Source organism: Argiope bruennichi, chromosome 7 (assembly GCF_947563725.1).
Source record: "Argiope bruennichi chromosome 7, qqArgBrue1.1, whole genome shotgun sequence".
Taxonomy (NCBI): Eukaryota; Metazoa; Arthropoda; class Arachnida; order Araneae; family Araneidae; genus Argiope; species Argiope bruennichi.
In genome coordinates, this window is record NC_079157.1 from 3412492 (window position 1) to 3700849 (window position 288358).

General features: G+C 30.8%; 2 protein-coding genes across 8 annotated transcripts in view; both read left to right on the top strand.

Annotated features, from left to right (window-relative positions):
* The first annotated feature begins 3127 nt into the window (after positions 1-3127).
* Positions 3128-187559, top strand: LOC129976524 (phospholipid-transporting ATPase ABCA1-like). 7 transcript variants are annotated; one of them, XM_056090138.1, is made up of 51 exons: positions 3128-3304; positions 37195-37306; positions 81801-81877; positions 123846-123937; positions 126468-126538; positions 127233-127326; positions 128806-128947; positions 130026-130174; positions 130394-130530; positions 131521-131712; positions 134382-134474; positions 134577-134841; positions 135946-136085; positions 137319-137441; positions 138093-138296; positions 140132-140334; positions 140655-140831; positions 141630-141852; positions 143005-143226; positions 146178-146382; positions 146524-146634; positions 148262-148439; positions 148609-148740; positions 149182-149321; positions 150120-150257; positions 150707-150954; positions 151429-151543; positions 154174-154388; positions 155117-155189; positions 155647-155796; positions 157074-157103; positions 159633-159787; positions 159894-160021; positions 161757-161855; positions 162811-163050; positions 164539-164722; positions 165060-165229; positions 166409-166586; positions 168856-168971; positions 169124-169268; positions 169486-169609; positions 170800-170929; positions 171328-171448; positions 171936-172105; positions 172473-172614; positions 173459-173593; positions 177556-177659; positions 177738-177830; positions 181392-181635; positions 183126-183231; positions 187150-187559. In XM_056090138.1, the coding sequence occupies exons 5-51, from the start codon at positions 126473-126475 to the stop codon at positions 187248-187250; spliced, it is 7050 nt and encodes a 2349-aa protein (XP_055946113.1). In that variant the 5' UTR covers positions 3128-3304; positions 37195-37306; positions 81801-81877; positions 123846-123937; positions 126468-126472; the 3' UTR covers positions 187251-187559. The 7 variants fall into 7 exon arrangements, with proteins under 7 accessions (XP_055946113.1, XP_055946115.1, XP_055946114.1 ...); XM_056090139.1 differs by lacking the exon at positions 3128-3304 and adding an exon at positions 22381-22490; XM_056090140.1 differs by lacking the exon at positions 37195-37306.
* A 12744-nt stretch (positions 187560-200303) lies between these two features.
* Positions 200304-288358, top strand: part of LOC129975685 (Na(+)/H(+) exchange regulatory cofactor NHE-RF1-like) — a 103398-nt gene continuing 15343 nt past the window's right edge. Inside the window, exon 1 of the mRNA XM_056088812.1 lies at positions 200304-200942. Coding sequence (XP_055944787.1) covers positions 200448-200942 — 495 coding nt within the window. The 5' untranslated portion in view covers positions 200304-200447. The remainder of the gene's footprint in view (positions 200943-288358) is intronic.

The window sequence follows — 288358 nt, forward strand, 5'->3', positions numbered from 1 at the left end:
ATGATGAAAGAATTATTAATGTCATCATTAATGACCAAAAAAACGAAAGGACGCAAGGGCTGATAATTGTCAGTCTGTAATGACCTTGCTATGATATAAGCCAGTTAGTGTCAAAAAGGTTTAAGTCCATTGATGTATTCATTAACGACATAATAAGACTTTTAGAATCTTTATTATGTGTGAGATAAAATGCGTTGAAAAGTATATTCCAAAAAATTCAAGGGAGAAGAATTGAAAATTAATTACTACAAATTTAGATAATTGGAACATTTCCCCTAGTTAATAATAGAATTAATAAATTAATAGAAAATCAGGCTTACGTTAATTCAAATTTTTGGTGCAAAGAAGTAATGACTACTGTAACAAATTATTGGCGTGATTGATATATGGAGAGTTGTTTTTAAGATACCCATTTTCTTGGAATGGATCACATTTTTTTTTTCTAAATTGGAAATAAAGTTTTGCGACATGCAATTCGTTGATTTCAAATAATATGCAATATATAAACCAACTTGACTTTTAAAAAAATTAACAAAAATTATTGAATATTACAGTAAAACTGACGATTTTGTCACCCTGGAAAAAATAAATTACGTAAGAAAAACAGAAAATGGGACTCGCTCCATCTAAAAGACAATTCATAACCATTTCGTCGGCAAAATTCAACACTAGTTATTTGTTGAAAAGTACAGAAAAAGAGCATTCCCTTTGAGAATTTATTACAAAACTTACTTGAATTATATGGTCACGCAACGTACATTACGATCTAATTTTACTGCTGTAAATTACATTTATTTAAATTACTTGTATTGCCTTCACGTTTTGAAACATCTTCATAGTGTAGGGCGAACCTGGTCAGTATGAACCGTTGTCAGTTGACAAAGAACGATCTTCCAAACATACAATCTAACTAATGTGTGAATGTTTGACTCGCGTTAGACATAATGCGCCCTATTTCGGTCGCGTGCTAAGAGTGCCTTAATGGAAAGAGATTTCTTGAATGGAACCTTACCCTTCCGTACTAAAGACGGTGAGAGATCTTATCACCAGTTGCCGCAATTCATGTGCATTATAGATTTTTAAACTCAGTCAATGAAAATATCTTTATATGTCACGGATAAAAAAAAAGTGCTATAATGCAGTAAACGCATAAAAAAAAAAAAAAAAAAAAAAGTGAAAGAAGATTTGCAGCGCTAGTTTGAAACATCATATCGTGAGAGTGTTGAGGCTGCGTTTATTTGTTTTCTTTGGTTTGATTGCTTCGGTTGCTGCATTGCGTGTGAAACAATATTACAACGCAGTTGACCGAAAGATGGATTTAAAACATTATCATCCTAAAAAATAGCCAATATTTTGAAATATGTAGAAACAATGGATAGTAATGAAGTGAGAAATTTTAAATTTATTTTTGCAACTTGAGCAAAAGTTACTCAAATATTGATTTTGATTGTTCAAAAATTATTGCTATAAAATTACACTTAAAATTAGTTTTGCAAAAATTATTAAAATTTAAGAAAAAAATGCAAGGTAAAAAATTGCATCATTGAAAGCTGCTTTTTTAAATTGACGAAATAATGTCCTTTTGTGCGATAATGTGTTTCGATATTATTGCAGTTTCTATTAATAATAAATTGATTTAAGTATAATAAAAATTTTGAAAGTCCTTTTCTTTGTGTAGATTTATTACCTAAGAAGTAATTACATATACAAATTTTGATTACTCTAGATCATGTGATCTGCCGTATGCGCATTCTTTGTATCACCTACACAATTACGCATCAAGCAGCTTGCAAACCGTCTGCCAGATAAATGGCAAAGTCAAAACGGTACTTGCATCGAAGAACAAAGAAAACATCTGCCAAAAATATCGTTTTCAAATAATCGAATATTTTATAACACTTCATGCATGTAAACGCTACTTCTAAGTAACCTCGGTCTTGGTTTTTGGGTTGGACTCCTTTGAATCTAAATTTTCCCACTGAATATGTCTGGATCGAACGGCACCCAGTTAATGCGGCAGGGTAACCTGAAAAGGAAGTGTGGACTTAAGTGCAGAAATCGTCAACCGGCGACTTCAAAATTCTGAGTTCCTTCCTAAAATAAGCGCCATTTTACTTCAAAATGGTATGTAAATTTAATTAAACTAAACTAGTTCTTATTCCTATGAATTTGCCATTGTGAAAATTGTGTTTTCATTGATTTACTGTTTCATTTTGTCGTGAATTAGTAACTATTTAAATTCGTCGCCTCTTCTAACGTGAGAGTAGATGCCGCAATAATTTAAAGAAATTCTAAATAAATGCGGTGAGTAAAATTTAATCGAAAGTTTTTTGCACTCGAGGACCCTGAAGATTATTTTTGAAAGAAGGATAATGTACTGAATAATTTTCTTTCCAATTAATATATATATATATATATATATATATATATACAATTTTTTAAAATTAAGTTATTATAAGTTTATTACATTTATTATGAACCTTATAATAATTAAAGGTTCAATATCTGTTCTTTAAAATGCTTTGAACAATATTTATATTACGCATTACTCATTTTATATCACGCATTTTATATTACAGATTAAACAAACAACAGTATATTAAATTAATGGCATATGCTATCTGTGAAAACACGGTTCTTGTTCACTAAGGAATAGACTATTAAGAGAGCCTCAAATTTTTACTGAAACTTTTTTTTTCATGCATCATAGTATTTTTGAACAAAATTTACGGAAAACTTATTCAGCAATTTGGATATCGATAGAGAACAAAATACTTCTTTTTTACTTCACTTTATTTATATTGATTAATAAACGCATGCTTGCTGCATTTTGTTTATTATATAGAGATATCCATACGAGGATTATCATTTAATGAGCCAATAATTCATTGATTCCTCTACATCGTGGCTAGGTAACTAACTCTCTCTATTGCTCACCAAATGGAAATAAATAAACAAAGAATATCAAGGAAGAAGCGAAATAATAACGGCCGTGATCTTTCTCCCATTGTCTGTCTGCCTAGAAATGAGGTGACTGTGCTGATGTCCACTAGATGGCGCTCACTGCCGTTCTCTTTGTCTCCGCAATCCCGAAGCACTTGGTCGTTCAGTGAAAGTAGAGGTCGAGAAGTGAATGCTTTAGTTATTTCTTCTCGTAAAACACTAACAGTTTTTCAGCTCCACCGACACGGACAGCTGTTTTTCCTGCTTGTTTCCTTCTGAATTCGTGAGGATATTTTATTTTGCAAGAGAAATTCGAGGCGGGAAAACCATACAAAAAAAGAAGCAGCTCTATTCTATTTCGGTAAGTACTCACTCACAAAAACAATGATTTTTCTCTGAAAGATTAATTGTTAGGAAAGAAATAATTAGCCGTAATGGTCTACCATTTGGAATAAAAGGCTTTATTGTCAAAATCTGGCAGCAGTGAAGAGTCGTTGCTATGAGAATTCGGCTGTGAGAATCGATAAAATTTCTAACTTTAGAAAGTGAAAATTCTTATATAATAGAATAACAAATAAATAATAATTTTTTCAAATTATTAATAACGCATTTTTAAAATTAGAGTGTGGTGTAGTTTTTTTTTATTTTTAAGATTATTCTTAGAATTTCTAATAAAAGTACTTTTAAATAGTAATATAATAATAATATTTTGTTATAATTTCATCAAATCAGAAATAACACTTTTTTGAGGCAGAATTTGATTCAAAATGTTGTATTGGAAAAACGGTTGCAAGCAAACATGCAAATTATTGTTTCATCATAATAGGGCTCAGCATAACAGTAAATCTGTATCATTATTAATGTTGTCACGTTGTTTTTAATTAAGATCTGATTAGTCTATTTTGAATTTTGCATTAAAAAATTTGTAAGAAAGTATTTAGTGAATGTCTCTTATAAAGATAATAACCCTTTGCGCTGAAACAGTTGCCCTAAAACTCTCTAAGTGCCGCACAAATCAAAAGTAAATGTAATTGATTATTTTTTTCAGTTGCATGAGCTTTTGCAGTTTCTTTTATTATTATTAAATTTTTGAATTTATTATTTTATCAACTTAAACGTTAAAACAAAGGACATAGGAAAAATATTTATCTAGAATATATACGTTTCTATAATCTTCCCAGTTATTATATAAATATATGCTTGATATGAATCTTTCTAATTCCTATTGTGGTAATCAATACTTAAGTATCGATACGAAATTGAAATTTCTGTGTAAAACCGATGAGATAATGTGTTATTTTATCGCTTCATTCATTAATTAAATCTTGTTTGTCCTAAATAATACAACTTTTCTAAAATGTGATAGGATATTTAATGACGAACAAATTTCATAAAAGGTATGCGAAATATAAATTATTTATGTAAAATTATGTAATTTTACAAAGTGCCTGACATTTTTGATATCTCTACTGATTTTTTATTTTATGTGTCTTCTTCTTTTGCCCTGTGTCTTTCTCCTCTTCATCAGCTATATATATATAGATATTTTTTTGTATTACTGTTACCTGAAACGTCTTGTTTTTCATAACATCACTATTAAACTTTTAAAAAATACTTTTTTTTTACGGACCAATATACGAACAATGAAAACAAAACAACTACATTTTTATTCTGAAAGTATAGAGCCTTTAAAAGTGCTTGGATTAAACAGTTCTCTACTTCCAAACCTTGAAGTCACCTGACTGCAATGAATTGCCCTTCATTAAAATCGTGCCATATTAGGATTGACAAAGATTAATTGCGGTACTTACAAGCCATGGAGAATTTCAGAATAAATAGCTGCTTAAGGCCGCTGATCTGCGTGCGGAACGCTGGCGGATCGATTAAAATGAATCGATGATTAGCTTAGCTGCCAAATAAAAGAAATTTGTAGAAAATACAAGTTCTAATATTAGGACGGCGAATTATATTTACATTGAATAATTAAAATCATTTTTATGCAAAGTAAAATGTAATTAACTTTTGTAATATCTTGTAATTACTTTTTGTAATATCTTGGATAATTAATTAATTATATTACATTCCAGTTTGCTAATCTCATTACTTATGTCATGTAAATTTTTGATGTTAAGATAAGAGATAAGGTAACCATAAACTGATAATTATGACTCATTTTTCAACAATACTATTATTTTAGTCATTTTCCTCACGATATGCGTATTAAATAAAACATACATACACACATATATATTCAAATTTGCTAAAACAAAACAAGCAAAAAATTAATCTTCTATAAATCATTTACATGTTGATAGAGTTAAAAATGTTTTGAAATGTGAAACTAAATTGAATATTTATTTTTTAAAAACCTAATAATATGCACTATTTGGAATTTCAAAATTCCTCCATTCATTATAGCTGAGCCAATGATGCCATTGCATCACCTATAATCAAATGTACAACACATCACTTATAATATCGCATTTCATTCAATTCTAAAATTTAGAATTAAAAAATGCCTTATTATTTTTAATTACATACAGCCATTGATAGTTATAAGGTGAAAAACCGTTAAAGATAAGGTGTTAGAAAACAGTCTGTAGAAAAAAAAAGTAGTAAAATGTTTATAAAATTATATTATTTTGAATTTTTTACAAATTTTATGACTTTATTCTTGCACCAAATAATATTATTATTTTTTATTTGATATTTTATAAGTAAGCGAATTGTTAGAATTTGTTTTGTTACTTTTCTGACCTCCATATGATGTAAAATAGTTTTTGATTGCTGTCATTAAATAATTTATTACGAAAATGCATTTTGACGTAAGAAAAGAGAACAATTTGCGTGAAAAAAAGGAGGATGTCGAATGCCGAGTTCAGTTGCGCGCTATTAAGGTCAAATTTTACTATCTTCTTCTCAAAGCCTATAGAACAAAAAAATGAATCGGTCATTTTCTGTAAGGTTTTCATGTCATTTTGTTGGCAAGTCAAGTTCTCACAGGTGATTTTTTTCTTACACAATTTTTCATTTCCTCTTTTAATATGATATTAAATTCTGGATAATGTCTCCTCAGAATATTCTTGCACTTTTTAATACCGCCAGTTTTTAAAATTTTGTGAGCATTAACTCCTTCTCTTTTACAAAGAAAAAATACTGTGATCGTCACGAAGTTTATTATTTAGATTTCGATGAAGTTCCATATTTCCGTCTTAAAAATCATTTTTGCAATTAAATCTGTCGATTGTTTTGTTAACATGGTAACTCAAAAGTGCTAAAAGCACTGTAGATTAAGTTTGACATATTGCTTTAATATTAGTACATTGTAGATATGAAAATTTCAGATTATATTTACTCGTGGATTAACTGTTTGTCGGTCTGTTTATTCATGTGTGTACGAACAGATAATTTAGAAAGCTGTAAGTTAGAAGGTCGAATTTGAGTCCTTGAACTTTACTTCGAAATTTTGGATTTGTATCTAATTTTTCAGAATATCCAAGATGCATATTCGATTTTTTCCCCGAGTATAACATAAAATGTACCATACGAAAAAGTGAGGCAAACGTTCGTTTATTTTCGTATATGATTTTGATTTCCTTTTTGACTATTTTTTATGAATTTATTACATAAGATGTCAAAATCTTTTTTACGCAAAATGTCCCTTGGCAAAGTAAACTTCCAGTTTTTGTGTTTTTTCTTGAAATTATGTTATAGTAGACAAATTTCAATAATTTTTTTGATCAATGGACCAAAAAATGCCCCTTAGAACTAAATGTCCCTTAGAACTTAATCAGCGATCAGTTGTTGTTGTTTCAGGTTGAGCTAGGTATCCATATTTTGTTAGTGTTATGCTGCAGCTCTTATGCCATTAAAAGAAGAAAATGCTCAAAATGCAGACTTTTGCATTCATCTTAAAGTTAATACGAATTTAAAATTTATAATATAAATAATTTCGCACTAATTTCTTATATTAAAGAAAAACTGACGAAGATAAAAGCAGAACCATCAATCCTAATGTATTTTAAAATGGTTCGCAGTTGAATTCGTTCTTTTAAATTTTCATTTTGAACCGAAAGGACCCTTTAATGCTTATATCATTACAATGTAAGACTAAATGAAAATATCTATGTGATGGATGCATTCATTGATAAATCTACTAATAATGAGTTATTCTTTTCTATAATATTAACAAAACAAGCATACTCTTAGCAACTTTATGATATCATTAAATTTATCTGGGTGTACTTATTTTCAGTGTGATGAAAATGTAGCAGATTTTCTGGTTTCATTTTAAACAGCTTATATCTATACAGGTTTTTCTTAAGAGTGCTGAGATTTAACAGATATATCATCCTAAGATCTGTCGGTTTTCTTATTGTCATTTATTATTACCTAATACCTACTTTATCATCTGAAGATCACCTAAGCGTGAATCCATAACAAGGTAATTCTGATAATCTCTTCCGTTACAACACATTTCCTGCAATCTGCAGAAAAGCTGATGTCTGCTGATCAGCAATGTGATACTTTGTTGTTGTTTTTTTGGCGAAAGAGACAGATTTGGCTATGCTGCGCCAAGCAGATGGTAATACTGTGACAATGCAATGTTACGTGAAATTTATGAATATGCAAATTTTGCCTTGACTCTTAAGTTTTATATCAAATAATGGATCATTTTATGAAAACTGCTGCTGAATACCCGCCTGACAAATTCTTAATTTATGTTAAAAAACCGATGTTCTGATTGTTTACGGAAAAAATTTGTTTTCAGAAAGAAACAAGTCCCGCTCCTTTCCTTGGAAAAGAGACAACGCGTTTATCAGACAGTCGCGATGTTCAAATTTTTAAATTTTTCCTCACTCGGCATATTGCATTAAGAATTTCTAAACTGATGTTTGAATTGTACTTAGTTAAGGATAAGGGACATTTTGAAACAATTTTGCACATTTTTTTCAGATTACGTTGGATACCAATCCATTTTATAGTCATCTAATTAATCATTGTTTTAAGTTTTTAAATCATAAATTGAAATCAGTTTATTGTTCAGAGCAGATAATATACTTTAATTAAAAGAAATAGAAGAGATGTGCTGTACTAGAGTTTATTATCAAAACAAGTTTCTGAAAATTTGATTCAAAAGTATTTTGTATTTCCACATAAAAAAAGGTCATCATTTAATCATTTCTACGTTGCTTTTTAAATGGTATATTCATTTGCAGATATATTCGCTTTCATTCGAACGCCATCCATTTCATGATCCATACTTCACTATCTTGAGATGGGCTAAATTGTCAATGAATTTGGTACATTGGAATCACTGGACAATCTTCTCTTGAATTTCGTTGTAAATTTTAGTCTTTACAGTTCTTAATTATTCTTAGTTACATTGTACTAGATTAAGTTTGAATTTCAATAATTTATCAATGAATATTCATTTCGCTCAAGTCCTACCCCAAACACATTTCGCATTTTGAGGCGGTTTTTTGTTTGTAATAATAAATGACGCCGGACAGTCGAGAGCTCGAAAACTGAACATACGCCTTACGCAGACTTTGTTGAACCGAACGATCTGGTGTAAAAGGTTTGAGAAAATATCCTCGCTTGATATATGTTCAAAATGGCAATGTCTTTTCAAAAATAGTCCTCGCTCAGCTACAAAACGTAAATTATTTTCATTGGACAAGGTATGCCTTGGATTCTAAAATTAAGTTCATTCATAAAAAAATTCTATTCTAATTCATATTCTAAAAGTTCATTTCATAAAACAGCAAAAATATAATATAGAAATATGTTATCTTAAAAATTTATATTTTGGATAACAATTCAAAGTTTGCATCGTCCGTCTTTAAAGTTATTTCATGATTCATATTTTGTTTTTGTCATAAGATAATATTACTCATTGTATATGCATTTTTTTTCAGAATGTAAATTAAATTTCTAGAGATTATGTTTCAGATAATGCAAATGGCACATTTTACGCTTTGCACTTACTGCTTCAGTTACCTTGCCTGCTGTTTTCCTCATTGGAAGTTGCGCTTTATCCTACTTCATACTGGCACGCTGAGATGCTTCCTTTTAAATGGAATTTTATCTTTTGTTGCACACAGTCATTGTATCGGCAACTAATAAGATGATTTCTAAACGTAACAATTTTTTTCGTACTTCAAAATATTGACAATCAGAACAAGGTTTCGTTCGGAACTTATTTAGTATCTGAAACGGCATTCGGCGGATGTCTGAAAGAGACGAAAACAGTCGATCGATACCGTCTGCCGAGAACTGTGCGCGTCACAAAAATCAAATGGATGCGATGAAATGAATGCATTCATTGGATACACGTGGCATCTATCGTGCTGACTCATTATTAATTCATTTTAACTCATTTAAATTTAACACGCTAATGAATTGTTAGTGTGCACTGATAGTGGGCTGTTCCCATGACCTTCTCGAACCTGAAATGACTTTCCATCGTACACTCATTTTCATTTTTACTGCCTCGAATACAAAGTATACAGATCATGGAAAGGCTCCCTACTTCTTTAAGCTTGAGACTATAATTATTCTTCACGTTTCAGATCTATTTGAATTTTGAATAACCACTTTTTGTAAGTATATTGGCTTAGCCTTGAGCTAGGAAACTCAAAATTGCAGCTTTTTGGAAGAGTGAGATTTGATTAAAGATTTTTTTATGTAATACAAGCGCAGATTGCTATGGAATTTCGGTCGAATGTCTCTGCGTGCTTATAAAATTTATAAGCCAAAAACACAATCCAGTAAATAAGTCGAATTCGTCGAAAGACTTTATGACCATTATTTCAAGTCTGTGTCACTGTATTCAATATTATAGAGCTAATACATTAATAGGTTGTCCGCTTGTCGATCCAAGTATTTCTGCGCATGCTAATGCTTTATCTTTAAAATGTATCTAATTGCAAATTTTACGTTTAAATGGTATATGATCCTTTAAACGTATATTATGAGTACGTTGAAAAGCTGATCTTTTTCAAAAATATCAAATATTTTTTCATTCAATAATCTTAATTTCTGATATATGAATAGTCATCTTTATAAAACGTTTGAATTTTGTTTCTAAGCTTATTCTTTGGGAAGTTACATTGATTTTTATATTTCCGTAATGCATGTTTTAATGTTATTTTACATGTTTTAAATGTCATTTTCTAAAATTCTTTAGCTTTTTACTTTTTTTAGCCATCCCCCCATCTAATTTTTTTTTCCAATTAAAATAAACTTTTGATATTTTACTGGTTTATTTTGATTTTATTGATGTTTTCCAATCCTTTTTATGTAAAAATTCAAAAAGGATTACAATTTTACAGCGTATTTTTTAAAATCATCCCGACAGCAGTGACATACCTTAAACCAAAATTGCAGATCAAAGTACAGATTATCCGTTTGTTTTTCTATGTGTGTGGAGGCGACATCTGAGAAGGTCGTTGCGCTCGCTCGTGCACCACAGATTAAAAAAATCTGATGTACGATTCTGACCACCAAAACTTACAAATCTGTATTCAGTTTTGTTCCTGATGGCTTGGGAAAAAGATGACAAAAATGCACTCTCGTTATTCCTCAGTATGCAACAAAAATAAATACAAAACGCTCTGAAAAATGAAAATATATGAGATATTCAAGGCCACTACACCTCCACTAGTTCAGTAATCAATACTTCTCTATACCATTTTATTTCCATTTTTGGCACAGTGTTCTAATTTTCACAACCATTTTTATGTACTATCAATTTCATGCGAGTTTTTTAATTTTTGTGCTTTCTAAAATAATAGGGATTAATTATTTATTACCTGCAAGCAGCAATACGAATATTAGTGAAAAATGTGTCAAAACGTTGTATTCTTGTTTCATGTCTTTATTGTAGCAATCAATTTGTTAATAAAAGTTTTTAATGGCATTTTTCGGATGGGGAAGGTTCAGACACTTTTCTTTTGTTCAATCTTATACAAGCGTGGAGTAAATTTGATTTTTTTGCAGAGTTTTAAAACTCTGCAAATAATTAATTGCAAAATAGACACAACATCTATTGGTATTTGATCATTAGCTAGTCAGTAGGAATGAAATGGAACTTGGATGAGAGTTTTTCTCAATGGAAGTTATGGGTGGTAATGTGGTGCCAGGTACCTCATTTATCGCCGTTGAGCAGCGCTTCTGGCAGAGCCGGCAGTTGACACCAAGACTGAGCGGCGTGAAGACGAATTATTACGACGTGTTGTTTAAAAGATGCACTTTTATAATAACTCTGAACCTGATTATCGTAGTCTCATCCTGTAAATTTGTCATCTTCAATTCGTTCATCATAATTTGTGCATCGTCATTAACGTAACTATATTGCCACTCATTAAATTCTCAAATATCAACTAACTCGAACTTGTTATTGATTGGCCATCACCCCCGCAGTAATATCATAACTTAAAGATTAAATTCCAAAATGAAATGGTGGGTTTCCGCCCTAAGCGGGGTCACAGAAACATTGAGGGAAGCTGCCTCTGCTATCACAGACTTGTTTTCTAGAAAACAATTGAATCCATTTTTCCACACGTGACATACACCATTTGGGCGGAATCATTCGGTGTCAGATGCGCGTCTTGCATAAGCAAAATTTAAGTGACGTCCATTTAGACGAGAGGTAGTTACATTCTCCATGAGCTGTGAAATCACGCCAATTCTGTTTATTTCCTACTTCTAGTAAAATATTCGTATTTCTGGTCTTGTTGCATTTATTTCTTATTCTAGTATAAAAATCGGTACTATTCTTCCTTGAATGTGAATCATCGTATGCAGAGTGCAGATGAATCAACAGATATTATCTCAAGAAGATCCATTGCACTCAAAATTAAGATAAAGGGGTGTTCAAAGTGCAAAAACTCGCCAAATGTTTTTAGATAAGATTTCTTTTCACTAATCCATTACCGACACCCGTTGAAGTTCAAATGAAAGAATGAGTAGATAAAATTATTAATATTAAAAAAACTAAGAGAAAAGATAAATTAAAATCTTTTTTTCTATATCTTCTATATATGGACTTTAATACGGGGAAAAACAGGGTGAGCCCAGTGGTAAAGTGAAATGATTGTGTCAACTTAATGACTCTGTCTGTTCATTTCCCTTATTTAGCTCACTTCAGTCATTTCATTAATGACTTCGTTCCTTCATTCAAGACCGGAGGCGAGCCTCCATAAAGTAGCGCCCGAGGCAATCTCCAAAACAATGAATCCGTTTTTAAAAGGATGAAAATAGTTGCCATTCTTGTCATCTTCCCTTTCAAAAACTGTCCTTCTCATCACTCCATTCTTTCCTCGAAACTTTATGCCAACATATTTTTGATGAGTGGGCGACATAAAGGCAAGTTTAGAATGAATTTCAATTTATTTTTCCTTGGGAAGACATTATTTATACATGGCTATGAGAGTGAAACAAGTCTGTTCACTTTTATCCCCATCTATAAATAATGCCCCATGTATAAATATGCAAGACACAAGAGCGAAGAGTCTGCGAAATTTTTCCCTTAGTGCTTTTACTGATAGATTCTTATAGAGAATTTTGTGACACCTGGAGATTTATTCTGCTGGAGGTGAGCATTATTAGAAACATTACTTGAAAAACACGTTGAATAGGCAAGGTGAACAAAATTGACATCGAATGTGCGAAGTGAAGAAGATAAAACGAGTTTTGCAGCCTTTCAATGGATAGCATTTAAGCGTTGTTCATTAAAAATTGCAAGATAATGAGTTGCGTTTGTTGATTTTTAAAGGTGCACAACGCATCTGAAATAAGGTATCAAAAAAAGTACAGCAAAGTGACTACGAGACAAAATTTAAATCAATCTACAGAACCAAAATGAGGATAAAAAAGATCTAATAGAAATTTTTAGAGAATCCCAAATAAAATGGTCAGCATCATAGAAACGTTTGTGAAACATGACTTTAAAGCTGGTATTTCATGTCACTTGAATGCGCTGTAAAATGTCAGAATTTATCATATTGCCAGAAAAATATACAAAACGGGGAATTCAACACGTATGAAGATATATGTGCTATAAATCTTTTTCTAGAGCAGAACTACTTGAACATTCTGATTCCGTTTATTTTCCCCCCTTATTTCTTTTTTATTTACATATTTATTTGCTGGGGTAGAATATCGTTGCGTGGCTCATGTAGAGGACGCGTTCTTCAGGAAGACTCATTGGTGTATTCTTCGACGCTTGTCTAGAAATGGTCCCTTCGCTTTTTTGAGTTTTTAGTCCCTTTGAATTGCACTTTGACATGGTTAAAACTATATAATAGCAATTTATCGATTTAAATCATTCAGCTGACCATGCAAAACTGGATAATATATTTATTTCCGGATATTACACCGAATTAGAGAAGGGTGGGATGGTAAGATTGTATCTCGGTTTTTCGCATTTAAAGGCAATTAATTGTGAAATTGTAGAACAACACTTTTAAAATAGGGTTTTTTTTCCATCCCGGAATTCAAACGAATAAAAAAAGGACTTACAAGCATCCTTCGAGACAGCTTTATTTTCTTCAACAAAGTTTGCTTTGTTAAAAAAAAAAAGTGCCATTATTGATCTGAAATTTTTATCGGTATTTTCTTTTGCGTATTACATATTTAAATGCAATTAGAAAAAGCTTTGTTCAAAATTAAGAATATTTTTCCAAATTTCCGCCTTTTCTAAATTTGCTCTTGAACTAATCATCTGTCTCAATGTTCGACGGCTCATTGTTTAGGCCTTTTTAATATTGATATCTTTTCTATTTTAACTTTTCATTTTATATTAACAGCCTTCCATTGAAGCACGAAAAACCAATGTTGCAACTTACAATTTTGTACGTGTTGCGTGTCTTAATGAATACCGCAATGTGTTATTTTAAATGTCAAATGTTTAAATCTACTTAGTATTCATTTTAGAAGCTTTACCTTTCCTGTACCTTATGCTATGAACCAACCCTTTCTCTCTGTCTTCCCTAAAGTTTGAGTTTTAATCTGAAACAGAAAATTATTAAACATCAACAGCCCAGTAACTTATTTCTTGAATTGAAATATACTCATAATATATATATATGTATATATATATATATATATATATATATATATATATATATATATATATATATATATATATATATATATATATATATAAGTTCAAAAAACGATAACATAACTCATATATATCTAATTATATTACAGATGAAAGAGTTTTTTTTAGTCTTTATAAATGTATAAAGTATCAAAACTATTTCCCAATTGTTAATATAATATATATATATATATATTTGTTTCCAAATTGTTAATAATTTGTAATAATAAAGGAAATAATTTGTATGTTATTGCTACGTGTAAAAGTATTATTGTAAAATATTTTTAAAAATTAATTAAAGAAGGAGGGAAACTGTATACTAGCTATAATGATATCATTGAAATAAATTTTGTACTGCAATATTTTTTTTAGATATTATAACGGAAAAATTTCAACATTTTGATTCATTTTTTATTAATTAAAATTTCAGTAAAATGATTCTGGAATGCACATTACCAGAAAAAACTCAATGCACGTTTATGCCAGATTTTGTAGCCAAATTTTGTCCATCGGTCTGACCTGAAGAGCGCCAAATATATCCACGGACAGACGTTATTTCTGATTATTAGTAGAAATCACAAAGTCCTTCCTTGATGACAAACATTGTAAAAAAACTATTATAATCTGACGTATATGACTGTTTCGATGCATTTTAAATACGTTATAAAGTTGTTAATATAACCACTTACGTCTGAGTGAAGGGAACCACTGAATTTTCTTTTCGATAGCTCCATTTTGATAACAATTGAATATAATGTAAATAGAACTATTTTTGAATTCATTGCGCTGTCTATTGGTCTAAAAAACAAACAACAAATGAGCGCGACTATTTTATGCGAAAAATTTTAAAGTATTATATTCAATGATACTTTCATAATATTTTTTTTAATTTAGACTTAAAAAAAAAAAAGGAAAAGCCTTAATGACCACGTTTTATGAAATCCAACCATTTTTTAAAACTTCTGATAAATATTTTTATAAAAATGACTAAGAGCTTTCCTTATAAAGTGGAAACAATTTTAGCAGAAGTGAACGTTATCCCATGGCTTACAGATCCTGTGATCATTGATGTCACTCCATCTGAGATCCACACATTTTGTGTCGGGCAAAGGGCTCGACCACAGAGGAAAGAAATTTCAGCTGCAAAAACAATCTGCACGCTTCAGTGCGAGATTCTTAAAAGCGCAAGACCCGTTACATAAGACTAGGAAAACTGATTACTATCGTATTACTTGAACAGAATTTCCGCTTTGTTTCCTCACTGCTTGCCTTCAAGCAGCATTGTTCGCTCATCGGGCAGAGCAGGCAGTTGGACTGCGCTTGCGATTGGGATGTGGATGCAGGCACGTTGATAAAATAATATTACTTCTCTATTTACGATATAAATAAATTTATAAAAAATGCTTTTTTTATAAATAATAAAATATTTGAGTAATACTAATATTAGATGAAGTTTTTGTTTAGTTATATTAACTTACCGTTTTAAAGCAACATTAGGACTATTTGGGGGCGAACCTCGTCATTTTGAACCGCAATCAAATGACTAGGACGACGCTTGAGCTGGCACCTCCCTCTCCAAGCTTCCGCACCACACCAACATAAGGATGTTTGGCTCCGACGGATTTAACGTGGGCCAGACCCACTCATACGATGGTACTTCAGTGGAATCGGGTCTCGAACTTGAAACTCTCCGGTTCCGAAGCCGAGAACTTACGACCAGGCCACCGCGGCCCGCGTTTAGTGAAGTACAATGGATCGAGTTATATCTGTTTCATTTCATTCAGTGATTTATTGTTGTATTATAAAGTCAAACCCATATTTGAAAAATATATATATTCAAATATGGACGTAGAGCAGTTAAATAAAACATGAGCATTAAAACCAAGTTATTCAAATAAAAAAAATTAGTTTAAAGATTAATAAACTAATGTTAAGTAAAAAATATGTAGAAATATGAAAATAAATTGAACAGCCGGTTCAAAGCTGGACAAGCAGGAGTACTGCTTAAGACCGCGGAATGCCAGAATCTGTCGCTTTTTTTAAAAATAGATGGTGTAAACTTCCAACGTTTTGCTTCTAATATATGGAGGACCAAAAAGATGGATTACGCCAATGTTCCATATCTTTGATTTATTTAAGTTGAAAATAAATCATTGCATCTATTTTTTATATGTTTAGGGAATAAATTATGCTTTGAGATTTCGTTTAGACCCATTTTAAACTAACATGGTTATTTTTGAAACAAACTTCATCACACTGGACTAAAATTGTTTAACCTATTTCGCCATTGTTTCTAAATGGTTTACACATTCATAAAATATTAAAATAATGCTACATGTGAGATATTTCCTTTAAATTTGGAGCAGAATTTTTTGAATGAACCCTTTGCACTCAGAAAAAGTCATTGAATGCAAAATTATTTACCTAATACAAGGACTTGTTTATTTTTCCGAAAAATAAATATATATAATTATTTCAAGTTAAATTTCTTCGAAAAGTTATTTGCATCTTTTTACCATTCTGTAGGTATTTTTAACATTCAAAATTGAAAAATAAATGAATAAAACGTCAAAATGATGCACCGTCTTGAATGGTGACCACGAGTCACCTGTGCAAGGAGTTAAAAGGGATATTATGAATAAATATCGTGGAAGTAAGCAGACTACTGACCGTATCAAAAGTGAATTATATAAATAAAATTTTAGAAATGTTGCACAGAAATAAAATTGGTTTCACAGTGAAACTAATCTTTAAAATTTTTAAAACTAGTTTATAAACTCCTGAAAAATGTGAAGACCCTTTATTATAAATATCTATTATTCAAGATGTAATTTGCAAAGAATGAATTAAATTCAAAATGTGAGATATTAGTTCATTGCAGATCCGACTTTTAGATAGTTTTTCATATCTTTTGCATCATGTCTCGCATAGTTTGCAGTAAGTATGCCAACCTGAAAGCATTGTCAAGAATGAATAAGTGTCCTATAGCGCCTATTTCGTGACAGATTTTACTTGATAAGCATTAATAAAACGTATTCAGAGTATAAAAATTCATTGAGCGAAAGCCATGAGAAATAAAATCATCGCCAATCGCTCTCACCTGCCACCTCCGCCAATGGGAAAAAATTCGCCAGCCGCCAGAAGTAGGTTAACACTCTGGAAATAACTCTCCATTGCATCACTCCAGCTCGAGTGCGGAAGGAAAACGCTTCCTTATTAACCCATATTTATGCGGCGATTACTCGTTTCATTTCGTTCTCGCCGTGAAGGTTGATTGGATGTGTCCATCTGGACGTTTTCAGTCCGTTAATTGGTTTCCCTTTTGGTTGATTGAAAAAAAAAAGAAAAAGAGTAGTTCGAGAAATAACTGGTTCAAACTTCTAAAACAGGAAAACATGCATTAAAACTATGAAATCTTATCTACAAGTAGTACAGAGTCTTGATTTTATTGTTTAAGTGATCAGACATCCCTGACTGGCTGAGATTATCCTGATTTTTGACTCATTGTCTTGGATGTAAATGAAATGTCCTCTTGTTTATTATACTGTCAACTGTTCTTATTGAAAAGCGATGATCTAGATTTCATTATAAAATGTAACTTTCCAAAGAGTGTTTGTTGTGAGCTAACAGAAAACGGCCGTCTGATGTGAGCAGTTTGGCTGCATCTAACTGAAGGAAATACAATAATAATAACAGAGCATGTATTATCTGTGTGTATGCGAGTTTCATCTCATTCTGATTTGTTGAATATTTTAATAGTGAACTAATTCACTGTTCCTAATATTTATTTAAATCTTATTTTATTTAGTTTTTGAATTTTATGTAATTACCCCCCCCCCTCTCCTTTAGTTCTGAACAGCTTTTGATAAGAGTTGAAATTCGGAGAATCCCTTTACTTTAAATTTAATAAAGAATAAAGCATCGAATGTCTTAAAAAAATTAAATATTGCTCCTTCAACTTTCTCGCACACTCCCTCATTTATAAATTTGCAAAAAACAATTATTCCTCTATGTAATGACGTCCACACAAATCTTTGGTCTAATGATATCCTCACAAAACTTTGGAGCCATCCAAAATTGCTGTTTCCACAAATTGTCTTTTAAAGAAAAGAAAAAAAAAAAAAAAAAAAAAAAAAAAAGAGGCGACAAATAAACTAAAATCTGTTATATTAACGTCCCATTTTAAGGTAACACTGGGGATATTCTGGGACAAACCTCGTCATTTTTAACTGCGATCAGATGACGAGGACGACACCTGAACTGTAACCCCCTCTTCACACTTCCACACCACACCAGCGGGAGGACGTTTGGCCCGAAGAATTTAGCATGCACCAGGTCGCTTACACGGCGGCTCTTCGGTGGAATCGGATCTAGAACCGCGGTCCCATAATTAAAATCCGAGATTCTGTTATATACCTCATTTGAAAAATCGCCACTTCTTTAAGAGTATACACAAACACAAATAATATCCACGCCTTATTTTAAAACAATGCGGGAAATTGCTCATAATTTTGAACTATGGTCGTACGGTAAGGACAGTCCCTACGTCGTTACTTTCCTCTTCAAACTCTCGGACCACGTTGGCTGAAGGAGACTGAACCAAGGCGAATTTATCTTGCACCTGCCTATTTGCATGGTGTTTCTTGAGTGGAATCAAATTCAAATCCGGAAACTTCTAGCCTTGAAACTGTGACCATACCATCAGGATTCCGTTCAGTCATAAAAACTCTGATATTATCAATAATTTTAAAACACTTTTAGGTAACTTCATTTGCATTATGCTTGTAAAATTGTAACTGCTATTTCATTCAGTTTCTGCTTTAGAAATTTTCTTAAGTTTTCGTGATTCATTCTGTAGATTATTTTAATATTCTTTTGATTAGCATTTATTAAAATGTTGATGCCTTTCCTTGGCATAAAGTATTAAGGAATTTTGGAGACAGTAAACCTCAAGATGAAAAGAATTTATATGAATTTTAAAAAAATGCTTGGACTCATAAAAGTCTTTTTTTAAATTTTTTTCATTAAATTTATTATTATTCATTGAAATATGTTATCAACAAAGTATTTGATATTTACTTACTTCATACCTTTCATATCTTAAACGGTTGTTAAGGTATCTGATTAGGTTGTAAAGATGTTTTTTCCAGAAAAATTTGAGTTGTTTTTATGATCTGAAAATAACATCCAAACTTCGCAGATTCTAAAACAAACTTCGCATTTAATAATGTGAGATAGAATTATAGATACAGTAGTTTCAATACTACGCAACAAATGAAAAGGAAATCAGAAACAGTGGTATTTTTAGCAGAAAGTGAATGATTTTAAGACAACTTCATTTAGACCTGTTTTACAAACACTTTAAGTTCAAAGACACATTTTGACAAAAAAAATCATTCATGGCAACTTTAAATGTTCATATAATTTTTATTTTTTAAAATAATTTTTATCTTGTGGTCTGTTACATTTTATGTATATTCAGCTATATGCAGGTGCAATAAATATTTCCATTATTTTTTAACTTACTCTGTTTCTTCTAACATGGAAAACGTTGCTAAACTTTCATTAAATAAGCAGGGTTTTTTTCAAACATTAAAGGCAATGAGTGTATTTTTTTTCTTCTAATAGTGACTTTTCAAGTCTGTTTTAGCTATCTAGTACAGTAACAAAATGTTTATGTATCATTTAAAAAAAAATTCTTCTCCGAATCTGGTCGGATACCTTAAATGTTTGTGGAATCAGTGGAGAAGGACAAAATGATCTGGGTCACTTTTTATTCTTCCTGCAAGCTTTAGCTACAAAACATTGTCTTTGTTGTAGAAAGAAAAGATGCCTTTGTAAGGTCTTTTCCGTTTAATTCACACACCTATACTCTTCCTTCATACTTTAGATTTCTAAGGATTTAGATAAGTTGAATTTCATGGGGAAAATATCCTATATCGTCTTACCACTCTCTAGGTATTTTTAACACTAAATTTTTAAAAAAATGGATGAAACATCAAAATGATGCACCGTCTTGAAGGATGCCTGAGAGGAGTCGTTCGAGTGTAAAGGATTAAAAATGATTAAATTTGCGACAGCTACTTTTTTTATTTTGACTTTTGCTTTCTGGTTTAGGAAGGATTGATAAAGAATAATAATCATTTTAAAAAAGTCGACTTTCATATTGTGATGCAGCTCCTCGTTTCTTGCCTTCCTGATTCCTGAGGAAAGTATGACGTGTCACTGTCCCAAGTTTTGAACCCGATTTGTCAATAGAAAAGAAAGTTCCAAAATCTACGCTGGTTTTCCTTTCATACAAAGATGCAGAGACGCATATATGCAAGAAAGCGAGAGTTTTCATCATCTCATTGCTACTTTCTGAGCCTTTCCGTTTCTTGAAAGACTAGCGGTTTGTTTTAATACCTCATGGCATCGTATTTAACGAAGGTATTGTTTAAACACTTTTGCTGACGTCTCGCCGCCGACCAGAAACCATATTGTGTATATCCTCTTAAATGACGTTTAAACTGGGTGAGTGTGCTGATGGTTTTGTTTTCTTGCCAGTTGTACAAACCACACATACCTTGATCCCGATATTTTTATTTGTTCTTACCAATACAAGCCGCGATCCGAGACGACTCGCCATTTATTTATAAGAGGGGGAAAAGTGCGCGTGGTTCTGTTTTTATGGCAGTAAACTTCGAATCACGTGGAAAAGGCATGCAGTTCTTGGCGTTGCAAACAAGGAACGAAAATCTTGGAAGGAAACCGTCGCCAAAATACTTATCCTTTCAGTCGAATGCTTGCTTTTCACGCAACCACTCTGCCATTTGGCCACGATACAAGGATACCTCATTTAGATGCAAATTTTTTTGCTGCCTAACATGTGTCGACGGCAGATATAGATGATTTAACACGCCATTCTTCTTTTCTCTCTCCTTTTTCGTATACGAAGTATGCGGAAAGAAACCACCCGGAGTGATCAGCTCAACACTTTCTGGCATACGCTCTTTAATACTTTGTAATAAAAGTGCTATCCCAATAGTTCTGAAATACTGAGATTTGGCATGAATTTAGCAATTTTACTGAATCTATCGAGTCATCTTTGGAGAATTTTTTTAGCTATTAATCCCTAGAATGCGATAAAAAGTATGCGCAAATCTAATTCATGTTTTAGACACGTTTTTCACAACAAAAAGATGAAATAGAACTGCAGTTGTGGTCACAAATTCATATAGCAAATTTGATATATTTCGGCCGAATTTTTGATTCATCGCATTTAATGCTTCTGAAAGTACAGACCGACACACGGCTACCCCTTTATTGGATTTGATTCAAAATTTCATAAGTGTCTACACTGTAGATGTTAAATCCATGCACCGAATTTCATCTAACTCTCTCTATTCGCTTTGCAGTTATCATATTAAGTTATAATCGAACAGCTGGACAGACAGACTTCCACTGAAAAGAATTTGCTCAACATTTAAACAAACTTACAAATTTGGTGTAAAGACCGTATATAAAATTTCATCCGCCTAACACATAGTATTTTTGAGTTATTTTTGTTTCAGACTGACAAACATAATGCTAAAAAGTGTTCTATATGTCCGATATTTTAACTGCATTTTAATTCATTTGCTAAAAAAAATTCTGCATTTTACTCTTTCAATGCGGATATGTATTTTGCAAATAAGACCCTTTAACATTTCGTGTGAGTTCACCTCCATCCAATGAAGAAGCCACACGGACAAACTAATACATTCTTCTCAAAATGTTGTGAATTTCTCAAATTGTTTCATGTTTTCATTTAGATTATTTACTCAAAATTCTGATTTGTTGTTTTATTATTTGGAAAACAATATCTTTCGATTGGCTGAAATATTCTTCCTCTGTACTTACATAATCATATTTTGTATGGCTGGTGTGCTTAACAATGGGCGCTTATGTGATTCGCTTATCGTCTGGGGAAAAAGATGGAATATCATGCCTCAAATTTCATTTATTCAGCCTACTGCGGTTTTGGACTGGCATACCAATACAAACAAATGGAAGCGATAATTGGATATTTATGATCGTAAAACCATAGGGAAAAACTTCATCCATCAGTTTTCGATTTATCATGTCCACAAAGAGACATAAATCCAATAACTGTTTTTTCTGACTCGGAAAGTCTAAATCGTGCAAACATCAAAATTTCGAACTGAAGGGGACTCGGTACCCTAAAAATTTCGGAAAATCGACGAATATATCAATTTTTCCCAATATTAAGTGAAAAATGATCCTTGAACTTTTCATTTATTAATCTGAAAACAATTGGACAAGTATTGAATGAAATATTGAATTATTTTGTCTAACTCGATATCAGGTACCATGCACACTTCCAGTGTTTACAGCAAATATGTTTCATCTGCAAGTAGCCAAGCCGCTTCATTTTTTTCCAGGAAATAAAAAGCAGGTCAGTTGTTTGGTATTGTAACGATCTTTGTTTTTTTATAGCTTTACTGCTTTCGCTTTTCTTTTTGATTGAATTTCTCACTAGTTATTATAATCATGTTCAAAATTACTATTTTTATTTGAATTTCAATGAAATGATCTAGAATTTTTGTTGTGTATGAATAGATATGTGATAAGCAGAATGGCTGAGCATTTAGTAAATATTTTGACGAAAAAAAATATTTTGTAAAAGTAAATATTTTGAAAAACAAAGTGAAAATTTTCTAATTTTTTCTACTAATCCTTATATATGATAATGGTCATTGATAAATATGATAATAATATATAATAATAAAATGGATATCTTAAGATTTATAAATAGTACATTATTGCTCTGAGAAAAAAACAGCTTAATATGAGCTGTTTTTATTACAATGTTTTTACTGTTGAAAACTTTAAAGCTGTTTATTTCGGTTTGCTTTTTTTTTTTCAAAATTCCGTTTGCCACAAAATGTTAATAGTCAATCATATTTTATTGCAATTGCATGAAATTCTTTCTGTGCACTCTTAAATGCATGCTTAATAGATAGAATTAGGGATGGATTTGTAAAAATCTTGATTAGAATTTTTTCTGAAAATGTTCAAAGGGGAAAAAAACTCATATTTTCCAAAAAATTTCACAAAATTTTGATCAGTTTTAGTGACTAATATAGATATAAAAAATAAGATTCCTAGTTTTGTATAATACAGTATGAGGCCCCTTTAAAATAATTGGGGAATATAAATTGAAAATTGTACAAAAAGAAGCATTTTTGAAAAAGGTTAATATTTTAAAAAAATTAAAATATTTAAATTCATAACTCTTGAAATGGAAAAAGATTTTAGAAATTTATGTTTCTGCACAGTTTGCATCTATATATCACAAAATTTGAAAATGTTGTTGAAAATGAGTGAAAAAAATCTTTTGGGTACCGAGTTTCCTTACATTTTTTGGCTATTGATTATAATCTCTTTCTTTTTCGTATAGAAGGGTTAGAAAGGAACTAGCAACGAATCCATAATTCCAAAATTCCAACCTTGAAGTTTCATTTAAAGATGGAAAACCGAACTCCTTTAGTTGTTCCCTAACGGTTGTGGTTTAGAGCCCTTCATTTTATTTAAAACTCATCTGGAGTGCTCCATTGTCTCTCAATTCTTTACTCCATCCTGCGAGACTCGAGAGAGACATTCTGCCAGCGAGTCGGGCCGAGTTTTTCTTCCTCTCCTGCCGTTCATTCCTCCGGTGCTCCATCGATTTTCATTGTGCCCTCGTGTCGTTGACAGGGGACGTAGCACGCGACCGAAAAACAAAGCTCTCTTGCTCGCCCTCTTTGCGACGGGTGGACAGAGTGAGGATCTTCAGACGCTACTTTTTGTTTCCACAGTGTGCGTAAGAAGCATTTCTCTTGGTCACGAGACAACTTTTGAAATAATAATAAAAATAAGCAGATTTATGTTTCTTTCATTCCTTTCCTTAATAACTATTAAGAAATTTGTGAAGATTAAATCAGAGTTACACAACTGATTGCAGATTTTGCTACTCGTTTCAGGAATGTGGGATTCGTGACTTGTAATTCTCAAGCTCGGTGCAATGTTGCTGTAATCGAATGGTAACAAAGTAACTAGGGAAGGAGTGATAGTCTATCGGATGGCCTGTTCACTGTATCAAGGTATCTGACTACGTTCGGACACGAATTTTAAGAAAGTGATACATGAAATTATTTTATAGTACCAAATAGCTAAAACAGTCTTGAAAAGTCACTGTTAAAAGAGAAAAAAAAATACACTCATTGCCTTTAATGTTTGAAAGAAACCCTGCTTATTTAATGAAAATTCAGCAAAATTTTCAATGTTAAGAAAAACAGAGTAAGTTAAAAAAAATAATGGGAATATTTAATTTTTATTTCATTTATATATAGTTCAAACTACATAAAATGTAATAGACCGCATGATCAAAATTATTGTAATAAATAAAAATTTTATACACATTTAACGCTGCTGTTAATGACTTTTTTTGTCAAAATGTGTCTATGCTTTGAATTTAAAGTGTCTGTAAAACATTTTTAAATGAAGCTATCTTAAAATTCGCGATCTATCATACTCTCAATGGATTTGGATACATGCATATCAAATTTCATGAAATTTTGTTGAATTGATTTTGAGACATCATGTTTTCCGTGAATCAATCGCAGTGAAATATTCATTCTTAAGAAAACGCGTTTAGATATTGTACTTGTCAATTAATTCATCCAAATGTGATGGAAACGAATGTAGTTTTCACGCTTTTTTAACAGAAATACCAAAAATTAGCAAACTACGGCTGAGTAGGTAGAGATTAAATATAAATATATCAAATATTAGTTTGAGAATTTTAGGGCAAAAATACATAAAATAAATCACTCACTTTCTGTTAAAAATACTATTGTTTCCGATTTCATTTTTATTTGTAGTGCATTGTTTAAACTATTGTGTCTATAGTTCTATCTTATATATATTAAAAATAAGCTCTATTTTAGATTCTGCGAAGTTTGGATTTGGATTTTCAGATCATTAAAAAAAAAAACACGTTTTTCCGGAAAAAACATCTTTACAGCCTAGTCGCATACCTTAATGTTTAGAACGGAAAACCGAAAAATTAAATAATTTAGGGAAATTAATTTTGGAAAACGCCTATGCACGATTTTATTGATGAGATGAAACAAATTTTAGTTTCCGCGTTATTACCCTCGTCATTAAGAGTAAATTTTTAAAATGATATTAAGATAGGCGTATCAAGTTTAAAATATTAATGATTCTATGATGTTTCATATTATTAATTAGAATTTCTTTTAATTTTTTTTTCAATTTAAGAGCAGTTAATTTTTTGTAATTAAATTTTTGCATGTATTGTCTGCATTATCTGCTCCGTTGCCAATGAATCAGAAGGCTGGCCTTAAATTTTGCTCTAACATATATATTTCCTCTTTGAAAAAAGATTGTCTAATTGTTCCAAATAATCAGTTTGCCAAAAAATACAAAATGCAACCATTAAATGATGTGATAATCAAAAGATAATGGTTTCGCATAATAATAAAAATCCAATAAATATAGTACAAGAGTTATTAAAAAAATCAAAATATGTAGATTAGAAAACGTTGAATAAATATCTTCCGATTATCCCCCTGCGTCCTTTTCATGAGCATGCTACTAACCACTAAAGCTCCAATAAGAACATAACAAAAAAATTTGTATTTCAATTCGCAATACTCTCTTGACGATTTTGAGTGCCAAATTTGAGCTGTTTTCAGCTGAAAGAAAGAAAGAACTTCACGTCTAATCCAACTTGAAATTTCTCAGAACAAGCATAGCTTTTTAAAAATCATAACGTCTATTGAATATGAGGGAAGAATGGTTTTGATCTTTAATTCCATAAGATTGCTGAATATTTTATAAGAAAAATTTTGGTACATGCGGGGAAAAAACAATAATTATTTTTCTAAATAATTACAAGGATACACTGTAGCTATGTATTGTAATGGACTGCTACCCATTATTAGCCATTTACGATAAAAATTAAAAATAATCTACAGTTTATTAAATGCAAGGAATAGTTTAAAACAAACACAAACAACCTATTTTTAAAATGAATAAAGATGAGAATAAATAAACGCATGTTTGCAAATTTCCTAGCGATCTATAAATCGATGAATCCTTATAAGTCCTTAGAAACTAACGATAAAGGTTCTCAATGGCGCCCTCGACGTGTGTTAGGCAGTCTTCACATGAGGGCAACTATTGCGCGCAATGGAAGGTCACGCCTACTTCAGGAGCATCAGGCAATGGGACAATGGCAAATAGCGGTCCCGATAAGACAACTATTTGCCATTGTCCCATTAGGGTCACGTGAAGTTCCTTCCATTGCGCACAATAGTTGGCCTCGTGTGAACGCTGCTTCAGTTAGTTTTCAATTCTATTCCTGCATTTGTCACGGTGAGACTAACAAATAGGCAGATTCATTTGTGTTCCTCAGATGCCATTTAATAAGAAGGAAAGGGATGACCAACATTAGGATTGTTTTCAAAGTTTGAAATACATTGTGAAAATTATGCGAGATATTTAGACTTAAGCACAATCCTGAACTTTTTATTCTGTTATATTTCTAACGTAGAAATCTGATGACGGCTATTGTGTACACTTCTCACTTTTGTTGCCACATGAAAAATGCTCAAGGTTTAGTTTAGTTTAGCCATACTAACGTCCCGTTTTTAAAGCAACACTAGAGCTATTTTGGGAAGGACCTCATAATTTTGAACAGAAATCAGATGATGAGGGTGACACCTGAGCTGGCTCTCCCCTCCCCCTCTCCAAACTTCCACAACACACCAACAAAGAAATAGGCTCTCGGAAAGAACTCAAAAGTATCCGTATTGACTCAAGAATATTCGCCGCTGTTATCAATAAATGATTGGGGAGGGGCGTGTTGTTTCTAGTAGATATCTTTAACCCTTTTAATTTCTCATTTTAATTAGCATAATCACTATTGCAGGCGCGTTAACTCAAATATTACACACGTTGCTTCCATAATTAAGTGATTAAATCAATTTAGATATCGAGAAAAAAAATTTCGAACAACTACTCTTTCAAACTTACACTCGCTCCGCAGAATCAAAAAATATTTGTACATTGATTTTTTTTTTCGTAACCCAAATGTTACAAATTTGAAATATTCGATCTTTTTTGTGTCAACTAATTGCTTTATATATGATGATTGGAACTCTTTTTAATAAAAAATAAGAGAAATAAAAATGTCAGTATTGTTTTGAATACGTTGAAGACTTATACAAAGTTTCCGCTCTGATAGCCTTCCAATAGCTAATTTCTTAATTATCAGATATAGCTGCACAGTTTTAATTAGAGAAAGTAATCTAAATGTAGTAATGAATTATATTTCAAGTTATTTAATAAGAGGCTGCTAAAAGAAAATGTGATGTCTAAATTTTTATGTGCAGTTCCCAGGCCTATTAGTCACGTGTAGTGAAATATTCTTGAAGTAGTGACTTTTAAAATAAAGTAATTTCATTTTCTGTAATCAAAATTGACCAGATTATTCAACTGTTCCATAATTTTGTCAGTTTTATCTTCTTATTAGTGAAAAGGAATCTCTCCCAGGGCAGACTTGCGGCCCGTCTGAAAAGTTTTCAGCATGTTTGGAGCCGCACGAGTTTGTTTTCTTCAGTGAGAAGCTGAACTTTTTGGAACTTAAAAGGCAGCAGTCCAAGCTCTGTTTTTGCCATTCGTCGCATTGATCGGTCACTTATTACCATTTCACAAGCGATCTTTCTCAAGGAAACCCTCGGATTTTATTGAACTCGTTTTTTGATGGCCGTACGTTTATTGAAAGTTCACACCTTACGTTTTCGTTCACATCCTGAAAGACAATTATCATTACCAAGCTCTTTGAAATGACAGATTGCATCTGACACCGTTTGACGAGTCAGAGTAAGCAAACGAACGATTTCATATTGTCGTTTTCCTGGCTTAAACAACTCTCAAATAACAAATATTTTACTTGACATGGTAAAAAAGCGAAAAAAAAAAACAATACGTAAATTGAAATATATCTTATAAAATATCTTATAATTGAAATGGTAAACAGAAAGATATGAACTCAATTTAAAAAGAAATTTGTTAACTTCCATTCTGTGATGCAATAACTTTTTTCAAAGTCTTGCATCTAGTACAGGGGTGCGAGATTGCTATTGATCTAGTAAAAATATCTACAGGGTGCGAGATTTTTTGCCGCACCCTGTAATATAAATTCTGTAAGGCCCAATTTACATGCAGGAAACATAAACGAAACATTAACGTAAATCGTAGGGCTGATTCTTAAAAAAATGGACTCGAACTGATTTCATTTTCCACTGATAAATGATTACACAGATATGAAAACGTAACCCTAAGATATGAATTAAAACTTAGTTTTTAGTTTTTGAAAATGTCCTTAATAGATGACTGCTTCTGTATTTCAGTTCGTTTTAATGTCTTGGCAGCGGTGCCAATGCAACGCCTTGTCTTCCTCATTTAATGAGGATAAAAGAAAACTATACCAGATAGTCGTGAATCTGACACTCGGAAATGTACTGTATTTAATTCATTCTTCTTTTATTATGAGTGTATTATTATTGAAAAAATCCAAGAAATATAGGTACACTTCAGGACAAACCTGAAACCTTTTTCAATCAGAGACAACATCCCAAATTCATCGGCGGGTTGTCCCAGCAAATCTTGAATGTCTGCTTGTCTTCATTTTACACTCTTTCACGTGAAAACATTTGTAACCTTGTTTTGGAGATCCATTTTATAAATCCAACAGAACATCCAAAAAGTTGCTTCCGCGATTTGAATTATTATTTATTCTTTAGAGTGCACGTGACAAAGAAATGCTTTTTGCATGAAGATTCGCAATTGCCCATTTCTTTTTTTTTTCTTTTTTTCTTCTACTGTTTTATGTTTCCAAAAGCAAATTTATGTTGAACTTTCATATTTACATCAAAAAGAATCGCCCGCGTGTCGTCACTTCATTGCTGGCGCCCTTCACATTTCGAGGTGCGGGAGGAGGAGCGGGGGGAGGAGGAATCTCCTAAAGAACAGAATTTCCAATTCAGATTGCAGAAACACAATTTCGTCGTTGCCTTCCAATTGTGTTATCTGAATCTCGTGCTCGCCAGTCAGTATTTTTGTTCCTGTCATCTGTATGTGGAGTCTGAGACCGGCTTCGCTTTTAGCGATGGAAAACGCTTACATTTCAGTACATGTTCAAAGCGTGTCTCCATTATTGAACTTTTAAACGAAATAGTAAACTTTTTCATTGGTCACAACTCGCGCAACAAATTTTTATTCTTTTTTATTCATCTATATAAACCTATAAGGGGTTCTTATTCACTGAAAAATGCTTCTCTTTGGACGCATTAAAGCCATTTGTATTCAAATAAATACAGGTTTTTTTGTTTTTTTTTGCGGTGGCGTTTAATTTTTAAAAAAGAATTCATTGTTTAATTTCTCAATATTTAACTGAATCAACTAAAACAACCGCAAACTTTCAAAGATATGCATAAAAAATTCGTACAAATTATAAATTGGTTAGCTTTAGTTATATTAAAGCAACACTTGGGCGGTTTTGGGAGGGACCTCGTCATTTTGAACCACGGTCAGATGACAAAAATACACCTGAGCTGGCATCACCTCTCCAAATTTCCACACCACACCAGCGGGAGAATGTTTGTTCCCGACGAACTTAACGCGCACCTGCTCACACGGCGGTTCTTCGGTGGAATCGGGTCACGAATCTAAAACCCTCCGGTTCGAAAGCCGAAACCTCACTACCATGGCCAATGCCGCCCTATGAATTGGGTGGGAGAGAGGAATTGAGAAAAGAAATCGACTTGTATCTGTATTGTTTAGTTTTTTTAGTAATAAAGACTTAGTAAAAGTAAAAATTTTTTTTGTAAGAAAAATTGTAAATAATATATTTCATTCCATTCCAAATATTTTTGAATGAACATTTGTAATGAATAAAAAAGAAATTATCTAAAATGACAGATACTATTTTTCATTATTTAATTGCTTCAAATACATTTCTCTGATTTTAAAATGTAAAAAGTACAAAATAATTTTTCATGGTTTCTGCTTAATCTGTATTTCAGACACTTTTGTCCGATTTTATAAAACATATTTGTCACGATGAAAATTATTTTTATAACCTTGATAAGCATTAATGTTAGCACATGCAATGTCGGATCATTTTTTTATGAATTTTGAAGATTTCGGAACTATATAGGAAATCATAAGTTTATATATTTGCGGCGAAATTCATTCCTATTATTAATTGAATTGAATTTTCGATAAATATTTTCGGGCTCTTTTATTTATGTGTTTCTATTCTTAAAATTTATTTGAGAGTAATAGTTTAAAATGATCAATTTGAAATTAATCTCATTAGATAAGAATTATTAAAAAAGTACGTAACGCTCTTTTGGGACCTAGCAAACTTATGTTTATCGCTTGATGTTTTTTCATGAGTGCGAATACATTTATTTTGTGAGCTTGCATTTAGAACTCTGAAATTTTCATAAAAATGTCCGAGTTCTGAATGCGTACATGGAAAGCAACAAGTTATTTCATTTCTTCAATTCAGCAATATTCTTTGCATTCTCCCCATTTGTTTCTATCCGCTTTTAATGATTAAGTTTAATTTGAGTGTTCCTAAACATTATGTAGTTGTGAGATCGTAAAATTCGGATTTTATTTCATTTTTAATGCTGGATTGTAGCAAAAGTTCATGAGCTGAGTTCTGAGTTAATTTAATTTTATATTTGGCATTACGTTACCACGGAAACGCAAACCCGAATTTCAACGTTTATAGAATTAATGTTTATCATTTTCAAGATCGGTTTATTTTCTTTTATGTCAGAATTATACAATATTATTAATATCTCAAACACTTTCTGTATACATTTATTCATTTTATACTTCAGTCCATCATATTTATTTTACTCGTCGGTTTTTATGTTTTGCAAAATTCTTATTTTATGAGTTCCGTACTTTTCTTGTATCGAATCTATGCCATGTCTTATTTCTTTTTGATAGTGGATCCTTATTTCTTTTAAACTTATTTTTGATTTGAGAATTCTTGAACGTTATGGATAAATTGTAGAAAATAAACATTGTAGGAAAACAAAATGTTAATGCATTTTATATTTATATTTAAAGTGAACTGCAAATATTTTTTTAAATTTCTCAAGCACTCTGCCAATATGCATAAAACTTTTTGCTACAGCTTTCGTTAGTTCATCTGTGACAGCATAGGATAACAACTCGTCTAAATGGACACAGCTTTTTATTTTAATATAAATAAAAGTCATTGCTGCTATGTATACATATTCTGCATCTCCTCATAAAACGATTGGGCTGATTTCATCAAAATATTGCATACTTATTCTTTATGACAGAAGAAAGAATATTGCAAGTTTCTCAGAATGCAAAAGTCAATTAAATATGTTGCCCCTTTCCGGCAGTCACTTTGGAGTTACCTTACAAGAAATGATTTATTACCAATTTAAAATTCAAAATGTTACATTTTCTGTGATTTCTCATTCCTTTATATGCATTTTTTTTTCTTTAATTCGTTTAAAATAGAATGCAAATGATTTTGAAATATTGTAACATTAAGACTGATTGACTCTATCACAATTTTTTTGAAATTTCTCTTTCATATCATCTGGAAATTTTGATTTAAGAAAAGTACTTAACTGTATTTAAAAACTTGAATCAACTTTAAACGATTGCAAGTAATCAATCGAATCCAAAGGCAGTCCATCGGATGGTGTCATATAATAAAAGGATTTTGTGTATCGTAATAATTTAAATGTTTGAATTATTTTCTGAATATTTTAATTCCTGCAGTTAATTTTATATAAAATGAAAGATATCCATCGCATTATTGGAGTTGTCAAATGAAATGTGCTGAAGTCAAAATGTGATATGATACTTCTGCTATTTGTTTTTAGTCTTATCTGTTTCCTTTATTGAAGCGTAGTTAATGCAAAAAAAAACTATTTTGTAGTTAAATGAAGGTAGGTTTATCTCTCTGTTACTATTTTCATCAAAAATAGAACTTGAATTTTTTTAAATTTATTTATTTATTTATTTTGTCTTGCCGTTTTTGATTATTTAGAAAACAAGTGCAGACAGCTGTTTAAAATCTGTGTGAAAAAAAATCGCTTATTGTTCTTTTTTTTTCTAACTGTCGTTTAGATTTATTTTAATTTTCTACATACACCTGTTATAGCCATTGATATCTATGGATTTATTTATTTATATTTCCGTTTGAGAGAAATGAGATTAAAAATCAGAACAATAACTGTCAATTTATCAGAAATGTACATCCAATCATAACGAAAAAAATGTTAATTTTTGCGAAACGCGTTTTTAGATATCTAGACGCGCTCTAGGAGATATTTTCTTTTTTGTTTTCTTAAATATTAAGTGCGCATAGAGAAAGAGTTGTTATCATAGAAATACGCGGGAACTTTTGACGAATCTTCAGAATATTACATCCCCCAAGCATCATTTTTGCCCAGACTCCAAAACATAACTTTTGGAATTAGAATCCTTGTACCGTATTAAGCACCTCCTACTCAAGAAAAATTATAAGTTATATTTGGTATATCTACGTTCAGCTATCTGCCCTTTTGACCGATTTCTACCATTCGTATTATGCATGTCGCACTTATCCAGCCTGTATCATGTTCATTTAAACGTTTCGTATTAATAACAATAATTAATGCGAAATTAATTTCGTATTAACGCATAATGCTTTAGAGGGGCTTTTTTACGATCATTTCTTGTGCGAGGATCTTCCTTAGCACTACTTTATAATAATCTTGCGATTTCGAAATTGGGAAATAATATACAGGGTGTTCATTATTTATTGTCGGGGTTTCCGTACCTCAAAACTTTCGAATAAAAAATATTACGCAAAAACCGATTACGTATTCGTAAATTACAACTCAAAGAATTTTACGTGGCAACAATGCGATCATAGCTCATTTGCAGTCTGGGTAATTATGACGTCATAAATAAAAAAGGCGACAGTGCAAGAAAATGCAATGTGTGTATTGTGGTTTTTCGAAACTAAATCAGTCATAACTACTCAACGTCGCTTCAGGACCACGTACAAGAAAGATCCTCCTTCTAATAATTCTATCAGACGCTGGTTAACACAATTTCAGGAAACTTGTAGCGTTCTACACCGAAAGGGAGCGAGCGGGAAGACCGAGCACTTCGCAGGAAAATGTTGATGGCATCCAAGAAACGTTTACTCGCAGTCCACGAAAATCAACGAGACAAGCAGCTGTGCAGTTACATATGCCGCATACGACGATATGGAACGTTCTCCATAACCGCCTTCATCTGAATGCCTACAAAGTGCAAATTGTGCAAGCTTTACACCCGGATGATAAACTGCGTCGTTTTGAGTTCGCTGAACAAATTTTGACTCGAATTGAGTATGATGAAAATTACCTTCGGAAATGGTTCTTCAGTGACGAATCCACTTTCCACGTGTCAGGAAAAGTAAATAAACATAACTGTAGAATATGGGCTCGGAGAACCCGCACGATTATCGAGAATTGGAAAGAGATAGCCCAAAGGTGAATGTTTGGTGCGCTTTATCACATACTGAAATTACTGGGCCTTTCTTCTTTGCTGAAACAACAATAAACTCCGTGACATACCTTGACATGCTGGAGATGTATGCGGTTCCTCAGATGCAGCAACATCAGCCAGATGTGATATTTCAACAGGATGGTGCTCCCCCACATTGGGGCGTGATTGTACGTGACTTTTTAGACGAGAACTTTCCCGACAGCTGGTGTGGAAGAGGTGGACCAATCCCATGGCCTCCGAGATCACCAGATATAACACCGCTGGACTTCTTTCTATGGGGATTTGTCAAGAACATTGTGTACAAGACGCCGTGCCCTCCCTTGATGAACTGAAGCGCAGGATTGTTACTGTGATCCAAATTGTTACCCCACAAATGCTGGAGAACACTTAGAGGAAAATCGAATTTCATCTCGATGTGTTACTAGCCACGAATGGCAGCCATGTGCAAATTCATTAATCTTTTTAATATCATTAAAAAAATTCTTTGAGTTGTAATTTACGAATACATAATCTCCTTCAGCTAAATGCCTACAAAGTGCAAATTATGCAAGTTTTACACTTTAATATCATTAATAAAATTCTTTGAGTTGTAATTTACAAATACGTAATCGGTTTTTTCATAATATTTTTTATTCGAAAGTTATGAGGTGCAGAAACCCCGACAATAATTAATGAACACCCTGTAGAATCCCTGCTATTTTTTAAGGAAACAGTCAGCAGTCTCAATATAATATGCATAGCATTTCCATTGGGTGCATATTTTAATAGCTAATTACTGAATGCGATTTCAGCGAAATCTTTGCAGAAAAACTATAAACAAAACGACTTCCAGAAATTCCGAGAAGAAATACTCTCGCTAAATGACGGGAAAGAGGAGATAGCAAATCAATAACAAACTGCATCGTATTCAACCTGTTATTGCATTGTGGCCAATTTCCAGTCGAAGGTTTGATGTTAAATTGCTGCGCCTTCAAATAGCACAACATATTATATGAGATTGTGCATAACATACAATGTAAAGCAACCAAGCAGATAATGTTTTGACAAAGTGCCGATTTGAACTCTTCTCGTTTATCCTTTTTTATTATACCGCCGTTTTAAACCTAATAGGCCTGGTCAGTCAGACCCTTATCCAAATGTGATCTCTTTGCCGCGAAATATTTGTTTATTTAATTTTTTAAATACCGAATATAGACTTTAATTTATGTTTTTATTGATTTTTTGAGATTTGATTGTTTTTCCAGCTATGTTACAATAGTTGTTTTCTTATTAGATTTAAATTATTTAAAGATTACTTCATTTTACCAATTTAAGGTTACCAATCTTATTGAAAGATTTTTCGACTTATCGACGTTGTTATTATGAATTAGAATCATTTTATGCGACTTCCTATTTAAATTTGCATCCTGCAAAGTAAAGGTGATAACACTTTTAGTGCCATAAAGCACCAAATTCCATTCCAGAAATTCAGTCCCTCATCTATTAAATTTGTATGAATAACCTTTTATGTTATTCTTGAAATAGGAATCTGATAATAACTGGGGTCACGTTAAGTTTAATCATATATCCTCTATCAGATTAATACTACAAAATAAAGATTTATCATTTGCAATATTGACAACGCACGCTCTTTGTTCTAAAAAATGACATATTCGAACGCGAAGTACTACTCTTATCACCTATATGAAATACCATTAGTGTGACTGATGATACCAAAAACTACCCGCATTATCTTCTACTATGTTTTTCCATCTATTATTTCCTCAAACATTCACACGTCCTCCGACTCGTCTCCAAATTATTTAGCCTTATGCAACATTTAGCGAACAATAGGAACAAAATGGCAAAAAGTAATTTATTAGTGCGAATACACACACTCAAATATATGTAATGATATCTTTTAGTTTAATTTAAATTCTTATTAATGTTCTAATTTCTATTTTAAATGAGTCCAGGTTAACTTCATCCTAAAATTTTCTCTTCTTTCCTGATCCAATTCCCACCTTTTTATTTAATTATTTCTAACACGGGCTTCACAAAATGGCTGATTCGGTGTTTCCCACGCCGGGAACGGAGGGATAAAAATCCTTAGCACCTGCACATCTTTTGAAAAGATACCTAAGATTCCTTTGCTTAAGTTGATACGTGGCAAATAAATCCCTATCAGAATCTCATAGTAAAATCACTGAAAGGTTAAATTTTTCTCTCTTTTGCTCTTGGGGCGCGATGTAGACTGGCGCATCTCTTATCGCTTTTTGTATGTACATAATATGCATCCCGTGTAAAACAATTTGAGGTTATATGAAATGAATGTTATATATATAATATTTCATTGTACAGAATATTTGTCATCACAATGCATTTGTCTCGAATTTTTTTGTTTGTCATTTTATATAGTTGATTCAAAGATTTTGCTTCAATTAAGCATTGTACAATAGGGGGAAAAGTGCTAGAAAGAGTTTCCCATCCATAAACATTTCTGAAAATGACAACGAAAAATATTTTCATGAAAAACGATACTTTTAGTTATTGATGCTGGTTTTCTGAACACCAGAAATAGACAGCACTGACTGATGCATTCTATTCCCATAGACGAAAACAATGATTTAACAGAAAACACGCGATTGAGTAGTTTTGAGGAAGCATCTCTGAGGATGCCCTTCTCTTATCCTTCAATGCTTTTCCACTAGACTGCCGATTTACCACAATGTCTATGATATTTTAATCCAACTTGAATTTTAAACGCACAATAAAATGATTATACCATTGAAAAAAAATCAGTAAAAAAAAATCCGTTTCCATTGATATTTTATTCATTTCCATTGACTTCGTATTACATCAGAATATTAAGTAGAAGCAGAATAGGAAATAATTTATAGGATTTCAAAATGATTGATCCTATATTCAAACCCTCATTCCATGCATAATGTTTCTGTGAAAATACGCCAATTCATTTTTTTTCAATATACTTTTTATATCCTTAGAGCCATGTAAACGGTATTTTTAATTCTACTTGGAGAAGTAAATGAGTCAATAGTTCGTTGTTGTTCGTAAATGAAGCGATAATTCATACATTTATTCGATACGAGCTGCACTTGAAAATTTAACGTGAGACTCAGAAGTCCAAAGAGCGCATTCCTTTAAGTGAAAAATGCACTAAATAAAAGTGAAGGATTCGTAATTGAATAACACGTTTATCTGTGATAAGCGGTGCAGTTTATCTTTCGTACTTTTCCATAAAAAAACAAATGCTGCACTTGATTTCGTTCAGATTTTGATGATAATCGCTCCCCGATTTCGACGATAACGTTACCTGACTAGGAGATTCATTGCAGTTCGGCGATGAAAGTGTTAGTCAGAATTGCATCTCCTCTGCAATTGCTTGATTGATTTCGATGTGCACTCTATCTCAGTGATAATTGATTAATATTAAAATCGATGTTCAGTGGACGAAAAAAATAAAATCATTTTTTCATCCACAGCTGTTTCCTGCTCTTTCGGATAAATGGCAGGTTTATCGCATTCTCTTCATAAAGACTATTCTGTGGCTGCAGCTTAAAAATTTTGATGAGAAAAAATTAGGGTGTAAAAAAGGTAAGCCTCCACTTGAAATAATTTGTATATATATATAAATAAGTATATGATAAATTGTTTTTCTAAAAGTATTTATATGTTATTTTGTTCAGTATATAATATTCCGATCATTTTTGTTAAAAAAAAACCTGCGCATTTATTTTCCAATTGAATTTCTTGATTCACAAATGAACAAATTGTTATACTTTCTAAATTGCTTGATGGCTCCTCGTAACTGACTTTTTATTTCATAGAGTTCTGACGTGTTCCTGTTAAGTAATTTGTACCTTTGAGATACGCGGAGGACCCGTTACTTGTACGTGAAAATAGTAAGTGGTGATGGCGTAAAACATAAGGAATAACCAGCGGGAGTGGTTCCCGCAAAACTTTCTCGCACATTCCCTAATAAGCTCACTATTTCCCCACTCCCTGCAAAAAATGGTGGTCTTTGGGCAAGGCAGTGAACGGCCTTGCATTGCATTGGCGTACGATAGTCACGAAATATTAACCTTTGGGGTGAATTTAGCATTATTTACTGAATCTATCGACTGATCCTTAGCGAGTGTTTTTGGTGTTTATTCCCCGACATGCAATTAATAATATCTGAGAATCAAATCTGTGTTTTAGACGAATTTTTTACCAATATATTCACACCAACATTTTCCATATAACTATAACTATAATTTGCCATATATCTATAAAACTATCAGAAAATCATATACCAAATTTGACCTATTTAAGTCATTACTTTTTTTGAGTCATAGCTTTTACATGCTTCTGATATTACAGGCAAAAGAAAATAACCTTTTGTCGGATTTGAATTCAAATTTAATAGTTATCTATATTTTGGGTGTTAAATCTGTGTACCGAATTTTATCCATCTAGCTCTCTTCTTTTTGCAGTTATCTTGTTAGCTTATATTCGAACAGCCGAGCATACAGAATTTCTCTGAATGAATATTGCTCAAAATTTGATAGAAAGCTACACATTTCGTGTAAATATCATTTACCACATTTCATCCATCTAGCTCAAAGCTTTTTTTAACTATCTTTGTCACTGACTGGTAGACAGACAACGCTGAAACTGTGTTGTTTGAACTCAGGAAGGTCTGAAACGTGGAGATGCGTCAAAATGTCGAATTCAAATTATTTGACGCTTACAGTACTTTGTGCGTACTAAGTATACAAGAATGTAAAAAGAGGGAAAATGTTGATGTGCGTATCAAGAATAGAATTTAGAATGGATAACTGGCGAACTTATATTGAACAGAAGTTGGCAACATAACATAATTTTAGGCGTACCAGTGTGAGTTGGCTATCCGTATTAATTTTAATGATCTTTAAGCTGGTTGTAAATTTTCCCTATATATGTTGGTGTTAATTTCATAAAAGTTGAACAATAGCGTTTAAACTTTAAATATTTGCAATCATTTTTTGAAATGTTTTATGTTACCAAAGCGAACATTGGATCCATTTTGATGTTACCAAAAATATATTAAAATATAAAATCAAAAGTAAATTCTACAAATTCAAAATTCTGTTGAATTATTAAGAGTCTCTTGACTTTTAAGGTAACTAAAGTAATATGAGGAATGAAAACTTTTTTTCACAGAGAGATTCCTTTTTTTTCGGAATGAAAGAGGATTAATCAAAATTAAAAAGACTAATCAATGGGTTCAAAAAATGATGTATATTTATAGAAAAGAGTTTTTAAGTAATATTTTAGTCATTTGTAGTAAGGGGTAATTTTAATTTTACAGTTATTAGGAAGTTACTTTCTACGAGTATATCGTACGCGTAGAAAGTACTGTGAGTTATTTCCTATTCTGTGAGTTTAGAATACGGCGAGTGTTTTCGTATAATTTTATTGCAATGAAGAACTAGTTGCATCGCTAAATTTATGATTATTATCTTCTGACGTTATTTAACAAACATTCGTGCCTATGATGATTCATTTTTATGCAAAATGCTGTAAGCTGAATTCTTATTTCTGATGCATGTATACAATACTCTGATTGAAGCTGGATCTGTTCTATATTCTAAATTGGGATGAGAGAATCTATCCTTATTTGCGTTCTTCTCATTACGACATGGTGCTTATAATTAAGTTTTATCGCATGCGTCGCAGATTTCTCTCTTTCTCGTTGCCGCTTCCATGGTGTGTAGTATTTGTAAATATATTTTAATATGTATTCTATTTATAACCATGTTCTTCTGTATTTATAAGCATAGAAAAACAATTTTTTTTTATTCATGATGTAAAAACATTGTCAATTTCATATTTTATATAATGAATTTATCTTACGAATTATTTCTTTTTTTGTATGAAATAATTTATTTTTTTATTTCTAATCCGTTCTATTTAAATTCTGTAACTATTGACTTTATGATGGTTTGGAAAATAATTAATACTTTAAGGCAAGGGTGGGTAGACTTTTCCTGGGTACGGGCTACTTCTAATTTTTTAAAATTGTTGCGGTCCACCTAGTGGCGTAGGTTTGGTGAGCTAAGAAAAAGGTCTACAATATTTATTTTAAATTAAATACCACCTACTTAATATCCACCTACTTAAATCACTACAAATATAGTAATAATAATAGCATGATACAAACATAATAATAATAGCCACAAATATAATAATATCAAAAATTTAAAATGTATTAGAAAACAAATCCTTTTCATCTAAAGTGAGTTCTCGTAGTTATAGTTAGTAGAATACTTAGTCTGCATGTCAAACCTGAATGTCTCTGTATATAATTACCAACTGCTAATCTTTCACTGGATTCCAAGGGGTCGTCTATGAGATGGGAGCGATATGTTGTCATAATTATATTCACCGTTGAAAATACAGATTCACACAGGGTGGTAGAGCCAAAGAACGGTGTTAAATGATATGCAATTTTTTTTTAATTAAGGTACTTTACTTTGTCCCTTAGATTCCAAAAGTTATTCTTGAGTGCTGAACTACGTGCTTTTAAAATGATGCCATTTTAAAAGAGAAAATCTTTTTTTTTTCTCTGGAGATGAAGAGAATATATAATTTATATTTTTATTCATTTCTTACACATCAACATTGCTAAATGGGTAACACATGATTGTAACAATTGGTTCTAGTCTAGTAAATTCTTGAAATCGTCCCTCGAATTCAGAGTGAAGTTTTATTATTTGTTCATAATATTTCTCTTTGTTTAATGTACTTCCGTTTCTAAACAAATCGTCAGAAATATTTTTGATATTTTTCATCGGTGTTACATAAATATGTTTTTTTTTAGTATGCGCGTCTTAGATAACATATAGTAATTAGTATAAGTCTTAGGTAAAGGCGGTCACCCCAAAATGTCTTGCGGTCCACCAGTCGATCGCGATCGACTTAATACCCACCCCTGCTTTAAGGCATAACTGGCCGTAAGCAGCAGTATTCAAAAATATCTATGTGCTCTTTGGTAAGGAAATACTCATTGTAGTTGGGATAGTTATGGAAGACTTTTCCTACTTCTGACGCACTAATATGGGCCTTTAAAGTCCTTTAGGAAAATAAAATATCGTCCTTCCTCTCCTTCCAAGTATTGGAGTTAAATCATACATCAATCTGTCTTTCGCTTCGATCAACAGAAGATGCCATACTTCCTCACTACAAGGAGTCCTTGATTCGAGGATTTCGTTGAGCACCCTAAAACGAAAGGTATCAACGCCACTTCTAATATCTAACCAAAAATCCTTTACTAGTTGTCACAAAAATTTATTTTATAAGGTTTCACCTAACTGCGCATTTAACTTCGTGAAACCAACTTCAAAGCACCTTCCGAATCTGAAATGTAGTTGCAGTCATACGAAACCGTCTTCTCGGTCATGTTCAGAGTGTCAACTGCAGGGACCGTCATTGCCGGCCGAGCAAAATGAATGGACGCGCAGCAGTTCGGGTAGATCCATTCATCTTGCAAAAAAATCCCTCGCAAGTAACGGATCGATTTATTTGATTTTCGATAAGAGAGTAGGTTCCATTGCGGAACTGTTTCCATCCCAGGAACTGAGTTCTATTTTCTCGTGGTGGAAGTATATATAAAGAAAGTATTGTTGTTTAAAAATTTTCAATGGTTTTTTTCATGAATATCATCAATTTAGACGTTCTTTATTTCGTAGAGGGGGGGGGGACATTTGAATTTTGTCTTTTCCTCTATGTTTATAAACTTGGCAACTAAAAAAAGGAGTCAACTTAAGAGCAGACATTAATAAATACAACCTTTAAGCAAACTGTAAGAGTTTCTACGAGAATAGTTTAATAGCATTGTGGAATGTCGATTCTGCAAAATTGCTCGACTTCCGATTTTATCCAAGTTCCTCTGTGCCCATGGATCCAGTGCACATTAAATCCGTCAATATCTAACGTATTGCTGCATATTGGGGAGAGAACGAATCCTGTGTCATGTGTCATCGTTTTCTGTCCACCTTTAAAAATGAGGAGGTCCATCCCATAATAACCCCTATTTTACTTCAAAATGAGTCGTTTATCTAATTAAATTATTCAGATGAAAACCAACAAATGTGTCATTTCATTTGTATGCAATAATTTGTAATGGATAATCGAATCTATGCTAACATTATCACTTAAGATAATTTTTGAATACTTTTAGAGGAATTTTATGTAATCATATCGAAATGACTCGGCTACCCAAGTGGCACAGCCTGTTATACAATATTGTGCGATATTATATTATATGATTCAATATTTAGCAATATTATATATGTGTGCTATTTGAGTGCATAACTTATGAGCATAATCAGTATGTCTTGCTGTATGTCTGTATAAACTGGTTTATTTTAGCTAAACCAGCTGTTTTGATGCTACAAGAGAGCAGTTTGGAAACAAATTTCATAGTCAGATATGAGTTGCTGTGTCCCCTCTCAAAATTTCCACGACCTACCGTCCTAAGGATATTCCCTTTATGGAATCAAATGAGAGAGGCAAGCGCTATTCTTTTTCTTGGGGAAGATCCCCCGTCTGTAACATGGGAGTTTTCCATGAGTCCACTTTCCTGGCATTGCTTACGAGGCGATTTCCGTCGATGCTTAGAAAGGCGAAAATCGATCGATTTGCCCGATTGCGAAGAAGGGAGTGCAGGAAAGTGTGTCAGCGGACGCGTTTTTCTGCTTTTTCAGGGGAAATTGAATTCCCCATTTCCGGCACTCTTGCTTTCCGCCTTCAAGGATACCTCCCTCGCTGGCACCGGTTCCCAGCGGCCAATTAACTCGTCTTTGCACTTGTTCGAATGAAGCGGTTCTCATGGCCGAAAACTCGCTTGTCAAAGAAACCGATTTCTTGAACTTTATTTGCGTTGTTTCGCTCGAATCATTTTAGAAAGCAGTTCATTGTTCTTGATCTCCTGACTGAGAAAGAAGCTGGAATGCCGGTCCATTTTCCGATCAAAGCAAACCGTGAAACTTGCCCCGGTTTTCAGACAGGTTTCTTAAACATTTTCTAAAGACCTCAATAGCTCTTTCTTATGAGGTATCAAAGTTACATTTTGCCTGTCGACTTCCGCCATGAGAAATTCTGTTATGCCAAAGCGAAATGTCTTCAACTTTCTCTTCTAGCATTCTCTTCATTTTGGAACGCACATCCGACATTTTGTTGTTACTGGCTTGTTTCCTGCAGTGAAATTTGCATTAATGTGTACATTACCTAAACTGTACTCAAATGCTTCGACTGAACACAATGGCTTCGATACTTCCCTGCGTAGCGATACTTTTGTTCTATGTGTACTGAAAGGGGATCCGGTTCTGCTTCAGTATCATTTCGATCACTGGGGAAATTATTTGCTTGACAGACAAAGCTACGTGGGTGGAGTGGTGGAAAATTGCACTATTCAATTGTTCTCTCTGTATTTCAAACCTTAAATTGCTTGTCAAGAAAAAAAAAAATACTGAACGTGTAATACTAAGTCTTAAGACATCAAAATCTTAATATATATGTAAAGATACTTTAAAACTTAATTTGAATCTTAATTAATTTCCTAGTTTCTATCCTAATTTAACCCATATTGACTTCATTCTAAAATATTCTCTTATTTCCTGATCCAATTCCATCTTTTTTATTAATTAATGCAACAGAAGCTCTGTAAAACTGCTGAAATCGACAAATTCCCACGCTCCGAGTGAAAGAATAAAAAATTGTCGAGCTAAGCGAATTCTTTTAAAATATACCTATAATTCCTTTACATAAATCAACACGTGTAAAGAAATCCCTATGTATGTATGTAAAAGATATATTTTTGAAGCAGAGTCACAAAGTCGTGGTTGAAGAGAGAGAACCACTTTTTTATTTTTAAACTTCGCTTTATTCCATCCCGGAAGGTATAATTTATGTACAAGCAGCGCGGGCGAACCAACGTCCGTTCACAAGCGATACAAAAGCAGAAGAGAGTAAAAGGGCGTACGAAATATTTGTCCCGATGATTATATACCATGAGATTCTGATAGGGATTTCTTTGCACGTGTTGATTTAGGTAAGGGGAACACAGGTATATTTTAAAAGAATTCGCTTATCTCGGCAATTTTTTATCCCTTCATTCGTGGGAACTTGCCGATTTCAGCAGTTTTACAGAGCTTCTATTGCATTAATTAAATAAAAAAAGATGGGATTTTATCAGGAAATAAGAGATTATTTTAGTATGAAGTTAATATGGGCTAAATTAAGATGAAAATTTATAAAATACCAACATGCTTGGCAAAGAAATCACTCTTATTACTTATTATGGAATGGCAACAGATAAATGTGAACAAACAACCGTGCCATTTTCAGATTGCTCCGTTGAACATCTTTACAGCTTCATTGAATTCAACGCTTAGCTTAGAGAGTTAATGGAGGAGTAAAATATTACTAGAAATGTTCCGGTGAATATTCGCCAAAAAGTCTATTCAATCTGAGGAAAGAAGATATAAAGGAAATTAAGAAATAAACTTCAAACAGAAAACTTACTCGAGAGCAAATATTGGCTTAATAGAGTCGACAGATTTTAATCGCTATGACTTAACTATGGAAATGAATGTGCGTATCTTTTAAAATAATTAACTTATAAAAGTGATCTTTGTATTATCTTTAAAAAATTTTCTTTTCAATGGCATCGATTTAATTTTTTCAATTTAAATCAATTTAATTAACAATTTTCCTTTTTAAATTTAATAATATTTTTAAATTCAACTTGATACATTATTTTTAAATGCTATTATGAAATTAAAACTCATCCATCAAAAGATTCAGTGACGTGTTTTTGCCAGTTATTAATTCAGTAGAGAATTTTTATTTTCCGTACAGGACTTCCACTTTGTTTTCATAATACACGCACTGTTTAATTGGCTGGAAGCTGATTCAATTGAATTCGAGTTTTTCAGTCGTATCAAACAACGGTGAATTTTATAAAAATATATACTAACATTCTGTATAAATCATTTAAAAGCCTAAAAAGTGAATAAATAATCTGGACGAACTAGCTGGTTGCTAAAGGCGACTATTTTTTTAAAAAAAATCTAACTCTTTTAAATTTCTTGTTGAGGTAGATATGTTGCATTTGTTTTGGGATTTTGATCATCACTCTGACTCATAAAATGTGATAGTAGCTGGCAATTAGGGATTATAATTAAATTACTATGTACTCTAACTAATTACAGAGATAAAACATGTCTATAAGTATTCATGTATTTGATAACAGGGCTTTAACCTGCCTACTCAGTCATAATATATATATATATATATATATATATATATATATATATATATATATATATATATATATATATATATATATAATATGGCCTTCAACATCTTTTGAACAGAAAGTGGGAGTCAAATATTGATGGAGATAGACAAAATTTTCTTATCGGATGGATGTAAAAATAGAGAAACAACCTAGTGGGCAGACTGGTCATTCGAGACCTAGAAAATTTAAACTCTCCTATAGAATATATTTTTTTGACCTTTAACGTAATTTAAAATGAATAATATTTAATGACATCATTTAAATTTGTAAATATCTTTACTTTCTTAATGGTTTTAGTTACAAATGAGTGCGCAGAAGAGTTAAGTTGATTTTACTTGCTATTAACTTATAAAATGTATATATTGTATGTAATTTTCAAAAAAAAAATTAGACCCAGTAAGGATGTAACAAGGTTCTGAAAATTTTTTATAAAAATTTATTTGCTGCTGATAATTTTGTGAAGAAAGAGTTTTTCTACTATCACATTTAAAGAGTTTTAAAATTGTTACTTCTTAATTAGATTAACGTTTGTTTATAATAACTTTTAAAAGTGTTTTCTCGTCATTGGCTTTAGAAACTGTGCTTTAAAGAAATTACTAAATTTAGTAAAATTAAACGGTTTAATTAAAGGATTAGAATAAAGGATTGACGCTTAGATAATATCTGAATTTACAATTATCTCTTATTTTTATGGAATTTACATGCAAGTATTAGTTTATAATAAGTATATATTAATTGGATTTGCATATAAATATATATTCTCGTTCATTTGAGATTTTGAATCTGTTTATTTGAAATGTATGGGTGTTAAAAAGGTATTAAATGTGTAAAGACAAAACTTTTATTTACATCGTAATGAAATTCATTGTTGCTTTCTTGCAAACTTTCTAACAGCTCTAACAGAACCACGAGAAACTAAATTTCTGAGTGATTAATCTGTTTTATATATATATATATATATATATATATTTGAATGAATTGTAAGTATGGATATTTAAAAAGATATATTTGATTTTCGTCTTTTAGTTTTATAAAATAAAATGTAATTAGATATTGTTATTCATTACGATTAAAATAACATTATCCTATATGTATATTATTACCATTTATTTTACAAGCTGGTTCAAACTTTAAAGAGTACGTCTGACCTTCAGAAATAAGCTATTTTTTTTTTCAGTTGGACTTGAAGTGACAAGCATAAAGAGCGCGTGATACAGAAGCTTCTTGTCTGAGAATGAAGTGAGAGAAAGCGCATAGAATGTGCACCATAGGATTCATGGAATACAAATTCACAATGGCATTATTACTCAGTTTCATAACTAATATGCCATATCGATGTAAAAGAAAGTAGTAAATAATTATATTCAGATGCAAAGTCAAACAAGCACAAAACTATATTTAAAAGATTTATCTTTTGATTTAAATCCTTTGCATGTCTTTTGCATAATCTTGCATTAGTTTTTGGTATTGGGATTCGGGAATCCATTTTTAATATAGACGATAGAACGGCCATTAAAAGGCAACAGAAAAAAATTCGATACCATGTGTCATAATTTAATGAAGTTATTCTCTAAGAAAATAACTGAGAAATAAAATTTGAATGAAATTTTATTGAACTGCAGGTGTTTTTTTTTTGTTGTTGTTTTTGTTCTGTTCATGTTAAACATCCGTTTTTTTTATTTACAAAGCAGGAAAATACCAGATGAAATCACATGAAAAATTATCAAGTGATATTATATAATGTAATTGCGGATAAAGAAAAAAAAATATTTAGTTGCTGTTTACATTTTAAAGATGTTTGTAACAAAATTTCTCGTCATCTTATTTTCCATTTTGTTCTCTTTATTGCGAACTATAAAAAGGCGTTTATTTACAATTGGATTTTTTTTTTTTTGTTATTACTCTGTAAACAAAATATATTTTAAAACAGATATTATTTGCGAGGTTGCCAAAGAGAATTTTCTTCGACCATCATTTCACTTAACGATTGTTTTTATATCTTAATTACTTAGTGGCTATGCTTCATATGATACACTGCAACACTCAGAGCACCACAACATACAATCGCTTTTTAAAAAATGTCATTTTTTCCCCTCATATGCTTGTTATATTTAGACCAGACTAAATATTTTTATGTTTCACAATCGATTTTGCCCAGTTTGGATTCTCCTCTTTGACAGTGCACCATATCTTTACTTTCACATTTACGAAGTATACAGAGACATTACAATCATTGGATAAATGAATTTTGGTGGATTTTCTCCTCCATGAGTTCCAAAAAGAGCGTTTGTGGACTTATTTAATATTTATCTACAAACACGCTTATTCAACATTTATCAACTGTGACTATCATTGTTTTAGTTTGATTCGGCTTCTGCACCCAAACAATAGATTTGCTTGGAATATTTGACGAAATCCATTAAAAATAGAACACGATAAAATAATCATAACATTATCAGTCTCGATTCTTAAAAGTTTCCTCTTTTTTTCTGAAAAAATATGTATATTTTCAACACATTCCACAATAACCATTGAAGGAATGCCCCGTGCATTCCACCCGTGATGGGTAAAATGCGGTGCTATCCACCCGCGTGCATCTCAAAATCACAAGAAACTTCGAAGGATAAATGAGCAACTAGACGTGTAATTAGAAATGTAGCCCTGAGACAAACTTCTGAGAAACCAGAGAATTATCTTTCTATCTGCGTATGTTAAAATGATAGTTATAAAATTTAAATATTTAAATAAATAATATTTGCTATATTATCGCATAACAAGATCTCAATCTTTCGAGAGCAAGAAAAAAAAAACTTGATTTTCCGCTACCAATAATGAATACTTCTAATTGTGTGGTGCAATCATGATCATTATGATTCGTGCAGTGGAAGCAAGAGAACCCATGTTTTTGGGAACATTTCTTTAATGATGACATTTCACACAAAACAAGACATTAACACACGCACAAATCTACAGAACAGCAACTCATCTCATTATTTACAATCGCAATGCACTGTGGGATGCGTACCTAATCAGACATCGCCATCTATCTTTCCGCCATCTTATTTTTTTATCGTATAAATGTTGTTTGTTAAAAAATAATATGTTCTTTCCGTTAAAATCAAAGGTCTAAACTATATCGGTGTAATGAAAGAGTTCCAAATTCCATTCCATTTCGAACTATTCTCTTCGTCATTCTACTAAAGTGAACAAAAAACACTCTATATTATGGAGTACACGAGATATCCATTTCATTTCTTTTTGAGAAATTCCTTAAATTAAATATCACATTTGGAAAAAATGTGATTATCTTGATAGCGCTTGAAACAATGAATGTCGACCTTAACGAGCGTTACTATAACGCATTTAGAAAGTAACTGATTAGTACCATTTTAAAATTTTAATCGAATTCTTCATCCATTGTCGTCAAACGGTCTTCCTTATCTGTCTATTGTTAAAAAGAACTTTGATTCTTTTTTTTTTATAACATACCTCTTTTATGTTTATGTTACATAACGCACGAACTAAAAACAGCGAAGCAGAAAAACAAACAAACAAACAAACAATGGAAAAGAAATGGTAAGTAAAGCTTTTTTGCACCCGCGTCACGTGACGGTCATTGCCAGCATCGGAAGTGGGTCGGTTCGTGTTCAGCGTTCCAAATTTCGAAAAGACTCTTCGCGTTGACGTCAGAGAGTCTCCAGACAGTTTGGGAAGGACCTCGCCCGAGAGTGCCTCGAACTTCTGATGTCTTTTTTTTTTCTTTCGCTTACCCAATGCCTTGTTTACGATTTGGCAAGAAGGATTTTTTTACATCCATATATCTCCTCCGACACTTTTTGTGAAGGCAGCGAGTGCGAAATCATATTCGCCAAAAGGATATTCCTTCCCCTTCTAGATGGTGTTTCTTCCTTGGAAACGGTGCTCATTTTGAAAGCAGGAGGCATGCCGTGAGATGAAGAAATATTTTCAGTCATCTTCTCGTTACTGGACGCACCGCACTCGAACCTTGACATGACGTTTGTTATTCGGTGTGACATCGTTCTTTTATGAAATTCCCTTTCAGTTTGTGATAAGGCTGGAGGACATAATGGCTCTCTTTAAATGAAATAACTGCGCCATCGTATTTCATTTTATTAAAAAACCATACTAAATAAATAATAAGTTATAATAATAAACCCATTATAATAATAAACCCCTCATATAATAGATCTACTTTACAGTATGATAAAAACGATAGCATATTTTTACCTCTTTTGGTTTACCTATTGGGTCCCAAAATGCATCATAATGCTAAAATTTTGGTGCTAAACCGTACACTATATTTCATATGTCTAGCTCGCTTTGTTTTTGAAGCAAATTTTTCACCTATACATTGGCAGATAAACAGATGACCAACCATCTAACATAAATAATCCAAATTTAAGCCCAGATCTACAGAATTAATGAAAAAATCATATACTGAAATTCTCCAATCAGGTTTGTTGCCATTTTGAGTTATTTTTTTTATAGACACTACCAACTCAAGAAGTCGAATAGTTTATGGTTTTGTCCAATCTGTAATAATCATCTATTACTTACGTAATAAAGTAGAGTGTCGAATTTTACTAATCTAATTTGTTGTATTGTTCAATTTTGTACATGAATGGTGAGAGACAAATTTCCACGGAAGAATTTCTGCCAAAATTTAATCATAATCTGCACTTTTGGATGTAAATACCGTGTACCTAATTTTCTTCATTTGCCCTTTTGAATTATTTAGTTCATAGACCAACAGAGGTATGTAAGTTAGAGAATATTTTTTTCCGGATTAAAGGAAATCCAAAAGAGGAGATTCATCAAAATGTTGATGTGTGGTCTTAAGACAATTACAGTGCTTTCTCTTTACATTCTTATTATTTATAAAATGTAAGAAATTTTGAAATTATTATAATTTGTTATTTATAGAATGTGAGAAATTGGTATTTATGTAATGAAAGAAATATATTTATTTATTGCTTTAAAACGCAAATATATAAGCTAAAAAAATTATTATATCCTCGATATCGTCCTTTATAAGGTCCAGTGGTATAACTGTCATGATTACAGGCAGAAGGGCAGAAGGGCATAAGACGCCACTTTATAGGTACATCAACTATATATATATATATATATATATATATATATATATATATATATATATATATATATATATATATATATATATATATATATATATATATATATATTGTATTGAAATCATGAATAACGTAGTTTAATTTTAATAAAGGTCATAAAATAAAATTTTGTATCAATAGAATAGGCGAACCGTCTGGCACTTTATGTTTTGACTCCTGTTTCTCTCAATGAACAATGGTAATCGTTGCTTGAAAACTGTCATATTCATTCAATTACCAGTCTATTCCTTAAGTGCCTTATCTCCGGCACCTTCCAATCCCCCCCCTCCCCTTTCGTAATGAAATGGATCTTCCCATGCTGCGTCTTAGCCTTCGTCTTTCCTTGGAAATCGTCTGGCATAATCATCCTCATTTGCGTTCGTCGTTTTTCAACAGAAAGACAAGGAGATTAAATCCTTTCGAAATCGAAACAGCAAGCAGTGAGCAACTTGAAACCTCGTTACTAAAACCGCTTAAGCTTCTTTCGTAATCTTTTCGAAGGATTAAGCCGTAAATTGGATTAGGCAATGACTGATGGACCCTCGGGGGATGATGGACTTTTCATTCTTTTATTTCTATGGTTTTGCATGTTTGTTCCTTTCTTTTCCTGTTCTTTTCTAGAGTCGAAAGAGGCCACGTGTCACAGGTGGTTGCGTGACGTACCATTCAATGAGCCGATTGTTTTGAGTGGCAGATTACTTGATTAATTCATGAAAAGACAGTTTTCTATGAATGAGTTATTCTACGAAAACAAAGAATATTCGCCCTTTGAAAGGATCAACACATTGTTGTACTTTCTGCTTCATTAATTTCTCAATATTTTTCAAAACTAAAAAAATTTATTTGAAATTCAAATGTGATACGACATGACAAATTTCCGATTTGTAATAAAGAAATATGGATCTTTGTGTAGGAAAGGTTGACAATAATAATATATGGAATAAGTTATTAACATTATGAAGATCAATGCTTTGTAAACATCTGAAATGAGTTCGGAAAACTGCTAAAATTTAGGACCGACTGCATGAATGAAATTTATTACTCACCGGTTTCAGTGCTCTTGAAGTATCAGCTTATTTATTTCTCGCCCTCTACAGCTCGAATGCGTTCCATTGTTGTACGTGTATGTAAGAAAACGTGAAACACATATACTTACGGGGGTGGGTATTAAGTCGATCGCGGAAAGAACCTGTGGGAGACATTTTGAGGTGACCGCCTCTACTAAGAGCTAAGAAGCGCATACTAAATGAAACCAATCGTTACAATCATGTGTTACCCATTTGGCAATATTGATGTGGAAGAAATAAATAAAAATATAAATTATATATTCTCTTTATCTCCAGAGAAAAACGAAGGTTGCTGTTGCGGCGGTCCGGTCCTTCGATTTTATAATCCGTGTCCTGCGTTAAATCCGTGTGCCTTCGTGGCGGGTCGGAGAGTTAGAAGTATGACTTCTCTTTCAAAATGGCATTATTTTAAAAGCACGTAGTTCAGAACCCAAGAATAACTTTTGAAATCAAATGGGTGAAATAAAGTATCTTAATTTTTTTAAAAAAAGCTGCACATCATTTAACATTGCCCTTTGGCTCTACCTACATGTGCGAATCTGCATTTTCAAGCATGAATATAATGAAGACGACATATCGTTCCCGTCTCACAGACGATCACTTGGAATCCAGTGCAAGATTAGGAGTTGGTAATTATATGCCGAGGTATTGGTGGACAGTATATAGCCGAAGTCTTTTAATAACTATAATGACGAGAACTAACTTTAGATGAAAATGATTTGTTTTTGTGTATTTTGAATGTTTGATATTAAAATATATCCTTTAATATAATTGTATTTGTGACTATTATTGTTATGTTTGTATCTTGCTATTATTATTATGTTTGTAGTTATGTAGGTAAGTGCATATTCCGTATTTATTATTAAGTTGTAATAAATATTGTAGATCTTTTTTTAGCTCACCACACCTACGCCGCTGGGTGGAATACAGCATCTTGGGAAAAATGAGAAGTTGCCCGTACCCTAGAAAAGTCTGCCCCCCCCCTGTCCTTAGTGTTGTTATAGTCAACTCATAAGAATTTTTAACCCCAATCCTAATGAATTCCCATTCTGAAAATAGAGGATGAGCTTTGTCATTTATAAGAGTGGCAGATTACTGCCTTTCATTAGATCCTTTGGCATATACATGAGTGGTGTGTGTGTGTGTGTGTGTGTGTGTGTAAAAATTTCTTTGGGCTCTCCCCCTCCGCCCACTCTGGAATCTTGATACGTACAATTGACCATAGAAGTTTCAAAGTTCATAGTGCTTTAAAAGATTAACAATATCTGGAGAAGGCAATTTAAAGTCTTTTTGGCTCAAATACTTAATAGTTTCTTTTTTTGAGAATTTATTGATTGGGATCGTTAGCAGAAAAGGCTGTCTTCTATTCAAAATTAAAAATTCAAATTAATGCTATTCTTCAGAAATATTCAATGATCGATGAAGAATTTGGCACTTATTAAAAATTGTTTTTGGAAAAAATATTTCGACAGGTGATATTGATTTGTTATTAAGATTGCGCTTGTTCAATGTGTGTTTGTTCTATGCGTCAAAGATAATATGGTCACTGTCCTTTGCTTAGTTTCAGGTCAATAAGGTTTGTCATCTAATTCAGATTTATTGGTAGGGCCGGAGTAATACCCATCCAGACAATGACATTTGTTGCTATTCCCTCCCCTTTAAGCCGTAGAATAAGGGAGAAAATGGAAAAAATATCCCCAAGAGTTTCTTGATACATGCTATTTTGATAAGTTTCTGACACATTCTGAAGTATACTTTTCTGATAATATGTGATAACATCTTCAACTGCAACCATTTCAAAGTGCGAGTTCGACTCCATAACTGTTTCTGAGCGTGAATCTGATCTTTCAATCAAAGAGATATTAAATATCCTGGAATTCAAAGCAACACGTTTTGATTTAGTTTTACTCAATTGATATAAATTTTAGCTATGCTACGTAAAACTCCCGGTACGCTTTTTAAAAATTCAGTTACTTTAAAATCCCGTTTCAAAGCAACACTAGGGCAATTTTGGGACGGACTTCGTAACTTTCGACCATAGTAAGATGGAGAGGACGACACCTGAGCTGGCACCCCTTCTCCAAACTTCCACACCACACCACCGGAAAGGCACATTTGGCATCGACTGATTTAATGTGTACTAGGCCCACTTACACGATGGTTCTTTGGTGGAATCAGGATTCGGACTTTGGTTTCTAAGCCGAGATCTTATCACCAGGCCACCGGGGCCTGGTGATTTGAAGAGTAAACTTCTGTCTTTCAAGGCTTGAAAGACAGACAAATTGCTTATCTGCAACAGTCATTTTTCTTTCTTTCTGGAACTGAGAAGAAAGCAATGATTTGAGACTTGGCCGTAAAGATAGAATAAATGAAATGATTTTAGTGAGAGAAGGGTTAATTGTAATAATGAAGAGTTTCATATCAATTGCCACTAAGATAGAATATCCGCGTTCTGATAAATTGTTGTTGTAAATCGTTTCTACCGAGGTACAACGAGAGGTTACGAATGCCTATGCGCATTAAAATAAAAATGTCTTTTTTAAAATATTTTAAATGTATTCAATTTTAATAGAATTTATTCAATAACTGAAGCTAAAAAAATCAATAAAAAAGATATATGATATATTCATTCGAAACATTAAAATTTTAAAATTACTAAAATATGTGATAAAATTGTCAACTTCGCAACAGTTTTAAAATAGTATCAAAAGGTGCTGCGTAACACATTCAACCCAAACTCAATGAAAAAAAACTGCGTACAAAAGCAAAAGTGAAAATGCCCGAAAGAAATAACTTATCTTTAACATTGGCAAAGAATTCGAGTGATGGATGTAATTAAACAGAGTAATAGGCTTAAAATTTCAACAGAGGAAAAAGACATTGTTATAAAATGTCTTTTATATTTTAAAAAGACATTGTTATAAAATATAAGTTACATTCATTTTTTTTTTTTTGATAAACATTACAGAAATAACCGTTGAGAAATAAAATGTGTCCTTAAAACTAACTCACTAATTTCTTAAATTTTAAATTGGAGTAAAAATAGTTTGATTTGTTCAGAAGTTATGGCGTAAAAGCAGAAAATCTGTCATTTCATCCCTTTTAAAGGGCTGTAGGAATTTTTTAATAGCGTAATAAATCTTTTTAGAAGCTGAGGAATTTAACTTTGTCCGAATCCGTCAAGTGTTGTGAAATGGTATCAAGTTCAAACATATGAAATAAACGAATTTTCAATTTTACATATCCAGCTTATTTGACGTTGTGAGAATTCTAATCCAGTAACTTTAGCATTTTTCTTCGAAAACATTTTAAACCAAGATTTTTACACAGAGACATTATTTATGTCATTTCGAACGATATCTCAAGAACATTTTTTTTAGGTAACTCCATTTTTGGAGATTAAGAATATTATATTTTAGAAATCTGGGAATAGATTAGTGAATGGGGTATTTCAAATCGAAAAAAAAATATGGTTAAATTTTATTACGATTATCATTTTAGTAAGGGTACAGCATGACTGCCTGAAGTTTTCGCCTACTAAGAAATGAATTTTAATTTCTAGATGGAAAAAAGTGAATGAAGTGAAATGTAGTTCTTTTTCACTATTTCCTAAATATTCTATTTTGAATATTCTGTTTAATTTTCTGAATTAAAGATTTCAATGTATCTTCAAACAAAAGTGTATGTTTTATTACTTAAATTCGCATGCTTAATCTGATTTTTTTTTATCTGTAGAATTGGCCTTTTTAAAACTGGAAGTAAAAACACATTTATTCAAATTCTTTTCTTGTTAGGAACGCATTTTTCTGGATTCTTGAATTGTATTAAATAAGAAACGAGAATCATCAAACTTAATTGCACGAATGTTCCGAATGAACACAGCGATTTTCCGATTAAGGTTCCTCATTTATTCCGATCCAGTCATTAAAGTAATTTCCTTTAGTCTTGAATATCTGCTCTGCAAATCACCAGACAATATGCTGCTCTGCTCCTCGAGAAGTATGAATTCATTTCTTTCTTTATTTCTTTGGTCCCGCTCAACATTTCTCGTCCCCAGCGGTTTGTCCGGTAGCAACTGCATGCTCACTGAAAGTAATCAATTTTTTAAAACATGCAACCGCAGTATTCAGGCTGCTGGCATCAGGCCAGATGGCAATTTTTAGAAGGCCAAAAAGAAAGGAAGAAACAGCAAAATTCGTTTAATTCTGACGTCACAAAGAATTCTACATTTGTCTGGGAAGGTTATGTAATGTTGCACCTATGCGCGGATGATTCGCCCTGTTCGAAAAACCCGTTTTGATTGCTAAAAACTTCCTTGTAATGCATTGGCAAATGTGGGACGAAAGGGATTTTACATGTAATGCAATATTGTATAGGAAAACATGACCCTAATTTAAGTGAAATTCAAAATGCTATTTTTTAAAATGTATGTTTAATATTTATTTAAGACAAATGTGTATATATGCTTTAAAAAAAGAAATTATAATAGATATGCACCAATTAATAATAGCATACAAAAAAGTATTTTTACTATCCATCCTATCGAACTGCGACTCATGACATATCTTTCAATTATAAACAAGATCTGTTATTTATACAACTTTAGTCTTGAGTGTGTTTATGTACTTCCAGTTTTATTTGCGCAATATTGTTGCCATGAGTAACCTGTGAATAGTTGCAACGGAAAATTTTTTCTTTGATAATAAAAAGTGTCTTACGTTACTTATAATAAATAGTTAATTGCTGTAGATTCGGATATCCCTGTATATTATTATTTTAATGCTCGAAATAATATTTTTTCGGTTGTTAATTTCATTTAAATTACTTAATCGTTTTTTTAATTACGGTAGGAAACATTGGCACTGGCATTCAAACGAATAGCTAAGTCAAGCAGGTAAAGATATTTAACATTTTCTTAATAAAATGTAACATTATTAGTTAATTATATATTTGTCTTTGATTAAAATACCTTATGTTCATATACTTCCAAAAATAAAAATAGTGTAAAAACTTTTTTTGGAATGAATGAACCGTCCTCAAAGACAAGTTCAGGAGAATCTTTCTTATCGTTTGTGAAGAAAGGATGCTCTGAGTTGAAAGTTCGGACTCCTTCAGCAATAACGAATAATTATTGAATGACTCGTAAAATAAATATCTCTAGTGTGACCTTCTCTTTGTTGTATGTTTCTTTACATGAGCTATCTTGCAGCTGTAATGTGCTAATAATCTCATTTATTATCAAGTTGCTAAATGGCATTCGGCAATACGAATGCTTGTAACAGGTGCCTGAGGTCGGCCGTTATATATTACCCATCTGGCCTTCCTTTAAAAGACCTTACCCGCGTTGCATAGGTGGCCTTTGGATTGTTCCTCTTATATCACCATTGTGACCTTTTATCATGATTGAAAATGTTTTTAGCAACCGCGCTCTCCAGAAGAGGACACGGGAACGTGCGTGATGTAGCAGAACTGCAGTCGTTTGCCAACGCAAAAGGTTATATTTTAGTGAACTTTAATGCCTTGTGAATTTTAGTGCCTTGTGGATAAAATAGAGATGAAATATAGTATTTAATAAGTTTATGATGTCTCTAAAAAATTATTTATTCTCTCTTTTTTATCTTTACTGAATTAAAATTTATTTTAATGTCTCTACTTCTATTTGAAGAATTTTCCGATTTCCTGAAGCGCAGCCTGCGGCGTTAAAGATAGTACACTGGGAATGGGAGAATAAATCCATCGAGAGTGTTTTCCCTTGGACTCTTTCGTACACTTTCCCCATATGACACCATTTAAGAGTCTACACCCTCGGGACGTCTCATATTATCAAAGTTTGACAAAGATCTACGATTCCGAAGATCAAGAAATATTCTAAAATCTGCCCATTTTATTCTTTTTTTTTTCAATTGTGTTATTAGTTTTTCGTTGTTTTGAGTTATATGTTCGCATGAATACGGATGGACAGTTAGACAGATTTCGGTTCATATTTGATTGGAATCTAAATATTACGTGTACAAATCTCGTACCAAATTTCATTTGTATAGATAAAAGCTTATAATATAAATTGTGACCTACAAGCATTGGGAATCTCTCGACATTTTTTAAATCAGAACTGACGCCGAAATCGAATTCCTGACAAATGAGGGATTGAGATATTTATTCGATATTTCGTTGATATATGCAAATATCTCTATAGTGCTAAATAACTATTCAAGACAGTCAGTTAAAAATTAAACAACGATTGCTATTTTAAGACAAACCTCGTCATTTTTAAATCCAGTCAGATAATGACGAGGTCACCTGATCCGACAACCACCTCCAAATTTGCTCACCACCAACGGAAGGACAGTTGGCCCAGATTTAATGTGCATCGGGCCTGGATACATGACGGGTCGTTAATGGAATCGGTTTCGGAGCTGCCTGGTTCCGAAGTCGAGACCTTACAGCAAGGTCAGTGTGAATCCTCAGCAACGACCCATCTCGGACGTATAAACGGAATTCCCTTTGACGGAGTTTATCCAAAATTTTATTTAAATCTGAGATTTCGACAAAAAGACTACGTGCCAAATTTCATGCATGTAGTTCGTTGTATTTTTGCTAAACGTGTCTTTGAGGCATAATTCCATAAAATGTATTTTTTGAATTTGGAGAAGTTTAGAATGTGGAAATGTTCCAAAGTGATTTTTTGACGGTTTCAATATTTTCTCTATGTATACTTAAATTAAGAGTATATATATATATATATATATATATATATATATATATATATATATATATATATATATATATATATATATATATATATATATATATATATAATGTAACATTATTTGTTGTGATGCAGAATGCAGTTTGAATACAGTGAAGAGATTCCTTTTATCTTTTTAAATTCTTTTTAATCCATCGGAAAAGCATAATTATTTACAAGCAGAGACGCGAACAAGACGTCCGCCAAAGCGCAGTACAAAAGCCGAAGTGGGGAAAAAAGGCCGAAATAAATTATCCCTCGCCTTATATAATCTTAGATTTTGATAGGGAAAATATTTCTTTATTGTGCTAATATATTATTAAGATTCTGATAGGGATTTCTGACACATGTCAATCACATGTAAGGGAAACACAGGGATCTTTTAAGAAAGAATGTGCTTACTGGACATTTTTACCCCTTCACGCCGAGCGTGTGAAAGCTGACTAAGCAATTTTATAAAGCTTCTCTTGAATTAATTAAGTAGAGAAAGTGGAATTGGACCACGAAATAAGAGAATATTTTAGAATGAAGTTACTAGGGGCTAAATTAAGATAAAATCTTGGAAATTAATTAAATTGAAATTAAAAGTTAAAATATCATTACATATATAAATATTCCATCTCGGGAGGCATAATTTATGTACAAAAAACGATGACGAAACTGACGTCTGTTTGCAAGTGATACAAAAGCAAAAGAGAGCGAAATTTTCCCTTCGGTCGTTTTTGTAATGAGATTTGATAAGGATTCTTTACACGTGTAGACATGCGAAAGGGAATTATAGGTATCTTTTAAAAGAATTTGCTTAGAATGACAGATTTTTGTCCCTTCACTAGGTGTGTGAGAACCGCTGATTTCAGCAGTTTTACAGAGCTCGTGTAGCGTTCATTAAATTAAAAAGGTGGAAATGTATCAGGAAATAAATGAATATTTTCAAGTTCAGTTATAATCAGTTCAGTCAGAAGTTAATATGGGTTAAATGAAGATAAAAATTAGGAAATTAATTAGGATTTAAGTTATGGTTTTACTATATCATTACACACACACACATTTTATATATATATATATATATATATATATATATATATATATATATATATATATTCAACGAAAGGATTGTTTACGTTTTGCTAGCCCACCCCTCGTTACTGGCTGCTATGGACAGAGAGAAACGTAATACATTGATTTTTGAATCGAGAACGATAAAATCCTCTCGGTCATCCGAATTTCCGTGAGAACCATTTTCCCCATAAACAAGTGGTCATCAGTATCAATTCGCAATGCGAGTCAGCTTATTGCTTTCCAAATGCTCATCCGGTTCCCTCCCTACGCCATTTCACTTCAATTGTTCAAACGACGGTCCGTCTACGTCAGAGCGCCCGGGTTCATCGGGCGGGTCAAGTGGCCTTTTCCTGTTCCTCAGATGCAATGGATGCATCCGATTGGCAGAAGTGAGCACATTGGCGCTTGGACGCTATTGAGAAGAATTTGTCGCTGATTTGTTTTTCGCGTGGATGGATGAGAGACAAGATTCCTCGAGGAAACAACGAGAGGGTTGATATTTTTCATTGTGTCCAGGGAACTGATCAGTGTCGAGGTTATCAGTAAAGTTTCAAATTGCATTTGGCAGTCTCAATGACAGATTGTAACAAAAAAATTGCTGCGAAAATTGTTTGGACTATGATTTGATTTAGTTAAACTGGCGCATCGTTTGAAGTTGAAGGAGGGATGGACATTGTCATTTTGAACCTATATTACATCGTAGCCTTCGTAATAACAGTATTCCTAATGAAAGAGTTTTTGTTGCATATTTCTTTACTTTTTGCGTTTTTTTCGCCCCATACTTAAAATTGTGACACTAAGCATCATAAAATGTCATATTTATAAAATCTGAAACTATGCAGCGCGGATGTATGATCGGGATTCTATTATTTGGCGCAGGTTGGATTTCTGTCGCCAGCGGTTTTTCGATGATTTCGGGGGGTCATAAATTTTCATTTTTATAAAATAAATAAAAAATAATAGATAATTAAAATAAAATATAAAGAATTCATTAAACAAACAAAAATTCATGGAACATCAACGTGATTTCGCCGGACGTTATAATGTTAACAGTGTTTGCACCTTAGAACATCATAATTTTTTTAAAATAAATAATAGAACAATTTTTGTAAAATAAAGAAAAGTTAATAATGGGTAATTAAAATAAAATAAATTCATAAAACAAATAAAAATTCGTGGTACGGCAACGTGATTTAATTATATTAACAGTGTTTATGGTTTAGAACATGTCGTTGAGGTATAAAAATGATTAAATGAATAATTTGCGATTAGAGAAGGGATTTAACACATACAAAGTAATGAGTAATTTTATATAGAAAGAAAGAAAAACTAGGTTGTTTTTATAATCCCAAATTTCTGTAGTAACTCAAAAAATAATAAAGAGAGAAAGATGAATAAAAAGGTGACGAAAACTAACATTTCACTTTAGAATTATTTATTATATGTCTATTAATTGAATTAATATTCGGATATGATAAATTTTAACAACTAGTTATAGCACTCAAATATCTCTAATGCAGGGTTGGGCAGACAGTGGCAGGAGTAGCAGAAAACTGGCTACTTTTAATTTTTTCTAGGTGTTGAGGTCCAATTAGTGGCGTAGGTTTGGTGAGCTAGAAAAAAGGGTCTAAACTATTTATTACAACTTAATAATAAATACGGAATATGTACTTACGTACATAACTACAAACATGATAATAATAATAGCAAGATACAAACATAATAATAATAGTCAAAAATATATCAAATGACGTATTAAATATCAAAAAATTCAAAATACATTAAAAAAATAAATCATTTTCATCTAAAGTTAGTTCTCGTAATTATAGTTAATTGGAAACAGTCTGCATACTGTCCAGCCAATCGTGAATATCTCTATATAATTACGTACTAACTGCTCATCTTGCACTGGATTCTAAGGGGTCATCTGTGAGACGGGAACGCTGTGTTGTCTTCATTATATTCATCGTTGAAAATGCAAATTCAGAACGATGTTAGAACCAAAGAACGATGTTAACTCATATACAACTTATTTTAAATTAGGATGTTTTACTTCACTCATTAGATTCGAAAAGTTATTCTTAGATTCAGAACTACGTGCTTTTAAAATTGCGTCATTTTAAAGGAGAAAAACTTCGTTTTCCTCAAGAGATAAAGATAATTTACAATTTTTTTCAGTTATTTCTTCCACATCCACATTGCCAAGTGGGCAATACGTGAATGTAACAGAGGGTTTCTTTTAGTATGCGCGTCTTTGGTTTTAGCAAAGGCGGTCACCCTAATATGTCTTGATGGCCCACCGGTCGAGCGCGATCGACTTAATGACCACTCCTGCTCTAACAAATATTTATCATGGCTATGAATATATTATTAAAGACGACTGTTGAATCATGGTTACTCAGTTTGAATATATTGTTCTATTATTTATTTTTAGAGTATTAACGCTTCAATCGTTTCCCCGTCCTTTTTTGTACAAATTATTTTATAGTACTCTAAATCGTCTCAATTCAATTCATTTTGCAGACATATGTATATTTAAGAAGATTTGAATTAAATATTTCGGTTAATGTTAATAGAATTATTTTCGATTATTAACTTTGAGATAAAATTCCTAAAAATACATCATGATAGCAGGATTTTCGTACTGCAAACATATTTATCTCAACACTCTTTTAATGTTTATAAATTTACTGCATTCTTATTCTATTATAAAACTGCAAAATAAAACATTTTGGCAAAAAAGTGTCCTTGATAGCTGACCATTGCAATACAAGTTTTTTTTTGTCATTCGCAAATGATGCAGAAATTAACTTTTTTACCCTGCGTGTTAAGCTCTTGGATCGAAAGGGTAGACGAAATGTATCAGCATTTCAAGATGGTTCCATCCATTTTATATTGAGGTGAGCTAAAACTATTTGTTGCAGCCGAAGAAATAGCGATGAAAACTATTCAGGGCGATTCAAAACTTACTGTTCAAATTTCGTGGAGAAGTAGGGAATATCTCAGGAAACCGATTTCGCATAGGAAAATATGTCTCAAACTTCATCTGCATGGACAAAAATGGACAAGTGAAGTGATCACAATGAAAGAATAAAAGTTAAGTGGTAATGAATACGACCTTTATTCCAACAAGATAAAGTGCCTTCGTTACCAGTAGGTGCTCAAAATTGCAACCATTTACACGAACACGGGATTCACAGCGCCGTTACATCGACCACCGAACATTTTCTAAAACCCCTGGCATCTCATGGACAAATCCTGCGGCATATCCGCCGAGATATGTGATATCCACGTGATGGAGCTCCAGACTATAGCATAATTGTTACACGTGATTACCTGAACCGAACACTCGGAGCTCAAAGGATCGGCAGAGGTGGACCGATCTCTTAGCCACTCAGGTCACCTGTTTTATCGTCCATGGATTTCTTTTTGTGCTGGGATGTTTGCGGAAACCCCTCGTCGACAGCGAAATGGACCTGGTTGCTTGCACGAATAGCGGCCATCGCAGGCATTGTCCGTGATATGCCTGACGTTTCTGAAAATGTTCGGTTAATGCAACGGCGCTATGAATCCTGTGGTCGTGTAGATGGTAGAAATTTTGAACACCTACTGTGAGCTTGGAATAAAAGACATATTCGTTACCACTTAACTGTACTGTTTTCTTGTGTTCACTTTACTTGTCCGTTTTGTTCATGCAGATGGCGTTTGTGGACATACTTTTTTATGTGAAATCGGTTTCCTGAGATATTCCCTACCTCCCCACGAAATTTGAACGGCAAGTTTTGAATCAAACTGTAACCTGCGCTATGTTTATGTGTATGTGTTAGTTTTGCAATTTAGCAAGTTTTAAATCAATTAAAATATTTGCTGAAAAATTGCAAAATATATAGTGAAATATATTAATATTTTAGTTTTCTAGTTTCCTTATTTCAGTCTTTTGCTTTCTTATACCTCTATATTTTTAATTAATTGACATTGTTTCGAGGGAATAATATTTTTTATATTAAAAAATTCCCATTCTATTTTTTTCTTTCATTCAATTTCTACCAATTCTGTTTGTCCTACGAGATTTCTGAATCTTTGTTATCATTTCAATGCCTTCCAGATTCTTCTATCATATATATCTAAAACCAAATAAGGCTCTGTAGTATAACCAAAGATGATGTAGCATAATCAAATCATCGACCACTCCATCAGCCAATATTCGGAAATTTAACGACGCTGTTTTAGTCTCTACAACGCTTTGAGTCTAGCCAAGATGTGTGTTTTTTTTAAAAAAAATTAAAACAATATAATGTACATACCGACAATATAAGATCCCTAATACTTGAACATCTCAGAAAATTTCTATAACAAAATATTTCGTCGGATTTCATTATTGCTGACATTTTGCAGCTGAAAATAAATATGTAAACAAAAATATCGTTTGGCAAGAATTTCAGATATAAGAGTCAACAGCTCAGGTTGTTAAATTGGGAACCACGGGGCAATTCCATTACTCTTTTTAATGAGCGTAATGAATAAATCTATCTTTGAACTAAAATATTTGTTAATAGAAATTCATTTCCTCATAAATTAATCCGTTTACCCATCTTTAAAATAAACTTTGTGATTATAAGTGGAAAAATAATGAGTTTCTTTTTCCAAATTACTTTTAATTTTTCGAAACCTGTATTTCATTTAGATGTAAGTCACTAAATCTCCGAACTTTTAAAATTAAATTTTTATGAATTTTATTATTTAATGAAACCGATAGCAATTGCATTGACGCTTCATTGTATTTTTTATTATATTTTTCACATATATTTTTAATATAAGACCTGAAATGGATCATTGATAAGAAGAAATCAATCTTCCAAACAAAAAAAAATAAAATCAGCCATTATTTTTGCTAAGGATTTAATTTTTGCATCATTTAAACTGAGGCGGAGTGCTTGGAACTCTGGTAATATGTAAAAGTATTGAGTCGTAATGATATATGTGAGAAAAAGAAATGACATACTTTTCACAATGGATGCATTTTGTCTTAATTTAGAATATTATTGTAATTTCAGCTTGCTCCGTAATATCGAAATTTTTATAATTATAATAAATTCATGCTAACACTTCTAAGTGTTCGTTTAATATTAATAATATTTCGATCTATAATTATCAACCCTTTGTACTCTGAAAAGTAGTTGGATGCATAACTATGCAAGTTAATACAAGAACTTGTTTATTATTCCAAAAAATGAATTAATATATAATTGTTTTAAGTTGAATTTTCTCGAAAAACTAATCTACGTCCTTTTACCATTCTGTAAGCATTTTTAACAATCAAAATTGAAAAATAAAGCGTCAAAAGGATGCACCGTCTTGAATGGTACCTGAGAGAAGTCATCAGAGTGCTAAGGGTTAATGTCAGAGTAATTCAGCCTTGTTTCTTGCCCCTTAAATTTCCTTTCTCGTGTAAACTTCGCTTCACATAACTATTTTTCTTTGCTGCTAGAGTGACCTCGCTGGAAAAAAACTTTCACAGAGACAGTCAACTTGAGTCTCCCCTCCCCTTTTGCTTTTCTTATCTCTTTTTTGTTCATTTTATACCTTCTGTTTATTATCTGCCGTTTCATATCTTCCCTTTTCTTTTCCATTTAGTTTGAGTTGTTACATGTTTGAAAAGAGGAATTTTTTTCCCCCACACACTTTTTAATTCGTTGCAGTTTTGAAGTTTCCTGCATTTCCCTCTTCTTGATGACAATGCAGCATTTTAATATTTTTCAAGTTTAAATATCAATTAATTTTTCATTAAATTAAAGTTTGATTCCGTACGAGTAATGCTCCCTTACTTTGATTTTAATAAACTAATAAAATTAAGATTTTAAAATCTTTTTTCGTGAACTTTATTTCAATCGCATATGTAGAGGAATATAAAATATGTACATTGGGGAATTCCTGCTCGTGTGACTTGATGAACTTGAAAATAACGCTACAATGGACTTATATATAAAATTGTTACAGAATGTTATTCACTTAACGGCAATTTTGTTCTTTTAGAAGGCCTTGCGAAATGTCGAGGTTCTAAACTCATTTTCATTGGCACTCATTCATTGGCATTGAATATAATTAGGTTTGCAATGGCCCAAATCGGGTATATGGACCCCGCAGATTAATATCTATTTATCGCCCACTTCCATGTTTCATTCGTCAACTTCAAACCTTAAAGTTTTGAAATAAATCTAAAAAAATACATTCGCAAAGCACTCTCAGAACCTGCAGCTATGTACTCCCCTACCCCCAATTAAATCCTCGTTGCGCCACTGAAAATGATGCTGAATTGCTGCATTTTTCCAATGAAAAATATCCTGTATTTGTTCTGGTTCTCGGCCATTCTCATCATTCGATTGCTCACTGTAAAACATAAATGTTCAGTCTGTGCATTTGGTGTCATCTTGTTTGCTTATTTCGGAGGCACTCGTTTTGTAGTATTTTCGCTGTTTTCGTTAAATTTAATTTCGGGTTTCAAAATCTTGGTGTGTGCTTGGAATCATGTTTTCTTCTGGAATTGTATTACGAATTGGACAAATAAGAAATCCGGAAATTTTCTGAGAAAGTGTGCTTCTGACATGTGTGTGTGTGTAATGTTAACGTACGTAGTACAGAAGTCGGTCTTATTAAAAATTGTCGAATGGCAGCAGTCAAATCATTTTATGAACGTTAGACTGCTTCACTAGACATCTGCACTTAATCCAACTCCTTGCTAATTATTGGAGTAGCAAAATAGTATTAGAAATGCGATGAATAGGTCTCACTAAAAACTATTCCACCTGGGAAAAGTCGATGTTTAAAAAATTGAGAAAAATAGATGTTAAACAGAGCTTAATTGAGTGCAGAAATATGTTTAATAATTCCCAGACGCGTAACTGCTATTTCTTACCTATGGGTCATGTCGTGGTGGCCTGGTGGTAAGGTTTTGGCTTCACAGCCGGAGGATTTCAGGTTGGAGACCCGATTCCACCGAAGAACCGTCGTGTGAGCGGGTCTGGTGCACCTAAATCCGTCGGGGTCAAACTTTCTCCCACTGGTGTGGTGTGGAAGCTTGGAGAGGGGGTTGTGAGCTCAGGGGTCGTCCTCGTCATTTGACGGCTGTTCAGACTGACAAGGTCCATCCCAAAATAGTTTTAATGTTTCTTTAAGACGGGACATTAATGTAACTAAACGAAACTAAACGATGTAAATGGATGACCCTATCTTCCAAAACTATAATCTTAGAAAAGTAGTTTTTACATTATCTTAAAATTGAAAAAATTCCTATTTAATAATATCAGTTTCTTCTCTTTATAAAGTTTTCTTTATTTTTAATAAATTTTTTTCAATATAATACAGAATTTGTAATGTTATAATGAAATTAAATTCACCCAACAAAATATTGAACCGCGTTATCAATCAATAATGTTAAAATTAAGATTTTAAAAATGCTTTTTTAACTTTAATTCCGAAGTAAGATTTTCCTTTTCGCTTTTATTTCATAACATATACACGGCGAAATTTTAAAAAAAGCATGCATTCCACATTAATATTTAACTGTCTAGAAAAATCAATGATGTGGGTGAACCAGCTAGTAGATTGAAAATGACGACAAAGGTTATGATTCCAGTAAATAATAAGATGCTTGAAAACGGAAGCGAATCCGAGATATATATTTTTTTCCCTCTTAGTAATAAAAAAAAATCTAAATTTCTTCAAAAAAAAGAAAATTTTATAGGATTATAAAACCACTGGAAAATATGTTATGCATCTATGTTTTTTTAACACAAACATGCGACTTTAACGTGTGAATCTTTATTTTTCCGTTCTCCGTTTACGATTCCTTTGGGTGTGTGAAGAGGATCTCGGAGAATTTGAATGATAAAGATCAAGTGCATCCTGGTACGGTTGCACTTTCATCATTTTTAAGTGCGCTCTCTACTCTATATCATTCACATTGCCGGATATTAGGGATTTAATGCTGTTTTTATGTTTTGTAAGATGGCAATATCTCACTTCGAATGGCCGTTTTGGCCTCTGCTTGAAAACAAATTATTTTTTTTTATACGGACGAATTTTTCGTAACATCAAAAACAGGGAATGTCTCTTGAGATATGATTAGGTACTATAAAATAAAATAAAGATACATTCTTTTCATGATGTCACTTTTGATATTTAATGATTAATCTAGTGTGTATTAACTTGTCTTTTTACTCCTAGCAATGAATTAAAAAAGATTTTAAAAATGTTCAAATATATTTCGTCAGATTCCTATCTGTTTCATTACGTTCATTTAATTATTAACGACCTTTATGAAACGGTAAACATTTGCTTCAATAATATTGTGTAAAATCTTGAATGCTGTACAAACACGAGTGATAATAAATAAAAGATGGAATATATGCATCTTGAAAAAGTTATTAAAATACAGTATTAACTTACAGTGAAGCCTTATCATATCGAATAAGTTAAAAATGTGGTGAAGCCTGAAGATAAATGGATCACTTTATAAAATGAGGTATATTGTTTAGAGCCGCTCAATGCCGAAACCGCCACTGATGAATAAGGATTTTCGGATATAATTGATATTCATACTTTTGTTACATTTTCTACATTAAATATATTACTTTTAAGAAATTTAAATAAATAAAAAAAAATTTAAATGCGTATGATTTTGTCATTCCAATTAAATGCTAAATTTTTAGAATTATTTTTATGAAGACTGAATTTTTATAGGAATTTCATGTTTTTCTGAACTGGCTTTTAACTATCTAAAACAGCTCGAAACACAAAATGTACACCCTCATTTCTTTTACTGTCTGACCGAAATCTTTACTATCCATTTCGTTTCCTTTCTTCAGAAATGAAGACACTCGGAACGTTTCAAAGATATTTAAATCTAATTACGATATCATTTTGAGGAAAGACATTAAAACGTACTTTTTTCCCTCTTAACCCTTCAAATATTTATTTTACTGAACAATACATTATATAACACTATTTAGTTGAATATAAGCATATTTTGGTGATGAAACGATAAAAATAAAATGGCACGTTTTCGTCCACTTCTGTTCATTTCAAAGTCCACTGTCCCTTTAAACCCGAAATTTTTCTGTTAAACAGGGCTTTTTTTTTTACGTGGTAATGCTGTTCGTAACAATAATCAAAAGTTCATTTTTTTTAATTAATAGTGGGATCTCTACAATTCTGTTGAAATGTAGTTAAATAGTGATTAAATATAATTCTAATTAGTTGATTTAAATATAATGATGATGACGACCGATAAGATTTTTTCCCACAAACTCTCAGCTGAACGGGAACATTCCATGCAAACCTTTTCCCTTGAATGGCGGTCACTATTCGTAATAACTGTTTACCTTCTGACAAAACCATTCTACTCAGTAAAGCCGCATGAATCACGTCTCTTGGATTTGCTCAACTCGTGCCTGCTTTCATGTTCGTAATCTGCGCCTTCCCCTACCCGTGCGAGGGGAACTGACTCAGTCGTGCCTCAAAGGGTTGTTTGGTGATTCAGCGATGATCGGTGCTCGGCCTTTCTGATTCAAATGTTTTTTTTTTTAATCCTTTACTTCGAAGTACAGCGCCTGAGTTGTTTCGAATGCGCTCTAAATAAAGGGATAAACACAAAAACGAGACATCAGCTGCTCCGTTAGGTGGTTTATCGTTTGGCGGGCGACCTTGAAATAGAAGCGGCACGTGATTAATGTTAATACAGATACGAATATGAGCGCATTTGTGCCTCATTCAATTGTTTTGGGATGGCAAAGGAATCAAGACGCACAAAGCCGTAGTCATGTGTTAAGGATGACCATCCCTGTTATTTAACATGTTTTAGGCTGTACTACTGTGATGCTCACTTAAATGATTTTCAAATGAACAATTACAAGAGTAAATTGCCCTGTTGCTTTTGATTTGTAAAACGTAGACATAAATGAACTTACCGTAGGAGTCAGTCTCATGCAGGGGGGGGGGCACCTCGTAATTGATGAAAGAGGCTTCCGGCATGGTGGTTGGTTCTCGCTACTCCTGTAGGTATACGAAAAAGTGAGGGTGGCTACCTCCCATCGATGATGGGACGTATTTCGTGGCCGATGATGGCCCTTAGGACTCAACCACAGTTCCCGCCAGTGTTGCTGTCACTACGGTACGGTCATTCAATTTTTTCCGTGTGCCTTCAGGCGAGTCTAGAGTAGTCAGTCTGTGATGACATCCTATGAGGTAAAGGGAGGATTCGAGTAATTTTATGAAAACACTGAAAATCAATACTTATATTGCCACACTTCTTACTTCATTACGTTCCTTTGTATCGTAAAAAATAAATTATCCATCTAAATATCTACATTCTATTAGATGATCTTTTGAACACATAGCACATTCATTGGAATATAAAATAATAAATTTTATTAAGTCATCGAACACATTAAGATAATTCCTGGCTATCAATAGAAAGGTCAGAGAAGATGGTTAGATGCTGCACGACGTATTAGAAGAATAGCTCACCGAAGCTTGCAATATCTGAGAATTATGAAAGGATAATTTATTACATCTTCTCTTTTAATTTTGTTTTGACACACTAGCAAGTAAGGGTACAGAATTTGTTGAAGATGAGAGTTCTATCGAGTGGAATGTCGAAAATTATCCAAATGGAATTCGTGTTTTTGAAAGAAACTTTTTGTTTTTTGTTTGCAGTTGGCATCATGCTTCTTGCAACTGTAATGGTATGCAAAGCAGCTTTCGCATGCAGCCTTTCCACACCATAATGACTTCATTAGAAACCACTCTCTCGTAAGCCACCTCCCCCCTCCTCTGATGGTATCCAATAAACCTCTTCAGTAGTGACGCGGTTTTCGCCATCGATTAGCGGTGAATAGCTGCAGGAATCGAGTTTTGCCCTTTTTTTTTCACCCGATGAAGAAAAATGGAATCTCCTTCAAGTGCGGAAGCCCCCCATTCACTACAGTTTAGTCGCCGTCCCTATCTTGATGATTTCGACGCGGTTGTGGCGTTGCGCTTTCTAAACCATAAAACACAAAATAAAGTTGTTTCATTTCCCAGCTCTAAAAGGGATGTACCTTCTGTCATAAACCAGTGGGGGCTTTCTCCCCTCGACTTACTCTAACATTTCTACAAAACGGTGGAGGCAGCCAAAAACAATGAAAAATGACAATAATCTGGGCGAACAAATGGGTCACGAAAGGCTGTTAGTTTATATTATTTTGACATATTGCCCGTGAAAATTCCTTTTATATACTTTGAAATGATTTCTGACATAACGTAACGATACTTAATGTCTGTTCATAGTAGTCGAGACTACGATTGCTTTATAAATATTCAAATATTGAATGAACTCTTTGAGCTAATAAAGCGCGAGTGTGCCGAAAAACAGAGAAGAAAAAAAACTCAAAGTAAGAGGAAATTGTATGGAAGTTATTTAAATTCTTATTTTTAGACACTTACGAACTGATATTTATATTGAGCTTGTCTCCGATTCACGCTCAAGTACCATTTTGAAAACCAGCTGAGTAACGCATGGACACCTCCGGGTACTGTCAGTCAAACAATATGTGTAAAAAAACATAGATGCAAGAAGGACCTTGATTTGAAAAAAAAAATTTTTTTAGAATTCTGCATACATTTAATAGTTAGGAAACGCAGTATTGTGTCTGAAAACAAATTATCAATACATTTGTTTGGTTCATTATGAAGACAGCGAAATAAAAATAAATCAATCAAAAGGTGTGGAAACACTGTTTGGAGACAATTGTTACGAATGCAAAACATAAAATTGTATGAAAATAAAAACAAAAATTTTTTCGAGAGATAAAGCAAAGATAGCAAAATGATTTTATCTATTTTTAAAAGTGGAAAAAGAACTTCTTTTTATTTTTCATTCAGTTGTTAAATGTGAAGGTCACACAAACTACAGAAGTTGATTTAAAACGAATGGGAAGAAAGAGGGAATTCATGCTTATAAAAGCTTGGAAATATACCGAATTTGTTGCTAGTTTTTTTCTTTCTTGACCCTATAATCCATCCGATTCATGTTGACCTCTCTTACATTTCTGTTTTTTTTTTTGTAATGAATTTGAATGTTTTAGTTATTAAACAATAAAATAATTTATTTGCAACATTTTTTAAAACAATTGGTAGGAGAAGTTTTTATGGAAAAAAATTAATAAAATAATTGCATTTTCTTTAGTTTAACAATTTTAATATTAAAGTTATTAATTTTAGAAAATCTTATATTCCCTACATTCATTTAATTTGATTTACGAAGCTGTTTAGAAAGGCGATATTTATTATTTATGCTAAAATATTAAATTTTCCTTCTGTAGATTAACACTTCAAACATCGATTACAATTTACAAACTTTTCCAATGTAATAGCTAATAGTTGTGCCTAAGCAGCACACAAAAGAATTTCTGAAGCCAATAATTTTATTATATTTTGCCGTATTTGTGTTTTTACTATTGGTTTGCTTTTTATGTTTTAAATCTTATTCACACAGATACTTTTTTTATATGTATTTACATCCAAAAAAATTTGATCAAAACATATTGTATCTTTTTTTAACGATGTGTGATATTTAAATCTAAATTTTATTTTAAAGTGTATTAGCATTTTACAGTAGCGTTTTATTTCTAATACTGATGAGGTCCATTCATATTTGCATCCAATGGCCCATTTCTGTATGACATACGATAATCAATACATCCATTTCACTACTGGTATGTCGATCGCAGCAAAGTTTCATTTTTACACGCTAAGCGGCTTTGAAAAGTTGTACATCTATCTACCATACAACTTTCTTTCAAGATGATTTCAGAGAGATAATATATTCGAGTCAGCACATTTCTTTTGTTCAAGAAAATTGGAGTTCGTAACTGAGGCGCGTCACAATTGTATCAGAAACGCGACTGCTCTTGCCAGCTGACTCTCTAACTTCTCGCTTTTATTTATTTATTTTTCTTTTTTAAAATATGAGCAGTGGATTCCAAAATGAACGTCGCGTGATGTATTTTAAGGGCATCACATCAAGAAGAAGTAACTATTTTTAATCTTTAAAAATTAAAATCTATCCATCCCCCCCCCTCTTTTTTTTTCAGCATCTTTGTTACTAAGTGATAATGGTAAAGATTAGAATTTGAATGAATAATTATTGATTTACTGAGAATTAAAACAGCTGAATGATGGAAAATATCAACTCCCCCGCCCCTTCAATTTTAAGGAATTTAAAATTCATTCTACGTAAAAACAAATGGCTACAAAAATATTAATTTATTCATTTTTAACCTTAACGCATGTGTTTATTATCAGAGTATTTATTATTTGAGGATTTAAAAGGAAATTATCTATTCTATTCTTTTATTTCTACGATTGCTCTGAATTAGTTTAACAGTTGTTTTGAAAATTATATAATATTTTTTACTTTTAATTTGCCTATCTTTTTAAGCATGGAACAGAATAATCCGGATCTCTAGATTTAAATCCATCGCATAAAACTCGGAACTCTCTGATCTGATTCTGGACGTCTATTCAATTCAATGTCACGCAAATAATTTTAAAAAAATGAACAAGTTTCTTATAGGTAGATTTTGAGTGATTAAACTCGGCACCTTTCTTTTGTTCGAAAGTAATTCTTTCTCGAGAAATAAGAATTTTTGTTCTTACAGACGATAACAAAAGACTTTAGAATTTTTAACAAGCGATCACAGTTATGGTGGAAAGTGAACGAAAGAAACGAGACCGGTCATCCGTGAAAGGGAAAAAGAAAGTGTGGCTGTACATGTAGAGCGAGTCAGTGGACCTTCGACTCATCTGAAAGTCAAAGCAACGAACAATGAAGGTCAAATGAATGATGGCATTCAGAAAACCGGGTCTTTAGACTACTGGACACACCACTCTTTTTGCACTATTGCTTTCATTCGCGTGTCTCTTTTTTTAAAAAAACAGTCATTTGTCTTCATCAGGTAAATCGGCGCTTCCCCTCCCCCTCCACTGAATGTATTGCATGTTGTGGACAGATGAAATGGTGTCACATTTTATGATTTCGGGTTTTCCGCCGAAATCATGTTTTATAGTGTTTATCGCCCCATTTGGGTGAAATGATAGCGCATGTCGAAAGGTTCATTGTCGCTCTAAAGAGTGAACAAAAATAGCTACGTACAACTTTTAACTTTACACGGATCGGATAAAATGCATCGATACATTCTGATACTAAATATAAAGCAAGTTTCTATACTTCAGTGAATGAACATAAGCCTCGAATTCGAAAGTAGGATTTGATTTCCTGGATTGGAAAACGGATGCAAATAATTAAATTTTTAAAGAGGCTTCTATGAGTGTATTAGTAATATTTGGTTATTAAAAACATGGATATCAAAACAGAATGATATTAGGTGAGGATTTGATAAAAATTTTCTAATTAAATTAAATTTCTACTCATATTTATCATTTGTTTTAATATTTAATGAATGCTTATCATTTTCTGTCCCGTGATCCACACAGTGACTTCATTTCTTTGTATTGTTATTCTTACTGTTTCGTGTATTTCCAGTTTTGAAAAAGTTTAAGAAATGTTCGTTGTTTGCCTGTCAAATGAAAAGTAATTTCATTTGGAGACATTGAAATGAAGCTGATACCAAACCAAACAATATCTGTTTCACTCAGTCCTTCTTGTGGTGTCAAGTCACGCGCCGTGGCGAAAGGTGTCATCTGATTTCTAACCGGACTGCTATTCACATAAATAGGATTGGAGTGTTTTTATTCTCAATCAAAGAAACAAAATTGTTTTTGGAGTTGCCTTCACTGCCCAAAGAGTGGTGCTAAAAAATAAAAAGACCTTCATCCTTTTGTTTCTCAGTATTCTATAGTACCTGCAATAATAAATGTTTTTGCGTGTAATTTTTTTAAAAAATGCGTGACAGTTTGTTTTCATTTAATTCCATCCCCTTCGCAAATTGGAGCTTAGTCAGATTTTAATCTCAGAAGAGGCGGGGGTGCTCTAACCACCCCCTCGCCTCCTCTTTTTCTCATAAGCCAACATTGGATTATGCTGGATATTTGAAAACTCCATTTCAAAGTTAATAATATATATTAAATTTTCATCATATGCTTGTGACAGCGGTGAATAGTTATTCCCTACACTGGCACAAATGATCTAATTCCCAAAATGTCATCGCCTTTAACATGTATTCAATTAGATAATGAAAGAAATAAAAACTTTGTCACTAAATAATTTTCAAAATGGCGAATTCATTTACTTAACAAAACGTTTATTTACAAGATTTTATTTCCATTACAACATGTAAATGAGTTATTTTCATCTGCAGTTTTATAAATAGGCAGTGAATAGAGTCAAAAATACTGAAAATAAAATATTAAAAAATGAACTCTCCATTTAGAGGTCCAATTATAATAAAAGTTTTAGATATGTGATAAGAATTTACTATATTATAAAAAGAATTCAGACTTTAAACTAAAATTGTCTAAAGATAAATTATTCCATTAATCAATCGCTAAATTTTTCACAAATAATTTTTGAAAAGAAAAGATATCTGTTGCTACTTATAATCAAAGCGCATGCATGTTTTTTTTGCTCGTGTTGACGTTCTACGAGACATGCACTCCTATTCAGAAGTACCAAATTCATTCTTTGAAATAATGGAATAAGCATAGCAGAAGGATTGTTTAAATATTATTTTTATTAGTTAAAAGTGAAGCTAAATGTGTAAGTTTTTCCTCGATCATTTCCAAAATTATCTTTTCAGTGATACCCATTTATTTGCTGCACACATTTTTTCCTATAATTTTAATAATTTTTGAAAAATATTTATTTTTAAGAATTTTCTATAACAGTTTTTTTTTTTTTAATTTTATAATGAAATTCGAATTGTTTTCATTTTTGCTTCAAATATTTTGTCACAAGACTTTCTTCCATGATTTAAAACATATGAAGTTTTCGCACCACTTTTGCGGATCGAAAAGTGAAATATATTTCTGAATATGCTTTCATTGAAAGTTTTGAATTTAAAAAAGTTATTAAAGTTCCATTTCAAATATGAAAAACTGCTGGAAATTCTCGATAATGCATTAAATTCTAAACAAAGCTGTTCTCTTATCGCTCGCTCCATTATCTCAAAGTTTCGCTTTCTTATTTTAAGAATCTGATTTTTTTATTAAATCGGCAAAGAATTCTCTGAGATATTTCAAAAATTATGAAACGTATTCGGTTATACACAAAAACAAATATTCGGGACAATAGTTTCATTTATTACCATATATATTTTTGGAGCATGCTTCTATTCAACAAACAAATGATTAGATTGGTGGAAGTTTCATTGTTTCCCTCTTAAATCAAAGCTCCGATTTTAGATGTGATTGGCGCAGTTTGGCCAAACTTCGCTCTTGCACCATTAAACCTGAAACAATCAATCAACCGAATTTATATGCGAAGGCAGGTATTAAGAATCGGGGAGATGTATTGTAAATGAACAGCACAAAATAAAAAATAGCTCGAGATAAAAAGAAATATCTATACAAATTTCCTGTTTAGAAAAATATTGAGCTTGAAAAAACTGTTTTCAGCTAACATAAATAGAAATTGGATTATTAACTAGATGACGACTATTTGTGTAATAAAGCAAAGAGAAATGTTTATTCAAAAAGGAAATATGATGAAACGATATTACTGCCAACGGCAGTGTGAAAACATATCTTTATTTCCTTTCAATGTTCTCTAAAAATAAAACAATTTTACGATAGGCGCGGAATATATTAAGCATTTAGAAAGATTTCGCAAATCCTTCTGATTGCATTTTCTTACTGACATGTCGCCGCCGTTCTTTTCACAGAAATTGGACGGCCAATTTTACAATGAATAAACGACTTGGAGAAATTGTCGCTCCTCGTGTGAAAGATTTCTTGAGTTACTCATCTTTCCCAAATACATTATGCTTTTTTCTATGTCCTTTCTTGTAAATTTGTACGAAAAGTAAATATCTTATACCGACTTTTAAACGTCCCTCTAAAGTTATTTCAAATAATTCGATTTTCAAGTCAAAAATTATTAACTTTGAAACGAATATTAAATTTGATTCGGTTTGTAGAGTTCACTTGTTTATTTTCGATAGTTGATATAATATTTAAGAAGAAGAATTTTCCTCATTTTATGAGGCCAGTTTTGGTATCACTATTATAAATAGCATCAAAATTACTGTAGGGTCTTCTTAATTTCTTCCAATATATTATTTAAATTGCTGCTTTTTCTTTTTTGAAATGGATCGTATATAGTTTATTTGTTATGTTGTTTACTTTGCTGTAAAACAGATCTGACATTTTTCGCTAGAAAAAAGTATCTTTTTAAACATGTTAGAAAATTAGCAATAAATTAGAAAAGAATAAAAGAAAATCATTATTTCGAAATCGTTTTATATTAGTAGATTCAGAATACAGTTTTGCAATGTGTCATGCTTTGTGTATAGGTCCTAATGAAATTCTACCATTTATTGATATAATATCCGATTCTGTCTTTGAGAAACAAAGCTAGAAATCAAAGGCTAAATAAAGACCTAAGAGCAATAATTTATCACACGCGTGCGTCACATTTCTTCATAAATCATGAAATCGTCATTTACTGTTTCAATAATATCATAAAAGTCACTGAACTTTTTCGAAAAGGGAACTTTATCCGCATTTTAAAGCGAAGACGAATGAATAGAATAACAAAATCTGCCTGTCTGGTTTAGAACTAAGCTAAGGCTATAGCTCTTAAAAGCTCTGGCGAATTATTTTATTTGCTTTTTGTCATATTGTTTGGATTTTGTGACATTTGGCACTGAACAATAAGACGTGTTAACTTATGAATGTCAGCTCAAAGGTTAATTTTATGAACGTTCTTTATTTATTTTTCTTTCAACATCTTGCTCCTGTTATAGGCAAATGCCTTTTCCTGCTTTACATTAGCTGCTTCCTTTTCGTAGATCTCATAATTGATAGAAATGAATTTCCTCTTTTATATTGCTAATGATACTGTAATAGCTTTTCTTCAAACTGAAGCAAAATTAGAAACAAACAGTTTTAGTATGAGAAATACGCGTCAAAAATTCCATTTTTAAATCCTTTTGTCAGTATGAAGGCTGACACTGACAAAAAAAATCAAATCCAATGAAATGACGCTGAATTCTTGAATTTACTAGCTATTGTCATGGAAATAGAGTGATATTTTAAAGCGATAAAGAGATAACTGAATTCACACAACTATAAATATATTGAACTAGATTTGAAATGAAGCGAAATGTTAGAAATAATACAATTTATAAACGTACTACAGTGTCAAAATACGTTTTGGGTTGGAATTTAAAATGGAAGCTTTTAAAGATGCTGTTCTGAATTGCAGAAAATGATCGCTCAGTGCACAATGTAGCTGTTTTTTTATTGATAAAAAAAACTCTGGGATGAAACAAAATAATTGACATTCTCAGAAGATCGATATTTTTTTCCTCGACGGTTCAAATATGTGCTAAGACCAAGAGGGCTTCTTTTAGAGAGTTAGGAACAGCTGACTTGTAAGGGGATTATAGGATTGTATTAAATGCTCCTTTGAAAGGTAATTACGGCTTCCTGTATCAGCTCGATTTTAATATTTCGTCTTCAGGACTAGTTAGTTTTAGTTTAAAAATAACTCTGTATGTAGGCACTTCTACATTAAATTTAAAATTCAAACATTAAATTTAAACATTAAGATTCAACCATTCTACATTAAATTTAAACATTAAGATTCAACCATTCTACATTAAATTTAAACAATAAGATACAAACATTCTACATTAAATTTAAGATTAAAACATTAAATTTAAACAATAAGATACAACCATTCTACATTAAATTTAAGATTCAAACATTAAATTTAAGCATTAAGATGCAACCATTCTACATTAAATTTAAGATTCAAACATTAAATTTAAATATTAAAATTCAAACAGTATATTTAAACATTAAGATTCAAACATAAAATTTAAACATTAAGATTCAAACATTCTACATTAAATTTAGAATTCAAACATTTTACATTAAATTTAAGATTCAAACATTCTACATTAAATTTAAGATACAAACATTCTACATTAAATTTGAAATTCAAACATTCTACATTAAATTTAAAATTCAAACCTTAAATTTAAACATTAAGCTGCAACCATTCCACATTAAATTTAAGATTCAAACATTAGACTTAAATATTAGAATTCAAACTTTAAATTTAAACATTAAGATTCAAACATTCTATATTGAACATTAAGATTCAAACATTCTATATTAAACATTAAGATTCAAACATTCTACATTAAATTTAAGACTCAAATATTCTAAATTAAATTTAATATTCAAAATAAGAGTGAAACGTTCTCCCCCTAGTGTGGCATGCATGCTTGGGGAGTGTCAGTTTTTGTGACGTCTTCGACATCTGAATGCAATTCAGATTTGCACGTTCAGTTAAAATAATATTATAATAAAGTACAGGAATAATAAACGTGTCTGATTACTTCAGTCGGAACTTTTTTACTTTCTCGTATGTCAAGTATAGAGTAAGTACAGAATTCATCTAAAAATTCGAACTCGGGATTTTGACGAATCTCCGCATTTTACACGTCCCTGAGCTAGAAAAAAAAATTTTGGAATATGTCTGTCTGTGGCAATGATGACTCAAAAACCCTTCAGGTAAACGGTTGAAATATGGTATTTGGTCCTTGCACCAAATGTGTAGATTTTTTTAGCCAATTTTGGGCAAAATCTGTTCAGAGGACGTTTATGGAAAGAATTAATCGCCAAAAAACTAGTTCAAAATTTCACGATAGATTCAGTAAAAATGCTAAAATCAGACCAAATATTCACATCTATTATACGCAAGTGTCATGCAATGCGTCCTCTGCCCTACGAAGGTCCACAATTTTTTTTTTTTTTTGGGGGGGGGGGGATGGAGGATAGCACCTTTATTGGAGAGTATGCGAGAAATTTTTAGGGAGACCACTCTCTAAAAGGGTTTCGTTTGTGAATCAGTATAACGATAATAACTTCCTTACAAAGTTTCCCTATTTAACAAACGTTGAAGGAAAACTGTTAGAGTAATGAAAAATCTACATGTAAAAAATAGAGCATTAGTAAATGTCATAATGAAGTGAAAGTTTTGCGTTTAGAGAATGCCGGAAATGCAAATAATGTAATGTAATGAGTGGTTCTTTATCTCCATTGCATTCTACAAAACGTGGTGTTACGTTAATCGAACGATTATCCTTTCTTTTCCTGTTGATTATTTTACTTCTTATCGTTCCGCCAAAGGCGTATTATCCTCCTAACTTTTCGACTGAACTGTTTGGAAGTGAACACCACTAACTCTACACTTATCGCTGTTTCTGCCGTTTAATGTATCAGTTTCATCGCTTGTGAATTGTAACAGGAAACAGAAGTAAAAGTGAAGTATAAGCGTTTTCTGATGGGTCAGATGTAGAGCGAAAGATCTCTAGATTTGTCATGATTGGATTTCTAAACCATTTTAAGTAATATAGATTTCATTTATTGCTAGAGATGCAATAATAGCAATGCAAGCTGCAATGAGCATTATTAAAATAGCACCAGACCGTGTGCCACGGATATCATTCTCAATGAGACTAACTACAATGCGAATTGAATGCAATTTTAAAGTCAACAAACCTTGCTCTATAAAGTCTTTGGTTGCTGTCTGTTTACTTCTATATTTTATTCTATGGATTGTACTTCTATTGGATGGATTGGACTTCTATGTTTATTTCTATGGATTGACTACTTCTTATTTTCACACCGTGTATTTTTGTCTGATGTTCAGTGATATGATTTCTTGCATGTCGTTTTAATGCCCGCAATGGCGGCTGGTAGGGTTTTGATTTCGATACCCGATTCCAGAGAAGGTCAGGATCGTGGTGGCCTGATGATAAGGTGTCATAGTTCATGGTTCGATGCTTTGTTCCATCATTGATCCAATGTGGATGTGAAAATAGAGAGTGGATTGCAGAATAAATTGTCATCTGACTGCAGTTCTAATCCCAAAATATCTGACATCTTGCTTTGAAAAAGAGACGTTAAAGTGATTAAATTAAACTGAACTCCGAAGATCTGCAGCTCAGGTGCATTAACTTGTTGTGCGGCACCAGTCTCCTTATTGGTATGACGCTAAAGTTTGAAAAATGGGATGAGATTTTAAGTATCTTCTTCGTAGTCTACTTAAAGTTGCGTTCCGACGACCTGTGTGCGCCTTGAGACTGACTCCTTTTGCCCTCTTTCCCCTCTCTTGTGGTTTTTTGGGATTCTTTGATATCTGTTCATTTTACTGACAATTTGTGGGAAGCTGCAAACCGTCATCCACAGGCGGGGTGTTCTAACAAGTTTGCCAGATTTACGGCCATATCCATAAAAATCACAGGCCGTCGGAACGTGGCTTAAGGTATTAAATATAGAGATCGATCCCAAAATATTTCTCGTAGCAATTGAAAACAGCTCGAAATTCCAAAGAAACAAAAAAAAAACTTTATAATTTTATTTATTGTCAAATTGTACAATCGCTATTCGTATGCGTTTCTTCTATGAGAAATGTTCTAATTTAATGACATTATGGTGGCTTGTTTGTGAAGTCAATGATGCCCCTTCCACTGTCTGCCATGTATGTTGATTTGTTTGACTTTAAATATGTTGGCTTAGGTTAAACATTATTGTTTTCGTTTGGCGTGATGGTTTTGAATACTGGAGGCTGAGTATTCATTTGGCCATAATCTGAAATTCATGATCGTATACCAAAATTGTTTTCTCTTATAATTCATAACATGATGCTGAGCTATAACTATCAGGACCGGTCTCCCCCAAAATTTTTATTTGTTTTATTATTAGACTTTAATTTGTATTTTGGACGTGTTTCTCCCCATACCACCCAAAGCAAAATTTACAATTGTAGCCACAAAATCTGTAGTTTGCAATTGTAGTTAAAGATATTACATTTTTGAGTGATCTCTTTTACATTTTTCTGAAAGTGCAGACCAGCAGACAGACTGTCGACCCCTTGTTGGATTTGGCACAAACTTTCATAGGTGTCTGCATTATGCATGTTAAATCTATGAACAAAATTTTATTCACTTAGTTTTGTACTTATCGTGTTCACTGATATTCAAACAGCCGGATAGACAAACTTCTTCTGAATAGAGTTTGCTCAAAATTTAATAGAAATCTACACATTTGATGTACAAAAATACCTTATATCTAATTTCCCCTTTCTAGCAGTAAGTGTGTTTGAGTTATCTTTGTCACAGACAGACGGATAGGCATTTTATGGAATTGTGTTTTTCAAATTAAGAGAAGTCTAAAACGTGGAGATTCGAGTTCGAATTTACAATACTTTCTCCACATTTTGTGTAAGAGAAAGTAAGCGAGGTAACATATTTCTGTAAAAGTATGGGTCTCGAATGTTTTCTCAACACATTGCTTTTTTAGTTCAATAATTCATTTTTTCATTTTTTAATTCATAGTCTCATTTTTTTTTCTTTCCTAATGCTATCTTTGAAACACATTTTTAGACTTTCAAACATTCACTTTTTTATAATTAAAATTTAATAATAAAAATGAAACTATGTTTTATATTTATAGTAATAAAAATTTCGTAACTAGACTCATTATTTTTCTTCTCCTTGTCTTGCAGGAGTTCTCTAAGTTTCCATTCCTCAAGATATTTTTAAAAAAATAAATAGAAAAAACTTCTGCGGGCTTTCTAATTTGGTGAGTAAATTTATTTTCTTCTTCTATTATTAGCATGGTCTCAAATTTAGGTATCTATATAAAAATGCAAAATGCATCACACAGTCGCGTATAGGAGACAATACTTATCCGTTTTATTTTTGAGCGTGCAATTTTTCGTGCATTACGGTTCATTTCTATTCACTCATTACAATTTTTCAGTAAAAACTACAGAATTATTTTTCTGTGAAGTTCGAAAGCTGAGTTTTTTCTTCCACCTTGAGCTTGTTTACATGAACGGTGCAGCGCGTCACTTCATTGCACAATCATTTTTCATATTTTTCCTTCGCTGCTCGGAATGGATTGAATGAAAGCTCATTTCAACGAAATAAACAGAAGGTCGATCAAAAGCGATGCAAATACGAATTTATTTACAAGCAGGAACGAAACGGTGACACAGAGGAAGTCCTTACGAAGAAAACAAATAAATGAATGTGCCAAAACAGCAGCACGTAGGAAAAGCAGATTACACACCTAATGACCCTCGACGTTCACGATCGCTTTTGTTGGGTAATTAAAAATCGAGTCAAGGCTCTCCACACATCATCTCTCCGCCTTTATATCACAATATGAGTATATTACTGGCATTTTTTGAAACATGCAGAAAGTTTGTTGGGATTGTTATCTTTCAGACTTTTTCATGTCCTTAGATTGGATTAGAAATAACTTAATGTTGGCCCGTCAGTCACTAATTACTTTTCGATCCTTCATACCTGCATTACCTTTTGTCTTTTTAGTGTCTCTTATAATATCACTTCTTAGCATTAAAATTAAAAAATATTAAAATAAGGAAAAACATATTGCAAATGATTGACTCTGAAGGTACAGAAAGACAACGAAATGACGACAGATGCCCGAGATCATCGGACAGTATTGCGAAATTTCTTCTTCCCTTTCTTTGAGCACCTTCCTTGTTCGTTAGAGAACTTCGCTCAAATGGATTGAGTGATTGGCAGGTCTCTTGAGAGCTCTAAGAGGATGTCCTTACATACATTTGCTTTGTAGCTATCCGTTAAGCGGTTCCCATTTATTCTGAGGTATCTGAACTCGAATGAACTTAGGAATGAGCGAAAACAAATAATAATTTAAAGCAAATTAAAAAACAAATAATTATTTAATGTAAGCAGATTATATCTAAAAATTCGAAAAAAATATATATCACTTTAGGCAAATGCTAAGAGTTATTTACAAGATTTGGGAACAAGGTCTTTTCTGTGAATGACGTTACTGATTTACTGACAACGGAGAAGAATCTACGAGGACCGCATGAATAAAGTAATAGACATTTCTACGCATATTAAGGATATAGAAATCACTACGTGAGTGTTCATTTCCCCTTTTATTACGCAATCAGTTATTTTTTCTGAAGATAGCCCAAGTTAAAATAATAGTCATCAATAAAGCAAACTGATTTATGGAAATCTGAATATCACGATTCTATAAAAATGGGCTATTTTAGATGACTTCATCGACCGTCTCAAAGAAGCCAATCACCTCCCAGGGTTTCTCAAGTGTGATTGAACTAAATTATAAAACGGTTGATTGTTCTAAAATTGTATTATACAAAATTTAATAAATCGGTGAAATTTGATCCATAAGATCGATATGTTTATTTATATATTTAAAAGTTGGACTGTCAAGAATATTTTGCAAAATATAATTTCTTAGGACCAAAGGACTGTCTAACATTTAAATTTCATAATTTTTTAAGTATATTGATAAACATAAAAAAAAATATATTATAAGTGGCATCATTTAAATCCTTTTGAAAATAAAATTAAAAACTGAATTATACAATGAGTTTGTGAAATTTTTGTTGAATAATTCTTTGAAATATTGTAAATTATGAAAATTATTCTGTAGTGCACAAAAGGCTTCAAGCCGAATGACTCTGGTTTCAGTTTTAATATTTTTTTAATTGCATGCTTGGTTTAAGTAAAAAATGTCTTTATATTAACTGCAGTTTCATTCATTTCCACTTTAATTTAAAACTGAATTTTACGGAAGCCGATAGAAAATCAGAGAGAGAGATGCGTAGTACAATGAACCGAATGGTTTAAGGCGTACATAATAGTATAAGTGAATTATATGACTATCAAAATGTGAGCCTAAAATATTTTTAAAAAATCTATTATGAGACCAAGTTACATAAAATGTTAATTGAGCAGTTTATCGAACATTAATCATGGCGAACCGGCTGTCGCCAAAGACGGCTAGTTATTTAATAAAATGCAATTAAATACAGAACTATTTAATCCGGGATAATGATACGTTGCATAGCTTTCCTTGTTTTTATGTGCTTGTTTATCTTTAACTATAGCTATAAAAAACTATTTGGATAATCCATTGCATCTCTAATCTTAACAAGATCAGTAACTAAATATTAAGAAATAGTCATGAAAGAACATCATAAATTTTGATTGTGATAAACTGCACTCGCCAGATTGGCGCCAATGAAACACAACGCCAAGACCCATTGTAGGATTTATTGCGAACAAATGTATTTTTCCCCCTTCCAACAATTCATATTTTTATTAAAAAGCGCCCATCTTTATTAAAAAACCGCCGACGTACGGTCAGAGTTAAAACAAAGGAAAGGGATCGTAAAGCGTATTTTATTTGGAAGAAACGCAAATTTCGCCCCGCAATTAAATAGTGAGCTGCTGAAATGACGAAAGCGCCCGTCACAATGCGTTTATATTTTCTTTTTCTTTTGTTCTCTATGACGTTCGGCGCAGAACAAACGTCCGTAAAAAAAGTTCCGAATTAATTGCGCTTTCAAGCCATTCGCCTTCCATTTCGCTCGAAGCTTAATAACGGAATTGCAAAGAAGGCTGGTTTTATGGAATAATTATGTTCTGTTAATTAAAAAACGATCGGAAAATACAATGTGCCATCAAACATCGAAATTCTATACCTTTTCATATTCGAAATAGAAAGGAGAAAGAATTGAAGGTCTGTATAACAAATAATGATAATGCGAATAGGACAAGAATGTCACTTTTCGCTAAATTTTTTTAATAAAAAATTGTGTTTATTGAATATGTATTTCTTGAAATTTATTTAGTCAAAATGGATTCAAAAATACATTACAGTGATTTACAATTTTTACACCATATGCTATTTTTTTTTATGAAAAACTCTTTATTGAGCAAAATGTAATTACTAATACAAGAAAAAATGTTGTAAAATATACTTAAAAGTATTTTTAAATTATGTTTTGTTTAATTATAATGCATTAAAAATATTTTTTATATATTAGAATTAATTAAACATTGTATAGAAATAAAATTTGTATCATTAAAAAGCTCATTTTTAAAAAAAGTTTTGTAAGAATCTCTTTGGGGGGGGGGAGGCTTTGGATAGTAATATTCTTTGAAGCTATTGGGGGAAAAACATCGAAATTTTGACTCATTTTAATTAAAAATTTCAATAAAATGTTGACTAAGAAACTTTATTGGTGACTCACTGGTCCAAGAATCAACTATTTATCACAGTTTGATAGTTCTAGGTCCAACTTACTCCGATTTTGAACGATTTGTTTGCATTATCGTATCGTTTGACTGAGAATTCACTAAGTCTGTTGCCACTCTGGTGGATTAAAATCTCTTAAAATTATTTCTGTTTCGGCCTATGATGAGCTAGCTACATGTGTGAAATGTCTGAAATTTTTCGAAAATAACAAATCAAAATAGTTAAATCATCCCTCATAGTTAAAGGCACGTGCAACGTCATTCCCTTAAGATTCGCTGTCCCCCATAAATAATCAAAATATTATTTTACATTAATAATTGTATCACAAAAGTTTTAATCTAACAATTCTACCAAATTTCATGACTGTAGAGCATTACGCTCTCGTCTAAACTAGTTTCAATTCATTTTAATCCTTCCCTAATCTTATAAATTATAATAACTATTCCAAATTATGATGTGGAGGTGCTCGGGACCACTTTGTCACACCGCGGAACTCCGAAGCATCACGACGTTGCCCCTTTGCCACGGTTTACAGAAAGTGTCCAGCTTACCCGTATTATCATGTTAAAAAAATATTTACAGAAATTTAAAAAAAAAAAAAAAAAAAAAAAAAAAACTTTTTTTTACCAGTGTAAATTTTGTTTCAAATTATCAATATTTTGCTTATTTTGAAATGGCTTTAATTTGCAGCTTTGTTTAAACTTTTTTTAAAATGCTCACGAAACGGAATACATTGTATCGATACAATTTTGTTGTGTATGAGTTCTATTTTCCATAAAATCACTCTCACGTCAAACAAGTGCATCCAGTCCATCCGATGTAGTTTCAAACTATTTACATCATGTATTGGAGTCTTAATCTTGACATACGGCAAGGAGCAACTCAAACTAAAAAACAATGCATTCTTCCAGTCGTCTATTCACTGCATTTTTATTCGGTGGTGCTTTCCTTATTTTCCGAATTTTATGAATAAAAAGATCTCTGCACTGCAAATCCCAAACAAAGCGGCTCTGTGACGTAGCGCCTGCACCGAGAGCCCTTGACCCGAGGTCGTTCGGTGCACTTGCACCGAAGGGAGGATTTTCCCTCTCGCTTACTCACCTGTGACTGTAACGGTGCGGGGTTGCCGCAGCTGGCTGTTTATCGACCGACGGAGATGCTGATGGTGACGGGAAGAGGGATGGCTTTGTTTTGGAGTGGCTGCTCTGTCTTCTCTTTCGTGCATCGCGTTTGTTGTTAGAGCAGATTGCAGACAAAGTGTAGTATGCTTTTTCATGGATCGTCTGAGATTCTAATGCGTCATATGTTGAAAGACAAAACAATTGAATAAAATCGCACCTCAGTAAATGTTCAGCTTTTTTAAATTCTGCATACAGTGGAACTTAGCTCATTCGAATGCATTTTTCTTGTCCATTTCATTTTCTATAAACATAAAAAATCGCCTTTGGTTCATTTGAACTCAAAACTAAGCAAAGTCAAAGACTGCTTTCATCCCGAAATTATTTTCATTAGTTAAACACATCTGCATCTTGCATGTATCTTAAAGATGGTAAGTAAATACTTTTTTAAGGCTCTTGATTTATTCAAAAAGTAAAACTGCTATAAAATATCTTCAAGAAAAGCAGCAATAAACATTTTGCATACATTTATAAAAATGTGAACGTTGTACATGCCACTTGTTCTATTTTTGCTTTGAATCTCTTTTTACAAAGAGAACTTTGCGTTCCATTTTTCTTTATGTTATTGAAGTTTTGTCATCCGATTTTGTATTTCAAATACCGTGTCTTGTTAATGTACTTATCATCTTACTTATTTATTGAAATGAATAATTTTTAAACTTTAAATACAATTGTTATAACTTTAGAAATTAAATTTCTTATTCTTCATTTAATAATATTTACAATATTATTAAAGTGACTTCGTTTGCAGGGTCTGCAGGGTTAACCGCTCTCATAGATTTAAAAAATTTAACAAAAATATATTTTGTGAGTAGTAATATGCATCTCGGAGTTTTTTAGTTAAAATTCTAATTCATTAGAAATGAAGCGAAAATTTGGATTTTTTTTTTTTTTAAGATAAATTCGGAAAATGTAGCAAAAGAAAGTGTTTTGCGCTTTCAGAAAATGCAAAAAAAAATTCTCTATTATATCAACTCAGCTACCGTGCACTTTTCTTTGTTAATTATATATATATGTATAAATTATGTTGCACCAATACTTCCCATTGTTGTAATAACACTCATGTCAGTTTCATCGTCATTGAAAATATTTTATCCAAGACTTTTTGCACGTTATTAAAATTTAAGTTATGAATGGATGGTTTGTATGTGTATGTGTGTCTGTGCGTGCGTATGTATTGAGTAGATTTTTATAAAGTATTCTTTTAACAGACTTTTTGAAATTTGACTTAGTTTTATAATTAAAAAATACATAAGATTTAATTAAAAAATAAGCAAGGAGGAAAATGGTTTCTCGTTTGCACACTTCTAAACATGGCTATTCTTTTGTATCATTTAATAATAAGCGGGTTTTATTCAAAATAATAGAATGAAATAATAATAATGAATAAAATAATTCAATTATTATTAAACTGTTATTAATTTTGAATGAATTGCTTTTCTGACCACATGCATGCAAAATTAAAAAGCGTTTTTTTTTTTTTTTTATACTTGGGTTGTGTAGGGTACATATTTTTTTTCCCGTGCCTCTCAGAATAATATTTCTGCCATTTTTACTATTGTAGCATTGAATTACCGTATCACATGAATATCACTTATCTGAAAGAAATTATGGCTTCATTATTTTTTTTATTAAAACCCACGTCTCGAACCAGCTTCCACGCTCTCCTTCTACTTTTCAATTTTACTAGTGAAGCTTGTGCGTTATAGTTATTTCAAATAATTATAGCTCGAATTCACTAAAAATAGTATGTAAGGAAAATAAATGGATCTTTTACCCATTAAAGAACTTTGCTTCAAATTTTAAATATGGAATTTACGGCTTTTATCACAATTGCTTTTTCTTCGAGATATCTCTAAGCCTACATCCTTTCTTTTGTTCTGCGTGTATATGCATATGACAAGAATTTTCTAAGATATTAAAAAAAAATTATGAAACATATTCAATGTTACACAGAAAAAAATTCCTAAGGTCAAATGGCTCTGTTTATTATCCTTATAAATTTTATATTTAAATTTTATTTACAATTCGATAAGCAAGTCATTGGTTTATTTAAACTTAAATCATCTCCCGTTCCAAATTAAAACTCAAATTTTAGATGAGATTATAGATAAAGAGAATAGACAGATGCTTAGATCCATGCGCAGAACAAGGATAAAGCACTTCAAACAGCACTGATAATATCCATTAAAATTCTGGAGTACTTTGCTGAAGGAACCATTATTAACAAGCTGTGGGAATGCTTCTTTAAATTTTTCGTTCTCAATAATCCTCTTGAGCCAATTGGTCACCATAGGCGGGTGGTTTTAAGTAAAACGCTATTTTCTTCCAAAATGATTCGCTTTCCACATTATACCAGTCTAATTAAAGTGTTTCTTGTGAGAATGCTCATGATATACTTTGTTGTCAAAGCGCGTGGACGCTCCGCTTGCGTCATGCGGATTCATTCTGTATCTGCTTTAAGTTCGTACCGCAGGTGTTTTCCGAAATTGAAATTCACAGTGACATAGAAAGAAGATATTTCGTGACATTTAGAAAAAGAACTGTTTATCTCGTTTAATGCGGTAGCTAAAAGGGTTCTAAAACTTTATCAGTTTGTGTGTGCTGAAAGTTCGCACGCCATCTTCCCTGGATATTTCGAAGAGGTAATCCCTTAGAAATTTTTTGCGCTATTTTTCAGCTTTTTTTTTAATTATTATTTTACATTTGCATTCAATTAACATCACATTTCTTTATTGGCGAAAAGCATTTTAATACATAGAACACGCAACTATTGTAAACATCAAAAATATTCTGCTTCAAGATGTGGATGCATCTCCACATTTCAGATCTCTCCCAAACAGAAAAAACAATTCTTAAAGTCTGCATTCACAATTACTCAAGAGCGCTATGCTAAAATTTCAGAATCTGTTCTTGATACCAGATCTGTACCAAATATACCGAGCGAAATACGTTTAGGTTTCATGGACATTCTCTCGGTACATCTACTAGCATACGTGTGAACGTGTAGGCTTAGTTAAACTGATGAAATGGACTGCACGGCAAAAATTGGTAACCTGTTTCTAATTTCGGGCTGAATGAACAGTTTATTCAGACTTTGAACTGAGTGAACAGACACAATTATGTATTTACATGAGGCATTTATTTGTAATAATTATATTCACATCATTTTGAAGAATCTATATTGATATGAAGTATTATTATATTTCCAAATGTATCTTCTTTAATTATTATGAGTATTCTAAACATATCTTATGTATTATTAAATATACCATAAATATATCTTATATATATTTACATTATTAAAAAGTATGTAAAATTTACTTGTATATTTTCAGAATCATTCGAAATTCGTTTACTTTTAATACTTTATGAGGTAATATTTTCGTTTGAAATATGAATACTTCATGTAAGAGTTTTGATGCTGAATTTTTAAATCTTTTTTAAATTTCCAAAAAAAAAATAATTTTGAAATGCTCTTAACTCATTTGTTAAAGGAATTATTATTTAATTTAACTTTGTCAATTTTTGACAAAGTTAATGGAACTTCTGAAAAGAGCCGTTATTTCAGAAGTTCCATTTCTAAAATTTTATGCAACCTTAAGTGCTTTTTGTAACCCTTAAGAAAACTGGAGAATTCACAAATTTCGCTCATAAACTAATTGAAGTATCTTTATTTTTGATTCCAAAATTAGAGTGATAGTGCAACCAATGATCTGACTTTCGCTACCAATAATTATTGAAAATGCAAATGTCTTGCAGTAAAGCTTCACGCCCCACTGACAACGGATAAGTGAAAGTGTAGTTGTGCCACACATTGAGAACACCCTCTCGCTTAACAGTTGGCAATTGAGCACATTTTACGGCCCAATAACCCTCCTGGGGAAGAATTTTATTGTACTTACCTACATTCAGAAACATTTGCATAACTTGAAATTTCGTTCAACCGATTCTATAAAACAAGGAAACAACACAATCCGCAAGTTCAAAATCGATTATATTAGCTTGAAAATCCTCGCAATGTTTCGCAATGTATTTCAAAATTCTTTCCGTTATACGGGCCGATAGAACTGAAAGATAATTTAAGTTATCCATTCTTCATTTTCTGACTCTTATTTACTATTTTTTAATTAACTATTGCGGAATGAAAACTGCTTTCCAATGGACCTTTGACTATATTTTGAATTAAATATTCCTGAATTAAAATTGCTTTCCCATTGAACCTTTTGCCCCAAAATCGATTCCGTTTAGTGAAACTAGCCGCCTTTGTCGACCAGCTGGTTCTCCGGGAGTAATGGAACTTTTCACTTAAATATTTATATATTTTGGTCTCTTGATAGCTTTTTCAGAAAAATAGTTTTGTTGGTTACATAATTCATATTAATCTAGAAGTCTTCCGATATTTTGTTCCTTTGCTGACAGCAAATCTATCTAATTTGCTGTCAGCTGCCGTTAGACTTAAATTTGAATTTGAAATGGAAGAGATAAAACTTCAATAAATAAATATGAAAAATGTTTTGCTGGAACCAAACATGTTTTTTAAAAATATGACTACAGAAAATCGAATTTTTCAGCATTGTAATCTTATGTGTAGCACAAAATCTTTTTTTAAAATAATTTATGCTATATTTCAAAGAATTAAAGTAAAAGAATTATTCAATAAAAAAAAATTCTGATTTATCATAAAATTCAGTGTTACTTACAAAAAGAATTAAATGCGGTCAATAGTATTTTATATTATTCCAATCAAGAAATGTACTTGTGAATACCATAATGAAGTCTATGTTTTATGCAGACGTTCGATCCTATCAATCATATTCAGTAAAATTATCTTGACAGTCTAACGTTTCAATCTTCCACGATCAAGCCTGATAGAGTAATAAAGTTCTGAATATCATTATTTCATGGAATCAACAATTTCATTGCTTTAGAGAATCAATCTTGATGAAAGTTCAGCACTGATTGGGGTATTTTTTTCCAGACAGTCTGTGGAGAGGTCTGAAATCTGTGTTTTTATAGAATAGAGACGCTCAAATTTTCATAATTCAATGTTTTAATTGCAGAAGAGGGAAACTTTTTTTATTTAAAATATTAGGGTATCAAGAATATTTTATTTAATATGACTCACAGAACAGAGGATTTGTGCGTAAAAATTAAAAATTCGTAATTCGTCAGAACATTCAGTGATTCAAATTACATAAAATGTAATTATTCATTTCATTTAAACCATTTTATTAGATATATACGCCAATTAATAAAGTTTAGGAAATTAATTATTGGGCCTTAATTATAGTGAATATCCTGTGAATATCTTATTTGGATTATTTTGGATTAAAGTTTTAAAAAAACACTAGTATTAGATGTTTCATTTTTTTTTTCTTTCTTTCTTTTTGCTTGGATTTTTTTTTCATTGTATGTTTGTAATTCATCATTGTATCTTTTAGTGAATATTTATATAATAATCTTTCAACAACATCATCATCAAGAAATATTGATACTTTGTCACTTCAAGAATATTGAGAGTGATCACATTTTCAATTCTGAAATATTTTAATACCCACGGAATGCACTTAATTTCACGAATGTTTAAGTGTGTATATTCAAAGAAAAAAAGTATATAATAAATGCGTAAATGTGAAAAACAAATGATATAGTGTATTAATGTACGCATAATAAAAATAAATGGCAAGGAAAATGCAACTATTAAGGTAAAAATTATGAGTTAACTTTTATATAAAAAAAATTGTATAAAGATTATTAGAATACCTATATCTAGTAGATTATTAGAACTACATGTTTCAATTAAAAAAATTGTATCAAAAATTATTTCAAATGATCTTTATGCGTTAAAAAGGCAGCATAATTAATGTAACTATTTTGTTGTTGTTGTTGTTATTTTACATACGTAACGAAACAATTCAGTCTCTAAAGCGTTAATATCGCACCTTTGGATAACATAATTTTTAAGAAGGCATTTGCCGAATAAACATCAGTTAAGGATTGAAGTGTACTTGAAAAATAAAACCGATTTCTTTCCTCATTCTTCGATTTCCTTATGTATTCCCTCATTAATAATTCCTTCAGTTGGGTTTGGTTTAGTTTTATTAACGTCCCGTTTTTAAGCAACTCTAGAGCTATTTTGGAACGGACCTCGTCATTTTGAACCGTGGTCAGGTGACGGGGACGACACCTGGGCTAGCACCGCATCTTCAAATTTCCACACCACGCCGCATCAGCGGGAGGACGTTTGGCCCCGATGGATTTAACGTACACCAGAACCCGCTTACACGACGATTCTTCGGTGGAATTGAATCTCGAAACTGAAACCCTCCAACTCCGAAGCCGAGGCCTTACCACCAGGCCGCCGCGGTCCCAAGTATTTCCTTCAGGAATGCAAGCCTTTAAATGACGAATCCTGCTGTGACACCGCCCAAATGCAGTAAATAAAAAATGACTGATATTTTAACTAAATAACTAACTGTCGCGGTTCTAATTAAAATGCAATGCAACAAATCTATTCAAAATAATACAGAGAAATGAGCACTTCAAGTTGAATTATAAGCCTAAGTGAAAGCAAAACTAACGAGGGTGAATACTTTCCCCGAAACCCTCTCTTTAATAAGATGTTATCCCCTTCTCCCCTCGCATAAAATAGGGTCCTTGGATAAGACCGTGAACGTCACGAGAACTCAGATTTTTATTTTCAGAGCCCCGCACATGAGAGGTATATGTTTCATAGTAAAGAAAATGATTACTTGTGTATTAACCGCATGTCACTGGCGAACAATTTGCCATGCATTTAATACACAAGTACCAGAAAACCGAATATGTATTTTGAACAACCCTTTTCTTCGACCGACTGAAACCAGAATAACTGTATTTATAATCAGAAAATTACGTATTAGATTCCATTTATTTAAGTTATTTTGTTTATGAGTCATCGCATTTATATGCATGTAAAAGTTCAGATTGACATACTATCAACTTCTTGACGGAATTGGTTCCAAATTTGTTTCAGGTCTAAAATTATAGAGATTGAACCTGCGTACCAAATTTTATCTTTCTAGCTCTTTATATTTTGTTATTTTTGTAGTATCATTGCAGTTATCGTGTTCATTAGGATAACTGGACGGTATTTTGTTCAAAATTTCAAAGAAATTTGCAGCTTGTTGTAAAGTCTATATACCAAATTTCATCCGTCTAGATCGACATTTTTGAGTAGCTAGTTCAGAGAAAAACAGAGAACATTCCGAAAATGTGTTTATGGGACTAGGGGAAGTCTAAAACGTGGAGATTCGTCAAAATCTGGAATTCGAATTTTTCACAAACAATACTTTCTCTTTATATACTTTGTATGTAAAAAATTAGAAATCTTCACCTACAAGGAAAAGCGACAGTCTGTTGTTATTATCCCTTCAAGATTTTCATTTCTTAGCTCAATAGGTGCTTTGTGTTTAACTCCGTCAGACAGTGAAGAGAAAAGAGGGCACATTTTAGACTCCTCCCCTTTGATATATTTCGTTGAAGATTTTATCCAGAATTATGTACCAAATTTCGTTGATTTACCTTCTTGCGTTTCTGAGTTTATATGTACACAAATAGATAGATCCATCAATTGATAGAGATGGTTCAAAATTTAATGACCGTCTTCATATCTGGTAAGAAGATCATATGCTAAATATCTGCTTCGATATATTTAGAATAATACTGCTGACACGCACACGGGAAGATAAACTAATAAACAAACTTTCTCTTAACGAATTTTGTCTACATTTTCTTCAAAATCTACCATTTTGACATAAATGCATACTAAATTTCGTCTGTGAAGCTTGCTGTCTTTCTGACTTCGTGATCACAAGAAAACCGACAGATAGACACAATTCCAAGAATAATGTTTTAGTTTTCATGGCGGGCTGGAACATGGAGATGATCAAAGATGTGCTTTTTGATGATTGCAATATTCTCTTTCTCTATACTTCAGACACAAGAAAGTAAATATCACGTGAATTACAACAAGCATATAAAGACTTTCGCAATTCTCCTTTGTGCATGTTGGCTTCGAGTTGGCGACGCTGCCTTGCCGGCAACCCTTCCGGTCTCGGTCACCTGGAGATCTTGTGCAGAGAAGCGAAAGTGGTTCTCTTGGTTATTGGGGCGAGGAACAAAGGCTAATGGGACACATGGAAGAAACAGAGGGTGGAGAGAAAAGAAAAGTCCGCAATAATTACTGCGCCGTGCCAATATTCGTAGCCTTTCACTTTTTTATGCCGGACAATTTCAGATTGTTTCTGAACTCTCTTTTCCCAATCAAATCAGCGGAGGCATGACTAATCACGAACAGCCTACCCCCCCCCCCTTTGTGCAAGTGTACTTAGCCAAAAAACTTTTCTTGTGTCTGCAGCAGCCATCCCTCATTCTAGAAAGTTTAGTAGGAAACAATTGCACCGAAAACTTTCGCGAGCCTGTACTCAGCTCTCTCGATGGCGGCGCTTCAAGCGTTCTTCTACATTTTAAAACTTTTATCGGTTTGAGCTTTAAACGATTAAAACGTTTTGTAAATGCTTACTTGTTTGAGTTTTATTTTTATTTGTTCTAATACGATGAAAAACAGAAATGTTCGTTGAGAGGGGAGGACGGCGAAACGGTTAAATTACTGACACATAGTTCACATTATCAGAAGCATTATAAAGTTCGATTTTTACATCTCTGATTAAATTCTAGTAGAAAACTGTCAGAGCACCTCATATTTGGTAATTTCTAATTCTTAAAGGGGGGTCGCAGCGACCTAGCAGCTAGGTCTCTGCTTCGGAACCGGGGGGATTCAGGTTCGAGTTCCGATTCCTTTGAAGAACCACCGCTCAAGCGAACCTGGTGCATACCAAATCCACCGGGATCAAACGCCCCCCTCCCGCTGCCGATACGGCGCGAGAGCCTGGAGAAGAGAGCCGCCAGCCTTGGCTTCGCCCTCGTCACCGATCACGACTTAAAATTACGAGGTCCATCCCCTCTAGTGCTGCTTTAAAACGGGACATTATCATACTAAAACTAGAATCTAATTCTTAAATATGGGAAAGACAACGCCATCCGTTTTAAAGTTTATTTCGCATTTTTTTTCTTGCTACGAAAAACCGTTGCCATGCATTATTACATCACTTCTTGTACAAAAGAAAATAATGTATTGCGCTGACAACCTAGTAACTAATAATTTTTCCACAATACTGGGTCATTATCAGCCGAAGGAAAAAGGATTTCTATGAACTTCCTATTTGTTTTTAAAATAACTGTTGTAGTAACTATTGGGACATTCAACACGACGCGAAATACAGTGCATTTCTACTCATCATTTTCAACACTTCTTTCATTCAATTTAAATTTCACAAATTCGAGTTAGAAATCTCATTTGAATTCAAAGTGAGAAGGAGTTTCGTTAGTAACTTGAGAATTGCCGTTGAAATAAATTTTTAAAGTTAAGTTTATAGGTAACTGCTTTGAAAACTATGAAACATTAAGCAAATTAATATTTATCGAAACTACTTATCATTTTTTTTTTTGTGTGTGTGTGTGTGTGTTTGATTTACATTATGAACATTAAATTTCTATTTAATCAAATGGTGAAGTTGAGTTCTCGGTAAATCGCAGGTTTGATGGAATCGCAATTTTTGATAATTCGCTTGATTGAGGAATGCTTTCATCTCAAGACGGCCTCAGATTCTCACCGATTTCGCTAATATACCCTTTGACATTCGAAACATTCTCCACCTACTTCCTTTTATTGAGCTTAGATTACAACTGGATTGGCGACAAATCTGGGCTGTGAGTCGGGACGATTTGATGGAAAGAGCTTTTATTATAGTTTAAACATAAGCTTAATTGGAAATTTATTTTGTACTTTCACGATTTTTTGTACCCTATTTTAGCTTGCATAAAAATTAAAAGTGACACATTTGAATGAAGTAGAGAAATCGCAAGAAAAGATGAATTTTAGTAGTAATCTGACTTATTTCTATCGAAGAAAAACTTTCATTCAAAATCTTTGCTTCTGCGATGCAAGCCTCAATTTTTCAATAGCATTTCATGTGGAGAAAAAAGAGACGTAACAAGTTTATACCGCTTATAAAATAACCCACCTCATTTGAAGCTCCATTTATTATGCTGTTATTTCTTTAATCCCATCTATTAAATCGGAATGTTTATTCAATTGTTTCGCGAGGAGTTTATTATTATTTTAAGGCTGAATCATTGCATCGTAAACCTGAAAGTGTGGAACAATCGCACTTAGTTGGCTGGCGCACTTTTCAACTGCTCATCGTCGGTTTCAAAAGAATGATCCATGAAGAAAGTGATCTTGAAAAAAAGAAAGGAATCATAAAGGCACTAAAAGAAATTAAATAACGAAGGAATGGTCATAAAAAGAGGACAGTTTTGCAATTTTGGGCATTGACAATACTGCATTGTTTTGTGTTTAGTTTCGTCACTTAGTAAAGAGAATGGAGTATGTATTTTTGACCTCTTTCTTTCTTCAAATCGGAGCCAACATTGATAGAAATTCATTTGTAAGATCATCAGTCAAATTTTATTGATTTTGTACATTGTTTCTTTTACATATTGAATTCGAATGCAGGTGATTAAATGAATGGAGAGCTTAATCGAAGACAGATTTACTTCTACTACTTACTAGACAGATGACTCTTCTGCTGTTTTGATGTGGAGATTTTAAACCAGAATGGATTGATCTAGTTTGTTTTAGAGGTTATCACCTTCACGAATAGAGTGACTGACAGACAGTCAACTTTCTGTTAGAATGCGATACTTGATATACATCTACATTTTTTGGGGAGGGGTAGGTACTTGGCAATCGAAGAAATTTGAGGATACTTGATATATATATATATACATATATATAGACATACATATAATTTATTACATTTAGCTCATTGCGCTCCTGAAAATTTACTTGTTCTACAATGGACAGACAGAGTTTTCTACAAAAAGTAGTTAGATTTAGTTTTCGTACAAAACTTCATAGAGGGCTGCAGTTTCTGAGCATGTGCAAAACTCTATCCTTTCAACTCCTTCTGTTTGTGGTTTATAGTGTTTACAGACAGACGGAATTCCAGAATTATATTTTTAGGACCGTGGGAGATCTAAAACATGTAAATTCATCTACATTACAAAGTTGGATTTTCTGAGGATTACAATAATCTTTGGACATCTCTTATACAATAAAGTAAAAGGTGCTAGGCACATTAAGAAGAAAATGTTATTAGTCCAATCCCAGAGATGAAACTCTGATGGATTCAGTAATGAACAGTAGAGATGGAATCGCGAGTTTACACAGAAATATGCATTCGTTGCGGTAACAAGTAGAGCCGCGGTAAGGTAAGGTCTCGGATTCGAAACCGGAGTGTTTCAGGTTCGAGACCTGATTCAACGGAAGAACCATCGTGTAAGTGGGTCTGGCGCACGTCAAATTCGTCGGGGCCAAATATCCTGCCGCTGGTGTGGTTTGGAAGTTTGGAGAGAAGGTGCCAGCTCAGGTGTCGTCCTCGTCATCTGATTGCGGTTCAAAATTGCGAGATCCGTCCCAAAATATCCCTAGCGTTGCTTTAAAACGGGACGTTTATATAAACAAACAAAGAAGTGGTGACAAGTGTACTTTATTGAGAAAATTTATTACAAATTGAAATAATTTATTTTAGTTTTATATTTATTTAAAGTCGCAATGAATATATTTGTACCTCTTTCTGCGAAATTTTTGATTTCTTCCAGTTTTTTACAGAACGAATTTCTTATGTTCATTACTATTTTAATGCAAACATTTTTCTTATAATTCGTGAAAACGAGTGACGTTACGCAAGCATAACTCAAGGCAGCTTTCAAGGACATTTTTCCAGTAATAAAAATCAGTAAGATATATTCACGTTCAATTATACTAAGCAAAAAAAAAAAAAAAAAAAAAGAAAGAAAGAAAGGGGGAAAAAAATATACTCAAGGTAAATACGGAAAATTCATAGCAGAAAATTTGTACGGAAATTTCAGAGTTAAGAAAGACAATTTTTTTAGGTCAGTTAAAATTATCTGTGTGAAAAACTGATATCTTACACATGCGAATGCGACAGAAAATTTAATTATGTTCTTTTCGGAGGTCTGTCAAAAAATAGTGTCGATGTTAAAGTAACGGATTGATGGGTTCCAATATTCTCAGTATTGTATAAATAGAAAGCTAATAAAATAAAGACGAAGAATAGTAACAGAAGACCGCAGTTGCCATAACAACCGGACGTCACGCTATGACGGGAATTCATAATGCTTGCCAGCTGCAGAGATAGTAAAAAATAGACTCACGCAAACAACTTTTCAAAAATTGGTTGTTTACTGTTCAGATGGAGGTGGGGAGGGGGGGGGGTATTCGAAACGGAAAGTGCTTTTGGTTGTTCTGTGAGTTTTGGAATTTATAACTTTTTCTAGTTTAATTCATGGAAGATTAAATGTTAATGAAAGCGGTATTCTCCAAACGTTTTGTCTATAATTTTTGCACGAATGTTAATTAGACAAATGTTTCCTAAAACACTGTGTGGCAACACGCAATTCGTTTTCAGCACAGATCTGCATTAGTGACGTTCATCGTGTGCCATTGCCTCATTTGTTTATTAAAGGCCATATCCATGACTTAGAGCTCATATAAATGTAGAAATATGTGTTTTTAAACAGTTATTTCATAAATACAATAATAATGTTTGAATGAATCAATTAATTAAATATCGAATTGTTTCATCAGCGTTTATGCTTACTTGATCCAATTCTTAACTTTACACTAAATATTGATTCATGTCTCCGTCATTTCGAATAATTTGATTCATTGATGGCATAATTTATTTATCACATTTTTGACATAAAGTTAAAAAAGTTATTTATAAAGAATTGATCTTAAATTATCACATATTAATTCGTATAATTAAAAATTTCAATTTAATCTATTTTTCTATTTTTAAATACTTTTTTAAATTCATTTATATTGATTTAAACAGATAAATGAAATTGCTATCCATTATTTTATTAATTTTATTTTATTTTGGTTCCAACGAGTAGCACCTGGGGTGAATTTTTGAAAAAAAAAAATGAATATCAAGTTTCCAAAATACTTATAGCAATGAATTATAAATTCAGATATACAAATAATTGAAATAAAGATAGTGTAAACTTTTTAATAACTATTAAAAGAAAATATAAAAACTGCATTTATTAAATATATTTCATTTTATTATGTATGTATATTTATGAAAATAATAACTCAGAAATTCAATATATCAAACTCAACATATACTACCATAACTTAAAAACTCAACAAAAGGTGAAATTTAGTATGTTCATATAAGACTGTAAATTTTAGATGATTGCTAACTTTGGAAAATCTGTAAATCCGCCCGTCAGTGCTTATTGAAACACAATAATTGAAACTGTCAAATCTGTCAAAAGGTTGACCGTCTGTCGATCATTTTATTCATGTGCTCGTGAATGCAATAACTGAAAGATGCTTCTGCTACAAAAATGGTAGATTTTTATCAAATTTCAGACGCGATTCGCCAAAAGGAAGAGGTGGAAAATGTATGTTCGATTTTCCTTGTTATTCCACGAAGTTGAACAAAAACGTGCCGTCTTGCTTAAGCATACAAGAAAGTTGACAGAATCCTCATGCTGATTTAGTAGTAGGAAAGCAAAAAGTTAAACAAGGAAATTATTACTTAAAATGATGCGTACATCTACGGTGCAAAACAAAGGCATCAAAAATGACCATTTCAAATAATATATTTAGTCACAGAATCTGTGCCATTTGTTAGAATGGATGCGTGTTATGCTTCCTGGTTCCGTGCACGAAATGTGGTTCCACTGTGAGGACATTAATCCTGATTGTACCATCCGGACGTGATCTCAGTGCCCCGTAATTCCATTATGTTCCTAATCCTTCTTTTCTAATCCTATTCAAATCACAGCCAGCGTGAGACGAATATTCAAAAGGACCATCGGGCGCAGACGATTCTAATTGCGTTACATTCCCTCTCCATCCCTTGGTCCACGTGGGCAGAAGGTCGCCCTTTGTTGTCTGACCCCTGGTCGGCGGATGCGTCACATGACCACCGATTCGAAATTCAAATCTTTCATGAGAAAGAAAGGATTAATCACTGGCTTTTTGTCACTGTGAGTCATGAGTTTAGCGGGAACTCTCCTCTAGGTGGCGGTATTCTGTCACCTCCAAAGGTCATTTCCCTGGGGATCGATTATAAGGATTTCTGAATAAATATGGACTTGTTTATAGGGGAACTGATGGGAAATGAAAATCCTCGCAGCGGAGGTTCCAAGAGCCAACAAACAAGTTCATTATCATAAATAAAATTATGCAAATATGTTTTTAGAATATACCAGACTTGATAAACAAATCGAAGCTTGTGTTTGGAGAACCAAAACATTTCCTTTGCATTCTTTACATAAAAAAAAGTCGTGATTTTATCCAGTGAATGAGTAACTGTTGTTTTACAGAGCTTTTGTGTATTAAAAAATGTTGTTGTTACCAAGAATTTCGTAGTTCTGTTTATTGCGATGAGTCTGGCATTTTTTTTTTTTCCTACGCATTAAGTTTAACATAAAGAAATCATTTATTTTTAAATACATTTAAATTTAATGATATACTGATTAATTACATTTTAAAAATTTCTATGCTTTATCTGTTTAAAATTTATATTTTTTATGGATGGTAATCAGTATAGCTTCATTCAGTAATGAGTCATCCTATTGGAATTATTTATTTTCTTATATTGCGTTTATGTTTATGAAGCTGTTAGATGGGTTGTTGGATGCGTCTGTTGTTGGATAATCAATTTTATCAATAACTTTTCATTTTCTTTTTTTAAATAGACATTAATTTTAATGGAATTAAATTTTGTATGATGATAAAGACACGTGACTACTATACACCATTTTTATATCATAATTCTACTTTATTTTGCATTGTTCAATGAACTTTCAATTAAATTTGCTCAGTGACTTTGACGCATAAAATCTGAACATGATTCAATTTCAGTAAATTCTTGTAAATATCAAAACTGGGTTTTTCAACATCCTACTGGGGAAAAAGAGATTTCCTTAAAGTATGTGCTCCTAAATTATCAAAGGTTACGGTGGCCTGGTGGTAAAATCTCGGCTTCGGAGCCGGAGGGCTTCAGGCTCGAGACTCGATTCCACCAAAACCCCTCCATGTTAGCGGGTCTGGTGGTTTCTAAATCCGTTGGGACCAAACGTCCTCCCGCTGGTGTGGTGTGAAAGTTTGGAAAGGGAGTGTCAGCTTAGGTGTCGTCTTCGTCATCTGATTGTGGTTCAAAATTACGAGGTACGTCCCATAATAGCCTAGTACTGCTTTGAAACGGGACGTTAATGTAACTTAACTAAACTTAACCTAAATTAGTAAAAATGTAGAACGAATTGTGAGTCTCTTTCTTTTTTTCTTCCAACAGAAACAATTATTTTTATTGTTCTTTCTTTGAAATTTCAGTGATATATATGTGTGTGTGTGTGTGTGTGTGTGTGTGTGTGTGTGTGTGTGTGTGTGTGTGTGTGCGCGCGCGCGCATTTTCCCTTCATCCGAAATAATATATGCACGAAGTTTGGGAACTCATATTATTTAATATTATTAATGGAAATTTGTAGAAAAATTTTCATAAAAGAAAGATTTGATTAACTTTTCCGAAACATCGTAATAAGATAATGTTTTAGACTTAATTCGTTTATCTTTATTTTATTTTTAAAAGTTTTTATATAGCAGCTTTAGCATGCATACAAAAAATTATTTAAATTAACTACAGCGCGTATAAGTTATAAACCAGTAACTGAAATAATGGAAATATTGTTATAAAATGTGTTTAATTTTTTTTAAATATTTATTTAAATAAAAGAAAAAAATTGCACGGAAATAAAGTTAAAACAATTGAAAAGCGTTGATTTTTATAAAAAAATCTGATTAAAATTTTGATAAACCTTTCTAATTCTGTGTTTAAGTTGCGAGCCCAAGTCAGTACTTTAAGTCCAAATTTAATCTCTATACAGCATTTTGAAAGAAAAAAAAAAAAAAAAAAAGAATTAACATGTAAGTCATCATGATGCAATTCACAAATAGCATGCCAGTTTATGAATATTATTCATTTTGATTACATTGCCTTTTCAATATGATTTCTGACACTCATCATGATTTCGTACTTAACAAATAAAATGGCTTTATTCTATTTATTTATTTACTTTCTCATGTGCGAATTATACAAAGAAGAGGCATTATAATCGTCAGGAAATTTGATTTTTTGTTGAATACCCATGTTTCAGATATCTAGAAGTCCTAAAAATACATCTTCGTAATTAGATCTCTCTGTAAACAAGATAAATAGAAAACGCAACCATCTTTAGGTATGAAATCTCATATATGTCTTTTTCGTCCAATTCGTAAACTTTATCAAATCTTGTGCAAAATTTGTGGTTAGAAAATGTATTCTCGTTCTTGAGAAAGTGATGACTTATGAACGCAAATAGACAGATGAATGAAACTAAGCCCACAGTTTTATTATTGGAATTGCAGTTGCGTATTAAATTTTGGGCCGAACCATTAAAACATTAACCCTGAATCCGCTGTCTGTTGGTCTGTATATATGAACGCAATTATTTCTAAATTCAAAGAAAAAGGATTTTGTAAAAATTCATTCAAGAAAGGTCAACTTCAAATTATTAGGCATGGAGCCAATATTATAGATATGTACTAAATTTTAGGATCCAATCAAAACAGATGAAAGCAGTCAAAATCCATGCCCTGTTTTCTTTATTTTATGGTACTTTAAAACACAAAATATCCTATATTATAGTATCTGAGAAAGTTAGTGTGGGAAGTTGAATGGGAAGGTGCTATTTTAAACAACCGTAGGTGCTATTTCATCGGCAACTACTTTAAACGGAAAATTTTCACTTCATAATCGTTTAGATAATTTGGCTTTCTATTATTCAATCTCTGTTGGCATTACATAAAATGATAAGAATTCACCTCGTTGCGCAGGATTCAAGTTCATCTGGATGTACCGAGCGGGTTTTGTGTACTACAGGAGGTGATAAAGCACGACTAGCAGCTGAATCGACAAAGTCCACTTCGTTTCTTATCCTATTCTTCTGAATGAGGAAAATATTTTTTCTTTCTTTTATCTTTGTTCACATTTTATTGCGGATTCCCCTTTGTCTTATCGATGTGTATTCAGAGATGTAACGAAAAATATTCTCGGTTTTTCTCTTTAGCTTCTTATTCTTTTAGCTGTTTTAGTCAGTGGCGCGTAGAAAATGACAAGAAGCTGCGTCATTATTGGCTGAGAGATTAAGTATTTCTATGCGTCATAGTGTTACAGAAAGATTTTTACTATATTAAACTTTTTCCTGCAAATTTTTGCTTTCCAGATCCAACGAATATACAAAAAAATAACACTACAGTCGTGCAAAATTCCATGTAATTTTTCTTTTCTTTTTTGATAATCTCTACATATTAGATCTCCTTGAGTCCGTAAGAGCTATCTTTGAAACAGTATCTATTTATCTGTGAACTCAATATTTTGAAAAGGTAAGAAGCTAGATCATAGGTTCCAAACCTTTTCTTCCTTCTAAACTTCTTGATTATTCTTTTTTGAATGCTACTTTCTGTCATGCATACTCTCTCAAACATTTCTCCGTGCGTCGAATTTTTTATTAGTTATGTTATGGGTTTAGATTGTCTTAATAGCATTGATAAGATATTTGTTTCATCTCGCGTTGTATTCCGTTTCATAACAGTACTACTCCAAGTTAATGAAAATGAACAGCATTGAATAAATTCTAATCATCTAATGATTAAAGCTAATAATTGCTCTTACTTTAATTAAATATTCGTATAACAGAGCAATTAACAATTTTAAGACTAGTGCAAACTAACAGCATTGAATAACTTCGAATTATCTAATAAATGAAAGCTAATAATTGCTCTTACTTTAATTAAATATTCTAAAAGTAGACAATTTTATCGCAATCAAGAGTTTTATGAAATTGAATGAATGAATGATTTGAATGAAAACAGACGTAATCTCATGTTTAGAATGACGTCGTTGACAGTGCTATTTGTTATTAATATATTCATAAAACCAAAAATTATTTTCAAACAAATTCTGCATTTTTGAAGGGTATTAAATATTTTATTGTTTTAACAATGAGCTATTAGAATTTCTCTTTTATTACTAGAAAGAAAGCAGAATTATTTTTACGGCCCAAAGCGATCGTTTCACCCAGTAGATTTAGAGAGGCAAAAGACCACAGGAAAAAAAAAAAAAAAAAACCTTTTTTTTTTTTTAATTTTAATTTTTTACTTTTAGTGTTTTTTATTGTTACCAAGATTATTTGAATTTCTCCTTAACTGTTTTCCGCCATACACCCATAAGGATAGGCATGCCATATGTTAAGAACCTCTTTAGCTAACAAATAAAATGTTGATCGTTGCCTTTTTCTTCCCTTCCGAAGTCGTCCTTCTAAAAGAAGTGTGTCCGTCCATAATTCCATGCGCATAAGAATTCGATAACTCACGACCCAAACAGCCGTGACTAATGAAATTTTGAACATGCTTTTGGCATCATCAAAAAAGTTTGAACCCAGTTAAATTTGAACTTAGTCCGTCCATGGAAAGAAGGCCAAAACACACACTTCATTCTTTTCATCATATTCCAAAACTAAACGTAGAATGCGCCGTGTTTAGAAAATATGTAGTGTGTAGAAAGTATGTAGCATATGTAGAAAGTATATGTAATCTATGTAGATAGTTATTTACGGCTGCTTCATTGGATATTTATATAGCACTTAATTCAACTTCTCGCTTAACTAATTAATGGAATTTTAAAACATTATTAGAAATGCAAGAAGGAGAGCTGGCCATTTCACCGAAAGGCCAGAGAAAAAGAGCAAAAGAAAATGAGATGATAAAATGGGAATCAAACAAGACATTTAATCGAAAGCGAAGATAAGCATAACTATCATCAGATAGATAATCTCTATAACTAACCTGACAGAAATTGTTGTCCATATTTTCCTGAACTATTATCTCACAAAAATATTTTGTAGTTACTCAAAAAAATAACTTTTTAAAATTATATCAATATTTTTTCTGCGTAATTTTTTTTCTTTATTGTTAATAATTATTTTTAATTTAATTCCATACTCAAATTGAAACAATGTTTTTAATGTTTGATGAAATTCAAACTCATCCATCGATACATTCAATCATGGACTTCTGTCACTGTTAAAAAGTAGATAAAAAACAATTGCTTTTCTAAAGTAGGATTTTCGCTTTTATTTTGTAATATATACATCTTATCTCTATGGAAATAATAACACTGTGCTATACAGCGAAACATTTAATAATCTTTATATATGGCATGAGCAGTTACATTTGCTTCCCATGAGACAACTTCATTGTCGTCTTGGAGGAACCATAGTTTCTCAAAATAATTTAATAAGATACGAATTTTTTTTTTTGGTATGGAAAAAGTAAATCTAATAATTTCACGCTGAAAGATTTATCAGGCTCTCAGTTATACACTGACACAGACATCCAGAACTGGGAGAGTATCCATCACTTGCAGCTGACAGATGCACACGTTTTGAGCCTTCAAGCAGCGAGCACGTCTTTTGTCCTCTGGACAAACAACAAAAGGAATGTTCTGCGGTTTCTATAAATAAACAAACACCTTCCGTTGAGTTCTTCGAATAATAAATACTATTGTGAAAATAGAAATGTGCCAAATGTTTTCCTTAAAGTGTAGCATACATTTTCATGGCGACATATCATTAGTTAATTGCACCGTCATTTCATAATCGAAATTGTTTACTATTCTCTTCAAATATGATGAATTAATCGTTTTTGCAAAAGGAAAAATACATTTGTGAATACAAAATTGTTCACAACAGATGCAAATGCGATGCAATATATCATATAAGAATTAAGTGAAGTTTTTGTAACATATGCATTATTCTAAGAAATTTCAGACTTAGCAAATCATTTGCTTCAGAAGTATTCATGTTATGCTGGATATTATTTCAAAGTTGTATGAAGCGGCATGTAAGATATTGTTCAAAGACCAGAGGGTTAAATCTAAAAACACCAAATTTAGCACGTAGTTCCTACTTGGAAAATAGGTGCTTCCAAAGAAAGGACTTTCAGAATTTTATTTGTAACTTCATCGAAATGTTTCCTCAATAACTTTTATGTATATAAAAAACTTATTTCCTGAATTTTAATTTTTTTTAAATTAAATATATTTTACAGCAATGTTCAGAGCTATTTTTTATAAGATAAAAATTAGAAGAATTATCATTATTTTATATAATATTCTTATTGTTTGGCAATGCATGATTGTAGAACAGTACTGTACCTAATTTCAAAATAAAGATAATTTATCTTTGAAAATCTTTATATATAAATTACGAACGTATGTGGTACAGAAATCGCTTCTATTACTTATTGTTGAATGGCAACAGTCAAATATAAACAAACTATTCTACGAATTCCAGACTGCTTTCTCGTTCACTGTCTGAAGAATTTAAATAGAGCATACATTTGGAATAAGCTCCTTTTCAATCACCAAGAAATTTCGCCCTCTTAACATTCTAAACCAAAAAAATTGTTTTTCATATGAGCTTTCAAATTTTTCTTCCTTCACTGAGGGTTTTTGATATTTATTAACTCTGACTTTTTGACATTAGGGGATGACAGCCTTTGCTGCTAAAAAATCTCAACTTATCCGTTTCAACAATAATAATAATACAGATTGCTACATGAACGTTTTTATACCTGTACTTAATTCAATCCTTCGCTTAGTTAATGAATGGAACTGCAGAATATTATTAGAAACGTTCTGGAGAGGGTTCACTGCTTCAAAAGATTCACTGTCCATCCACTCAAAGGAAAGACGATGTAATAAAAATCAAGCAATAGGCTACAAACAGAAAGTTTAACCGATTGCAAAAATAGGCCTAATCGTAGCCAATCGTAGCAGTATCCTAAGTGGAAACCGCTATATTGCTTACCGAAATTCGTATTCATAGAGTCCAAAATCTTACAACAATGGCCTTTGTGTAATCGTATAACAAAGAATCACCTTTTTTAGCGACATCAATGCCATTCTCATACAATATTTTTCTTAATTTTAAAATTTTTAATTCAATTTAATTTAAAATTTTTATTTCAAATTAATTTTAAAATTTTTACACAATTCTGTAACAATAACAATGATTTTAAACGCCGTGATGAAATTCAAACTCATCCATCAAAACATTCTATCGGCTCCTTTTGTTGATCTTTAACTCCATAGCAAGATTTTCCCTCGCGCCTTTATTTTGTAATATAGACATTTTTCTTTAATTTGAAGTGATTCAATTCAATTTATGTCATATCAAATAAAAAGGTGAAATTTAAAAGAAAAATGCATTCTATATTAATCATTTACCGGCCTAAAAGTCAATATTGTGATTATCAGTAGTCAGATATAGTCAGTATTGTGATTATCAAACAAAACTGCGCCAATAACATTTAATTGCCTATTATGAAACTTCGACTTAATTAAAACATATTCCTGATAATTGGTATAATGTTAAAAAAAATATTTGCGAGATAAAAAAGAAATTCGAAACAAAGGATCATCGTTGCAAAATCGGACCTTATAAGATTTCGATCCATTCTTGGCATAGAGCCAAGTGACTTTTTCATCGAGTTAATGGCTCAGGCAGAAAAGATAGTTTCCGAGACGTTTTATAAGGCTGGTGGAAAAAAAATGAACTGCAACCTCTCTTGATTCAATAAAGACATCATTCTTTTGACGAATTACTTTTTTAATGTTAACTTTGCCATATAACCGTGTCCAGTTGAAAAGTTCTTGAAAAAGTTTGTACTTAAAGAAAAATTATTATGATGATTCCTTCGGTAAAACAAATGGTCTTCGTATCAAATGCAAACTTGGCATTACTTTGAGAACAAAGTTGACAGCGTCCAGATATGCAATAGATATTCGATGCTGTCATCAATAAAAGATTGATTAATTGATTACATTCCGTCTCTTTCTGAAGATAAATGAACAATTTTAGGGTTCGAAACATTGAACAATGGTTAGGTGGTTAGGACGGCACATTGTATGGTATCTTCCCGCCAAAGTTCCCTACCACGTCAGTCGATGGATGGATTCGCTAGAAATGCCTGTTTCTTTTGGTTACAGATTATCGTTTCCAGCAATTCTGGAAATCTGAGACGGCGTGTTTGAAAATCTGACAAATCTTTCAGGTTGATGGAAAATGGCTTGAATTTCATTGCAAAAATGAAATGCAAGTATTTTCATTGTTTCATAAAAAGTTTTATCGCATAAAAAGTTAAAATATAAAGAAAAAAAGATCCTGTTTCATATTTGTGCAGGAATAAGAAGGAAAAAAAAAAAACCCTTCTATCACTCCATAATACAGCATGCAATAAGAAGGCAGATTATTCTAAAAGTTGCGTTTTTAATGACATTATGATGTCATAGGATATGATTCCACTAAGAAAATTCATTTGCATAATAAACACAACAAGTATAATGCTACTGTAATAACACGATTTTAATGTATATCATAATTTGACGCTCCAGAATTCGTTGAAGAAATCTTCGAGTTATGCACTAATTGAAATTACACTCTATTTACAGTTAATATTTCCGGCAATCCAGCTGGTCGCCCAAACGGCTAGTATTAAATATATGTAATGATATTTTTAAATCTAATTTAAACCATATCAAATTGGAATTAATAGAATATTGGAATTAATTCCCAAAGTTTTATCTTAATTTTACTCATATTAACTTAATTCTGAAATGTTCTCTTACTTCCTGATCCAATTCCACCTTTTTATTTAATGAATGCTACACAAACTCCTAAAAACTGCTGAAATAGCAAGTTCTCACTCTCTGAGTGAAACGATAAAAATCTGTCAAGCTAAGTAAATTCTTTTAAAAGATCCCAATCATTCCCTTGCTTAAATCGACACGTGATCCCTATCAGAATCTCATAGTATAAAACCCCCGGGAAAAATATTTATCTCTGTTTTCGCTCTTTTGCTCTTGTGTCGCGCTGTAAATGGATGTACATCGTCGCTTCTTGCTTGCACATAAATGATGCCTCCCGGGATGGAATAAAGCGAAGTTTTAAAATGACTTAAGTGCCTTCTCTTTTCAGCCACGAAACTGTTTAAAAAATATATGTTTTACGTATATATATCCTTTTCTTGTTTCTAACTTTCATATTATACGGACAAAATTGGTTCTATGTTGGCTAGTTATTTGATTTTTTTTCTAAGATTCCATTTCTTGTTTTTCCATCTCATCCTTTTTTATACATTTGATCTCGTACAATGAAAACAATTCATTCTCAGATGATACGCGCTAACAACTTTCTCAAGGAGAGGAGCAGAATTCAGTGACTTCATTGTAGAGTATCAGATGATGAAAATTGCATGGTGATTGTACATTCGGACAATCGCTCACTTCGTTTGCGCTTTTGTAATGCAGCGTGAACGTTGCGCTCAGCCAACTTCTGCTTTGATATGCATTTTAGTACCTTCATATTTTCTAAATTTCTTCACCCTGACGTGTAGGGATTGCAATACCGGACCAAAATTTCAATACCGGTATTCGGTATTTTTTAAATCTTAATACCGGGATACCGGTTTTAATACCGGTATTAGAAATTTTAGAAAAAGAAAGAAAACGCAGGTGTTTCTTTGTTTTATTTGCCAGTTTTATAAGAGAGTGTAAATATCACAAAAATAATATGTAACTTATAAATTATAACAGTATATAAAGAATCACAAAAAAGTAAAGGAAAATCTTATTTATTTCAATCACAAAAAAAGTGTAAATGTCACTATTTAGTCTGTGGTACTATTACAAATTTTTGAAATGTGATCTTAAAAAACATAATGCATCCATTGTACTGCCTTTAAGTCTGAAAAGTAATTTTGTGTGAAAATTACCAGCTGTCGAAAACGCTCTTTCGCATCTACGCTAGTTGGTGGTACTGTTAGCAATGCGCGATATAATTTTTCCAAGTATTTATCTCTAAATCCCTCATTTTCAAATAAATCAATTTCTCGTCAGATAGCTTTGGATATAGCTAATTTCTGTATTGTATTTTAGTTCGTTGAATTTTTTTTATTTATCTCTAATTCTTATTTTTGCTCAAGAGACAATTCCTTTTCACTATCGACATTAGTGTCATCATAATCTTCGATAACTGAACCGAATTCTTCTGAATAAGGATAGGTTTGTGGATAAAAAAATTGAATTGATTATTTTCTTTTCTTTTTCATTTTTATTTTTAAAATCATTATAATTATGTAAATACCATAAAACATTTTCTATTTCGGTATGCCTTTCTTCTGTGCGATTTTTCAATGTAATACGTAATTCTTCAGATAGTGATGTGTGCTGTTCTTTCATGACTGCAACATGAAATTTATTGTTGCATTAGCTGTTAATAAATTAAAATGTCTCCGACATAATGCCTCTATGGTAAGTTTTATTGGAAGTAAAGCTGATATAGTTCTGGATATTAAGTCGAATTCACTATCTGAAAAATTAGTTTACAGGTTTAAGTCGATTATTGCTTTTTGGATTGGATTTCTAAATTTCAAAAATCGTTCTATCATTAGGAGTAAACTGTTCCAACGTGTCTTAGAATCTATTATTAACATATATTGTGTTTTATTTTCAGTTAGTATATATTTTTGTAATACGGCATTTTTTGTAAGGTAACGTTTAAATATCTTAATAATTTTTCGAACTTTATAAATTATAGGAAGCAATTCTTGATGGGTCAGTATTTCATCTTCATTAGCAATACCTTCTTCAACAATTACATTGTCAATATCACTCTCACTGTCTTCAATGTTGGAATCCGAAGTTTCTATATCCACAGCATTTAAATTATTCTGTTATTTCTTTATTTATTTTTTTGGTATAATACATCTATTACTCCTAATTGAATTCCATGAGCATAGCACAATTGCTGATTTGCAGCAATCAACTTTCCAACTTTTTTCATAACTGTTGCTCCATTAGTCGTTATGGATACAATATCTTCTTTGAGGGACAATCCATGTTTCGCTAATTTAGATTTAAGCCATTAATTAGCTAATTAATTTCGCCCGTTAGGGAGACATTAAAAACAAAAATGTATACTATTTTGCTATGTTGGCGATCCCTGAACATATAGTGGAGACAATTTTAAAAATTTCAAGTAAATACCGAAAAAGCGGTATTTAAACTTGTGAATACCGGTATTACAAAATTGTAAAATGGCTCAAAATACCGGTATTCGGTATCCCGGTATACCGGTATTGCAATCCCTACTGACGTGGTATGTTCACTAAAAGTGTCATTTTTAAATAATTGGAAATACCTCATTCGACCTGGAAATATCTCAAATAAATATAATTATTGACTTTCTTATTCTTTAGGCAGGAATGTCTGAAATCTTAAGATTTATTAAAATACGGAGGTCGAAATTTTTGACATTAACAAGATTTTCTGCGCTTCACATAGAAAAAAATAGAGGACAACAAAGAGTGTTAAGCACAATTTCATTTTATTTCCTTAATAAAGCTTTAATTCTACAAAAAAAATCAATCGCATTATAATATTTATTTTAATTTATTTCATTTGTTTAATTAAAATGCATCTTATTTATTTTTTAAAAAAATGAGATGATTGTAATCATTACAGAAATATTCAGATAAGATTGGTTTGTGCTCTGAGTGCACTCATTCTCCTTGGCACTTTCTATCTGGGTCTCATCCATAAGTGCTTTCTGTCACGTGAACGAATACTGGATTTCTCACATGCACTTCGCTTAAGTTTCGAAGCCCCCCACCCCCTGCGAAGCGGGCGTCCCACTTCCACTACCCGGAAGACACGCACCGACACAGTTCCATATTCTGTGTTTGGGAGTTGTTGTTTTAAATGTCAGGAGTTACCTAAAGATAGGGCTAATGGGGCGGCGGCCAGCGACGCTCGTGGGTGACGCCCTCTTCTTGTTTGGGGGTGGGGCGGTCTTTTCAATTATTGAAAAGAGATTGCGGAAGAACTGAGCTCGTGGATACTTTGACGGACTGATCTAAAATCACATTAAGAAAACTGGATTCGTGAAATTCGTTGTCGCCATATCCAAGACTTCGGTCTGTTTTTGTCCACGCAGATTGAATGTAAAACTTTCTTACTGGCACTGAACCGAACGTCCAGTTTTGGACGTTATAAATTATCCTAAAGCCGCTATGAAAGCGAGCACTTCGATCGCATTGACATTGTGAATGGTTTATTACCGCTCTGTTCTTAATTCAACTACATTAACTTCCCTTTTGAAGGAAGGCCCTTCTGAATCCTGGTCAGTTGATGGGAACGACATTTGTATTGGAACCCTTTTTACAAACTTCCCCGACACTGGTGGCGAATTGTAAAAGGGAACCCCCAAACGCTTTTTACAATTCATCCCCAATAGCACAATCACTCAGGGTGAACACTAGCCGCCGACTCAGTCACATCAAATGCATATTCGTATAATTGAATATTGTTAAAAGGAACCTGGTATTTTTCAAATGAATAACAGGGAGTCTGTCATATCTTGGATCACACAGTTTGAATGATCCGGTAAAAATAGCTTATATAAATAAGATGATCAAGCAAGAAACAAAAGTATGCTGACAAGCTTAGCTCAGCATTAGTTGAGGCGAAATAAATGACGTTAATAAAAGAGTATTTTATGCGCTTAAATATTTTGTTGAAGTGAAACTTTTGTAGAGAAAACTACAAAGAGAACTAAAGAACTATGAATCGTTTGTTTTCGCCTAATGAATAATTTTGTTCATATATGCAATATTTTCTGTATTATCTGATTGCTATTTTAGAGATAAAACAGCTGTTGACTCTATTTCCCTTGCTCAAATCTTCGTGCATTTTAATTTCACGCTGTTTCAGATGACCGGCCCTGAGAGGAATGTATGCATATTAGCTGTAGAAACCAAAGAAATGAATGTATATTACTGAATGATCCTACAAAAACAATAAGTGAGGTCTGTGAGCGGCGTTCTTTTGTTGAAATTGCCATAAATTATTCGATCAGTCCGAAGGATGTTCTAATCAGCGTCCTGTTTACAAATTCCTTTGATTACCAGACGCTCTTCACGTTAACCACATTATAAGCATTTATCGTTTATAATTTACATTTTTTACTCGTGCATTTTTAAATCTTCATTCGTATCTAGGATTAAAACGAAAGGTTTGAAGCGATCAAAATTCAATACTTTCGATATATCGTTATTTTTTTCTCTCATTTATTCTTTTTCATGTCGATAACTTATGAAAGGGCCGAAATGACTGAGCTATTTGTAACGCTGTGTGTTTTCATTTTGATAAATCGCGATGAACATGTTAACAGATATTAATTATCTTTGCCGCTTATGCCAGTTGTTCATAGTTCGAAAGAATAAAGCATCTGTTTAGGCATCGGCAATTCAACGACCAATTAAAGTGCAGGTGTACAGATGTTGTTCCAGTGCTCAATCAGTTATCAGGCAACAACTGTCTATTTCCTGTTATCTGTGCATGCTTTTATTTCATTTGTTTTGTACTGGTAATTTATTTATGAATTTTTTGCCATTGATCTTGAATTCTTAAAGTAAACATGTTGTGCGAACCTTCGGTAACAATAAATATTTTAATATTTTCAGAATTTAATTACCCCGTTAATCGATTAATTTTAGTTGAATGTAGACTTCACATGAAAGACATATCTTTTTCTAAATTGGGGAAAATATATTGTAGTCTTTCATAATTTTAATATTTTAAAATATGTTCAGAATTAAAAGGTTGAAAATATTAAAAAGTTTTAAAAATTAACATGCTTTTATTAGTATACTGAAAAGTAAAAATTAGCTTTTTTTTTATCAAAGAATACGAACCTTAAAACAAAATTATAAAATCGTGAGGTACTGAAAGCAATACTAGAAAAAAATAAAGCAGCAGGCGTCACTGTAAGAAGAAAAGTTCCGAAACATCAATTTGTAGCACTTACATTACTCTTATCTTCTCTTTTGGATACTAGATGGCGATGTCTGATTAGACCATCCCATAATGCATTGCGAGTGTAATGAGAATGAGATGTGATGCCATACTGTTAAGCTGCGCGCGTGAATGTCTTGTCTTGTCTTTGTGTTTGTGCTTGTTTAGTGTGTGAATGTGATTATTAAAAGAAATGTTCCTAAAAACATTCGTCCTGTTGCTTCCTGCACGGATCATAATAATCTACATTCCACCACATTGGCGCCCAACAGAAAAGAATTTTTGAGGAAACGAAAGTGAAGTCGTCCCTCACCATCACAAGAAAAGTTTCAAGCCACTACAAAGTACTAATCAAGATATATAATAAAAGCCATTAAACTGCAGTTTGCCTTGCAAATTTCTATCGGCACTTTGCGCTTTTACAATTTTATTTTGAGGCATCATTTTTAATACACGAACAAAAGTGCATTTTTTGAAAGAAAAATTATTTTCCTTATTTCCAAATGCTAGATACCTAGATATATATATATAATTTAAATCGTAATTAATTTCCTATTTTTTTTATCTTAAATTAGTCTATGTTACGTTTATTCTATACAAATTCCATTTTTTTTTATTTAATTAATTCTAATACGCGCTCTAAAATATCGCTGAGTCTGAATTCTCACGCGCGAAGCGAAGGGATGAAAATCCTTAATGCCCATGCATTTCTTTTAAACATACGTAACATTCTCTTTCATAAATTAACTCGTTTCAACGAAATTCCTACGAGAATTTCTTATTAAAAACACTGAAGGAAAATTTTCACATCCTTTTCCTCTTGTGTTTCGATGTAGATAGATGGATTTCAATGCTTCGTCTCGTGTATCGATCATGCATTCCCCTGGAAAAATTAATTAATACCAAATTTGTCTTTTTTTTTTTTTTTTCGACCACGGATCAGCAGAATTATCGTATACATATGGCAAATTGTTATGAGCGAGGATCGAACCTGCGACGCTATGCTCCGTAGCCGCTTAACATAACCACTAGACAAAAGTGATTCCGTCTGTTCAGTGATTGTTAACTGGCTTATGAAGCTAGTGCCACAATACTCCCGCACCAGTGAGTCGGTGGAGACGAATGATTTTATCGCGCCAAGTGTGATGGCGAGTGGTGAACGTATTTATCACGCCAATCGTTATGGCTAGTTGTTGCTGCTGCGTCAAGTGAGTCTGACGACTTTTGGTTGCTGCGTCAAGTGAGTCTGACGACTTTTGGTTGCTGCGTCAAGTGAGTCTGACGACTTCTGGTTGCTGCGTCAAGTGTGTCTGATGACTTTTTGTTTGCTGCGGGTAGATAGCGCCACGACAGCTGTACGAAAGTTGCGTTTGCCAGTTCAGAGCCAGGGTCATTAATGTGGCAATTGAATTCCCGCTGAATCGAATGTGCGACGCTAGCGTTCATTGCCGTGTAACAAGACCACAAGACAAAAGTAATTACTCATGTCCCGTAGCTGTTACTTGGCTTATAAACTTTCACCACACACACACATGTATATGGCACTAGATATCCGTAGCAGTTCCAACCTAAAGTGGTGGGAAGTGTTGTGGAGATGAATGAATTTTTCAAAAATCCTACATCCAAATTTTAAAACGATAAGTAATTTAAGTAAAGAATTGCTTTCAGGTTTCAGTGTGCTTATCGACTTGATCAATTATTCCAATGATAACGAGTCTTCTTGAAATCCAATGTTGCTGACATTCATCTCGGATTTGCCTCTTCCTCGAGCATTGTGATTGAAATGAATGAAATTGCTGCATGAAAAAAAAAAAAGTAAAATGCGTTTGGGGAAAAATATAATTTTTATATGATAAATTTGATGGATAATTTTTTAATTTTAATATCGAATCATTTTTAAAAAGAATTTCGAGCTCTCTAAAAAAATGAACCTAAAGAAAGCTTTGATATATTATATTTCATATATTAGCTTTGGGTCAGTCTTGAACTTAATAAATTTGTTGTACCAGGGCTAGTGAAACAATATTAACGATCATTAAGAAATATACAGAACGATTAAAAATTCAAACTTAGCTATTCTGAAAGATATCGAACCCATCTGTTCATTTAAACATATGGTCTTCTTTCAGGCAGGTATTGGTCAAGCTTTCATGTAATTACCGAGCAGTAGGAACAAAAACAAAATCCCTGACCTCTATTTTTAGTCATCCATAAATACACGAAGTGCGCCTGCTTTTATTTTTTTACTTTACCTCTGCCGAGCCGAATACTTAGTATCATTTCCATCTTGTATTTATAGCCCCATCCATTCGACTTCCAATCAATGACAGATTCCAAGTGTATGCGAGGTTTCTGCTAAGTAACAGGGAGAACTTCGCTCGTAGGAGGGGCTGTGTATTTTTGGCGACTTTTCGCTATGTGAAATGTCGCCGCTGAAAATCGAAATTCTGTCTGCCATTTTATTTTGAATCATTGAAATAGGATATTGCGTATTTAGGAAAATTAAATAATATTCAACATTTTCTGAATTCCAAGTTTGTATAAGAATTAAGTTTTCTTGGGTAAGTGATTTTGCTTTAAAAATATCTATTTGCGTTTAAAGCGATATTTCTTGAAATATTTTTGTAATATACATGGTAAATATCCTAAATGGTAATATTTAGGGGATTTATCACAAATATTACTATATCATTAGTGTTCGATTTGCGTTATATTAAATTTAGTGATTATCCCATTTATTATCATTAATGCCTGATTTCGTCTCCGTCTTTTCTAGCATTTCAATATGAACATAGTATCGACCTAAATTCCATACGATTCTTCTCGAGGCTCTTGAATATGTGAGCTCTTCGTTTGGAAAGCGATGATACGCGAACGTCGTTCGTTCCTTTGAGAATTTTTTTGTATTTTTATCCATTTACCCTCAAGACCTCTCATAGAACACAATTGACGTTTCACCCTTCAGTTCCTTGGTTAAATGATTTCCGTTCCAATTATTTCTTTTTGCTTTTTTAATAAGTATATATTCCCAAACTCTGAAATAGGTTTCAACTCCACATCAGTCAAGTTCTAAAGAAAAAGCGTCTTCATTTTGATATTTTCATTTATTTTCCCTCATTGTTCTCTTTTCGAGCTAATACATATATGCTACATTTTAAAAAAAAAAATTAATGTAATATAAAAGGTCTTTTTTTAATAATTCGCTACCATTTTTGTATTATTTTACTTTTTAAAAAAATTGAGGAGGGAAATTTTATTTCCCGATTATCTTAAACACGTTATTTTAGCATGATTAAAAAAAAATGCTTTAAATTTATTTAATTTCGATGGTTTCTCTCTCTTTTCAATCCTGCCTTTCGCTGTAATTAAATGCTGATTTTTCGGACTGCGGTAAAATTTCTCTATCACTTCGTAGCATTCTTTTTCATATAATTTTCTTTTCATTGTTTTAAAAATGGAATTGATTTACTTTATATTATGACTGAATTTTGAAATTTTGTACAATTATGTATTCTTGATAACAATGCACTGATTTAATATTTTCTGAAATGGGTCGCCATTTAATCTGTCAATTTAATTAAATTTTGATTCCATACGGCCAGCCCCATCTGATAATAATTTGAGAAAAGTCATTTTTAGATTTGATTATATTTGTGCCAATCAGTTATAAAATAAAGAAAAACGGGAAAGCAAATAATTGAAATTAAAAAAATCTACTTTTTAGTACATTTATAAGAATGAGTTTAAAGGATCATTTTATTACATTTATTTGGTATGTAAATAAAATCTGAGCTCTGATTTATAGAGAAACTTTTTGACTCTGAATAACGGCGGAATTTTCTTAAAGTAACTTCTGTTACGAGAGGATTGGATGGATGCGGCTTACTTCGAGCCTATTTATGTCCTGTTTGGATATAACATGACGATAATTTGTGAAAGAGTTAGCAATTTTGTGCCTTTGGAAGTTGATTCAAATCACATCTGAATCAGCACTCTTTTTCCAGATTTCTACTCCACATCCATGGCAAGACGCTTGACCTTTGACTGTTACATTTATCGGGCACTAGACTCACATGCCTGGTTATCTTGTTTGGAATCGAGTTTCCTCTTCTGAGTCCCCCAGCTGAGACATTCCGCCCTCATACATCAGGCTCATTTGTCCATACAGTTATCTTCCATAAATATATCTATTCATTGTTAGATCTAACCTGAATGCAGTAATTTAATGTTTTATTTTTTACCCAGATTTTTGAATTATATGTGCGAATTGATAGTTTTGATATGCAGTCTAAAGTGATAACATTTCCTTTTCATTCACTGTTTATTTTCTGACCATCTCGAAAATTGCCGCCCAAGTACGCATTCATCCATTGGAAGCATGGAAGGGCGGATTGAAGACTAACACTTAAGGCAGGTGTTCAGCACCCTTTGGTGGCACACTAAAGCCTCGTTCTGACGACCTGCACAGACACATTTCCCTCTCTTTCCCTTCTCTTGTGGTTTTCCGGGGTTCTTTGATGTCTGTTAATTTTACCCATAATTGCGAGAAGCTCCCGACAGACGTTCACAGGGATGGGTGGGTCATACAATGGGTCATTTCGCAGATTTACGATCCTATCCGTAAAGGCCACAGGCCGTGGTAACACGACTTAATGCTGGTTTATAGGCTCTTACCAGGGCTGCATGCTCGAGATGCTCACAATTGAACCTGTACTGCAAGGCTCTATTGCTTATATATGCACCTCGAAAAGAGACAATTCATTATGAGTATTTTTATCATTAACATGATAAAATGTATAATATATAATTAAATATGTATGATTGTATAACACTCACGCTAAACAAGATACAAACTTTATCATTTTATTTCCATGGAGATTACATGGAGTATATGGGCGTATATTTTTAATCCTGGAATATATATATATATATATATATATATATATATCGATTCAAGTTTAAAGGATGTTTGAAAAAAAAGAGGCTTCTAAATATATTTTTATTTGGATATTTTCAATAAAATATTATGCAAAATAATTAAAATTAAGACAAAAAAATGAGCTACATTTTTAGACGTTTTCAAATATAAAAAAAATTTGCAATATTGTTTTCAAAATTCAGTGCCATTTGTGCATCCCAGTAGAGAAATCAGTTCAATATATTTTAAAGCGTTTTAGTGAGAAAGTGATGGTGTGGGACCATTTGAAATCCTAATTTCAACTTCATTTGCATAAAAATCATAGAATATTATGTTTTTTAGACTCTGTTTTAAAAGTGCGATAGAACTGTTTAACCAGAATAATAAAACATTAAACTTTTTCATTGTGTCGTTTGATTGCTTAGCTTTCATTCAGTAATAATGTATCGAATCATTAGTCATTTTTTTTTAGCTTTGGCCAGGGGCACAGTGATCCTAATTAAAACAAAATGACCGACCGATTCGTGGTATTTCCCAGCATTTCGGAATATCAAATTGCGTAGTGAAGGTATTGTACAATATCTTGTCTGATCGGGTCAGTGAGCAAGAATGCACACAGCTGTATCCTATGCACTAATCTTCTGAGAAACAGAATAATTTTCCCCAAGTGGTACTTCCAAAATGTCAGAAAATGTTTGACTCTATTGTCGCGGTATCTTTACGATATTTGCGTGATACTTAGAATAGTGAAAAATATCTTTAAAATATTGCAAATAGGTTACTTTTGCTACGCCACTGACAAGAATTCAAACTTGTTTGATATTCTGAATGCCGTACAATATCATGAATATATTACAATAATATTGTTTTTATTTTGTATAAAGCTTAATCCCTAATAGCAACAGTATCAGGGGGGGGGCTTTTTGCAAGTTGAAAATGTTAAAAATATGTTTCTTTTGCTGTCTTAACTAGAAATGATGTCACTTTATGAAACAGACTAATTTATCTTTGAAATCTTGTTAATAGAAAAAGGAAAATAGTTTACATCTCCTTAAAATAGCCTAGCATTTCTCTATTATCAATGGTGTTATATAACCAAGACGATATCTTATAAAAAATATATTTACAAGTTGTTGTTGTTATTTTCATTATAATTCATTAATTCAAACTAGCATTTGAATACAGTAATGCTAAATATGCAGCATTGTCTGTAAATATAAATACATATAAACATATTTTTTTAGCAGTTGCGTATCCGAAGAGAGGAAGCTTTTGAAAATTTTTAAAACTTTGCTTTATTCCATCCCAGGAGGCATAGTTAGTGTTATTATTGTTGTTGTTTCTGATCCCAGGTGGTATAGCTGGCTATACCACCTCCATGAAACCAAAGATCTCTAAAAAGTCTAAAAAACAATAGCGGGTCCCTTAAAATCTCAAAAATAGTAAAATTTAAACATTTAAGAATATGATTGGGGAAGGCTTGATCTGCCTTGCACCAAGGATATTCAGCAAAGATCCTCCGTCCGTGTTGGAAGGTGAGGGATTTGGTGTGTCCACTCAAAAAACGAGAGAAAACCGTTTGCTGTTTTTTAGAGATATTCAGACGGTGACACCTACCAGGACTCTTACCAAAGTGCCAAGAGTGAGCAGGTGGGACTCTCCAAAGGGCACTCGACTCCATCTTTTTGATAGATGAGATTTCAAAATAAGTTAGTATAGTCAATGTACAAAGAATAAGCGGTCAGAAATACGTTCGTCTCCATCGTGACACAAGAGCAAAGAGGCAGAAATCTTTCCCTCATGATTCTATAATGAAATTTTGATAGAAATTTCTTTGACTTGTCTATTTATAGGAAAGGTTAATCTAAGCATCTTTAAAAGAATGTGGTAAACATTATGGATTTTTATCTCTTCATTTGGAGCATGAGAAAATGCAAAAAATATATAGCGCGTGTTTTTATAAATAGCGCAAAATATATAGCGCGCTATATAAATATATTTTTATATAGCGCGTGTGTAATTTATTCAATTAGTCCAGAAATATACAATTATCGTTTTTTTTCATTGTCTATTGTTTTATTTCTAGTGTTAATTTTTTTAATAGTGTCTTCATATCCAGATTTTATTTTTCTGGTGTCTTATTTTATTATTATTGAACAGCAGCCTGGCTCTAGTACTAACAAGCATAAAAACAATTTTTTTAGCGAATCAGCCTTGCATGAACTGATTCTGTAATTCATTTCGTTTTCTTTTTTATTTAAAATTTACTGCTTTGCGTTCCGTCGCTTCGTACTTTTTTACTATACATTACGCCATCAAGGCGATTCTACAATGTAACAGGAAATACAGGACAAAACTAATGCGAAATTGAATAGCATTCCTTCACATTTCATTTGAAAAATAAACAAATAAAAAAGAATCAGTGTTTTGAAATTTATTATTGGTATCGGCCTGTGAATAAAAGTCTTATAATTAAACATTTATTGAATGTTGATTGAGATGTCTGGAAGAAATGCTGAGACTTGCAAATCCCCGTATAATCGGTCCGATCCAGATCGACATTTGGCGCCACTGCTTTTGCCGCCAAAATTCTATCGCTCCAGCAACCCTATATTTCGGGAACACCATCCAGAGATGAGAAGAGGATGCTGCATCATCATCCCGTTGCATCTATAGGAGGAAAAAAACCATCTTGCCTAGCAACGAAGGAGGATTAGCATCGCTAATTCAAATTATCTCTGAACAATCGTTGACACAAGAGAATTCCTTTTAACTTTCTAAAGAAAATAGAAACCTGTTTTGAATTCACGAAAGATTCGAAAAATGAAAGTGACACAGTTTGAGCAGAAAGGCTTACAGATATTTAGGTCAAGTTCAGGAAACTGGGCCTTGTGTTGTTCCTTCCTGCCCTTCGTTAATTATGCGTCAGCTGTAAGTGTATTGGCTTTTATATTTCCGCATCGGTGTTGTTGTTGTTTCATGGTGGCAAGCCACTTCCTCTACAGGGGAAATGGTGGGGGAAAGGAAAACTACGTTGTTTTTATGCCATTGTTTAAATATATTCGTCTCATTGGTGTTTCTTATTTTTTAGGACTTTTTTTTCTATATTGTATTATTTTTAAGAAGATTACATCTTTGTTCCATATTTTATTTAAAATTAATGTCAGTGTATGAATGTTAAAAAAAAGGGGTGGAGGAACCATTTGTGAAATTTCATCAGAGGGAAGGCAGTTGACACTGTGCAGAATGATCACAAATTACTGTTATAGCATAATATTTATTGTAGTTATATATAATGTGATAAAATATGGACTGATTTAAAATATTTTTTATTGATCATGATGCATACCTTTCTTTTGCCATAATTAAGCAAGAAAATTATGTTGCTTAAATAGATAATCAAGTATTTATAATTAGAAAAGACTAAATTTTGTACCTCATATGATCGCAGGATATGTTAAAGTAACTGAATGATTTCGATTTTGCTATCTTACAACCAAAATGAAACGATGAGAAAAGATTATAAGTAAGCATTAAATACTTCATTATATAAACAAGCATTTATCCCTAATTGCAAAAGTCAAAACTCACTGATTTTAAAAGGTTATGTTACTATTATGAAAAGCATTCATGAGTTATTCTGTATATTAATTTGTGGGGTTGACTATAAACATTGAAAGTATTTTCCTGATCTTATGAATTTTTGTTTATACTTGTATTTTAATTATATACATTTCATTTTGTATTTATTTGTGGTTTTTTTAAATACTTTTTTGCTGATATAATTTTCAATATTTATTTTTTTATATTAATTTTTAGTTACACTTCTTAATTTCATTTAAAACTTTTTATTATGTAAAAGGATACAATTCATTGCATGATAACTTATTTTTAACTTGTTATGATTATTGAGTGCAGTTATATGAAACAAAATTGTCATACTGTTTATGTGAGCATCTAATGTGAATTACGTAAAAATTGAATTGAAAATACTGTCATAAAATAAATTCATGATAGTATTTTAAATTTACTTTTTCCTGTCTTCTATACAATCTAAAAAATTTATCCAGAACTTTATTTATGCTTGACTTGCTTGTAAAATGCTAGGGAAATTAATTGCCTGGAAGTTTTGATAAGTGTCAAATTGTAATGAGAATTTATTGTTAAATCATCTTCATAAACATAAATTGACATTTATATTTCTACTTTCTTTTCAGCTTCTTACTTTACCAGCATTTGTTTCCAAGCTAATATAAAGATGTCTTTCCATTGGATTCAAGAATAAATTCATTTTTAATCAACTATCAAAGTAAGTATAAATTTCATTTTAGAATTTAATGAGTTTCATGTTTATGTGATAAATAATTTTTTATATGAGATTTAAATTAAACTTTATATTAAGTTTGCTATAATTTTGCTGTCTGAAAGTACTTTCCTATATGAGAAATTATTCCCTGACCCTTAGAATGTGTTTATGCTTTGAATTTCACGCAATAATGCATTTATTATTATAATTTAGCCAAGAATTCTCTATTTCCCCCTCCCCTCTCTCTTTTCTTTTCCTCTTAGCACAAAAATATTATGCACAATATTTTTAAGTGGTACTCAATTTCTCAATACTGTGCAATATCATAAAAATATCTCATTAATATTCTAAAACTTTTTGTTTGCAATAAAATTCATTTTAATAAATAAAATAGAAAATACTGAGTTGTTGATTAAATAGATTGGAAATTAGAAATAAAATTATTATTATTATTTAGAATTTCAGATTATTTTATAGAGAAAACAGTGATTTTAAACAACTGTTTGTTTATTTGAATAATTATTGAAATTTGTCTTTCTTTCTGATTTTGTGCTAAGTGTTGAACACCATCTTAAATATCTCTGATAAAATTTTAATATTAGGTGCAAGGTGGAAGTATATATTCATAATATTTTAATATCAATTTTGATTTTATGGTTGTTTTTTTTATGTACAAACATATTTATGTTCAACAACATTGTGCTTAAAATTTATTTTAAGGATCCAATGTTAACATTTAGTTTTGTTTATTTCCTTTTTTGCCATCATTTGTTGCAGTCATTTCAACAGCATTTTATAAAAAAATAAAACTTAAAAAAAATTAAATTTTTTGGAAAAAATGGTTGATTGAATTAGAATAAAGTGTATTTCATTAAAGTTAATTTACCATCTTTATTTCTAAATACTATTTCTTTCTTTGAATTAATCTATGTGCTTTTCTACCGTCTTATGAATAAAAAAAAAAAATACATTTTTAAAATTTTATTTTATGTAACATATCAAATAGTAACTATTTTTCAGAAATAATATTAAGTCTTGGATCATTCATTCCTGCTTGTGTACTCTGTGATTAGTTATATATTAAACAGAAACATTGAATACATCTTCCTTTTTAAAACTTTTTTATTTATAGAATGAAGTAGCAGGCTATAATTCTTCAAAACTGTTGGTTTGTACCATATCAATAGTTTCTGTTGCTTCTGATTGGTTTTGTTTTACAGTATTTAGAAAAAGGTTATTTATAGATAAGGAAATATTTTCTTTCTTTCTTCATGTTAAAAAAAAGGATGAAAATATTTGTACAATCTGTAATTATGTTGAAAAATTGCTTGTTCATTTGGTTCCCACCAAACACAGGATTTCATTTGGGTCAGCCCCCACCTTAGTAAAATACCATATTTTGTAGCATGGTTATTGTTTAATTGCATACAAAGTTTCAAATACAGCTTTCTTTCATCTGCAATGGCAAAACTACACAAATTTTGCTGATATGAGGGTTGTGTTTTACATGTTGTGGGCTTATTTTGTCTTTTGCTAACCTGATCAAAATATATCCTTAAGAATAATTATGTGTTCATGCATGAAACAGTTTCTTCAATTGTTATACTAATTCAAAATAATTCTATTAAGATTTGAATGAATTTGTATCAAATTAATGACACTCTTAGTTTAATATAACAAAGTATGAAATAATTATTCATACCAAATAAATCAACATTTGTTATCTATGGGAAATGTATACTCACTTTACATTTTTTTTTAAATAGAAGCTTCCTATATAGATATTTTAGATTAGCTCCTTATGTAGATATCTAGATTAACTCTAAAATTTGTTTCTTTTAGTTATGACATCTTGCCCTCTAACTTTCATGCTCTTTTAGCCTTCCAATCAATGGAGATTGTAATAATTAAATGAATACAGGCAGTAACTATTCTGGTTGATAATAAGAGGAAAGTTATTTAAATATCACTGTACTTAGTCAGCTAGTTCTGAATGTGATCCTTAAACAATTAAATGCCATCTATATGTTTGGATTGAATTGAATTTTAAGCACCACTAATTAATAGTCTATAAACTAAAACTTTGCATTTAAAAGAGTTACATCATTTCATCAATCCCCATCTTTAGTTGAAAGATAAATATTTATTATGTTGTTCATTAGTATCCAATTGTGTGTACTTATCTGTTTGTTGTAAACTTTAGTTATTAAAACTTGTTTACTTTGTAGTTTAATAAACTTCATTATAAGCACTTTTGGTATTCTTGAAAATTGATTTCCCGTATGTAATTCTTCTTTTAGCTGCATATGTATTTGTTACTGTTTCTAACTAAATCTTTTGAAATAAGGTATGATTTTTGCCTACCTTGTCATGGAGAATTTTCTTTGCGTAGCTCCATTTTAATATTTATGAATGTATTAATTTTTTTTTGTCCTTTGTTTTCTTAAGAAATACTTAAAGTGAGATGACATTGGAAAATAGAATTTTTTTAAATTTGTTTTTTTTAAGATTATTTTTTATTTATTTTCTACAGGTAAAATGGGGTTTTGGAACCAACTATATCTTCTGCTATGGAAGAACTTTACTCTTCACAAGAGACAAAAGGTTTGTAAGATTTTCATATTTTTGTTAGAATACACATGAATATAAATTTAAATTATCCTTAATGTGACCAGGTATTTCATCTCAATCAAGATAGTCCTAATATGTGACTGCTTTAGCTTGAAAAAAAAATATGATTTAAATAATGCTTTTGACAATGGCCCTTTATACCTAAAAATAAACAATTTTTATTTGAAAATTAAATTTATTTAGATTTTATTTTTCAAAAACATCTGAAGTGAAAATCTTCTGAAGTATTTTTCTTCCCCACTTTTGCTGTGCATAGAATATGTATTTAGTGGGTAATGGCTTTTCAATATATTAAATATTCTGAATATTAATGTTCATTGTACATAGACTTATAATGTCTTCTTATAAAAATCATTAATTTCTATCTCTTCCATTGTCTTGGATTTCACTAAAAAATTCACTAAATTTTTTCACTAAAAAATCTAGACCATTCTTGATTTAAGCATCTTAGCAGCTAAGCTAGTATCTTCCTTTTTTATATCCAGTTTAAAAGTAGATAATTTATGTTTATTTATATATTTTTTCTTTTAATTTCATGGAAAAAAATTTAATCAAAAAATAATTCTTTAAGCTCATATTTAAATTAAAAAATTCTGATCACGAATTTTTCCAATTTATATGAGTTTTTAGAACAAAAATGAATACAAATAATTTCTATTTATTTCAGGTCCGCCTTATTGTGGAAATAGTGTGGCCTTTATCTCTTTTTCTCATTCTAATGTGGGTTAGAAGTAAAGGCTTAAAATTTGCTGCCCATCAATGTAGGTGTTGATATCTGCTTAAATATTTCATTTTGTTGTTTAAAAAGTTATCATAAAAATTTTATGCATTTAAAAAACATTTGTTTATGCCATTTTATTTTCTTTTATTAGATAAATGTATTATAAAAAATACGTTTATTGATTTTTATGGCATTAAGTTATCCTCAAGTACTAAAAGTATTATCAAGCCCACAAATAGTTATCAAAATATGTGGGGCTATTATCTTTATCATGTAAAGCAGCCAAAGATTTGAAGTATCGTAAATATCCATACGTGCTAAGCCATAAGTTAATAGTTTTATTTATATTAAATGTACTTGTAAATTTTCAACCATATGTAAATTCACTTTCAAACTATTTGTAAAATATATTTTTGGCTTCATGTATTCTCTAAAAATCTTCCTTGAAGGTGAAGATGCTTTAAGAAACAGATTGAAGTTAATGTTTTTTTAAATTGATTTTGTTTTAAATAATGATTTTATACAAAAGTGCAAATTAATTATTGAAGGTTATATTTTTCTTCTTCTTGGATATTCTGTTTAATGATCCATAGTAAATTTTGTAATTCATTTGTTTATTTTTAAAATATATATTATTGTATATGCAAACTTAGATTTTTCCATTATCTTTTTTATTTTTCGCTTTAATTACTCTTGGCTTTTATTCATAATATAAATACTGCATTATAATTTTTTAAAAACTATTAAATAAGAATTTAGAAAATATTTTTGCCTTTTTCATTTGCACTATATGAAAAACAATGATTTTAATAAAGAGTATTTTGCTTAGATATTAAATAAACATTATTTTTTTATTTTAGAATATTTAATTTTACTCATTATTGAAATTAATTTTATTAATTTTAATTAATTAATTAGTTTTATTCATTAATTTTCTTTCTTTCTTTTTTGAAACATGTACTTAAACACTGTGTTTTACTTATTACAAAGGATGACATCTAAAGCTTTAATGCTAGTTTTTAATTTAATATAAATATATTTTATTCATGATAGACTTTGACTGCTTTGTCACTTCATTATCAACTTTTGAATTGGCATTTCTTCAAGCAGATTTACTTGTCTCTTTATGTATATTTATTTTGTATTTTTATTTAATTTGACTTACATGTTGTTCATGTTTGTAGATTAGAATTTTATAATCAATCTTTCACTCACTATCTATGCTGGAATTTGGAATATTATTTGCTTGTGTATTTTGACGACAATTATCTATTTAAATATTTTCAAGGATAAATTTTTCATTAATTAGTTGATTTTTTAAAATTTCATTTTGTGTAATTTCATAAAGAGATTCTACCTATCAGACATTTTTTTTTAAATTCTGGATTTCATAAAAAATTAATAATAAATTATTATTTGATGTTTAAAAACAAAAAAAAAAAAAAAATCATATTTTTAATACTCTAATAAATTTTATTATTTTTTTCAAAGACTAATATATTTTCCCTTGATTTTTCAGGTTATTTTGATGAGAAGGCTATGCCTTCTGCTGGCATCATCCCCTTCCTTCAAAACTCTCTCTGCACCTTCAACAACACCTGCTATCCAACTGTCCACAATGAGGATGCTCGGGATTCTCTTATAGGTTTTAATACTTCTTTGTGAGTATATTGTTTCTTTTATTTATGAGTATATTGAACCCTTAAGTCAGAATTTTGAAATAATTAATTTAAAAAAAATTATAGAGTATGAGTGGTAAATTTCTTTAATTTCATTTCATATGATTCTAATTATTTTAAAAGTATAAAGTTTTCAAATTTTGATATTTTCTAAATACAACAGGATTAAAGTTGATCTCTGTAATACATGTATTGGCTGAAAGTGTTTTGTGGATAACATAGCTATAAATACTGACTATTCGTTGAATGTACCAATTACTCCCAATTGCTATTTACTCTTGCCTCCAATAAATTAGCTTGGTATAACAGGTGCATTAGGTGCCATTACAAAACTGATATACTTTTTCTTCCCAAACAGAAGGTATACTTTTTCTTCAAACAGAAGTTCATGATCATAAAAAAAAGGGAAAAAATGTTATCAAGTTTGATGTATTTATTTATTTTAGATCTCTCTGTATCTAAAGAAAGCCCTATTTGAAGTATTGCCTGTCTGTCTTATTTTAAATGTATGAAAGCAAAAACTCAGAAACACATCTTAAAAGGATGACATTTGGTTTGGTATATGGCTTTAATTTTAAATTCTTGGATTTCTGTTACATTCTTGATAAAGTCTGCATACCAGAAGTCTCTTGGTGTGTCCATTCTTGTGAAGACTGGAAGAAGGAAATTTAGCAAAGGGTTTTATTATAAGAATCGAAGATTTGTATCACATTTTGAACCAAATTCATGAAAAGGTTAACTGTCCATTGATCAATTTATTTATGGATTGGTGAATTAACTCAAAATAAATAGATAAATGAGATTTGAAATATAATATTATCACCAAAATTATTTATTTATATCCATTGGTATTCCAGTTAGAAGGAAGGAATACTTCCAAAATGTTCTCTCACTCTCCTGCCCCATATAATGCATAAAATTTTTCATGTTATGTTTGTGTACCAGAAAGTTAAGAAAAAACATTGATTGCTTTTCTTGAACATTGATTGTAAAATGTGGGAACTCATTTATGTTTGATTTGAAATAAAATATTGAAACTATTTTTTTTTTTTAATTTCAGAATTGTAGATTTTCTTGAAGAATTAGAAGAGACTGTTAGTGATCATTTTACAAAAGATGACAAAAAATTTCTTGACCGAGGTTTGCAAGATTTTGAAAATATAAATCATTTTATAAAAAAACTAACTGATCCTGAAGTTCCTATTTATGGTAAGTTTGATAAATAAATGAACATGATATTTAAAGCATGAATGTTTTTAATATCTGTTTTTCTTTTGTTTAAGAATTTGATTTTTGATTTCTTGCTTTTAATCTTTCTATATTGATATCTTTGATGATTCAAGTTTTATTTTAACATTAATAGCAAGTAGCTATTTTGTTCCTTGTTTTATCTTTATGATGTAGATGTGTTTCGTCTTTTGTTAACAGGTGGCTTAGATGCAAATAATTTATTAAAGAGCAAATCAGCTTTTCGGAGGGCACTACGTCAGAAAAATGTAAAATTGTCGAGACCAGCATTTGATGCATTGACATCTTCTAATATTAATTTTGCAGGCATACAAAAGGTGAAATATTTATTTGAATTTGGTTTTTAATATTTTTTCGTATTTTATAAAAACTGACTTTTGGGAAATTTTTGAATTTGTTGTATGGTAAAATGCAGAATGCTATCTTTAAATTTCATATAGTTATGTGAAAATATTCAACATTTTTACAAAAATTAAAAAGGAATTTTATTTTTTGTTTTGGCACGTGTATACATTAAAAAAGTTTCGATAAATTACACAATGAAAAATATATATAGAAAAATGAAATGAACTTTTTAGAAGTTAAATTTGGTATAGAATTGGCTAAAGTGTTAAGTCCTTAGTTTAGATATTTAACAAATTTTATTACTACAAAAAATTAAATTATTTAAAAGTTGTTGCTTCCAATATTTGTCATGGAAAGCTCCATGTTAAAATGATTTATGATGCAAATTAAGAATTATATTAATATTGATTATTCATGAATATATATATTATATATATTATGTTTGTGACTTTAATGTTAAATTTGTTTGCATTAATGATTCACTTTCAATTAATTTTTCATTTTAATAGGTTTGTGAAACTGTGTAATCTTTTTTGTATTTTTTTTTTTTTTTTTTTTTTTTTTACTTATCTATGTAATATGAATCATGTTTATATAGCATCCATGTTTCTACACAAATTATTTAAGCAGACATGCAGTATTTGTAAATACTGTAATAACTAAGTGAATGTAATGAAAAACTAACATTCATTGCAGCAAAGTTCTTTCTAGATGTTATTTCATTTATAGATTATTTTTATTTTTTTTAACAAAATTATTTATTTGGCAAATGGCCAAATAACATCTTTTTAATTGTATTGTCCATGTCTATATGCTAGTTCAACTTGTCTGTTTTTTATTTTATTTTGAGCACCTGGTGCCATCCATACCTTTTGAGAGATATTATATATTTTGTATACAATAATAAATAAGTCATTTTTATATTAACTATTACTTTTTTCTAATCGCATTCCTTTCGATAGATATTCGATCGAGGACGTCAAAGTGTTGTGGATTATCTGTGTCAGGACAAGGGACTAGATCATCTCCTTGATGCTCCTTCTTTCAATGAAGATGCTCTTTATCAAGAACTCTGTGGATTTAGTTATACCAAAATGAGAAAATTTTCTGTAGAATTAGCAAAGCATCTAAACTATAATGAACTTCTGTTTCAGGTAAGGAATTATTTTAAAACTTCAATATATTATTATTACTTCAATATATTAGATGTTTCTGATCATGGTTTGTTTTTCATCTTTTTATTATTTTGAAAATATTCATTTTTCCCATTTGTTCTAATTATTACTGCAAATTTCAGCAGTAATTGTTGTCTTTACTTAACCTGTTTATTTCATTTAATAAAGATTTCTTTTTTTCACTCTTTTACAATCAGAAATTCGAACTTCTGATTTTATTTGCTAGTTTATAATATTTCTTCTTTGAATGTTTTTAAAATACAATAACCTGAAAACATTAAAAGTTTATTGATTTAAAATTGTGCTCAAATGTTTGCTTTGACCAAAATCAAAACCATATTGCATCACTGGGATATGCATAAACAAACTTCAAATGTGTGTTGAAATAAATTCTTGAAAATAGTCCATATTATGTTGTGATATGTTTTGTTACTAAGTGGTCTGTATCTCTGTGTATAAATTCCATTACTGTTGTATACCACTTTTACAATATCTATTGTATAGATTCCACCACTTAATATGGCCCTAAGGCTGTCAAAAATCTGATTACTTTTAGACCACATTGTATTCTTATACTCTATGTGCTGTCTTTCTATGGATTTGAATTATAAATGAAATTGTAATTTTAACAAGGATTTATGACAAATTTAAATAATTTCTTTTATATAATTTTAATTCCAACTTAGAGAAATATGAGCTGAATATGTGCCATATATGTGTTTTGAGTAATATACCTGTGACTTTTTGTTTTTAATGATAATGGTTCAATCCTAGGTGTAAAATTCAATAAAGCCAATGGTCTATGTTTTTTTTTCTCATGTAGGAAAAGAAAGTATTGTAATTATTAAAAAAAAAAAAAAAAAAGATCATCTCCACATTTCAGACCTCTTGAGTTCAAAAAATATATTTTTCGAAATATGTCTTATCTGTCTGTGGGCATAATTCAAAAACCCTTCGAGCTGGATGGATGAAATTTGGTAAGCGGTCTTTTGACTAAATTTGTACAGCTCTGTCATATTCTGAAAGATGTCCATATGCAGAAAGTCTCGCTGTGCAAGTACGAATGAACTTTAAAACTGCAAAACATAACAAACTAAATGGATAAAAATCTATCAAAAATGGATAATTACTATCAAAATGCAGAAGTATGTCAAATTATATGAACACCGAAATTGATAAGGATTTGGCAGTTTGTCAATCTGCATTTTTGCTTGCATGATATATACATATATTTACTTTAGAACTCAAAAATATAATGATTAAGATAAATAAAATTTGTTGCAAAATTTTTTCATTTAAAGTTTAGGCTTTTTTAAAAATCAAATTTCAAACAATACGCCAAAGAGTTCATTGTATATAGATCTATACTTTCACATGCATGTAAATGCAATAACTCAAGAATGCAACAACTTGGATAAATGAGATTTAGTACACAAATTAAACATCTAGTGTAAGTCCATATCAAATTTTGAATTAAATCTGACAGGAAGTTAGCCATTTCTCAGTTTGTATTTATGCATGCATGCATGTTAATGCAATGACTTAGATGAATGAAATGTGGGACGCTGTTTTCGAATATAAATTATAGCTTTGTGTCAAATTCTAAACAAATACAATCTGTTGAAGTGTTAGTTGTATGCCATCCTGTCCATTCTGTTGCATGTAAACACAATAATTCAAAAACACAAAGACTTATTTTTTTTTTTCATTTGATTGAAAAATATTTTATCCAAAATATAAACTCGATTTTCAGGATTACACTATGATGCAAAGAATATTTATATGCGAGACTCTAAAAATAAATATATGATCAATTGCAACATTTCATTCCTACAACCTTTTTTGTAGGAAGCAATGTAAAGTCCTTACAACTTTTGTGCTTAGAAGTTTTAGGGAAAGCAGTCCTGCTGGTTTTTATGTATAGTTATTTTCAGCTACTATCAGAATAATTTCTTATTTTTGAGTTAAGAATTATATATATATTACAAGTTCTGAAATGCATTATTAATAAAAGCATTCAGAGTAAAAAAATTATATTTTCAAAAATTCAATAAAATATTTCTTTGGTTTATATATATATATATATATATATAATATAATATAATATAATATTGTGAAAAATGAAAGAAAGGTCACTCATTTATTTTATATTTTAAACACTTAAAAAAAGTTTATTTAAAATTTGAATTCTGTAGACTCATTTTAAAGACTATTTAAGACATTTATTTAAAATAATGGTCTTTAATGAGCATATATAATATGCATTTTCACTCAATAATAATATAGATTCATTTCCTATTTCTTGAAACTGGAATAAGATTTTCTCTTCTATTCTTATTAATTATAGAATATATTTAATTTTTTATACTAGGTATTTCATATTTGTTAGAGAAAAAGAATGCGTGTCTGTAAAAAATATGATTTTTTGGGGTTCAAGGATTGGAATTTTTATTTTGATATTATATGAAGTCATATATACACATGTTCAGTTTCTGAATCATTTTCCATTTATTATCAAATGCTTATCAGCCAAATTTCTCTTCATTAGAATTAATTATCTTTTTTTGTATCGAAGTAATATTTGATTTCTTCTGTTTATGTGTCATGATTGTCTTAGAACTTTTTTAATTCATTCTTCTTCATTTCAGTTATCAAATGTTACTTATAACAATACTGGAAGGAATTTACATATACATGAATGGCAACATATCATGAGTTCAACTGCAGACATGCTAAAAGATGTAAGCATTTAAACCTATAATACTAGAGAATCCATAAAAAGATTCTTTTTTTATTGTGTCTTTTAAAAATCAATTATGTTTCTTTCTTTTTTTTATTTATAGCTAAGGAATTTGAATGGCCTCTACAATTTACTATTGAACTTTGATACTACTTGGCAAAAATTGGTAGAAGTATTTATAACTGATGATGAAAATAAAACTTCACAATTGATTCAGTTATTTACTTGTGGTCGGAACATGTCTTCTCTATTTGACCAAGATCAAGGTGGACCAGCACGCCATTTTGAAGAATTAAGACAGCAGATGAAGAATGAAAGAGAATATTTTAAGAATGATGACTTCAAATATATATATGACAATACTACAAGTAAGATAAGAGTTTGTTACTCAAGAATTATATGAAGTTATAATCGTTAAATGTATTAAGATATCACTCAGAAAAGAATGAAATTACATGAGATTTGACTTAATTTAAAACAATTGTTGTAAATCTTGTTCAAAATATTTAAAATTGTAAAAAAAAAAAAAAAAAAAAAATGTCACAGATCTGCTTTGCAGTATGATTATATTTTTAAAGTTTTTCAGACCATTTTCACTAGCAAGCGCTGCAAGCCCATTTTCCTTTAAATATATTTTTCTTTCATTTGGTATGAAAATAAAATTAAGTATTTGTTATTGCAAAGGAAAATCATGCATTACTTGTGTTTTGTAATATTAAAAATCTAATTCAATTACACGCAGTAAAATTTTTATGCATTAAATTCTATTGCATTTGGTGTCAATTTCATTAATTTAGCATTTGACACATAGTATATGTTGTACAAAGATTATTTTAAATTATTTTATTCATTGTGTGGTAACCAATATTAGTGTTATATCTTACAAGCTATTATACTTTACTTTTCTGAAGGAACAAACATGAAAATACTTTCTCTATGCCATTCTTATTCAATTGGTATGAAATAATTAAATAAGACTATTGAATTGCCTGTTGGTTATATTTTCTAAGTAGACAAAGAAAGAATAAACTAACTCTTGGTTTAAAATGGACTGCAAGTTTTTCTTCCCCATTGATTTGTAAAAAGAAGAAAACAATTTCTTCCTTTTGTATCAAATTCCTTGTTGTAAGGAGATATTTTGATGTCTTTTATATGTATTATTTGAAAACAAAGAATTCTGATGCTAATATACTATTTATATTGTACATATGTATTCCAGATTTCTGAAATATTATAAAGGTAAAACACGCAATAAATATTGTGATGTAAAATACTCTAGACTGATATTTTAAATCATTCCATTCATACCATTTTTTAATTTGGCATGTTATTAAAAATTGTCTTTCTTCAATTTTATGCATTTTATAAAGATTTTTTATTTGTTAATCATATACATATATTAATTATTAAAATGCTGTAATTAATATTTATTCTTAAAATCTTTATATGTAATTCATTTATTCCCTCTATAGCTCCCAAATGCAACAATTTATTTCGAACTCTGGAGCAAAATCAACTGACAAGAATGTTGTGGAGTCAAATGAAACCTTTTGTTAGAGGAAAAATTATTTATTCACCAAAAAATAGAGCTGTTGATAAAATTATTTCCAGAGTAAGTATTTCATTACCTTGTATTTGATTTCAAAGTTTTGAATTTGTCAAATATTTTTTACTGCTAAATAACATTTAATTACATATGAACACATGTTAACTGTAAGAAAGTTGATTTTATTAGAGCTAAGCAGACAGGCTATATTTCTGTATATTTTAGACAAAGAGGTATTTCGGTATTTTAGATATTCACTTTTGATTCACTGCTGAAAAAACATTTTTTTAATGAAGACAGTTCAATAACAGTTTGATTATTTATACAGAATACCTTGTTACTACTGCTCATCTAATTTTAATAGTGTTTCCCTGATCTGTATGAGAATTATTTTAGAGTAAAGCAAGATAATTAATCATCAATGATCTTAAAATTTGCATTGAGAATTTCCTGTAGAGTTTTATCTTGCCTAGTATCTATAAGCATCATTGTATATTTATGCGTAGGTTGTGATGTGGTTTCTGAAATTCCATAGTTTTTAAACTTTTTCATTTATAAATAGAAACATTTCAAAAATCTTCTCTTATAACTTTTTTTAATATTGTAATGTTGTAACTACCAGTTTATGATTCATACTCTTTCGTGTGATATTTGTTTTTTAATAAAAATTTTAGAATATTCTATCTTTCAGAATAATAAAAAATATATTTTATATAATTTTATTTTTATAAAATTTCCATTTAAAACTATTTTTAAACAATAAAACAATGCATAATTACCACTGCATGATCTATTTTACTATAAAATTGTGGTTAAAAATTGAAATCAAGTTTTTGCATTTTTTTTTTCAAAAGTGTTGTTTATCATATTCCACTTCCTTTTCCAAACCACCTCTAAATGATGAGGGGAAAAAATTTCAGTATATATTATGTTTATGAATCTCAGAAGTCATATTTATCAAGTAATTTTGTCAAATATTGTGCAAATTTCATTGTGCCATCATAAGAGTTAAAACATTTATGTGTTTAACTCTTTTTCAGATAAAATAAATAAACTAATTATAGTGTCCCTCTTGCCAGTTTGATGCAATAAGTCATTGCCATCCGAAATATAACAAACTTCTAGATTATAGATTTAATATCTTCACTTTTATTTATTTGTTGCCATGCAAAGTAATTCATGTATAGTTTTAAATAGTCTTTCTTCATTAGAATACTCTATTTGTTAATTATATATTCTTGATTGTTTAAATGCTTTATGATTATATTTGGAAATTAAAAATTATTTTATCCCTGAAAGGTGAACCAAACATTTCAACCCCTCGTTGATGCTGTTGAATTTAGTAACCAATGGCTGAACCACTATTCTCATTATGTATCTGATTTTTTAAAAAACAATTCAAAACGTTTTGAACTCTTGGAGGTAAGTTGATATTTTCTTAGAAGAATTTATGTTTCAGTTGCATTAATTTTATTTTATGTTTTTGTAGATAGATTGATAGGCACATTGGCACGTCTATTAACATGCACACACGTACACCAAAAATTTTTAAAACTAAAATTCAGATCCTGTTTGAAATATTGAATCGTTTCCTTACAAATTTTGTATATACTTGCAAATACTGAAATTCTGTTATTTTTTAAATTTTAACCTTTCATAACATGGTATAGGTTACATGATATTGCTGAATTTTGTTGTAAAATTTTGCTCATTTGTTATTTTACTTCTCCAGAGTTTAAGTATTATTTCCTTTTTTATTAATTAAGTAGGATTAAAGATGAAATAAAAGTTGATGCATATAACTGGAGATCTATTCCCTGATGTTAGGTGAAACAAGTTTTGCATAATGTTGCCTCAATAAAATCTTGAATTATAAAAATTTTTAAAGGAGAAAATATTAATTAATATTCTGTAGTTTCCCAAATCTTATATCTTAATAAGTTGCAAATTCGTTTAATGAATGGTATCAAATTTTCTCTCTATGTAGATAATGTAATTATTTGAATCCTGTATTTCTGAATGAATATACCTGCAACATGATTATTTGAATGTAATGCATAATAATCTTTTCAGGAATTATTTAAACCAGAAAACTTTCCTTATGAGGATATTCTCGGTGATTTGCTCATCAACACTTCTCTGTCAGGAAACACAACAGCAACAGCTCTTTCCCTTCTACAATCTATAAATGAATTGGCTAGAAATCTGTTTTTAAATACTACTGCTTGGTTTGACAAAGTGAATGTGGTAGTTGAAGAAGTGAGAGATTACTTGCAGGTAAGACTCTTCATCATATTGGCTTCTGACAAGATATGCATTTAAGATACCTTCATTTTTTCAACCACCATTAATTTTATTAATTCTAATAAAGAACTGAAAATACACATATTGCTGTTTAAAATATGTCAAGTTTTATAAAAATTTATTTCTTTAAAGGAGTTGTTTTAAGACTGTAAATGAATATATATTGAGAAAAAAATAATAAACACAAGTTTTTTGTAATGTCTGTATATATACAGCATGTATTCTTTGTACTTATAAAAGGAAGAGTTTGTATATGTGTCCATATCCATATAAATATATTATAGTTACAGCTATGAAATTCTGCGTATAAATAATCATAATGGTGGCTCAATTTACCTCAAAGCCTGGAATTTCTTTTTATTTAATGTTTAATATTTTAGTTAATATTTTGCATTTGTTGAATTAACTCTAAAGATATATCCAAAAAATTTTAATTGGAGAATTTTGAAAGTGTCACAAAGCTGTAATTAAATTTAGTGCAAACTTTGGTAAAATTGCTTTAGAAACATCCAGTTAATGAAATAAGTTATTGGTGAAATTTAATCAAGTAAATAAAATCTTTTATTTAGTCACTTTTTTTTTTTGCCACATGACACTTGATCTAGGACACTTGACTTCATCTAGAAGACGTGAGAATATTGAGCAGGTGTATGATTTTGATGCAAAAAAAATTGCTGTTCATTATTGAAAATGAAGGAGGAATTTTTTAACATAACAAAACATTATTTAAACCACCATTCAATAAAGTTTGGCAAAGCATAAATCCATACTGAATTTATTTCTCACGTTTTAACAAAAGAACAAAAATCGATTAGATGTACTTATTGCAAAGACGTTGTTTTGACTGCTGAAAATATTTCTAAACTTCTGTAAGTTGATTTAGTAATGATGAAGCATAATATTTTCAGTATATGATCCTAAAACAAATTGATAGTGTACTAAATAGAACTCACACACACACACACACACACACATACAAAAACCACAAGCAAAGTTCCATCCTAAATCAAAACAAAGCAATTTCATAATAATGATATTATCTACAAAAAATTATTGGTGAATATTATTTAAATACTTTGAAATGTTTGATCCTTAATATTCGTTGTTTTAGCAGTTAGTGTTTGTGAAATGATGATGCACTCTGTCACAACTTACTTAATGTTCATCATTTTTTTTAACAAAAAATATCATCTGCTTGTTAAAAGATTGTTATTTTGATAGTGTTTTAACTTTGCAAATAGATTCAATATGTGTCTTTGAAGTAAGTATAGAAAGTTTATTCGAATAAGTGCTCAAATGAAGATTCAATTGTTGTAATAAGTGTATTGAAGCCAAATAGACATATTTCGAAGAAAAAAAAAAGTAATATATATATATTTCTTAGACATGCCATATATCGTTGGTGATAAATTGTTTTTAAATTAAATGCAATAATTGACTGCTTATTCCAGATCCATTTATATAATTTTGTGCTTTTATGTGAAAGTTTAATTCTCCTAATATCCTAACATGGAATTTTAAATGAATCTGGTTTTACTTTGCTGACCCATTTATCTACACTATTTCCATTCTGATTCCTCTTCTCGTGGTGTGTCATATTTTATGATTATCTTTTACTTAAATCAAATAATTTTCAAAGAACAAACCACAAATGAGAGTGTGTTTTTTTTTTCCCTTGAAACCTCATTTCTTTTATTTTTACATGGTATGATTAACTTAGCAAATAGATTTAAAAGGAAATGGATGATGTACAATGTTTTCAATGTTCATATGATCATCTTTGATTGACCATTTTATGTGTTTTACAGTGCTTCGAATTGAACCGGTTTGATGGCTATGATAATGAAGGTGCTATAGAGCAGAGAGGTATGGAACTCATTAAGGACAACAAGTTGTGGGCAGGAGTTGTATTTACTAACCTGCATGGAAAAAAACATCTGCCTCATTACATTCAGTACAAAATTCGTATGGCCTCTAGCAAGGTGGACAGCACCAAGAGAGTAGAAGATAGGTAAATGTATACCTTATTGTGGTTTGATTATTTTCTCTTAGATCATTTTGATTCATGTTATTTTTCAATTATATTTGTATCTGTGCAATAACTATGATTTCTACTTCAAGAATTTTTGCGATTTTTGTTATCTATTGTTAAATTGTACTAATCTGCTTTTAATTTATTCTAAATAAGTATACTAATAATTCATTAGAAAAGACGTAAAATAATGCTAGGCAATAACTAGACACATAATTTCATGTGTTGAATTATTTGCTTATTTTCTAATTTTTAAAGATTTGAAAGACAAAATGTTGCAATTCTTTCTTTCTTTCCAGATTCCACACCCCAGGACCCAGAAGAAGACCAGGTATTGACTTGAAATACATAACCTTTGGTTTTGCTTACCTTCAAGACATGATTGAGCATGCTATCATCAAAGAGCAAACAGGAAGAAACAGTGAGACAGGCATTTATTTGCAGCAGTTTCCATATCCATGCTACATCTTTGATCAGTAAGTAAATAAGCATGTTGTTTTGCATTTCTAGAATAAAATATGTGTCATATTGATCCTCTTAGTAAATACAACTGTTAAAGAGCCTATTTCAAAGTTTCCCTTTAAGGCAAATGAAATAAATATCTTTGACATGAAAATTGAAGATTTTTTTTTAAAAAATGAATATAAGGAACAACAGTCCTTTAGCAATTTTTGGTGATTTCATAGAAACATTGATTTGACAATTTTCAGATGATTAAATAAATTTAATTTCTTTAACTATTTGGAATTTGCTGCAAAAGTAATTATTTAATATAATATTTTTGGTAAAAAAAATTAATAAGCATACATTTAGAAGATGTGAGGAAAAAATGTGCAGTGGTCTCAAATTTGCTGGTCTCTAAACATTCTTTACTGATGAACTGATCCCCATTGTGTTTCTTTTTTTTTAGCGTTTTTATTATACACTTTTATTTGTTTTTGACTTATTTCATAGATGTAATGATCGAAAATTGTAATCGAGCTTTCATTTGCTTACTGAAGGGATGGAGTTTTAAAATTTTGTGTAGTATTGGTAATAACAATTAACTAATTTAATGTATCCAAAACATAATTATCCATTCATTTTTCATTTTAACCATAATTATCCTTTCTTTAAATATAAAAATAAAAAAAAATAGAAAATAATTAAAATTTAAAAAATCTGCTTTTTAGCAAATTAAAATGTGTGTTTTGAAGAAGTTTTTCAGTTACATTTATGGCTTGCAAACAATCCATATTAAAAGTCTATATCATTCTTTCAACTGTGTTTTTCAGGTTCATTATGGCACTATCTCGTACTTTTCCTCTTTTCATGGTCTTATCTTGGGTTTACTCCAGTGCGATGATTATCAAGTCTGTTGTGTATGAAAAGGAACATCGTCTGAAAGAAGTAATGAAGGTCATGGGTCTCAATAACGGAGTCCTGTGGCTAGCTTGGTTCATCAAATCCCTTCTCAGCATGATAGCGTCTTGTTTCCTGCTCATGCTTATACTTGTGGTAAGTGAATTCTTATCATATTTTATCTGTTTATTTTTTCATATAGAAAAAAATTAAATGATTTTAAAAATTAATATATATGTATTTTAAAAATTAATATATAATTTTATTTTGTGTATGTTGTAAAATTTAATGAAGAATAAATATTGAGGAAGTAAATGAAATTAATCTGAAATGTTTTGAATGAAATGAATGGTCCAGAGAAATATCTTGATGGTGATGTTTTAATAATTTGCAGACTTTTTTTGTGTGTACATTTAGAATGTCATTGATATAGAATTTAATTCCTACTAAATTGTGAATCCTATTTCTGGGAAATAATATGTTCTTAAGCATTTCTTTCCCATACATTTTTATATGATATTTCTTTTTCCCTATGGTATTATTGGTGCTATGAAACATAACGCAATTATATTGTGCAGCATTATATAATAGTTCACATATCCTATTCATCATGAATATGAAATCTTGTTTATACGAAAGCAAAGATGAACTGCTTTGTACATTTTTTGTTTGTTTGTTTTCTTCAAATTTCTTTATTTTAATTACTTAAATAATGCAAATTGCAATCTGCATAATTTGATAAGATAATATCATTAAGAATAACAATAATTATTAATTGTATTACTTAAAAGCATTTCTATCAATTAAAAATCAAAAATGATATTAATATGGAAAAAAAAAGTAATTTAACCTATAAGATGAGATTTCAGACTTAGAAGTTTTTTTTTATTCCTCTGTTTACATACTCATTTTGAATATTTTGTATTAAAATAAATAAATAATTGCTACAGAAAATTGGTAAGGATTTTATTTTTGACATTTTTTATGCATTTATCAAATGATACAATTTAATTGGAGATACTGTTTTCAAAAAAAAGATAATACTATACACTATATTAACTGAATTCTTACTTATCATGTTCACATTGTTTTCTAGATTAAAAAAGTATTTGTTGATTTTATAATAATAAAAGTGTCAGAAGCCATGATGTATCTGCATTATATAAGGCTGTTGTTAATGAAATTTCAAAATCCAATTTGTTATTTAAAAATGAAGTATATTAAAACATAAGTTAATATTTGAAAATTGTGTAATTTCCAAGGATACCAATCACTGTTTACAATCTTTTTTTTTTATTATTATTTCAGTATGGTAATGTTATGGAGAACAGTGATCCTGGTGTAATATTCGTTTTTCTCCTGTGTTACTGTATATCTACCATCATGTTATCATTCTTCTTCAGCACTTTATTTTCTCGAGCTAACATAGCTGCAGCTGCTGGTGGTATGTTGTTCTTTGTTAGCTATATACCTTATCCTTTCTTAATCATGTGGGAGGACAACATGTCTCTACTGCAGAAAGGTGGTGTTGTAAGTACACTTTCTTTCTTTCTTTTTTATTAAAAAATTACTAAATGAAACATTTAATAAAGGATATGTGCTTATAACATTAAACAGAATAGAACACCGTCTCAAACAGTTTCTGTAACTATTCTGGTCACTGAACAGTTTGATGGGCATGTTACAGGAATTTTATTAAATACCAAATATTTACATTAGAAAGAAAAAAAATAATTATGTATAGAATTTACTAGCATATAAGAAAGGATAATCAAATCAAACTATTTACAAAGTTTTCCTACTTTAAAAAATTATTTGGAATAATAATATGCAAAAAAAAAATATTAAGTATGAAAAAAAAAACATGAATTCTATGTTCACTATATCATGACAAAGTGGATGAGGATGCAACTATAAAAAACAAATAAAAAATAATTTGGTTAATGGTAATAAAGAAAATCTGTGTTTGAAAGATATTTATGAATGCAAATGAATATGAAGAAACTGTGGTGCTTCCCCCAACCCTAGTCCTTGTGAGTATGACACTTGATGTTTTAAGCTAGGGAGGCAAGAAAATATCTCTATTTTCACTGATAAATTTAATTATCCTATGGAAAATTTCGCCAGGAAAGGAAGTTGCTGGTGAATCTTTTCAGCCATTCTTTTCAGGGCTTGGTGATGGTTTTTTCATATGCCAAGAAATTATGAGGATACATTCTGTAGCATAATGAAATGCCATGCCAATCTCACTATAACTGCAATGTTCACTTTCCGACAGAACCTTTTGAGGTAGGCAGGAAAAGGGAGTCATATTGTGCAAATTCTTGTACTAACTGATTAGACTTCAATTCAATTTCATAATTCAATTCAATTAGAAATAGAATGATTCAAAAAGCTCTTACCTGTCAGAAAGGAAGTGGAGGCAACTAATGGATTTTTCACATTTTATTCACACACAGCTAGCATATTTACAGGAAAGACAAAGCAATACAACTTGACATCACCACGTACACAACAAGATTGCCAATATAAACAAAACCCCGAGGGGGGCACAGCGCCCTCGTTCGGAAAACCTTTGACCTCGAGGGGTGAAATAAAATGTTAGCACTAACAGGGCTATTTAAGTAGAGTGGCCATGTTATTATCTGCCAGTGATCACAATACCTGCAGAGACAAATGTTGAAAGCAGGCAATTTCACCTTGAAAACTATGTGAGAAGGCAAATAAAAACATTGTAGATCATCATTGATTTATTTTACAAAGATCTTCTACTCTCATTGATAAATCAATTGTGTGTAGAACTACTCTTCTCCATTTCATTTCTTTCACTCTTAATAATAGTTTTTTTTAAATAAAATTGTTAATTTTCAAGATTTGCCGCAGAAGGCATTGCAATAATTCAAGTTGTTCATTTATTGTTCGGTCTTTCTATGTCCTTACTCTGTAGTTATGATTTTTGTTTTTATCATTATATTTTTCATTTTTGGAGTATTTCAAGATGCACCATCCAAGCATATATTGCTTACAGTTAGAATTTTTTTATATAATACTGAATACAGTTTTTCAGTAAATAAAAATACATAAATATTAAATATCATATTATTTATTTCTTTTTAATATTTTTTGTGTTGTATTAAAAATATTTTTGTGAAGTTAACCTAATATTTTTACAAATAGAAATATGAAAAATTAATTTATTAAATTAAAAATTGTTGCAGATAATAAATTGGAATTGTTGATTAGCAAGGATTTTTTTCTAACACTCCTACAAATGAAGATCCAAATTTAGTATAGATTGATAGGAAAAATATAAAATCCAATATATAATGAATTTCTTATTTATTAATAATTTTTAAATCATGATAAACTAATTATTTGCTTTTAAACTGTATTTTAAGCCTTTGTAATTTACTGTGTCAATCCTTTTTCTTATGAAACCATTACTTTATATAGTTCAATTTTGGAACCGTGAATTCCAGTCTGCCTCAAATTAAGGTTTTTATTTATTATCATAAATGTTGATGAGATATGTTATGTTTGCAAAGACTATAGTATTATGAGCAAGTTATCAGAATAGTGGTTTTCTTCTTATATTAGACTAATTGGCTACGGCGACTAGCTGTTAGCTTGAATCAGTGATTGTTAAAATTTTCAATTAAATATTTTATGTAATTTGCTATCAATGGTTTCTTTAGTATAGTATCTGGAAATATTAAATTTTGATAGACAAGTAATTTATGTTATTAAAATATTCTATTTATTATGGTTTGCATCTCTCTCTCTCTCTCTCTCTCTCTTTTTTTTTACCTCTTTCTTGAAATTCGAAAGTTAAATTGAAAATTAAGTGATTAATTATCAATTAATGACTAATAGCTTATTGAAACTAAATGTATTCATTGAAAATATATGGATAAAATGAAGTGTTCAGCTTTAAAATGTTGTATATAATATCAATGTGTTTCATAATTTAAATAATATCCATGAAAATAGTTGTATGTAGATTTATATGATTGAATAAAAATTCAATTCACTGTAATAAAAAAAAAATCAAAATTTTAAGGTAACACATTTTTTTTTTTTTTTTTTTTTGTGCTATAATATTTTTGGTGGTTATAGCAGCAAAAAATGTCAAAAATTTTTGATTTTTGTTTAATTAAATTTTTTAAATCATTCTAAAATACACATTTTTATCCTCCAATTTTGGTATATATGTGCCAAATTTGGTAGATCTGTGTCTATCCCATGGCATAGCAACAGACATGTGCATACATATTCATTTTTATTAACTATAGAAATAATTATAGCTTTCTTAACAATCAATAATGTTGTATTATAATTAAAATTTCAGAAAAATAGACTGAGCCGTCTGTTTCTGGTACATAAGTCATACCACCAGTTCTTTTTAATGAGATTTTATATTTATATTTACCACTGTATTTAACAGTTTTACTGTAGTAGCCCTTTTCTCACTTTATTTTTAGAGTTTATTCTCCAATGTCGCTTTTGGTTATGGATGTAGTTATATAAGTCATTATGAAGAGGAAGGTGTAGGAGCTCAGTGGTCAAATATTGCTACAAGTCCTATTCCAGGGGATGATTATAGTATGTTGAAAGTTATGTACATGCTGCTTTTTGATGGAGTAATTTATGGAATTCTGACCTGGTACATTGAAGCTGTATTTCCTGGTAAATGATTAGTTCTGTTTTCTTGGCATATAATTTTCTCAAATTGTTCCTCAAGAAAAAAATCTTTGGAAAAATATTTAAAATTTTTAACCAATGTAATATGCTTTTTTTTTAAACCTTTTATTTGTTTATTTATTATAGGTCAATATGGTGTTCCAAAACCTTGGTACTTTTTTGTTACTAAGTCATATTGGTGTGGTAAATCTGCAGGCTGCTCTGATTTTATTGATATCGAATCCACAGCGAATCATAGTAAGTATTTCTTCATAGCTTTTGGAAATTTTTTTTTGTAATTATTATTATTGTTTTTCAGTTGTTTTTTTAAAGCTGTAAATAAAGCAAATAAATTTTCTTTTTTAAAATTTATATTTTAAATGATTTCATTAAATCTCTAAATATTTAAATAAATATTAAATTTTAAAATATCTAAATATTTTTTTTTGAATCAGTCTTTTTAAGATCATGTTTACTAATTTTAAATTTTAGAGTATGTTTTGAACAAAATATTTTATCTTCAGACTAAGAAAAAAAAACAGTTTTCAAAATTAGAAATGATGTTTAAATAATATTTTAAAAAGTTATTATTCATTAGAATTTCAAATTTTATTTCTGCTAATGATTATTTGAATGTATAATTTATGAATTTTTAAGAATTACTTAACAAAATTTTATTGTTTGTACTTTTTTCCAATTCATTTATCAAAATTATAAAAGAACTAAAATGTCCTCATCAATTTTCCAAACTAGTTTTATTGAAAAGCAATCAGTATTGAAATTTGCTATTACATGATTAAATTTATATTGAGTGTATTATTTTAAGGTATATTATTATATTGAGTGTAATATTTTAAGGTTTATTGCCATAAGTTTTATTTACTTTGCCTTATGTTATAATTATGTTTAAATATTGTTAAATTTTATTTTTGATAAAAAGTTTTTTTATTGAAAATTATGTAATTTATAGATGAATATTGTCTTGCAATTTATCATTCGGTTGCACTCTATTTTATATCAATGAAACTTCTTTTCCACTTGTACTTACAATTAAATTGTCACAAAATATGCAAAAAAACATGTATTTTCTATCTGTAGTTTCCTTCAGTTGAGGTTGACTTGAAGAAAATCATTCAGGTTCCTTAGAGTAACTCATAATTTATGCAGAATGAGATAAATCCATGTTATGTTATATTTTTATGACTAAAATAATTACACATGTTATTGTATTTTTTTTCTAATACCTGTTATTTTATGATATGATTATGATGATATAACCTTTTTTTAATTTCTAGCAGGAGTTTAATAGTTGCCAAAATTAAGTTGATATATTTTATATGACCACTAATTGGCACTGTTATCCTCTTTGAATGTAAAAGTTTGACTCTTTTTTTTATTTATAGACAAAACATCTGTACAAAGATACTTTTCATGTAAATTAAATGCTGAGCTTCCTTGTATATCAGAATTCAGTGAAAATACAATTAATTTTTATATTTAACTTTTATTTATGGAAAATATAATTTTTAAAAAATTTTGATAAGGTTTTAAAAATTTATCTAGCGTTTTCCATGTTTAGTTGCACATATTTATTATGTGGCAACCATACCAATTAATAGCAACCATATCAACTATTCAAAAATTGCTGAGCATTTATCAGCTCAAAGTATAGCTTATTATTCTATTTTAATATCTTTTCCTATTAATTTTTTAAATGTTATTATAAATTTGTAAATAAGATAGTTGTTTAGCAGCAGAATTTTCTTACACATCTGCTAGTAAACAGAGTTTTTAAAACCATTGTGCATTTGTATGAAATCTCTCAAACAATTGGAGTAACATCGAATTATTTTTGGTCCTGCAATTTTTCTTCTTTCTTTTATAGGCAATAGGCAGGATTTTGAAGCTGAACCTGAGAATTTGAAATTAGGTGTGTCCATTCATCATTTGACCAAAATATACTCAAATAAGAAATTGGCAGTTGATGATTTGAGTCTAAATTTCTATGAGGGGCAAATCACATCCTTTTTGGGACATAATGGAGCTGGAAAAACAACTACTATGTAAGCTAATTATTATTATTTTTTACTCAAAATTTTGAAAAGATTTTATTTTGATAATTGCTTATTTCAAGACATGAATTACTTGTATTTCATTGTTATTATTTATTATGCATGGATTTTAGATTTCTTATTTATGAAGTGTTTTCTCACTTTTTGTTTATTAATTTAGATCAATTTTAACTGGAATGTTTCCACCAACATCTGGAACTGCAAAAATATATGGCCATGATATTCGCAGTGACATAGATTTGATACGTAGAAGTTTAGGTACTTGCCCACAGCATAATGTATTGTTTGATGAGTAAGTGTTGGTAATATTAACTATTTAGTTAACCATGTTTGTTTTGCTTTTGCTGTTGAAAAGTATCGTGAATTCCTATAGTAAATTCTTCATTCTTATCAAATGACTTTCTTAATTCAGTTATTAATTTTTTTACTTGCTTTTGGTACTTATTAGAAAGCATTTAAATAAATTGTATTTGATATAGAAAGCTATTCACTTTTATCTCTGAAGTTTTATTTTGCATTATTGCACATTTTCATTTTAAAACTGAAAAACTTCGCTATGTGCTAATTGTGCTTAATTGAGAAATGCTGATTACTTTTTAATTTTTTTTTTATTTATTTTTTGAAAATTTAAGTTGTAATTATTTTCATTTATTGAATAATATTTTATTTTTGATGTTCAATTACTTTCATTAATAATTTCAATAAACTCATATTGAACTGAATTATTTTTCAGACTTACAGTTTTGGAACATCTGTGGTTCTATGCTCGGCTGAAAGGTGCTGATGAAAAAGAGGTGATTGAAGAAGCCAATGAAATGATTAAGGACATGAATTTGTTGCCTAAGACCAATGAATTATCAAAGAACCTATCTGGTAATTTTTGAAAATTTCTGGAATATGAATTTTATTTTTTATGGGCTATCTCCTAAATGTCTATGCCTTATGATGTTTAAATATTTCATTTATTAGTAATTCAAAATATTTTTTACTTTTATTATTTATTTTTAAAATGAACTGTTCAGAAAATTAATTTTTTGTTCTTTTAATGTGATGTTTTATCAGTAAACTTACATTTAAAATTATTCTGAGATGCAAAATGCGTACGTCATATTTCGAACTGTACACTTATTGTTTCTTTGACAATTAATGTTCCTTTTTCCTCTTTACCTTCTCCTGCAATATCTATTATTAGGGGAAGAAAGTGCCTTTCTTCATAATTTTGTTTTTAATAATATATATTTTTTTGCTTTCTTAAAGCTGTTCTATTTATCAGAAAATGATATTTCATTTTCTTCTTTCAACATAAACTCATCCAAACGCCTAATCAGATGTGTAAATAATACATTTCCATATTTGAATTTATATTACTGAGGTATTAAACTGACGAGCCATCTTTTCCCCCCATTATTCCATGGACATATATCAAAATTTGAATTCACTAATTGTACTTTCTTTTTTAATTATGATAAAAAAAAATAAAGAGAGATTTATATAATAGATGACACTTTGCATATCTAAAATATCTGTTGTTATTTGTTATTTCCATTTTATTTGTCATATTTTTCTTGCATTGCTTTACTGGACATTAATTGATATTCAAATATCAGGTAGGACATTATATTATATACTTTGGAATACTTATTATCTTTACTTCTCTTTTTTTCTCCAAAGGCGGAATGCAGCGCAAATTGTCTATTGGCATAGCTTTTGTTGGAGGTTCACAAACTGTTATTTTGGATGAACCCACTGCTGGCGTGGATCCTTATGCAAGGAGATCAATTTGGGAGCTGCTGCTGAAATATAAAGCGGGTATGTGCCTAGAACCTTTTGAATTTTATTTTGTATTATTTTTCCCCATCAACGTATAGGGTGAACATAAAAAGTTAATACTGGCAAAATAATTTTTCCCTACAAATTGTAATTTAAAAAAAATTCTTTTAGCTTCACTTCTTTACTTTTTTTGTAATTCATTTTTTGGCTATGTAAGTTATGAACTTCTTGTAAATACCATATTGCACTTGATGGTGAAAATTAGATTTTTTTCCTTTTTACATAAAAGCAAAATCTCATGGCTTAAGTAATATATTGACCAAATCTAACTACAATTGTCTGTCTGAACAGATTTTGTCAATCAAGCTTTATATTTTAAGACACGCTGCATATTGCATTTTAAATCGTAAGAGTATCATAAACTATATTGCTGGCCCTAAATATTCATTTCATGTGGAGCTGAATCTGTTACTCGCTGCTTGATTTAGGTCGAACTGTCATCTTGACTACCCACCACATGGATGAAGCTGATCTCCTTGGTGATAGGATTGCAGTGATTGCTAATGGAAAACTTCGATGCTGCGGGTCTTCACTCTTTCTCAAGACCCGTTTCGGAAATGGCTACTATCTAACTCTTGTGAAATCTTGTGACTACTCCAGTCTCATGAGTCATGATCAGCGGAATAGTCGAAGTTCTTCTAGTACAATGAAAGACAATTCCACTAAAGGATCCAGTGTAAGTAACTTATTAATGTAAATTTTTAGAGTTATTTGTTTACCAATGGAAATATGATGCTTTGACATTTCCAGCAACTTTGGGGAGACCCAAGAATTATTTTTTGTGATACAAGAATTTTTTTTATTTATTTATCAGATTATTTTGTTTGCATGGGCATTGTATTCTATTGAATTCCAATTAAGAGTGACCTTTATTTAAATTCAGAATATGTCAGACGATTGATAAATCTTATTCAGAATAAGTAGAAATAGTTATTTTATTTTTACTGGATATATAAATAAAAATAGACAGGGTATAACTTTTACTATCATCTTTAGCATATTTTATCAAATAAAGTGTGTTGTTCATTAATACTTATGTTTCTGATTGCCATATTTTTAAATTCTAGGGAAGTATGAAAAAAATACAAAGTAAATTTTAAAGTTAATCATTTAAAAGTTTAATTATCTTCTTATATTCCTTTTTCTTTAGGAAATAACAGATGAAGGAGTTGCAGATATGTCAGCCACAGATTCAAAATCAGATTTATCTGAAAATAATGTTCTTTCTGAAAATGGACCAAATTCAGCATCCAATTCTCCTTGGGGTAAGCATTCATTTTTCTTTTTAGTTAGCTTCTTTTGCTTAGATTTACAGTTACATGACAGAGAGTTTGAAAAAAAGTATTGCATTTTTATTAATACTATTATTATTATTATTTTCCTATTTTAGGCAGTACTTTAATCAGTGACAAATTTAGACATTTTGCCACCCAAATTATTTGTCATTATGAAGCATCCTCTTTCAATAAATTGGCCAATTTAATTTAATATTTTGAGTCTTTTTTTTAATTTATTCAGCATGATAATGATTTATTTTCGTTTTCTTGTTATTTAAGTGACTTTATGAAAATTTATATGTTACATTTATTTATTAGGTTTTATGATTGTGCAGCATTTACTTTCATACAAATTATTTGCTTAGTGTTTGTAAATACTTTAATAACAAAGGGAACTTAATGAAACTCATAGAAACCTAACCAATTTTACTTGGAAAAGTGTAAATATTATTTTAATATTTTATTGTTCTTAGAATTTTGTATTTAATTGATTTATTTAACAATTAGGTTAATAATTTCTTTTAAATGACATACCTGCAATTCCTCTTCAGCTTAGAATCCTACTCTGTTAGCACAAAATATTGTATTATATCACTATGATATTCGATATTTTGAATACAGGATAATACCATGAAGATATGGCATTTTGTACTAATAGTGTAACCATCTGTCTAGTCGAAAATCCAGCATGTGATCTAATTTACTGATAAAATTGTTTTTCTAAAACTATTTTCCTTTTATAAATTGACTAAATCAGTTAGTTTCTTACTACAACTGAATATTATTTTTCCCTCTATATAAAATCGCATATGTAAGTAAAAAATCCATGTACATTTTTACAAAAAATTTTTTTTTCAATATCCAGTTTTCAAATTATTAAGAAATTTTTCAACATTCAGTCTGCAAATTACTAAGAAATTTTATTCATTCAATATTCTCGCTTTCTTAAAATTAAATAAAATATTACATGGTATCCAATTGGTCACTTTTAGAATCAATCCCATTGTGAGTGAACCTATAAATTTCCACAGAGTTGGCGGCCGACCGGGAATCGGCAGGGAATTCCGGAAGGTCGAGAAAAGTCAGGGAAATTTATTATAAAGCTGGAATATTTTTTATAAATCGGTAATTTTTATGGGAAATGATATTTTACTGGGGGGGGAGGGTTATAAGTAGAATGAAACATCATTGACAGCTAATAAAAATCAAACTTTTACTGATTGACTAAAACAGACTATGGGAAAGAAAGATTAACCACCATATCTAAATTATTTCATTTCATATATGTATAAATATATAATATTTCATATTTCAGCCAAAAGTTTTTGTTTCCTTTTTTTCAGAACGTCAAGTTATCGACATAATTAGTGATAATAGTTTTGCGTACTCGGGAAAAAAGCAACTTAACTAAATACAAATACCCAGTTCTGTTATCGTTATGATTTTAAGCTTTAGTGTTTCTCTTTGATTTAAAAATATATATATGGAGTTATTCCACTTCCCCCTCCCTTCTTCATTCCTTCGAACATCAAATCGGCCTTACCATGTGTTACAAAAGCGAAAATATGAAGTTTGGATATTAATATTCAAAACTGGATGTAAAATATTGGCCTATTATTATAATTTCGAAACAATTTATTTTAATTAAATAAATATTTTACAATAATTATTTTTTCTCCTCTAATCGAAGGTCTTTTTGTTGAATTATAACGTATCGGACGTTATTATTAATATTTACTTAAAACATTTTTTTGTTTATTTTTAAACATTATGCATACAAACTTCTTCGTATCGATTAATGTTATGGACTTTATTTTTAATATTTTCTTTCAACATTATTTTTATTTTGTATTTGATGTTGCATTTTTATTGTTAGTGGATTAATATTTGTTTTAAACCGGATTTTAGTAGGTAATTTTGATTTGAGTGTTTGTGAACATTATAGATACAGGAGATCCCACTGCTGGGAAACAAAACTTTTAATGTTAACTACATATTTAAATCTAAACTGCACAACAAATAATAATGTTTATTTATTTACTCTGGTAATCTTATAGGAAATATCGTTAATTGGATAGAATAACAGTCCATTTAAAGGGCACATCTACTAGTTATAGAAATAAAGATCCTGTTATAAAGTAGTAGATTCCAAAATATAGCTGCGTTAAAATATATAAGAATGGTCGATTTCTCGAATGATTGAGTCTGAATTTACAACATAAAAATCAAGTGATGATTAACCCCTTCACGGTTTTTTTTTTTTTTTTTTACTATAGAATTAGATTAAGCCTTCAATTCTGGGAATGTTTTGTCGTTTAGATTCAATTGAAAATTTATAAAGAATACTTGAGATTTTATTTATTCTATGCAATTATAGCATTATAACACTTATGAACAGCTTAATTGTTGTTTAAAAGAGGCAAAATAAGATAAATCGATACATACATACAGGCAAGCCGATTAAGGGGTTTCAATAATAATAAAAAAATGCATTAAAAGAAGCGTCTCTGTTTAATAGGTCAGGGTTTTTGCTATTAATTAGTTAAGTTAAAGAATCCATTGTTAAAGGTGTTATTTGCTAAGAAAATATTAAATGCACTTTTGCTTTTTCATTGTAGGTGGCTTGTGCCTTATATCCCAAGTAACAAAGTTCATCCACACATATGTGGTTGATGCTCGCCTCGTTGAAGATGTGGGATCTGAGGTGTCCTACCTCATTCCTTTCTCTTCACAGAGATCTGGAGAACTGCAAAAACTGTTCAAAGCACTTGATGGACACTTGGATGATTTGCATATTAGCAGTTATGGCATATCAGACACTTCTCTGGAAGAGGTTGGATATTATTGATTTTTATACATTAATAACTATAATTATTTCCTCAAGAATAAGCGCAGAAATTGTTGATGTTTTTGAAATTTTGTTTCCAACCTGATATTCTCCCCCCCCCATTGATAAATTTGTCATAGCCTATTCTTAACAAATTTCCTTCGATCTTTTAAACTTATTTTCATTTTTATATTATTTCTGATAAGTTCCCTCAAAAATTAACTTTAGTTCTATGAAACTTCTCTATTGTCTTACTTCTTCCACAAATAGTAACGTTAATGAATTAAAGTTGTGTATCCTTTGCATAAATATATTGAAAAATATTTCTGAATTCACATTTGTAAGCTCTTCCTCGTTTAATAACTGCCTTCTGAATCATGTTCTATTACCTACAGTTCTTCACTTTTTCGCACTCAAAGTGGATTTTTCTCATTTTGAAAGATATTCTGATATATTTTCAATAAATTAAAATATAGAACATTAATGTTTTTGCCCCAAGCGAACTTTCCATTATCTTCAATCACTTATTAAAAATTCTACTTCATCATCATACCTTCACTATATCTTCCATCAACTATTTAAAAGATCTTTTTTGTATTCTACAGTAAAATTTCTTAATAGAATCAGAATAGAAATAATTTTATGTGAAAATAATCGTCTTCAATTTTTTCCAAGTGTTTAGCATAATTAGTTTACTTAATGAGTTTTCTAAATTTTGTTTTTATATTTTCAAGGTATTTTTGAAAGTTACTGGTGCTGCTGGAACTGTTGCTGACACAGAGGATAGTCCAATCCATTCTCCAGAAGGTAAGTCTTTGCAATAATAACTGATTAAAATATTATACTGCTAACTGCTTATGAATTGCTGATTTTTCTGCAGTGTTTTCGTATTAATGTTCAACTAGAAATAATTACTGTCCTTTTTTTTTCTCCCCCCGTTTCCCAATTCCACTAAGAGTCACTATTTGATGTTGAAGAATCCTTAATGTAGTAAAATACCGAATAAATATTTAGTATGAAGAAGAATAAAAACAAAATAAATTATTAATATCCTTATTTTTTCTCTTTATACTAAAGATCTAAGATCTGAATTAAATTAAACATAGTGATTTATTTATCATTTTTAACAAAAATTTTTATTGAATAATTAAAACTTCTAGTAATGCATTTTTATAAATGAATAATAATAATAAAATAATTATACAATTTAGAAGAAATGTATAATTGATTTTCTTAAAATAATGATTTTTCTTTTATTTTAAAGATGAACTTATAGATGATCAAGATAAAGCAAAGAACAGATGGTTCAGCTTACGCAATACTTTGATGCGTTTAAAACTGCACAGCATTGCAAGGTTCTTTGGTAAAGATGTCAGTGGTAAAAATATAAGTCCTGATAACCCAGAGGAAACAGGTAAAATGTTTTCAATTAATTGGTTTCAATTTTATCATTGCATTGCTCATTGAAATTTAGCGATTATGCCATTATTTGCTGTAGTATTTCAATTGTTATTTTTTGCAGTTCTTATTTGCTTTTAATGAATGCATAACACAAAAAAAACATTCTTTCTAATTAGGATTATAAAAAATTATTATCGTATTTTATAACTAAAAATGATGTACATCTTTATTACCATTACCAAGTAACTGGGATATTTTTAACTGAAAAAGTAAATTTTACCAAACATAAATTCTTGTAAAAAAATTATTGATTTTTTGTATTGGTATTTGAAATAAGAAATAAACTGTACCCCATCTTTTGCAATGAATACCTCCATATTTTATATTATGCAAGAAACTTTATTTATTCTTGTCTATATTTTTAATCTTAATGCATTGAAAGAGGTGGAACATTCTTGGTTTGATGTATATTTTTTTTAAAAATATTTTCAGCTTGTATTAGTTATGTCTTTTGTTTTGTAAATTTTCCTTCCTGTTGAATGTGTTCTTTCAAGAGTAAAATTGTTTAATATTGTTGTCCCTGTAAATATTGTTTTTGTTTTGAATTTTGTAAATTTTTATTCATGTACATATTTTTGAATTTGAAAAAAAAAATGACCCATAATTTATAACTATTCTAGAAAATTTGTAAGGCATTATTTTATTTCGTATATTTTGATCTTTTTTTTTTTTGCCGACATTAGAATGCTCCTAAATAAATATTCACTGTTATGTTAAAACCAAACTTGAAAATCGAGCTTATATGAAAAAAAAACCAAACAATTAAAGAAATAATATCATTCTAAACTACTTTACTTAAATTTTGATTTGATCAAAATTTCTGTTGAATTTGCTTTTTAAATAAGGCTAAATTTTATAAATTTGAATTTCAGTTTTTGCCATTATTTTTTCACGTTATTTTATTTTGAATCAATAAAGATTTTCTAAAGAGTAGCATTTTTTTTTCTTTTAGATATTTATTCCTTCTGAAGTCTTTAATATTACGCATGAGTTATCTGCTATTTAAAATTTAAAATTCCAAAATCATTCATGCATGACAATTACGGTAGTTCAGTTGACTTTTTTCTGCTATACTTTTTAACTACATATAAAAATTAGTTTTTATTGTATATTATTATGTGTTAGTTTGTTGTCAGTGCTTCTTTTTTGTTATTTTTGTTAGAAAGCTTATTGTCACTGTGTTAGAAAGCTTGTAGCACTAATGCGTTCATGTCCTTTACATTGTTGCAGCTGTAAGGGAAAGTCTCACGGGAGGAATTGGTAAGTTGAAATGTATCCCTCCTACCTCTACCCTGTCTTCCTTTTGGCCCTTTTGCCTACTTCCTTTTGTGGCTTAACTAATACCATTTGTTGATACTCCTAAGAAAACTCTGAAATTGCTTGGCACCACTGTCATACCTTTGTGCATCTCTCTCCTTTGGTGTTGTGGGTGTTTCTGAATGTACAAACAATTATAATGCACTCAGTGGCGACTTTTTGAGTTTTTATTATATACACTTTTAGTATTTATATGTGAAAAAGTGCGCTGCAAAATTAATTATATATTTGCAAGTAATTGACATTTAAGGACTTCTTTACCTGAGAAAAACTAAATTTCTAAATAATCCAATAAAGTTGAAGTGTTTGATGAAAATCTTTTCTTTAAATGTAGCCTTTTGAGAATGCATTTCTTATGCATCAGGATTAGCACTTTAAATTTTTATTAATAAAAGGAAAACAGTTTTTTTTTTTTTAGCTGTGCTGTCTGGATATTAGAAGACATTTTATCCATTTCCTTAGTCTATTATCTGTTTGGGGACAAAATAAATCTTCAGTTTTAAAACTCATATTTTAATAATATTTTTTTTAGTACCCTTGTGTTTTGTACTGATTAAGTATATATGTTTTCTGATGCATTTTTATTTGGTCTACTTCATATTTTCTTTATTTATCTTGACCTAATGAGGGGCCACAAAAATTTTGATTGCTCATTCAATTTCAATTTTTTCGTTTTTGATTGCTCATTCAATATTTTCAAGTTTTTTCGTGAAGTATGCATCAGAATCGTTTCATTAAATTTTCCAAATAAGTGTATTAGTTGAATTTATTTTGTTTATTAGTGGTTAATGGTTGTCTTAATTATATGTTTTCCTTATTAATATCTACATTTGATGGACAGAATATGTTTTGGAGTCAAAATAGTGCTGTGAATGAAAAAGTTTAATAACCCCTTTGTTCTATTTAGTAAGATATAATTTTCACTGCAGGAATCCCAAATTTCAATTAGTGATGTCATTTTTACATTTGACATTTTTTATTACATGCTCAACTAAGCCCTGAATTTTTTTTTAAACAGCATTTTCATTTCAAATCGATTTTATTTTAGAGATATAATACTTTATTTGATATAAAACAACTTTGTTTATGAAAATTAAATAAAAGTTTATGACTTTTCCACTTTTATTTGATTTATGAGTGCTGATCTATTCTATTGTTGCTGTTACCACTTTAAAACAAATCTCAGCAAAAGAAATCGGTTACCTTTACATTCACTTAAATTGCTCAAATGTTCATTGCTCACATTCCAGGTAATATATTTATTATTTTTTAATATACCATCTAATTATGATGTATTTTTGAGAATCAGCATTTTGTGGGTGGAAGTATCTCTCAAAGTAGTCACTAAGTGTAATTTTTTTTATTTCACTTAATACTTGTTTCTGTCTCAATCTAATCCTCTCTTGTTTGATTGCACTTGATGTTAAATTATTCAAATTAAAATGCATTATTTCCTATTACCATGACTTTGTAAAATGTGTATGTACTTGCATTTCTAAAATCAATTACAGTTAAATCATTGCAATAAATAAAATGATTTTTTTTTTTTTTTTACTATTCTTACATCTATGAATAGCATTCAAAAATTGATTCCCCCCCCCCCCTTGGATTCTGCTGTAATTAGTTTTAGTTTCGAAATTCTGATATTCATCGCATAATGAAAAGATAAAGAAATCAAGAATAAGAAAAAGAAATCAAATGCATTGAATTTAAAATTGCTTCCCTGCTTTATTTACGTCATTTGCTTTATGTGATGCATAATTTTAGAGAGGGTTCTGTCAACCTAGGTGTCATCTTCTCCTTATGATTGCAGTCTTCAAGCAGCTGTAAAATAGAGTGATTTTCTATGTAAACTGAATTAAATACGGATTCGGCACAATCAATGAATTTTGATATTTATTGCAAATATGTTTCATTAACATATATGGCCGAAAAATTCATAATGAAATATTTTTGCATTCAGAAAGGAAAGATAAATATTTTAATTAATTTCTGAAATTAGTGGAATCATTTATACTTTATGGTTGCAGTAAAACCTTAATGAAAGATAAAGATCATTGACAAAAATGGATAATAGTCCTTAGGAAGATCATATTTTATATATATTCTTTCAAAATATGAATGAAGTAGATTAATTATGTAATTCATTCAAGGGTGATGTCGGCATTAATTTTACAAAATAAAATTATAAATGCCTTTTATAGAAAGGAATTGCACCCAAAACTTCCTATATTTTTATCTGAAAGAATATCTAGTCTGTGACTATAGTTATTGATATAATTTTTTTTTCTAGAGTTGAATTTTAACAATATTATATAAAATTGATTACTCTTTAAATAATTTTCTAATTTATAAATATGCCAGCAAAATATATATAGTTCATTTTAATTTTCAGTGAATTGAATTTTAATTATTTATATACTTCTTAATATATTATTAATTGAATTATAAATTGTGTTGCTTAATTTTCAGGTCGGGACAGCATTCAGCATGTTGATCTTCCACCATTCCCAGAACTCTCGGACAAGCGTATCCAAGGTGCCAAGTTGATTCATCGACAGATGGTTGCTTATCACTTGCGTCGTTTCCATCACTCCCGTAGAAATATCAAAGGATTGTTTTGTGAGGTATGTTATTTTGTTATTATTATTATTTTGGACTGTTTTATATTTCAAAAAGCTCTAAGCATATTATATTTTTATCGATTTTCATTCAATGATAATTATTTTTTAGATTGTTATGCCAGCTGGCTTCATCTGTCTTGCCCTCATATTGGCCCTGTTTATTCCTCCTCTAGTTGAAGAACCTCCTCTTGAGCTGCAACCATGGATTTATGGCCCTCCAAATAATATATTTTTCAGGTATTACTGATTATTGAATTACAACAATTTCATTTGTATGCTCTTTATATAATTTAATATTAAAAAAAAAATCTTATCAGCAAGCTGGAAAGCAAATATTCCTTAGGATCTAAGTAAATGGTTTATCAAATTTCTTTGTCTAAAGAGGCCAAAAACAATGAAGTATTGCATATTGAAGCAATAAAAAATAATGACTTTATTGTTGCAGCATAATTCAGCATTTATTGTAAAATAACTATTATTAAGGTAACAAATATTATAAAAATGAAATTTGCTTCGAAATTCAAAAATAAAAGCTTTGTAGTTTTTAAGTAAATCCTGAAAGACCGTATCAGCTTGCAACAGTCTAATCCTAATGGTTAAAGAGATTTTCGCTTTTAGGTATATTGTCATGAAGAAAATACTATAGGATATTGTCATTAGAAAATAACTTTAATATAGGAACATTTAATAAACTTTTGAACTGAGAGTGGTTTTGGTTCTAGGTATCATAATCCATGACAGTCTGTAAAAAATTTCCTAAAATCAGAACTTCTGCAATAGGTCGTCTTTCTACAGGGAATTATATCTAAAAAATATTTTGAATTTGAATATATCAGCACAAATCTTAACTTAGATTACTAATTAGAAAAGATGCATACTTTTAACACAGGATTTTGATTAAGGAAAAAAAAAATGCCTTCGCCTGTTAAGTGACTTGGAGATTAATTTTCTGTGTTCATTGAGCCATTGGTTTTGCTTTCATATTGTTTGAATTTTATTTATAATTGCTTGAAATGAATATATTAAACCTTTTTTAAATTGCTTGAAATCAATTAACCAAAAATGTTGTGATATTCTTTGAAACTATGCCCATTTTCAATGAAATATAAAAAATTTAAATATAGTTTTTTAGGAATTGAATAAAATTGGCAAATACATACAAAAAGAATGCATACTAAGCTGAATTTGAAACATCAGATTACAAAATTGTTGAGAAACTGAACTTCATTCTGTAGCAGAAACAATCAATATAATATACACACAAGGAAAATAAGCAATAACTCAAATTCATAAATTGTATTATTGTTAGGCATTAAACTTTTTACCATTTTTTAAATAATCTGATGATTTGTTGTTATAAGTATGACATCCAACCCTCAGATGGATTACAGTTCTATTCATAACATATGTGGATTTAACAGAAGATAGAAAATACAATTATCTGTTTGATAGTTTTGATCAGGAATTGTATTACTATTCAGTTCCCCCCCCCCCCTTCATTAGCAATCAATCTGTTAATCACACATAGGGTGGAAGAAAGGTAGAAGATAAAAAAGTAAAATTAACTGCTTAATTATTAAATAAGAAATTGTGAGAATGAGTTAGGAGAATGAAATGCTGACATGGCTGATTTAAGAGCAATAATTCTGCTGAAACAGGACCTTTACCATTCCTAATGAAGAAGTTAATTTTAAATATTAAAAAGCACAAATTTTTGGAATTTATTTTTGTTTAATAAATTTTGGATAAGAATTCCATCTATTCTTCATTTTTGATCCCATTTTTCATTTATTTAATTCAGTATAAATTAATTATTATTTATTTATAAAAAGAAAGCTTATGTTTTCTGAATTTAAAATGTAGATTTTAATTACAAACTTCATTTTCTATAAAATTGTAACTACGTTTTCATTTGTTTGAAACTTTCCTTTAAAAACTAAATAAGATAATGTTTGGTAATTTGTTTTTCTAGTAATGATGATCCTCGAAGTCCATTAACACAGAAATATGTGGATTCACTGCTATCTCCAGTAAGCATGGGAACTCGTTGTGTGAAAGGTCATCCTCTTGAGTAAGTTACATTTATTTGACGTCTTAAAACTATCTTTATTAAAAAATCATTTTATTTTTACACTGCTGGTTTTTCTGTTTCATCAAAATTTATATTAAACTATGTTAGTAAATGTAAGGTATTCGAATAAAAAATTTGAAAAATTAATTTGCCACTTAAGATTTTTTTTAACCAAAAAATTTATATCTTCAAGCAAAACATATTGTATTAAATTATTCAAATATTAAATGAAAAATACAAAAGTGGTTGTGACATATAAGATCCTGCAATATAAGGTTTTGATGCAAATAATTTTTATTTTTATTTTATTGTAACTGAAGGATTTTTTCCATTTTTAAAATTTTAATTCATCCTTCACAAAATACATTCCATAACATAGGTTTAACATTACATTTCTTGCTTCATTCTTCTGCTTAACTGTTTGCAACTTGACTATTGTTAAAATCTAGAAAACAATTTTTCAATATAACTTAAAAATAGTACCAAAAATTTTATTGGCATACCTATAAAGTTTCAAAAGAAACGCTGAAGTTCAATTACGTGAATATTAAAATTGAATTTAATTCTTTTTGGGGCATAAATTTCTGGTAAATATTTGAATGCTTTTTTAAAATAAATGTATTCAAAGATTTGTATTGCTGATGTTTTAAATTCATGGAAATAAAATTTGCCTTTTTATCTTTATAAATAAGAATAGAATTATCATTTTGTCAAAAAAAAAAAATCACTACAAATTCATGTCATTTTATTTGTTTAGGTTAATTAATTGTGTTTACTTTGGAATTATCTAAAATAAGGGGTTTAAAAGTAAATTATGTATTCAAATAATAATATAAATTGTTTTTTTGCAATAAAATAAAGTGCTACTAAAAGAAATCTATCAAAGTATTTTAAATCAATCTGGTTATATCCATCTGACTTGAAATTTAAAATTTTCTTTATATTTCTTCTGCAGAGGTTTGCCTTGTGAACCTGTGAAGTTCAATCGGTCTTTTTTAATTGGTGATGGTGAAGAAGATAAATCTCATCTCGTACCATGTGACTGCTCAATTGGCACACAAACATGCTCAGCAGAAGCTCTGGGGAAGACACCACCTCATGTTGCTATAAGCAGTGCAGATGTGGTTTATAATATGACTGGGAGGAACATATCAGACTGGCTCATGAAAACCAGAAAAGCATTTTATAAGCAAAGGTATCTGCTTTTTTTATAAACCATAATACATTCTTTATAATTATTATCAAATACTAAAAATCTCTTATCTAATCAACTACAATTGAGATCTCTTTTGAATGCATTTTCTTGCATATGAACAATATATTTCTAAAATATGGCATTTATTATTCTAATTATATTTCTTTATAATAAAATGTTATGTAAATTGTATTATATAAAAGAAAGCAATCAAGAAATTGTTAGCCATTTCTTGTTTCAAAATTTGATGATTCTACTGATTTAGCAACAAAAATTGGCACCTGGAGAAAGGTATTATATTCTGGCTGCTTTACTTGTCTAGTGGTAAAATGTGTAGTGACCCTCACCTTCCCCACTGTTTAATTTTGCTGCACTCCTGAATGCTAAACGAAAACCCTTCTACCCTACCCCATCCACTTGCTCCATATTGTTGTGCCTTTGGATGATTCATTTTTTAAAACTATCTAAAATTTTTATTGATTATTTGATATTAAAGAGAACATGCCTCTTTTCTTAGAATCTGTACATTTTTCATCTTTGAAGCATATGTAACTTGGCAATTTCAAAAACATTTGAGTTAACTAAAACTAATTTTTTCGATCCTGAAAAGAGTATTTATTATAAACACTATATTCTTAACTTCATATTTGTATTTTTTTAATGAAGAGAAATGTTACAAATTATATTTTTAAATTATTGCAAGATTGAAATAATTAGCTATAATTTATAGTGCAGGAAAAGATGATTTAGAAATATTTTTTGCACTGTATTTTATTTTAAATTTAATATAAGGTATTTTAAAGTTAACATAATTAAATCTCTCTGCTTGGTTTTATTAAATTAACCTTAAAATTTAGTCTGAAATAAGCAAATATATAGTATTTTAAAATGTTTTAATAGTTATTTATGTGATACCTATAGTTCAAAGTCAGATTGAAATACAACAAAACAAAACAAAAATAAATCATTTTTATTCCAGGCACTTTACTGTTTTTGCAATAAGCTTTTGCTTCAGAAATGAAGCAAATTAAAACATTTTTAAGCTTTGGTGCATGCATGAAAAGTTTATTTGTTTATTGTTTTAAAGAGTTTGGAAGTTAAAAGGATTTTTAAAAAGTTGAAATTAGCACGGTTAAAGGGAAAAGCTATTCTTAACAGTATTAGATACAAGCAAAATAAAATATTTCTTTCAAAACATATACATGTCATTTCTAATTTTTTTAGAAAAATATTTTTTTAAAAAATCCTTTAAATTATTCCATAAGTATATTTGTTAGGATTTATTTGGATTACGATTATAATTTATGATTAAATATTAGGATTAGTTATATTTTATTCAATATACATTCTCATTTTTTAAAAAATTATTTCAAATTTAATTTTATTAGTTTGTATATTATGCATATTGCTCTTTATTAATATGACACAAATAAATATTCTTTGCATGTGTTAACTAATATCTAATTAGTCTTTATTTTATAATTTTAGATATGGAGGTTTTACATTTGGACTGAAAAATCCACTGGCTTCGTTTAACTTCACTTTTATACATTACATGGTGAAAAAATTTGCTGGAAGAGTATTAAGCAAGGATCAATTGATGCCAATTCATGATAAAATTATTGATTTAGAGACCAAAATGAAGAGCTTGGAAGTATTTGACAATATAAAGGTAAGCTATGAAACATTTTTTCAGGCATTATATTGATAAGAAAATATGTTATTGAGCTCTGCCCAACTTTGATAGAATTTAAACTAATATAAGCATTCAAAAATGTTTCCAAAATTCATTCTGTGTTCTGCCACATTATAATATTTTCTGAACAGTTAGTTGTAAGTAACATAAAAGATTGATATTCTAATTTTCTAGAATAATTAGAATTTGGTTTACAAGCTTTCAAAATTGATGTCTTCTGGAAGAAGGCTCTAAATTCAGAATCATTTTTTCAAAACTAAAACTTTTCTGACATTATTATTTGCTTTATGAATTGCTTCCATATGCATTTCAGGTGTGGTTCAATAACAAGGGCTGGGCATCATCAGTGGCCTACATGAATGCTGTCAATAATCTGATATTACGATCGCATTTACCTCCTGGTGCCAACAGCAGCTACTATGGCATATCTGTCATTAGCCATCCAATGAACTTCACTCAGAATCAGCTACAAGATGAAGTTTTGTGAGTACATTTACCGCATATTTTATCGTTAGATAGTATTCTAATGAATCACTTCTTGAAAAGTACACATACAAAATGCATATTTTTGTGTATCTATGACCATAAAATGAAAGTTGTTAACATTTGCAACCTGGATATGGCATTGTTGAAAGAGAGAAAAATTAAAAAAAAAAAAAGAAAAGAAAAGAAAAGAAATTATTGAATAAACCTCTGAGATGTAATGTAAATAAGGAAACATATTCTGTAGCACATCAAAAATTCAGTAAAGAACAATTCTACATTTTATGCTTATATTATTTATAAAAATGTTTCATTCAACAAGAAATGTAATATATATTTAAAAATTTAATCATTTCCAATTTGAATTAAAATTCAAATTTAGGTGTGGGCATAACACAATCAACAGAACACTATAAGGCTTTTCAAATAGTGCAAATTGTGTGTGCATGAAAATATAAACTTTAAAAATACTTTGCTGGAGACACTATTAAAAGCAAATTACATAAATTATCTTATTGAAATTTTCAAACCATTGATTTGGCTGATTGCCAAAGGTGGCTAGTTTATACTATTTTCTTGTGGGAAGAGGAAATTTGAAAATTGCTGAAGTCACAAGTATTGAATCTGACTAAGATTTAAAATGATGACTTCCATTCTGAAATATCTCACATGTTACTTCAAAACAGCTTGTTAACATAGCTGAATTGAATCTAAGACATTTGACTATTGTTTCATACACATTACTGTTTCTAATGAATTTGATGATCACCTTTAACTGGCTATTAATAATGACATCAAACATATGTTGTTAATCTAAGATGGCATTCTGGCGGCCACTCCTTGCTCCACAAATTAACTCCTTAAGGTTAATCATTAAGGAATATCACAAGAGTTATCATTCTTAATTAACCTGTGTTTTAAAATTGCATATTGAATATTTTTGAATGTGTATCAATCATAATGAAATAATTATGATAAAAGAAGAATACCTTTAATTATACCAAAAATGCTAATAACAATGCAAATGATATTTTACTTAATGGTACTTTATAATACCACTGATGACATTTGGTTAGGTTTGGAGTATTTATGATGATATTTGAAATCACATTTAGTTTCCATTCAATTTTTAAAAAAATAGTTTGTGTTTGTTTAGCATTATGATATTATTTTTTTCAGGGAGCGGCAAGGATTAGGGCTGATGCATGCTGTATGTCTTATATTTGCTATGTCTTTTGTGTCAGCAAGTTTTGTAATGTTTCTCATAGAAGATAAAATAACTGGATCGAAACATTTGCAATTTGTCAGTGGATTGAAACCTGTTACCTACTGGATATCAACTTTTATGTGGGATCTGGTAAATTCTATACACTTATTATTTTAAAATTTGCATTCAATACTGGAGTGTAATAAATTTTAAAGCAGTTTTACATTAAAGGTTATCTATACAAAATTAATTTCAGAATGTGTGAGCGTAATGATATCTCTTACTCTAAATCTTAGTTAATTTCCAAAGTTTTATCTTAGTTTACCCATATTAACTTAATTCTAAAATGTTCTCTTATTTCCTGATCCAATTCCTACTTCTTTATATAATTAATGCAACACAAGCTCTGTAAAACTGTTTTAAGCAGCACTTTCACATGCTTCATGTGAATGGATAAAAATCTTTCATGCTTTGCAAATTATTTTGAAAGATGTCCAAGTTTCCTTTCCTAAGTCTAAACGTGTAAAGAAATCCCTATAAGAATCTCATAGCATAAAATCCTAGGTGGAAAATATTTCGGTCTCTTTTCGCTCTTGTGTTGTGCTGTAGATTGAAGTATCTTGTTGCTTCTCACTTGTACATAATTTATGCCTCCTGGGATGGAATAAATCGGAAGTTTTAAAGTGTCTTTCTCTCTTCGTCCATGCTACTACTTAAAAAAATGTATGTTTATATTATATATATATATAATCAGTTTGTATTATTTTGATAAAGTAAAGGACAAAAGAAATGTTCTCATGTAGTAATGAATTAACATGTCTATCTTTCTAAAATAAATCGTAAGTATTGTCTTTTTAAAGTTAATTCTATTTAAAGTTATATTCTATTTATAAGTTAAATTCTATGTCTTGATATTAAAATTAAGATGGAATATACAGATCTATTTATTTTATAATCATATTATGAATTAAAAATCCTAATGTAAATGTAATGTGATTATTTGGAGTTTAAAAATGCTTTTTCAGGCCTAATTGTCTTTTTTTTATCTTTCGAATTAAAATCATGAAGACTTCCACAGTATGGAATAATTTAAATGGAAGTATTCATCTAAAAAAATAAACTAAATGAATCTGACTTGTCATTTTTTATGATTTAGTTTATAATACACAATTTTTATAGCATTTAACAAATTTATTCAAGGGTTAATTGCAAAAATTTAAATATTTACTTATAGTTAAGGAGAGGTATTTATCGTGTATGAATGAGAGACATTTGCTTTCATATAATAAAGATGCGTGTACGTATATATGTGTTGACCTTCTGTTTTTAACCATGATGCTTTGAAGAAAGAATTGTGCACCACTGAAAAATTTAATTTTAATTAATTAAAAATTTGCTATAATGGTGACATTTTCATATCATAACCTACAAAAAAAATTGTGACATAAAAATGATTTTAAATCACCTTATACATGATATTAATTTTTTGCCTTTTTAATTTTTTTTCTATTGTTATTTAATTTTTGAAAAACATAGTTTAGGCATGATTTATAATAAGATATTACATTGCTGAAATGAAATTAAAATCATTTTCATTTTTAGTAGTAATATTTCATCTTGCCTGTTTTTTTCCATTGTTGATAACCAAGATCAGATTCAGCTTATTTTTCCATGTTGAATAGATTTCAGTTTGAGACATGATTTCAATGAAGTTTTTGAAACTTTGATATACTTGCAGCTAAATTATAACTTCACAATCAAACAATAATGAAGTTCTTTTAAATTGCATCAATTTCTAAATATTGATATAATTGGACGTGTAAAGATGTAGACAGAAAATTAGGAAATGCATAGTGCAATGAACAAAATGGTGTAAGACTTTCAAATGAGTGTAAGTTATATATATATTTTCTGAGGAAGCCGTTAATAAAAAGTTTCAGAAAATAATTAATTTAAATTTTCGGCAACTATTAATCATAGAAAATTAATTTATCACTCTTGATAGATAGTCTGCTATAAGTTGTATTTTTTTTTAAAGGGACATTAATACTTTCCAAAGATATTTATTTTAATATATTTTTTGTGTATAATTTAAATTAAAAATTTACCTTCTATTTGCTCTTTTTATTATTGTTGGGGTTATTTTTGGTTTTATGCCTGTCAACTAAATATAATGATATTAAAATAAGGCAAAATTCTACATTCTTGGAAACTGTCCTTTTTTAAATCCTGAATTGCTCTTCTTTGTATTTTGCTTTTTGAGTGTGTGCCTAATTCTTGCATCAAGATTTGTTACCCCCCCCCCCCAAAAAAACATATTGAGCTGTTCACAAAAAGTTTGTTTTCCTTCTCCCCACCCCCATGCAATTAAATGATTTTTTTGTTGTTGTTTAATGATTTCAATATTTTTGTTTTCTAGTTGAATTACATGATACCATTTTGCCTGTGCATATTGATATTCTACTCGTTTGGAGAAAAGGCCTACGTTTCTGTAGACAACATCGCTGGTTTCTCCTTACTACTTTTCTTATATGGGTAATTGATTCATTTGATCTATTTTATTTATATATTTCAATTTAGGCTGTAATATTTGTACTTCACAATAATTATATGAAAAAATTCAGACTGAAATATTTATATATTATAATTTAAACAAGTATTTTCTTAATATGTATAAAATTTTTCAGATGGTCAAGTATTCCTTTGATGTACCCAACCACATACCTTTTTAAAGTTCCTAGCTCAGCTTTCGTTGCACTAGCTTGTTTAAATGTCTTCATTGGGATTGTGACTACTTTGTCTACTTACATTTTAGAACTTTTTACAGATAAAGTAAGTATAATGCTTGTGTTGTATAAGTCATTCTGATATGTCTGCTTGTATATTTAGAGTTTCATTTCAGGTTTCAGTCTAGATAGAAAAAAAAATGTGAAAAAAGATAATTATTTATATTTATATAATTAATTATTTATTTTTATTTATATATTTGTTATTTTAATTATATGATTATTTATTTATTTATATTTATATAATTATTATTTATTTTAAGGAACTGAGAGATATTGCTGGGATTTTGAAGCAAGTTTATCTAATTTTCCCTCATTACTGCCTCGGGCGAGGCCTTATGGACCTTTATTCTAATCAACTTGCCTCTGAAACCCTAGCAAAATTTGGTGAGTTTTTTATTCAGTTAAGCATTAATTCTTTAAAAGTATATTATCAGACCATAACTATATCTTTATGTTATGCATTGTACAACTTCAAAAACACTCGATTTCCAATTATAGTATGCCTTTGACTGCAAAGGAAAATAACTTTTATTGATTTTTGTACTTTTTAGATTTATATATATATATATATATATATATATATATATATATATATAGAAAAGGGAGTAAAATAAAAATTCTCTCTATTTTAATTTTTTTTAACTATAGGGCTTCATAAATAATCTGTTCTTTCAATTTTGGGCAACTTATTGTTATGGTGCTGCAAGTGGTTATTCATTTAATAGAGATCTTATTCAAAGAAGGGATACATTGAAGAACACTCATAGAAATTGTATGTTTGAAAAATACAGAAGAATAAGAGGGAAATTTAAATATAATTCCATGAAAGACTGAAAATAATGCTGAGAGCTTTGCTTCACTGTAGTTAAATTTACAAAAAATATTGCTTGAGACATAAAAAAATTCAAATGTTAATAATTCCTTCAAAATGGACTACTAATAGTTTATATATCATATTTTGTTCAAAGTATTAATTTCTTAGTACAATTTTGATTATTCTAAAATTCCTCCCACTTTGTTTAAATAAATGAAATCTAATTTCTTGCTTTGTGTAATTTGTCACTGGCATTTATAATGAATTTTATATTCCATCTAATTTTTCTTACTTATTAACATTAGGCTGAAAAATATTTCTATCATATTTTTAATATTTATGAGTATTAAAAATTACAGTTTTTTTATACTTTTCAACATAATGAGCATCTTTGTTTCCCATGGGTGTAATATTCTCAAAATAATTTTTTACCACTTTGTCAGATATATTTATTACAGTTGAAATATTATTATGGATTTATATGCTCCATAATACCTAAGATTTCCAGAACTTTTCAAATGTGTGATTGCTTGAAGCAGTTCTTTCAAAACTAATTTTGATGGAAATGGAATTTTGTAAATAATTGTTTCAAATTCAATATAGAACTCAAAAGTAGTTATATTGAATGTTATAGTTCGTAATTATTTAAATAAATCATGTGATATTATTTTACATTTTCCAACCATATATAAGTTTGTTGTTTGCTCTGTAAAATGATATTTACTTTTTAAAAATACAAATTAATGTCGTTGTTTTTTAGGAATTTCATTGTTTAGAAATCCTTTATCCTGGAATTTTCTGGGGAGAAATCTTCTTTATTTAGGGCTTCAAGGAATTATCTATTTTTCCTTAACACTCCTTATAGAATATAAATTTTTTATCAGAAAACAGTAAGTATTGCCCCTCTATATTTGTTAGCCTATCTTATACATAAGTCTTATTTTACAATGAAATAAATCAAATACTAGTGTTTAAAATTTGGATAACTGCTATCATTTTTTGATAAAATAAAGTTCAATTTTTTGTGTTAAATTCAATGAATACTGCACACATCAGTCTCATTTTTTAGTAAATTTGCATTGATTCGCTTTTTGAAATTTAATTTTAAATTTAATTTGAAGTAAAAACAGCTCCAAATTTAAAATACTATTTTGTTTCTCAATGAGTTGCTTTTCTTCTGTTATATCCCTTATGTGTAAAAATTCTTAATGAATTAGATTTGAATCATTCAATGAGTTAGAAAAAAAAATTCTTTAGATTAGTTTATGATTTTATTAATTTTTTTCAGAAATTATCCCATTTTACCATCTTTATCAGAAGTTGAGGATGAAGATGTAGCAATGGAAAGAGCTAAAGTCCTTGGTGGCCACTGCGATAATGCTGTCTTAAAAACAGAAAATTTAACCAAAGTAAGCACTGATAAAAGAGTTCTGTTCTTTTTTTTAGTAGATGCATAAAATATTGAACAAAATTAGCGTCCTAGTAAAATATTGTTTGTACAGAATTTTAAAAAAAAAATTCTTCTAAAATCATTTTTAAAGCACTTTGCTATTATTAAAATCTGTTTTTAAAACATTGTTTAAAATGTCTTAACATTCATCAATGGACTTTAAAGAAATACATTTAAAAGAATTCAAATTAAATAGATACTTGATGTATCTTAGAATATCTTCTTAATTTTCTAGAAAACAATATACATATAATAAATATATATGAATAATGAGATGCAATTCCTGCCCATTTGTTTTTATTTTTCAGATTAATTAATGATTAAATCCTAAAATCTTTTATTTAATTGAAATTAGAAAGGTTTATTTATTTTGTTATCTTAATTCTGGAATTCTTACATCCAGAAGCCTATAGTTTTGTTCTAATCAGGCCATATGTCTCGTTTAGGTATATAAACCTGGTCAATATCCTGCAGTAAACCAGCTATGCATTGCTGTGAAACCTGGAGAATGCTTTGGTCTTCTTGGAATGAATGGTGCTGGAAAGACGACCACATTTAAAATGTTAACAGGCAACATACCTATTACATCTGGAAATGCTTATATAGCCGGTCACAGGCAAGTTAAATATCACTATCTGTACAAACTAACAATTTTTCAAAGTGTTGAAAATCCCACATGTTGACCATTAAACATCCTTACATTCTATCGAATTATATTCCTATATATTAGGCAGAGTAGTATTTTGTTGTAAAATATCATCTTTCAATTACATTTGCTTACGAAAGTAAAATAATTGTTTTCATTCTTGCCTTAATTTGTTTATGTATGTGTCTTATACGAAAGTTATAAATAAAAATGATGCATAATGGCACAAAAATTTTTTTTAGTAAGGTTCTGATCTGAGTTCTTCATATGATTTGATCATCTGAGTTCTTCATAATTTTTTTAAATTTTTTATTATTATTATTATTTATATTTTCAGTATCAAAACCGACATCGATAATGCTCGTCAAAGTATTGGGTATTGTCCTCAGTTCGATGCCCTAGATCCGCATCTGACTGGCTATGAACACTTGGAATTTTATGCACGTCTTAGGGGAATACCAGAAAAACATGTTCGCAAGGTTTGTTGCTACTTTATTTCAGCATACTGATAAAAACTATGGAGAAAAAGATATTTGCAAAGTTAATTTTTTATTTGATATATCAAATTTGCACTTTTAAAAAATTTTTATTCCTATTCTATAATTATATAAAATCCCAAGTCGATTGTTGTAGGATTTCCAATATTGTAAATGAGGTCATTGTTGTCTCTCTTCTGTGAAGTGAATGATTGAAAATTATTCTTTGTAAACTTTACAAATTTGCAATTCTTTTACAAAAAAAAAAAAAAAAAAAAAAAAAAAAAATAGCGATTCTATTTAAGATAATATGAATGACTGCATCTTTAAAAATGAAGAATAAATTAAAAAAAGACAGATTATAAGTTGATTATAATTAGAAGGAAATTAAATTATTTTTAAATATATTATTGATAAATTCTTCTCTTTTCTTCAGTACACTTTCCCTTTTCTTGGCTATTTTTACAAATAGATGTTGAAGTAGTGGGGGGGGGCATAGCAGCTCATAATACTTTGTGCTGTAAAAAAGAAAAGAAAATGAAATGCCTACTTAGCATGGAGATTCATTTGGTTGTCAATACCAAAATATAAATGCATATCGTGGGATATCTGTCTTTATCTTATTAAAGTTTTACGAAATTGAATTCGTTACTACGTATTGTAACTAGCATAGTAAAAATATTTGAAAATTAGAAATTACAGATGGGTACAAAAAAGCTCAAAATCTTTTATAGTTGTACATATAGTTGAATTAGAATTCATTATTCAAATTTTGTTTAGTTATACAAAATATTAATAAGTTTTGCAAAAAAAAAAAAAAAAAAAAAAATTCTTTTTTCTCATGCAGGTTGCTGCGTGGGGCATTAGAAAGCTGGGCCTTCTCCCTCATGGCCACCGATGTGCCGGAACTTACTCTGGTGGAAATAAAAGAAAACTGTCGACAGCCATTGCTCTGATTGGAAATCCTTCTGTGGTGTTTTTGGTTGGTATTTGCTTTTTCTGCATGGTGCTAAAAGATGAAAATCGTTGCCATGGATAGTATTAAAATTAAATTTTCCAATAAATCAGAATTTTTTTGTATCAGGAACTTTATAAAAATTCATAATGGATATTATTTTTAAGGATTGTAGGAATATTATCAAAATAGATTATACACTGCTACGTAATTCTGAGTCAGGATTCCGAAAATTTTTAGTGGCACATACTTTCTAATAAAAAGAACTATAAGAAAAGGAACTATCAAAATTTGAAAGAAATATTAATTTTGATGTTAAAATTAATATTTTATCAATAAAGAGAGAGAAAATAATTGGCTTTTTTTCTTTTTGCACTTTATTCCTGTATTTCTGAAATGCGGCACCATTTTATTTACAATACATTTATTGATAAATGCAAATAAATTGTCTTCCACACTTTACAGGCAACTTAGTGTTATATACAAAGTCTTTTTTTTTTATTATTATTGTGGAAGATTTCATTATATGAAGACTTGTGCATAGAATATATACTTACAAACATGGGACACAAACTGCTGAATATCAGTTGAAATGTGTATTCATTTATTCTATATATCTTTAATTTCTGTTATTGTGGCATTTTTTTATGTAGACAAGCTATTGATTCATTACATAACAGCTCTCTCTCTCTCTCTCTCTCTCTCTATATATATATATATATATATATATATATATATATATATATATATAAAGTAACCAAAAATATTAGCATTAGGTAATTGAAACAATCTAAAATTAAAAATATTTTGGAAACGAAACTAAATTATTTCGGAATCGCAACTAAAAAATTATTTCTGATTCAAACTAAAAAACGAACAGAAAAAGCACCATTGTATTTAGAGAGCGCAACTACAGCTACTACTAAAACACAGATGAATCAAGATAATAGTTATAAAAACCAAGTTAATAGGAAAAAAGTATCAAAATTAAACTAAATAAAATAAGAATCCGGCCCGAAGACTTTCTCAAGGGTCACCCTCAGGCAGGGATTAAAAAAAAGTATTTTTTTCTGTGAGCAAATACAGTCCAACTATTGATTCCTCGTGACCCGAAAATCCCTTGAAATTAGGCCTAAGAGATATACAATTTTTACAGAAATGAAAACAAAACAATAAATTAGAAGAATACGACCACTAATAAGCAAAAATACCATAACATAAAATTACCAAATAATAACATTCAACCCAATTATGAAACAAAAAGAAAAAAACATACCTGCAGCAGGCAAAAAAAAATTTTTTTTAAACATAAGCTTTCCCATTATGTTTCCCGCGCCCTAAACTGCCTTAGCTAACGACATTAAAAGTAAAAAATAATTTGAGGGTCTCAGCGACATCTATTGAGTTATTTAAAACGCAACGGAAGGTCTATTTTTATTTTAGGTAAAGGATTAATCCCAAATCATCTCTATTTTAATTAAAAAATTAATATTGCAGTAGTTTTTGGGAAATTCATTATTAGTTAACTTTTTAATGACATTATTTGTTGCTTCAATATAGGAAATTTTGTTATTAGAAACTCTTTTGATCCTGTTAAATTGTGAGAAAATTAGATTTTTGAAAATTTTAGAGTTTAGATTAGAATGATAATTACAAAGTTTCGTTATTTTAAAGTTGAATTCGTCCCTTTTATCGTAGATACTAACTATTGTTTTATCATTAGCTATTTCGATTTTCAAATCCAAAAAGGTAGCCTCAAGTTGATTTTTATTTGTTTCTGTTAGAATTAAATCTTTTGGATAGCAATTAGTTACAATATTGGTATTATCTAAGTTTATCAAAAGTAAGTCATCAATATACCTCCAGCCTTTTATTAAATTATATTTAATTATTTTTTTCTTATAGTAATGTAGGAAAATATTAGGCAAATCACTTGAGAAAGCTGTTCCCATTGGAATGCCCTTTACTTGTTTATAAAAATTAATTCCATTAAAAACGTAATTTTCAGTAATATTAAAATTACATAATTCTAGCCAGTTATTTTTAGGAATAACATCTTCATTGAAATATTCGTCATATATAAAAATGCAGGCAGTTATTAATTTTTCATAAGGTAGATTGGTGTATAAATTTCCGAAATCAAATGTATTAAGTCTATTAATGTTGTTATCTTTAAGAAAATCCAGTACTTATAAAGACATCTTCATCATTGATTTTGTCCAGGATAATTTTTAAGTATTTAAAGAAATGTTTTTCCGTATAGTAATTATAACTGCCAGTGCTACAAGTCATGAATCTGAATTTTAATGGATTTTTTATGAAATTTAACTGTTGTTAATAAATTAGGATAATTTATAGAGCAAGTCAATTTTTTTTTTTTGGAAGCTAACATTCTTTTATCTAATTTCTTTTTTCTGGTGTTCTTTAAAATATAAGTTGCGGCGTTAGAATTATATTCATTAATTAATAGTTTTTTATAATAATATTTACAAATTAAACAGAAATTATTTGCTGATTTATCTATTACTGTAATGACAAATTTTTTATTTCTTTTTTAATGCTTTGCTAAAATAAATTCATTCATTTTTAGTTCATTTTCATTTTAATTTTCTCTAAAATTCTTACACATTCCATTTTCCGAAACCTTCCGCAGGCCAATGGTATTTTCTAGATAATTTAGCAATAAAAATATCCAAATCTTTACCAATAGAAATTAATATTTTATTATGGTTTATTTTTTCTCTTGATCTAAATTTAGTTCCTCTTTCCATTAATTCTCTTAAAGAACTGGATTCCATAATTTTTAAATTACCTGTAATAATATGACCTTTATCCACATCTATAAAATCTTTAAAGTTTTCTTTTTCACAGTAACAATCTGTTTTATTTATTTTATCTAAATTTTTGCTATAGTAATTATGATTACAATTTTTTTTCTTTAAAGTTGATGTATAACTAAACGTTATTGAAACAGTTGCTTTATCTGATAGACAAAAAAATATATTGTGAACAATTATAGGTAAATTTATTATATATATATAATTATGAGAGCAATTATTCCATATGATGTCTTTAAAAAGCAACTAGCTTAATAATCAAAAATTTATATTGAAACCTATTATATTTTTTCCTTGTCAGTTTAATTGAATTCACAATTAAATGAATTAAATTAAATTAAGCTAACATGGAAAAAATATAGCATTTATTAAAATGCATCTTTTTAAAGGCAATTCAGAAAACTTTATGTGATGAAAAAATACTTGCAGGAATGAACTGGATTTTTTTATTCCAGCATAAAATGGTCTTGTCCTTCCTTTTATGCCCAAATTTTTATTGTCATTCTAAAATCTAATTTTGAAGAGTTATATTACATATCCAAAATTATTTTAATGAAAATATGCATGTGAATTATAGGGGATACATTATATATTTAATATCTTACGAAAAATGATATCAGTGATTATATTATCTTTCAAAATATAAATAAAAATTTAAAAAATTATTTCAACATTACAAAATTGAAATTTTGTTAACTCATAAATTGGAAAAGATTAGACCTAGGCTAATGAAATTTGATTTCTGGGAATTATTTTTGATGTAAGGAAAATGGGTGTTACCATTTGGCATTTTGTTCTTATTTCACTATATAGAATATCCCTTATGGAATTTTTAATGTGAAAATCTTTAGGAGTAATAATTTCTTTTGAATTTTATCGTTTTTTATGATTTATGATAAACAACATTGAAATAAAACAAACTGGCTCTTTTTTTTTTTTTTTAAGAAATATTGTTTTTTTTGCAAGAAAAGATAGTCAGAATATTTAAAAAGTATATAACAGAACTATACCTTGAATTTAAAAAAAAAACATTTGATTATTACATCAATTCAAATGCATCCTATTAACTAATACTAATATTTTAATACTTGTAAAATTTAAAATATTTTACATCTGTTTGAAATTAACCTGGATTATGTTTCTATAAATCAGGATGAACCTACCACAGGCATGGATCCAAAAGCACGAAGATTTTTGTGGAACTGCATCATAGACATTGTGAAAGAAGGAAGATCAGTCATTCTTACTTCTCACAGGTGAGCTTTCAGTTTCATATAAAATATATCTCATGACAAAAGGTATTTATATTATATAATGCCCTCTTCTTTTTCCAGTATGGAAGAATGTGAAGCGCTGTGTACTAGATTAGCAATTATGGTAAATGGACAATTCCACTGCTTAGGTAGCATACAACATTTAAAAAATAAGTAAGTATTGTATATCGATTTTATTTCCTATTTTTGACGGATTTGTATGACAACTTTATTTCTTACAGAGGTTGATACATATTCTAATGTGAAACAATTGTAAGGGTGTGGATATGGTAGTCATTCGGTTCCTTACAGAACTTAAATTTGGGCAGGGGGGGGTAATAATGTATTAAATTGTATTTATTCAATGCATTAATATATATATGTTACTAAAAATATTATTAAAGGTACTGAATTTTTTATTTGAAAATTTTTTTATATTATTTTAAAACATTAGCCTTTACCTTGCCATTATTTTGTTATTTGTTTTAAAGACCGAATAGTCATTCATTCTAAAGAGCAATTATCTTGTGAAAAAAAAACGAGAGACGAGTTAAATTTTTAAAACAGTTATCTACTACAGCTCTAGAAAGATTTGCTTGGCAATTTTTCCATGAAAACAAATTTCAACTTGTATGTAAACTTGTTGAATTACAAAGATTTTGGAATTTTGTCTATTGATTTTTGTCACATGCATCACAAAACTTTGTATTATTTAGATGCTTATTTTTAAAAAAAAATATTGTATATTATTCCTCTAGAAATAACCCAAGTATTTGTATTATTTGATACATTGTGTTATGATTATGTTTCTATACAAGGCATACAAACTTCCAAATGTGGTAGATTATTGACAGATACCTTGAAATTAACAAAGCTGCATTAAATCAAAGGCTTTCACCATTCAGTAGATAGTGTTCAAAATCATTTGCCGAAATATTAATATAACCTTTTTCGGTTTACTATTTAATTGGCTGCATTTTTTGACATCTGCAACATTAATTGACTGTGATTTGTTTTCTTTCTGCATGTTATCATGTGATAATGATGTTTCCAATCCTACATAATACATTTAGTCTTGAGCTATTTATCATTTTCAGAAGTTTGTATATTCTGTGTTCGATTTTAACTATTCTTCACTGGTGTGCAAAATTTAAGCTATGGGTGCTTTTTTTTCCATAACTCCACGAAAAATCATCTGAGAGGCATGAAATTCAAAAATGAGAGATAGCATTTTGTACTTAAACGATGACGAAAGCATAGTTGCGCAAAAATGAATACAATGTATATAATATGGAATCAAACAAAAAAAGGCTTTATTGAATTCATAGTATTGCTACGCATAATTGCCTGCCCAAGAGGAAGAACAACAAGCAGATGTTCCTTAGTATAGGATATGCGCTCCCCTTTCTGCAATGGTTGTCTCGCCATACTCAACACCAGATTGTCCAACAGTTCTTGAGGTAAGAGTGCCCATTCCTCAATCAGCATCTGTTTCAGTTGTTGGATGTTCCCCAGAGGATGCAATCATGTCGCATGACGTCTCCCCAAAGCATCCCACACATGTTCTATGGGATTTTAATCAGGAGAGAATGCTGGTCAATTCATTCGACTGATATTTTCATCTTCCAGTAGCTTCTGAACATCAGCAGTCAGTGTGTCCGTGCATTGTCATCCATAGAAAAGAAGTTTGTCCATTAGCACCTCGATACAGACGTATATAGGGAAGAATAACTTCCTTACAATAGCGTCTCCGGTTACGGAACCTCTGCCGAAAACGTGGAGCTCAGTCCGCCTGTTCAGCGTAATGCCTTCCCGACGACAACTCCAGGACCACCATAGCTGTCTCTTTCCGTGATGTTACTGGGCTGAAACCATGCCCCGACCTCTCTCTAAATCAACTGACGTTGAGATTCGCAAGTGGCACTGAAACGACTCTCATCCGAAAAGAGGACACGTCTCCATTGATGAGATGTCCAAGTTTTTGTGCTCCTTACACCTCTCTAAATGTTGCCACCGATGGCAAAACATTCAAAGGGATGCAGCGTTCAGGACGATGGGTGAATAGGCCACCTGTGTAAAGGCGTCTGACCACAGTAAATCGTGACACTTGTCGCCCTGTTGCTGTACACAGTTGCTGATTGGTATCGGGCTCTTTTCGCCTGCAGGACGATATATCGGTCATCCACTACAGTTGCTTTCCTAGAGCGGACACCACCAAACTTTCTAACAACCTTTTCCAACCTACCTACGGTTTGGAAAGCTATGCAAGCATGCGAAACGACACTTTTGTTGATTCCGAACTCTTCAGTTACACTGGTCAAACTGCGCCCTTCCTTCGGCTTTCCGATCATTCGTCCACGTGTGAAGTCGTCCAGGTGATTTCTTCTAGCCATATTTCACGAAAAAACTCACTTGCACTTGCAGCGAATGTCCTTAATTGCACAGCCGTCCTTCCTTTCCTTGTAGTTTTAAGCTGCGCGCCCCGCCTGTATGCGTTTTGCGTACACTTACATCGCCTGAGATGTTTTATTCCTGAACATTTGCATATGCGCCACCTTTCTACTGAATTGTGTGTTCATTGTACTGATTACAGTAACCCCTTTTCTGCAATTTCATGGCTACCTGCTTAAAATTTACATTGTTGTTCAAGTTTTGCACACCACTGTATGTATTAATTTGGTCATATAGCTATAATCATTATATACATATAACATTTATATATATATTTCATATTATTTTTAATTTTTATCATATATTTCCGAATATAAGCCAATCTATGTATAAACTCAGAATGCATTTTCTCTTCAAAAATTTTCCTGAAATTCAGAATTTATATATAAACTGTAATAATTTTTTTGTAAGAAAAATCTTGTAATTTTAAAACATGTTGCCATGAGGAAGAAATATCACCGAGCAGGTAAAGCGGGTGCAATATTTGTAAGTCAAGTCACTGTAAAGTAAAATGCCAGACTGCAATAATTTTTAGGTAACCTTATTTGAAAGTAGTACATTTTTTCCCATTTATTTGCTGCATTGTATATGGTCAGTTGTATTTGTGGTAGTCTTATTTTCTAAGCATTTTGCTTTTGTTTGAAAGAGGAACAGAAAGATTATTTCTTATATGGATTATGTTTTTGGAAAATTCTAAAAGCAGGGCTGCTCAGCCTTTCTGCGTAAATGCAAAATGTAGAAGTTACAGAATTCGAAAATAAATATAACTCATTTTTTACAAAATAATAATCATAATAACTTATTTTATTTAAAATTATTTTTTTCTCTTAAACTTCAGAAATATATACTATAGAAATAGAAAGTGCTATATTTGACAATGATTGAATGATTTATTGCTTGTGCTTTTGTGTGATCAGATATGTATATTAAGCCACTTCCCATAATTTAGATTTAGAAAAAGCTCCAAAATTTATATATGGTGTATCTAAAATACTAATTTAATATCTCTGAGGCTGTAGATCAAATATTGATTCTATTTTTTGTCTGAATTAATGATGCATCAAGAATTTATCTTTTTAAACTTTTGATTTGAATCAATTATATTTCCTGCGTAACAATAAAAGTAAAATTTCTAGTAATTTAAGTAAAATCAAGTAAATAATGAAAAATTTAAAAATTGATACATAATGATACATCAGAATTTTTTTTTTTTTTTTTTTTTTTATCAATCTGTCAATTCTTTCTCAGATAAACTATAGTTTAAAGTTAAACTTGCTTCTTCAGATATGGCAATGGATATACATTGACCCTGAGAGTAGCAAATGCTCTTGAAGCCATGGAGAAGGTGCAAAGATTCATTGAAGGCACATTCGGGTCTTCGGCCTCACTCCAAGAACACCACCTCAACCAGATGGAGTATCAGCTTGCTCCATCTCTCTCCTTAGCATATGTGTTCCAGGAGCTGGAGCAGGCAAGAAACAGCCTGAGTATAGAAGATTACTCTGTCTCACAGACAACACTTGATCAGGTTAGCTGGCTGCATTCAAATCAATGTGATTTCATGTGGAATTATAAATACTGGCATTAAATCGTTTTCTGATTCTATGCCTAATTCAATGTTCATACATCTAAGAAAATTTTTACCTTGTATACTCCAGTTTTAAATATAAGAAGAAAAAATGTTTTGATTGGCAAAATAAAAAGGCATTTTTCAAAAAATTAACCATAAAATATAATGTATATGTTGATTATATTTGTTGAGTATAAATTTAGATAAGATGTATATGTTTACATCATATCTAATTTTAATGCCTATTTCCCTTGGAGAATTGTTTGATGATAATTTCAGTAAATTATTTGTTTGATAATTTCAGTATTTGTGCAAAAATTGTGTATTTTGTGCATTTTCTAATTTTAAAATACAAAACAAAGTATTAATAAAATTGCATGGATTTTAATGTAAAATTCTTTATCTCTTTCGACAGATTATAATAATCGCAATTCACTTTTTCGCATAATATTTCTATCAGTACTAAGAACATATTTAGTTACTTCTAATGAGCAATAGACTGCTGTGCATAAGACTTTTTGAGTCCATAATTCATCTGTGTAATCCATATTGCTATTTATGTTCTACGATATTATCGAAATATATGATTTAAACTGAAAACATTTGAAAAGTATGTATACTAAGAATATTGCCTAGCTTTTGCAATTTTCAAGAGATCAGAAGAAAAGCAGTATAAATGGCAGGAAATATATAAATTTGTGAAACCACTTAGGTAGGCAAAATTTTTCTGAAAATTAAGGAGTGAAAGCACTATAAATGCATATTAGTAATAATATAAAATATTTTTTTAAATTCCTAATGCTTGCATTGAATAATATATTAATTTTTCATACTGGTAATTCTGCTTATATCTTGGCTACAGGAAGTATTGCTCAGATATTGTCTATGTATTTGTTTAATTTATACATCTTTCACAGAATATCTGAAAGGTCATCTAACATGCTATAAATATTTTTCTCTGCATGAAATATTTAAATTTTAATAACTGATATAATATTTACCATACTAAAATATATATATTCCAAATTATAAATAAATAGTTACTGCTTCCTGTTGAAGCATGTAATCACAATTATATATATCCTTGCATCGCTTACTCTTTGTTTTCTTTGTGCTTTTTAAATTCATAAAAACTTTTTTAATTATTTTTGGTCCTTCTACAAATGACATCCAAATCGAAGCATTATCATTTAACTTCATTTTTTATCCCCACACAAATAATCTGATCTGTTATAAATGGCGAATAGTATAGATTTTCATAACTCTAAATAAAACTACATATTATTCTGTATTGTGAACATTAGAAAGGTAAAGATGGGATGGAAATGCAAAGCAGTTCTCTGTTAAATTTGAACTATAATTTTATATCTAAACTAATGTAAGGTTGTACAACATTTTTATTTCATATGTTTTAATACATTTTATTCAGAAGATTTTTCCCCTTTTAGGTGTTTATAAGTTTTGCAAAAATGCAAGCAGATGTAACTGAAGGAGTTCCTACAGAAAGCATAGCCCATCAAATTGTTAGAAATAAAAGAAGAAAGAGAATAAAAGGTATTATGCAGTAAATTTTTAAAATTTTTCTTTTAATTTTATTCTTTTTTTAATCATTTTCAACTTTTTTAATTTAGAAAAATTTTTAATATAAAAATGCTTTAAAATCGTTTTTCAACTTATTTTTGGTCATATTGAACAATTTAAGTTTAAACAAATAAAAGGAGCAAAGCCTGATGAGGTCTTAAAGAATGAGCTTGAAACGATAAGATATTTTAGACAAAATTAAAGGGGGGAGGGGACTATGTTTCTCGATACTTTGTGAAATGACTATCATTATAGTATGTAGTTTTGTTGCTTTCTTTCTGCCTTTACCAGTAACACCAAAGGCAGTAATTGAAGAAAGTCCAGACATTTAATTAGAAGATTAAGTAGAAATCCTGGTGTATATTAAATCTGTTGAAAATGTCAAATATCTTCTTACTGGTGTAATTTGGAACTTCGTAGAGAGTATGCCAGCTTGGATGCTATACTCATCATCGGACCATTGTTATAAATTATAAGGTTGAATCTCAAACTGCTCTCTCACAGCCTCATTTTTTATCCCCACACAAATAATCTGATCTGTTATAAATGGCGAATTAATGGAAGAATGGCACATTAATTAAATTAAACTAAACCCAGCCTACCATGTTTGAAATAACATTTTGAAGCTGTTTTTTTTTTTTTAAGATACATTTTAAAATTGAGATTTTAGTATGATTTATTTTATCCTAAAGGCTTATGATAATTTTTGTCATCATAATTTATCATATTATCATTATTTTCCTTATATTATTTTCTAATTAAAAAAATGTATGCCATGGAGTTTTTAAACAGTTTTTTTCTGCCTGTGGATAATTACTATATTCTTTGTTAACCATGTATTAGACAATGTTTTCTTTCTCAGTAAAATGTAAAGAACAGTCTCAAAAATTACCAATTTCATAGGGTTTTTTTTTTTTTTTTTTTTTTTTTTTTTTTTTTTAGTCTTTATCGCCACTATGTCCATTCTGACTGCCATTGTACAGGATACATCGTTTTAACTTTCTTGTGGAATAATGGTTATTATAAACGATAGTAAAAACTTTGTAATAGTAAATAGTAATTACAGTAAAAACTTTCACATAAATTTTTAAGACTTACATATGTATAATAATGCAACTCATTACTTTTTAAAGGCATTAGGGTTAATTAGAGTTTTATAGTGTCGTTCTTTTAAAAAAAAAGGTCCGCATAAAATGTTCGTATAAAATACAAAAACAAAAATTCCGAAAAACTTGATTTATTATATTTGTTCTAAGAAAACTATTCTGTGAAACTTATGTGTTTGAATGTATATATATATATATATATATATATATATAAAATAGTAACCAAATAATTTGAAAATATTAATTCTTGCTTTCTCATATGTAAAGTGCACAAAAGTAGAAAATATTATAATCGAACTCGCGAGTAAAATTCAAACTCAAGATTTTGATAAACGTTCTCGTTTTAGAACTTCCCTAGTCTGAAAAACACATTTTTGGAATTATGGCTGTCAGTGAACATGATTACTCAAAAATGCTTTGAACTAGATGAATGAAATCATATGGTCTTTACACCAAATATGTAAATTCAGATTTTGAACAAAATTCATTCAGAGGAAGTTCTGTCTGTCCAGCTATCCAATTACAGGTTAATATGATAAAACAATGAGAGCTAGATGTATAAAATCCGGCACCGGCATCTCAATATATATATGTATTAAATTTGAAAGCAATCTAAATTTGTCAAGAGATTGTCCGTTTGTCCACCTGTACTTTTGTGTGCATATAAACTCAATAATTCAACAATTATGTTAATTAGCATTTAATCCTGTGTCAAATTTTAAATCACATCTGTCAGAGAGTTGACCGCTATCGACCATACTTTTGCCAGCATGTAAATTTGATAACTCAAAAAGCAATTATTTAAATAAAGGAAATTATATATGTGTGGTGTGTGGAGAATATGAATGATGTGGTGAGAATATGTGTGGTGTATTTTATGGTGGTTAAGGTTTGACAGGTTTTTTTAAACCCGGTTTTAAAAAAATCTTTTTTTTTTAAAGTAAATTTCTCACAATTGAAAACCGGTTTTTAAATTTAAAAAAAAAAAAAAACTGGTTTTCCGAAACGCTTGGATATTCTTCTTCAAAAAAAAAAAAAAAAAAAAAAAAATATTTTGAATTTTATCGGCTGGGACTGATTCGTCTAGCAGCTGAAGGTTTAGGACGAAGAGATCCCAGTTTATTAACAAGTGAAGGTATATTTAAATTTCTGTTAAATGAATTTAAAAATTTATACACTGAAATAAGTTTGAAATTATTATATGCTTTAGAAGAACGAATTCATGAAAGAAGACAAGTAGAATTAGCAACTCTTTTGTTATATTTGCAAGATCCATAAAACATTTCTAGTTCAGCGAAGAAATCTAGTGTACTTTCTTTAACTTCAAAAACCGAAATTATTAAGTTATTTGGAAAGATATTATCTAGAATATTTCCAAATTCTTATGTGGAAACCGATTCAGATGAAGAGCAAATCGAAGAAACTACTCATCAAAGTAATTTGGTATGCTTTTTTAAAAGAAGTCATGGAAAGATCAATTTATAAGTTTCTATTTATCAATCATCAATTTATAAGACCTAGAAGAAAAATTTTACTAATCCAAAGACACTGAAAGCTGAATTTTCATTATTTGAGGCAACGAATAAAAGAACATTCGTTGATTAGATTAGATTTGTTATTTGATGCCATGAAAACTATAAAACCAAGCTCAGTAGCCAGTGAACGAGTACTTTCAATTTCAGGGAATATTGTGTCCAAAATAAGAACAGGACTTAGCCACCGTTCAGTGAATATTTTATGTTTTTTAAAATTCTATTTTCTTAGGAGAAATTAAAATTATTGAAAATAATACAAATATTGTTTGAGTTTTCGTTACGTTGTTAAGTAATATGTATATGTAATCCTTAATTTTTTTAATATATTTTGACTTTGATATTGATTTTGCTTTTTGTTACTTTATATAAATTAAATTAAATATTTTCTCTATTCTTTTTTTTTTTTTGACAAAAATTCGAAAACCGTCTAAAAGCTGTTTTTTGGAAATATTGAATTTGAAAACCGGTTTTTCAAAAAGTCGGTTTTTGTATAAATCCTAATGGCGGTTGTGAAGGGATACAGATTTATTAGAGAATATGTCAGAAAGCTTCTGAGAACTACTGCTGATTTTATCAAATCAATATCTACTCTTTAATTCAAATAATTTATAAATTTTATTTAATGAATTTACTTAGAAATCTAAGATTTTGTGATCAGTTTGATTTCTCAAGTCGCCCATGTAATTAGCTAAGTTGAGAAATAAAAAGTTCAAAAGCATTTATTTTAAGGAAAAGCCCATCAGATGATGTGGACTTCCTGCTATTAATATAAAAGTTAAAAATTTATTCTAATTTTGAAAAGTATAATTTTTATTTAATTTTATTTTTCTAACAGATCAAACTGATATTTATTTTTGTTATTCTACATTTGATTTTCTCTCACTGAATGTGTATCATATTCTTTTATTTGACTAATTTCATATTTGCAAAGATGAGATTTTATAATTAATTTTTCGTTCATTTTTTGTTGTGCCTGAATTTCGAAATTTTGCATACTTTTGTATTCTTATTAGAAATGTATTATTTAAATATTTTCAGAAGTTAAATTACCATTTAGATATTAATCAAATTAAATTTTGATTAAATATTAATAGTGACATCTGATAGTGAAGGAACAATAAATCGCAAGACAGAAAAAGAAAAAAAAAATGTTAAAATATAAAGAAATTCGTTTGTAAAAGACTAATAAGAATTTGTTTATAAAAGACTGTTTTTGTTAAATTTCCATTACTTGTACTTTCCTCCTACAGGTGGCAGTGAGAATGGTGCTGCAGTTCTGGGCGATATCGAGTTGCTGGTTCGACACACGCATTCGCCCAGTGCCAGCCAATCCCCTGCACACATGCTGTGAGAAGGACTTTCTCTCTCTCTCTCACTCCTCTCAAACCTGCCAAAAAGCTCATCTGTACGATGAACTTCTACACAGCTAGTGCTGTGTTTGTATAAAGACAAGCTAAAAAAAATGTGTTTTGTTTCAGTCTGAAAACAGTAATTTTGATATTTTCTATTTATTATAGCTGTGATATATGTTATCTTTGTGTGTATTTGTGCATCTTGACATATGTACATTCTATGCATTATCTGCATAGGCGTAATTTCTTTCGTAACAACCAAGATTGACCATTTGTGCAAAAAATAAATTTGTCTCTGTTTTTCTTTAGCTGTGATTTTTAATTTTGTGAATTCCTGGTAAAGAAGAGCCTAACTGGTTGAAGTAAATACGCATATTCTGTACTATTTCAACAAAGAATGAAAATATTGCTTTCTTCAACATGAAATCCTTATACATATAAATATATATATGTATATTAATGTGCAATTGTGTGTCCAAAATGCCAAAATTTCTAACTAAATTATTCCTGTGAAATAGCGTAAACATTATTATCCTTTTGTGTATTTAACAAATTATAAAAAAAATATTAAAATGGAAATTTTATGTTTTGTTAAACTTTATCTTTCTTAAATATATATTAATAGACATAAAAATGTTGATAAAATTTCTTGGATGCTGAGGGATTTTAGGAATTGGTGTTTTCAAAAGGTATTCTAACAAATGTAAGGATTTTAAAGACAACTTTACTTACTTACAATTCAACTGTTACTTTTTTTTCCAGCTGAATTTTATTATTTCAAATTATTGTATCTAATTTTACAAATGAGAAAATTTTTTTATATGCATCTAAATCTTCAAAAATTGAATTCTTTAATAAAGAAAGTAACATGTAATTTTGACCTGCCTTTGGATTTCTGGTAACCCAGATATTAGTAATGAATTACAGTGGGGAAATATCAATTTTTCTTTATAAAAGGTTTTCTTACTTATCTTGCATATTTTAAATTTTATGGAGAATTGTTACATTATTATTTCAGAGCTTTTTATTCAATTTTAATAGCCAATAATAATTTTTCTCCAAAAGTAGCTGATATAAGAAATATACAAAGATTGAGTTTTGAATAGAATACAGAATGCTAGTTTTTCAATTTAAAGCAAGCTCTTTTTAATGGTTTGGAAACCTATAATCCTCAGCTCCATACACTTTTACGCCTATGCACATTTTTTATATACGTTGTTTATACTCGTGTTTTCGCAGAATGCACCAGCAGTCTTTTTATCTGGTTGGTTGCTGACTACCAAAGCAAATTGATCACATCATAGTAAATAGACTCAGGGTTGTATAGAGGTATCAATCACTTTGTCCTAAATCCACAAGAATTTGCACACTCATCTAGAAAATGCAGCTGGACAGTTATTCATTGATTTCTGCAAAAACCATATCATGAGTCACTATTTTTCTTGCACTCGACCTGTTTGAAAATTTTTTCTTTTGCATTAAGTGAATGGAAAAATTTTCAAAAATTGTGAAACATTTTTAAAATAAATAATTATTTGCAGAATAGGAGATGATTTTTTTTTGTGTTCTTTTGCTTTTAAATATTTTTATTTAACTTATTTTTGTTTGTAAAGATGGAATTTTATTATAAATTTTCGTTGCCTTCTTGATATTAAGTTTTAAAATTTTGCATGTTTATATATTTTAATATTTTCAAAATCTGATTTGACTTAACCAACTATTTTTTTTTTCGTAACCATAGAAACACTAATCATTTTCCAAAATTTGAGGAAAAAAATTGATTATTAATAGTGGGTTAGAGATTAAAGACTAAAAAGTAGAAAATATTGGATTTAAAAATAATTGTACTTTTAAAAATATTAATAAAAGTGTATATTTAAATGCTTTTGTCATTAAATTAATTTATCATATACAATACATATTTCAGCTGTCATAAGTCAAATTATGGTTGATCAAAATTTTTTACCTTTCAACAATATCTGCAGAAGAATACATTTACTGAAATATTTTCTCTTTTAGAAAACAATAAATGCAGACTTGTATTTACCTTTTATATCATGCCAAAGAAACTAGTGAATTCCTTTCTTATAAATTAACTTCTCATTCTCGGAGGTGACTTTCCTTTGGACAGTATATCATTTTAAACAAAATATGTGAAAACAGTTAAAATATTGCACTTTTTGAAAAATTTTGCCGTAACTTAATACTGTTTCCAATATATTCTATGCCAACATTTTTGTGTATTTCAATAGACTGAATATAAATTTTGTTAAGTACTTCTATAATTTAAAATACAATTTATGCTGATTATTTATATTAATATTAAATGTTTTAACATCAAATATTGAATTCACTAATTCAAAAAAGTTTTTCTATTCATAACTCAGTGGAGAATTGCTATTTCAATTAAATGCCTCTTAATTGCTATCTTGCAGTTTCTGTAATTGAATTTTAATTAAATCTTAAGCAAAGATCATGTTTGTAATTGCTTAAGCACTAATAAACTTTATTTATATTTCTTAAATTTTTGATCATGTAAACAATTTTTTGTGTTATTTGTAAAACTAATATGTTTTGTAATTATGTAATATTTTTCTTCTTTACTAATACTCAAAATCACTTTTATGTTTTATTGAACTTATCTAAATGTTCTTGAACCATCACTACTGAAAAAAATCTGTTTGTGTTTTATGAATTTAATGCTTTTTTAAAATTCTGTTTGTTATGTAAATCACTTTAGTACTTAAGTCAGATGTGCAATGCAAAATATCAAATATTGAAATTGAGTTCCTACTTTTTCATTAAAAAGCACATTATTTGAAATTTATTAGATTTTATATATTTTTTAGACAAAAAATTTTAATAGTTCTTGTTCAGTTATGTATAATTGAGTAACCATGCATAAAATAGCATATGGTTCTATAGTTTATTGAGCACCTGATATGAGTAAAATTCAATTGATACATCTGTATCATTTTTGCTATATTCTTTCCAATCCTTTGAAATGTTACTTTTATTTACATCAAATGCAATTTGGCCAGCATTTGAAGAAAGAAGTCTTTGCTTTACTAAAAACTTCACTCTTGTAGAAAGAGTACTCTGTCAGTTGTTTCTATAAATAAAATTTATTAAATTCAGTGAATACATAAATCGTTGGACATGTCCTTCTTAATTAGTCCATGCATTTGTAGCTGGTTTAGTTCTATTGGGTAATGTCACAGAAATTTGTGTGGGGCACTGTTTACTTTGGTCACATATATTAACTGGGTTTTAGGCTAATTTTCAATCATATTTTAATAGTTAAATAATTACAATAACAAATTCAAAGGCTTTAAAATTAACAGTACAAAATAACCATGTTTTGTAATAATAGTATGTGTTTTTAAAAGAAAATTTTCTACTTCCTGATTGTAGAATTGATAGGATTAAAATTGAGTGGAATGAAATAGAACTTTGAGTATTTTTAGTGCAAGAATACATTAATTAAGCATTCTCAATGTAATTAAAATAGAAATAACTCCATCCAAAGTACTATTTAATGGCCACATTGTAAAATTTGGAAAATGAAAATAGCTCAATTTAAATTTGTCTATTACATAGTTTACATTTGTAAATAAATGTTTATTAATTTCTGAAATAATATTTTATAATTAAAGATTTTTTTTCCAAAATAATGGAAGTTGAAATATGCATAAATTTATATTAATTTTTAAATGCATTTTTATTCCAAAAGAATGAAATTACATTTTTAAAATATAGTTCATCACTTTAGAAGCAGAGAATATGTAAGCTGAATATCTTTACAACTTGTAAAAAAATTAAATCCTAAGGAAATGGTTTTAATTTTATGAAATCTCGAAATATTTTTTTAAATTATTTTATTTTATTTAATAGAATGAAAATTTAATCTTTATCAGAAAATTAAAGACTGTTTTTTTTTTTATTATTGTCATCCAATCCAATAAAAACCATCCAAATACTTACCATTCAAAATCAAAATATTTTCTTTGATTGAAAATGAAATACTTCTAAATTATCGTTCTTTAAGTAATAATTTTTTTAATTTTGATCTCTACAAGCAAAAATAATTCATGCATCATAAAATAAATATTTGTTTACTTTTATCTAGCACAGCTTGAAAATTTGTTCATTTTAAGTGTAACTTAATGATTAAGTTTTCACCTTTTGTATTTGGATTAAATAAAATTAAACGATGAGCTTTTGTTCCAGAGAAACTTGTAATCTGCTTTCTACATAAAGTTAAGAACTTGATTTCCCTTTCTCTAAGTAATGCATGTCTACCCCTGTTCATAGGTATTTTACCTGTAAATAATTTCCTTCCATATTTTTCTAAATCAGACTTTCTTAAATAGCAGACTCCTACCTCTATTGGGATCATGTGAATGACTTTGAGGAACTGAAAATCTTCAAAGCTTTTCAAATTTTAGAATATTAGTAAGAAAAAAGTATTCAAAATTCCTTTTAATTTTAAACATTTCATTTAAATTTTTCAAACAAATATTTTTGTTTAACTTACATTCTTCAATAAATCCTTATATATTCCTTTTATTTCTCTTTGTACACAATTAGAAATGGAAACTTCAGATCAGAAAATGTATGAACATTGCCTAATTGATTGGTTAGAGCTTCTGTAGTAATGAAAGTTAGTGTTTTATTTATTACATTTAATATCGTTTGTGCTGTGGATATCTCTTCTCTCTATCCAATTACATTAATATAACTTAATGGAAAAATGTAAAGTATCACGTTCCTTTATTCCATTGTAAAAAAGGTGTACAAAGTGTGACAAGTTGTACATGTGTGAATAATTTCTTTCCAGAACTCTGGCGCGCATATCAGGTGCTGCAGCAGAAGACTGTACAAACTCAAGGACCAAATTGTTATGATAAATAAAATTTGTTGGATTGTCATTAGTTAGAAGTGGGTCTATTTTATGCTCAGATGCTGACAATAAAACAAAATTTGAATCTATTTTTCATACTTCTTACCTTAAACATAATAGTGAATGACTTCAGTTGTGTAAATTGTATGTGTTTTGTTTTGTGAGAAATGCCTGCGCTGATTTTTTTTTTATTTTACTACTGTATTTATAGTTTATTTTTAAAATAAAATTATTTGTTATGCAAACATAGAACTGAAGCTGCTATTTATTAAGGCAGTTTTTTTTTTTTAAAATCTAATACAGAATTATATTTTACATAATGTATTTGAAGATTCATACTTTTCTCTATTTATCTTTTTTTCTTACAAAAATATTTCAGTTTTTTCAAAATTTTATTTATTTATGTTTATATGTGTTTTAATTCACACAATTTTTGTTGTTATTTTTTTACATACAGTAGAGTGTTGATATTTTATTATAATTATTTTTCCATTTACAAGAAAGTGGCATAAGAAATTTTATTTCTTAAATTAATCTCTAAAATATTAGTTCAATATGTAATGGCTCATTGCATATAATAATTATCTATTACATAACTAATTTAAAAAGTGATTAAAGATATGAAAGAAAAACAGAACGATATTTGCTTAAAACTCCATGTTATAATGCTTGTTCATTAATGATTATTCTGATTCATTAATGCTCTACTGTATTTAATCAATATAGATTCTTCTTTTCTTTTGTGCTAAATTGGGTTTTTCTTTTTTTTTTTTTTTTTCTTTTTCTTTTTCTACTCTTTGAATTCTAATTGATTTTAATCATCTGCTTGATTTCAGTATTTAGAAGTGTTCCTTTTGTTTTTGTTGGCACATTTACCATTTTCATCTTTGTTTGTTATTATCACTTTTATCAGTATTAATGAAACCGTCTAATTTATTTAAATAATTGATGATGTGATAATTAATTGACTGATTATTTATTGACTTTTGTATGCTCATATTTCCATTTTGCAACATGTTTTTGTTGTTTTTTGCGAGAAGATTAAGAAATATTGCTACTAAATTCTGCACATTGTTTTGTTTGGACGTTTACTGAAAATATATTAATATGAAAGCAGCAAGGTAATTCATAAAACAATTGTCTGGTGAAGAACAAAGTGCCGAATACATTCAACATATTGCTGCTTATTTCAACAATCAAATTTTATATTAGATATTTGTAAAAAAAAAAAAAAAGGCTTAGATGAATTAATCAATGAATTATTATGTCTGTAAATATTTCGATCTTTGCTAACTGTATAATATCATTTATATTAATACTACCGAGATGTATGTTTTAGTTCTGTTTACAAACATTTGTCTGTAATCTACTTTTAAACTGTGTATTTTGCAAATAAAACAAGAAAAAGAAACTGAACAATCGTTACCTCTGTGATTGTAGTTATACTTATTCATTAAAAATATGAAAAAGAAACTATCTGCTATCATTATTGTACATGTCTTCTTTGCTCTAATCTGTGTGAAATTTCGAAACAAGTAAGACATTAATATTTATTTATGCTCCCCTCCATCAATAATAAAAATCTGCAAAGTGTGGTCACATCTCAGATATAATGTTTGTTTGTTTTTTTAATTTAATAAATGTAAAACTTTAAACGTAATGTAATGTGCGTCGTCTTAAGCGACTTTCAAAAGATGTGCGATGAGTTCCAGAATTAAACTAGCGTTTCTCATTTGGTGTGTTGTCAGAACATGAAGTAAACACTAAAATTAATGTCAAATTTTGTGTGATACATTATGCCTTAAAGTATACAGGAATGATAAATAAGTCAAACATTTAACCATTTTAATTTCCACCATTTTTTTAAAAAAAATAAAATTCATATTAAAATTGCTGAGCACATCTAAAATCACATTATTAATTGTTCTTCGAATTCAAACAGATGAGAAAAAGCCCTGGTCAGCATGTTTCGATACAATTTTATACATATTTTGAATGGCCAACCCATCGATAAATCAATAAAAATCTTATGAATATTTTCACTTGTTTCAAATTTTCATAATAATCCGCCTGGACAATTAGGATTGTTACGAGAAATCTATCAAATTTTTAACATCATTCAATATATCATATCTTTGCGAAACTAAACTTTCAACCATGCTATTAATTAAGAATGAAATAGGAAACACTTGTAACTTGAGCTATCAAACATATCAAAAGTGGTAACAACGAAATAGCCTTAATCTGAATAATGTCTTACTATTTACTATCATGTATTATTATCCACTATTTGCCACAACATATCATATTATATTTTTCTACAATGTAAAATTTTTATTTGCGAATTTAATTACATAATACATGGCTAACCTGTTTTATCCTTTGATTATAAAGACTCAGTTTAAGGCTCATTGGAAAATGAAAATTGATTTTGAATTGGAAAATGCTTTTGTAATGGTAAACATATTTTTGATTCTTATTTATCTTGTGCAAAATTTATTTAAGTTGCAGAATTTCTGTATTTTAAGATGAGAGGGAGTTAGTGGCCTCGCTACTGGAATTGGGCCTGTCCCAAACACCTTAGATTTCAGGAATTTCAATATTTTCAAATTATTAAAACATGCAAACGTATTGTTTTTCTTCTGATTTTTGTGATGGGACAAAATGTTTGTTCTTTCTACGCAGCAAAATGGTTGAACATCTGCTTGCCTTGACCTTTGTGAAGTGATTCAGTAAATTTTGAAGCAATATTTCTTGTTCTTCCAAGAGGCCAGGATTTAGCTGTCTGTCAGATGCCTTGGTCGACTAGAAATTCATCTTTTTAAGACGTCTCCTGCATGCGCCGTTGGATTGAGATCGGTCGAGCATGCTAAGCACTCCATACACTCGGTACTCAGTTTCAAAAGCATCTTCCACAAGACGTGACTTTGTACCAAAAAGCATTGTCTTGCAATAAAAGCAAAGTATCGCTACGGTTTCAGGATCAATAATAATAACAGGTTCATAAATATTGCTCCTTTACTTTTTATCCATCGCTTTGCCAGTCCATTATTTGTAGTGACGTGCGTCTATCTGCTCTCATTCATGACCATCCATGAAACCATCCAGATATTAAACTTTTTTTTCCATTATGAAGGGACTCCTCACATCTTCAAGAAACGATCAGTCACCAGAAACCATTGTCATTAAGTCAGGTGGACTTTAGCCAGTGTTAGCTATGAATTGATTATAATTAACATGTGTTCGGGAAGGGTCAGCTACAAAGATGGATCCTTAACAGACATTCCCACGATCGACTGGAGACTATTAAACATTGCTGAGTAGCTATTGGAGAATAGGAAACTCAAATTCACCAATGAAAAAATCAAAGGCGGAAGAGCGAAGAGAAGAGCAATGTGAGCCGTCGAAGGAGGAGTCGGAGAGACGTGGGTGTTCGAAGTTGTTCCTGATTTTTTGTGAGAAGCTCCGTGTCATTCGGCTTTCTGTGTTAGGATCCACCCGACAAAGATCGGTGGATTTCTGGAGTGGCCCTCTGGAGGAGCCTTTTGAGCTAACAGCCTGTTAGTGTTTTTTTTCCTCCTATTTGATCAAGGAACTATTTCATGATCAAACTTTTAACTGTTGTGTTTGTAAATTATATTAACCTAAATGAGAACAAGTTGTTTTTGTGTACATATATAAGACCGTAAATAAAAGAATTGTTTTGTTACGCTACTCTCTGATTTGATCGGTCAGGATCAAGACATTACAACATGGAAGATTTGGCCCTGGTGTCTTCAGTTCGTAAATTGGCATATTTGAAAGCTCGAAATCAATTCCAAAATTGTTGAAATTCTTCGCCCTGTTTACTTTGTTCTGTAAAAAGTTTTTCGTTTATTGTCGCGCAGTGAAAAATTCCACAATCCGGTCTACTGACGCCTTTCTCGAGTTTTGAAAATTAAACATTTTACGTTATTAATGTTTTGTAAAAAGAATTTTCTTCTTCCAAATTCTGTGAAGTGCTACATTCAGCAGATATTCTGTAATAAAATCTATCTTTTTTAAGCAGTCTAATCGATCAGTTATTTTCTAAAAGAGACTATATGGAGAAATAAAAGCTACAAGTAACAATATTTCAAAGCAAATTATTCTAGAACCAAATATTTGTTCTTATCAGAAGGGCAACAGATAGCGTTATTGTTCCCATATATTACCATGTTAAATTTAGAGAGCTACAAATGAGTTCTAGCAATCGGAATTCAAGATTCATTGAACGTTCAAAGTGGAATTTTCTTCATAGCTATTAACAGTGTGAAATTCATAGAAAAATTGCTGCAATTTGCGTTTGGCCTGTGCGTGCATTCTCCTATATGATGATACCGGGTGTCATACTCAGAATGCGATACAAACAATCAAATGGGTGATTTGATTAAAAAAAAAAAAGATTTATAAAGCCCAGATTTGGCTCTTAATGATTACTTCATTAGAACAAGACCATTTTCCAGCGGAAAGAAGCACTTAGAAGAAGAGGGAAGGATTATTTTCAGAAAATGAAGAAGTTGAAACAGCTAGCATGAAGTAAATGAATGACTATGGATTTCCCACAGCTACGCATTGATGAACAATTTTGCCCAAAGGTTTGTTAAATGCCTCAATTCATTTTGTGTCGAAAATGGATTTGTTGGCATCCTATTTGCATCTTATGAACTGCAACATTTTTTATTATTATCCTATTTTTTATTCAACTTATGCACAATTTTTGTTATTACCTGTGATCAATAAATAAAATATTTCAAGCTGTTGAGTACTGAAACTAATCCACGCATTAAAATAGCTCTTTAAGCTTCTTCATGCCGAAATACTGTGGTTTCAATTCAACTTTTTGATGGTTAGACATAGAGCTCAAGTGGTAAGACACAAAGGTCAGTAATCTTCGAAATAAATTAATTTTTTTTAAAATTTTTTATTATTATTTTTTTTTTATTATTGTCTGTGCCTTCCTTCTTTGGCACATTTTTTATAGAAGCTGTATGTAAATTTATTTGATTAGAGGTTGCTCAATGATCTTTAGAAATAACCAACGGGAATGTTGTCTTCACGGCTTCCTCACTTAGACAAAGGAACGCGGTGGCCTGGTGGTAAGGTCTCGGTTTCAGGCTCAAGGCGCGATTCCGCCGCAGACCGTAATGTAAGTAGGTCTGGTGGACGTTAAATCCATTGGAGCCAAATGTCTTCCCTTTGGTATGGAGTGGTGTAGAAGTTTGGGGAGGGACTGCCAGCTCAGGTGTAGTCCACGCCATCTGACCACGGTTCAAAAGTAAGAAACCGTCCCAAAATATCCGTAGTGTTCCTTTAAAACGGGACGTTAATATGATTAAACTAATTAAATTCGCTTACTGACAAAATGTAGCTTTCTGTTCATTGTGTTCATAAGAATTGATATCCCCGCAGTGAAGTATCAGTCAGTGCGTTGCCTGCTAGATTGATGCAACAAACATGTGGCAGGTACTGACAAAATATGACGAGCTTCTCTGCTTCGTTGTTGCATGAGAAATAAATCTGAGCGAGCATTTTAGAAACATTTCAATCCATTTGGTATACAGTTTGTTACATATTTGGATGTGCGGTCTTCAGAACCATATAAAAAATTCATCTAAGAGTTGTGATTTTCCTTTTTCATATGTGAAGTATAAAGAAAGTGTTGTATTTGTCAAAAAATTCGAACTCATGATTTCGACGAATCTCCACTCTTTAAACTTCCATGAGTTCGAAAAACCTATTTTTGGCATTATGACTGTTTGTCTGTGACAGAGATAACTCAAAAACGCTTTAAACTAGACGAATGAAATTTGGTATACGGTCTTTACACGGTCTGTACGGTATACGATCTCTTGTAGATTTCTATCAAATTTTGATCAAAACTCCACTGTCTATCCGGCTGTGCGAATACAAGCTAACACGATAGGTATAAAACGAAGTGAGCTACATGGATAAAATTCAGATGCACAGATTTAACGTCTATATAGTGCAGATGGTTATCACATCCAACAACAATACAAATCGCTCTGTGTATTTCAGAAACGTGTAAACGCGAAAACTTAAATGTGTCATATTTGGTATGGAATTTTGTGACTACAAGTTTAGTTTTGTATTAAGTTTTTGTATCAACCGGTTGGGAAAAAAAACTGTTTGAAATCCAGATTCGATTTTCGGATACTCCAAGTATTAATTGCAAAAAAACTCGCCAAGCAATATGTTACATTCACGCCAAAGGTTAAAATTTCTTACTATTGTAAGCCAATGCAATGCAAAGCGTGACTTGCATATCCAATAATTTGAATTAGAAGTACCAAACTTGACACGTATATGAAGAGAGGTAATATGCGCTAAAGAGTCTTTTTTTTTGTTGCTGTTATTGAAATTTTAATAAAAATTAACCAACGTTTGGGCGCTTTTCCGCTATTACTTCCAAAAATATTACAATACAATAAATTTTTTACATCATCTTGAAATTCAAAAATTATTTTTGCAATGATATCAATATTTTTGCTTTATAAGTATTTTTCTCTGTATTTAATAAAAAAAATAAGAAAAATGGAGAAGAAATGTACAGATTTGCTACTTTATCTACAGCTGTAAAAATTTCTTTAAAATAATAAAAATTCTGTGAAATATTACCATAAGCGATTAAAATTTTCTAACCCATATAGCTATGTATTTGCACATAAAAATAGTAATTAAATAGAACAATCTTTAGCTATCTTTTTCGTTTGTTCAGTAGTTGAAAGTGAAAAACCGTAATTCTTAATTTTATCTTACAGACATTACGTTAGAATACAATATATTTTGAAAAATTCCATTGTGAAAATGAAATGCATCAAGATGAAGAACTATTAAAGTATGATTTTTATTTCATTTTTTTTTCACCTTTCTTTTAAAAAAAATGAAACGAACAACTGAATAAACTTTCAATTATAAAATGATCCTTTTGAGTCACTCGGGCAATAAATATCAAGAAAGAAAAGCGAAACCAGACTTTTTCTAGGAATAAAAAACTTTTTAGATTTTTGATGAAGAAATTTTTTAAGTCGCACTTTTTATAGCAATAATATTTTATACCGTTATCAGCATGGCTGCATTTGTATAATTATATTATTAATTAATATTATTAATCGAAAGTATATTATTAATAGAAATTTACTATTTTGTTAAAAAAAAATTGGAAGTAATTGGAAATTACAAATGGAAACTAGCTTTTAATATGACAAAGGCATATTTCAACGTCGAAATCGACATTTAATAAGTATTACAATAAAGAAAAATGCATTTTATTGTGTAAGTGCATTTAAGTAAACAAAACGAACAGTAATCTTTTGAAAAGTTTCGTGTTTATCTGATAGAGACAGAATCAGTAATGATTTTTAATAAAAAAAAAAAAACTTCCCTTTCAGAAACTAAATGATACCCTGAAATATTATCTTGATTATAAAAAAAGTCTTTTATATCTGATATTGTTACAATTAGGAATATAAATCTTCTACAATTTTTAAATAACAATGAATTAATTCTTAAAAGTTTAACTCAATTTTCGCAGATAAATTCATTCTACTAATTTCGTTGTTTGATACCTTTGATAGACACTTCAATGTAAATCAAATGTAAGCTCAGTAATTGAAATTTTAAAACAATTTTATTCATTTTTGCTTAAAATGCTTAAAATAATAATGATCATAAATATTTCTTAAATAAAAAACGGTCTGAAACTGGAGTTTTTAACCCTCCTTTCTGGTTCTGATGCAGAATCGAACTACAAAAGGAGGAGAAAAAATCACAGTAAATAAAATTTTACACTTATTTAGCAGCAAATAAAATAAAAATTAAATATTAAAACAAAAACCTGCCATGCTTGCTCATAGAGGGCGCTACCATTGAAATATTTCTGCCATGAAGAATGCTTTTCATTTATTTTATAAAAACAACAATTTTCACTTAATTTATATAAAAAGGAAGTCTATTTAAACCTATTTGAAATATTTCCCATTTATATCCTTTCTTTGTTAATGAAATTGAAGTTACTGTTTCCGCGTTTAGGAAGCCGTGTTGCTTCTCAACCTGCGTGATTTTCCCGAAAGAGGGAAAACTTTCAGTTTTAAATTCCCTACGTGGAACTTCGAGAGCAGACGCCAAGTTGCTGCGTCGCTTCGCTTGTTTTCAGTTATCGCTTTCTCCTGTTAGTGGTTAGGTGTACGTTGAATTGCGCGTTGTTTTTGATGTTTTGATAGAGTAAAAGCTTGCAGTCATCTTAGTATCTATCATGTCGTCCGAACTCCCCCCCGATGCACCCGTCCCCAGACTGTGTCATTTGATCAAATGGGCGGATTTCGATGGATATGGCTTCAATTTGCACGCTGAGAAATCGAGAACTGGTCAGTTTATTGGCAAAGTAGACGACGACAGCCCAGCTCAGCATGCTGGTCTGCGGGAGGGTGACCGCATCATCGAAGTGAATGGAGTAAACATTGCGAATGAAAATCACCGGCAAGTGGTCGAAAGGATAAAATCCATTTCGAATGAAACCAAGCTGTTGGTAGTCGACGAAGAAGCTGACAGGTGGTACAAGGAGAGGAAAATCGTAGTCAAAAGTACGATGCCCAATGTCCAGTTAATTAAAACGCCAGTACCTCGTCCTTACAAGGAACCTCCTAATTATGAGAATATTGCACCGTCAGCGAATGGAGTAGAAAAAACCTCAGTTGGAAATGGAATACATGATGTAAAACATTCCCCCAAGTCTGAAACTTCCCAACACGTAAGTACTTTTCAAAGAAGATGCAGTCTTTAAATGTCGTCAAATAATTCTGATCAATTTTTGAAGTGATTAGCCAGATGTTATGAATTTAATAATTAATCAGAGAAAAACATACTGATAAAAATGTTGAATATTGTATAATATACTTTTTGTCATGATAATCATTACGATTATATAAGAGTAATTTATTTCATAAAACTGAAAATATGTATTCATTATGTACCAGATTTTCAGATTCTTCTCTAAACACTAACATTTTTTTGTAGCAAATCATGCTTAGTGTATTACTTATTTATGGTTTGCGTTAAAGGCAAAGAAAGTAAATGGTTAGTTTTTAAATAAGTGCATTTTGCTACCTTCCTGTATCTTTGAATTTTTAACAATCTAGTTTTATAATCATTTTTTTTTTTTTTTTCGTTTCTGAATAAAGATCAAGCTTTTTTAAAATCATTCTAAACGTTTTGATAATTCATATTTGTTTTGATTTTTATAAATGTGTTCCTTTGGTTTAGTCATATTTGCAATATTAAATATTATAAAATAACCAATTTGAACTGTAGTATATATATATATATATATATAATCTTGAAGAAAGGAGATATAATTTGTTTTGCAAATTCTTTTCCTAATATTTCTGTGAAGAATTTCACAGTGTTCAAAGAAGCATGTCTGCTTATTATAAAAGGACATGGACATTTGAAGGAATAATAAAAATAATAAAAAAAGAAACAAGCTTTTTTTTTTTTTTTGTAAAATTTTATATTGTTGTAAGTATACATATATATTTAGTAAAGAGATTAATCTTTTAAAAATCCAGATTCAGAATGTTATATATAATTTAAAATCTTAAGGATTTCATATTTGAAAGCAGTATATATTTGTTATGATAGAAGTTGAATTGCTGATCTAAAATTATTGAAAGTATCATCATTTTTTCTGGTTTTTTTGCATTTCATAATTATTTAAATATTTTGACATAGATTTAATTTCAGAATAAATTCTTTTTAAAAGAATTACTTTAAAATATCAAATATATTCAAAATCCTTAGCAACACACAGAATTAAATGGATTATGTTTCCTTTTATGCTTTTTCATTTTCAATTTAATTGAAATTTTTAAATCGGCATGCAAGTGTTAAAATTTCTTTCTGGTAATATACATTCTTGATTATTGAATTTTATTAATTGGATGTCCATAATCTCAAAACTGCCAAATTCTTTTGAATGCATAGATGTCAGTTTGGGCTTAAGCAAAAAGTGAACAATATCATAAAAATATGTATGTATTTTTATGCCATTAGGAAATGTAACATTATGTATTTTGAATTTTAATGTTATTGTACAACTGTGCTTCACAAATAAACTAAATACCAGGAGCTTAATTTTGCTTATAATTTAATAAAATTTGTATGTTTGATATAGAACAATTTTTTTTAAAAAAATTTAGTGTATAATACCAGTTGATATCAAATCTGTCAACAAACTCATTGACAACTTCAAGTATTGACATTGCCACAATTCATATTTCAGTAAAATAAGTATAATAATAATGATTCTTCTGTTCATAATTGTTTTTGAAAGGTAATTTGAATCTATTGCATAAGAAAATACAAATTGTTATTTTTAAACATATATTATTAATAGTTTTAATAGCTTTTAGTGTCGTATTCTAAATATTAGGCTTCAGCTCATTATTTTACAAAATTTAATTAATTAAAAAATTGATTTTTGATTATTATATTTTGATTATAGCTGTATTATTGATTAGCAAAATTATAAATATCATTGGATATGCAGCGTTAAGTTTATTTATATACTTGAAGTAATATAAAATAAATTTTTTATCATTTTTATTTTTTTAATTTCTTTTTTTCTCTCTTTTTTTTGTTTATTTTTTAATATATTTTTCATAATTAAAATTACAATAATACAGCTTTTAAAATTACGTTCAACATATATTGTCTGTTACTTATCCATCAAATTAGCTGAATAGAAGATGAAAGGCCATTGAGCCTAGGAGCTTCTCAAAAACCCCATATCATTGGTCATTGGTTGAAGTAATATAAAAGTTGTCATACAACTCAAAGTTTAAAATATTTTTATAGTCCATTAAATGTGTAGTCAATTCTGAAAATATAATGCAATGTAATTTATACAGTAGATTTATTTATTTTGTATTTAAGATTAATTAGTATTCATAAACCTTTATGAATAAATCATTATATTTAAAGTAAAGTAAATGGTATGAATATTCTTTAAAATATGAAAAATGCGAGTGTAATTGCATACTATGTAGAGAAAAAAAATTAGCAATTAAAGCTCAATTTTATAATAAGCAAAATACTATTACCAGAATATAGTTAAGAATAAAATTTGTCATATTTTTTACATTAAAATGCCTTATTCCTTGTTTGAATTTCATTTATTTGATAAGTGTGCCATTCAATCAAAGAAAATTTACTTGATAAATAACTAATTATATTTGTAATCATATAAGAAATTCGTATTTATATTGTGTTTCATGAATATTTTTTATTCTATATCATAGCTAAAAATATTCTCTGTTGAATTTTCTTCCACATGATTCAATCTGTTTATTGCAAATGTTCTTTGGTAAAAATGCATTCTAATTTCAATGGGAATAAAAAAAAAAATTCTATAAGACAGTTGTACTTTGTTTACATTTTGAATGTCTTATTGATAGGAATGGAGGTTTGTTTTTCGGCGTATGCTCCTGAACGAGTTCTTAGCTTGTGCCGAGTTAACACATATCTTGGCCGCTTCTAAGCATAACAATGTTTTAGATGAACAACTTTTAAATGAATTTTTAATGAATGATTTTTAAATTAATAAAAACTAATGATTGATCCAAGATTTACTGCTGACTATATTATAGAAAAACAGTAGTGAAAACATCAAAAATCTTTTATGCTTTTGATGCATTCCCCTTGCCTCCCCCCATATTATATTTACTTATCAATGCTAATTGTTCTATTTAAAGAAAATAATCAGAAATTTCAAAAATACAATTTTTATTTTCATAAGCAACAAAAATTGGATCAAATATGATTATTTTAGAATTGGTCATTATTTTTATTTAGATAACATATTTGGAGTTTAAGAAACTATTTAATAGATTAGATGGAACGCTTGGAATAGGTATAGAGCTCAGAATAGTTATGAAGGTTTTAAGACGCATTTTCAAAAACTATAGAGGTCAAAGAAATATCTTGATCCTTGGCAATATTATATTATATTTATTAACTAAAAATAACCAAAAACTTCTTCTTTCTGCTAGTATTAAAGAATTATAATGAAATCAAGGGAGATTCAAAAATAAAGAACTGTCATTGAATTCATTTTGTAGAAATTTATTGACTTCATAACTTTTATACATTTTAGAATTGACTCCAAAATATGCATTTTGTGATACATTAGTTACCATAAAAAATACTCAAAAATTCTTTAAATAAAATTTAATTGAATTACCTATAGTCTGTTAAGCAATTGGAGTTAATCCAATTAAAAGTAAAGAATTAATTCAATTTTCCTACTGCAAATTTATTTCACATGCTTGCGTCCATATGCAACAACAAACTATAGAATCTGAAATTCATCAAATAGCTGTTGATTTCCATCTGCGTAACTGCTGCATCCAGTTGACTTATTGCGTTATCTAGGGAGGGGGGATAGTGGATTTAGGTGCCTGCAGCTCTAAGCCGTTCACATTATGGGCTCTTTCTTTCTTTCTTTCTTTCTTTTTTTTTTTTTTGGCAATTTAGTTTCATATCTGTACACATTTTTAGCACGTTAATATTTTAATGTAGGTTAATCTTTTTTTTTTTTTTTTTAATTTATCTGTGATGACTCCAGGCTGCCCAACATCTACATTTGTACACAACATTATTGAAACAGACGTTTTAAGTTTATAAATTTTCTGATAATTAAGTGAACATAATGAAGCATTTAAGTACTTGACGAATTATATAACAAAGAATCATTAACTTAATATTTTATAATTAAATGAATTTTTTTCTTCCAAACTTAATCATTTGGCATCTTGGAAGGTTGATCTGCTTGCAGCTTCCTCTTAGATTAACGGCTTTAGGCAGTTGCCTAATCTTAAATCTGCCATTGAAGGGAGGTGAAGTAAACACGATTCATTTGTATTTTTAAATAATACTTTCGATAATGTTTTTTCTGTTTTATGAGTATTTTCGAATTCTGTATCCTGTTATGATTTTGAAAAGTATCTTTTCTACGAATCTTTCCATTCAGTTAATGTTTCATATTTTAAAATAAAGTGGAAAACGTGCTTTACTATTGGAAAATACTTTTGCCAGTAGGCAGTTATGCATCATGTTCTTAGAATTCCTGTAGATTAAATTTCTTCACTGCGGATGTGCAACGAAAAAAAAAAAAAAAAAAAACTTATTTCTCGCGCGCACTTGCAAATGTGATGGAACTAGGAACTGCACCGTGTAGGCGTTTCTGTTGCACATTCCGCGTAACTTCCTCAGGTCATTCATTACTGAAGTAGCTATCTCTTGCTTGTTGAATAGCGAGCGCACTTCTGGGGAGTTCTGAGTTTTTATCTGATCTGAGAGAACGCTATTTTTCTCTTATCGAATATGCTTTGAGGGCAACTTTTTTTTCTATCCTATTATATCTATTCTTTTGTATTGAAAAACAAATATTGTTTCTCTTTCGGCTGTGCTTCTGAGATTTTTATTTTCGTATTGAGTCACACTTATTATTATTTTTTTTTGTCTGGGGCGCAGAATTTAATATCTCCATATTCTTTAAATTTCAAAAATAAATTTAATAAATCATAGCATTGCTTGTTTTTTTTAAACATCACAAAGGGAAGTAAGGAATTCTTTCTTTAGAATGTAATAAAAAATTAATCACATTTTTGTGTTTTCATGCTTTACCCCGAATCACCATTGAATTATTTTCTGAAAACTTTCAGATAATTCTACTGATAAATTATACGCTTAACCCTCTCGTTATATCCCATAGATATGATAGTGATTCATCATTTTCTCCAGATATTTTAGAATCAGTTTAGGTAAAACGAAGGTTTCTGGATCTAGAATCTGTCCTTCAAACTCTGAATATAAATTGTTCTGCAAGAACAAATAAGTTTCTACATATAATCTATGATTTTTTTATCTCATGAATAATACCACATTTGTCCATTATATACTTTTAAAATGCAGAGCTGCAGCATTGCTTTATTGATATGTAATGTATAATGAGATTACATAATAAGTAGGATATAAACATATTTCTTGTATTTGAAGTTTATTACAATCCTTCTTTTAATGATAGGAAATCTCATAGGAGAATGACTGTCTTATTCTGTTACCTCAATACATTTTAAGCAAAAAATAAGACATTTGCAAATGAAAATAGCTTTAAAATTGACCCTGAATTTAAATGAGCCGTGTGAACGTGTAGTGGACGTGTTTCAGCAATCGTCATCGGTAATCTGTTTTGCCATGTTGCACAATGACAGTTGCCATCGCACTGTTTGAAGATTAGGGCACCTCTTTCAATAGAATCGGAGGGTTCTTGCATCTCTAACACGGTTGCGAAAGTGCGTCTGATGCTTGTGAAATGATTTGACTATTCCTGCTTTTATCTGAAAAAGAAGTCATTAATAATTTTTGCTTTTGTACGTGGTGCAACACTACGTGAGCAGTTTCCATTTTGCATAAATATAGTGCAACGATTTTAATTTTCTGCATCAAATTTATTTTTAAATGAAATTTCTGCATTAAATTTATTTTTAAATGAAATTTTGTCAACACTTTCATTGCAATCGCATCTAATTTGTTTGAATGCTCTTGTTACAGGAATCTTATTCATTGACATAATATATCTAGACCTAGTTTAAATGTAAATAAGTCTCTTCCAATATTAATAACTTAGGGACAAGACAAGAGCAAAGATTTTTTTTTTTTTTTTTTTTTTTTAAGTTTGTCAGTTATTACTTAATAATTTCATGCATCTAATTTTTACTTCGCATTTTATCAATGTAAAGATAAAATTAAATTTGTTTGTATTAAGATTAAAGAGAGAGAGAGAGAGAGGTGATTTTTGCCACAACAATTGAGCACCAGTATGCTATATAGCAGGGTTGGGGAGACTCTTTAAGGGTCGGGCTACTTCTAATTTTTTTTTTTAGTGTTGCGGTCCACCCAGTGACGTAAGTCAACAATGCGAAATATGTACATATCTACATAATTACAAACATATTAATAATAATAAGATTTAAAAATAGTAATAATAGCCACAAATATAATATCAAATGACACATTTAATAACAACCATTCAAAACGTATTAGAAAACAAATCATTTTCATCTAAAGTTAGTTCTCGTCATTATAGTTAGTAAAAGACTTCGACTATATACTGTCCGCCAATATCTCGGCATATAATTACTAACTGCTAATCTTGCACTGGATTCCAAGGGGTCGTCTGTGAGACGGGAACGATATGCTGTCTTAATTATATTCATTGTTGAAAATGCAGATTCACACAGGTGGGTAGTGCCAAAGGGCAATGTTAAATGATATGCAATTTTTTAAAGATATTTTACTTCGTTCATTAGATTCCAAATTTATTCTTAGTTATTCTGAATTTCGTGCGTTTAAAATGATGCCATTTAGAAAGAGAAATACTTCATTTTTCTCAAGAGAATGTATAATTTATTTTCTCAGTTATTACTTCCGCACAACATTACCAATTGGGTAACACATGACGGGTTACTTGAATGGTTAATAGAATGGGTTGGAGTGTAGTAAATTCTTCAAAACGTCCCTCGAATGCGGAGTGAAGTTTCATCATAATATTTGTCTTTGTTTAATGTACTTCCGTTTTTATACAATTCGTCAGAAATATTTTTGATATTTTTCGTCGGTGTTACATAAATGTTTCTTTTAGGTCTTAGTAAAGGCAAGTCACACCAAAATGTTTTGGCGGCGGTCCACCAATAAATCGCGATCGGCTTAATGCCCAACTCTGCTATATAGAATGTCTCTAAAATGTTGATTTTAATTATTGTTTTTTACAGAGTATTATCGGAAATATTCTAAGGTTGCATTTTCCCCAAATTAATAATTTCAATATAAATTATCTGTTCGAGAGATTGGATTTGATTCAGTTATCCATAGCCGAGTTTCCATTCTTAACCATCCATTCGTCAGAATCATGGAATATCTTAAGAAGTTAAGCATCATGGGATATCAGACGTATATTTTTGATACATTTAAATTCCGCGATTTGTACTCCGCTTCGTATTTTTCTTTCTCTGCAAAAGCACTGGTCTGTCTCGAGTCGGCTGTTTCAGGGAATGAGGTCGCAGTGATATCGTGGGAAAAAGGGGGGGCTTCATGGTCGGAAGGATTGTGGTTCTGAGACCTGTGTGTACGAACTTGGTGGTCATTAAATCAAATCTCTCGAGTTCAAACGCCCTCCCTTTGGTGTGTTATGGAAGTATGAAGGTGGCATAGTCAATCTTGCCCATACTCCCTTTTCATGTTCTCATTATTTGACCCTAGTTCAAAATTATGAGTATTGTCCTCAAACAACTCTAGTATGGCATCGAAAGAACAGCTTTCTTTATTAAATCGAAAATATATAAAATGGCGATTAATTCCTGATTGTAATATGACGATCTTAAATAACATTGATCTTGAATGACGTCATTTAGCTTTCATACTTAATGAAGGGAGTGGGGATCTGAATTTTAGTTCCTACTTTAAAAAGATTGCTTCCAATTCGAGTTTCTTTCTAAAATATTCTTTTTTCACCGTTTAAAAATAGTTTTCACGATTATTCAAAGCAAAATTTTTGATGAATCATGAAATATTTTTCATGAAGGGTTTTTTCGAACAAAATTTTAAACTCGAAATATTATAGAAATGATATTTTACTATAAAAATGTCAGTTCGTCGTTTGTGATCAGCTAGCATTATTTTCTGCGCGAAATATCTGTTACGCACTTGCTAATGAAGCTGACACAAAGTATTTTCATTAAATATTTTTTATATTCATAAAGCCATGCATTTTATTTCCTAGAAATACTGTATGCAGTACTTTCATGTGAATCAGTTCAAATGAAAAGATTAATCTTTTTTCATAAATCTAAATTTTTCTGTAGTTATGATTTGAATCATTTAAAAAGTTATGAATTTTTGTTTTGGTAGAGGCTTTATTGTAAGAGATGCCACTTGTTTTTGAGTTCGTTTATATAAAATTTGAAAAACAAAACTACACATACATTTTGTTTGTTTGTTAAGGAGTTAAATATTAAAACTATTTGAAAATGTTACTGTCATATAAGATTATGCATAATAAGTACTATGAAGTGTTTCATATTTCTCACATTCCAAATAATATATTGATCAATTTTTGATTTAATATTTGTCTGGGAATATGAATTATGTGTTAATATTAAACCAATGTTTCTATTAAAAATGTCTCAATACATTTCCTTATATATTTAGTTTCGTTCATTTATTGATCAAAAATTCGATATAATGGATACCATATTTTAAAGCAGCATCTAGTCGTGTGAATATTCTCAATATTTTTTCTGTTTTACTTATTTTTAAATCTCACTGTAATTCGCAGTATATTTTTGAGTCTTCTCTTTAGCATAAAGACGGATGTTTCTTCTTTTTTTTTGGGGGGGGGGAGAGGGAGGTTATTGAATTATATTTCACCGTAAATTCTGAAATCCATCTTTTTGAATTTATTTATCATCAGTGTAGGAGGCAAAGGAGTTCGTTCATTTCTAGCTGCAATTCAAAGATTAGTGGTACAAAAAGTGAAATGCGTCTAGTATACAGATACTATAAAAACTTACTTAAAATACATAGATTTTCTAATTAGAAAATTTGATTTAGTATAATCTAATTAAATAAATTTTGGGATTCGAAAATTTAATCTTTGGATAAAAAATAGCGAGCTGGACAGTTTCAATTTTAGCTATAGATCCTTGTCAATTTTTGGACAAAACCCGTCTTCATGAAGAGACATTTGTTTCGAGATAAAGTTTACACTCAAGGCTTTGACTTTTATTTATTAACGGACCGCGGTGGCCTAGTGGTGAGGTCTCAGCTTCGGAATCGGAGGGTTTCAGGTTCGAAAACATTCGACCCGTTTCCACCGAAGAACTGTCGTGTAAACAGGTATGGTACACGTTAAATTCGTCGGGGCCAAACGTTCTCCCGCTGGCGTGGCGTGGTAGTTTGAAGAGGAGGGTGCCAGCGTCCTCGTCATCTGATCTTGGTTCAAAACTACGAGGTCCGTCCTAAAATAGCCCTAGTGTGTCTTTAAAACGGGACGTTAATTTTACTAAACTACAAACGGCTATATTTCAGCGTCACAGTGACCTCAGTAAAATAAAAGTATTACAAATATTAACTTGACTGTTGTAATTAATATTTCCCAAATTATTTGGCGCATAATGAGAAATTCATGTTGGTCAGACGGGCAAGACACGTGAAATTAGCGTGGCATTCAACGCATTAAGCATGCGAAAGCATCGCTAGAAGCACTTTTCGGATTTATGACAAGCATTCTCCTCTTTTGGATTAACAGCACAACTCATTCCGTATAATTCTAATGGCACGTCTGGTGAGCGTCTAGCCTGAACAAACTGAAACGTGCCGATCGCTGAATGTTGCCGCAGAATTTTAAAAATGGAAACGAAGCAGAAAGCTTTTTATCATGCTCAAATTTGTTGCGTTGATTATGACCACTTGGTTAAAAGATGCGTTAGTTTCTCCATATACCAGCATATATCCGTCCACAAGACTGTCTGGTTAACAAAATGCAAGATTAGTGAACATCATTTTAAAAAAGTGCTTTTAAGTAGCAAAATTTGTTTCTTGTACAAAATGTTGCGAAATTATGTGATATGTAATAAAAATTACAAGATTTGAGTCTATCGTAATGTCGCACTGGCCTATCTGCAGTGACTTCTTTTCTCCGTGCCCTTCATCCTATTCACTTTTCTAAATATGTTGGAGGGACCAAATGGATGAGGTGCTACCGCTATACTTCAGAATGCCCAAATGCTCGATCATTCAATTTGTGCAATGATTCCTACCGGCGAATTCGTTTCAAATTTTGCAAAATACAGCTTGAACTTTAAAAATTGTGTGTTAGAGACCTAATCCCATCATTTTTTTAAAGGCATTTGGATCCATGCTTGGACGCTTTTAATAGTTTTCGTGACCTCATTTCCGCCTGAAAAATTTTATTGCAACATTCTCGCATGCTCTTTAATAACGATATTATGCCCCCCCCCCTTCTCCGCGTAAACCTTATGAACCTTGGGCAAGGCTGCGAACGCCGCGAGGACTCAGGGTCCCGTACCTGAGAGTTTGCTTTGCTGTATCGAAAAGAAATACGTATATTTTGGATGTTTTTTTTTTTTCCGACCGATTGAAATCAAAATTTGACGCTGAATTAAAATTATTGTCACAAAATCGCATACGAATGATCATTTTTGTCTTTGCATTTTTAAGCTATAAAGTTTATATGTATGCAAGAGAACAGACTAACTGACGATCAGTCTTTTTGACAGATGTGGTTCAGAATTTGATAAATATCAATACTTCAAGTGCTAAAACTGTGAACCAGATTTGCTTAAATTGTTATATTTTTGAATAATTGCGTTTATATGCATGAAAAAATACCAGCGGACTGAACGGTCCATCTCCTGACGGATTTGTTTCCAAATTTTATAAATATTTACACTTTATTTGCCAAATCTTATCGATCTGGATCTCTTCGTTTTGTAATTATCGCATTAGCTAATAATTGTACAGCCGGCCGGACAGATTTCATATTTGACAGAAATGGAGTGTAAAAAGAACAGTACCAAATTTCATTCGTCAATCATTCAGCAATCAGCGAAGAAATTCAGAATGTGAGAAATTTGCTTTGCATTTCTTTGAAATGCCGAATGGTGGAAAGTCTTTATTGAAAGTAAGCTGGGTTACTTTTAATAAAGACCACGCATGAGTTCTGATCTAATCCAAAACCACATGCGAGTTCAGGTTTTATATATATATATATATATATATATATATATATATATATATATATATATATATATATATATATATATATATATATATATATATATATATTAGTTTATCCGGCTCTACGAATCAGCAATTTTAAATTTCCGAACTTTTGATTTGAAACTTTAATGTAAATTTAAACTCTACAATTTTTTTTTAATTGAATGGAATAATGCTACCAAGTGACGTATCTTTTGTTAAATTGGAGATCATTCCAATATCTGATGATATCACAAAATTTTGTCGTAAATTTTAGTATTTCTACTAAAATGTACTTAAAAGGGATTGAAAATACAATTTATTACATTTTTTAGTCTTAAAAATATTTAGTTTATTTTGATTCCGTTCTGATGTCATAAAAATGTCCCATTTTAACTGAACCTCGTTTCATTCTATGGATAAGAGAGGACAAATACTAAATAAAAATAAAAGTAACTGCAACAGGGATGCTATGCAATCCTCTGTAACGACTGTCGCAACGTGTTATTTGCCGAATCATTGGAAAAAGTAAATTCGATTTCGAGCGGTATCGCGTTTTTATGGAGCTGTGACGCATGCCACAATTGTGTTTTCGAAAGCCTCTGTTATTTGGCTGAGTGATCAGGAATTGTGCAAACGTTTTGTAGACGGAGCCAGTTGAAATCATGTCCTCCACCCCTTCCCTAAATGCCGACCCTCAGGACTTACAGGTATTCGTCTTAATTATTGTCTCTTTCCATGTCTTTAACATAATAATGCTTACAAGCTGGACACTGCCCCAAAATTGGGTGACGCAAGATTCGTTCAAAGCACTCTACAGGGTAGACTGATGGAATTACAACTACCAGATATCGGCAGTAGTTTTTCTTGGTTAATAGGTGCATCAATAAAATTTTGAGAAAGGATTTCACAAAATTTTATTTAGATTTACAATTAAAAATGAAGCGTAACGTTTTATTTCGAGGACTTCGGAATATTTTCATACCACTTTAGAATTCAAAAATTCGTGTTTTTAATGATAGCAATTTTATTTATGGACATTTTCTGATTTAATCGGAATTTTTAAAAATATTTATCATCAATATTTTATAGTAATACTTTTCATTTTTTTTTTCTGCATTTATGTTTCTAGATTTCTGCGTACTTTTATTATAACTGTATTATTTTCTATTTCTGTTAATATTATCGCCGTTATAATTTATAATAAATTTTTAGAAACAATTTAAAGGCAGGCAAATTGAATTTAAAACATCATCATCCTACTATGGTTCAATCTGGCAGTTCGAGTCTCTTATAATTAGTTTGCTATGAATGTGTTATATTGAAAATCATGAGATTAAATTCTTTGAGCAGATGGCATTTAATTACCTTGTACTTCAGTTACTTACTTTAAAAGACTAAAGAACCAAGTCATGATTTTTTGAAATCAAAATTTTTAGTTCTCGACGAGGTTTGTGATCAATTAAATCTCGGTTTTAATCTCTTTATCTACGAATTTACTTAACTTCCTAATAAGATGACACACTATTGGGGACATTTATTGTTTTAATTTCTATACTAATATAAGGGTATCGGGGATATTGAAGCATTTTTAAATGGTTTTTGAACCCCCCCCCCCTCCAATAATACAATGCAGTATATATTGTCTTAATTTTTTTTTTTTTTTGTCTTTGCTGGATTCCCCCCCCCATATTTTTTATTGATATGTTTTGAGGGTATGAATATCCCTTTAAAAATTAGTCTGTTGATTCTTGAATTCGATCCTTTAACTTTTATCCCACGCTGAATGGTGGTGTGTTTATAAAACACAGAATCCTTTGCGCATGTCTTCTATTTGGCATTCGCAGCTCAAAACCATTAAAAAAGCGCAAGCTTATAAACTTAACAAGTGTATCATGAATTATTTCTTTGACGGCCTGCATTCTTTCTAATATTATCTGGTAATTAATGGATACCAGCTTCAATTCAACAATAAGAACCCAAAAGTGAGTGTCGTCTTCGGTAACGTATATTCATAATTTTATTGATACAAATTGCAGGGAATCAGGAGCAACTTTTCTTTAAAAAAATAATTATTAAAAGAATTAAACAACTTGGATATTATTTTTTTGCATTTATTCATTTCGCTATTACAATATAATGAGTTTTGATTCGTCATGAACTTTTAAATAATCAATTACACAATGACATGTCATTGGGTATATGCTTTAAACATGTACAAGATTTATACAACATCGAAACTTTTTTTCCCTTCGTAATCCTTTATATTTTATAGTGGCTTACTGAAATTAAATAGTGTTTTGTTGTAGAATTTTTCAGAATTAAATCGAAGTACAAGGGTCGAAGTATGCATTAAGAATGAAATCTTCTGCGCAAGAATTATTCAGAAATTGATTTATCAATCATTTTACTGCGAGCAAAGGAAATGTCCTTTATTTTTATTCATTTATCCGCTGGCCGAATTTTCCTCCTTAAATTCGTTAATGTACCTTCGTTTCAACCATGATTTAAACACAAAATCTTTCATTTCTAAGAATCTTTAATTTCTTTCATCCGAATATCTTTAATTTCTAAGATTGCATTTCATTGTCGTTTTTCTTTATTTTCGTGTTTTAACCGCTCTTATAATGCTAACCGTAACTGACTACGATGATGTCAGAGCCAGCGCCTTCTAATGCCTTGTAACACTATGATTCAGTTCAGATCTAGCGATGGCATATATTGCATGATTTGATCCATGCTTTTAAATATGTATCTTAAAATTATTCTAAACTCATGTATGTAAATTCTCTGTGTGTAATGTAACCTGCAAATAAATAACTGTTACACTAATACGGATTTTTTACTGAACCCCTTAACGACCCCCCACCCCCACACACACAGTGCATAGTTTTTAGAATACTTTTTGCAATAAATTCGACTGCTTCTAATAATAAAACTTTTCGCATAAGATGACTGGATCGCGACCACCTAAATATATTTTAGTTTATAGTGATGAAATCATTTTAATGAGAAAAGTCATAACATTTTTATAATTTATTTTCAAAATAATGTAAGTAACTTTTTAAGGCATGCACTTTAAAATTGAAGAAAAGCAGTAAAAATAGAATGAAAAGTCGTGTATCAGTTCAGCGATAGTCAAAACAAAGGCATCCTTGATTATAAAATTTGCATTCGCTTATAATATGAAAATTCTCGATTCGACATTTTGCGCATTGTCTCATCTTCACGCTTTGATATGATACAAAAGTAGATGATCTCTGTTTTGGTTCTTTTTTAATCAACATTTGGTACTTGTAATGTTCATTCATTGATTTTTACCATGGGTTTGCTCCAGTTTATGAGAACTATTAATGATTGTAACTGCTTTGAGATTTTTCTCTCGTTTCAGATAATAGTTCCATGATTTGACCACCCCATTCAAGGAAATGATTGGTTGTCCTATCTGAACAACAACTACAAAAAAAAAAAAAAAAAAAAAAAAAAAAAAAAATCACCTCCTTTTAAAACTGCTCTCTTTACCGAAGTCTAATAAAAGTTACCGTCGTTGGGCATATTTTGTTACTTTAAATACAGCGTCAGGGCAATTGGCCTTTCTTTAAAATGCTGAATGGAGATTGTCTAAGTGTTAAGCATTTGCTTTTTCAACCATTGAAGTGCGTTCAACATGTATACATCTCATTCCGAATCTACAATTTGGCACGGTCGATGCGTCATTTTTTCGAACAAAAATGAAATTGTTAGCTTTATTATGATTTTTTTTTGCAACCATTTGCATTGCATTCGTCGTGTGTATGCATCATCGCTTGACTTTAAAAAGGGAGACTTGAGGAACTTGGCTTTTCTTTAAGAAATGATTCTATTCCACAAACTACTTTTACATTTCTGCAATATACATGTTTTACATACTGCCATTTTATGCCCCCAATGTTTAATAGAATTAAAATGATGATACTGGTCTAATGCTCCGAATTCGGCAATTCTCTGTACAAACTGGGACAATATCTAACGGGTGAAAAATCGGGCGCTCATTTTTTATGTCATGCTATTTCTTTATGAACAGAATATTCCTTCAGTGTCACGTCACACTGATACAGACATTTACATATAGTGAAACTTAACACTATTCGAAGTTTTGATCGGTGAGCAGGATGCGGACGTGAACGTAGATGTGCTTTTGCACGTCATATCGCAAGTTTCTTTTTAAAAACCGTTCTTTCGTCATCACGAGGAAAGTAATTTCGCAGTTCGCTTTGTGACGAATCGGTTCATTTTACAGATGCGTCATCTGATATCATTTACGATTTATCATTGATCACTTCCTCTCTTTCGTTTAGTAACTTTTAATCGGATTCGGTCTCATTTCAAGATTATTTCAGGAGAAATAATTTCTCAAATAGTTCAATTCAAATCCTGCCATTTTTTTTTTATTAAAAAGTTTCTCTGTACTATGAATAAAAAATAAAATAGATTGATTCGCAGCAAGTCTATATTCAATTGAAATCCTACTACACAAAATCTTTAGTTGGAGTCCAGGTGACTTGATGGCAAAGTCTGTCATCGGGATTGGAGGTTCGAGGCTTCTACTCTCTATTCTACAGGTCTTTTTTGTGTTACAACTATGGCCTACTGCTAATCCTGTAGGATATTTGGATTTGTTCTCTAGATACATGCTGTCTTGTTGGTCGCTATTTGAGAGCTGCGACGGCCTAATGGCAAGGTCCTGGTTTCGAGATCGGTGGGCTTCATGTTCGAAATTCAGTTCTACTATAAAATAGTTACATATGTGGACCTAGTGTGCCCTAATATCTGGCGTCTAGAATCAAATTCCTTCCCTTTTATGTAATCGTGGATGTTTGAAGAAGTGATGCTGCACCATTCTCTGATCGTATTTACAGCAATCAGTGCGCTTCAAAACAGCCCTTTATAACTTGAAAACACGGCGTCGTAGTACAAATTAGACTGAAATTTTAAACAAGACTACACTATTAGCCTTACGCCATCCCGTTAATAACTCTTTTTATTAGTCCATGTGATGCTAATGGGCCGAAATCGGATACAGCACATGTACTTAAGGCGTAATTCATTTGATCAGCCTGATTTGTCTTTGAATATTAAAATAAAGTCGCTGACGATGGACATTGGAAACGAATTTTATGGCAGTTCTTAAAAAGTCGTTTCATGAAAAGTGCAATATTTCTGTTTCCGTTCATTTACGGATAAAATGTTTGTTGATCTCGTAATGTTGAGATTCGTTTCTGGTCGAATGATTTTTAAATCTTTCTCAACCCTCTCACAATAAATAATGCACTTGCGAAATAGTCTGTGAGAGGGAAAAAATATTCGCGGAAATAAAAGGGTGGGGGGACATTTAATCAGAGTATCGGTGCGTAAAAAAGATGCAATTCTTTCGAGTTTAAATTAGTTTGGCGATAAATATTTTCTGAAAGTTTCGTGTTTCTACTGAGTTCATCTGTGTGCTTTTATTTATTCCTATTTGAAACCGGATCTCGGGAAAAGATGACATTTGAATAAGAATCCTTCATTTTTGAGAGAAACAAAATTTATTTCATGATACAGCCTTAGTAATTGCCAGCATTCGTACGTTGTATATATTTAACAACTAAAGCAGTTATAAGTATTTTTGAAAAATATTTTTAAACATTTATTTAAAATTAAAATTATTATCACTGAAACTCTTATATTTAAATTTTAAAATTGTTTGTGTGTATGTGAATATGTTCTGAAGTTATTGTAGAAAAACATTAAAATTTTAATTATATTTTTCTCACTGAGAACTTACTACCGTAAGAAGGAACTGCGCACTAAATTTGGCAGCTCTGTATTCAGCAATCCGTGATTTTTGGATGCCGAAACATTAAGTTGAACAGATTCGTTTGGAACTTTTCATTTTGACTCCTATCATATTTCATTTTAGTATAATCTTTTGTCAATGAACAGTAAAATAAATTTAAATGATTTTTGGTAAGAAGCCAGCCTACATTTATATTTGTTTTTAATTTAAAATGATATGTAATATTATTATACAGTGTACATGATTTCATTCCTTGCATTTAAGTGAAATATAATAAATTTTACTTTAAAATGAGTACACTGGTTTTATTCTTGGACTTTCTTTTTTTTTTTTTTGAATAAATTTTTAAACTTTACAAAACCGGTTCATAGCAAGCACTTATAATTACTGACATGCGCCAAAAAGTCAGAACACATGCATAAGAATGAGTTTTAGTGGTATGGGAATGTTGTAGCATTTCTTGCCTACCGACCCTCGTGAAATGGGGGAGTTAAAAGCGTACTATATACCGATTCGTAAATCGTTCGTAAATAAGAAATACAGTACACTCCCGACCTAATGTGGCGGAAGAACAGGATTAAAAAAAAAGCCGGAGTTCTATGAACTCATTTCTTTGCCCACAAATACTAGAAGATAAAGTTTTCATACCAAAACTCACTGTTATAATACGTATTTTCACACTTCTTATTGAGTACTAAGGTCTCAATAAGAAGTGGATTATCTTAGGAAAAAATCCATTTATTTCGGTAGAATGTGAAATCGGCCGCGGTGCAGTGAAACAGACAATTGCCGGTAACCTGTCGAGTTAAAATAAAAGGCTCTGTACTGGTAGTTCATATATGTTTATGTACTGCACTGCAAGAATTTATCAGAGAAAAAGTAAATGAAAGTACGAAAGGTAGTAGGAAAAGTAAATGAAATGATCCTGTACGTACTGATAATCAGGAACAGCGGCAGCAGTTGAGGTTCGTTACACACTGTCGAAACAATGAACAACGAGCAGAATGCTGGTCTTTTCCTGTCGCAACGTGTATTTTGCACATGGATCGTAGCAGATGCCTGCTTCCAATGTCTTGGTAATGTTGCCAATGCCTTCCACAATCAATTGCGATAAAGAAAACTAGGCCGGATAGTACGGAAGACGGATATTCGGGAGTGTATTATAATATGAAACTGGAATTAGCTCATGTAACAAACATAACTGCACTTGTTATCTAATAAGTTGTGCCATGTCTTCTCTCTCTCCTTCGAAAAATGTAATAAAATTGGGTCTCAGTGACTATGTGGTACGGTCTTATCTTCGGGTCTGGAGGTTTCCAAGTTTGAAAACCCATTGGATGACAGGTCCACTGTGTATATGAGTGTGTTGCCTTTTAAATCATTCAAAGGAAATCAATCACCAGCGACGAATGCCATTCATGATAACTTTACGATGAGGTATCACATGCATAATCTAAAAAACCGTGGAAATTCGTGATTAGAAATTTCTTTTTAACCTTTAACATTTTAAGGGATTGCAGTTATTAGAACACTTTTGCTGCAAAAGTTTGTTTTGAAGAAACGACAATTCATTTCATTTTTATCGTTTTATTTTCCATCCTAATGGATTTCTAAGGAAATGAAAATTTCAAATCTCCGACTTTTGAAACCAACCCTTACTCCGCTTTTCTTATTTGCAAGGTCACATTGACAAAATGCTATAATTTTTGCTCGAGTTGTGGGCCGGTAGTCCTGTCAACCATTTCAAACTTTTATCTCTTTAGAAACCTTCATGAGAAGCTTAACCTGATTGCGGTTTCATTGCAAATTACAATTAAAAAATGGTTAGTACAATAAAATGTATTTGCACTTTGGCTTCCCTCCCCCGCCCCCCAAAAAAATTGCAAAATATTTACTATTCTAATAAAGAATGTCACTTTTCATCTTTACATTCCCTCATCATTAATAAGTCAATATATACAATATCCGTCTTCGAAGCAAAAGCTAATTATTATAGAATTTTAATCAAGGATTAATCTGCTTGACAGAATTTGAACTTTTCAAACTGAAGACCTACCATAGGAAGAGAAAAAAACTTCACCACTGTCGAAAACGCTGAACTCTTTCTCTTGTGCAACAAAATGGTGTTCATTTCTTTTTCCTTGGCATTTGAAAGAAAAACGCTTATCATGACAATTTCTTTGCGCATTGTTAGAGCAATGAAGAGTTATTCACTTTTCGCAGTTCCTGCTGGAATGGTAAGAATTGTTTTATTTTGTGGTCGTTGACTTGTTTTGCATAAACAATACTCATTAATTCCTTATGGTATTTTTTCTTTGGTAGCGACAATTGTTTTAAACATCAAAATAAAATTCGTTAAATGTGTAGGAGTGGAAAATGGTGCCACTCTGCCCCCCACCCTTTTTTTAAAATCATTTTTGGAATTCGTCTCTGCTTCTCGCATAATTCATTCTACAAAATTAGTTTATCATCTGTAAAATATTTTAAAAAATATTTTTATTATTCATTATTTCTTAATTCATAATTTTTAAGTGCATTCTCGATCGTGTCATTGCGTGTTTTTCTTTTACTCTGGTTTAATTCTTTATTGCTGTGGTTAATGAAACATATCCTTTTCCAAAACAAGTATCCCATGTTGTCAATGAAGTATAATAGTTATCAGTCTAAGGCAGTCCCCAATTTGAATGGCTGAGAACTATGTTTTTGAGAATTCACTGAATCTCAATCATTTTTGTACTATATTTTCAGAAGTCATCGCGGGAAAAAAACGCGAAAATGTCGTGTTTTTTTTTTTTTTTTTTTTTAAATCGAGATTAAAAAATCTTTTCAAATTTTCCTCATTCATTTATGCACATGAAATGCAATTATGAAAATTTTTTCACAATGCTTTTCACTAACCACAGTTTATTTAATTTAAATGAGCGAATTTAACCTGTACTTTGATAAGTTGAAAATACGTTCGTCTTTTTTTTCTTATTTACTTCTTTTAATCTAAAATCGCTACTTTAAGGCATGTTGAACATTTTTACGCAAAATAGTTTTCTCTGTACATAATTCGTTCGAGTTTCAAATTTCATAAATAAATAAATAATTTTAGTTCTATATCAATTGGAGTTTGACTTCGTGAATTTAAAGTTTCCTGAGCTCTGAATGTTATTTTTGCTGAAAGGGGATTGCTATTATAAATTCAGATATCTCATTATTTGGACAGCGCCCCATTAAGATTTATGTTAATTTCATTTTCATTTAAAAAGTTTATTAGTCAGTTGAAAAACAATAAGTTATTAGATTTTGAAGTGAGTTTTACTTGCGCAACTGATATCAACGTTAAATAAACTTGTTCACAATATGTGAATAGTGTATAAAAATGTACAAGTAATTCGGAAAATGCCTATTCCAAATGGAAGTATACTTAAGTAATAAAGTATATCAATTTATAAAATCAATTTAATTTTATATATTGAGAAAAAGAACATTAAAAGTTAGTAATTTTTATTTCTTCTTTTATTAGAAGTCTGAACTTTGACTTTGCGTTAACCCTTTGACCAATGAATTTACTTCATTTCCTTGTTAGGTGACACGTCTTATTTGGAATATTTGTTATTATTTTAATTCATATGATAAAATAAGGGCATTTGAGATATTAAAGGCATTTTTAAGTGATTTTTTCATTTTAAATGACTTAATACTTTCACTGCATTTCAGATTTAAGATTAAAAATTCAATGGTTCGATCCGTGAGTCAGGTTGTCCCTGTATATGAAGAGGTCATCGCGATACGTATGAAAGGAACATTATTTAAATGGGTTTTAGTCAAGGCTTCAAACTCTTACAAATGAATTTTAAATGTTTCCCAAACTGTGCGAAAAATACTTTTCGAGTCATTCGTTGTGATTATACTTATATTGAAAGAGAAGGGGGAAAAAATGGTTTCTGTTGAATTTTTTGGTAATTGGGTCCTATCGATCAGAATTTTTGCAGCCGCTGAAATCGCCAGTAGATGTTTGCTTCTTAACATAATAAAGGCCAAATAGGAAGAAGAAGAAAAAAAGTATTGTGTCTGGCAAGCGGAACGAATTGAGACGTGATCACTGTAAATACAAATGTGGAGCCTTTTTTTCTTTTTACTTTCGTTTTCGCGGGTCCCTTCTGTCAGAGTCATTACTGATGGAGTTCAGTGACTCGCAATCCGACCAATTACTCCCCAAGGCTAAATAGAATCCTGTCCTACTGTTTTGGCATTTTATCGCTACCGACGAAGTCGTCTCGTTGAATATGGATGATTTCTTTTCGATTGGTGGCATGGGCAATTAACTTCCAAATGACGAAAGTGGAACTTGGGGAGAATCGAAAGTTTGACCGGCAAAAATTTTATTATAAAAGAATTTTACTAAAAAAAATTTAATCATCTAATTTTTTATGTATTTTATCTACAATTAATATATTTGATTATTTAAAATAAATGCACACTATAGAAATTCTGATTATTTTTTTATATGGCACAAAATGGGCTTCAGTCAAGCGAAAGAAAATTTAAAGTTATAAAAGCTGAATACATTAAGATATATTAAAAAATAATAAGCGATTTTATTATTATTGTTACAAAATTTTATTTTTTGATTCTTACATTGTGATTTAAGAGAATTAATTTTATATGTAACAGTATAAAAATGGCTTTATTGCATTGTAGAATAAAATTCTGTATAAAATTATAGGCAGTTCTAATGTAAGCATCAACCTCTAATTCTTTTAAATAAACTCATTGTCCAATTGTCTGAGGTATTTTTGAGGCAGGCATCACACATACTCGGAGGAAATTTTATATTAGCTACATTTTTACATATTGCGACAAAACGTAGCCTAACTATTTAAAAATATAAAAATTCGTGCCGGTGCAGGATTAAATCGCGAGTATTTGTTTCCAAACTGAATTGAAATAAATTAACACTATTTTAATCCATTTATCTCTTAAAATCGGAAGTTGTCGAAATAAAAGCATTTTGCGTTTGCGAACATTATAAATTTTACATTATTATGATGATGTGCTAACATTTTTTCTGCATTGAAAATGCACATTTTTGTAAAAGCAAGCTTATTAACAGAATCCAATGTTCAATGAATGATTACTGTTTGTATAATTGTAAAACATCTTATTATTGATTTTTCAATTTTCATGTTTGTTAAAACTGGTTTTGAAATTTGATGTTGCTTCCTTTCGTTGATTTAATATTACATACCCATTATTTTTAATTTGTCTGTATCCGAATATATGCTAAAATGATCCGTTTTCCAACTTATTTTTTACTATTTTAAACACATAAGATTCCAGAACGATGGTTTGTGGATTTACTTTCTTTCGAAGTTTGTTTAAACCGTTTTATACTTTTACCAATCAAACGATGCGAAATTAAAATTTCCTTTCCCGAAACGAGCGGACGCAAATGGTTTTCCGCAGAGTAAACAAGCAGCTGAAGTAAAAGTATTTTGCCTTCAAATTGACCTATTTTTATGCGCTATCAAAGAGAGATGTTTCTCCTTTATCTCTGCTGTTGGCCGTTTCGATATTAAATGATGCGCACTCGACGCTGATTGCTCTGCTGCCAGTGCACCACTTGTGCTCGTTGTTTTCGCGAAGATAGCGCATTATCTCGCAATCATGCTTTCACAGTTTTCCCTAATTTACATTCGATCCGATTGCGCATAGAAGATTCAGTCGAATGAGTGCGACCACTTCTTGATTACTTCTTTCTTGCATTCGAGTTGTTTGCCTTAAATCTTAAATCAGTTTGAAAAAGTTTTTTTTTTTTTTTTTGTGGGAAATAAATTGTTCTTTATCTTGGAAATATCCTTTTCATATTGATTTGTTTTGTGGTTTATAATCGTTAAATAAACGACATTTGAAAAAAAATTTAAATAATTTCATTTATTTTATAAAATGTGCGAATTTGTTTAAAATCTAACATTGTTATTTTTTCCAGATATTTTAAGTCATCATTTAACGGTTTCTCCTCTTTTACCCTGTGTATTTTGTTAAAAATTTCTAATTGTGGTCTGTCAGAATTGGATACTTCGATTTTTTTTCTGTTGTCTCTGTCCCAATTCGAATCCGGTCGATTATTTTTATACTTCCCCAACTTTTTTTGACCACACAATTCTAGAAGAGAATTTCAGTAGTTTATTTCGGATTCCCCAGTGGCAATAGCTGTTCTCTGAAACTCTCACTTGCTGCCAACAACCCTACAAGAAACTTTTTTCGTGGACCTTTGCCAGTCCTTGCCGAAAGGGAATAAGGATGTTCTTTTATGCCATTCCTGACCCTGGAACAACGAGCCCTTCAATGCCTTGTCGAACAGCAACCCTGCACGCGCTTACTGCCTATTAGTTCGTGTCCTCCTTTTTTATAAGGATGCCTAATTAGGCCGAGTTAATTCGTTACCTTCGCGTAATAGTTTTTTGGCTATTTCTGGTTTGGCATTTTTCGCCTTCGGCGACTAAAAAACACAGCCAAGCTGGCGACAGATTGCCTAATGAAATGAAAGGGTCAATGTTTACGATTATTGGAAGTAGGTGATGAAGTGTTGGGGAAAGTGGATTCTGGGACACTTTGGGGTCATGGAAGCATCTGATTGAAGGAGATGCTGGTGTGATTGAAAATAATGTGAAACATTTCATTAAATTACTTTGCAGGAAATCATGCAACAAATGATTTCGGAATTTAACAGCTGCCGTTATTTTGGGCTACTTGTTTCGATTACTTTGATAGTTCTCATATCAGAAAAATATGCAATTAATAAGTTTGATAGGATAATAAATTTTTCTTTGTGAATTCTTGAATTCTGTTTTTTTTTTAATTGCTATCCTTTCTAACTGGGAAATGCTATTGTTAAAATAGTTTTTAATAATTTTTTTTTTTTTACAAAGAAAAGAAAATTTCCCTTTTAGTTTTAGAAATGAAATATTTTACTAATATTTTATAAACTTTAAGTTAACTTGTTTTCTTTTAATAATTGTGAGCAATTTTTTTTTCAAGTTTATGTGAGTTTTTAAAATTATGTAAACATACGTTTATTTGCTTAAAATGATTTGATATTTATTTTTTTAAAAACCGAGTTAAGAACATCAGCTTTACCGGTACACAGTCAAAAGAGTTTTCTTTATTTTTATTTTACTTAAAATAGGATCAAGATATAATTTTTCATCTTTGAGTTACACTTTTTGTCTATTTTATATGTTTCACTTCTATGAACTTGTAATACTTGAAATAAATTTTTTAAAAATCGAAAAGCAATTTATTTTGATGATTTCGAATTATATGAAATATTTCATCTATTATAGAAAGTTCGTATTTTACAGAATCTTCTTAAAAATTAGTTTGCTTGTTGTTAATTTTATTTTCTTTGTTGTCTCTGTATTATTATTATTTAATTCGTAATATTGTAATAAATAATGTTTCTGAATTCACATTAGATAGTATTGAGCTCTTTGGTGGCTGGTTATTTTAAATAGTAGGTATTGAACTATTTTTTGACTTCTAGTTTTCAGTTTAATTCCTTTAAAACAAACAAATGTTTTAAGATAGTTTGGATGCTTCATTAAGAAATACTAACGACTCTTGAACTTATTGTTTTACATGCCGCGTTACAAGTTCATGAATGTTGTTCATCAAAAATCTTTTTACTTTCCCGTATATGAAGTACAGAGAAAGTATTGTAATCTTCAGAAGATTTATGCTCTTGATTTTGACGAATCTCCATGTTTTAGACCATCCTGAGTTCGAAAACATTATTTTACCATAATGCATTCAGTTTAAATTTGACAAAGATAACCCGATAACGCTCTCAGCTAAGCAGATGAAATTTGGTACATGATCTTTGCACTAAATGTGTAGACTTCTATCAAATTGTGAGCGCAATCTATTAAAAGGAAATTTGTCTGTCCGGCTGTTCGAATATAAGTTAATACGATAACTACAAAACGAAGAGAGATAGATATATAAAATTCGGTACACAAATTTAAGAACTTTTTCTGTATGGTAGCTATCAAATTTTGAGTCAAATCTTTCAAAGGGCCTGTCGCTCTGCACTTTCAAAAGCACGCCAACTCAGTAACTCGAATATGAAAAGACTTAAATGTGCCGATTTAGAATGTGATTTTGTAACTGCAATTGCAGTTCTGTGACAAATTTAGATTTCAACCGTTTTTTTGGGGGGGGGGGCTAAAACACAAATTCATCATAATTAGAGAGTACGCGAAAAATGTTAGAGGGGGACTACCTAAAGAACTTCTAATATGGTAAGGAAATGTTTGCTGTTTATGTTAAATTATTCGCAGTTTTTGATTTTCGGGTTATGCTTATCGTTTCTTCGTAAAAATGTTTTACTGATTTGTAAAACGTTATTCAGTATTAAAACTTTCTCGTGAAGACTCATATCAATTGTCGTGCGAATCCTTTCAATGTTTATTTCGGAATCCAAAAGCATCCAGGGTTTATCGGGGAAGCAGCTGTTGTATGAATTGCAAAAAATGACACCTGTCTGGCATTGTTGTCTGTTTCATAAGGACTCCTGCCTGTTTTTCCTGGTGCTTTTTTTCTTCTTTTTGGCCGTGTCGCAATTTTCCTTCTTACACCACGTTGTATTATTTTTGCTCACATTTCTTCCTCTTTGTGAAAGCGTTTTTGACATTGGGGATTGAACAGCGCTATTTTCCGGTTACCTTTGGGGAGGAAAAAGTTATTTTCCTGTCGTGTGGTTGGACATTTTTTTCTTCTTCTTTTAATTCTAATAATTTTATCAGCAATCACTTTAAAAAAAAAAAAGAAATCTAGTATTATAAGATGAAATTTCCCTGTTGCAGTTGTTTTTTTCTCTGTGAAAGTGGTTATGGGAAAAATCGAGTTGTTTATCTTTTCGGGATTCATGTTCATCTATGCTTAGAAATGAAGAAAAGAAGTTTTTTTTTTTTTTTTTTTTTTTTTTTTTTTTTTTACCGGTTATTTTATTTTTACCTACAACAATGGAAATTCAACTCTTTAAGTTTATGTATTCTCTTAGCTCTGTGTCTTTTGCAATTCAGGAAGATAATTTGTTGCATTCTCTCAGACCTTTGCCTAGTTTTTAGCAAACTATGAATTTTGATTCATAGTCTTTCCAATCAGTTGAGATTGTTATTTTTGCTTATTAATTTTAACTTTTCGGAATTTTTTGTTTCGCATTTTTCTAGAAGTTGAGAATCCGGCTATTTGTTTAGATCTGTGTTGTCTCGAATTCGTCAGGTTCTCGCAAAAGTTTTTTTTTTTTTTTTTTTCTTCCAGTTCTTATTCTGTTTCAAAAACCTGCGGCTTCACGTAAGCCTATCCTCCCTAAATTATGACTGCAAATGGTAGCCAATTTTTTACGAATTCTTCCTACAATTTTCGAATGCTTCATAATTTATAAAGTGATCATGAGATACTTACCATTTTATGAAATCTTTCTTTCGAACTAGTAATCATCGACATGGCATCATATTTCTAAAGATGAATTAATTTCCTGGACCTTATGATTTTTGAACTGCGATCAGATGATGAGAACGACTCCTGAAATGCCACTCTCCTATCCACACTTCTGCGCCCATGAATGTTTCAACATTTCCTGAACATTTTTCAAGGACAGTGCTCGTTGATAACAATCCCTATAAATGAGATATTTCCATCTTATTTTAAAAATTTTCATCCGGTTGTAGGTTTCCCTTTACTGATGCCATTGCGCAACATGGTTCTCTCTTTATTACAATATTTTTTAGTGCAACGATTGTTTGTTGAATTTTATACATATTGCTGTGGCTAGACTGGCAGTTTATAGACTATTTATATGTAGCATTTTAGATTTGCATTTCTGTCGAGCATCTTTTGAATAAAACGTTTTCTAGAATTAGAGCAAACATGCTCATCTTTATATAGATCGTTAAGAAAACGTAACTTTTCATCCAGTGCAACATCGAGCTGATGTAGTGTCGGCTGTAGTTCTTACCGAAACGGGCAGTGTCTACTCGGGTCTTTTTTAATGAATTGAATAATGTATGAGCGAGTGCTCGGGATTCAGCCTCAGCGAAGCAGCATCCGTGACAGGTCGGAAATTCGCGTGAAGTCTGTTCTTCGCACGTGCGCTTTCATGACACGCGTCCACCACGCTTTTCGTAATCGCCTGCGCACGCCCCTTTTGTCACTTCTAGCATCGTTCTGAGTGACACGCACGTGACACTGCCTCAAGAGGGTTCTTTATGATTCAGATTCACCATTTTGTTCTCTACGCGGTTCGCAGTGGTTTTCGCATATTTTTGTAGGTGCGACTTTCAGAGTTGTGAGACCTGGATAGATTTGCTTCTTGAATTTCGTGCATCAGTGACTGACGATAGGTTTGCAATAACACCTTCAGATAATCTGTCTTATTTGATTCACTCTAAGGTTAGTGAAGGAAAACAAACGTTTCATTCTTTTCATCTTTGTGTGCAATCTTTTCTGAGGTTTTTGAGAGAACTACATCTAAAATGAATCATTATATACTTCCGGGTCCAAAAATCCAGTCAAAAGTCTCCGTTTCAGCGTGAATTTCAAATGTTTCAAGACGGAAGGAAATTTTCTACGTGCAGGGTTGTAATAAAATTGCCGAATTGCAGTTTCTGTTCTTTTACTCTTGTTACTACATTTTATGCCGGGTTTACACTGGGCCAGTTGTAAGACGGAAGGTAGGCAGCGCATGCGCAGAAAAAAAAACTAATTTATGTTTGCCACAATTTTATAAGATAGATTCAGGCATTCCGTATTTGGTTATAAATTGCCGTTTCGACATCCCTGAATTTTTCTTTTCGCAGAAAGAATCTATATTAGTTTCTTAAAATAATGGATATTTACACAAAGAAGCATGTTAAAATAACATTAAAAAAAAAAGGTCAACATACCTAAATTTGGAAAATTATAGAAAGGACACGGGAAATAAAATGGGGGGAAAAACATAACCACGCATCAGAAAGAACAAAGAACAAAAAACGTCGGAATTAATCTATGATAAGTAATCAATTTTTTTCACTAAAAAAAAACCGCTAAATTTTACAAACGCGTGCGCAGTAAGGGGGAAAAAAAAAAAAATTCAATACAGCTACATTTTACTGTCCCATCGGAACAAGTACTTGCCGTGGACCGAACAGCATTTTTCAGCCTCTCTACACATGCGCTGCCTACCGGCCGAGTGTAAACCCGGCATTGTTGCTCAATCGAAGACTGTTTGGACGCGCTCAGCTGTCGGAAGTTTCTATTTCCTGATTATTATTCCAGACTTCTCTGCTTCAAAGATAGTATAGATGATATTTCTCTAACAGTAAAATCCAGTCCCATTTGTGTATACTAATATGTATTTTAAGTATTAAAGTGATCTCTATTCAAATATGTTTAATTTTGCCCCTCTCAAAGCTGTTATGTCGTATAGTTGATCCCTTTTTCCCGGAAATCTCGGCATCCACATTCATTTCAATTGCAAGATTCTGACATACGAAGTATGCGTAAATAGGGTATTGCAACCCAAAAATGTGACCTTGATGAAGGGTGGAATATCACCGAAGTTGTGATTTGTATTAAATTTTGGCCCTAATCTGCCCAAAGGAAGAGTTTAAACACATTTTATCTTCTCTATAAAAAGTGCTATTACAAAACAATCACGTATGGAACTATATGCATTTTTAATCATTGCGTTTATTTACTTGCACACATGCTAACACTTTGTACATTGAGAATTTATTTTACTTTCTCGTCCGTTTCTAACCCTATTTATTATTTTGAATCTTAAAGACAATTTTCCGGCAAAAATAAGTGACGTCCTGGTCATACTACGATTTTTTTTTTTTTTTTTTGTGCTTTCGCATCATATCTTTTCTTCTAAGAATGGTGGCTGCTTCAATGACATCCACTCCCTCACCACCCTGCCCCCTCCCTCCATTGTTACTGGAAAGAATTTTATAAATTCCGTTCCCCAAACAACTCTTTCAAACGTGGCTTTGAAAGTCAGTATTCGAACTTGGAAATAAATTTCAAAACAAAGAAAAGGAACTAGATATTAACTTTTTTTGAGTAAATATACCTTTTTTGAAAGAATAGACGTAAATAGCGACTACGGATGCAGTTAAACATTGCTATTTGTAGATGCCACTGTTTTGTTGGAAAAGGGGGAAAGGAGAAATGAATTATCTTTTCACATTCTTACTCGGAAAGTGGCTGTTCTTAAAATATAGAATTTATCTCGAATATAACAGATGCGCCTTCTGTATTGTTTTTGTTAGTTTGCTAGAAGACAGTTTTGATCATATTGCGGAGAAAAAAAATCAAAGGTGTTTGCCAACCCTTTTTCTGCAAAGCTGTGAATTTTTAAATTTTTTTTCTTTATTAATGCATTTCCATCTCCACCCATTCCGTATTCGAGAGAAACTCGCCTCCAACTATGAGTAACAGTATCCTTTGTTTGAGCGTCCTCGTGTTCCTGCCGCTCCGAAACGTGAAATGCCAGATGTTTTAATTGAGAGTCTTATTGACTCAGCTTAGCGTCTGAATGATCATCGCTGGCTGCTGGAGGCCGAAACCGTCATGAAACAGATCTGCTACAATATACTGCGATTCGAAAAAGATTTGTTGAAAATAGCTATCGAAAAATTCCGATGCACCAAGCCTTTTAAAAATTTTATTTCTGTAAGTGTAGAAAACTAAGAAATAAGCCATTCTTTTAAGAATCGCAACAATTATTTTCAAAGTGGAAATGAGGTAAATTGTCTGTAATTCGGTATCTTATAGGAAAATTTATTTCAAAGTGGAGTGAAATAAGTGATGGGAGACTGACTGTTGTGCCTTTGACCACTTTGACTGTTAAACGGCTAAAAATTAGCGATTTAGTTATAGATATTCTATTTTATGTAACATGTGTTCAACTTTAATTTCCGCTGACTATTGACAGTAAGCTGGATGTTTATTTAAAAAAAAAAAAACATTGTACTGATATGTATAATTATATATAACAACATCTTGTACCTTGGTTTATACTGTTGTTTGTACAGCTGTTAACCCTGATTCCAGATTAACATCATCGAGAATTTTAAAGGATATTTTAACATTGATTGATTGAAAGCTGTAGCCTTTGACAAACTTTCCCTTTTGGGGGAGGATGAAGGGGAGTTGCCTTTTGGATGATTTTTGCAGCTTGCCTTATTATAAGTATTCTCGCCTCTTGTCTGTTTTTATTTATTTATTCTGTTTGAGAGGCCGAATTTCATTATGGCGACTGACTAATGAGTTGTGGTTGTCAAAACTCCTCTTTTCGTCATTCTGTATGCTTATGCACACTTTTGACAGAGCTCTGTTTATTAAATTTTTTTCAAAAAGATAATTTTGAACAGCATGTTTGAATTTCTCTTTTCCTTATGTTTAAAAGCCATCGGATGCCGAATTAATGCTGTAAATTTATCATTAAAAATTGTACGCAGCTCTCAAATTGAAATACTTTTTCCTTCAGTTCACAAGATCAATATTTTCACGTTCATTCTTCCCCTGCCTTTGTCCGCTGTATGGCTATATAATTTGGAAAAGGCCATGGTATTTAAGATCAGTAATATTTTTAAGATTTTGTTCTACCACTACAGAGTAGTAGTTAACAGTTATAACGTGGTAATTTTCACAAGCTATATTCCTATTTAAGAAGATGTATAAGTTTTACCAAATTATATTGCTCGAACTGGTTATAATTAAAATCATCAGTCTTCTCTATAATTACACAAGAATTTTAATTTTTACATCAAAATAGTATCATTACTGCACTTTAAATAAAGGTAGTTGTCTACTAACTATAAATGAGTATTGCTTGAGATATTCAAGTACTTGCTACAAGATGACAACAATTACTGAGACAAGGGCTAATGATTCAAGACATGTTATGTTTAGAACAGCAGTCTTCCCTACTTCCAAATAACTAAATAATATCCGATGTGAAAATTTTCAAGTTTTCCGAAACATAATTAACGCATATTTTGTACAGTCCATCTTGAGTGAATTTTGCTTTGCACCAAAGTTTCTATTACGGTCATACTACGAAAGTGAAGCTAATAGACGAGATTTTCAAACTTGCATACTTTTTATGTTAATGACCTTCGAGCTGTAAGCCTTGAGTTTTGAAATGCATCGCCTAGTTTTGCGAATTGTCATGGAATTTTTTGCACAGTCACGCGTGTTAATGACTTAACAGGACAACCAAAAGCTTCATGGAATAGATTGGTTTTCGTTGTCTAATGATGTTAATGGATCCATTCTATTTTTATTTAGGCTTTGATTTATTTTTAAATCATCTTGAACTTGAACAAATTACTTATTGATTAGTATGAGACTACTTTTTTTTTCTTTCCTACTAGCCGTTTTTGGTGAGCAGCCGGTTCGCCGAGAAAATGGATAGTTTTAACTTTCAATTAAATCTCTTATGCATAAGTTAATGTTCATAAACCGTGTCATTTTAATAGCCTGATGTTCTATTCTGCTCATTGTATATCGTAATAGAATCAAATCCCATGATATCATAATGCCATTAAAAATGTAGCTTTCAGACTAATATAACTTTCTTGGTTATAGTTTCAGTTTTTATTTTTATTATTATTGTTGTTGTTATTCCACACCATCTGACTCACTGGTAGTATTGGTTGAATTTGATTTGAGATAAAAACCATGTTATTTTAACTGTCTTGCTTAAGTTCAGTTTATTATATAGGCATGAACTTTTCTAATGGAAGCAGACCCACATCATAGTTATTAAAAACGTAAATATCTGGATTATCTATCTTTTAAATTTTGCGATACTGTACTCTTTTTTATTTGTTTTGTTAACTATACAGATATCAAATAGAATCTTCCTTCTTTTGCTTTCAACAATGGAAGAAAATCACGCGACTCAATATTTGACAAAGCAATGAAAAAGGTACGCATTTCAGAGCAACAATGCAAATGCATTGTTAGAAATTAAATAACAACAACAACAACAAAATCAAATTTCCAGAATTTTGAAATTGGTATAATTAAAAAGACATTTTTTTTTTAATCGTGGATTTTATAATCTTGTTCAGAAGTGTTAAGTTTGTGAATTAACTTTAGTGTTTGTAGCCATTTAAGAAGAGAGGAGACTTAAGTGTGAAGACTTTTGTTAAGTGGTGCGATAGTTAAAATATCATTTCTGAGGCTTGTTTAGGGCTGCATATTACATATAGTAATAATAAATAGGCCCTATCGAGTTTTTGTCTGGGAAATGTCGATGCTGTTTTGCATTGTGATCGTTCAAACATAGATTCCTTATCATTGATCAGAATTTAGCTACATCTCGATCGAAATTGTGATAAAAAGTTATCTGTTTTCGATAAAGCTCGTATCAGTTTCATGTTTTGTAATTTTGCAGGCCATTTCATTTATGGATAAAGGTGTTTAATGCCTTTCTGTCAGGTGACTTTTTAGAATTCGTTACAAATTGAGGAACAGCCAGTTCGAATTTTGCTGCTTTTAAAATTATACTTTAAAATGGAAGGCAAAACAATTTATTGTATAGATGTTCAATATTTCGGAGTATGATAGTTGGATTTTGTATTAAACCTATTTGAAATTTTTTGTGTGAATTTATTTGTTACCAACAATCAGCGGCTCATTTTGTCGGCCGTAAAAAGAAATATCAAGATATTAATTGATAGTATCTTAAATGAACAGATAATGAAAAGCAAAAGTGCACCATGTTATACGTCGCATGTTAAGATGAAAAAGCTAAACTAATTTCGGATCATATGAAAAATGATCTAAAATGACCTTTTTTATGACAAACTTTTCCGAACGAGCTTCAAAATCTACGAACTTAGAAATCGGCAATACCAAATTCCAAGAAATGGCGTCGTACCGTTCTCATTAGACCTTTTGAAAATGTTCGATTTGTTCAGAATTCTTGTGGCAGCTTTTAACTGACGTTAGAAATCTAGAACAATAACTTTGTTCTAAATTCTTTGTTTTCTCATCCGTATAGCTTGATGCTTTACTGATCGTTATTTCCCTTCTACTAAATTTCTTTCTCGGTTTGGCGTTACGGCACAGATGCCTGACATGCCTCTTTTTCAGTACTGCTGACTTAACTTGAATGATCATTTTTAAAGTCTGAATATTATCCAGAAATTGAAATTGAAATGCCTATAAAGCGAAATGTATTTGGAGCGTTCTACAATAGAACGTTGGACCTAGAACTACCCACTTCAGCATATAGCGAGTATTTACTACCCAAGAAATAACTAACGAAAGACTTTTCAAATTTTTCAAATAAAATGAATCGAAATTTTGAGATTTTTACTTCAATAAATTCAAAGATTATTATTACTCAAAAAAATTTTTTTTTCGCTTAAACATTTTATTTATCGTTTTAAAATACAAGAAAATAGTTCTTTAGTGTTACCGATTTAATATCCGTAATTTTTTTCTCCGAATTTAATAAATTCTTAATTTTATTTTGTAGCATAATTTTTCATTCATTTGATTGTGTTGAAACGCACGCGAATTGTGGAGGTATTAAGAACAATTCTGTTGCATGTTATCGCTGCTGTATGAATAAGAGTAAATTTTTGAAAATATTATAAAGACGAAGCAATCCTGAAACATTATAAAGCTCCGAAGCTCCAGAATGGAGATACAAAATCCCCTTTATGTTTTTTTTTTTTTTTTTTTTTTTTGCGTGTGTGTGTTTTTTAAATCGAAGAAACGCTGCTCTGAACTGTGTATTGTTTTTCCTTTAATAATTTTATAAAATCAAGAGTTTTCATTTACGTTTAACGTAATTCGAATGAAGATATGCATGATTCGTAGAATCGAGCGGGGCGCTATAATCTGCACTTTTTTTTTCTTCTTCTTGTTATCCAAGTTTTATTAATGTCCTCGTGTCTGTTTCGGCGAATTACTTTCCAATCATCAAAGCAGGTGAAGGCTGTACAGGTAATAACAAATTAGCCTTGTCAGAGTTCGGAAAAGTCTTAAGTAACCATTATAGATCATATTGGGTTTAATTTTCCATAGGATCTCCCACTTTTTTTTTTCTTTTCTGAAAATTATTGCGTAACTTTCTCAATCGGAGAGAGAAGGAGAGGAAAAAAAGTCGAAACGGGTGAGCAATCCATCATCCTGAGGTGAAATCGAATCTTTAGAAAGGATCCTGCAGCGCATGCGCCATGCATCCGCATCCGGGTATGTCTTGTCACGAGTGGTACGGGAAAAACAGAGTTGGCAATTAGTCTCTCTTCTGCAGGCGCGTCAACCCAAACAATCGCGGAAAAATAGCTGATGGTGTAATGGTAAAGAAATCCAGGCAGCAGTAATGCCTTTTGTTATGATATGTTTGTTTTTTGCGATTGAAATTGAAAAACTTTTTCAAGGCCACCTGTTGACCAGCGAAGGTCGGTGGTAATTGCAAATAGGCCTTCCGATTATGCGTTATTTTTAAAGCATTGTGAATTACTTGTCCAAGGTGCAACGGTTATGACTGACTGCACGGATGATTGACTAGGATTCTATGAATAGTACTTGAAGTGGAATCGAGTTTCCTGTGAAACTGAATATTCCGAAATTTGCTGAAACTTCTGAAATTATTATTTTTTAAAAAAAATCAATTCTGCTTTCAAAATTTCTCTATGTTGTGAGCTTAATTATTCACACAATTTTTTTTTAATTTAAAATCTTATAACTGGTATAATTAGAAAAATGAGACAAATGATAGCGATAAATGCATTGCTAATATCTTGTATTACGCTGAATGCCAGTTGTTAACCCCTTCACTGATTTTCTTTACTATAAAATTAGACGAAGTCTTCAATTTTGGTAATATTTTATCGTTTTAATTCAATTGAGAATTCAAGTAGAATACATGAGATTTTATTTATTTTTTTGTAATTTTTGTATAATATTATAACAATTATGAACAGCTTAATTGTTGTTTAAAAGTTGCAAAATAAGATAAATCGATGCGCGCATGGCGTACGGGTAAGCTGTTGAAGGGGTTAATAACCATACAAAATTCCACAGTCATCTGAAGAAGAAAATACAAGAAGGGTTGGAATCACTTCGGTAAAGGATTGAGTTCCTTTTCAATTGCGGGCTGTAAATCAGATTTATATTTTATTAGAATTGGTACAGGGTTATATTGTAGAGAGAATGATAATCTTGGACGAATTCGTAGATAGTCCATCTAACTCGGAGGAGGAGGAGGTTTGTTGAAATTTTCATTCTCTTCTAACTTCTTAGCTTTCGAAGAAAAATAATTATTCAAATTAGACGAATAATGCCTTGTCATAGTGAACCGCTTTTGTTTTAAGTCGATGTAGGATATATTTGTCTCTCGTTTAAAGTTACGAGAGACAATTCTACTCGTATGTACATTAATAGATGTTTTGTTATTGTTAGTTCGACGAAATTACTAGTACGGTGGACTCGTAATAGAATTTCGATGTGAGACCGGAACTTTGCGTGTTCGAAACCATTCTTTACAAGATGTACGAGTTATAAATAAATAAATAAATAAAAAATAAAAAAGAATCTTCCACTGCAATACGATTTGCTGGTAGAAACTTTTCAACAGTCTTCAATCTATGTGCATATAATTATTGTAGAAATTTGAAAAATCCAATGTATATAGCTAATTATAACGTTCTGGAATCAAAAATACATTACGAAATTGCGTTTTATTTTGAAATTGGATGTGTAATCATAAAGTTTTTATCGTCGAAAGTCGAGTAGAAGATGTATGAATTACCAAGTTCATAAGCGCCAACGATGATTGCTGTTGCTTTGCCCAAGATAAAAGTTCTGTTATATACTTCTCCTCCCTCGTATGCGTTTTGTTCGACACGGATGATGATAACCCATCTTTGGCGCAAATTTAATGTGTGTTAAATAATTTGTGTTGGGCCTTTGGATGAAAACATTGCATTTAAGCCCGTTAGAGGCAATTCAGTTATCTCAAGAAAATAAATAGTTCGTTTATTTAGTAATTATTAGAAGCTGAAGCTTATTATTATTAGAATATTGCTATATTATTATTATAGTTATTAGAAGCTTATTCTTCGCACACGGTGTCTCCTCACAGGCATCATTTTGACGTTCTATTTATTAATTATTATTGTTAAAAATAACTACAGAATAGTAAGAAAAATGTAGATTAATTTTCCGATGTCATTCAAAAAACGCAAGTGCGTTTCAGAAATATAAAGTTATGCGAATAATTATGCATCGAATTCTTTTTCCAATTGCGAAAGGTCCATTTGAAGCCTCCTTTCATTGTGTTCGTCAAAAAAAATTGGGTCATCTGATAGATATCTACAATTTAAACATTTCCTCGAATCTAAAAATAGTCATGTCCCCCCCCCCCTCCGGAATTATTTATCTTTTTGATGTGTGAATATAATAATTCGGAAACACTAAGATCAGGGAACATGAAATTCGGCATAGGGTCATTGCACTTAAGATGTAAATTTCTGTCCAATTTTAGTGGAAATAAGATGCAAAGTCTGTGCATGAATATGCAATAGAAAATGCAACCAACTTAAATATATAAAATTTGGTGCATAGTTTTATCTTAAGAGTAATAGATGTCTAAAATTCTCGGCTAAAGCGAACAAAGGATCGACTATGGGTCGTTTTCCCGGTTCGTTGCTGTATGAGCGCGATAACCCAAAAAATTGAACTAACTGCATAAATGAAATTTCATGTACGGACTTGACACAAATTTTTGCCAAGTGAGAGCCGTGCAAATGCATACACGATGGATTGTCCGCACTCGAATACGAAGCTTTGCACAAATGCATGCTGTATGCGTATACGATGAGATGGAGCGAAGAGCATTCCTGCTGGTTGATTCGTAAAATTATTTTCATTCGAAAAAAATGAAACGGTACATGATGTGTGACTTATGTGTTGCATCTACATAACTTTTTTGTCTTTAGTATCTGAATGTGTGTGGTGTATCGGTGCAGCGGTTGCATCTGCTTTGCGTTGAAAGAAAAAGTGCCCTATATTCTGCTAACGGGCCCTGCCGTGCGAGTGATGTGGGAAAGGCACGAAGGCCCCTTTCCTTGAAAGCGGACACTGGAAGCAGGTTAACATCCCCGCTCACGCATCACCCTTAACACATTTTCCGATTTCTCTCCCCCCCCCCCCATTTTTTCATGCCCCCACTTATTTGTATCAATTTTCGAAATGTTTGTGAAAGGAACGAAATCGTTCTGAGCAAATGTTTACATTTTGTTTTGGAAGAATTTTTTATAAATTCGTTCTGTAAATCAGTTTTTGCATTTTTTTGTTCCATTAAATTTAATTATGGAGTTGTAAAAATTATTTATTTAGACCAATATTCTTAACTCAAACTGGATTATAGAGAGAATTCTCTTCAATATTTGTAAGCAAACCTTGTGAGGAAAGTCATTTTGAATGAATCCTTCTTTGCTTGATTTTTTTTCGGGGTGATATAATTCACGCTCTAGATTAAAGGAAAAATGTACAGTATGAAGGAATCCATCGTCATGCAAATTTACATGTTAATATCAGTATAAAATAAATTAAAAAAATTATATATCTTTGTATCATTTTTATTCCTGATGATAATTAAAAATTAACTATTATTCTTATTTAGATACAAATGAATTCCACATTTACTGCATGAGATGGTAGAATACCCTTAGCATTTAGGGTATTTGCACCAAAGTGACCCATCTACTTTCGGCCAATGTCCCTCTTTTCTGAATTTCTCTGCAAAAATAACAAAATTAACATACAGTACACATTTTCGGTATACATTAGAAATGAGACAACTGCATAGTGATTTAAATTTCTGTCACATGGTTTTGGGAAGATTATTTGGGGTATTCGATATAAATTGCACGGAAAATAACACAAACCTTTTTTCCATTCATTGTCACTTTTATCCGCAAAAAAATCTCAGATTAGTTATAAAAAATATTCAAAAAATCACACGTTTCTTCCAACCACCACAAACAGCGGAATGACAAGTTCAAACCCGCTATAATGATTTTGACATTTTTTTATTTTACAGCTACCTTCTTTATTATGCAATATTTGTGAAAAAAGTTGCCAGCAACAACCCATTGACTGTGCACCTGTTTTGAGTACACTTTTTTGTTCACTAATTGTTATGATGGAAATTTCCATCATCATGCGAAGAAGGGTTAAAACATTTGATTGCAGTTTGCTGCATGAATATTTGAAGTTGAATCTTTTTAAATGAATTGGTTGTATATTTATTTAATTATTATGCTAATTTTAAAATTTATGGATTGCAGCAAAATTCTAGAACTACTTCCCCATTCAGGAAAAAGTTTGCACGTGAAAAGGGCCTCGGTATTCTAGTGGAAAGTTTTTCGAGAGCAAAGTATTCCGGATTCGGAACCTATCTCCATCAAAGATTCGGTATATAAGTGAGGAGCAGATAATATTAAATTTGGAATAATAAATACCACCTGGTGGATAGCTGAAGTTCGGGGAACAAAGGGTTTGTCGATTGAAGTGTCTCGCTATTATTTTATCTTCATTAAAATTGACAATCCTAAAATAGCCCTTCTGTTGATATGTTAACTGTACTAAATGAAAATAACTATATTAAATGAACTGCGTCTGGACAACGTCCTGACTTTGAATAACCTTGAGGGATTTCTATTTAATGAATTCATTGAAACATTTCAAAAAATCGGGTTTCTGTAAATGAGAATGCTTCCACTTAAATCATTAAGTCTGTAAGATGACCTGTTTTCCAAAACGGTTGTTCAGTGTAGCGTGCATTTTTAATAAATCGAAATGATTACGAAAAACAAAATTTTCTCTAGAAACAGCGATTTAATAACGTGTGTATGACTTCGTAATCAAGAGTGAAATTTTTACTTTAATAAATATTTATTGATAATTTGATTTAAAATTATTTCAAGGCAAAGTGAATCCCAAATCTCGGAATCACTATCATTAGCATGATCATATTCAATGTCAAAGCTGCTTCAGTTTCTGAAATAATTTTTACTGTCTGTTTTTTTAATGGGGTGGGATTTAAAAATTATTATTGCCTATTGCTTTGCTTCAGTTGTGCGCTTTTCTTTTCTTTATTACTAATAATGAGATTTCGTAAAAGACTTTTCATTCATTTCTTCATGTGCTTGAAATCTGAAATTTTCGACGATTTCTTTCTCAGTAGGACTGGGCGATATATCATCCAACACATATCCATATTTTTCGATATACGTGATGTCATTATTTATTAATAGCTATTATAAGTTATAAATAGCATCTCTTAACATACTGACTGATCAGATGACTCCAAATAAAAAGAAGTTTCAATTTATATAACAAAAATATTTGCTTTCTTTTGAATAATAATAGTTAGAAAATAATTTTGTTAAAACCCCTTTAATAAAGTATGTCGATGCCAAAGCAATGTCTGCATGTTACAATTTATAACATTGCGTTTTTTCCAATATAATAATTTTTAAAATTTTATTCTTTTTACTGCTGATTTAAAAAACTTCATTCTTTATTAAAAAAGAAGGGAGAACTAAATAATAATGTCTTTAACAAGTAAAATTAAGTACCAACCTTCTGATAACCGCAATTATTTTTCCACAATGGTATTATTTAGTCAGGAAAAAGAAAACAGTTTATTCCAAAATGATATGCTTAGAACAAGTATTTTTATATATTTGAACATGACAGCATTTATAGAAATATTAACAATATTTATTGTATGAAAGTGAAAAAGAATGAAGAGCAACAAAAACACTAACAGGTAGCCAAAACGAAATCGAAAATACAAATTAATTGTGAATATCGATTTATTGTATCGCGATTCATCGTGAACTGTTATTCATCATAATGATTTCGATAAATCGGTATTTTTCGAAAATTGGCACAACCCTAGTTCCCAGTTTAATACAATATACAGAATTTTGTTTTAACATCAGTTATCAATATTCTACGGAAACAATTATCATTTAATACTTAGAATTAATTTCGTACCTATCTTTCCATGAACCGGAGATGCTTAGAAGGACACATTTTATTATTGCACATTTTATCATATCTTTCTCTCCTCTGTTAAACTTATTTTCTCTTATAATAAGTAAAGAAAGATGAAGAACCCCCGGCCTCTAGGAAATTCCACAAAGTGCTGCTGCTTTTAGCATAAATTTCACATTATCTTTCATGATATCCGAGAATTGTCAGGGGTTTCTGTTCGTCGTTTTTTAACCTAATTGTGGACAGCATGTCATAATTCTCCCGTTTTCTTCAGCATATCTGTGTTAAGACGGACTTTTTTTTTCTCATTCTTTTTAAAAAACGCAAAGCTAGTTTAATCACTCTTTCCTTCCTTCGTTCGGTGTCAATGACACTTCTATGATCTTAATTGAGGGTGAAAAACAAGATTGTCCGACTTTATTGAATTAATTTCAATTTGAAATCCCCCCCTGCAGTGTTCCTATTAAGTGGTCAAGGACTTGTGTTTTATTTCTATTGCCACTGTGCTGCTTGGCATGTAACGTGGTTGAACTTTTTTTTTTTTTCTAATTCAGAATTTCTGAATGTTATTATTCATATGTTTTAAGAATTCGGCCATTAAAGTATTGATATTCGTGAATAAAGAATTGTCAGATAAACGTTAAAAATGTGTTAAGTACTTTTGCATTAAAAAACACATGCGAGTTTTATAAAATAGGCTTCCAAAACCCAAAATTTAATGAACTATCCGCTTATGGGATTAACCGTTTATGGAAATACTTAAATATATTTCGAGATTTTTTTTCCCCTTGAGGTCTTGTATATTCGGATTTTCTTTCTACCTGAAAAAAAAAATAATTTTGGTAAACGATTATTCATATTGCTTTAAATTGTTCTCTATTTCTGAAAACGTCACATTCATATAGCAGAACTGTGCATTTCATTTAATATCTAACTTTACGCTGTTGTGGCATGCCCATTTCCTCCCTCTCTTTTGCAAAATGCGCGTTGGATTCGAATATTATTGTAACCTGGGACATGTAACGTGCATCCAATGAGCATTTATTCCATTTCATCTCATTGGTTATGCTGATTCAGAAATCGAATGTTAAGAGGGAATCCTTTGAATTGTCCGATGTGGATCCCCGAATCTGATAAACGTCACCCTGTCATCTAAGCACTTGATTGTCTTCATTCGAAATTCGTGTTGCTACATTTTAACTAGGACTTAAGCAGCCCAGTTTCAATTTATTTGATGCCTTCTTATTAAGAAAATATTTTTGTATTTTCATTGTGAAACTTCCACCGAGTCATGCGACATCCAGTTCATACTTTAGATTTGAAAATGTTCCTTTATTAAAAGCTGGAGTTATGAAAAAGAGTATTAGAATACCTAGTATACTTATTAATAAGTAGTTCTAATTTATATCTATGGCGTTAAGAAATATATTTTCTTAATAAAGTTCACTGATGATCATGTGATGCACGTTCATATGCGCTGTTGCTGTTTAAGTTCGAAATTCATTGGGCATCTTGCTGGAAGAGACATCGTGCAACTAGTTTCCGCATAGGATGTGTTGCTGAAGTTTGAGTCCATTGCATATCACCACTGATTGATTTTGTCACAGGCGTTCATTATGCAAATAAAGTTGATCCTTTAGGCATCTAAGCAACGAATAGGATTTTTTCAAATTTTTCTCACAGATCCTGTGAAGTATATGATGATATGAAGGAAGATTACCATGGCACCGTTTTCGTTTTCATTAATTAAAATTACTTTCATCTCACAGGCCCAGTATTATGCAAACAAACATGACTGCGCCCAAAGTTTTTTTAGTAAATTTAATTTAAAATAGACACAGCATGGGAAAGTGAGATATCTAAATAAGTTTTATATTATCTGATTGATATTGAAATAATTTCTTTTAATATAAAACTTTTTTTGGGGTTTCCTATTTCATAAAACTTGATCCAGAACACCACTACTTGTTTTTAATGGTCGTAGACAGATTTCCAACTGGGCAGTATAGGTATCTGGTTAAGGAAAGCGCTGGCAGATTTTTTTTAAAAATTAGTCTGTTGCCGTATAAATATTGTTAAAAAAAATCTATAAATAAAGTATTATGATCATAATGTGTGTCTGCATTGAATTATTAAAAAAATTATTATGTAGGTTAAAGTTTGATTAATTGTGTATTTATAAAGTATTGAATGTTAATTTTTCAATTAATTTGTTTTATTTCACTTAACAGGTTCTGTAAGATTATAATTTTGAATTCCTTTTAAATTTATTGTTTTCTTGTAATTTGCTATAATAATTACTTTTCTTTCAAGCAAGATATTTATTAACTAATAATTATCGTTACTTTTTCAAGAATTTTATTAATTTAATTATTTTTATCCATGATATACATGTAGTATACGTTTTAATTCTTTACGTCTTAATATCTTTTTACAAAGTTGAAAATAAAATTTAAAAAAAGTATGTTAACATGGTGGTTAAGTTAAAAATCTGCTAAACTGCGAAATTAAATTCACCGATAATGAAAGAGGGACCTCAAGTATAATGCCGAGGACCGCAATGGAAGTAAATCCGCCACTGGGCAATGAAGATTCAAACTATCCTTCAAAATGGCGTCTTCTGTTTCGTTCTGTAAACACGTATTGTACTTACAACATTCAAAGAAATAAACACAAATGTTGTCACAACATTTATCTAAATTTCTTGTTATTCTTCAAAAATTATTTATAATTTAAAAAAAAAAAAAGTCTTTCTACAGTTTTTAAAGATTATTTTGCGTAGTCTGTCAATTTTCCGGAGATTACGTGATATTCAATTCTTTTGTGCAACATGAATATTAATTTTCATGAATATTAAGTTGCAGACGATAAATATTTGTTTTGCAAACGATAAATATTATGAAGTTTTAATGAAAGTCTTTTAATCATTCATTGCATACTTCTTTTTATATTAGTAAAAAAACAAATCTTTAAAATAATAGTTGTGCTGAACACATCAGCTGTACAAACTAGTTATGAGAATCATTGCGATAGGTGGAACTTCAGATCTGTATGTTTCAAAACATCCGTTTTGTTTAAAATATATAACAAAAAAAAAATCAGATTTAAAAGAATTGACGCCTAATTATGTCTCACTGTTTTGTATAAAGTTTTTCGATAGGCTGCAGCCATGGAAGTTAATGGTTGAAAAGTGATTTTCAACCTCTTTTTTAACCTTAGAATGTGACACCCTGATATAAATCATTTAACGGTTGCATTTTCTTTCATTCTCATATGTACCTCTTTCTACTCTGTATATCTTTCTCTCGTATATCTCTCTTTCTACCTGTTATTAAATTAGAAGTAGAATGGCAGGGAGAAAAATTTTCTTTTTCTTTTTATCTCCATCCAAAAGTAACTTAACTTCATCTTTCAGCTGGTCATCAAGAGTTTTTTCAAATTAAATTATAACTTGAATTTTACTTCGCTATCACGCTACACAAACTGACTTTAAATAAGCATATAAACAGCGAAAGTGAAGTCGTTTCTGTCCCATCAGTTCTGCATTTTTCCTGCGACTTGGGGCGGTCTTCATTTCTCGGCTTTATCTGATTTCTCTTCAAGACCAGTTTTTGGACCCATTTTTTTTCTCCTCCATCGTCTCGGCTGGGACGTGAGATAATGCAGAGGGCATTTGCAAAGAAGGAAATCTGCGGAATACCTGACCTTTTGCGCATCTCATGGGATTTTTTGGTGGGGGCACTTGAGGACAGATACACCGCATGTTACTCCAAAAATAGTGTCCATTTCAGTGAGCGAGTCTATTCAAAAATAGGGCTATGCCGACTTTCGATTTATCGAAAAAAAAAAATCGATTTTTCGATGCCAGTTATCGAAAAATATTGATCTTTCGAAATCATGATCATGAATAATGGTTCGCGATGAATCGTGATACAATAAATCGATGTTCACAATTCATTTACGTTTTCAATTTCATTTTGGCTACCGGTTTAGTGTTTATTTTTGTTGCTCTCCATTCTTATTGACCTTCATACGTAATGGTTGTTAATATTTCTTTAAATGCTGTCATATTCTAATATATAAAAAAAATTTGTTTTAAACACAATGTTATAAATTGTAACATGTAGACTTTGTTTTTTATTGACACATTTTATTAAAGAGGTTTTAACACAATTATTTTGTAACTGTTTTTATTCAAAAGAAAACAGATATTTTAATTCTATAAATTGAAACTACCTTTTACTCGGAGTCGTTCTGATCAGTCAATATGTTAAGAGATGCTATTTATAACTTACATTAGCTATAAATAAGAAAATCACGATATATCGAAAAATATCGATATGTGTTGGACAATATATCACGATGCTGAAGTTCAGTCATGCGATTAGTAATAATTGTATGACTAACTAAATAGGAAGATCCAAATAAAATCGTAAACTTTCAGTACTTCATCTCTAGGAAATACTCCTCTGATATCTTAAACGTTAAGTTTCTCTGCCTTTTTTTGTTAAGTCGACGCTGCAAGCGTCGCCCAGTGAAAATGAACAACGTAGTTTAGTAGTGAATTTCTTTGAAGTCGTAATGGTTGGATGATGCACAACTAGACAAATATTGACATGCGGCTTTTTTTCTGCACTGAATAAATTTGCACTTCAGAAATGAACGATAAATCTAAATTACCTCTGAATTTAAAAATAGACATATCTGCCAATTTTGTAGATAAAAATGTGTGTGAGTGTGTATAGTTTAAATGCCAGAGAATTTGTAAATCTGCATTTTGGAACGATTTTTATTCTTTCAGTTTTTAACTTAAATGGAGTGAAAAGTGGGGGATTTTTTCCCCCGAAAATATGACTACTCAAAAATAATTTTTATAAATCTCAAAATTCAAAAAATTATATTTTCAGACATACCACATTTTTTTTTACCGTTTCATCTTTTTTTCTGTTTTCAATTAATATGCATAAAATATTATAAACATAATTTAGACTATATTTCGTTAAACTTAAGGTCGGACCTTTTACATTATTGCTACTAATATGTCACACTGGATTATTCTGCCATTGCTGTGATGAAGATATGAAGATTCGATTTGTTTTTTCATGTTGAGACAGTTTCAGTATAAAGTGTCCATTTAATAAAATGATATATACATTTAACAATAATTGATGAAGTATACATTTAATAATAATTTCGCAATTTTGTTGTACTTGCAATGAATCCATTCGAGAGTGATTGCGCACCGTGTGTGCGATGATATTGGATTACAATGATCAGACAGTCTGGAATTTCGGCTTCAGGGGATGGCCTCCAGAAGAATGCGCGGTCCCTAATGGGTTAAAATCTCACCTGTGAATCTATCACATAAAAGCGAAGCAATGTCTAAAAATGAACGCAATTTTTAAAACTGTTATTTTTTATGATATTATTGGATGTGTAAATATATAGTCTGTAGCGTTTATTGGATGTGTAAAGATACCACTCTGCTTATAAAATGTGCGCAGTACTAGAAGGAGAATGGTGTGGGGCTTCAAAAATACTATAAGCTGTACATCTGTCAAAATTTGAATTTCAAAAATATACTTGTGACGTCAGTAAAACCAAATGATACAACTTTTTGAAATTTTCTGCAATTATTAATGTTGGTGGAACAACGGGTCGTCAAAAGCGATTGGTGTTGAGATATAATTTACTAAATTAAAAGTTTCGTTTGCACATAGATTAAATGAAATTTCAAACCTCAATCCATCGAATATTTAATTAGTTTTTATTTCAAATAAAAAATTTTATTGCATTTGGAATCAATGAGCTTTTTTTAATTGTACTTTTCTTTTTCTTTTAGGTAAGTAAGATTTATGCTTCCATTTTTGGTGAGCTGCCTTATCAGATTGTTCGTAAGTCATAAACGTTTTTATTATACTCCTCGTTACATTGTATGAATCGAAGTTCAATTTTTGATTTCACATACTGCTTCTGCTACATTTTCCCACTTTTAGAAAAGAATTGACATGCCTAGTTGGTTTTACAGTTATATCGACTTTTACGCATCATCTAAAATCATTCAGGATACATTTCGAACGATGCCTGCGAAGGAATTATTCTCTCTCTCAATTATTGTTTCCTGTATTAGAGAAGCTCCGCGATGCCTAAAGTTGCCAGATGATTCGACTAGGCATTATAAATTCTGCAATCTTTAGAAATACAATGAATTATATCTCAATTATACAGTGAATTCGGACGTTCATTTTGCTCTAAATCGCCTTGCATTATGAAATGGAGTCATAAATTGGATTATTCTGGACCATTTTGTTTATATTTTTCGATTCATAGCTATATCTATCATAGAGAACTTTTAAACCCTTTCAATTACATTACTCGTAGCATTTGAGACGAGAATAATAAATTAATTTCCGTGGCCATTTTTCATTCCTTTTCAACCAAAAAATTCCTCTAATTATGATTTTTTTCCCTGTGAAGTCGAATTCTTTTCTCTAGCATATTGATTTCTCTGTTAACATCATGTTGAAATATCATCTATAACTGGAAATTATTTGGATGATACTAAAATATAAATTCTGAAACATTTTCAATTAATGATATGTTATTTAATTTGTGCCTGTTAAAGCCTTTAACTCACTGTTGTACTGTGTAATTAACACTTTTTTCATTCTTTAAAAATGCATTAATAAATTTGCTTTTCTCCTATTTTGAAATTTTATTATTAATTTGTATTCCTAATGCTTATATCGCTTATGCAAATTTGTTCTTTATTGAAATTATTAAAATTGAATAAATGCAATTAATTAGTGGATGATTTTAATAAATAACTTTATTAAAATTACTTATAACCTATTTATTTATTGTTATTAGAAACTTTGTTAAATACTAAAACAAATATCTTCACTGCCAATTCTAGAATAAAAAGTATCATTTTTCCTCTTCGTTATTTATTTTTAAACAAAATATTCGGAATTTGGGATAAATCAATTTTTTATTGTGATGCTGCCAGCTTCGAATTAACTAAGCGCAACTGGTTAATCTTACTAGATCTATCCCTAAATAGTCCTCCTATTGCTTCAGAATGGTATTTTCGTGTAATTAAACTAAATAATCCTTTGCTAGTGTATTGCGAAAAATGATAGCTTTTTTAGAATCACTGTGATTGGTGGGCAAAAATAATAATTAAAACAACTTAGGTAAAAAAAAAAAGGTATTAAAATTTTACAGGAATAAAATATGTAGCGAATCCCTCCCCATTTAGTGATAATATTTCGACTTCGGAGTCTGGTTTCAGGTTTGAGATTCGATTCTACCGAAGAACCGTCGTTGAAACGGGCCTGAAGCACGCTAAATCCGTCGGGGGCCAAACGTCCTCCCACTGGCTTGGTGTGGGGTGGTGTCAGTTCAGGTGTCGTCCTCGTCATCTGACCGCGGTTCAAAATTACGAGATCCGTTCCAAAATAGCCCTAGTGTCGCTTTAAAGCAGACGTTAATATAACTAAACTAAACACGACCCCCTCCCCCATGAATAGAGATTTAAAATTCTTTATTTTATACTTTTACATTGGCGAATGATAAAGAAAACTTTCACAGCAAAGATGTGTTTCTAAAGAGAGTTAAGCCTTGTTTTAAAAAAAGCATATTTGTATTTTGCTGTCTATGCAATAGCTACGGGCGTCGTAATCCTTTTTTGAACATATCAAGGAAATAATTTTGTTGCCAGCAAATTTGTCACTGCCAGTGATTCATTCGGTTTCATTTTAATTTTTATGAGTAAATAGCAAGCGGATTATTTCTTATAATCGGATTAGATTCGATTCATTTGCATTCCTGGTGAAGAATTATTTAAACGAAACCCTTCCTGCCTTCCTTAAAGTTTTTACTCACTTTCTCCCACACCAGTGATTAATTTTCAAAGAACTTAAATGCTTTTTTTTTTTTTTTTTTTTTTTTTTTTGCTTCCTATGATTTGTTAAAAGATTGATTTTTGTTCAAAAAGATTTAAAAATAAGATACTGTAATTCTCTTCGGTTAGGGCCTCTATTTTGATAAATGGTTTTTGTCAAATAGGTGATCCATTATTTATAGATTATATATAATGAAGAATATAGGCGATTAAAAGGTTAAAACTCATTTATATAAGCATTATATGCAACTAATAAGCACTTTCTATCCGGTACTTCTTAAGTGCATTATTATAATTTTCACTACATTATTCCTTTATACACGATGATGCCTCTTCACAAATCAGCAATTTTTTATTTGTTGCATTCTTAAAGGTATTCCGAAGTTATATTTAAAAATTCCTGTTTCCAATTTTGGCTGCTCTTTCAACAATAGGACGCTCAAAAGCGATACATACGTATCTACATTCCAAGATGGTCTTGACCTGGTATCTCCTATAATTTCATTTAAAAATATTTATGTAATCGTTAAAATCATTTATTTCTCGCCGCATCTTTGATTTTTTTTTAAAAAAAATACTGGAAAGATTACCCTAAAAGACTTTGAATGCTTTATGAAATGACAACAGCTCTCTGCAAATAATGCCTTCTGTAACTTCTGGTCATGTATTGTTAATACAAATGCTAACAGACGAATGCACGAAATTTATTTGAAATTTAACCATGGGAAACGTCAATAATATACAGTTCGTTTTTGGTGCAGTGCAACTGTACTTCTTTAGCTTGTGAAAGGAAGTCAAGGAATCGTCACCATATGTATCATTTTTGAAGAAAACCCTGTGGGACAGAGTTGAAAGACGTGATTTTTCGCATGTTGGTTTGAATTTGCGTCGACACTATTCTGATCTTCCTTTGATTCTGTGGTTAATATGCAAAGTTCACAGTTCATAAAATGAGTGAAATCACGATAAGAATGAACGAATCACGATAGGATGATTCGAAGTATTTTGAAATGAAATGATGATGAAATATTTTGCTTAATTAGTATTTATTTTAATCTTGGGTGAAAGCCTGTGCGCCACTCTAACATCCTTTTAATAACTCGAATATCGTTATTGTTAGGTAAAATACGCGTATGAAAACTGTACTCTTTATTTCACAACATCGTATATCTGCATTCGAGTATTCATAATTTGCTAATAAAGAGGGAGGGGAAAAAAACGCCTCATTAAATTCTCAATAAACGCCTTTCTAATATAGATTACTCCGTCACTCGGTCGGATCGTTCCACCGAACTGTACTGCTGGGTTGTGTACAAATGAAGTCTTGCTAAACTCTCTCTCGTCGGAAGAGCGGCCACCTGCGGAAGAGGCTCGTTAGGAATGCTTTGCACACAATGGGCGATTTGCATGCCATCTCCTTCGGATCACTCCCATCTCCATGCAAAGGAGGCCGCCCTTCTGGGACGGAGGGGAATGACCACCAGACGGTCGAAAAGAGAATTTGTATTTCGATATATCCCTCCCCCCACCACCTCCCAGTTGTGAAGCCCAACAAATCTTAGTTGGGAGAAAGAAGAGGAGAAATGCTACTGAGTCAGCAATAATGTATAAAATATAGTCGGAAATGAAGTATAATTACAAGTTTATCTCTTGTAGACGCTATTGACGCTGCATTATAGCAGTCTTTTCCATCTTCGTACAGACGGGTACTGGCCACAGTGGTTTTCTTCTTGAGTACAGCCGACTACCCCGCTACCACGGAACGCGGCAGTATCGACATGATTTGTTCTATCCCACTGCTGTCTTTAACGTAATCTATTCATGTTACTAACCAACTCTCCGAACTGGCATCCTCTTAGAGGCGGTTGGCCCTAAGCCGCAGATGGTCAATCTCGGACCGTTCTCCTCATCGTCCCCTACATTTGTCATCCTGTTTTACGAGCAGCAGGTCAACGCATTGAGAAAATCTTCTCAAAATTCTCTGTATTCCTCCAAAAGTGCATACCACAACAGAAGAAAGGAAAACACTTTTAAACTTGTTGGCAAAAAACTGCCAATTTTCAACATCATGCTTTTTTAATATTTAAAGGTTTTCTGGCACCATTAATACTGAATTTAAGTCATGATTTTCAACTTTTATATTCTTTCTTAGTTCTGAAACTTCTATACATTCCTTTAAATAATGGTAAACTTGGCCACAGTGGCCTGGGTGGCAGTCACAGTTTCGTCAGCGGACGGTCGATGTACAGTCCCAGTGAAAGACCACCTTGCATACGAATTTGACGCGCATAAAATGTTTTGAGGGTCAAGCTACTATTGTTATAGAGAAAGTGGGTGATATCTTCTCCGTTTGACCACATATTGAAATTATAACACTCACCCTAAAAGAATCCTCTTGTACCTTCAAAACGGTACTTTAATACAACCAAACGAAGCAACAGGTGGGTGTAGATGTCATACCACTCGGTAGATTTGTCATACATCAAAAGAAGAAAACAACACTAACAAAAATAAAAGCTGTTAAAATGCATTTTTAGTCAAGAATTTCGCTTAAGCTATGATATTTTATAAACGTCAACAACAAAGTTTATAAACTGAAACAACTAGTTTGAAATAATATTTCACTGCACCATTCATTAACTAAGCGGAGCGTTGTGTTAATGCAGCCGTAAAAATGTTCTGTGTACCAGTATGAAACGTTTGTGCAGTAGTTTGTTTACTTTGAATACTGATGTTCGATAATAAGCAATAAATGCAATTTCTACATTAGTCTTTTATAAATGTAATTAAAAATAATTAAAATTTTAATGCTTCTCCCGGTATAATTGTATAAAATATTATAGCATAAAAATAAGGTCAACACCATCTTAAAATTTTTTTTTTAAAAAAAAAGTGTCCTATAAAAGTATATTATTTGCTGTACAAATTTTTGTATATTTGTTGCTCATTGTTAAGAATATTTTTACTATTCTTTTAAAACTATTTATTTCACTGTTGTAAAGAATTTCAAATTGTTTTCAATGTTGTTATAAATATTTCATCCCGGATTTTTCGTTCCCATTGCTGATGATAAAGATAGGAGAGACAGTTTATTTTCCCAAATTAAGTAGGTTCCTAATTTATTTTTATGAACTTTTAAAAAAATAAATTTTCTACTTACATTTTGACTTCACAAGTAAGCAATGATGAAAAACTTTACAAGTGCCTTCATTTTTAAACACATCTGTTCTTTCTTGTAATATGATTGAGTATAAAAATATTTAATTGTTCTGATTGCTTGAAATTTTCTTACTTATTGTAGTAAACTGAATTTTATGTTGAATCAGAGAAATGAGAGATGAATCCTCTGAGGTAAGAATATTCCATAATGCAGATAAAACTTTAATGCCGATCGGCTTTACATTTTGTACTTGTATTTTTTTTTTTTTTTTTAACGAACGTTCTTAGTTTCAGAAAGAAAGAATGTTGAAGTTTAATCATTTCCCTTTCAAATTAAATCTCAAATTTTAGATGATAGGCAGAAAGATTTTTAGCATTACAGTATAAGCTTTCTTAGCGAGTATTACATATTTATCAAAATTTGAAATATAAAAAGATGTTTGAGAAAATCATTAACTACATGAAATATTTAATTAAAAGTTTTAATAACCATGAATCTCGGCGAACCAGCTGGTAGTCCAAGGCGGCTAACAGATATTTTCCGTCTTCTGTAAGAGCTTAGAAACCTTGTTTCATAACGAAAAGTAATATGATCTCCCTAGCCTACGCCGTTATTTTTCTCCTTGCTTACAGATGTGTCTGTCCACTATAAATTTCGAGGCGAGGTCGCTTTTGGAAACTAAATCAGCTGCAAGGTGAGCTTTAAGCGGTTGGTTCGGCAACCTATCTATTTATCCATATGGGTCAAATAGATGTATCAATTGATTTTGCTCATCCCTTCTCAAAGCATTTTTTTGCGACATTACACTGTATTGCGATGGTCTGCATTGCTAGAGAAACAAATCAGCGTCAGTGAATCCTTGAAAAGTGATGTCGTCTTTCTACTTATATGTGGGTTTTCAGTATCCATTGTGAAATAGGGCAATTTTTGCATCTAATGAAACACGTTTTCGTTATATAGTGTTGTAAATTTTATTTCCTTTGAGGGTTTATTTGCACATTTGCCTTATCCGCCTAAATCGAAAAATAAAGTGATAAATAAGTGATTGCCAAAGCATTTTATTTCATGTTAAAGGACGGTTTTTTTTAATGTAATAATTTGATCCTAATAAATAGGAATGCGTGTTTTTTACCAGTTTAACTGTTTCCAGTTCTAGTAGTGCATTTCTTAACCAGATTTAATCGGAAAACTTAAAGTAACTGTTGCTTATAATGTTGAATGTATATTTTTTTCGAAACTCTTATGTCGAGAACTTTTCGAATTTCATTTTTACATTTTAAAAGTTTTCTAACATTTGTGAGATTCTTCTATGAATCTGAGGAGAATGCACGTTAAATTTTGTTCGAATTCACGAACGAACATTGCTTTCACATTTCAGATTTTCTGTTTTAAATACTGTTTTAATACAATCCGAACTTGATAACCTATTGATCCATATCCAAATCTATTTTTCTCCATTTGGCTTCATTGTTATATTACTATTACAAAAATGATGCAGATAATCGACCCATAAAACATTATTTATATAAGTGTGTGTGTGTGTAATAAAACTAGATATGATAACCACATAAATTATATGCAATATTATAATAAGCCACTCCAGTATGTACAAAATGTGAGTTTCTGTAATAATACAAATTGACTGAATCTTCATTTCATTTGTGATTTCTATTTCGGTTTCTGAAAATACTTTAATATGATTTTTATGATAAGTATTCATAATCTAAATGTATACTTAATATGCTTTATTGGGCCAAATAGGTGAGTAAATAAATATCGTAAGATTACAAGATTATCATGGATTGGCATACATTAGAAATTCAATCATTATTCTCATTTTTTTGATACATTTTATGAAGGTGATTATCTGAAGTCTGTACCGCAACTCATTTTCATGGCTATTAAAAAGACATCAGGTCTTATAACGAAACTGTTATTTTCACCGCAGAACATGTTCTCGAGGTATTTCTATTTAATTATCTTTATAAGATTCGACCCATTCTTTGGAATTTCTCTGGATTTTTTTTTGATTTTTTTATTTCCCATTCTTTACTTTCTCAGCATGTAATGCCATTGAAATAAAGCAAAAATTTAAATTTTTTTGATAATGCTATTCATCGAAAACCTTTCCTTTGTTCTGTTTGCGGTGTGCGTGCATTTTTGTTATTTTATAGCCTTTATTGTATTTGTTTGCTACTTACATGCAGATGGTATAATGAATAGGAAGTATTATTTTACATTGTTTCAAAATCTCTTGCGCTTTATTTCCCTGAAATAGGACATATTTTGTGCAGCTCTTCTGTTCGTGTTGTTATTTTATGATATTTTACTTTATTTAATTTTTAAAAAAAACTGATTTTTAAACATCTTAGGATTTTGTTATTTTGTTAAAGTGAATTTTGTCGAAACAGTGCTTTAAGAATGTTTCGATAATGTATTTTGCGATCATTTCTGTCATCAATGTCAGTGAAATTTGCTTTGCTTAAGCTAAAAGAGAAAATAATACCGAAATCTTAAGTTTTGAAGTTATATTTATAAAAGAAGTAATGAAAAGCTGTTGTCTGAAATTTAAATGAATGGAAGGAGATAATTTTTTAATAAAAAGCTGGAATAAAGAAAATTAAATTTAATATATGCATTCATTTAGTTCATGAATGCATTTGTAATTTAACTGTTTTTTACCATAGTTTATATCGGGCTATTTTTTTTACTTCCTTTTCATATTCTGTTGTTTTCAGTGTGGTGATTTGTTGCAAGAAGGGTACATTATTAGCAAAACAATAAGTCTATTTAATTTGAAAACGGAAAAAATAAATAAAAAAACAGCGCTAATATCAGATGGTGTATTCACTTTTAATTATCTTTAACGAATGGTACGTGAACGAATTTATTTTCTCGTGTGTAAAGTAAAAAGCATTATGAATGTAGAAAAATTCGACTTCGAGGTATTAATAAATCGCCACTTTTCAGACCCCCCCCCCCACCGAACGCAAATAATTAATTTGTGGAATTAAGGCAGTTTATCTGAATTTAACTGAAAAGCAAAGTGAGATTTAAGAAATGAAACTTGGTATGAGTTTATTGCATTCTTCACAGTATGACGATAATTCATAGAAAGCGATTTTTGTCGGACCTCGCGTTTTAATAACGAGATGCGCAAAACAAATTGAGTCGTTTCCCCTTGAGGATGTGATAAGGGGTCTAGAGACAGAGCATGCGTACTCGATTCTCTTAGATATGAGATAACTATATACAGCTACTTCTTCCCGCCCGAAGGCGTTCGGATAGCCTACAGGGGACTAAAGTTGAGTCCTAAGGACCATCACCGATCACGGTACACCTTCTCTTGTAGGTGGCACTGTCATCGATAGGAGCAGTTGACCCCACCATTTATGTGCCCATCAGAGTAGCGAGTCAACCATCATACCAGGAGTTTCTCATGCCATGTCTGTGGGATTTAGTTATGTGATAAAATTAAATGCAAATAAAATGTCGTATTGTGTAAATATACGAAAAATAAAAAGTCAAAGGGAGAACTCTTACGCTGTTTTAATGATAAACATTTGCACATGAGAATGAAGTGAATTGTTGCGAATATTTCTGCCGGTCGTAAACCCCTAATTTCTTAAGACAGTTCTTTAATTAACGGGAAGCGCGTGACGCATCCACCGTTAAATCCGCGTAATCCGTTAGCATCGTGCAAGTGGGCCAGGGGAATGCCGGGAATTCCGATTGTTCAGCGGTCTGTGCAGAGGCGAATCGGTCATCTGAGTTCTGAAAAGCGGCCCGTATTGTTTGCGGAAAGATAGCGAAAGCTCGTGGATGATTACTCCTGCAAGTTTTTTTCGTAGGGATTGACGGGAAAACGACTGTGACAAGGAAGAGAAGTCTTTTAAAACTTCCGTTATTTGAACCGTTAATCTGAATTTTAAAATCCACTCATTACTATCCATCGTTGATGGCAGTTCTAAGAGAAAAAGAGAATGGATGTTCTGCTGAGGACATTTCTTGGAAGGAAAGATTGTCACCTCAACTCTTTTTTTAAAATATAAAGTGATAATAAAAATAGTTTTAATATATATTTTTGTAATTTTTTTTTAAAAAAATGTAATTATCGTTTTAAGAAATGCATTTTTAAGTAGAAAAATATGCATAAATTGTGTCATCGATCAAATGAAGGAAATAAATGTTAAAAATCAACTTCTTTCGCACAGTTAAGCAAATATATATATATATAATGCATTATACACTGTACATGAAATGCCAGTAAGACATTTCATAGATACTATAATTCCTTTATTTTCTCATATATAATATTAAGTCGCATGCACCCAACCCCCTTTGACTCGTTTAACTTCCAGTTTAGAAGTGTCATGTTTATAACTGCTTGCTGGATTAGTTCTTCAGATCGAGAAAATAGTACCTCTGATTTAGACACTCCAAATGAGCCTCCAACTGCGTATCTCGCGATTTCCACGGGTTGGCAAAACATTCTTTATGTAAATTTAGCATATTTTGCTTCCTTTAAAACGCAAATAATCTCTCATTAAGATATTGAATTGATGTTTGAGTGCAATCATCTATTTTTTAATGGCAATTACGTGATGCTTTCTCTTAAAAAGGATTCCACAAACCACATTTACATCTTTGCAATGTAAGTTGTTTATTTTACGCCCAGTGTTGAACACATTGACTACCGCGTGACTCGCCTATTGTTTCACGCCTACTATCTAATTTGATCGAACCGTAAGTCTAATAAGACGATTCTTCTACTAGTTAAGAGATAATGAAGAAGGTTTCGTCTGATTAGATGGAGAGTCTCGATATCAGGCGTGATTCCTATTAACGAACATATAAAAAGGAAATAGGATTAAAGCGGCGGATTAAATAGGATTAAATGTATTGTGAAGTAATGCTGTTGATATTTTCCTCAAAACTTTAAAAGTGATGGCCATTAATAACAATTTTAATGCTTGCGAGTTCTCGTATCGAATGAAAATTGGTATATTGTTTGGGGTTGGGGGTTTGCTTTGTTTGTACCAGTTATTTTATATTGCGTGGTGTAATTTTTTATTCGCATTTTGGCGATTATAAATTGACGCAATAATTTTTTTCGTCTTGCGTACTAAAAACACTAACTGTAACAACATTTATCAACGATATGCCTTCCATTTTGGTCGATAGCAGTATACCATATTTTATTTATAACATTATCTCACACGTGATGAACTTTTCATCTTTATTAACAATAAGCAAAATCAAGTCCGATTTCGTTGCATCATTATCACCTACATTTACTATTCAAAGAATTCGAAAATAAATAAATAACTATTTCAGAAAAAATATCCAGGCTTCATGATGGGTGTAACATTGTTTCCCAACTGAACACCACCATTTTCCCCCACTAATCTCACACACGAAAAAAGATGTTATGGAGAAACATGATTCTTAAATAATGTACCACTTCGAGACTTTTCATCCTATTATTTCATGTCATCTACTTGATTTTGAAGTGCTTTCCATGTTTATTTCTAAAAATACTCAATATCTTTATTATTTCACCAAACTAATGGTATTATATTCCATTTGCACAATTTTAGGATCAGACTTGTGCCGGTTCAACATAGGTGCTCCAGGATTTTTTCAGTGGATGACATGGCAAATAATCCATATTTCATTTTTATATATCATTCCTTTTAAGTGTATATTGTTTTCAATACGTTTGTGTTGTAAATTCCAGATTTGTTGCACTGTAACCATTGCATTTCTTCCATTTGATATGGAACTATCGATCATTTCGAGGGAAGAAAAAAAAATCCAGCTTTTTAAAATGTCTTTTGATCATTGAAAAATGAATTGGAATTTCGTCTACCTAAATATGAACTGACGAATCAGAAAAGGCAGTTACGGTCATCTTAAAATTAAAGTGGCCAACCGAAACTGTAATCCCCCTCTAGTGAAAGTACGACTGAAAAAAAAATTGGTAAATGAGTTCTTTCAAGCGAGTTAAATTAATTATCGGGCCATAACCTCCACGCATCTTCTTGTGCTAATAAGCATTTTTTATAAAAAGTAAAATATGATGCATTTTTTTTCCCCCTCGAATCGACTATTGTCGAAGAAAAACTGGATTATATACATAGATTCACAAAGTTCAATTGAAGCAATTTTGAACTCATCCAGATAAAGCCGTCCTTTCGTGTTCAGTACAGTAAAATTACTTAATAAACTGCTGGATCGTAATTTTAACATTCTATTTTGTTGGATTCCTGGGAACGATCAAGCTGATGTTGCCGCAAAAACAGCTAGCTCAAATGAAGAAACGTTTCTTCTGTTTCAAGAATTAGAGCACATTTTAAAGCTATATAAGCTTCGCTCCATATATGGCAACATACCTAGGACTTTCAACTTGATAATATATTGCATTCCGTCCAGCCATCTATTTCTGGTTTTAAGGGTGACTCTCTCAGCCGTAGATGGAGTGTCAAGTTAACAAGACTTCGCATAGGTCATACTTATTTTACTTACAAGCATTTACTTCATTCGGATACAGCTCCAATTTGTCCAAGATTTAGTACCATAATTTCTGTTCGGCAAATCGTATATGAATACCTAAAGTACCGTTTCCTAAAAATAAAATATTTTGGAAGAGATTATCCAAATTTTAAAGATATAATTGGTGAACTTTACCATGTTAATTGTTTTCATTTTTAATTGGCATCGATATTTAATTTCTTTTTTCACTTTGTTCTTTTAACTTTGCATCTCCTTAATATTTTTAATGAGTAATCTTTTTGTATTTTAAGTTAACACGAATTTTACACAGCTTGGCCACTATTGGCCCTTGCGCCAGAAAAAATGAATCAATCAGTCGGCCCTTTTTCTCACTCTATGTCAAAATCAACCTATGTCAACGACTTTAAATACTCTCAACTTCCTTCAAAAAGAAGAGTCAGGCCAAGTGGAATAAATTGTATAACAGACTGAAATTGTCAGAAAAAAACGGTACCTTAACTATTTGCGAAAATTGCCATTATTTTCGCCCCATCCTTACATAAAGCGGTTGAAGTCTAAGCTGTGTAGACATCTGTGATCTCTCTTTAGCACGGAAATTCGTTTTAAGTGTTGATAATATGCTTTTATTTAAGATTCACCGTAAAGGAACAAAGTTTAAATACTTGTCTGCTTCATTTCCTTTGTCGAGACTGCGGCGGGTGTCAGTTCAGTTGTCCACTCGCGAAGCGTTTCCCACACCTTTTGCAGCCTGTACCCTCGCAAAGTTTGTCCAGCTGGACTCTTCAACCCATTAAGATCATTATGCAAAATGACAGCTCTTTTGTCCGGTGCATTTTAAAATGTTCATTTAGAGAAATGGTCGCTTTTCCTCGAGGCTGAACGACATTCTGGCGCTCGTAAAACTTTTTTGAAAACTGTTCGCGGGATTGCAGGAAAGGCCGATTTGTTTTAGAATTAAGGAAATTTTCGATGGATAGGTATTAAATTACTCAGAACTTGTCTGCAGGCATTAAAGATAAAAGTTATTGCATTTGCGACATGGAAGTAATTCGCTACTGTATTTCAGAATCCAATTCTTGTTATTTAGAAGTAAGTCGAATGTTTGTTTTCATTGTGTCCTTTGCTTCTATTTCTGTTCATTGTTCAATGATCCCATGAAAAGAGGGACCCATGTAATACGAAGGATAAACGGCAACGGCGTGATGTTTCGGAGTTCCGCTGTGTGACTAAGTGATCACGAGCACTTCCACATCATTATTTGGAATAATTATTATGATTTGTAAGTTTAGGGCTAAAGCTGTAACGTCATGAAATGTGGTAGATTAACATTTTTATGATATAATTATTAATATAAAATAATATTTCTATTATTTATGGAGGAAAGGGAACTTTAATGGAATTAAGTTGAGCTTGCCTTTTACTATGGGACTATTTTGATTAGTTTTTTTCAAAAAAAATCCCGAAATTTCACGCGTGTCATCGTAGCTATCTAAGGCCGAAACAGGAATAATAGGAGATTTCGATCCACCAAAATTGTTACAGAGTTAGTATATTGTCAATCTTTTTGCAGACGGAAAGTTAATGTAAGAGTTGTCGATTGCAGCTCTAGATCTTTTTCTAGAGCTAGGCACCGCCGGATCATATGTTGACATTTGAAGTAACTCGTTAGGAATCTGGGGTAATTTTTCGAAGAACTTAATTGATGTTCTTTTAATAAATTCCGAAACAGGCTCATTTGGAGGTCATCCTGAAGTATTTTCCTTCTGACGTACCCGAATTTGCTACGTTTGAAGGGCAATATATTTATATTAGTTCTTGTCATTCAGATGGCTGCTCTTGGGAAAATTCAAAACGGTGCATCATTTTGTATTCTTATTTTTTTTTAATTGATTGTTAAAAATACCTAAAGAGTGATAAAATATTGTACATTAATTTTTCGCTTAAATTCAAGTTGAAACGATTATATACATTTATTTTTACGAAGCAATAAACAAGATCTTGTATTAGGTGAATAATTATGCATCGAATTACTTTTCCGAGTGTTAATAATGATTTTTAGTAGAGAAGTTTAGAATCTTTTCAGGGCTGCCAACGACGGGCTTTTCGCTTTGAAAGGATTTGTGGCCGCGCAACATTTGCCTCAACTTCAAGCTCGTCTGTAAAGTTCCAGAACTAGTATAATAAATTTTTGTAACGGATATTACTGTGTTCCTGGATGTAAGTGAATATAGATACAAAAAAAGTTTTACGCGCCCGTCTTTTGTTCTTCCCCCAATTGTTTAATCCTCGTTATAGTTGCTTGTCATGTTTTGTTGAAGTGCGTCTTGTTAAGTATATAGAAATTTCTCTTATCTCTTAAGTCAGACGTTTATATATCTATACTTTCATTCAAAAAGCCCGAGTCAGCAAAAAAACAGAGCGAGGTAAAAGATTTTAATCTATTGTATGAAGTTAGTATTTAACTGTGAAGTTTCAGACAATGGTAAATTTTATTTGTTTGAATTCTTTGTAATGCTAATTAAATTTTATTATTTGCAATTCTAGAAAAAGGATTGTTTTTATCAGATAGAACTTTTTCAAAAAGATTACCATCCATGTTTATGGTAGAGAATTATTACTAACGTATGGAAGTACTTATTTGCAGATGCTGTTTCTAATGATAAAGAGACACTACCAGGTAACTCCGGTAATAACATTCTTCCACTGGAATAAATCAGAAATATTCGTTAACATTAAACAAATGAAGAAATAAAATTAAAGGCTATTCGAGCCTCTAGTTCTAAACATCCCAACATGAATGTTTTAAGCTTGATTCGCCTACAATTATATCAAGAGACGCTCTCTCGGCTTAAAATCGCTGACTTCGTCAGCAGGCTTGTCTATGACAAGTGCCATTAGAAACAATAACAGTTATGTCATTTATAAAAATTTCTCTTAGTTATAACAGCAATAAACGTGCCACAAAAAAATATTTAACAACATGTTGCAACATGCGTGGATGTATACGAAGGAAATAAAGTAATAGAAATGTTATTGCAAAAATGCGATTATATTTTTGTGTAGTTTCGTGGCCAAAGAGACAGGACACTTTGAATTTTTAACTTCGATTTATTCCATCCCAGGAGGCATAATTTATGTACTTGCAAGAAGCGACGAAGTACGTCAGTCCACAGCACGACACAAGAGCGAAAGAAGAAAGGAGTGACAGACATATTTTTCCCGATGATTATATACCATGAGATTCTGATAGGGATTTCTTTACACGTGTTGATTTAGGTAAGGAGAAAAAAGGTATATTTTTTTTAAAAAAAAATTCGCTTAGCTTGACAGTTTTTTTATCCCTTCACTCGGAGTGTGGGAACTTGTCGATTTCAGCAATTTTAGAGCTTCTGTTGCATTAATTAAATAAAAAAAAAAAAGGTGGAATTGGATCAGGAAATAAGAGAACATTTTAGAATGAAGTTAATATGGGCTAAATTAAGATAAAAATTAGTTTTATAAAAATGGTTTTTGTGCTTTGATATGCACCGATGGTATTGAGAAAATACGAAAGTACTCTGAATGATTTTTGATTAAAAGTCTTTTTTTTTGCGAGTTCATATTACCCAAGAAGTAGTTAAATACGTGCCTAATAAGGTAACTCGAAGTCTGCTTTGTCGAGCGTTTGGAACTGCTTTATGCAATGTATTAATAATTTATAATCCATAAACATTATCTTATTAAAAAATATTGGATGAAAGCAAACTTTCCTAGGATAAATGGTGTGGAATAAACTTCTTGTCTGTCTTTTCTGATATTTACATTTTATCACATTTTGAAGTTTATTATGGCAAACAGTACCTCATTGTGTTTAATTTTCAGTAATTAACTATATATACTAGCTTCAGTAACTAGCAGTATACCTTTCAAGACGATTGGTTTGTATTTGCTTTTCCCTTGAATTTGCTTATTTGCATGCTTATGATTATAATTATTCTTGCTCACGTTTCAAACTGAACTGTATAGCGAGAGTTTCGAGGGGGCGTACCATGACGCTTTTTTGTATAGACTTGCTAGAATTCTAATATACTTTCTGTGCTATGAGAATTTATATTTAAAGTTCTTAAAATTCCTGGAACTCGTTATTTAGTCCTGAATGATGCCATTCATTTATGATTAAGTCCTTCGTGTATTTCCATGCATTGTCAGTTTCAATCGTTTTTTGTTATATTCTCTAGTTAGCGCTGCATCAACACTAGATTTTTGGAGAAAGGAGGTTGTTTTAATATTTGCGTGTAGCGGTTTTCGCTTTAAATGTAAGTAAAATCTTTTTCTCTGCTGGAAATTTTTATACATCCTCTGGAACATGTTGCTTCGGTAGATAATTGTGTTCGATGACTACTCATTTGAAATTTTCTTATCAAAGAAAGAATGTTTTACATAGATGCATGTAATTTTTTTTTCAAATATCTCTTCTATTGCAGCATTATTTAACTAAGCAATGATTACAAATAAGTCTTTAATACAGTCTTTAATACAGTAATGGTAATAAAAGGCGTTTGACATGAGATTTATAGTTTGGCTATTTCTAAATTGCGTCATGCAAGAATCGTTCAAAACGTTCCTTAACCTGAATATAAGTATTAGTTAATTTCTTCAGGAGCAGATGCTCACCAAAAAAGTACTTTTCAAAATTATATTTAAATTTTTATTTAATTGAAAATTAATCCGAATTTGAAAAATTTCTGTCAATTACTAAGGATCTTACTATCGTTTAAAAACACTCTAATTTTTACACTATTTTAAAATTTTTAAAAATTACTTTTCAGTAATACTAATATCATTTACGTACAATTTTTTCTGTCGTATAGTTTTCAAAATAAGTTATAGATATTCTCTACCAATGCTTTTCTTTTGTATAAACGAGCAACAAAGGTTGTGAATGACTGATGTGACTGCTTTAACGGCTGTCGTGTGACTTACACATTTTGTGCGACTATAATTTTTTTTATGGGTTTTTTTAAAGTTATGATTTTATTGATTTCAAAATAGTGAATGTATTTTTAACGTTATCTGATATTCTTTCTGTGGATGTAAAAATCGTTACACGCGATGAGCGATCGATGCTGTCGATTCTATAACAATATCATGCCACTATATTTTGAAGATTGAATGTTTTCCTCACATCCATTAACATCTAACAAAACAAAGATGCTGCTTCCCTTTCTGAAGACCGGAACTCACCATATCGACAACCCCCGCCCCCGTTCCTTCCACCTGTCCACATTGCTATGCCGCTGCTGGCGTTTTAACAGTACACTTGAAAAAAAAAAAAAAAATCTGTCGTAAGTGCTCAGTGTCTTCGCTCTCATAAACATGAACGAAGACGGGCAGCGTTTTTCTCCGGTGATAGAAATACAGGTGAGAGAACCGTATTGAGGTGACATCCACAAGCGCAAACGATCCCGAAAGAGAGTACAGACGATTCCGAGGTCATTCCCCCGCCGTCTCGAGACGGTGGCCCACACAACAACCGAAATTCCAGCGCGTGTCGCATCTCACTGTCACTCAAGTTCAAGGCCATTCCGGAGCGAACTCTAGAATAAAAAAAGTTTCCGATCACGGCTCTCTGAGTTTCACACTGAAATATTTCCATCATTTGTCTGTCAAAAGCCACAGGTAAAATTTTACGACCGCTTGAACTCGTATCTCTAACTAGTCCAACCTTGGATCAGAGCAGATAATGCCTGCATCAGACCGATGGAAGATGAAATATTTTCAATTCTATGAAATTAACAAACTGCGTAATGTGTGGAAATAGTTCACAACTTCGTGTTTCTTTCTAGCTTTCTTATCGAAGGATAGAGTCATAACAAATTTTTAGGCATTGCTCATTTGCATTGCCCTGTATTGTATCCTTTAAGAGGAATTGCTACAACAGGTAAAACAACTGACGCGGGACATTCTTTCCTTTTTTTATATATCACTCTGATATTATTCTACAAACAGAAATCATAAATAAACATCTCGTTTACAATAAGCAGTATTCTAAGACCATTACACGGGAACAAATTCGCGGTGTGTGTTTTCTCCGTTAAATAATACCGAATGCGAATCTGCGTTTTAAATGCCATGAAGTCGATATTCTATGTGATATCGGGCTGTAATCCAATGAAAACTAAAAATTCTCCAATATCAGGTAGTTTTTTCCACAACCTTAGGATGTTCAAAAATGCAGATAGCGCCTTCATAGTAGTTTACTATCTTCTTATGTTGTCTGAGACTATCTTGAATGACACTGGCCAATTCGCATTAACGAATGAAGCGCCACGCCGGAATTGTCTTCCCTTCCGTCGATGTTTTCATGTTAGACGCAATATGTTTACCGTGTTTTAATGGAACCATCAGGGAAAAATTAGGCTTCTTTATTAATTTATTAATAATATGTATTTTTTACATCGTATTTTATGCCATCAGTCACCAGTGACTAACACGGTCCTTATAGAAAGTTCAGTGTCCGTCATCGATGACTAACGTGTCGCTTAACATGTTACATCACGTTTCTGTTGAAAGCTTTTATTAAGTCTTAATTGCATTGAATTGGAAATCATAAAGATATTCACATATAACCCATCCATAATATCACAGGGAACCCACTTTAAACGTAGATCCATCATATACGAGTCCGGCGCATCTTAAACCTGATTTTGAGAGTCCTTCAGTTAGGATGCTGAAATTGAGAGTAAAGCGCTAGTTGTGGTGATTTTCTCATCTTCTGACCGTGGTTCCAAATGACGAGTTGATCATTCCAAAATAACCTTCATATTGCTTTGAAATGTTATTTGGTAAATGAAATATAATAAATACACCATACAGGATGTATTATCATCAGAAATAATTTTCGCATCTTGGCAAAGGATTGGTTTTTCTTGCTTCCAGAAACTGTATTAATCAATAATTTCGTTCGACTTTTAACATTCGTACAGTGTATTTTTTACAGTCTTATTTTAAATCTATTGTAGATCAAAAAATAGACTGGTGATTTCCCGTGAATTGCCTACTTGCTCCATGTGAATTCGGAAATCAGCTGGATTTAAAACCACTTGCTGTTTTTTATTCGCTTAATTGCGTGTCACGCCACTGCGGAGAGCTCTGTGGAACAGGTGTTCTCTAATCTCCCACAACTCGTCGTTTTGTGGGGACCGAAGTTTTTATGAGCGGGCCATGAGTTCCGCTCTCACGACCGCCGCTTGAGGACAGAAGAAATCACTTTGAGGTTTCACAAGCCGATGCTTTTCCGCCAATTTAAAGAGTTGCCACTTCAAGGTTCATACGCACAGATTACACACCAATTCAGATCCGAGTGCGTTTGCACTCTTTGGCGACATTTGAAATCCGGAATGTTAAGAAATTTGTATGATCAAAATTTTAAAAACCGCTTTTGATCAAAGACCAAAAGTTAATTTAATTTTATGTGAATGAATACGCTTATGTGTGGTTAGATATGGGGCGTTCAGAACATAAAGGATTCAAGCCATTTTAACAAAATTGTGATAGAAATAGTCAAATGGGAAAGTTAACATTGTCTCAGAACTTCAGAAAATAGTGCATATAATATATATTTTAAGCTTTGAATGATTTATTGGATAGACTAGCCACCTTTGGCGACCAGCGGGTTCGCCAATCTTAATGCTCGTTAAAATTTTAATAACTAAATATTTTATGTAATCCCTACTTTAATTCCTTCTTCATTAAAATATTTTAAAACTTCAAATTTTGATAGTCATATAATTCACTCATAATATTATAAAGGCTTTCAGTCATAACGTAATATGTATCTCTCTAATTTTCTGTTAGCTTCCGTAGAATGTATGCTTTAAATTAAATTGGAAATGATTAATATGCAATTAATATAATAATATTTTTTTACTGAAACAAAGCATTTTTTTATAATATGATTACTGAAAACAGAGTCACTGAGCGTTTAAACCTTATGGGCACTAAAGAATATCTTTCTTAATTTATGTAATATCTCAAGAATTTGTCAACAAAATTTTCTTAGATTCATCATGAGCAGATAGATTAATTAATAATGTTTTTAAATGCATCAAACACTAAGAAAATAAACAGAATCGTTTAAAATAACCGGTCAAAAACAGGTTAAAAAAACTACTTAAAAAACGATGTACTTAAAACTATAAGCGTATACAAACAATATATAACTAACATAAATACAATTTAATTACAAACGCATACAACTAACCTAAAAATAATTTAAATCAAGCTCGCATCCGTTGTGAACAATCAGAACACAATGTGCATGCATGAATTTTCAACGTCAGTTATGATAACGCAAATGTGTGAATTTTTCTACGCCAGTTGGGGTAACGCTATGCAGATTAGAAATTTTTTATTTCCTTTATTCTGTTTTATTTTAATTCAAAAGTACTTCAGAATGAATCTGAAAGATCGATTCATTAACAATGTTTAATTTTAAATGCATCAAACATTAGGAAAATAAGCAGAATCGTTTAAAATAATCGGTCGAAAAATATTAAACCTAATCTCATTAGCGTGGGGAAAAAACTGAAGCCTTACTCATTTGGCGGCGGGGAAAATGAAGATATTGTGGCGGGAAAGTTATTTTTTAATTAATAATTAAAATTCTAATTAAAAATTCAAAAAAGGGAACCCCATGTGCACATTCCCGACCTACAAGGTATACATGTACCAAATTTGGTAGTTGTAGGTCAAACGGTCTGGTCTGTTGAGCGCCAACACATATACACGGACAGTGAGCTTTATTATAAGTATAGATTGAAATACCTTTTACACTTAAATATGTTTAGAATTACTCAAAGTTGATGATTTAGTTCTATATTGAACGTCTGTAGAGAAACTGGTTATCCGTGTGAAAAGTCTTTTTATTGTATGTGGATACTCGTGTTTTTACGCAACTGTGCCATAAGAGAACCGACATGGCTTAAAAAAATAGAAGCTGTGGAAAACTGAAGTTAACTCGATTAAAAGCTTCATCAGCTATGACGACTCCTTGCCCTATCGCACTAGAAATCTTTTGTTTTGAATAATATTTTTGCACCCAGTTGAGAAGTTTCCAACTCTGGATTTGGTGAAATGAGATTTTTGTTGCTGGGCAGTCAGTTATGTTACCTGGTTCTGCTTCGTTGCTTAAATTTTTTTTATTGCCATTAATCGCCCTAAATATTACTCCATTAATCCATGGATATCAGCTATTCATTATAAGTCCAGAGACCTGACATCCACTGGATTCTGTATTATCAGAGAGAGGATCCCTGTCTGATAACGAATTATCTTTAAGGAAGAAATATAGCTGGAATAATTCGCACCGGGACCAGGAATCCCTTGAAATGCTTTTCCATCAGAAATTGCTGACTGTTCTTTTGGAGAAGAATCAGCACCCCCCCCCCCGCCCCCTCCTCCCTCTTCTTCAGAGTGGGTTCGCTGCAAAATTCTGGCGCATTCCAAAGGTCAGGTCGAGATGTGAATGGGAATCGTAAATTCAAGACACGAAAATCACATATTTGAAATGCGACACGTACCAAAGAATGAATGGAAAGAGAAAAGCAATTCTAATATGCTCTGAAAGGAGGAACAGGTTTAGAATCATTCTAGATGGAGGCCGGGGAAGACAGAGAGAAAAAAAGATGAATCATCTTTTGCTGTAGTGTCATTTCGAACCAAAACCTCCCATTTAATAAACGCTTTTATAGAATTCGTCTGAAAGGATATTATTTTCAACATGATGTTTATCGTTGCGATCCATAACTGCAGTAATGTTTGCTGTGCAAAAGTGACGTCTGCAAGGCCGGTAAAGTCATAGAAATATGAACAAGATGATATGCTGGTGGAAAAAAAAAAATAATGGACATTTAATAGAAATTATGCTTTATTTAAACCATTAATATATTCCCAAAACAGAAAACTGTGGAATGCAGTTCTCTTTGAAACAATTCTCTAAACCTTTGCTTATTTAGAAGTGGGGGGGGGGGCGAAAAATGATCACAGATGAAATTGAAATTTTGCTGTCGCTTTCAAAGTTGTCTATGCCATTACAGTGAATTATGTTGTGTCCTGGTTCATTGTTAACATGTTTATTAAATGAACAATTTGATAACTTTAGTTGATTTGATGGTCATTAATCTCCTAATAAATTAGCTAATGTTTATTTGTTCGTTGTACGAACTATTGATTTGAATGAGAGTTATAAAATATTGATGTTGGAAATGCTTGTTAATTTTTTGTTTTTAATCCAGTTTTAAAATGGCTGTTTTTTAGTAATTCTTTATTATATGTCTTTTTAATCTTATGAGTTAACAAATGCTAAATATGCATGTGCAATGGCCTTTGATAATAGGATGAAATCCAGTGAGATTTTGTAAGATTCTATTAACACCTTACTTTATATGAATCGTATTTCACTTTCATTTCTTGTTAATGCTTCTTGAATTCAAATCGATTTTATTCTTTATCTTCTGCGATCACAAAATGCTATGGATCATAAATATGTTTTAAGCAGTTTAACGATAATAAACTGCTAACATACTTGATTCAGAATAGTTTCTGCGTAAAAACTGACTTCTTAGTTTCCTTATATTTGCAATAGCAGTAGCAATAGAATAAGAAGAGATAGAGAAAAAATAAGAGTGTCTTAAAAATAAGGTCTTAAAAAAATTATTTACCCTTGATGTCATCCATTATTTATATCAAAAACTTTTGTCTTTCCATCCTGAGATAAATTTTGCTGCAGAAATATCCCAAGAAAGAAGACATGTTTTTAAATTAAAATAATTTTATTTATGGCAAAAAAATTCATTTTTGCAATTTAATTTAATGTGTCCTCCATTGTTTGCTGTAAAAATTATATTTTTCGTGTTCTTTTTGCTATCTTCAAAGGAAACAGTTCATATTAAGAAAATTCAAGCATTGATTGAAGTGATACATTTCCGGGGGGGGGCACACTTTCCACTATCAGTTTCAAGGACCGCGGTGGTCTGTCCCAAAAATGCCCTAGTGTTGTTTTATAACGGGACTTTTAATATAACGCCGTTACTTTAAAAGTTACAGTGATATATTTTAAGTAAAGATTATTTCCTTCATTATTTTTTCTTATAAATGTTAAAGAATAGAAAACTTCGCGATTCAGATATTTTTCTACTCAACTCCACTTAAAAATGTTTAAGAAACCCTGTTGATGCACTGTTACTGAAGTTTATAGGGGATCTGGGTCCCTAAAACATTGTCATCAGAATACTGTATATTTTTTCCATCCATCATATTATTATTATTTTTAATTAAGTTTTAATTTAGCGGCGATAATGTATAACATAAAAAAATGTCATTTTACATCGCCGCAACGTGCGCGAGTATAAACACAATAACTGAAATAATAACACGTCTCAAAATATTTTAGAAGTTAACAAATTGCGTACGGCGTTCTGCGCGCTCCCAGGGCCCGTGCATTTTTTAACACTCCTGAAGCAATAGGATGATGCATAAATGCACATTTTTAATTTGCATTTGGTATTCTATTTACATAAAGTATTCTGAAATGTTACTTTATATTTTATACATGCGTTTATTATATAAGCATTTGGTATTCTATTTACATAAAGTATTCTGAAATGTTACTTTATATTTTATACATGCGTTTATTATATAAGATTCTTTACATTTTAATTATTATTTATTTCACTGACTTGACTAATGCTTTAGAGTGTGATATTTGGTAAGGCATATTCCCTTGTGCAATGGTGTTCGGCATGATTTGTAGCAGTATCTTGTTTTAAGATATTAAAGGACCGTTCACGAATTTTGTCATCTTTCGCGTCCCGTCTGCTACGGACCGCTCACGAGTTTTCTCGTGTTGCATGTTCCATCTGTTATTGCTTCATAAATAACAAATTTATGATGATTTTAAAACGTACAAGTTTGCCCAAAAATGTGCTGTCCCAGGCGTAGGTCTTGCAGATTTTTTTCGATCCTTAATGCGTTAAATGCCTGTGGTTGGTTATGCATTTATTTAGTGGGGGGGGGGACATGAAAATGAGATATCTCGTGACCCGTACGCAATGTGGTAAATAAAAATACAAAAAAAAAAATGTGTGGGAAAAAAATTGCTATAACCCTTTGTATTTTAAAGTAGTATATATTTATTATTATGTAATATGCGTCGAAGTGAGTGAGAATAAGTGTTAACTTTTCGTTCATTTTAATTTAATTAAAAAATTCAGTTTTAAGTCATAATTCATTTTTAAGTCTTTCAACGAGCATCTTCTTCTCTAAAAGTAACTATGTGCCAAATTTCTAAATCTAAAAGTCTATCTTTTTGAGCACTTTGAAAAGTTTTTGCATATGCACATATGTTACAGATAGTATCCAATCTATGAGTATTTAAAAAAAAAAAAAGAAGAAGAAATTATTACAGTACTGCCAAAATAAGGCCTTTTTTTATACTTTGCACGTGATCCGTGCCGGTTCCAACTGGGATCGAGTACATCCGGTGGGAACCGGTGGAAACGTACACGACCATTGCGTAGAGGTGAGATATATACTTCAGCGGCTATCAAAGTGACAGGACTCTATAAATTTCGGATTGCTACCTCTTTCAAGTATTCTACAGCTCATAAATGTCCCCGTTTCGTCGCTCAAACAGGAATTGCTGAGTACAACTAATAAAAAGGTGCACTTAGCGCTTCTGTGAAGAGAGTTTAGCAATTGCAGAGAGTTTAGCAATTTTTTTTTATGTAGTATATATTTTTAAGACAAAAGATGAGATAAAAAGTAAATACTTTTGAAAACTAGAGCAGGCTGTTGGATTATTTGCAATTCGCGCTCTGTTCATATAAAAAGTTATTCTTATAGCAATACTGTAACGGAACATATTTTTTTTCAAGTGACTACGTTAAAAAGTAGATTTTTTTTTAAATTTATCTATTTGTAAAAACTGATTTTTTTATTAAATTAATATTTTTAATGCTTGAACAATTTTCTTTATAAAACCATTTGAATGTTGTTTCTAAATCCATTTTTTAAGAAGTGCATTGATTTTTATGTTTGCATTTATATGCGTTCTAATGCTATTTTTACATCTTTAAATGATGTTGTTTCAAATTCTAATCTTTTGTAGAATTTTCTTCCGGAAAACCTCAGAAATTAAAATCTAATATATATATATATATATATATATATATATATATATATATATATATATATATATATATATATGTTCAAATTTCGCATTATAGGTTTTCAATATGTTCTACAATTTCCGAACTGCAGAATAAATCATCTTTTCATTTAGAAGTATTCTATGGTTATCTTTATGCCTCAAAATGATAACTGAAAATGATCTGTTAAAACTGAAAATGTCATGCTATTCATCAGTTGTACCCCAATATTTAAGGAGTGGGTGAAAATACTGCTTATTTTCCGTTTTTTCGTTCAACATTTCTTAAGCTCTCTGCAAAATTTGAAACAAAACACTTGATAACCTCTAAACTAAAAGATTTTTAACTTTATATTACTTCCGAATCTTCAAAAAACTTTTGTCATTAAACTGGCATATTTTCGTTTCAAAAGTGTCTTTTCAATTTTTTTACCCACACAATATAAAAAATCACTATTTTAGAGCGTTTTTCAAAAAAATTCATCATGCCAAATGTAGTTACATACCTTAATAGCATTACACAAATTGAATCGGTGCTTAAAAGATCTTTGCTAATAATAAAACCAAATATTTTTTTTACAGAGTGACAGTAAGATCTAAAGCGTTACTAAATTTTAGGGACAAGTATACTGAGAAGGGTGGAAATACACACCACGAAACAATTTATTAATTTTTTTTAATTTCCGTTTTAATTAATTAAAAAGAATGATCCAAATTCGGCGTTTTACTCAGTGAGGGATATATTGTACGAAAATGCTTTTCAGAATTTTTTTAATTACCATTTTAATGAAATCGATTTGTTTTTTTTTTGTAGATTTCCTCGGATTTTTATTTAAAAAAAATAATTTGTAATATGCTTGTTTTTTCTGATGCCATGAAATTCAAAACAATTTTTATTATTTAACCAAATCGTTCAATCGTATTTTTTTCTTCTTTCAATTGTTGAAGTTGTATTCCCCCCCCCTTTTTTTTTTAACTCTAAATTTTACTTTCGTTTTTTAAGAGCAATATATTTAGCCAGCAAGCTTGCCGCGAAAGGCGACTAGCTACGTTTAATTCTTATTTAAGCAACGGAGTCGAGTTTATATAGTTTTACTGGATTTTGAAAATGTTGTATTCACTTCAGAAGCATGCTAAATTGAAATAGAAGTAATTGATTGTTAAGAGGTGAAATAAATTTAATTGCCGATAAGATGGGACATCGAAATCGATTGCAAGAACTTAACAATTACAGCAAGCCTTTTGATAAGAGAAATTTTTTTTAAAAAAAGTGCATTTCCGTTGATGGATAAAAGATGTGTAGAAGTAGGAATATGGTTGGTTAAGAATAACTTAAAAGTGTGATGGTGTGAATTTAGTAGGTAATGACGATGAGTTTTCGGAAAAAGCTACTTCACATTGACATTTTTAATGAACTACCTAACGGAGAGAAAGTGCTCTTTTTTAAAATAAAACAAAAACGAACAAAATGATTTAGAATTTTTCAATGAATTTGAGATTATATAATGTGTGTGTGTGTGTGTGTGTGTGTGTGTAATATATTAATTATATTCTAATGATTCAGTTTCTTGTTTAATTCTTTTTCGTCGAATAAAGTTTCAGGGCTTCTTTATTTTACTGTTTCATTTATTACCATTTATGACATCAAATTTACAGATGACCGTTCTTCTGTTTAGAATAGTGGCATGTCAGATAAAGGATTTTATTGGTAAAAAAAAAAAAAAAAAAAAAAAAAACTGAGCCAGCACTGAAAAAGTGATCAAAATATTGTATCTTTAATGACTAATGAAATGAAAAGTTTTATATTCCCCGCGGATTGTAACCAGCGGAAAGTAGGTCCTAGTGTGACTGGCACTCCTGTTGTCTGTCTGTGCTTCCATTTCCTTTTATTCACACATTAAATTAATGAATGCTCTTTTTAAGTTTCATTTTACTCAAATGTTTTTTTACTACACTGTATGTCAAAAACTGTTTGCTAATAGCCGCCCTCGCCGGAAGAAGTAGAAGTTAATTTCCTGTGCAGGATAATGAAAAATGTTATGTGACCTACTTGAAGATATGAATGAGCGTTAAAATAATTCCCTTTTCTTCTATTCTTATTGCTAAAAGTCCAAAGATGGTGGAAATTCCTTTAGTTCAAATTTAATCCGAGTTGGTCCAAAACTTTGGTGTCTTAATCACTCTCTTTTCGTACCAATCATTCATTCAAACCTTATTCTTTCCATGTTAGTTTGATGCCATAAAATGAGTATATGACTTGCGTAGTTGCCTTATATTTTGTACTATATCATTATTTTAATCTTGGAATATGATTTGATAAAGTGTTATTAAAAATTAGACTAAACGGACATAAAAAATTTTAAGATAATTTTTATTGTCGTGTTCTTTCAGTTGTTTTTAAAAAAATTAAATTTAAAGATTTAATTTTATTTTTTTAAAAAAAAGGGTTTTTTTTTTGTTTTATAATATAAGGCGCGAATTATTCGGTTACAAAACATTTCTAATATAAGTATGATAAAATACCAAGTAATGAATAGTATTACTTATTAATTCAACTTATTTTTTTTAATGTAACTTTTTATTTAATACAAGTTATATGGTACTAATATAGCTGCAGTTCAAAAAGTCTTTCATGTATATTTTTAATGAATGCATTCTGCTTTTAAAGGCCAGAATATAATAAATTTTTACATTTATTGATTTATTTTTGAAAAACTATCCGTTAACTCCACGTTCTGCAACTACAATAACCGTAGCAATTGGGGAAAAAAAAAAAAAAAAAAAAAAGAAGACTGACACACAAGATATCATTTAAGTTTGCTTTCCTAATTTCCAATTTTTTATTGCCATTTTGTGTCTGGTATTTGACTGTCTCAACTCAAAATCAATAGTTGAATTAAGTCCTTAACATCTAAAAGTCATTAATCTAAAAACTTCATAATGCTGTATTTGCATCGCTTTTTGAATCTTGATGCATTTTTAACTTATTGGGGCATTAAAATTTATATACTACGTATATTATTATTATCGCATTATTTGATTCAATTTCGGCGTGACGCTGAATCGAAGTGGGTGCTGAAATAAACGTCTTTTGATTAAATCTGGCTGAATGCAATCATTCACATTGACATCATATGACAATCCCGGTAGCGCTAAACACTTTTATTTTTATGTTCATTAGAAAAAAAAATGGGCGCTTATCTTTCGCTGAGTTTATAGATGGTGAAAAATCAATAAAAAAATGATTGATAAAAATGTATATTTTTCAGTTGAGCAGCTCTATATTTAGGCTAAGTTTTTATTTTGATGCTCATTCTTGAGCTTGGAATTTCAAAGCTCGATGATTTTCATTCTGCTTTTCAATTTCATTAAATTCTATTTTTTATGAAGAAATACTTAAGTGAAAAAGTATAGCTCGCACTCAGCCTTCATTGCCCAATATTTTCTGCAAAGTCTTTCGTAAATAAAGCTTTCAAATGAATACAAAACAGATTACTATTTTCCTGAACCCCAAACGATTGGTTATATAAGCTTTTGTGACAGCTGGGCCAAAATTCTAAACGAAAAATCAAAAAAGCTAATAAATGTGTGTCAAATGAATTCCCCATTCGTCGGAGCAAATGCTAGTTGAAACACGAGTCAAAAACTTGTAGTTTTACTTTCCAGTTATGATATTTCCAAATCTTAATATATATAAATTACGTGTCACGTTGTTTGTCCGCGATGGACTCCTAAACTACTTAACCGATTTTAATCAAATTTGCACACCGTGTGCAGTTTGATCTAACTTAAAAGATAGGATAGCCCTTTTTATGAATTTTTGATTAGAATTTTAATTATTAATTAAAAACTAACTTTCCCGCCAAAAAAATCTTTTTATTTTCCCCACCGCCAAATGAGTACGGCTTCAGTTTTTTTTCCCAACAGTCATGAGGCTAGGCTTAAGATTATTCGGCTGATTATTTGAAACGATTCTATTTATTTTCTTAATGTTTGATGCATTTAAAATTAAACATTGTTAATGAATCGATCTTTCAGATTCATTCTTAAGTACTTTTGAATTAAAATAAAACAGAATAAAGGAAATTAAAAATTTCTAATCTGCATAGCGTTACCCCAACTGGCGTAGAAAAACTCACGCATTTGCGTTCCGTAACTGGCGTTGAAAATTCACGCATGCGCATTGTATTATGATTGTTTACATTTCAACGGAAGCGGATCGATTTAAATTATTTTTAGGTTCGTTGCATGTTTTTGTAATTAAATTGTATTTATGTTAGTCATATATTTTTTGTATACGCTTATAGTTTTAAGCACATCGTTTTTTAAGTAGTTTTTTTTAACCTGTTTTCAACCGATTATTTTAAACGATTCGTTTTATTTTCTTAATGTTTGATGCATTTAAAATTAAACATTGTTAATTAATCGTTCTGGTCATGATGAATCTGAGAATATTTTGTTGACAAACTCTTGAAATATTACATAAATTAGGAAAGATATTCTTTAGTGCCCATAAAGTTTAAACGCTCAGTGAGTCTTTTCAGTAATCATATTACAAAAAAATACTTTGTTTCAGTAAAAAATATTATTGTATTAATTGCAGATTAATCCTTTCCACTCTAATTTATAGTATAAATTCTACGGGAACTAACAGAAAATTAGAGAGATACATATTACGTTATGACTGAAGGCGTTTATAATATTATGAGTGAATTATATATCAAAATTTGAAGTTTTAAAATATTTTGATGAAGAAGCTATTAAAGTTGGAATTGCGTAAAATATTTAATTATTAAAATTTTAACGAACATTAAGATGGGCGAACCGGCTGGTCGCCAAAGGCGGCTAGTATCGTATGAAATCAAAATTTGAATAATTTATTACAAGTAGTTTGTGGGATTCGCTTATATCATATCCTTGAGGTTTTACTATTTATATGATTATTAGTTGCTTACCCCCATAACGATGAGTGACGAAGTTTGTATAAAAGATCACCTTTGTAAAATTGCGTGTTCATTTTCAATGTTAATTTGCGTATGAGAAAAAAAAATGGCAGTTTTGAAATAATTTCTTTCTTAATTGAAACCATAAGTAGTTAATGATTTTCGAAAAAAAAGTGAAGTGAGTTTCCTGACTCATTAATGGAGAATTATATGGCTGATATTTAAAAATCATGCACTTAAGAACTGTTATTTCATTTTCCTGTTTAATCACAGTTACTCCTTTCAAAATCATTTCATGTTCTATTTGCAACTTTAAATAATGGGTACTAAAATGACTATTGCATTTTTGACTTACAAAAAGACAATTTTCAAATACAGTGTTAAATCGCTAATTATTTTTTCCTTTATATGTATCTATATTTTGCTACTGATGTAGCAAATAAAATTTTAAAATATATATTAGGCTTCATTCTCCTAGATGTATGAACTTTTCGGTTTACGCCTGGAAAACGTTAAAAGCTCATTCGCTTAGAACAAACAATTTTCACTGATTTCTGCTGTGTTCTTCGAACGGATTCCGAGTTCAAAAACCTTTTTTTGGCATAAACCACCTCGAGCTAAGGAACACTTTCTGCCGGCGGCCGAAACACACCGACCCGAATCGTCCTCCAGTGAGAAGAACCGAAAGGGTTGAGGCAACTGCCATTTGAGGCCGGAAGAGGAAAGCGCAGACGATAAAGCTTGGGTGGGAGGGGGAGGAATGGCGGCGGGCCATCGTTTTGTCAGCAACAGAACGATTTTCGTGTTAGAGAAACAATGAAAACAGAACTTCGATTCTTATTAAAAAATCAAGTATATTTTTGTGGAAAATAGTGAACCGAATTCCTTTCTTTTGTCTATACACTGATATTTTCGACTATTTTATTGTTGTTGCACTACATCAGATATTTTTATAAGTTTATAGATTCGAAGTTGTTCATATTTTATAGTGTACCGCACATGCAAAAGCTCTCCGTTTATTAAATTGTTTTATATTCTTTTCACTCTAAAGGCATTGCGTTAACCATAGTGGATTCTTTTATTTACAATGTTTTATAATCATCTTGCCTTTTTTATTCATGATCGTATGATGCAAACAACACCGGAGTAGACTTCCCTTCCAAACATCTTTATCTCACTCATTAGCATGAGAGCGTTTGATTCACATAAAAAAAATCCAGACCCATATAAAGTGTGAGTTTCGATGGCCAGGCCTGCGATCTTGCCTATTTCTAAACCAACCATATTATTATATTTATAAAATATTTTGTTTATTTGTTGTTTGTTTCTTATGGCACTTGCCACTGACAAGCCCGCTGTTACGAAGACAGCGATTTAAGCCTGAGGGGGACGTCTCTTATTTTTTATAGCAGCGCCAACTAGGGCCAAGAGTACGACTTTGCTACTCACGCATCACTCATTCGCTTGCACAACCCCTTTTTACAGGAGGGCACATTCACACATCTCACAGATAGAACAACAGAAGAACAACCATGCCCAAACCGGGACTCGAACCCGGGACGCCCAGATCACGGGGAAGACGCGCTACCCCTATGCCAGGACGCCGGCATAAAATATTTTAGATACGCGATAAGGAATCCCTAAGATATGTTACTTGTTATTATTACTGTGCATATCGCAATTACTTTAACAGCAAAGGTAAAATATCCTTATTTTTTAAGAGTAACATAATTGTATTTAAATCTCTTGAATAGCGTTTCCTATTTTTGACGTAATTGTTACTGACTCAACATTGTCTGCAGATTGTATGATGCGAATTTCGTTCAAAATGCTTAACGGGCCGAACCGTTGGCCCTAGAGTTACAAAATTTGGAAGGTAGCTACTCTTTTTGGTATATTCGTTAAAAAAGGGGGGTTTCTTTTTTTTTAAACTTTTTTTTAACTCTTTCAATTAAAAAAATTGATATGTTAGTGTTATTCCTCAATAACATCAAAACATATCGCGATTTTAAAAAAAAATTACACCATGTACTTACTAGCTAGGCGAATAAAATTTAGTATATAATTTTATAGCTGCACCAAATTTGTAAATTTTTAATCAAATTTTAAGCAAAATCCGTTCAGAGGAAATGTGTCTGTCCAGATGTTCTAATTTGGGTTAACATGATCATTATAAAACGAAGAGAGTTAGATGGATAAAATTCGGTATGCACATTTAACATCTGTAATGTATAAGCCCATCAAATTTTGCGCCAAATCCAGTAAGAGGTTGATCATCTGTCGATCTGTCCCTTCAAAAATTCATAAGCGTAACATTATCACTTAAAATATAAAGCGTTGTCATAAACGCAGAAACTTAAATATATCAAATTTGATATGTGACTTGTCATTCTGTGATCAAATTTTTGTGTCGATCGGTTGGGAAAAACGCGTGTGAAACACAAATTCGATTTTCGAATACTATTAAATGCATGCCGGGGATTCATTGCGAAACACTCCCCAAGGAACACACGATAGATTCAGTAAAAAAGCTAAATTCGCGCTAAAGGTTAATATTTCGTAACAATTGTACCCTATATCATGCAAATCTTTTTCAGGGATAACACCTTTATTAGAGAGTATGGTGACCACTTCCGCTATTTGTACTTACGTGAAACCTTTGATTTTTGTTCAAGCATATGGTCTCAAACTTTTTTTAGTCGACAAAGGTTTACGAGTGGAAAAGCATCGAAATGTTTTCTTCAATCGTATGTAGCAGTTGCATTACTCTCTCCTTTTGGATAATAGATGGCCATGCCTGATTAGGTACATATCCCATAGTGCATTGCGATTGTTATAATAAGATTATATGCTGTTCTGTTGAAATGCGCGCGTGAATGTCTTGTCTTTTGTGTTTGTTTTGTGTGAAATGTGATCGTTAAAGAAATGTTCCCGAGAGCATGGGTCCTCCTGCTCCCACTGCACGGATCGTAACGATCTTCATTCCACCACACGCGTTAATATTTTAACATCAGCTTACAGACTCCCGTCCTTATTTTATAAAGGACAGTTTGTAATTCTACGCAATTCAGGTATCGCTCTAATATTTGACATTACTCACGGCCAACTTCGTAACCACTCGAGGCAATGAAAAAAAAAAAGTTTTTCTTTTTCGTAGTAAATTGCCTAATCTTGGCACATCGCTTTGACAGGCCTAACTGGAATAGCCGGCTCTGTCGCGTCGGTTTGTTTGCATGGGACGTTTTTCTTTTTTGCTGCCCTCAAACAGGGTTACTCAGCCTTGAAACGGCTCGGACCACGTGACTTTTTTGCATTCGAGATTTCATTCCAGTGTTTACTCCGAAGGCCCGTTCTGCAGAGCACTTTCTGAAAGATGATGTTGCCGGATAATTGAAACGAATGGCGCTCGGCTATTTTTGCCTCCGATCACTTCCGCGTTCTGTTTCATCTCAGGGATATTAATTGGCGATAAAATTCGTTTAAATGACGGGGTTTCAGTCATTTTTCATGGCTGAGTGGCCAGTGGTTACTGGAACATTAAAGTAACGCAATCGTTCGACTGCGTGTCACTAATTCGTTGCCAACCACTCTAGGGCGGTTTCGAAAAATTCGAAGATAATATCTACGGAACAATCTTAAAGATTCTCTAACATTTAGCTTGCCCTCCTTTTTTTTAAGGCCCTATTAATTGCTTGAAGATTGCTACCGCATGTCCTTGAAGATGAAATGATTTTGAGGATGAATCTCGAGTTCTAACTTAAACCCGACTAAACGTATGGTTTATGGTTAATTGAGGCGGACATCTTGGATTAGAAGCTAATAAAAAAAACATTCTTACACTCAAGATGAAATGAATGGCGATTGTTAGTGAATGCAGTTATACTTTTTTCAAGGCTTTGATTCAATTGAATCTGCTGTTGTTTTAAAGAAATTGAATAGTATTGATTTCCATATTAATTTAACTAATTAGCTTTATCCTTTGTTCAGTAATAGAAATTTCTATGCTTATTTCCTAATTTTACAAATGTTTCTATAATCCGTGCAGAACATTGATTTTGGATCCCAGATTTCCGTTTTATTTATTGGCGACTTTTTATTGCATTTTAAAATTCTCTAAATATTTTTATGCCGACTAGTTGTAATTGTTTAGGCTGTTACAAATGAATAAAAATGCTGTTCTTTTGCAAGAGAATCCTAATAATTTGTTTCAGTGCCTGCAAAATCGAATAATAGCCTCGCTTTCTCTTAAATCAAGCAATGAGCTATGAGATTTTGAAGGCTTTAAAATTTATTTTAATCATTTTCTATCTTCAAAGTAACTTATATGTTTCGTTTCACTATCAAATTGGGTCGCGATGCCCCGATCGAAAGGTCTCAAGCAAATTTCATAATTCCTTAAAATAGATAATTACTGTTTTAAATGTAAAGCTTCATTGCTCTTGATATCCGTTACCGTGTTTAAAATTGATTTCTGTTTCAATATCTCGATTACTTTTGAGTGCATTCGTATCGTATTCTAGTCTATTATTTCGTCAGTGTGATACACCGTGGTTCTTTTTTACACGCTTCGATTTAACTTGACTTATTTCATGTTTGTAAAGTTTGAAGTTCGCTATGTATTTTTCTCTGTCTTCCTGATAGGTTAAAGTATTAAAATTCTATTCCGCTCCCCCCCCCTTCGATTACTATATGATATTTCAGTATGTTGGAAAATCAAATCACCAGTTCATCGATTATTTTAATTAAATTTTGTGACTATTTGAGTGACAACATCTGATGATGACCATAATATTTACAATAATGAGTTATGAAATGCATAACATGAAAAAAAATAGAATATAATCTTTATACTAAAAAAATGAGTCTTCAGTACAAAATTTCAAAGGTATGAAAATCTGAAAACATTTATAAAGAAATGTCTTTTTAATATTCTATAAAAAATTTCTAAATAAAAAAAAATTATATTTTGATTGTCATTTAAAGTTCCAATTATATTTTAGTATATTTTTACTATTACTTCTCGGTTTTATAATCTTGTTTTGTGGTCCATATTTTTGATTATGTACATATATATTCTACATTTCAATATGCTAATGAAATGGCATTTATCGCAATTTTAAAAGAATTTTGTTATTTGTACTGTCAGCTTGATTCCTCCTTGGCAGTATTGACTAGGGCTGGGCGATGGCAGAACTTCATCATCGCCATATATCGTCCAAGGCATGTCTATATTTTTCGATATATCTTGATATCATTATTTCTTTATAACTATTATAAGTTATAAATAGCATCTCTTAATATATTGACTGATCAGAACGAATCGAAATAAAAGGAAGTTTCAATTCATATAATAATATTTTTTTTTGAATAAAAATAATTAGAAAATAATTTTTTTTTTAAACCCTTTAATAAAGTATGTCAATGTCTGTATGTTACAATTACATGTTTTCGATAAATTAAAAATCGGCATAGCTTTAATAGTGACTGCAATCTGTTTTGTTTGAAATATTTATAAAAAATTTTTCGTTTGTTTTTCTAAAGTGTCTCCATAATGTCCAAAACGATTGAGCCATTGCAACTGAAATCTCATTAAATTTGAGACATGAAATAAGATTCCTCAATAGTGTGAATAAAGTTTTTCTGCGAATTGCGGAATCCTCCTGTTATAGAAACATTACATCACACTTTGAGGCACCTTGAAACATTCCGCCCTCCAATGGAAGAGGAAAACCTGTCTTCATCAAATGCCAAACATTGCGACATCCGCCACCAGTTTCACTAGTTGACCTACTGCTGTATGCCATTCTACTCTGCTTGACCTTCGCTCCAATCGCAGCTTCTTCAACGGGCAGCTGAATCACTGCTTAATACACAAAAGCATCGTGTTAGACAATTTAGCGAACCTCGATCCAAACGTGACTTTGGTTTTAGCCTGAGAGCTGTTTCCGATTCCATCTTCTGGAACACTGCTCATCGCCATTTTAATTTCACGGAATCTCTTTTCCCCGTTGTGATAAATGCTGATAATTTTTATCAAAGCTTTTATTGAATAAAAAAAAAAAAAGAGTGGTTTTAGTGCTTTGTTTTTAATCAACTGAACTCTTTCGTAAGCGGTATTGTAGCTTAGGATGTAATGTAATCAAGGTTGCCATATTTTTGTTAAGTTCATTTTGTTATTTTTGATCCTTGTATTATTGACAATTATTTAAAAAGACCATATTTTTCCATTAAATTTTTTTTATATTAATGATTATTATAATTAGCAAATATACGTTTTTTTTAGAATAAATGATGGATGCTACAGGTTCTTGAAGAGATTAAAATGATTTCATCTATTTATCTGATCTATGGATTCGGCTGATTTGTTCAGAGCTCTGCTGGTAGTTCATATCAGAATTTAATGGATTTTTTTGTTCCTCTTTATGTTAAATATTAAAAGATAAAGTTTTATAATAGTTAGAATAATTGGTTGTTGTTAATATTCAAATTTTATACATATCTCATTCCGAAACAACATTTAAGGATGCATTTCTGCCAATAACTCAAAAACGAAGCGAGTTAGATGAATGCAATTTGGTACCTTTGTCATTATTTCAGTTTTGTAGATTTGTATAAAATTTTCGAAGATATTCGTGTACATAAAATTTGGTTGTCTATTCGTCCTTTTGCACAAAAAAAAGAAAAAAAAAAGAATTAAAAAATGCAACAGGATAGATAAATGAAGTTTAATATATGATCTTATTGCTCGAATTGTAGATTTATATCAATTTAGGATCAAATCTGTGGATCGATCTGTTCAAAATTATGTGAATTCAATAAAGAAGACTCTTGACAGCAACATGATAGATCTTCAGCAGTTTTCATTCAATAGACTTGCAGAATTCTTATAAATTAGTGACGGAACTGAAAACAAAACACACCGTATTGTGCAAAAACTTAGCATTTCCTACTTTATTGAGTCTGATGGGGCAAAATTCTGCTACAGATTACATGCAATCGAAGAATACAATAATTAAACAATGCATTCATTTATCATTAATGAAAAGAAAATTGTAACAAGCATACAGTTTGGGTCATTTTAGTTCAACGACTGAAACCAAAAAGATTTTTCTAAACAATTTGCTATTGCTGATGCTGAGCAGGAAAGAGATTTTTCTTTTGAACTTTAAAAGTCTTTCATTAATATTTATTTTGCATGCTGTTATCAGCAGCTTGTTTTTTGCGCAAGCCATTTTGTTGAGTTTCTTTCTATCGATAAGAACCTCTTCGAAACGAAATAATCGATGCAGTCCTTCTCAGAGAATTCGACGTTAATTTGACAGATTCTATTGCAATTACAACGTCATTAAGCGGGAAGAATTCGCAGTATTGTGCAATTGCCTCGTGGGAAGTTCGACATGTGTGCCAATGGTAGTAGGCATTCTATTTTTAGCGTTTTATTGGTTCATAAAATAAAGTCATTATTGATGTCGTAGAAAAATACGATGGATGGATCTGGAAGAAAGCAGCACGCGAAGAAAAAGCTGTACCTTGTATCTCTCGATTTCGTGCACATTAAATTCTAAGAAAAACTACAACTTTTTCTTATTGGAGAAAAGAAGAGAGAGCTATCAATCTTTTTGATTTATAATAGAATTTCACTGCATTATTAACCCTTTAACTGTTTTATTTTCTTTACTATCTAATAAGATTAGACTTTCTATTTTGGGAATATTTTCTTATTTTGGTTCAAATGGAAATCCATTGAATACTTGACTTATCTATGTATTCGAAATAATTTTAATATTGAATTATAATCGTTATGAATGGTTATTTTTATGCTTACAACTATCAAAATTCGAAAAATCCATGCACGTATGGCACTCGGACAAAACAGTTAAGCGGTTAAATTATATATAAAATTCGTAAATGCCTTTTTTTTTTTTTTCTTTACCCAAAATAATATTCATAATTCATCAAATACATTTCTCAAAAAAAAAAAAAAAATCATAAAAATTCGAAAGGTAAATTTCATAACACCTCAAGGAAATTGAAACGTATAGCACCAAGGATCCCAAGACTTAAAAGAAACAGAAAACATATCAAACGGTCTAGCATGCGCAATCATAATTCCACCTAAGCGAAACCAATTAATAAATTCTGTAAAAAAAAAAAAAAAGAGTTCACCGCATTCAGATTAGATTCTTCCTATATTTCTCTTATTTTTTCACATAATTAAAATCTTACTTTATTACATTTATGACGTATGGAACAGTAATGTTTACATATATAATATCTTACATATAATGGTGAAGTCTAAAGGTACCGAACCTTCGAATTTTAGTACTCCATCATTGCACATCTGCAGTAATCAAAAATGCTTTATTTAATGATATTCGATATTTTACTCTGTAATTCAGTTTTTATATAAAATTAATGGTAAAGAGTATAACCAAGGTAATGAAGTGTTGAGTTTTCAAGCGAAATATTTGTTGATAATCACTTATTGGAACGAAAATATAATATATAACGAGATTGTAAAGTAATAGGGATTCCACCGAACAACCAAGTGTTTTCAACGTACTGTTACAATTTTTTTTTTTTTTTTTTTTTTGAATGATCTCATTATAGCTTTATTCGATGCTTCAAAGTAGATATGGAGGCCTGGTGGTAAGGTTTGGGTTTCGGTGGCGGGAGCCTTCCAGTTTCGGAACCCGATTGTACTAAAAATATCGCTGAATAAGCGGGCCCGAAGCTTGTTAAATCCATTGGAATCAATGGATTGGATCAATCTATTAGAGGCTTTAGAGGGAGGTACCCCGCTTTGACGTCATCCTCGTGATCTGACACAATTCAGAACTACAAGATCAATTTCAAAATAGCTTTTGCGATGCTTCAAAACGAAACATAAAAAGGACCAAACTCAAAAGTGAAAAAGTAAATAAAATAAAATTTCAAATGATTTCTTTTAAAACGTAAATAAAATCCTTTTTCATGAGAAAGTAGCATTTTTTATAACTTTTTTTTTATCACCAGATTCTGTATGTAATTTTATTTATTTAATCTGTAATTCGGCTTCAATTTCTAAATCAGCAATTAAAGTTTCATATTTCAAATTACTCTCTATTATCAAATTATTATTAAAAGCATGTTTGTTTTTAGGAATATTGACCTTATTCCGAAGATTTTAATGCTCACTTTTCAATTTAATATGCTTTATTTAAATTGGCGGATATTACGAATTTAACGTGCATGTGTACACGCTGATACGAAGTTTCCTCGACGTTACTGCACGGCCAATCTGGTACCATCCAGCCCCGAGGTCAAGACCTTGCCACCACTCGCAGGCTACCGCAGCCCCTAAACTGCTTTGTGGTAAAGCCCCATTCCGGGGGCTTTCCTGTGACCTTGCTTATTTAGTCATAAATCTGTCAACTGACCCATTGTTTGACCACCCCCACCTGTGTACGGCGATCTGGAGCTTCCCGCAAGATGTCAGTAAATTGAACAGACGTCAAAGAACCCCAGAAAACCACAAGAGAGGAGGAAGGAGGCAAAATGTGCCAGACTCAAGGCGGGCACAGGTCGTCGCAACAGGGCTTAACAATTGTACAAGTGAAGAAAAATTCAAAAGACGAATTTTGAGTTTAAATTCGGCTTTGTTTCTATAAACGATCTACGACTTCTGCTGAATGAAGGCATTGGTCACAAATTATTAATACTTTACCACTCGCAAAGATACTCGAAGTGTCGTGCTAGATGCTACTTACCTTCGGTAATCGTCTTGATAATTGGATACCCAACCAATTAAAAAAGAAACGTTAAATGGGTCCTATTTTCTCATGCGATTAATCTATTACGTACAAATTAAACGATAATGGATATTGATCGAAAAGGATATAGATATTATAAGGATATGGATCGAAAACGATCATGGAATTGATCCAGGGAGCAGCTATTTATTGAGCCCGAATCTGATCATAGAAAGTTATGCTTTGCCATTGATGGGATTAGAAATGCACTGTCTATTATGAGCCAACTGCCACTTTATCAAACAATTAATTCGATCAAATATATTAGCCAGTTGGGCAATTTAAAATAAGAAACTGACAAAAAGCGCCAGAATTCGCGAATCATAAGGATATAGTTTTCACTTGGACAGCAGCAGACTGCTATTGTCCGGCATCTCCCAGAAATTGTTGGAACTTGGCTAGGATATTTTATTTTTATCTTCCATATAATCCTGAATTGGAGGTACGTAGAGACTGTCATTGCAAAATTCGCTAAAGGAAAGGAATTTCTTAAAAAATTTCTATATGTAACAACGCCTGCTGCAATATTTTGGCATAAACTAGGTACATTCTACGAGAGAGGGATAATGATAATGAACAGCAGATGACAAATCACTTTCAAATGAAATGGTACGTGTATATTATTGAATCAATTTCATTACTATCGCAAAAAACAATTGTTTTTAGTTTTTCTCAAAAACCGACAGATTCGAATGACCCAACATTCGGTAGGAGACATTGCAGTTGTAGAATCTAAACACTCTTTTGGAATCATGTGTACTGTTTTTTAATCCATTAAGATGCCACTCTTCCTTTAATCACATCTAAAATTGAAAGAAAGGATAAAAATTAGTTTTGTGGGCCACCAAAACAGCTCGAGTTGTAAATTATTCTGTATTGATTTCAATTCACGTTTAGGCATTTATTGACAGTGCCGTTTCCATACTGCTCTTCCGGGATTAGTCTGTAGTTACCAAATAATAGTGTAATGGTATTTTACTACCCAAATAGACGAAGAATTTGTGGAAACGTGGATGCTTCATTTTTTACTTTTGCTGGTATTGAGAGAAATCGTCAAAATATACGATTTCGAGGTTTTGATGAACTTCCTAGAAAACATATTGGAAGTTATGTCTATGAATTCGATAATCCAAGCACATCCAGCTGGACAGTGGAAATTTGGTAAATAATTTTTATACATGAAGTTTATTGTATTTTTTAAGATTTTTAACAAAACCTGCCTATAGAAAGTCTGCTTCTGCATGTGAACTCAGAAATTCAACGTGGTAAATGGATGGAATAGGCATATCGTTTTATCATCAAAATTGTTAACCTCCTCAAACTTTTGATCAAAGGTGCCAACAAGTTCAACTTTGGTCTATACATTCGCCCGAGTGTAAATGCGACTACTCTGATACGCAACAACGTAAATAAGTGATTTTTTTTTTGTCTTATTATCAACTTTTATATATCTTAATTTAACTTTGGCTGCAATTTAACGTAAGAAAATCTTCCAAAAGGCATTCGTGGCTTTTTTCATCACATTGCAACACCTTTCTATAGATTGTTCGAGAGAAGCTGCCATATTATGTTAGTATGAAACACGAGGAAATGGGGGGGTGGATGTAAGTGGGGAGGAGAATTCCCATTGATTTAGAAAAGTAGTTTCACTTCTTGTTGGGAATGACTTATGCATTTGCTGCATCATCGGGCTGTTTTCGATTCTGTTGTCCTATATTTTAGATATTAATTCGCCTCCTTCTCGCGTAAGTTCGAACGTTTCTTCGAAAGGGCTGAACTGTGTCGCAATGGGGCGTTTCTCCTGGCAGTGGCGTCGTATTTGCGTCTCGTCCTTGGCGCCCGTGTGTGGGACAGCGGAAACAATTACCCGCGCACCATTGTCTTCTGATTTGTCGGAAGGGAAAAAGGATTTTTCGGGGCCGTGGGCGACGATAAG

Excerpts from the sequence above, each read along its gene's own strand:
- LOC129976524 (XM_056090138.1), top strand. The coding sequence starts at position 126,473 with ATGGGGTTTTGGAACCAACTATATCTTCTGCTATGGAAGAACTTTACT. Across the intron at positions 151,544-154,173 it reads AGCATCCAATTCTCCTTGGG|GTGGCTTGTGCCTTATATCC; the intron begins GTAAGCATTCAT and ends TTTTCATTGTAG. Across the intron at positions 177,831-181,391 it reads ATACAACATTTAAAAAATAA|ATATGGCAATGGATATACAT; the intron begins GTAAGTATTGTA and ends TTGCTTCTTCAG.